The 248,854-nt window shown below is 41.7% G+C and overlaps 3 protein-coding genes and 2 long non-coding RNA genes across 19 annotated transcripts in view; 4 read left to right on the top strand and 1 right to left on the bottom strand.

The window, feature by feature from the left end:
• Positions 1-21,478: 21,478 nt before the first annotated feature.
• On the top strand, positions 21,479-47,592 carry ARFGAP3 (ARF GTPase activating protein 3). Of its 4 annotated transcripts, none has more exons than XM_085049783.1 (16): positions 21,479-21,687; positions 27,302-27,420; positions 27,899-27,971; positions 30,389-30,520; positions 31,952-32,038; positions 32,881-32,962; positions 33,242-33,298; positions 34,390-34,436; positions 35,548-35,693; positions 37,821-37,946; positions 38,374-38,493; positions 40,811-40,948; positions 41,633-41,756; positions 42,697-42,787; positions 45,871-45,992; positions 46,645-47,592. In XM_085049783.1, the coding sequence occupies exons 1-16, from the start codon at positions 21,619-21,621 to the stop codon at positions 46,660-46,662; spliced, it is 1,551 nt and encodes a 516-aa protein (XP_084905909.1). In that variant the 5' UTR covers positions 21,479-21,618; the 3' UTR covers positions 46,663-47,592. The 4 variants fall into 4 exon arrangements, with proteins under 4 accessions (XP_084905909.1, XP_084905910.1, XP_084905911.1 ...); XM_085049785.1 differs by lacking the exon at positions 21,479-21,687 and adding an exon at positions 21,796-22,018; XM_085049786.1 differs by lacking the exon at positions 21,479-21,687 and adding an exon at positions 22,115-22,133.
• A 1,106-nt stretch (positions 47,593-48,698) lies between these two features.
• Positions 48,699-61,337, top strand: LOC146442935 (uncharacterized). The gene is made up of 3 exons (XR_014849507.1): positions 48,699-50,659; positions 51,022-59,309; positions 60,149-61,337. It is a non-coding gene; the product is annotated as an uncharacterized LOC146442935 (long non-coding RNA).
• Positions 61,338-103,244: 41,907 nt separating this feature from the next.
• On the top strand, positions 103,245-188,567 carry PRR5 (proline rich 5). 6 transcript variants are annotated; one of them, XM_085049769.1, is made up of 12 exons: positions 103,245-103,485; positions 103,826-103,927; positions 127,635-127,753; positions 142,276-142,345; positions 142,422-142,535; positions 150,019-150,099; positions 155,629-155,677; positions 156,325-156,382; positions 159,993-160,084; positions 162,643-162,783; positions 184,563-184,701; positions 187,425-188,567. In XM_085049769.1, exons 3-12 carry the CDS (start codon positions 127,681-127,683, stop codon positions 187,973-187,975), a joined length of 1,368 nt encoding a protein of 455 aa, XP_084905895.1. In that variant the 5' UTR covers positions 103,245-103,485; positions 103,826-103,927; positions 127,635-127,680; the 3' UTR covers positions 187,976-188,567. The 6 variants fall into 6 exon arrangements, with proteins under 6 accessions (XP_084905895.1, XP_084905894.1, XP_084905896.1 ...); XM_085049768.1 differs by lacking the exon at positions 103,826-103,927; XM_085049770.1 differs by lacking the exon at positions 142,276-142,345 and having other exon boundaries at positions 103,246-103,485.
• Positions 172,298-203,088, bottom strand: LOC146442933 (uncharacterized). 5 transcript variants are annotated; one of them, XR_014849503.1, is made up of 6 exons: positions 202,538-203,088; positions 201,090-201,175; positions 176,943-177,686; positions 176,519-176,674; positions 175,176-176,402; positions 172,298-174,565 (listed from the first exon to the last, which is right to left on the bottom strand). It is a non-coding gene; the product is annotated as an uncharacterized LOC146442933 (long non-coding RNA). The 5 variants fall into 5 exon arrangements; XR_014849505.1 differs by having other exon boundaries at positions 172,298-172,812; XR_014849501.1 differs by having other exon boundaries at positions 172,298-176,402.
• Positions 203,089-223,262: 20,174 nt separating this feature from the next.
• The window catches only part of ARHGAP8 (Rho GTPase activating protein 8), a 77,997-nt gene continuing 52,405 nt past the window's right edge, over positions 223,263-248,854 (top strand). For 2 of the 3 annotated variants that reach the window (XM_085049775.1, XM_085049774.1), the window contains exons 1-3: positions 223,263-223,354; positions 238,012-238,123; positions 241,239-241,373. In XM_085049775.1, the coding sequence (XP_084905901.1) occupies positions 238,087-238,123; positions 241,239-241,373 (172 nt within the window). In that variant the 5' untranslated portion in view covers positions 223,263-223,354; positions 238,012-238,086. Of the gene's footprint in view, positions 223,355-238,011; positions 238,124-241,238; positions 241,378-244,298; positions 244,372-246,775; positions 246,780-248,854 lie in introns of those variants that run through there. The other variant, XM_085049777.1, reaches the window with a different exon arrangement.

Raw genomic sequence — 248,854 nt, 5'->3', positions numbered from 1 at the left:
CCCATGGAAATTATCCTAAATTCCCAGCTGCAGTTCCCTCTCTCTTTTCCCATTGGCTGAGGTATTTGAGAGGTACAGACTTACTGGAACACCTAATGCAAACCCCCTTCTAATATACATCCCCTCCTTCTTCTTTTTCTTACACATCTGTTCCTGTAACACAGTCTGGGGCAAGTCAATCGGTGGAATTCCTATGGAAATCTTCCCATGAGACTCACAGCTTGTTTGTAAAGACACTCCCGTCTCATTCCTTTCACCTCCCATTGTACCTTTCTGTGTACAGTATTCTGTGTCCTCAGCACCTGATCTTGAACAGCAATTATAAGGAGAGCATGTGCAAATATCACTGATGGCCAAACAGCTGCTTGTGCTGCCTGAAAGCTGCTGAGCTCAATTGAAACCTTCCTTGGTAGAATAAAAAGGATCCCTGAAAAATGCCAGCATGGGGAGCGTCATTGGTGAGAGAAAATAGCTCAGTTTGTCCCAGACAAACACAAACCAAAATCTGTAATTGTACTTAAGTGCAGTTTCTTCAAGACAGTTCTTGATTTTTGACTCAGAATCCCAGAAAGAACATCCAAGGTGCAACAACCAAAAGCTCCAAACTGCCTTACACCTCCTCTCTCAAAGAGCTTCTTCCCAGGAACTCAGTGAGGCAGTTTCCAGATTGCAGGACTCACTGCATTCCTCTTAGCATTCTGTTTGCATCAAAATAAATTATTTACAGAAGTCATAAACAACCTGCATAGCTTTTGAAATGCAGAACTCTTGATTTCATATGCACCAGTGTAAAGCAGGGATAACCTGAGTGCAGTTGACTGTGGAAATTCCTGGGTGTGATGTTGGCATCAGTGAGAGCTTCTGGACTTTTTCAGCAGGTCTTTCTTAGCAGGTTCACTTCCAGTGTTTCCTATCAGTAATGGAATACCCATTACCTTTATCCAAGTGCTTTCCTGTGAGCTACCGGAGCCAGTCAGGCTTTAATTGATTGAAAGACAACAGCTCCTGAAAAAATAGGGGTTTTTATTCATAGTAGAATTACAATTCATATATATTGTCATTCCTTAATATGCAAATAATACTTGGTCAAAATTATGAAATTATGCAATCTAAAACAAGCTCGTAAACTAGTTTAGGTCAGCTATCCAAAAGATGGACCAGAATTCAGTAGTTTGCCTTTTAAAGCCATATCCAAACTAAGACAGCATGGAATAAGAGTAGGAAAAAAAATAAGAACAAACTGCTGTGATGTTTCCTGCAATAGTAAGATGTTTCCCGCAGTATTAGAACTTCCAGTTTGCTATCCAAAATTTCAATAACCTATTTTCACAGGAAAGATGTATAAAGTACCACTGCTTCTAGTGGGATTTCACAACCATTCTGAGTTTATCTTAATGCATCATAAAATCTTTAAGATCAAGGCTTTTTGAACATGGTACATAGAATATTACATTACTTTTTGGCAGCAGGCAAATGATTGTTAATTTCAACCCAGCAGCACATCCTTGTGGTTAGTGTTGTTTATGATACACACTGGTAGATTGATCTGCTCAGACCTAGGAAGATCTTAAAATATTTGAAATAAGATTATCAGAGGAAATCTTGAATGTACAGCATCCAGTACTGTTGAATTTGAAGTACTTTTCTTTACCTGTCTAGGAAAACATATAAGGGAAAAGGTGGTTAGTTACCAGATGGGAAGGTCTCCATATTCCTGAAAATACAGGACTTATTACCCAGGGATATTAAGTTTGCATCTTCCACCTCATACAGATTTTTTAAAAGGAAAAAAGTGGAAAAAATTTCTTTTTTAGTACTATTCTCTGTGGTTTTATTTTGCTTGTTCAGCTTTAGTCAGCTCATCAGTTTATGCTAAAAAGTTAATATCATTCATATCCATATCGTTTTGGATATGAATGATATTAATTTATTCTCCACAATTCAAAACCATGAAATAAAGGAAGTTTTCCCCTTCCTACTCTGCCCAGTGCTGAAAATACAACCTGCTTTTTCAGGGAGGGAAAATGCTGTCTTTTTTAGCCTAAGCCAGAGGATTTCCTTTAACTGGCAGCTATAGCAGAGCTTTAGGTGCTGAAACAGAGCAGGTTCATCTGCAGAAATCCAAGGAATCAAACAGGTCAGTCTTATGCAACTCATGCTTTTGAAAAAAAGGCTACATAAGCCTTTCAAATAGTCGTCAGTTAAAACAGAATAGAAATTCTGATATATTTTACAGTGAAGTAGAGACATCTAGCGACTATTTAATGTGATTCAAATGCAAAGGATTAATGTAAGGGGAAAAACTTTTTCCAAATTCTTGAACTATCCTTCTAATAATAGGTAAACCTTTATATGTAAAATAAATTTAGTCTTGGTTTGCATCACTGGCACTGAGGACACAGTTTAGTGCCTAATACAAATCCCTTCCTTGTGTTGTTTTGTTAAAGTAAAGAATCTTCCTCAGAAGAACTTGGTTGCAAACTCAAGCAACAAATGTCTTTTTCTACTGAACCATCACCTGCCTGCTAAGGGAAGAGGAAGATGCTGGAATTAGAAGGGGTAGAATGTTGGAACTGGAAGTGGGCTGGAATTAGATGGTCTTTAAGGTCTCTTCCAACCCAAACCATTTTCTGATTGATTCTATGATGCTTTGGACAGAAATGCTTTAACCCCATGATCTTCTGCTCACGCATGTAGGTGCCTAAATCTCAGCTGTTTACAAACTTCTGCTTTCCAGTTGGTACCCCTACAGTCCTCCCACCTTCTCCTGAAAGGTCAGTCGGGTACTGCAATACTGCAGGACGCTTCACATTTTCTCATTATATTTCAGCAGCCAAAGAGCACATTTTTCCAGATGATGGGAGATTACCACTTTATCTCTTCGCTGTCCTCCTTTCCATGAAAAGACATTGTGGTTCTGCTCCACTCTGCTGAGACCCCCTGCAGAACTGCATCCAGCCCTGGAGCCCAGCACAGGAAGGACATGGAGCTGCTGGAGCCAGTCCAGAGCAGGGACACCAAGGGGATCAGAGGGATGAAGCAGCTCTGGTGTGAGGAAAGGCTGGGAGAATTGGGGTTGTTCAGCCTGGAGCAGAGAAGGCTTTGGGGTGACCTCATTGTGGCCTTCCAGTGCCTGAAGGTAACAGTAAAGATGAAGAGAAACTCTTTACAAGGGCCTGGAATGCCAGGATAAGGGGGAATGGCTTCCCACTGACACAGGGCAGAGATAGATAGGCTACTGGGAAGAAATTGTTTCTGTGAGGGTGATGAGGCCCTGGCACAGGTTTCCCAGAGAAGCTGTGGCTGCCCCATCCCTCAAAGCCAGGTTGGATGGGATTTGGAGCAGCTTGGTCTAGTGGAATCTGTTCCTGCCCATGGCAAAGGGTTGGAACTGGATGATCTTAAGGTCCCTTCCAACTGAAACCATTCTGTGATTAATACAGAGCCTTTTAATTACCAGGATTGTGATGGCATATCCTCAAAACATCTCACTGATTTCAATTGAAAACGCCAAAGTGTTGCTCATCCTTCCTATATGGTTGGTCCCAAGAGGGCAAAATACTGCACATCTGGATTTATCACCAGAATAACTCCAAAGAACCACATTTTCTGCCTTTAGTGAGAAAATCTGAAGATCAACATGCAGAGGAAACACAGGTCAGACTCAGCCCTAGTTTAATCCTGATCTTAATAGTGCCCCAGGGATATGAGGATTAGCATGTGGTGTAGAGCTGATTGAAGAGCAGAAGTTTCTCTGTGAGAAGAATTCAAAGAGGATTAGCATGTGGTGTGGAGCTGATTGAAGAGCAGAAGTTTCTCTGTGAGAAGAATTCAAAGTTTTGGTATCTTTCTAAGTTACCAGAAACCCAAAAAATTTAGAAATGCTCTGGAGAGCAAAATCCAATGAAAAAAAAAGGAAGTGGGCTTTATAGTAACACTTTCAAACCAAACTTTTAAAATTAATTTTAATCTGTATGCAATAAGTGTTTTTTAAAATAAATTAAATAAATTTAAAATAAATTAAAATGCAGAACAAGATTATTTCAAAAATATTTGAATTAGTTTTTTCAGCAATATCAGATATTCTTTCTGTACCTCCCCATATCGTTGCTTTCTGGTTTCAACCCTGAACTGTTGAAGTCTAGAAGGAAGTGATCTGATAATCACAAACCAAAGCAATCTAATAATCACAAAATGAGCAATCTAATAATCATGAACTGAGCTTTCTGTTGAAACACATTTTAATGTCCAGTTGGTTTGAGGAGAATATGAACATACTCAGCATGTTGCCAGCTCAGGCTCAAAATGAAAATTATGTGTGGGCTAAAGGTCACAATTTATGAGAAAATTTATCAAAAACTCAGTTTTTAATAGAACATGCATCAAGAGAAAAGACTAAGAATTAAGAATTGTTTATCAAAAGCTACAAGGTGAGAATTTACATTTGAAAAAAAATGTTTCTAGTTTCCTTCCATTTTACAGACATCTAAACATGTCTTTTGACCTAATGTGGTGTGATGGCGGAGGTCAGAAATGGGGGCTGTGTTTTCTTCAGTGAGTCCATTTTGATGGCATATCTGAGAGCTGAAAGGAACTCTTCAAGATGGCAAGTGAGGTGCTCTATGCTGAAGTGTCACCTAAGGAAGTAGCGAATTTTATTTCAGAAGCTCTGGATACAGGTAAAAAAACAATCATCTTCTTTTTTTTTTTTCCCTTGCTCATTGACATATTCTTTAAACTTCCACTCTTTCTTAAATCCTTAATTGACAGCTGAGGTCATGTTTAAAGCTTTTTATAACTATTAATACCCACCTCTGTTTATTATATATATCTATATATCTATTGGCTTAGTAAATTCATGTTTATTGATAGAATGAATACTGAATTCTAGGAAATGTGAAGACTGTCCTCTAAAATCCCATTCTAGCTTTCAGTAATATGGTCGAAATGGGCTGTTTCTGAAACACGTTATTGTTCAGACATTGAAGATCTTTATACAGATAATTGGAAACATATTGACAGTTGAAGTTCCCTGAATGTACTTCTCTCTCCGGCAGTCCACTTACATTTTGTATTTGAATTTGATTCACCTTCTTAGACACCAGAAATATTTTGAAATTCTAATGAGATAATGAGATATGTCTGTTTCCATTTTCTTCTTTCTCTTTTTTTCTTTCTTTCTTTCTCTCTCTTTCCCTTCCTTCCTTCCTTCCTTCCTTCCTTCCTTCCTTCCTTCCTTCCTTCCTTCCTTCCTTCCTTCCTTCCTTCCTTCCTTCCTTCCTTCCTTCCTTCCTTCCTTCCTCCTTCCTTCCTTCCTTCCTTCCTTCCTTCCTTCCTTCCTTCCTTCCTTCCTTCCTTCCTTCCTTCCTTCCTTCCTTCCTTCCTTCCTCTCTTTTTTCTTCCTTTCTTTCTTTCTTTCTCCCTCTCTTTCTCTCACTTTCTCTTCATCTGTGTCCCTTTTTCTCTCTCTTCTACAAGTTCTGTGTTGAGAAAAATACAACTCAAGATGTAATAGAAGTTTCTGTAGTTTTGAAAACTGTTTGTATTACAATTTGTGTATGACCTACTGATGCCTTTAACTATAAAACTGCATTATTTAAAAAAATTATTTTCAAAAAATAAAGTGCAAAATATACTATTAATGGATATAGGTAGGAAATAATTCATGGTTTTAAAACAAAAGCATCAAGTTTTACTGTTTTTTATTCTGATCAAAAAATAGATCTTTGCTAGTTGTAAGACAATTGAGCCTGGAAAATTTATTTTAAATTATAATATTCAGAGGTTGCAGTAGGAAAGAAAAGTATGTCCTGAGTTTGCCGCCCAAGTAATATTTATTCTTAAAAATAAGATTTGTATATTCACTCCTTGGAAAACAGTAAAAAAAGCACTTGTAGAGGGGTATGAAATCTTTGTCTTTCATTGTTAACTCAACTTGCCCCTTAAATTATGTGATCAGTTCTCTGTAGAAGAACTGCAGCGCCAGGAGAATCCTTGGAACTCCAGCGTAGAACTGTCCTGTAAGGATTTGTTGGAGATGCACCATCATGCCCAATACAACTCACTGTGTAAAGTGTCTCAAACTTTGAGAGCATAGAAGTATGTTCCATCTACTTTTATTTTTTCCCTCACCTGTCCCTTAAATTTCCAGTGATATTTTACAGTTTTAAGTGCTTTCACATAGCTTTTAATACCCTTCAGTGAATCATGCTTAGAAATTGCTGCATAAATTATTCTGAGAGCCCTCTAAGCCAAGATCCTACTTCTGAAATTTGTCAATATAAGGTGCTTGGAAATTCAGAATCTAAAAAATTCTAATGGCCAATTATGAGGCTAATTAATTAACCAAGTTTGACACAAAATGCTTTTCTTATATTTTAGAGCATGACAGCATGGTGTTTAACCTGTCACAATATTTTTGAAAAAATATTTTCTATTGCAATATCTATATTCTTGTCACTTCTGTGAATCTTGCACCCCTGTTGGTGTCCCAATAAATGCTTTAATTAAATAGCTTCCTAAAACAAAGACTTCCACAGGCTGATTGTAACACCTTGCATGAAAAAATACTTTAAATCAATACTTTAAATGAATCTTTGACACCTGCTAGAAGCACCAGTGTGTCCTAGTGAGACACAGTGAAAAAATCACCTATCTATATAATTAATGTTTTTTCATGATCTTATATATATAAAATTATATAAATACATTCTTACAATCTCTATCTTCAATTGCTTTGTGTGCCCCATTGCTTTCACACTTGAGAGCACAAATGCAGGAAACTGAGCCCTCATCTTCTGCCAGGTGCAGTTAAATTGTTCTGACCCCTTGGCTGCCTCACAAGAAAGATGCTTAGTTCTGAAAATGGGTTAGATTGGACATTTTTTGTAAGTCTAAGGTTTACCTCAGCAGCTCTGGCACCTTTAGGAGGTTGCTTTTCTTCAAGCAAAAAAAAAAAAAAAAATTCATACACTTGGGGAGCAAATTTATTGAAAGCAGCTCCTGGGGAATGAGGCAAAACATATAAAGCAGGTAACCCTGAAGGTGGTGTGTTGCAGCTGATATAAAAATATAGCTCCTTCCTTCCTTCTGCTGCCACTCCCACCAAAAGCTGCTGGGGTCAGTGACACATGTCCTGTCTCTCAGCTCTTTGCCTCTCCTTCTTACTCTGAGAGTTCATCTCTGGATTTAATGTCACAAGACACAAGATAAACTGTGTCATAGGGCAGCCCACTGCCTCATTACACCTGCAGTCATTTTGCTACTTGTACCTCTTCCCTGAACTTTTCTGATTATAAAATATTGCTGGTTTGGGCTAGTGGCCCTGTAGAAATCTTCTGGGCAGTGAGATGCCTTCAGGGCATACATAATAGAAGTCAGGTACCCAAACACCATCTTTGCTTTTCTTGGGCTTTGCATCCAGCAGTGGCCACTAAAGCCGAAGAATGAGTTGTTTTTGCAGTGAAAGAGATCTCTGCTGTTATGCAGATGGCCAGTGTAAGCATCCATGCATAATAACAGACAAGCCTCCAAAGAAAAGCAGAGATCTGCTAAAGCAAAAGCAGACTCAGCAAACCACCCACTTTCTTGCTTGGTGCAGAAAATCCTGTTGCAAATTCCTTTTCCAGCCCTGTTTCCATGATCAAACACTCCTGACAGTCCAGCAGACAGCAACTCTCCACTACTGAGGCTGGGAAGGTGGGGAAAGTGCAGTTTTCCAGCCACTCCCACACCTTTGGGGAAACCCACCCTGACAACTTTTTATGCTCTCTGTTGGCTGCAAAAGCCTTGTAACACATGATGAAGTGCTTTTTTTAATGGTTATTACCGTGAGTGTCACAACGACACTCAGGGTTTATAAAGAAGTAAACAAAAAAACCCCCACTTAATTTAGCCCCAAAAAGCTGCCATTGATTAACTTCTGCTTAAAGACTGACAGAATGTGTGTGTGTAAGATATAGAATGGCAATAAAAAATAGAATTAATAATAGAGTAGTTCAGTGTATGATACCTGACAGTCACCTACAAGGATTTTTAACATTTTCTAAAAGGGAATAAATGAATACATGAACAAATGAATATTATTATTGTACGTATGTATGTATGTACTTATTTATTTATTTGGAATACTGCACAGCAAAACAATTATTGCAAGAACTCTTCTAGTAATTTCAGCACTTTTCATCCCTGCACGTGATTCAGTCATATATGCCAAAGTGAATGTGAAATGGAGATCTGACAGACCTGACAGCACACCCAAAATTACACATTCAGGTATAGCAACTCTGCAGGACACTTCATGTTTTCTCATTATATTTCAGCACCCAAAGAGCATATTTTTCCAGAATATGGGGATGCATCACTTTTTCTCTTTGCTGCAGGAGATTTTGATCCATTTTTCCCTGCTCCCCACTCCTGAGGGATGCTCAGAACGTGCCTAAAATTCTTTTTGCAGTGGAGGCACTTGCAAGCTCTTCGGTCCATTTTAGCAATAATTTCCATGTATTGTTTTCACTTCCAGATGAATTTTGAGTGAATGAATAGGTCAGCAATCGTATTGAAAGCAAAACTGAATTACTTTTGGAAAGTAGTATCCAGAAAACAAAAATTTTGAACACTTTTTTGACAATTTCAGAAAAACCATGTCTTTCTTTTCTTAAGCTAAAATTTTAAGATACTTTAAACTGTCTCAAACCATGTAACCAGCTCTGAAAGTAAATTTCTTTCAGTAACGTTCTGCAAAGTGAAATAATATATTGGATATGAGTTTTGACTCCCAGGTATAAGATGAAAATGAAGAAGAAAATATTGCATTCATATGACACATAAGAGCAATTAAGATATATATGGGAAAAATGTGAGAAATGCTAGTGCAAAAAAATATTTCCATTGGGGTAAGCTTGGCCTTAAAACAAGGAAAAAGATACTGAAAGCTTCAGATGGTTTTTCTGAATAGAAGTGTCAGTCAGGCAGACAAGGGAGTAGGCCAGGTGGAGATCTCAGTCCCCCTGTTACAAAGACAAAACTAATTTACTGGCTTCATTGATATGCCCTATGATTTCATCCCAGTGAATCCAGGCTTAGACTGCAGCACAGAAAATGCAGTCAGTAATGCAGTTTGATATAGGGCCATCAACCTGTCTGGTTTTTGGCTGCCTTTTTACATCCCACTCCACTCTTCCTGTCTCTGCTTCTACCTACACGGTCTAGGTTTTTAGAATTTTTTTCAAGGAATATCAAAATCTACATATGCTCTACATATGGATAAATAGTATTAAGGAGAGCTCTGTCCCTTCACATTCTTCACTGGAACCTCTTTAAAACCACAGAAGTTGAATGTTTAGATTAGGGAGCAGTTTAACTGGAAAGTATTAAGGAATGAGGATCAAATGAGCACAGTGATCCTAGTCAGGATTACAGTCATAGCGGAAAATTATGGAGGCAGGGATTTAAAGATAAATTAAACAAGTGTGTCTTTGTTGTGCTTAAAAATTAGGATAATCTGTAAAGAGTCTCTAGAATTTCAAATTACCTGTAAAATCTATTTTTAAAGCCTGACTGGGAACTTCAAGCTTTCCGTGGGTCTTCACTTGTTTAACCTCAGGAAGTTAACATGCGATAGCACACCCACTGCAAGCCATTCTCCAAGGAAAAGGCTGGGTATATTCCAGAGTGGGAAGCACTGGCAGTGCTATGTGTGCACGTGGCAAAATGTTGGCACAGCGGTGTTAGCAAAGCTGAGCTCTGCCACTGAAGGTAAGAGGCCATATTTTGAGGTGTCTTCTCAATAGCTGTGATGATGAAATTTTGGATTGGCCAGGAAAAGGGTTCTTCTGACCCTGAAAATGTGATTTTATGTGTACACATAGTTACAGACAGGTTTATACATGTATAAACCTGTATAGATATACAGGTGCTGTATCTATAGCAGGCCGTATCTGGAGGCCTAGGGACAATGATTTTTCATACTCCCATAACTCAGAACAAAAGTTGCCTTTCTTCTGCCTGTGGTGAGCCCCCTGTCCCTTGTCCTTTGGCAGTGACCTGCTCAGAGAACTCCCCCTGGTACTATGTTGTCTTCGCCCTGCTCTTCTCCACAGTGATTCTGCTCATCACTGTCATCCTCCTGGCAGTGAAATGTTACAGCTCCTGAGGCAGACCCTGCCATCCTGCTGACACACAGGGTAAGCAGTTCCTAGCCCTGCTGTATTTCCATTCAATATGTTGGCATTTAGCAGAGGAGGCTCAAGGAAGCTTGCAAACCAAAGGTTGTATTGTTCAGTCTGGGATTTGAAAGAAAACAGGTGACACTTGTCCAATTCAGGGTAGGAATGGCAGTGAGCAGCCCTCCAGAGAAACCCTTTCCCTCCACACCAAGTGCTTCTTGGAGAGCCATAAAATATGTTTCATGGCTGCCCCAGGTGGCTGTCCCAGGAAACTGTCACTGCACACACTTGAAGGCTCCATGTCCCTGTGGTGTCTCTGTCACTGAGCGGCTTACTGGTCACAACTGCATGACCACACCTCCATTCCGAGGCATCCCAAGCCTTGCCATGGGCCTCATAGCACCTAGGTGCCCTCTGTTTACTCACAGGATACTTACAGCAGGTTGAACTCTAATTCTAGCAGCTTTTGTCTCTTTTATTTCCAGATAACACAGGAAGGTTCTGCTTCTTCAACAAATGTCATGGGTTTTAGACAAGACATTGCCAGGAGGACACACAAAAAGAGGGCAACCAGGCTCCAAGCTTAAAGTTGCAAAAAAGTGTTTTAATTACCTAACAGAGGTGGAGGATAAATGCAGGCAAAACCAAACTTTTAATACAGTTTTTGTTCACTCCCCCCTCCCTCTTACGAACCTATAGTATTCACGCCCTTTCCTCCTTTACAATCAACAAGCCGGGTGGGGCGCAGGGTGTAGGGTCTCTTTTCAGTCCACAGAGCAGAGTCTCAAATTTATTCTTCACTACAATTCTTCTACTACAAATACTCTTTATCTCTACTTGTTTCTCTCTCTCTTCAGACAGTTTTTTTCTGCTCTCACCCCCACCCTCTTAAGAAGCAGTCTCTGCACTCACCCCCCCCCCCTTCCCTCTTTCCAAACTAGCAACACAGACAGGGGCAGGTTGAGGGGCCCTCTGGTCAGTCCAATCAGGAAAAAGGGTTCTCTACTTAGCCAGGGGGTCCTTCCCACGAGAGACAGTCCTTTGAGAACTTCTTTGGCGTGGGTCCAATCTCACGAGCAACATCCCGCCCGAATTTTGCTGCAACATGAGTTCTTTTGTCCATAAGGTGCTGTGCAGACTCTCCCGAGCCGAGGCTGAGGCTCTCCCGAGCCGAGGCTGCTTCCATCCCAGGAGCAAGGCCTTTCTCTCTCAGTCAAGGCCTTTTGCAGTTTTAACTCTTAGATGAGTTTCCCACTGGTTCACAGTCTTTTCCAGGCACCTACCTGCTCCTCTGGAGTGGGCTGTGGGTGTATTTCTGCATCCTTATGGACTCCATGGGCTGCAGGGGACCTCCTGCCCCACCATGGCCTTCACTGTGGCTAGCAGCAGGTTTTCAGCTCCGGCACTGGGAGCCCCTCCTCCCCCACCTTCTTCACTGACCTTCGCGTCTCCATGCTGTTCTCCCTCACATATTTTCACCTCCACCTCTTCCTCCTCCAACTACAAAGAAGTGAAAGAAGTGTGTGCCTGCTTTGTTTTGAATTTTTCTTAAATATGTTTTCACAGAGGTGTAACCACCACCTCCAATTGGGCCAAACTTGGCCAGCAGCATGTCCATCACTTTCAGAGCCATCAGAGATTGGCTCTGCTGGACTTGATGTAAAAACTTTCAGAACTTTTCCTCAGGACACACAGGAGCCATCTTTGTGCCACATCCCACCCCTCAGACACCTCCCCAGGCCTACTACAACAGCTTCTGAGATCTCCTAGATGTTAAAAACACTTCACTGATGTTTTGGGCCAATCAAAACCACCACAACAAAACAGAGCATAAATGTGTGTTTTATTTTACACTGTTTTGTCTGATGAGACCCTTATGAATGAAGACATGCTATCAGTATGATCACTCTTCAGTTACGTCATTCCAGATCTCTGTTAAACATCTAACCTTTCTGGACAAGGTATATATTAATATTATTTGGAATTTTCTTAATCTGGTAATACCAGCAACCATCCAATTACATCAGTGCATGTACCAAGTCATGCGCTCAAGCTCTTACATCAAAAGGTGGATTTAGGTCTTGTTAGGCAACAGAAATGACCAGGTAGAGACATACTTTTAATTGACATCTGATTTGATTCAGCACTGATTTGCAATACAGATAAGCTTTTAGATTGCATTCTGTGCAAGTGCAAAAACTCATGGACAAAACAGGGAATGTAGAAGACTGCACTGATCTTTTTTATTAAGCATGGGCTTGGACTTGATTTTTCCTCTTCTGACAGCCTTTAGTTGTATTTATGAATATGAACATGAAATGGATTTATGAATATGAATATGAATATGAATATGAATATGAATATGAATATGAATATGATATTGAAGGTTCAAGAAACTAAATGTGGTTAGTAGAGAAGTCTCAGTTTCATCACCTTATTGGCTTGAATAAAATTATTCTGTTCTGTGGCTAGCACAGTTTTTCCCATGAGAAGTTTTCTTGTGTTTTGTAAATAAAGATAAAGTTTGGATGTTTTTGGAACAGTGTCCCAGAACTTGGGCAGTGCAGGCCTGGCCAATCAGGCCTGGGGGAAGGCTTCTGACTGACCAATCTGGGTGACTTTTGAGAACTCTATATATGTGATGAAATCAAAACAATAAAGGTCATTCCTTCTTGCCACTGAGAACCGATGCATTCATTACTCTGCTAGCTGCTCAACAGCGACACTGTTCCATTTGTCCAAAAGAGCATCTCACAATATATTATTTCTGTCTTGGTGCAGTAAGTATTTTTGTATTTGTTTGGGGATTTTTTCCTAAGTGCCATAGCTTCAGTTGAAACTGACTTCTCCAGTGGAAGTGAGGCACCCGAGGTTCAAATGCATTTTTTTGTAATTATAATTTTACTGTCTGATTTTATATTATTTTTAGATCTTATCCATTATAACTTCGAGGCAGGCTGCAGATGATTTGCAGACCCCGAATAGGAGAGGTCTGTATAGCAAAGATTTCTAGAATATTTCTTGTATCTAAACTTACCTCTATTTAAACTGTGTTGCTGCTGTTAGTAATGTACCCCATCTTTATAATACATGCACAGAAAATAAAGGTATTCAGTAAAGCACTTATCCTGGTTTTGTTCTTCTATTAGTCACACTGGAGGGAAAATAACATTTAGTATTTGTATGACACCTTTATGTATATGTATATGTATATGTATATGTATATGTTTATGTATATGTATATGTATATGTATATGTATATGTATATGTATGTAACACCTTTGAGCTGTTATCCTGGAGGTCTTAGCAGTTGAAAGGCAACTATTTGCACAGGGGAGACCGCTGGTAAGCAGCACATATATTGCCTATACAATCTGAATTGTTTAAACCAGGTTGCCTGGTTATATATATGATATTATGCATATTACACGACATAAAAAACGTTGTATGTAACTGTAAATTTGGCACTAGGAAGTTGTCTCTCTTCTTTGTTTCTTGCCCCTTCTCCCTGCAGCTTCCCCTATTTCTTATATTGCAGTCTCTTTCCCTGTATTGGTTTGAAAACAAACCAGTGGGAGATCACAAGTCAAGATTGAAATTAAAAATAAGTGAAATAATACAAGGAAAAGCACTGACAAAGTCAGATACAACCTAACACCCTGTTAGGGTGGTAGTAGCAGTCCGACTGAAGTAGTCCAGTTGAAGCAGTGATCCTGTGAAGGTCTAGTCTCCAGCTGAAGATCCAGTGGTAGCTCTGGTCCTCTGGGAACCCAGTAGACAGGGCTAGCTCAGGCAGTTCCAGGGCCAGGTTATATCCAGGTGGGAACACCTGGCCCTCCCTCCTCGGCAGAGCATCTCACAATGGGATGAGATAAGTCCATGAGTCACACGGTGGGTCCCTGATGGCCCATTGCCTGTCATGCGGGGTGGGTCGTTAGCAAGTGATATTAGCTAACGGATGGCCCATTGCCTGTCATCCGGAGTGGGTGATAGCAGCTAATGGCCCACAGCTGGTGGTAATAGAATACTTAACTACATCAATATTGCAACTTAGGACATTATCCACCCCTTATTCTATTACCATCTACACAGTTCTCACTTAAGATAAGGTCTCCTTGTGGGACACAACGGTTTTCCCCATCTGCCTGCATCACCCACCAAGTATAACCAGGTCCTTGGGCAAAAACAACCCCACGGATGGGCTTGCCTTTGCCTGAGGTGGGACTAATCCAAACAGTCTTTCCTAAAAAACCTCTTACGTGTATCACAGGGACTTTATCTCCATCCACTGTGTGCAAAGGTTCGGACTCGGCAGGACCGGCTCGATTGATAGAACCCCTTGTGTTAACCATCCAGGTGGCCTTTGCTAAGTTCAGTTCCCAATTTTTGAAGGTTCCCCCGCCAAGTGCCTTCAAAGTTGTCTTAAGTAGTCCATTGCACCGTTCAACTTTCCCGGCAGCTGGTGCATGATAGGGGATGTGGTATATCCATTCAATTCCGTGTTCTCTAGCCCAGGTGCTTATGAGGCCATTCTTGAAATGGGTTCCATTGTCAGACTCGATTCTCTCAGGGGTACCATGTCTCCACAGGACTTGCTTTTCCAGACCCAAGATGGTGTTCCGGGCAGTAGCATGAGGCACAGGGTAGGTCTCTAACCATCCCGTGGTTGCTTCCACCATGGTCAGCACGTAGCGCTTTCCTTGGCGGGTTTGGGGAAGTGTGATGTAGTCAACTTGCCATACTTCCCCATACCTGTACTTTGACCATCGTCCACTGTACCACAGAGGCTTCACCCGCTTGGCCTGTTTGATTGCAGCGCAAGTCTCACAGCTGTGGATGACCTGTGAGATGTTGTCCATGGTCAAGTCCACCCCTCGGTCACGAGCCCACCTGTATGTCGCATCTCTCCCTTGATGACCAGAGGCATCATGGGCCCAACGAGCTAGAAATAATTCTCCTTTTTGCTGCCAGTCCAGATCCACCTGTGACACTTCCACCTTGGCAGCTCGGTCCACCTGCTCGTTGTTACGATGCTCTTCATTAGCCCGACTCTTAGGTACATGTGCATCCACGTGTCGAACTTTCACGGTCAGCTTTTCTGCCCGGGCGGCGATGTCCTGCCAAATCTCAGCGGCCCAGATGGGTTTTCCTCTGCGCTGCCAGTTAGCCTTTCTCCAGCGATCTAACCATCCCCACAGTGCATTGGCTACCATCCAGGAGTCAGTGTAGAGATAGAGCCTTGGCCATTTCTCTCGTTCAGCAATATCCAAAGCCAGCTGGATGGCTTTAAGCTCTGCAACCTGACTCGATCCACCTTGTCCCTCGGTAGCCTGTACAGCTTGTCGTGTGGGGCTCCATACTGCAGCTTTCCATCTCCGATCTGCGCCTACAATTCGGCAGGACCCATCGGTGAAGAGGGCATAGCGTCTTTCACTCTCCGGCAGCTCGTTATACGGGGGTGCTTCCTCGGCACGTGCTACTTGCTCCTCTGCTTCTTCTGAAGATAATTTAAAAGTCTCACCTTCAGGCCAGTTTGTTATGATTTCCAGAATCCCAGGGCGATTCGGGTTTCCAATACGGGCGCGCTGTGTGATGAGGGCAATCCATTTGCTCCACGTAGCATCAGTGGCATGGTGGGTAGAGGGAACCCTTCCCTTGAACATCCACCCCAGCACTGGCAGTCGGGGTGCAAGGAGAAGTTGTGTTTCTGTGCCGATCACCTCTGAGGCAGCTTGGACTCCTTCGTAAGCTGCCAAGATTTCTTTCTCGGTGGGAGTGTAGTTGACTTCAGACCCTCTGTAACTTCGACTCCAGAATCCCAGTGGTCGACCTCTGGTCTCACCAGGCACCTTCTGCCAAAGGCTCCAGGACAGACCATGGCTCCCGGCTGCAGAGTAAAGCACATTCTTTACCTCTGGTCCTGTCCTGACTGGTCCAAGGGCTACCGCATGAGCGATCTCCTGTTTGATCTGGGTGAAGGCTTGCTGCTGTTCAGGGCCCCAGCGGAAATCGTTCTTCTTGCGGGTTATGAGGTAGAGAGGACTCACGATCTGGCTATACTCAGGGATGTGCATTCTCCAAAAGCCTATGGCACCTAGGAAGGCTTGTGTCTCCTTCTTGTTGGTTGGTGGAGACATCGCGGTGATCTTATTGATGACCTCAGAAGGAATCTGACGCCGTCCATCTTGCCACTTTACTCCCAGGAACTGGATCTCTCGGGCAGGTCCCTTGACTTTACTCTTCTTGATGGCGAAACCAGCTTCCAGGAGAATTCTGATGATTTTCTCTCCTTTCCCAAATACTTCCATTGCTGTGTCCCCCCACACAATGATGTCATCAATATACTGCAAATGTTCTGGAGCCTCACCCTTTTCCAGAGCAGCCTGGATCAGTCCATGGCAGATGGTGGGACTGTGCTTCCACCCCTGGGGCAGTCGGTTCCACGTGTACTGCACACCTCTCCAGGTGAAAGCAAACTGAGGCCTGCACTCTGCTGCCAGAGAAATGGAGAAAAAGGCATTGGCAATATCAATGGTCGCATACCACTTTGCTGCTTTGGATTCCAGCTCATACTGAAGTTCCAACATGTCCGGTACAGCAGCACTCAGTGGTGGTGTGACTTCATTCAGGCCACGGTAATCCACCGTCAGCCTCCATTCTTCACTGGACTTACGCACCGGCCATATAGGGCTGTTAAAGGGTGAGTGAGCCTTGCTGACCACCCCTTGGCTCTCCAGTTCCCGAATCATCTTATGAATGGGGGCCACAGAGTCTCTGTCAGTGCGGTATTGCCGGCGATGCACTGTTGCTGTAGCAATTGGTACCCGCTGTTCTTCAATTCTCAGTAGTCCTACAGCAGACGGGTTATCTGAGAGACCAGGCAGGCTATTCAGTTGTCTTATGTCTTCTGTCTCTACGGCTGCTATCCTAAAAGCCCAGCGATGTCCCTTCGGGTCCTTGAAATATCCACTCCTGAGATAATCTATGCCGAGGATGCATGGGGCGTCTGGACCAGTCACAATGGGGTGTTTCTGCCACTCATTCCCAGTTAAACTCACTTCAGCTTCCAGTACAGTCAGCTGCTGGGATCCTCCTGTCACCCCAGAAATGGAAATGGATTCGGTCCCCACATACCTAGATGGCATCAGGGTGCACTGAGCGCCGGTGTCAACCAAAGCCGTGTATCTTTGTGGGTCAGACGTGCCAGGCCATCGGATCCACACAGTCCAATAGATCCGATTGTCCCTTTCCTCTACCTGGCTAGAGGCAGGGCTCCTCTAATCCTGTTTTTGGTGCACGATGTTCTTCTCCTGTAAATGTGTTCCTGAGGTCCCTTCAAGAGGATCAGTCATATTATCACTTCCATTCTGTCTGGAGTTCTGTCCACAAGAGACTGGGGCAGTGTTGTACCTAGATGAGCCTCCTGAAGTGGATGTTTCCTTTTTCAGTTCACGTACCCGGGCTGCTAAGGTGGAGGTGGGTTTCCTATCCCACTTCCTCATGTCTTCCCCATGCTCTTGAAGGAAAAACCAGAGGTCACGTCGTGGAGTTTGTTTTCTTTCCCTGACTGGAGTACGTCTGCTCCTGATGGCAGAGACTCGGGTTGGTTTTGGTGTGGCATGGAAAAATCTTTCTGTGAGCTCTTTCCTTAGTTTCTGATGGCTCTCTTCAATCAATCTCTGGACTTGCTCGGCCAGGTTTGTTTCTACCGATGAGACCTGGGTGCGTAGTGGAGCGGTGACAGTGTCCTCATAAATTCTCAGTTTGTTTGTTAACACGCCCACCTGGTCTTCGCCTTCCCTCCACTGCAGTGTTGCCAGGTAACGAGAGTATATCTCTGGTCCGAGCCGCGCAAATCTTAGCCACATTTGTGAAGTGCACCGGACATTATCTGGGCTCTTGGGGAATCTCTCGTTGTCTGAGAAAATGATCTCTAGCACAGCCAATTCCCTCAGGCATCGGATACCTTGTTCTATTGTGTTCCATTTCCTTTGGTGCATCTGGAGGTCTTCTTTGCACAGGTATCTGTCCCGTACACTCAGCAGCAATCGCCGCCCGAGGCTGAGAGTTTCCTGGGTTTTCCCAATCCCCTGGTCAATGACCACATCCTGAGACAGGGATCCCAGTTGTCTGGCCTCACTTCCGTCCAGAATAGTGTCATTAGCTGCGGCGTCCCAGATACGGAGCAGCCAGGTCAAGATGGACTCATTCGCCTGCCGGGTGAATTCCCTCCGTAGGTCACGCAGCTCCCCCAGGGATAGAGAGCGAGTGATGATCTCCGGCTCTGTCTCTTCTGCTGGGTGAGATGGTCCTGCCGCATCCCCATCAGTCGCTGTGCGGACTGATTTGCTCTTGGATTTCTTTTTCTGGACGGGGGCAACCGCTACTGGCTTTGGCTGTTCTGATTCGGCAATGGTCTGTGTTGAGACATTGACTGCTCCTTTGGTTCTTTTCCTCTTGCCTGCTGACTTGTTTCTTTTCTCCTCCTCTTTGAGAAGACGCTGTACAACACCAGGTATTGTTCTGTTTCTCAGCATGAGGTACACTGTGCTGGTCTCAGAGAAGAAAGAAAACAGAACTAACAGGAAGATTATGCCATCCTTAGCATCCAGAGAGAACTCAATGTTGTCAAAGATGGCTGTGCCTGGCCTGAAATGCTGGAAGAAACCACTCTCTCCTCCTAGCCCCAGAGGGTGGGTGCGCTTGCTGAGGAGGTCCCAGACGAAGCAGCTCAGGTTAGGCCAGGCAGACAAAGTCGAGTATATATTCCGAATGGTATTCATCGCCTCACACGTTACCATGCAATAGGCATAATAAACTAATACAGCAATTCTCATGCCATTCCCTGGTCGCAACAGGAGCAATGCAACGGGTAGATAGTTTCCCATTTGAGGGAAAATATAAAGGGTAAGATACATTACCCACATAGACAGGCTGATCATCATGGTGATAGGATTTTCTGAGTTTCCCCAGGTCGAGCCCCACGTTGGGCGCCAAAATATGTATTGGTTTGAAAACAAACCAGTGGGAGATCACAAGTCAAGATTGAAATTAAAAATAAGTGAAATAATACAAGGAAAAAGCACTGACAAAGTCAGATACAACCTAACACCCTGTTAGGGTGGTGGTAGCAGTCCGACTGAAGTAGTCCAGTTAAAGCGGTGATCCTGTGAAGGTCTAGTCTCCAGCTGAAGATCCAGTGTAGCTCTCGTCCTCTGGGAACCCAGTAGACAGGGCTAGCTCAGGCAGTTCCAGGGCCAGGTTATATCCAGGTGGGAACACCTGGTTCCTCCCTCCTGGGCAGAGCATCTCACAATGGGATGAGATAAGTCCATGAGTCACACGGTGGGTCCCTGATGGCCTATTGCCTGTCATGCGGGGTGGGTCGTTAGCAAGTGATAATAGCTAACGGATGGCCCATTGCCTGTCATCCGGAGTGGGTGATAGCAGCTAATGGCCCACAGCTGGTGGTAATAGAATACTTAACTACATCAATATTGCAACCTAGGACATTCCCTCTGGTGGCAGGCTCATACTGGAGCTATGAGTGACATTCATTCCTGCTCTTCTGTCTTGGCTGGGTTTTTCTTCCTGGCTTTTTAGTCCTGGCTGATAAGCCCCATTCCTTTTCTTGCTAAAGGTATAATGTGCAGGACCAGCAGGACTGACAGAATCCCATTCATTTGTCAGTTTTTGTGGGAAAGCCCATTTAAGGCACACCTGTTTTATAGATCTCACTACTTACCCTCTTTTATTTTTTTTTCAGATTTAGCCTAGCCCTCCTCTCTTCAAGATAAAAACTTAGCCCATAAAACGCATAAAGCCAGAAGTTAGACCCACGACACAGGCAAAAGCATGAGATTGGACATTTGGCCATATTAGAATATTAGAAATATTAGACGGTGGGTAGAAGAAAGCAGAAGGTGAGGGTAGCACAAAGCAATCAGTGAGGTGTCAGAATGAAGTATGCCAATATTACTTTTAATATTCTTGGTTTTTTAATAGTTGAATATGACTGTCTCAGAGGAAGACTACATGACTGGTATGTCCAGGGGGGTCCATTTATTTTACTATTCTGCTTCCAAATGTCTTCAGCCTCACAATTACCCTGGGTCACCAATCCCTCAGATTTCTACAGTGCATGATGGCCTGTAGAGAGAAAGAAAATTTTATTGATTCTATGGTAATTTCCTGGATATTGGTTTCTTAGCCTATGCCTTTGTGAAGTATAAGGAGAGACAGGACAAAAAGTTTTGTTTCTAGCCTTTTTCATCATCCTAAAAATATTAAAAGATTGATGTCAGGCCTCCTAGTTTAGTCAAAAAATTTCTTGGAGGTCTCAGAGGGGCTGATTCACATTCCCACATCCCCTGGTGTGGGGTCTGGATCGGCTAGATAAATGGGCCGAGACCAAAGGAATGAGGTTCAACAAGACCAAGTGCTGAGTCCTGCCCTTGGGTCACAACAACCCCTGCAGCTCCAGGCTGGGGAAGAGTGGCTGGAAAGAGGCTGGGAGGAAAGGGCCTGAGGCTGCTGGTGACAGCAGGTGGACATGAGGCTAGGTGTGCCCAGGTGGGCAAGAAGGCCAGTGGCACCTGGCCTGGATCAGCAATGGTGTGGCCAGCAGGACCAGGGCAGTGACTGGCCTCCTGTAGTGGACACTGGTGAGGGGCATCTCAAGTGCTGTGTCCAGTTCTGGGCCTGTCACTGCAAGATGGACTTTGAGGGGCTGGAGTGTGTCCAGAGAAGGGAACAGAGCTGGGGAAGGGTCTGCAGCACAAATTTGATGAGGAGTGGCTGAGGGAGCTGTGGGGGGTGGGGCACAGCCTGGAGTCAAAAAGGCTCAGCCGGGACTTTATTGCTCTCTACCACTCCTTGACAGGAGGGTGCAGCTGGGGGTGGCTCGGGCTCTGCTCCGAAAGAACAAGGGACAGGACGAGAGAACACAGCGTTACGCCGTGCTACGGGAGGTTTAGTTTGCACGTAAGGTCGATTTTTGTCATGGAAAGGGTGATTAGATACCAGGACGGCCTGCCCAGGGAGGAGGTGCAGTCACCATCCGAGGAGGTGCTGTAAAGATGGACGTGGCACTCAGTGCCATGGTCTGGCTGACAAGGTGGTGACTGTTCAAAGGTTGGACTCGCTGATTTCCGAGGTCTTTTCTAACCCGAGCTCTCCTGGGACTTTGAGTCTGCGCAGGGCGCAGGCGGTGGGTGTGGGCTTTTTCCCCATTGCCAGCAATCCCCTCACCCCGCGCACCCCCAGGCCGCCCCGCTCCGCTCTCGTCTCCGCGGCAACCGGGCGGGCCGGGCGGGGCCGCACCGCCCCTTCGCGCCAGGCGCAGGGCCGGGCCGGCCGCGGCGGGTGGAGCGTCCCGGGAGCGGCGGCGCGGGTAGCCCGGGCCGTTCGCTCTAGCGGATCCCCCGCCGGCCCTCCCGGCTCTCCTGGCGCCATGTGCGAGCCCAGCAAGCAGGACATCGCCGCCATCTTCAAGCGGCTTCGCTCCGTGCCCACCAACAAGGTAAGGGGCTGGGCCGGGCCGGCGGGCAGAGCTCCGCCGCGGTGACACGTCGCACAGGCGGCGGGGCGGGGGAGGCGCGGGGCCCGCAGCCCAACACGTCCCGTCTGGGAGAGCAGGGAAAGGCCCGACGGGTCCGCCGGGGTGGCCGTCCCGGGAGCGGGGAGCCCTTCTCTGCCTGCCCCCCGTCCCCTCCGGTCGGGATCCTGCATCCCGAAGAGATGAGCCTTTGGGGAAGGAGGTGCGGCGCCCATCGGGTGCCTCAGGTCCGCTGCGAGGGTTAGCTCCACTGAGCATGAAAACAAGTTCCGAACTAGCCACATCATAGTGTTGAGTACGTGTTTCTTTTTTTTCTTGCTTTTTTATTTAACCAACGAAGTGGCGCAGCTACTTCTGTAGAGATAAAAGTTTGCTGCTTTCTAATCTTGTTGGGCTTGTCCCGTACTCAGGTGGGTTTTTCCGTGTTGTGAAGGTGTTTCTGTAGTGTCCATTGCGTGTGGAGGTGCGGGCTGGGAAAGACGCCTGGCCAGGTGACACGGCCCAAGTGCCTTCAGCTGCTCTGTGCGGCTAGTTTGTGTTGGCTTTGTAATGTACTCTGAGAACATACATGAAAAGTACACCCACTAGGAAACTGTGGATTAGCATGACGGAGAAACACGTTGGGTTTGTTTTCTGGGAATAGGAATCCGGATGTCTGTCTTTGGTCCAAAACTGACTTTTACTTTTTGAACACAATTCATTAAGACTGTACAGGTCTGGTTTCTCTGAAAGCAGAGCCCAGAGGTAAACAGTTTCTAAAGTATTGTTAAACTTGCCTTTGCAATGGGGTAAAAAGTTTATCAAGGAAAGGTCCTTATCCCCGCAAGAGTGAGAGAGATCTCTGACAAGCTCCTAAAAATCACTGGCGCTATTGAGTAGTTTTAAGGCTGTTGTGATGCTTTTTCGGTGTTCAGTTCACAGGAGAAGTAGAAAGTATTGACCCTGCCTGGCAAGGATGGAATGCCTCGAGCAATTCTGCTGTACTGGACTCCTTGTTACCATGTAGATTTAATCAGTGGATGTGGTGCCCGTGGTTGCTCAGGTGTATCTGTCTCCCCGTGTTAGATGCTACACAGAAATTCAGTGTTGACAAAGCAATGTTAGCTGCCACTCACTGTGGTCAGTGGGAAAGAAGTGGCTCCGGCACAGAGAGCTCGATAACAATGCAGTGGTGCCTGGTCTAGTTGACCTGAGATGGGTCTGGTTGACCTGACAGAGGGGAAGAGTGGAAAACAGCAGCTTAGATCTCACAACTCTGCCTGTCTGTCTTACCATTCTCCTTAAGTAAAAGCTCTTTCTTCCATCAGTTTCTCCTCTCGTGTTCGATTGCATCTTGTTTGTTTCCTTTCTAATGTGTTGTTCTTAAGCAGTCTGCCGCTTTTATTTGTAAGTCTTTTTTGTTGGGGAAGAAAGACATGGGAAAGTGCAAATATTGGAAAGGGTTGTTATTAAAAGCTTGGTAATTTTCTTTAACTGTGTAGTTTATGTGTAGAGTTTGGGAAGAACTGCCTGCTCTAAGCAGGCATATGCATTTACACTGTTGTGGAAGCTCTCCAGTAATTCTTAGTGCACATGAGCTTAGGAAAAGAATTCTTATTTCAATAAATGCAGAGTTTAATTTGTGGGTTGTAGTGTGTTGAAAGTGATGTTTGAATAATTGTCGTGAAATTAACATCTGTAATTTGATGTTAATTCCCTTTATTATGAGGTTTTGAGTTCTTGGTGTCTTTAGGTGTTACACAGTATAGAGCTGCCTGATGACAGCAAACTGGTGATCAACTGCCTGATGAGTTAACAAACATACTGCAGTTATTAAATAGGATGTATTTTGTACCCATAAAAATGTTCATAGTCCTTAAGCTACTTGATATTGTTAACTTGAGTGTTCAAGCTTTACAGCTCAGCTCTTTTGAAGACTTGCACATTCAGGCTGTGCTGAAAGTCTCTTTTAATCTACCATGGATCTATTCCTGTTGTTTTTTCATTCCTTTCCCCCTGGTTCTTTTCTTTGGTTTATGGTATTCCTGTCTCTGCTTGGACTCCTAGTGTGCTTGTTGTGCTGGTGGTTCATCAGTTGTTGAGGTTTGTTGTAGCAGTTCGTGTTGTGGGTGTGGTTTCTGTGTGTGTTGGGTTTTGCTCCAGAATGGACTCTACTATCTTGTGTCCCTGAAGTAATTTTGAGACCATGACACTTCCAAAATGGGCAGTCCTCTTGTCTGCCCGTGGCCAGCACTCCAGTTCCCTCCTTTATGCTGTCATTTCTGGCCAGGTGGCTGTGGTGTAACGTGGCCACTCTCCTACCTGTGCTCTGAGTCCATGTGCCTGTGCAGAGGTGGTTTCCTGCGGGATCAGTGGCTGGGATTATTAGTGCTGATGCAAGACAAGAAGGAAAGTGCATCTGGATGCAGTGGCTGGTGACTAAGAGGAGCTGCTTGGATTTAGATCACCTTGGGCCGAGTGTGAGTTCCAGTTCAGGCTGCTGGATCCAGAGCCTGGGATTGGCAAAGTGTGGATCTGCCCTGGGGCTGGAGCCCTGTTATAGGGGACCCTCAAAGTGTAGAGGCTGAAAGTCTCTGTGTAACCCTGACCTCAGGCATAAATGATCTTCCTGAACCCACTCACCCCTTATGCTTGTGCCAAAAATAGCATTTCTATCCGATATATATTACTGCATTTCCTTATCCAATGACAATATATTGTTTATTTATTTATTAACATGTCTTGTGCAAGGTGGATGTTGTATGTTTTAGTGACTGCTTCCTGTGGATAATACCCAAATCTCTGCAGATGCTCTCATACAAACATCTCAGTTAGGTCTTTGGTTGACTTTTTCCAAAGTGATTCTTACTGAATCTGCACTGTTGTGAAATGCCTTAACACAAAATAAACGAAAACCATGCAAGTGTATTTTAAAAGCACTAGATTATTTAAGCATATCCTTCAAATTTATTTTTAATCATAATTTTAATATTTTAGTTGCACCTAAATCTGTACAGAAAATACACTTTTTTTTTAAATGGAAACCGTTTCGTAGGGTAACTCTTTGGTTTTTTTCCCCCCTGATTCTTCTTAAAATGTATGTGGTGGGAAGCACTTAAAAATTGAGAAAACTAAGCAAAATTAGTCTAAATGTTAATGAAACATGCATCTATTTCTGTTGCATAACATTGATGGAAATAGCAGTTCCTCCTTTGCTTTCACAAGAAAATTGGATGTTCCTACTTGCATCTCAGTCCCGAAAGGTACGTTTTTATAACTGAGTAATCTCCACAGGTGTCTGGTGTGGACTCCTGTGTGAGTGAAGATACTGAGCTGTGCTGTTCATGGCAGCCAGCTCCAAGGTCATGCAATTGACTTTCAGATGTTGAAATTACAAAGTGCTTTTAATTGGAGGAAAGGAAAGGGAAGGGAGGAGAATCTTCAGGTATGTTTATGACTAAATTTTTAAAAACATGGATGCTTTTTTTTAACCACCCACTCCAGGTTTTTGTTTCCCATTTGTACTCCAGGGAATTTCCACAAGACATAAAGCTCTAAGTCAGCTTTGTATTAGAAGAAAGGCTAGGGCTGATCTGTTGCCTTTTGCCTTTGGTTTCGAGCACAGTCTTCTCCTTTTTGTTGTCCCCATCCTCCTCTGGCTGTGTAAGAAAAAGCCTAAAAATAGTCCATTTGAAATGAGGATAAGTCTCATGTGTTTTAAGGAGCTGCTTCAAAGAATTGGGGAAAAAAAAAACCAAGTTCTGACAGCTTAGGCTATGTGTTTTCTTACTCATGAAGTCTTACTTAATCTTCTTTTTCCCTCATTCCCTCTGTATCATTCTTCCACCTGAGCTTGTTTCAAGGAGTCCCTCTAACCCATCCTTTTTTCACGCATTCTATGTAGCTTTTATTCCTGTTTTATGCCAGTGAATGCCCCATTTCCACATACAGCAGTAGGATATTTAAATAACATTACATTAATAAATATTAGGTTCCTGGTGAGATGGAAGGGCAGGACTTGCACATGCAGAAGCTGTGATCTCCATGTCTTCTGTGTGTGTTACCAGTCATGATGTAACTGAAGCTCAATATTCAGTTGTTGGAAGAGTTAATGCTGGGTACGCTGGTGAACTGTACTCGTGCCTGCTAAATTTGTACTGTACAAGATAAACAGACCCACATTAAACCAAGGAGTTTAGCCTCAAAATGCTCCTGGGCATGTACTTGAAAATAATTTGGATGGATGATGTGTCAGGTGACTTGAGAGTAGACTCAGGGTTTGTTTGACTGTGTATGTACAGAAAAATAGACACAAAAATCCCTATTTGGTAGTATAGAGGGAGTTTCTGGCAAGAAAACATCTTAATTCTATTTTTATTTTGTTGTTCAGCTTGGCAAGGAGGTGCTGGAAGCACTATGGCCTGTGTTTATGATGTTCCATATGTCCCCACCTGACTTGGAAGAAATTTTATTTTTTACATCTGCATGTAGTTAGAACTTCCATTGCTATCTGAGGATGCATTAAGTTTATAGGAGAATGTTAAAGGATTGGAGATGCAGATTGGAATGCTGTCAATTTGTATGTAAAAGCTTATCTCTCTGTGGAGCTGTATCTTACTAGATGCCACTGGCTGTACCTGTGGGTGCATGCTTTGACTGTCAAAATACTTCTCTGCAGCCTTTACAGATACCACTGAAAAGGCATTGATCAGATAAAGTCCTGTCATACAGGAACAGATGTGTACACGTGGCATTAACTCAGACTAGCTGTTTCTGTTTACATTTGTATTGTTCCCTGTATTTGATAATTGATTTGTATCAGGTAGTTTTTTCTGGTTCTTGGTTTCCTTGGTGAAAAGAAGCACAAAACTCAGAATAGCTGAAAAAGGACTTGAAAGTCATGGTCTGCTGGCCTGCAGTGTATGAGACATATAGTCACAGCTCGTTTTGCTGAGTGATAAAGGTCCAATGTGGTGGCAGAGGGTAAGAAATTCCTGGGTTTGTCCGTGCAGTAGTTGTGGACCTGGTTGCTTTTTAACCATCTTGGTACAGACAGTGGAAAGGCTGATGTGGCAATTGGTGTGTGATGAATCATGCAAATGTCTGCAGAGGCTGTCCAGATAAGCAATGTTCAGAGGCTTTCTTCACACAGTTGGATTTCCGTGGCTTGCCCTGAAAGTCAAGGTTTCCATATAGGAAAGTAGATAATGATGTCACTGGTACTGCTGATACGTTCTGAGGACTCAGAGGTGCAGCAAGAGGAGAGCCTGCCCTTGGGGAAATATTTCTTAAACACTTTCTATTCCAGCAGTGCTGGAAGTGCTGTGTTAAACGTGTGTTTGACCTAGGCTGATGTGGGTTCTCTGACCTGATTTCTCAACCTGTGTACACTGGTTATAACTGGAAACAGGGGAGGCATGTAGTTGTGTGGGCAGATTGTGTGACTCCTCTTTAGGATATATGGCTTTGTCATGTCAACAAATGCTGTAAGAATGAGTTAATTAGGTTGGATCACTTCAGGGGTATTACACTGACCTGTAATACAACTACAAGGCCTGGTTATGCTCAAGTCCTGTTACTGATTTTTGTTTTCTTTAAGGTGTGTTTTGACTGTGGAGCAAAGAACCCTAGCTGGGCAAGCATCACCTATGGAGTGTTTCTCTGTATTGATTGTTCAGGGACCCACCGGTCCCTTGGTGTTCATTTGAGTTTCATTCGGTAAGTATTTGGTGTTTTTTGACAGTAAAAGCTGCAGCTTTGAATGGGTTTGTTTGTTCACATACCTGCTCAGAGAGGAAAACCCGTTCTTTCCTTCAACTCCTGATTCAAACCTTCTTTGTGTTGGCTTGTCTATATCTGATAGCTGCTTGGGTGTTGTGTTTGATTTGCCGGCTTTGCTTCCTGAAGCAGTTCATTGTGGTGTCACCTGACTTCTAGTCCTTCCAACCCAAACTATTCTGTGATTCTGGTACTTGGGTAGTGTTCAGTCAGTCAGTTGGTGCAGTAAATCTGCGCCCTGAGCTTGTCTCATTCCAGGTGAGTGTCCCAGCTGCTGACTCAGGGCCTTTTTTGGTCTGATAAATAACTACAGATTACAGAAAAAAGGGAGGAAGAGAAATACTTGGCAAGAAAAAACAGAAACAGTGATTTTAAATGGCTTTGGAGGTTACACTAAAAACGTTTTTTTTGTGTTTAGATCTACAGAACTGGATTCCAATTGGTCTTGGTTCCAGCTGAGATGCATGCAGGTTGGAGGAAATGCAAATGCAGTATGTACCCTTGAGTATTTGCTTTGCATGTTGATGCTTGGTAGGCTTGGAAAGTGTTGTCTGTCCTTACTGCCACTCTTCCTGGGAATATTTTTGTTTTTCCAGTCCTTTTTCTTTGTTACAGCCCCCTTCCCCCTCCCCCTACCCTCCATTTTTGAAAAATTCCTCTGGATGCTGATTTGATCCTCCATTCTTGCAACTTTTCCATTTTGGTACAATCTGAAAATGGGGTTTTTTTCTTACAAGTCAGTAATGAAAATAACTGAAAAGGCCGGATCAGATTCCTTGTCAGTACATATCTAATTTAGACAGTTGCTGAAAGATGGCTCATAAACCAAGGTTGTGGCCACTTCCTGTGACCATCATTCCTTACATGGCTCATGAAAAACCATGCCAAAAATCTGGAGCTGCTGAAAGTCACCCTGGAGTCAAGATCTTACTTACACCTGAGGTAGCACTGGAAATCAGACATGCTGCACTGTAGGAAAGGGAATAGCAGTGTCATGGTTTGGGCCAATTCATATTGGTTGTTAGTTTCAACTTGATTTTATATGTATTTGCACAGCATGTTTGTAAATTCAAGTTCTGTTGACAGCTGTATTATTCTCAGTCTCCCTTTTCGTTGTCCTTTGTAAGCTCTTTGGGAATCTTTTCCCAGTTTTATCCCAAGGTTGACCACAAATAACTGAGAGTGCTTCCCTAATACCCACCCAGTGTGGGAATGTGCAACTCCTGTAAACAATTTCTGCTTTTCTTCTAATTCCCTAAATGCTTGTCCCATATCTTTTTTCATTTGGGCTTTGTCCTCAATATTGTTTCTTTAAGAAACTTCACCCAAGCTTGCTTTCCATAGTATTTTCTTAAGTTTCAACAATCTTTCCTTAAGTCTTTAAGTTTTTTATAATTTTTTTTCCTATTTACATAGAAAAAATGCTTAGTTCAGGGTCATTATTACTTATCTTCCACTTCTGCGTTTTCCTGTCAAATATTTTTCTTTGAATTTGGCATGCAGCAAGTCGCTATCTCAGGCTTACAGATCTGAGCAGTTACATGATGTCTTCTCCATCTTTTTCTTCCGCCTGTCCTTTCTAAGTTACTCTGTTCCATGTTAATACTGCTGTTATGTGAATGTCCTCATCGAGTTACTGTTACGCCACTTAGTTCATAAAAATCACATTTTATACTAATGAGAAGAGGGAGATTTCATGTTAAGAATAGTTTTTTTTAGCCAAGTGCTTAAAAACTTTGATTAAATTATATATATTTTGCTATATAAAGGGTTTGAGGCAGTTGGAAAGAAGAGACGGCAAAGTCTGAAAAGTCTTCAATTAATGTTAGCCTATTATTAGAAAAACAATAAACCTATATTGTTTCATTTTGTGAGGTTTTGTCTTCCTGCTTGGATGTCACTGTTTCCTATCATACATTGTACCAAGAGGTGCAATATACCCCCAGCAACTTCCCAAATACCTTAAATTCTCAATGGTCTGGTTTGGATTACTTCAGAAGATTCATACTCAAAACTTGAAAAAACAGATTAGTAAATTGTTTGGACATTTGAAGTAAAATTAACACTTTTAATGACACTGAAAAGCCAACTCTTTCCGTTCCAGTTAAATACCAAATTCTAGTTTTACTAACTACTGGCTAGAAGCACTTTTAGATTAACATTAATAATTTCAGTAATGTAATTGCCTGACGATGCTGAATCCTAGATAACAGCAGTCCTGAGCTTCCTGCTGTGTTTTGGATAGCTAGAAAATCCAAAGTGTCCTTAATTCCTTTTGCTTTCAGATTAGATCTCTATGATAATTGGAATTAGGGTTTCTAAGAAGCCCCTGTGAGTATCAAGTTAATAAGTGTGTATATTTACATGCAGAAATGCACAATCTTCATTTATTTATTTTATATAAGCACACAAGCCTATAAACATATCTGGGCACATAGATATGTGCATAAACACACCTTTATTTTGAAGGAAGACCATTTTTGTGCAGTCATTTTGATACTATTGAACATACATTGTTCTCTTCAGCCTGATAGAGATGAAGCCAAGCAATGCCTTTTAGAATATTAGAATTGTGCTGTCAAGCACAGCTACTGGCAATCCATTTTACCTATTTTTTCCACTTAATCACTTGATTTCAGAACTAGGATTCGTTGTATATGATGGAATCTTGCATTTGTATATGCTTTCAAAGCATCCCACTGTATTGGGGGTTTTTTCTGTTTTATTTATATGTAAAGAAGTCGCAAAAGTGGAGTTTCCTTTGGAGATTCCTTAGACTTCATTGTTTAAAAGATTAGATTTAGGCAGAGAAGAAGAGTATTTTGCTGCATTGCAATATATTTTTATGTCAAATGGTTTTAGTTTTTTAACCTGTTCCTCACTGCATTTGCTATGTTCTGCTTCCCAGTCTGCTTTTTTCCACCAACATGGGTGCACAACCAGTGACACCAATGCCAAGTACAACAGTCGTGCTGCTCAGCTTTACAAGGAGAAGATTAAATCTCTTGCGACACAGGCCACGAGAAAGCACGGTACTGATGTGAGTAGTGTGTGTCCTGAGGCCTGGAGATTCCTTAAAAACTGTGCTTTCGTTTGCTCTAAAGTCACTTGAAATTTCTAAACAGTAATACAAAATATTATTAGTCTTTGGATAAGGTGGCCATTTCCCCATGAGCCATGTAGTGCTTTTATTTTTGCTTGTCTGAAACTGAATCATTAGAGAAGTACAGTAAAAATTGTAATAGAATTAACTACAGACTATTTGTGATTTAAGTGGGATTTGTTTTGAGCAGGTAAATATGTGTTGTTTTTTTTCCCTACAAAAATAATATTTGGAAAATTAGCAAGTTATATAGAAGTTGCTGTTCTCCATCAAAAATGCTGAGGCAGTTCATACATGCTGTCAAAACATTGTTAGGTTGCTGAAAGGAGTTAAGCAAAGTATCCAGCACTGGTATCTGAGGTTAAATAAGTCTGACAACAGTTCTCTTCTTCATACATGGAAAACATGTTTGCATTGTTTAATTCAGATGGTTAAAGTTTGTGGCTGGTTCATTTGAAGTTGATCAGATGAGTGGAAATTAAAAGCAAGAAGGCCTGATTTTTCTTCTCTAACCTGTGCATCAGGTAGCATGAAATTCAATGGATCATTCTTTATTATTCGTGTTGTAGACAATGTAGTTCATATCACCAAGTTCAGAGAATATTTGTTTTGACTTAGTAAACAGCTTAAGATGTAAAATGTGTTCAAGTAAATACAATATACTGTGGCTATCTTAAGTTTATGGTAAATTCCCAAAATGACTCCTTGAGAAATTATGATTATCTTGCTTCAATTACAGATTCCATCCAATTGTTTGATATTAATTATTTGAAAATTCTAGTAGATATTTAGTGAATAATTTTAGTTGTGCACTGCAAATGTAAGTGATTATGTGCTTTTTAAATTACTGAAGTAAATTACTCAGATAATTGGATTTAGTACCAGCCATCCCCTCCCCTGTCACATGTTAAAAAGTTCCTTCTCCGGGTTACTGATAGAGCTGGTTGTTGAATGGTGAGGTGAGCTTGTTGTACCTTCGGTATCTTTTTTGACAGAGGTCATTATTTCTGCATGTGGTAGGAAGAATCATGAAAAAAGATTGCCTGTGAATAATCTTAGAGTGCAGATTACTGGTTGGAGTCCCGTCCTGCAGTCCTGTGGCACCCTGGGCCCCACAGCCCTGAGATGTGGCTTTGCTCAAAGCTGTCGGCTGGTACACCAGGAGCACATGAAATATGTATGAATTTAATAAAAAAAGGAATCTCATCTACTGAACCTTGGATAAATTTGTAAGGAAAAATTATGGACAAGACAAAAAAATCAATAAGTTTTTAAACCTTAAAACAAAACAAAGCTATTTTAAGATTAATGCTTTTGAAAAAAATGCATTCATGCAATTATGCTGTAAATTCTGTCCTTTAATTTCAGCTGTGGACAGATGGATGTGGAATACCACCAGCATCACCTCAAAATAAAGACGAGGAAGATTTTTTTGCATCCCATGTTTCTACCAAGGTACAAATTACCTGTGTCTAATTTTTGTTTGCTTTCTTAACACTTTGGTTGATTGTGAGCTCTATGGTGAAGATTAAATACTGAAAGAAAACTTTATAGCGAAAAGGTAGGTCAGGGAGTTAACATCTATCTGCTTTTCCTTCTGTGGGTCTCAGAATTCTTCCTGGATATGAACCACTTTCTAAGATGATCATTTTGAGTTATCCAAATAGTAGCTGAATGTGGAATGAAAATACTTTTTTTGTAGACATAACAATTTGACTTGGAGCCAGTAGTTCTTGCTTGGAAGTGCTCTGATATAAATATACTGTGTGATACCTTTGGTTTTCAATCAGTGAAGTGTAACAGTTCTTACAGCATTCATTGTGACCTGGTCACAAACCTGCGTGTTGAAGGGGATGTGTTTGAGGGGTGGGGGAGAGCTCACCAGGAATGTTGGGAGGACTGCTCACTATCAAAAATGAAGTGTGTACCAAATGGGAAATACAAGAGCTTCTAGTGGGGAGGTGTGGTGATTATATGTAAATAAATGATCCGGCGTACAATAAAAAAAGCACAGTTAAAGTGCATATTATTTTTTTATGGTAAACATGTTGAAATTCCTGAGAGGGGAGATAAAAGTGCTCAGGAGTGGATTGAAACCAGCTTGCTTTTTAGTAAAGGTAGGCACTTCTTGTAACTTTAATAACTGTCCTTCTGAGTACAGGTTTTAATCCTAAAAGCTGTAACCATAAGAACCTGTAATAAAACAGTGGTGCTTAGGTAGTCTTGAGCTAAGTCATCATATTTATTTTATATATTCTATTTTCTGTGCACTTTTGTTTTGTGGGTTTTTCTTCAAGGCACAGACTACAGAGTGGCTGTTACCAGAACCAGTTTCTCTCCAGCAGAAAACTTCAGAAAATATTCCAGAATCCTGTGAAGGTATGACTGATTCTTTGTTAATAATAAGTTTCATTTTTCTCATTCTCTTAGTTTAGGCTCTCTTTCCTCTACTTTAATAGTTAAATAACCTAACCATGCTAATAACACAAGAATTTGGGGTGCCTGCTGCTCTTTTAATGGCTGGGAAAGCTGTGATAGAAATACCACATTATGCTGTATCTGCCAATGTACCTTGAGTACAGTGAGATGTGTTTTGGTACTTTATGCCTTCTAAGAATCCTTCTGATATTCTCACCCTTGTTATTCTTTACCTTTTAGGACTAGAACATGGACCAAGTGTTGATGGCCTTAGCACATCCCCACAGCCTGCATTAGGTAATGGCTGCAAGCAGCAGAAGAGAGCAGCAGGCGTAGTGTCCCCAAATATCCCTTTGGGTAGAGAATGTCTGACTGGGAAGAGCTGTGGAAATAGATTTTGTTCCATTTTCAAAAATCTGAACGTAACAACTTAGACTGGAAACATTTTGTATTGATAATGCAATACCTTCAGTGCCCAGGCTCTTGTACTTAACACTGAGGTGTTTATCATACTGTAAGTAGGGGGGAAAAAAGCTGATGGAAATAGAATAGAATAAAATACATCAGTGATCTGTCACTTAGAGGCTTGTCCTGCAGGACCAGGTTTCTGAGAATGAAGTGTTGATTCTCAGCAGAACAGGGATAGTAAAGGAGTGGTGTCCGTGCCAAACTCAGTACTTCAGGCAGGTATGGTCTTCATTGCTGTTTTTATTTGGATTTGGTTCTTTTAGAGCTGGAGACTACAAAAAAGTTCACTGGATGCACTTCCTGCATTTCTCATTTGTACCTTCTACACGTGTTCTCTAAAACAAATGCTTTTGTTGGTTGTTTTGGACATCACAAGTTCTGTCTTACGGGAAGAGTCTCTGTTCTGTGTATGCCCCTTTCCACCCACATTGCAGCTCAGACTAATTTTTCTGTTTGCACAAGCATCCAGTGGGAGCTGTTGATAACACTTACGATATTTTACCAATACAAGTATGTTTAATATGTGTCAGTGGTGGGTTTAAACATAGCCAATGCCTTTCTATCCAGGAAAAAATTCACCTTGGAAGTGATATAAGGTCAGGTGGGCCTCTAGTGTGATTCAGCCTAGCAAGCCCGGCATTCCTGTTCTGTTGACTAGCAGGAATCTGCAGCTGAAAACTGAGCTGTAATTTTATGCCTATTGCATATTTTCATGAGATGACAATCAAAGGTAGTTCCCCACATTTTCTGGTAGATAGTCACAGCTCTGTTCTGTAGGTCAGTTTAGTATCTCAGCCCCTCAGTGTAGAAAGACATTAAAATAAATAGCGAAAACTATTTTCAGGTTGACATTATGGAAATTTTCTTCTGCAATTCTGGAATTAATTGTATGTCAAGTAATGTACATTTCATCCTTGCAGAGAGCACCACCTTCATAAAAAAGAAGGTAAATCCAGCTAAGAAGGGGGTAAGTGTGTATAAACAGAGTATTTTTAACTGTATTATAGATAATTTATTTCAAGATAGTTTAAAAGTAGTTTATAGACTTGCTTCTGGTTAGGGTCTTAGCACTTTCTTAGCATCTGGTCTCTGTAAAAACCCATGAAGAGAGTTGAGTGTCTCAACGATTGTTCAAGGAATATGAAAACTGAAGAAGACAGCTCAAGTTGTGAATGTGTGGCTCTGACAACTCAAGAAAATAACTCCAATAGTCACCCTAATGCCACCCTACTGTGACAACATGTTACAGGGAGTCATTTTACGTCTGGGCTGCTGTAAGACACAAGATTTTGAAGGTGTATTGGAGCAGATTAATTTAGATTAAATCCTGTATTTTGTGCTCCCACTAGAGGACCCTAATATACAGAAGGAATGTTTTATTCTGAGTGGTTTGTGCAGATTGGTTCCCTTCCAGGGAGCGCCACAGAACAGGGTCACAGGTGCAGGAACAGGTTGTAATCTGTAGTGTCAGAGCCTGATCTGTGTATTCATGGCCTGGAACTTTTACATAAAGACTTTAAAGCAGTAAAAGGTGAAGAGAAGTGTGTTGTGAAATTTAATATTACTGTAGTGTTGCAGGTGAGGAATTAGACAGAGGAGACTAAGAACAGCAGTTTGAGGGCTGTGCCTCCGTCTGAGTCAGCATCATTGTATCCATATTTGTAGTATTAAGTGGCTTTTAATTCTGATAATGGTTCCATTGCAACAAATTTTATTATGCTATTCCTATGAAACAAAAGAAACCAAAGTTGGTTTATATATTTAAATATTTGAGTCTGCCAATCTCTGAACAATTAAAACTATATTTCTTTAATTTTTCTGTGGGGCTTGACTGCAGAGCTAACTAAATTTGTAAGAGATAGTAGAAGCAGTGCTGAGGATCAAAACAAGAAATAAAATATTTTCTCTGCTTCAGATTTTCCTTGCTGTCTGCATGTGTTCCCAAACAGGGTGTAGTGTTTGCTGTTGCTTTCACATCTGGCTCTTAAGTGTTAAGTCAGCTGAGGTGGTTATCTCAGTTATAATATTGGGGCTTCTGGGGTTTTTTTGTTTGTTTGCTTGTTTTACAATAATTCCAGCTTGGTACCAAAAAAGGTGGTTTGGGAGCCCAAAAAGTGAGCAGCCAAAGCTTTAATGAGATTGAAAAACAAGCACAAGCTGTAGATAAAATGAAGGAACAAGAGGATCTTCACAGTAGTAAGAAGACTGAGAAGGAAGAGCCACGGTAAGTATGAATTAAGCATACAATGGTAAACCATGAAGCCTAATTTAATGAGCTAATTAACCACATTTTAAATACTACCATAGATTAATTTATGCCAATGAAACTTAAAAAAAAAACCCAAACAGATGTGGTTAAGGTGAACCAAACAGTAATTCCCCCATTGGCCTTTTTTTTTTTTTTTTGCTATTAAATATATGTTTCTACAGTTGATGATTTACTGTAGAAAATTAAATATTAAGAAGACTCTTAATACTATTAAGAAGAATCTTGGCTATTGGATTTTTTTTTTTTACCCCATGGTTGTTACCTAGTTTATTTTGGTTTGGTGTAGTGAACTCAATACTATTGAAAACAGTGTTTCCTGAGAGCGTAGGCAATATTCAGCTTGACTTGTACATACTGTGTAAGAGGAGAGGTGGTTTAAGTATGTCTTAAATTGCCTGATGAAGTTTCAGCTAATTTGTACTGGAATTGCCTTCATTTTCACCAAAACCCTGTGAATAATTCTGTATGAGACCTTGAATCTGTTGGTTCACTTTAATTAGTAAATACTCAGCCCTAAAGCTCAGAGAGTGCTGTTCCTGGATCTTTCCACATTTCTCTGCTATGTGCTCTTGGTTTTTAATATTTCATTAGTTATCATCGAAATTAGACTAATAAGTAGTTGATTAGTGTATACTTTCACTGTTAGAGAGTTTAATGTCCTCTCTTAAGTGCTAGTGAATCATTCCTACAACCTATTAAAAATTTTTCTGAATTATTACATAATTGCAGGATCACTCTTCGTTCGTAGTACTCAGGTCTTTGGTCTGTAATCTCCTCCCCACTCCTTTTGCTCACATTTATGTTGTCCTTGCAGAAATAAACGTTTTGGTTGCATTAAAAATACCAATCACAAGGGGGTAATTTAAAGTATTTTAACCACAGAATCATGTTTCTTAGTGTTTGCCAAAACTACCAGTGGAGAGACTCTGAAGTAACAACTAAATAATCAAAAAAAGGATTGTTCATTTATTATTATTATTCTTTATCAATAATGCCTGTGATGATATAATTTATTTTGGAAGAAAGTCCCAAGTAATGTCTTGGATTTTGTGTCAGAAATTTATAAATCTACGTAGATCCAAGCCAACTTTTATTACAGGTTGCTGCAACCTTTTTGCAGTGGCCATAACCTTTTAAAAATGCCTGTTAGCATAAGGGATGAACATACACTTCAGTTTATGGATCCAGTTCCAGTGGAGGAAAGATAACTGTATTTTCCCTGAGATTAACCTTTGGGAATTTTAACTGTAGGTGGCAGCAGATACCAAAATGAAAGAAGGGTGAATTCTTCTAAAACTGCATTTGCTTCCATCTAATTTGTGTGGTGGTTTTAATTTTAAAAGCTTGACCAATAAACGTCAGTAAATTAATTCAATATAACTTTGTTATGTGGCAGGAATGGAAGTGATTATTTTGTAGTTTAATATTTAGGGAAGAGTTTTGAGACTTTAAATGTGATTTTTAAATTGGTACCAAATTTCTTTATCTTCTGTTGTGCACAAGAATAGGTAGCTGAAATTACTGTAAAAAAATTGATCAGTATGCCCATTTATTTTAATCAACAGCAAATAAAATCTTGATGTTCATAAAATAGGTTTCCTAGGAAGGGCTGCTAATCTTTCTGCTTGGAGTGCTGGGTAGATGTTTTCAGTTATTCCTTTCTGCTTTGCAGCATGTCTGCCAGCAGCATCCTATATCTCATATTCCTTTCTTCTAATAGTTCATTTGTACTTCATGGCAGTTTGACTTTGGAGGGAAAATATTGCTGAGTTGCTCATTAAAATCAATAAAATTGTATCCCTTTTGAACTAAGAAATTAAATTTAAGCACTATTTCTGAAATTCTGTAATCAAGACTGAAAACCTCTGTCTCTGCTGCACTGGTATGACTGGAAAATATTAAGATGGTCTAGAGGAAAGGGATGGAGATGGAGACTAAGCTGGGCCAAGATGTGGCTTAAGGGAAGACATTAGAAAATACAGTGCTACAATATATATTGTTAATATTCTACTAATATTACTGGGTTGGTTGGTTGGTCAGTGTAGCATTGGACATTTCTCTGGTAATTGTGTTTTGTTCCAGTGTATCATCTTTAAGGTTGGCCTACAGAGATCTTGATATTAAAACTAGAGAAGAAAACTTAAACCTCTCTGGTAAGAAGAAAAGTGAACTGGAGAGGCTTGGCATGGGATTGGGCAGCAACAGGAGGTATGTGAAGTTCTGGAAACTCTGAAATACTCTGTGGTTTTAGGCAGTAATCCCTCATTTTACTTAGGAAATGAAGTTATGGACTAAAGCATGTTATGGAAACTTAATCAGTATCAGCAAAAGATGTACTCTTGGTCAAGGGGAGGCTTCTGATAGATTTAAGTTCTAACCTGCCAGACAGGGGTCATCCTAAATTGTGTTTTCCAGCTGTCAGAATGGGCTTTATGTTCAGAAGTCCCCTCACTACGTCAGAGAATGACAGTTTTCCTAGGTTTTCCTTTATTTTAATTCCTCCTCCTTTAATGTCTGTATAGCTTGGGCTTTCTCAGCAAGCTTCAGAAACAAGATTTGGGCTTTCATTTCTTATTTTATTTTAGGGTGTGAGCTTTGTCATCTCTTTATATGCTTGCTTTCTTCCTGTCACCAGTGGCATTTCTCACTCAGTCACCTCAGATATGCAAACAATAGAGCAGGAAACGCCTGCAATTGTGAAGCCGAAGAAGTACGTGGATGATGTGGAAGACTCTTACTTCTCTTCTAGCTCAAGGTATTCTGTAAGCTTTTGATTTTGGATGGACCTAGAAATATATGCAAGTTCCATAATAATATGCACCATGTTTTTGAAACCTGAGATGGAGACAGTTTGAACCTGTGTACACACCTAGCATATTTTCAGAGGACATCTGAATCCGAAAAGGTGTGGAAAAGTGGCTTTGCCTCAGTTGACAAATGGATTTCTAAAGGAGGGGAGTTAGCTTTGCTGAGAATGTGGTCTGATTATGTGTTTGTAGGTTTTGTCTTGTCCAGAGTCTAGTCTCTGCTTGCACAGACAGTTGCCATATCAGCTTTTATTTGTTGTATTCCAAATCCAGTGAATATTTTTTGTCAGAATGACTTGTATTCGTTGTTTTTTTCTTTCTTGCGTTCACCTTCAATCTCAAATTAAACAAGCATTGAAGTCTGATATTAAATATACTACAGTTGCATCATTCTTTGCATGCCAAATGCAAAAACTTCAATGCTTTTGAGGTGTTGGATGTTGGGTGTGTTGTGTAGATGTCTGTAGTCCTATTTCAGAGACTTGCATGAATATAAAATGTAAGTGAAAAATAATTGAAAAAATTTTAATCAGAGGATGAATGCAATGCATATTATAAAATACAGCTCTTGGGAGAAGAAAAGTAATTAATCTTTCTGGCACTAATTGCAACGAACCAGCTTATTTCTGGACTGAGAGATATAAACAGGTTTTGGTTTCATAAACTGCATTTATTGGATCCATGCCACAGAAACATGACAAATTGTACCTAATTACTTGTAGACAGGCAAATAAAAGCACAAGGCTTCTGTGAAACTACTTTGTAGTGTAATCACTGCAGTAGAAATGCAAATGTGGGACCATGGAAAGTGGCAGCAGTCTTGTAAAATAAAATGTTGTATTTCAGTGCTTGCCTTGTTTGTTCCCTGAAAAGAACTGCTACTGCTCTCAAATTATTCATCAGCTACCAGCAGGCAAAGATGAATTATGGAGGAGGCTTTTTAATGTGTTGTGGTTCAATGATTAGAAGGTAAATTGTAATGTAGCTGTTCCCTGCCCTTGTTCTGGTTAGAACTGGGAGGATCTAATTGGAGTTGGTACACAAGTTCATTCTCTTTAAAGAACAGGGAGATTTGGATTTTTTAAGGTTATTATCCTTTATTTCAAGCTGTGACTTTCAAATAGAGCCAAAGTAGTTTAAGTGTCATTTTAGTATATGCCCAAAAGCAAAACAAGCATACTGCATATTAGAGTGCTGATAAGTGAATTAAGCAAGCTAAATGTCTCAAGGTTTAGACATGTATTTGAAGCCTCTGCAAATCCTTAATTTTGATTTTTGCTTTTGCTACAATCAATAAAATATTAATATCACAGTGTTTGGCATTTTCATAGTTTTTGGTAGTTTCTTTTTGTTTTTTTCAAATACTTTCCACATATGCTGAGATACATGTAGGTAATCAGAAGGGGAAAAGATCAAATTATGTACCAGAACTGATAAATGTGCAGCATTTTTTATTAGTTGTCTTTGTTTTGTGTTTTCCCTGCAGTTTTGATTTGCAAGAAAGGATTGTCTTATTAAATTAAGACTTATTTTCAAGAAATATTTTTAGCATTTTGCAGCAGTGCAAAACCTGAGGGCAGCCCTCCCCTGCTGCGGGGGAGGGCTGCCCTAGAACCGGAACACGCAGGATGGTCATTCCATGGCCACGAGCTGTGGGGCTGGTCAGACATGGTTCTTGTAGAAGCGTTGCAGGTTTAGAAAGGCAGCTGTTTGGTTCCTGGTCTCCATGGTGTTTTTATTGAGGAAAACAGGGGTGGAGTGGGGAGACTGGGGAGGGGGAAGGGAAGGCAAGGGAGGGTGCAGGTTCCATATGAGTCCAGAACCAAAGAGGCCCGTTCCAGATCTGGCTGGGGTTTTTATCTCTAGGGATGGGGGGCGGTCCTGACTCACATCCAGTCAGAAGGGGTCAGGGGGGTGGGGTCAGGGACAGGAAGGACACACGTTACAACAGCATTTAATTTTAATAAATGTGCTGCAAAACTCACAAGTTCTTAACATTTTGATTAAAAAAAATATATAGAACCAGAAACAGAGGCTTTCCTTCCTGTTCTGAGCTGTTGGATCCAACTATACGAAGTTTCTAAAGCAATATTGTGAAATCTAGATTATTCACTGACAACTGCTGTTTTGCTGAAAGCGTACTGGCTAGTGAGCAATTATTATAGCAGTATTTATCTAACAATAAATAAATAAATATATTCCCACTTTTCAATAAATAATGAAGTTCTGACTTTTCAATAGGGTTTTCTTTTTCTTTTATTCTAGGTACTGTGACTCTTCAGATTTGAGGAGCAGCACTTTCTCTAAATGGGATGAGAATTCAGATGCTTTTTGGAAGAAAGAAAATAATAGTAGAGACATTGATATATTGTTAACTTCAAAAAGCACAGGATTTTCAGACAGGTATAGCAAGAAAACCAAACTGATTTTTTTTGTACAGAAAGCCCAAGTTCGTTAATGTGATTTGAGTCCTGGTCACAATAGTGGAGCTTTTTTCAGGCTGTAGAAGTAGAATTTGGCCATAAATTTCACCAGCAGTCAAGGGATCTCCTGACTGAATTTGTTTTGTAAGCTGAATTTCTTACATTTTAAGCAGTGTCTGTTGTGCTCAGTGCTGTTCAGTCTATGTACTGGAGGTAATTCCCAAAGACTTTCAGCAGAAGAGGAAGTAGACAAAAGATGTGAGTAGAAACTCAAATATTTGCCCTGCTCTGAGCACATACCTGCTTTGTTTGTTGTGTGATGAATCAAAGAAAAGCTTGTTAGGATATGAATGAAAATTTGGGGCACTCAGCTCTGAGGATGAAGGAACTGGAGACAGAAACAACAGGTCTGATTATTGTGATGATAAAAAATGTCTTTCCTTTTTGTTAACTGTATTTTTATCTTTGTAGTCAAGTAGAAAATATAAGAATGGGGGTCAATGTGCTTGGTTGATGTTTTCTACCTCTGTTCTTTTTACTTTAAACCATATTTTTCATTTATCTGTAAAATACAGTTTGAGCACTTCAGTGCTTGTTTGATTCCTTTCATTCTGCCACGATGTGAATGAAGTTTGTCTCCTAATGCAGTTTATTTTCCTTCCAGGCCTGCATCTCGACGTAAGCCTGAATATGAGCCTTCTTCAAACACAGATGAGGCACAAAAAAAATTTGGCAATGTCAAAGCCATTTCTTCAGAGATGTATTTTGGAAGGCAAAATCAGGCCGATGTAAGTAGGAAGCAGTGATGAAGTATTTTTGAATGTTAAAATATTATTTGACTGTAAACATGGTGTTCTCATATAATGGGAAGGCAATAAATAGTTTAAATTGATAGAATTAGTGAGCCTGCAGAATTATGTCCACTCGATTCTTTGTTTTATAGAAATGTACAAATTTCTGATCATTTAGTATTCATGTTTAAGGAACTGCAGCTGTGCATAGGATCATACCTCTATCATTCTTCTCTTCTGATAGAAGTGGTAGACTGATTCAGCACTCCTGATTTTTGATAGAATCAGGCTTACTTCATTTGTTCTAAATAAACAAACTGATACCAACAAACTGCTAAAAAATCTTTCTGCTCTGTATATGTTGCATGAAAACATAATTAATGTTGTAAAGCCAGCTGCGTAACTAAATTGTTCAGTGAATTGCATGTAGTTGAGTCAACCTAGAATAAGAACAGATTGATATTAGGGTGCATTTTGGAGGTGAGGGATAGATTTTTAATGGAAAATTAACAGTGTAAAGACTAATGTAAAAAATATAATTACTATGTGCAGGGAGCTTGGAAAAAGTTGACTTAGACGTGTCATGTAGTTGGAAGAGTCAGCAGGATGTTAACTGCAGTGCTTTCCCCTCCATTTCACCACTCCACATTTTTTTAATTGTTGTTTTAATGGAAGCATAGTTTTTCAGCAATTTTAGGGTAACAGCGAGTAGGACCCTTGGTGTTGCAATGTAAATGTTACCCTTGGATAACTCAGAAATGAGATGGTGACAAACTCAGTGTAAATGATGTGGAAGCTGTGAAATGGGCGTGACTTTCAGCATGGTCAGCTTCAGCTTCAGGTCCAAAACAATGTCTATAATCATTCAAATTATGACATTACCTCAAAAGATGGCAGCAAACTGATAAAATCCCTTTTATTCTCAATTCTTTTCCAGTATGAAGCAAGGGCTCGGCTAGAAAGACTTTCTGGAAGCACATCTATAAGTTCAGCTGACTTGTTTGAAGACCAGAAAAAACAGCCAACAGGTATATATCAAACAGAGTGAGAAACTGGATCATGTGAGGAATGCAGTCCCTGACTCTGCTTCTAATCACAGTTATTACTGTATTCTGCAAGAATATTGCTAGTAGCTCAAGCAGTCATATCAGGTGTATTCATTGTTAAAAAATTAACCCCTTAAATTTCAAGTTCCGTATTTTTGGTTTTGCAAATTCAGTATTTTATACGGGGGGGTGTAAATAACAGAGTATTTTGTAAATATTTTATATCAAAGGAAAACTTTAATTTTTTCCAATAAGGTAACACCTAAATGGACTCTTGTAATTTTTTTTATCAGTTACCATAAGTAACTTACTGTCATCATAGTATTTGCTCTAGGAAAAATCATTAATAAAATGTCAGTGGCCTTGAAATTCCTGTGGAATCTGTTGCGTGGCGTATCCATTCAATGGTATATTTGCTTCTAACTCTGGTTTTGCCAAATTATTAAGGAAAATCTTCATGTAGTTTGTTTCAAAGATTTGTTGGAACACCTTGCATTGGAGAGTGTAGTTCAGCAAATTAGAAACAGAGAAAGATTAGATTGACTGAAAAGAAGCCCCTTAGGCTATTGAAAATCTCATGTTTTCTTTACAACGCTTTTGGGATAGTATGATAATGTGCCATAGAAAAGGTAGGAAATGCTGGAACATTTCATAGACTTGATTAGTTGAGTTTCATTCCTTAACTTGTAGTAGAATGGGAAAAAAGAATAGTTACTGAAGAACTTGAAATCTGTGAGTAATTGTTCAAATAGGCTGGAGAAACAAACAGTATGCAGCATCTGATTTTACTTTGGAAAAGGAGGAGCAAAAAACCCCCAAACATGTGACTGTTTAGTTTTGATCCCCTGAAAGCAAGTTTAAATACCCTGACTAGTAGAGAAATAACTCCTGTTATCAGTTGCTTAAGTAAAACTGGGGTTTAGTAATTTGAAATGTAAAAAAAGATGCAATTCAGGAGTCATAATGCAGAAATCATAGTAACTTACTTAGCCTCTTGAAAAGAGCATTTGCAACATGGTGTCATAAATTCACACTGTATTCAATGTAGAGAAACTTCCTTTCCTGCATGTCTCTGTTACACCCCTCACCCCAAAAATTGGCACTCTACAGTGGTCCTTCTTGGAAAAATTTTACTGCACTGATAATTTGTCTGGTGTTGAATTAATGCCCAGACTATCATTAGTTCCATAAAATAAAGGTAATTAGGAGACTGTAAACAAAGACACTGCTGTAATTCTGGGGTCCTTGCCAGGATAAAAAGTTCTTTGCATCTAAAGTTTTTATGAGCACTGATGCAATGTCAGGATAGAACAGTTTTGGGCTGCTTGCTTTTGTACAGAATACTGCAGGAGCTCTTTATCAGAAGAGGGGACTACAAGGAAAAGGCTTTTTTGCATTATTTCAAAGCTGATGCTTATGAAAGATGACATGTCAAGTGGCTGACTTGGAGGGCTGATTTGGAAGGAAACCCCAAGAAAAGGAGTTGCTTTCCTGCCTCATTTACAAGAACGTTTTCAGACCAGCCATATGTAACCAGCAAATAATGAGAGAATGTTTGTGGCTGAGAAGTGGTTAGAGCTTCTCAGGTCACTTATATCTGCAGATCTTATTTCTATGACTCTAATAAGAAAAATGCCTGAAGCATTTGATGAGTGGAACAGATCGTAAGGAAGTCCAAATTACAGGTCAGAAGTAGGGCTGTCTGAGGTAAGTTTCGGAAGATAATCTATAAAGAGAGTGCCTGTGCTGGGTTTAAGGAGTTGGAAGCTTTCTGAATGTGACAGTGCACTTGTGCTAGAAACCAGCCTCTTTGCTTAAATAAATCGACTTATCTCCAGGATTGTCTGTCTCAGCCTGCTAAGGAATCAGATATCTCTAACTTCCCAGGACAGAGGAGCTGCAGGTTCTCTCTTTTTCTCTCTTCATCCTCCACCCCTGTTCAAAAGACTAAAAGGAGTCTCCATTTAGGAAATGGTCTGGTTTAGGATGATTACTCTCTGGAGCCCCATTTGCTCCCAAGATCTTCAGGGTGACCTCATTGTGGCGTTCCAGTGCCTGAAGGGAGCCTACAGAAAAGATGGAGAGGGCCTGGAGTGACGGGACAAGGGGGAATGGCTTCAAATTAACAGAGAGTAGGGTTAAATTTGATATGAGGAAGAAATTCTTCCCTGTGAGGGTGGGAAGGTACTGGCCCAGGTTGCCCAGAGAAGCTGTGGCTGCCCCATCCCTGGAAGTGTCCAAGTCCAGGTTGGATGAGCCTCTGAGCACCCTGGGATAGTGGAAGGTGTCCTTGCCCATGGCAGAAGATGGGACTGGATGATCTTTGAGGTGCCTTCCAACCCAGGCCCTTCTGTGATCATGGTTCTGTGATTCTGGTTTACTCCTATTTGTGCCTTTGACAGGATCAGATATTTTATATTAAGGCATGCCAGTGATAATTTTCCCCAATGATTGGGTGATGGTAATTGTTAGCGTGTTAATATTTATCATGCAGTTAGTTGTAAAATATCTTTGATTTCTGTTACCTTTAGACCTGCACTTTCCATACTAACAGTAGCGATAACTCTGTCCAAAATATATTGACTTTCAGGAAGGCTCTATTGTTCTGGAGTTTTAAAACCTATTTTTTTTAACATTTACTGTAATTTCTATAGAATTTTCCAAGCCTCAGATCTAGTAATGCAAAATATATGTGTATATACAGCTTGCACACATACCTATGCATGCACACAAATAGCATTCATCACTTCAGCCACCTCTGAAGCACATTCATCTTTAAATTACAAGGAGATAACATCTGTTGATGATACAAAACAACATTGTCAGAGATTGGAAGTATGGAATAAATCATCTATTAAGCAAACATTAATTGCTCAGCTGGGAATACAGTGTAGAAGATGACACTCAGGATGGCATTATGAAAATAATCCAAAAGGAAAATGCATTTAAGACACTGACATCTATGTCTAGTGCTCCTAGTCACATATAGTACTTTGGGGAGAGAGAAAAAGGTTGCTTTTAATATAAAATCCTGTTTTTTTCCTCCATGTGTGTTCTCCTTTTAGGAAGCTACAATATTGCAAATGTCTTGCCTTCAGCTCCTGATATAGCTCAGTTTAAAGAAGGAGTGAAATCAGTGGCTGGAAAACTTTCTGTCCTTGCTAATGGGGTCATGACATCTATACAGGTGAGTGAAAGTGCTGCAATCTATTAACCATCAGTTGACATCTTTCTGTAAGGATTTAGTGCTATGGGTCCTTCTGTTGAATTATTTTTAGGGGAGAAAGGAATGAATTTGGTATTGAGCTCTGTAGACCTCTCAAAGTAGACAGTAAATCTTTATAACTTTAAAAAGAAAACTGTATCTCCTAGCTCACCTTCATTAGAAGACTTTTTTTTTTTTAATTAAAACAAAAATCCCATCATGAAAGTTATTTGTCACTCTACTTTTAAACTCATCAGAGTTTCTAACTCAGAACAGAGTAGTCTGGTTGGAAGGGACCTACAGCAGTCATCCAACCTGACTTTTGTGTTGGCTCTTTAATTGACCTTTGATCCCTGTTTTGCACAAAATGAGGCATCCTGGCCCTAGTGTCCAGCATGTTTTGTGCTCCAGTCACTTCACAATTCCGGTGTGAGGTCACTGGGAGCTCTCAGATGTTTGAAAATCAGGCTGATTATCCTGGAGTTTAACTCTAAACTCCAGTTCTTGGAAGCACTGGTCCATTTTCTCAAAGTCTTGAAGAATTCAGCTGCTGTTTATTGTACAAAGGGAAGTAAATTTCTTTCAATGGAAAACCCACTCATGTCTGGTTTGTTATTTGTCTTTACTTTTCTAGGATCGATATGGTTCGTAACTGAAGCTAAAGAAAGGTTCCTCTTCAGGCCCACAAATAATCACTCTGCTGATTCAAATGAAGGTTGCCTTAAGACTGATGTTTTTACCTGTTTCTTAGTGCGGATTTCTGACTCAGCCTCTTCTTAGTGCTGTGTCATTTGACAGGGCAGAAATTTTGCAGCAACTTGTTACATTGCAGATGCTTTGGGGTTTTTTTTTCTCCTTTCCAGTCTTTATTTCTTAACAACCTTATTGTTAGATGCAGGGAGCTTTATTTTATCGCTGGTTCTGTCTGTGAGGCAGCAAAGAGAAAGAAGGATGAATACATCTCCTGAGGTGGTATTTAGTAGACTACGGCAAAATATACACTTAAGTTAAACCTGTGCTTGCCAGAAAGTAGAAACTCTTGAAGTCATAAATTTATGTGCATTAAAATGGTGGGGAAATAGTGGTTTAAAAGAATATTCCAGCTAGAAGGTTCTATATTTTGATGTGAAGTGTGGAGAAGTCAAAACATTGTAATACTGAATAGTGGATTTCATCTTGTTGTGGGAACAGTCTTATTTATTCCTAGTTTTGAAAGTTACAAAAAAATTGCAATATAGGATCCTTAAGTGCTTTTAAAAATTCTGTATTGTGTACAAAATTGAAGGAAAAAAACCCTTGAAATATACTAAAGGGGCCTAACAGAGTAGTTAATTAAATACTTGTTAAAAATATTTAGCACAATCGAAAGTTTTTGATAAAATTATCGATTATTGAATGAGGAAATAGTGGGGCTGTGTTGTAGACAGTCTAGAATTTATTGCTGATGACAACCTACATAATTATTATGACCTTAAAGAAAAAAATCTCACAACCAAGAATGAACTCAAGGTAAATCTGTTCTGTAACTTTCTTAATTCAAATTCATAAACTGCTGTTATCTAATAAAAACAATTGATATAAACTCAGTTTTAAATTCAATTTCTGTGTGTTGTCACCAGTATCCAGCTTTCTAAATACTGTCATCAGTATTTTGTCTAACCAGTGGTCTGGTAAAATTAGCTTTTAGTTTCAATTAGTGAAACTTGCTTTCTTACGATATTGCTGTAGTGATTTAGAAATCTAAACACTAAGGCTGGGTTAGAAAATAAGCCTAATACTGAACTTAAATACTCTGTTAAAATACAGCTAACAGTGCAGCTGTATTTGGGGTTTAATTTCTATCTGTTTCACATCTAATTCTCACTTCTGGTAACTTCCCCTTTGTGGCTGTTTGGTTTAGATTTAATAATTATTGAGCAAAAAATTACCTTTCTTTTAAGAGAGTTACAAGATGAGCATTTGTTCTGCTCAATGCTGCAGCTTTGCAATAAAAGATTTGCTTTGTTACCTTCTTTCCCACCCTATAGAAATGATTTTATAATAGGAAAAATGTGCTGCTTGGGACATGCTTTGGTTTTCCCGAATTACAGATATCAGTTTTTGGCTTTCAACGTACTCTTCATTTGAGTGCACGCATAAATTTATTACAAGTAATCAGTGATCCTGTTTTTGGAGTTGTGATACACAAACAGCATCCAAACTTGCAGAAGTGATGCTCCTCCAGTATCATCCACAGACTTCTGTGGGTGGATGCAGATGCTTAAATCAAGGCAGGGAAGGGTAAGAAGGTGTAGTTCTGTCGCCTCTCATGGTTCCTCATTTTTAACAATTTGTGAGGTCAGCTACACTGCAATAATTGTGTCCTGGTTTTATATATTGTTGCAAACCACTCACAGATGGAAAAATACAAAACATGTATGTAAATGCTTTGGTGACAAGCTTCCAGGGGAAGCTTGGCATTGGTCACCAGTTGTGTTAAGTTGCAGCTCTTCTTCCCTTAATTCCCTCTTCCTACCACTCTACGTCTTGCTTTTTCAAAAAAAACAGCAGCAGCAGCTGTGAACCATTCAAGTTAGGCTTTCCTCTTGAAATCCTGTAAGGACACTGTATATAAGTGGAGGGGGAAAAGGGTTATTTAATACTGTACATTTCAGGGAGTTTATTTTTGGTGCTTAAATTGAAAGAGCAAGGATTAATTCTGTGTCCTGTACTCTCCTTCCCCAAGTAAGCTGTGAAGGGAATCTTTTTGTGGTCTTGCTTTAATGCTGTCATTCTGGTCTGCTCTACATCCGTTTGTTCCACTGCTGGGAGAAGCAATTCCAGAGCCATGTAAGTTATTTCTTCAAAGGATTTTGTAGTGCAAGAATGAGCTGAGTGACTCCCCAGCACAGGAGACTGTAAGTGTTGGTGTAGCTGCCTGTATTTTAACACTGCTCTTGTCCTGCTCAAGTCAGAGGAGTCCAACTGTCATTGTGAATCAGGGCTGAAGCTGAAGGCCACCTAAACCAGGGTGTGCTTCTACAGAAATCAGGACTTTTTGCATATCCATGCATGTGAGACTGGATTCTCTTCGTGAGTAGTGATGGACACAAAGCAGAAAAGTTGCTGCTATCCTTTGTTCTGCTGCTCACAACTTCACACACACACAGTTGCACTGCCTTTGTCTCCCTGCAAGATCAGCTGCAACTGTCAGAGAGTGTGTTAGTTTTAATTTTAGTGCTTTGAATTTAAATTTGCTCTTGGTACCTGCTATTTAAAACATTCAAAGGGAGTCCAGCCATGAGGTCTCCCACAGAAAGCAGTGCGATCTCATGGTTGTTGTCTTTCAGCTTCCATTTCTGTGAGACCTTTCCTTCCCTTTACACAGTAAGCACTACTGATTTCTTTACCTTTTATAATCAAAAATACTTGATGCAATAACAAAAAACAATGATCAATGCAGTTATAATGCTAAACACCACCCTTTTCTCTCTCAAGAACATCAGAAAATGAAGGGTATGCAAAGCTACAGATGAATTTTCTAGCTAGCATCTTAATTAACACCATCTACTGAAGAGGAGTGTATTTTTAATACCTGATTCCAACAGGGAGTAACTGGTGGAGGACTGAGTGCCTGACTGAGACAAGGCAGATGTTGCTTGTGTAAAACTAATCTAACAATAAATTTTCCAGTGGGTTTTGTTTGTGCATGTCCCTTTCCCGCTCCTGGTCTATACTTTCACCCTCTTTCCCCGTCTTCCTCCTCAGGATTAGAGAAAGCTGGCTAAGAGAAACCAAACAGCTCCAGAGATGGATTTGGGCTTGGTTTGGGTGCTTTGATCATTTAAGTGAACCAGTTTTTCAGAGCTATGTGGCCACAGTGGGGGGTGTTGGACTGAGGAAGCAACTGCTGAAGCTGGCTTTGCCAGCCAGGTAAAATGAAGTCATGGCTATGTTCACTGGGAATTTTCCCAAAATTTTGGGAGCTCACGTCTCACAGAGAGAAGGAAGGTCATCACAGCAACCTGGGTTTGATCCCAGGAGAATTCTCATTAAGTCTGGGTTTTCCTCAGGGAAAATCATTCTTTGTCTTTCCATGTTTGTCTGAATTGAGCAATTATCTATTTTTTATTTTTTTTTAATTAACACAAAATATCATCGTTTAAAAATAAATCATTGTTTGTCTCCCTGGTTTTAGCTGTCTGAAGCCCTTTGCTAAATTCAGAGAGCAGAAATTGATACTACTGACACCCCACACCTATTCTACCATCTTTCTAAACTCAGGAGCTTGTTTTCAAGGTTCACAGACCTCCTGGCAGCTGTTCTGAACTTGCAGACAAAATCCTACCATTGTGTCTGAGGGAAGTTTTCAGATGCCCTAACCTGCCAGCTCTGCTCTTTATCAGACCTAAATTGTGGGTACTCAAGCAATAACATACTTCTGTCTTGTACAAACTTTTGTGGTCGTGGTAAGTGCTAAGTCAGTTGCTAAGATAATTATTTAAATCATAGCATTGCCACCTACATGTAACCAAATTAATTAACCTATATTAACAAGTTTAAGGAAGTTTTCTATTACAAAGCTACTCACTGCTTATTTTTTTGAAATTCACTGTGGTATGAAGATACTAAAGCCTTGCAAAGCTGTTTGCCCCATGGCTGGGAAATGGGTAAATGTTGGAAAACGCAGTTTTCCAGCAAAACTCATGCTAACTGAGCAGGCCTGAGCAAAGCTTCAGCATGGTCAGGCCTCAGTAAAATTCCAACAAGCTACAGTGGTTTGTTTGCCTGAGAATGTTCTGTGGGAAGAATGTCATGAGAAAGATTAGGGAGTCAGAAGTGTTATGAGAAAAGAGTAAGGGAGTTAACAGGAGGATCCCTGAATGTGTGAGAGCAGACTGCAGGTGTGTGTATCTATAATTAGAAACATCTGTAACAGTATATAAGTTTCTCGTTTGGTGAAATAAAATGGAGCTTACTTTATATCTCATATTGAGACTGCCGTGAGTTCCCTCTCGTCGTTTCTCTTTAGGTAAAGTCTTACTTCATGTTACTGAAGTAGGATTTGAGGTTAAAAATTTATTAAAAGCATTAAACATGCTAATTCATAAAAGCCTCAAAATTAAACTAGTCCATTCAGATGAACAAACTGTCTGAAAAACAAAGGAAACAGTACATCAGCAGCAGGAAAATAATGAGGGCAGTTATTTTGCTTTATAACTGGTGAGACATTAGCAAAATTAGATGTGAAATCAGGGAAAATTGATTTAAAATACATAAAAGGAAACACTGGCTACTTTTAAAATGTTTATGTCTGTTATCCCTCTTGCATTTCTATCAGGCAGTTCAGCTGATTAAGATGGGGTGATACTTGATTAAAAGGTGTGTGTGAGAGCTTGTCCAGGCTCTGTCATACCCTTTTGCTTAATGAACATCCCCTCCTCTTGTGCAATGTTTTTTTCCTGCCCAGGGGACCTCTCTCACCTCATGGCATTGCCAGCATCTGCCTGGAGTTCCTTTTCTGGGAATGGAGTGAGCTTTTGTGAAGCCCCTCTTGCCTTGGTTGGCTTTTTGACAGCTGCCTGTTTTCTGAATGCAACTCAGGGAAGCCGTGGGCAGAGGGAGCTGCACTGCTGGGGGTGGCTGGGCAGAAAACTTCTCCCAGAAGGATGAGCCTTGTTCTCCCTGCATTGGTTGGGGTGGTGCCGGCGGTCTGTCTTGGGAGCTCCCAGAGGAGCCAGTGTGTGCCAGGTGATGGGAGGACATGGGAGGTAAGGACAGGCCACACCTTGGGTGCTGTGTCCAGTTCTGGGACTCGCAGATCAGGAGGGACATTGAGGGGCTGGAGCATGTCCAGAGAAGGGAACTGAGCTGGAAGGATCTGGAGTGCTCAGAGGAGCAATAGGGTGGGGCTCAGCCTGGAGAAGAGGAGGCTCAGGCTTCTGGCTGCCTACAACTCCCTGATGGGAGGGTGCAGCCAGGGTTGGGTCAGACTCCCTGGGAGCAAGGGACAGAACAAGGGGAAATGGCCTCAAGCTATGCCAGGGAGGGTTCGGATTGGATATCAGGAGGAATTTCTTCACAGAAAGGCTGATCAGACGTTGGAATGGGCTGCCCAAGGAGATAGTGGAGTCCCCATCCCTGGAGGTGTTTAAGGGAGGCCGAGACACAGCACTCAGTGCTCTGGGTTGGTTGACATGCTGGTGTTCAGTCACAGGCTGGACTTGATGATCACAGACGTTTTTTCCAACCTGAATGACTGATTTTTTTTAATGAAAGGCTTTGTGCTCTGGCAGTCATTTGCAGCCTTTCTGGCAGCTCTTGCCCAGCCACTCTGTGCCCTTCTGCCTTCCAGTTCTGGGTTTTCTGTCACAGCAGGAAGACAGACCATGGCTGGAAACCCAGGACAGGGCATCAAGGCAGGGAAGGACTGATGGCTCACCAGCCTGGCCTGGGAAACACAGAATGTGGGGGCTCAAGAGCCTCTGGGCTTGAACCCGCTTCTGCCAGAAGTTGCTGGAGGGGTGACTGAGCAGCAACCCCCGAGGTACATAGATGGGCAGAAACAAGGGGTGAGCATCAGCCTGCCAAACTGAACCCTCAACTCCAGAAGCAGAAATAGCATCAGGGTCAGAAAACAGCTTCCACAAACTTGCCTGCTCATCCTCTTCACTTCCCAGGCTCTTTATCTTGCGTAGCAGGACAGAATTAACTATGTCTCAGAAATTTGACTGTCCTGTTTGCTCACTTTGCCTTCTTTTCCTCTCGCCTCACATCTATTTTCTGTCTAGAGCTACCTCTCTTGGCAATGTTTTTTCCCAGTTACATTTCTGTAGTCTTAGAACTCCTGCTCTCAGCACATCTATTACCTATCCTTCGCTGCCTTGTTTCCTTCCCCTCAAGTGCCATTTGCCTTGCAGCTATTTTTAACATGATGAAGCCAACCAAGTGGTTTCATTTCTCCCCTTTCTTAATGACATTAATACCACTTACTAATGCCAGTTTCACTTCTGTGCTCAGTTTCTCTTCATTTTCCAGGACCTGATAGGCAAATACAAGAAGTTTGGGATCAGCACTTCAGATGAGCATTTGAGGTTCCTTCACATCTGGCAGAGTTCCAGATGGGGCCCATGGGAGCAGCTGGCTGGCGAGTCACAGAGTGTTTGCCCTTGGGCTGTGTTGCCTGGGTTTTGTCCAGCTGGACAGGGAGCTTGGGCACTGCTGACCCTGTCCTGCTCCCTAAATGCCTCAGTTTATTCCTGCACAGGTGTTATCCTGTGCTACCTTGAAAAGCAAAGCTTTCCATGAGGAATTACTAACATGGGCTGCCTGGCACTGACCAGATTTTGGCTACAGTGAGAGCAAATGTGGGCCTGGCACAGTCAGGGCCTCCCATGTGTCCCCAAACTTCTGCTTGCTGTCCTCCATCTCCCAAATTCACCCTTTCCATGGCTTCCTCCTGCTGGTATTTATTCTGCCCTGCTGCTCATTGCTTTTATGATACATGTGCTGGCACCTGCTGCTGTCTGAGGCCATCTGAGCTTTGTTTTAGAGCCTCTGCGATGCTCAGGAAGAGAGCCACAGCATTAGTCGTGAAAGTTTTCTTGGCTGGGAAGGAGCTGCTCAGCCATTCCCAGTTCCCTTGGCTTTGATGGAAAACAATGGTGGTTTCTGGAAGCTGTTCCAAACCCAGTCTGCAGGCTTCAAGTGCAAGTAAAATGTGCTTGCTTGAAACGAGGGAAGAGGGGCCAGGGAGGCAGGGGTACACGTTCAAGGCTGGGGCAAATAGGGAGTGGGCAGAAATGTTAAGTAAGGCATTGCTGAAGTGTATAACTGATACACAGCTGCATAACCGAGTTTGAACTGCTGCTCAGATCAAATTTGGCTAGTAGAGAGAGGAGCTGATGCAGCAAATCAATAACAAGTGGCTTTTTGCCTTGTTTTAGACATCACCCTCTCTAGGTTTTTTCCTTAAGTTTTCTAAGCATCCATGGAAACACAGTTAAATACTTCTACCTCCCTCTTCTCTCGTTGGAAGCTGTGCCACTCCAGCTTTTGCAGGATCTGGCAGCAGGATCTGAGGACATCTCCTGGGTTGTAGGGGGTTCCTGCAGTTTGGGAGGGGGGTGCTCAGCAGCAGCAAAGGCATGCAGGGCTGCAGAACTCACCTTTGCCAGGCTGAGCAAGCAGACTGGGGTTTTCCTGGATTTTTTAGTCGTGGCTCCTGTGGTCCTCTGGAGTGCTGCGCTCTTGTTTCCCACAAATGAAAAAGGTGTGGCATCCAGACACCTCGGGGAGTGAACAAACAGTGTCTGCTCTGACTCATACCCTGGACACACTGGCCTGTGCCCAAAGATCAGAGGGAAGAGCTGCCTCACTGGTTTCAGGGAGTTGAGATGCCTCCTTCACCCCTCTGGCAGCACATGAGTTGCACAGAATGAGGTCCTGGGCTATAGGGAAAGCCCCTCTGCAGTAAAGGGACAACCACAGGTGGTTTTATTCCAGCTGCAGCCTTTCCTGTGCCACACTCACCACCAGAGGTACTGAGGCAGCAGAGGAGTTTTCTGAAACCTTGGAAATTTCAAGAAAAAGAATGCATCAGTTTTGGGAAGCACTGAAAGTGTGAGTGAGTACAGGCTGTTGTGGAGACTGGAGGGTCCATCATGCAGAGCATTGTGTGCACAGCTGTGTGAATAATTCCCTTTTTAAATTACTTTGGGGGGAAATGGAGAAGAAAAGTTTTGTTCTCACTCAAAGCAATCAAAAAATATCTGATTAAAAAAAAAGGTAAAGAAAAATATTTTGGATCCAACGAAACACTCAGCCCGAGCGGTGATATTTTCTTTTGAGTCACAGACCTTTCAGATGAAGGACATCTTAAGTGCACTTGAATGAAAACTGAACAGTCTGATCAAAACCACCAGGAAGATATTCTCTTTTCTCTGACTCTTTCATTTCCCCACATGTTTTTTTTGGTGTGAGCAAACTGGAATCCACAAAATGCTCTGTTGATATCAAGTCTGCACTTCATGTTGGAAAAAGCTTCTGGATTTGGTTGTGTTTGGGGTTTTTGGTTCTGTTTTTCCTCAGCCTCTCCCTCACTCTGTGCACAAGATAAATTACAGCCTATTTCTGAAATTGCTTCTAGTCTTCCTCCTCTACTGGTACAAAAGAGGAGATCCCTTCCCTGGGGATGAAGGGGGGACCATAACTCTGGTGCATGGCATGGGGAAAGCCAAAATCCCCATGTGGAAGAGCAAAGCCATAGATAAAATGAGTTCTCATACTTGATCCCTGCACGCTTGGAGCCCAGTGAAAACCCACAGCCTGCTCCAAAACAATCCTCAGAGACAAGTGGAAGAGAAATTGGGATGCCGCTGCCATGCCCTCAGCTTCTGTCCCAGAGCTGTGGCAAAGGGCTGCTGCAGGCGAAGCAGCAGAGCCAGCAAGAGCAAGAGGAGGAGGAGAAGGTGGAGAAGGAGGAGGAAGGACAAGATGATAAGGTGTGAGTAGCTGGGGTGCTACTGCATCTCTCTGTATTATTTTTTAATTGTAAGAAAATCCAGGCAGGTATTTGGAGAGGGAAGAGTGTAATAAGAAGCCAGCCCAAAAGAGTGTGTTAGCTGACAGTAAATATTGTCACTTCCTAAACATTTTTTTTTCCAAGACACTCTTTTTGACTACAAAATTAATGCTTCAGAAATTCAGACTAGAGAATGCAATGAAGCTACACCAGAAAAGCATCCAGTAAAGAATCTTTAGGGAGATTTATGTTTGCATGGGAGTACTCACATTATGCAAAATCCAAGTTTTCGCTAAAAAATAATTTAAAAAAATATCTCACACTCATAGTTGAGGAAAAAACATAGCAATATAACTAGCAATTAATTCTGTCTGAGCCACTACAAAACCTGCAGCAGCAAGGTTCATGTCCTGGTTCCCTACAGCCCTTCTCACTGTTCCAGTGGTGCACTGATCTCTCCTCTGTGATGGCCACAACCAGGAGAGCTGCATAGAGGGGTCCCAGAGGAATAGTGGGGTGAGATGTGGTGATCAGCCACTGACACAGCAGATGCCTGGTTGCATTTTCTCCCTTTTAGCTTTATTTCCGTCAGCAGGATGGCCAGATGAAGGGTTATCTAAACCTTCTTCCTCATCTTCCTGGTACAAGGCTCTTCAGGTAAGATGACAACAATTTCTGGCCCTCTGGCGCCCCCCACAGAGACATGGCCACTGTGATTTGTCCTGACAGTAGATGGGTGTCCTGGAAAGAAAGTCCATTAGTAGCTCCTGGTGTGATTTTTGGCAGGACCCACTCGCCTTCTCCACCCATGGAGTACAGCACTGTGTCTCCAGATGGGTGATAGCCCCATCAAGGGAGCAATTCCAGGAAAAAGGTGGTGGCACAGCCAAAGCAGTCCATGGGGAAGCTGTGCCCACAGGGAAAGCATCCCTGGAGCCAGGGGTCAGACCCCACCACAACCACAGAGACACCCACTCCTGGCAATCAAGTGCTGTGGCTGTGGCTGCTGGGAGGGGCAGGAGGTTCCCAAGGGCCTGTCCTGCTCCAAAACCCAGTGGTCAGCCACAGGCAGGGGCTGCTGATGTGGTTTTTTCAGGAACGTGCTTGGGAAGGTTTGTGGGCTCGCAAGTCTGTTGAGATGAGTAAACAGCACTGCCTCACTATTTTAATTTGGGTTTGGGGGTGACTGAGGCTTTAAAATACTTCTGCAAAGCTTTTTGTCACAGCTACAGCATTCTGCTTCCTTCCCTCGATATCTAAAGCTGCTGGGACTTTGTATAGGAAGCATGGGATACATGGCTAAAGAGGGGAGCAAAACTCAGCAGGACCCATTTCATAAAGCAACAACTTCTCTCAAACCTGGCAGAGGGAAATCCCTGTCCCCAGAATAGATGGAACCATGGAATGCCAGAATGGTTTGAGCTGGAAGGGACCTTAAAAGCTCATCCCTCTCCACCCCCTGCCAAGGGCAGGGACACTTTCCATTATCTCAGGGTGCTCCAAGCCCTGGCCTTGGAAACTGCCAGGGATCCAGGGGCAGCCACAGCTTCTCTGGGCAACATGTGTCAGAGCCTTCCTACCCTCACAGGGAAGTACTCCCTCCTAATATACAATGTAAACTTTTTTCCTTCAAAACAAGATGAACCTACAAACTTCTTGGCTAAATTCTTACTTGTGTTCTGTCAAAAAAACCCCCAAACAATCCAAAAATACTAACATGTGTCCTTTTTCCCCCTCCCAGCAATGTGGCATAAATGCCAATGATTGGAAAAAGCTGGATTTCACATGGTAGAGGCCATGGCTTATGCACCAAAGAAGGAGCTGCTGATCATTCAAGGCATCAGTGATACCAACACTGACAAGATCCCAGGAAGGATGGTCTGAAGTTTTAGCCTAAGATATTTCACAGGTTTATTTCTGCTGGCTGAAAGCGTCGTGGTGAATTTGGAAGGTCTCCAAAGAGCAGTAAATGTGATTAAAGGTGTGACATGACTTGTGATGGGAAAAGGCAAAATGCACCAGGACAGGACTGAACTAAACAGGTGAGGAACAAGGAGGGAATATTTCCATAAAACACACAAAAGGGATGTTGAATTTTTTTCTCAGAGCAGAATTTCAGTTCTGCTCAGAGGTACCAAGTTGTGCAAGGTCTATGAAATGATACAGGTTCCTCTCCACAAGGCAGGAAATATTAATTACTGGGGGGTTAATGAACAGCATGAAATCTTCTGGCACTGCTCAGATGGGTTTTCCCTCAGACTGAGGCAGCCAAACTGGTTCCCACGGGTTTCACCACAGCCTCAGAACTCTACCGGCAACAGTCAGAGATCATCCAGGTCACCCCTGGCTCCAAGGTCAGCATTTTATAATTTCTTGTTCCTGCTTAACCTCAGTTATTGGGGTGGGGTATTCCCATGAGGGTGATCCTTGTATGGAACCATGTAAAAAAATCCTGGTTGGATGAAAGACATCTAGGACTGCTCTTGAATAATTACTTTTATTTTAAAAGCTGCAGAAATAGTTTTTAATCCTTTTAATTGTGATGCAGGACCCAGAGCTGTCCAATTTTGGATGTTTCTGGTTTATTTAAGTCCCCGAATTATTTATGGAAAACAAAACCAGGTATCACCATCTCCCCATTCCTCTGGTAATCCAAAAATGAAAACAAGTAATTTCAGCTCTTCAGCATCTTCCAAAGCACACCTGGGCTTCTAATCCACAGCATGAACAAACCTCAGGATGACAAGCAGTTTTACCTCTTAGTTTTGAAACTTTCAGCTAAATTCAGTTTATAGACTCAAATGACTGAGTCTCTATAAACGTACCATTTTATATGTGGGATAGATAGATACATAGATACCTGTTTGTAACGGGACCTTTTAATTTTCATTAATAATTGTTATTGCTATTTTCCCTTCAGTAGGAATACAAACAGGGTCCATAACAGAGTTATTTGGGGTATTTCAGACTGGGAAGACGCAGCTGTGTCACAGCCTGGAAGTCACCTGTCAGGTGGGTGGTTCACCTCATTACAATCCAATATTCAGACACCACAGCCTTGGGATATTTGCTAATTTGGGCACTTTCTTTGACTTTCTAAGTGTTTATTACTTTCTAAGTGTTTATTGTCTAGAGGTTTCTATTCCCTAAAATATTACAGGCTTGGGCTTAATTTGATCATTTAGTTGACTCCCTAAACTTCCCAAAGTTTAGGCTCAAAGCTGAGCACCTGTCGTCTTGTGTAGAATCATGGAATGCTGGAATGGTTTGGGTGGGAAGAGACCTTAAAGCTTATCCCATTCCATGGGCAGGGACACCTTCCACTGTCCCAGGTTGCTCCAAGCCCTGTCCAACCTGGCCTTGGACACTGCCAGGAATGGGGCGGCCACAGCTTCTCTGGGCAAACTGCGCCAGGGCCTCACCACCCTCACAGGGTAAAATTTCTTCCCAACATCCCATGCCCTGTGTCAGTGGGAAGCCATTACCTCTTGTCCTGGCACTCCAGGTTGACAGGTACTACAAAAGGAAGGTGTCAGAGATGGGGAGCAGGAACATTTCCTCTCACTTTTCCCAGCTAAGTGGAACTTTAATCACAATAACTTGGGGTATTATTTGTTATATGACCTCGGTGAGGGCATGTGGCACTATCTGCTGTTTTTATGAATACTTTATTCCCTGCTCATTCCCTTCCTTCTCCTATAGCTCCCCATGGACTGTGGCGGTGGCAAGGGAAAAGCCACATCCATGGACATGGAGAGGACCTTCCATCCAGAGCGGCTCCTGGCTGTGGTTGAAAGGTCTGTGAGTGGAAGACAGGAATAGATTGACTCACAACTCAGTTGGAAAACATTTCCCACAGGGCCTGGAGGTTGATTTGGCAGGTGTTCTCTTTGGAAACCTGTGGTGTTGCCATTCCTCTCCCATTTCTGCCTCTCTCTCCCCACAGCTCTCGTGTCATTGTCCCTCAGCACAAGGTGATTTCCCTCTCATTTGCTGCTGTAAGGGACTGGGAGCTTCCCAAGCAGCTGGGGACAGGACTGGCTGGATGCTTTTAGCTCTTTATAAAGGGAATTTTATCTAATCCTGCTGGCTTCTCCTGCATCAAGGACTGCTCCCATGTTCCCTGTTGCTAGGGAATATTTAGTAGCTAAGCGAAGGACCTCTTTGCAGCAGGCTCAGGTGTGTCTGTGCTGGCTGTGTACAGAGTGTCCTTGGAATCATAGAATTGTTCAGGTTGGAGAAACCCTTGGAGATCACGGTGCCCAACCGTTCCCCCAGTGCTGCCAAGGCCACCACTGTTCCATGTCCCCAAATGTCACATCCACACAGTTTTAAATCCCTCCAGGGATGGGGCCTCCCCACTGCCCTGGGCAGCTGTGCCAGGGCTGGACAGCCTTTCCATTAAGAGACTTCCCAATATCCAACCTAAACCTCCCCTGGTATCACGTGAGGCCATTTCCTCTTATCCATTTAAAATGGCTCAAATAATTCCATTGTCTTTTCATCACCATGTGTTGCATTTTTTCTGTCTGTTTTTATTGCTGCCAGCAATGTTTTTCTTCTGGCCTTTTGGCAAAGCTCTTGGCTAACTCCAGGAGCTCCAAGGTTAATTCCTTTATTTTCCCTGATTTTGCAGGAATGGCCTCCTGACAGTGACACCCTGGACAAAGTGGCTTCTGCTGGGGCTTCAAGAGTGACCAGCAGCCCCAGCTGCTGTTCCAGGCCTCAGGCACGATGTCTGAGTCAGGGAAAAAGCCCAGCCTGTGCTTCCCTCCTGAGCACTCAGTCGGCAGGAAAAGGAGCATCTTGGGCAGTTCGTCCAGCTCTGTGGGATGCTCGATGGATTAGGATGATTTCCTGGGAGCAGCCTGTCCCTCCTGACCTGTTTCCCTGTCTCCCCGTCAGGCTTTGCCTGTGGCAAGGCCAAGGGAAGATGAGGATCTGTAAAATCTCTGACTCTGTGTCTTGCCGAGGCTGAAGCCGTGTTTGCTGTCAGTGCCGACAGAGTGGGACATGCAAAACACTGAAAACTCCTTTTCTTCCCCCAAATCCCAAGACTCTGTGTCCATAAGAGGCTCCTTTCTTGGTGGCACCTTAGGGATACTCACTCCCCAAGGCAGCGGGCAGAGGAAGCTGTGCTTGACCATGTGGGAACCATTGGGACACACCAAGCACAGCTGAAGCTGAAGCTATTGATCTCCCTCTGGGCTGCAGTCACAGATTAGGTCAGTGTAGCTCCTTGGCAACATTCCTGCATGTTTTCCTGGATCCTACCACGGACACAGTGCAGTAGAATCTTGGTGGCCACAGTTGGGAACTTGGTGAATTGGGAGCAAAGTTGAAGTTTCTGTCGACGAAGAGAAGTGGCAATTTATAAACCGAAGCAAGGTGGTATTCCACACAAGGGATTTTGGATTGGTGATGATCCCAGTCCATAATCTTTCTGTTCATTTTTTTTTTGGATGTTGCAACCTGCTGGGCAGGAGGAGCTGTTCCTTTACATTTCCATTTAATTTTCTGTATTTCATTAATTCTCCATGGAAATCTGCTTTCAATGAAAAGGCCCGTGAGGATGTTGATGATATCCCAGGTTCCTGGCATTCACAAGTGGGTGTTCACACCAAGGATTGTTTGGGCTGGCAGAAGCTGCACCAACCTCCCAGGAATCTCAGTCTGGGTTTGTCTTTTCTCCCAGTTCTCCTTAGTTTGGGGGTGAAGTGCAGCCCTGCCTTGTATATCTCCAAGAATTGTTTTGGGGGTTAAAATGGTTTTTTTCATATTCTGCCATATTTCTCTAGAACTCGATTAAAAATAATAAAACTGTATCAATGTGGTTTTAATTGGTTCATTTGCATTAGTTAAAGCAAATTATTGAGAAGGGGTTTGTGCACCCCTTGGTTCGAGCTGGCAGCTCTTTTTTTTTGTCTCTTCATTCTTTTAATTTCCTTTAATTATTTCTTAAGCAATTACTGCAATTAAGATACACAAGGAGGAGAACAGCATTCCTGCCCTGTTGGATTGGAAAATCCAAGTCTAATTCCTTGGAGAGATTGAGGGGATGGGGAACTGAGCCTCAGGCTGGGTTTAGGCAGTGGGAATTTGGTGAGGAGGGGAGAGGGGAGGTCCTCCAAAAGTGTTTCAAGCCAATTCTGGTGGGTTTGGGTACCCTCACCCCCAAAAATTGATCCTGGTTAAAGAGGACTTGAGGAAGCACCAGGATGTTCTGGAAGGGGAGGGAGCGGGGGGGCTGTGCTGGGGCCCCAAACCCTGGTCAGAAAAGGTGGGCAGGGCCAGGTCCACGTCCACAGGAGTACTGGAAGGTGTGTGCTGGGACCCCCCCAAATTCCAAGCAGGAATGCTGGGCACTGCCAGCTCTTTGGGACAGTGCCTGATCCAGAGAGTTTTCCCATTATTTTCTGTCGTGCTCAGCACCTGGCATTTCATTAGAGTCCCATAGGCTGAAAATTCATATGAAAAGCAGAGGAGTTGGAATCACAGCCGATCACACAGAAGGATTGGAAAGGAGCTGTTCCACAGATTTATCTTTCCCAACGCGTTTTTAATTAAAAGAAGACAGCTCGCTCCTGCTTCCCCCTCTTCCCCCCTCCCCCGCCAACCCCATATCCTTCATTTCTCTGGTTTCTCTATTAGAATTATCTGCCTACGCTGGATGAAAAATTTTTAAAAATTCCCCCGGCACTGCGGGAACCGGCGGGGTTTTGGGGGTCCTGAGGCCGTGGCGGGGTCGCAGCTGCAGCCGCCGCCCGCGGACGTCCCGGTCCCCAGGCAAGCCCCAATCCCGCCCCGGTCCTTCGGCCCCAGGACGCCCAGCGGCCACCAGCAGGACGCGGACCCGAAGCCCGGTGCCAGGGCCGGGAGCGGGGCGGGGCCGCGGTCGATGATCCTGCCCCATGCCGGGCAGGGCGGGCCCGGGGCTCGGGGCGGTACCGGGGGCGCGGCTGCAGGGCGGGGCGGGCCCGGCTCAGGTGCGCGGGGCGGGACCGAGGTGATTTAAACCTGGGAAATCGCCTTGCCTGCTACTCGCTCACTCAGAGCCTGGTGCGGTAGGTTCTCCGTGTCCGCTCTCCCCTCTGGATGAGGCACAGGGCCTTCGGCCTCGTCTCCTGCCCCCTCCCCCCCCCGCTACCTCTCCTTCCTCCTCTCCGTATTCCCCTTCTTTTTCCCCCTTTCCCCCGCTTCACTCTCCCCTCCAAACCCTCCCCTCCTCTCCCCCGCAAACCCGACTCCCCACACCTCTTCTTCTCCTGTCCCTACCCCTCTACCCTCTTCTATTCCCCCTCCTCTGTCCACACTCCCTTTTCCCCCCCACCCAGCTTTTCCCTTCCCCTCCTGCTTCCCTTCGCACCCCGACCCCCCTCCCTACTGCTCCTCATCCCCCCCATCCCTCCTCTCTCCCCGTCCAAATCCGAGGGGGACGGCGACCGCGCCGGGCTCCCCAAGGCGGAGGACGACGGCGACTGAGCGGGCACCTCCAAATCCGAGGGGTCGGACACTGCCATCGACCCCCCCCAAAGAGGAAGGTGACAAAGCCCGCCCCTCCCAAATCGAAGACGGACGGAGACTACCCCCGGTCCCCTAAATCAGAGTGGGACAGAGCCTCCGGCGATCCCCCAAAATTGGAGGCGGGCAGATACTACCGCCGGCCCGGCACGGGGAATTAGGATGGAGAACGGCCGGAGCTGCGAGACCGGCAACTGCGCTGGCTCTCCCAAAGCAGAGGAGGACGGACACTACCCTCGGCGCCCCTAAATCGACAGGGGACGTAGCCCGCGCTGCCCCCCACAAATCGATGGGAGACAGAGACCGCGCCAGCCTCACCAGACCGGAGGGGGACGGAGCCTGCGCCGGCCCGGCAAAGATAGGGAGGATGGAGAACTGCCGGAGCTACAAGGACGACAACTGCGCCGGCCACCCCAAATCCGAGAGGGACAGAGCCCGCGCCGCTCCCCCAAATGGCAGGTGGAGGGTGTCTGCCCCTAGACCACCCTAAACTGGAGGGGGACGGAGCCCGCACTGCCCCCCACCCCCAACCAAACTGAAAGCAGGACCGAGACTACCCCTGGCCCCCTAAATCGGAGGAGGATGAAGACTACACCTAGCCCCCCTAAATCGATGGCAGACGGAGACTACTCTTGGTCCCCCCAAATCGGAAGGGGAGCCAGTGCTGGCCCCCTAAATCGGAATTGCATAAAGACAACCCCTGACTCAGCAAAGGTAAGGAGGATGGATAACCGCCGGGGCTGCGAGACCAGCAACTGCGCTGGCTCCCCCAAATCAGAGGGGGATGGAGATCACCCTTGGCCCAGCAAGGGTAAGGAGAATAGAGAGCCTCTCGATCATCCTGTGGGGTGAGATGGACAGGGACACACCCGGCCCCAGAGCCCCTCTAAAGTATCCCCCAGGGCAAGAGGGACGGAGACCCCTTGAGCACCCCCCCGGGGACCAGACAAAATAAAATTGGCAGAAATCAAACTTAACAGCACATAAAATGCTTCGACTGATACTTGCTCTGCCAATGAGTCACTTGTGATGAAAATGCAAACAAGTCACAAAGCCCCGGTCCTCCCCATGGGAGAGGAGGACAGAGGCAACCCCGACCTCCCCCGCAGAGACTACACCCATTCCCCCCAAATCAGAGGGGGCTGGAGCCCTTGCTCAGGCTGTGTGGAAATGTCACAACTTATCCAATTCCTGTCAGCCTTGCTAAAACTTCAAGGGCATGAAACTGTTTCCAAGACAATTTCTTGAAGCAGTCTTTGATTTGCATATCAAAACACAATTAGGTGAGTGAAAACAGTGAGCAGAGACACCAGTGTATTTTATCTTCACCTTTGCTTAGCAGAGTCTTGCATTGTATCATCACTGCTGCGTTAAATGCATGAGAAAGTTGTGGGAAAGGGAAGAAAAATCTGGCTGCAGAGAAATATAGAAGAACATCTACCCAAGTAATTTTTATGTGTGGACCCTTCTTTAAAAAACGGACAAAATATTTGCTTGGCCATAAATAGAAAAGTTTAGAAAGGGAGAAATAGAGAAGAAATAGTTTTTATTTTTCATTCTCTTCCTATTCAATTGTATGGAAAAAAAGATAAAATGGTTAAGGAAATGCAAAAAACAAACATTGGAGCCCAGATATGGGTCTATGGGACTTAGTCACCTCATTATTTCCTTTTGAAGTCAGTGTGAATTAACTGTCTAGATTCGGGTTGGGGGCTTGAATTCCAGCTCTGATTTATTTTTTTTCCAATTACATGGTAATTTAAATTTTCATGGTACTTAGAAAAAAAGCATGTTATCTTGTCTTCTACTGATGGAACTGCTCAGCTCAGAATTAGGATCTAGCATGTGCTCGTAGCTGACACCTCACGAGGACTCATCTGCAGGTCTTTATTGGCACCACAGGTAGCCAAGTGAATATTCTATGAGACCAACAAGTCCCTGAAGTCTGCAATTTAAACTTTTAAGTACAATACCTGTGGCTAGCACAGGTTTTTCTCATGAGAAATTTTCTTGTGTTTTATAAATAAAGATAAAGTTTGGATGTTGTTGGAACAGTGTCCCAGAGCTTGGACAGTGCAGGCCTGGCCAATCAGGCCTGGGGGAAGGCTTCTGACTGACCAATCTGGGTGACTTTTGAGAACTCTATATATGTGATGAAATCAAAACAATAAAGGTCATTCCTTCTTGCCACTGAGAACTGGTGCCTTCATTACTCTGCTAGCTGCTCAACAGCAACAAATACCAAATAGCTCAGAGCATACTACAAGGGAGATAAACTCTTAATTTGTACACCTTCTTTAGGATGCAAAAGTCTTCAAACAAAGAAGCACTCAGCTTTGGAGCTCAAGCCTCATTTAAGTCAGGAATACCACAGACTGTCATTTGCCACACTTTGGGAAGGAGTAGTGTGAAATTTTGGCTGGCGCCCAGCTCTTACAGGGAATGGTTGCAGACAGCACTGGTTATCACTTCCTATGCCAGGTCAGCACCAGGATAAGTGCTTTGTTAACCCCTTCACACACAAAGTGGATGAGAAGAGTTACTTACCTTTTGGGCTGCTTCACCCCCTTCATTCCCGCTGTCCAGCTGATACAAGTTCCTGCTGCGCTGTCTCCAGCCCACAGCATCTTAGTTCCCCATCTGTACCTGTGGGCCAATGCAGCTGCTTTGCTTTGTTATCCGGGACAGACAAAACATCGTCACTTTGCCCTGACTTAGTGACATGTGTGGCACCACAGGGACCACAGTGGCTTTGTCTGACCTTGGAAACTAAGTGAACTCAGGCAGAGCTATTACCACAGGCATGGTCTGGGAATCTCAGTTCACACAGGATGGGCACGAGGAGTGGGCCCATGAAAACCACTGAAGTTCAACAAGGCCAAGTGCAAGGTCCTTGACTCAGGTGCAAGGTCCTGTGCCTGTGTCAAGGTAATTCCAAGTATCAGCATAGACCAAGGGATGAAATTATTGACAGCAACCCTGGCAGAAGGACCTGAGCGTATTGGTAGGTGAGAACTGGCCCTTTCCCAGCCATGTGCGCTGAGACCCAGAATCACCCTGTGTTGGGCTGAGCCCCCAGTGTGGGCAGCAGGGGAGGGGGAAATTCTGCCCCACTGCCCTGCTGAGACCCCACCTGCAGAACTGCCTTCAGCCCTGGGGACCAACACAGGAAGGACCTGGAGCTGCTGGAGCCAGTCCAGAGAAGGAACACCAAGGAGATCAGAGGGATGGAGCAGCTCTGCTGTGAGGAAAGGCTGAGAGAATTGGGATTTTTCAGCCTGGAGAAGAGAAGGCTCCAGAGAGGCCTTAGGGTGGCCTCCCAGTACTTGAAAGGAGCCTAAAGGAAAGACAGAGAAAGTCCTTTCACCAAGGCTTGAGCTGCTGTTTGTGACCCAAAAAATTATACCCTGGGAGTGACCACGGCCAAGATCTAAAAAAAAAAAGAAACATCATGTGACATTGTTTATTTTGGATAATTTAGGTCACCTCCCACAGCTCCCACAATGGGCATAGCGTGGAATCGGACACAGCACCGGGATGGGGTTGGGAATGCTGGTATTTCTTGGACACTCTGGGAAGTATAAAAACCTTTCTCAGCAGGATTTATCCAGCACCTCCATGACCTTAGGATAAAACTCCTGGATCACCTTTCCCAGCTCCAGGGGCATGTGGTGAGGGAAATGAATGGATGGGAGGTGGCTGAACTTGCTCTGCAGGGATTCCAAATCACATCCGCGTGTCTTTTACCTCTTTTCCATGCAGGTGTTTGCTCCTTCTCCACGACCTTCTTCCTTCTCTTGGGCTGATCCCCCTGCATGGGCAGCAGCTCCTGGGGGATTCTGCCCCTTGGCCCCGCTCAGGCAAGACCCCACCTGCTGCGCTGCCTCCAGCCCAGGGACCCCAACCGGAGGATGGGGAGCTGCTGGAGCCAGTCTGGAGGAGGCCACAGAGATGCTCCGATGGACTCTGCCTGTCTTAGAGAATGGGATGCTAGATATATAGATGAGAAGGAAAGTGCAAATTACTAAGTGTGTTTGCTTTAGTTCTGAGCCTGCAAGGGAAAATGAAGGCCAGCATGGGCTTTTTGTTCTAGAACTTTCTCTTTGGGAACAGCTGCTGAATGTTTGGAAGGGGTTCGGGATCAGTGAGAGTGAGAGTGTAGGGTGGTACATAAAGTTTGAGGGCAAATGCGCATTTTCAGGGATTTTGATGCAGTTCAGTGGGTGCGAGTTACCTGTCAAGCAGCTGCTCCCACAGAAAAAGTTCTAAAAGGAAGAGACCCTGCTGGAATTGCCTTTTCTTTTGCAGCCCATAAAATGCACTGCACAGCCAGCAAGGAAACAATTCTTCTTTCCCTGCTAGATGCAGGATCACATTCTTTCTGTCTCCAAGAGGCAGGATCCACCATGGAGTTCTTCCATGAACTGCTCACACACGAATGGGGCTGGGCCAGAAAAGCACTTGGCTTTTTCCTGGGCGCTCTCAGCACTCATCAGAACAAGCACACGATGGTGCTGCAGACTCGCAAAAGAAGGAAGCACACAGAGCCCGGCTCAAAACCATCCCAAGGGCAGAGCCAAGCTGGAAATGTCCCTGCTCGCAAGTCAACTGTGTCAGGACAAAAAGATTGCACTGATCTTCCCCTTCCAAGTACAAACTCCTATTTGCACCACACCCAAATGCCAACACGAACTCCTTTGCCCTAAAAAACCTTTTCACTCTTACAGAGTTTGGCTACAAACTTGAAAACTTCTGGCAAAACCAGAGTTCACAAAAGTGTCAGCTGAGAAAGCTCTTGCTGCCTACAGCTTCTAACTGCACCCATCGAACTACCAGCACACACCCTGCTATCTGTAATTTCCCTTCTCAGCTCCACCATCCTAAGCCTTCAGTCTCACCAAGTCAGGATCCAAACAGAACGGCACCAGGGACTGCTCACATACTAAAGGTACCAGGACAAAAGGCTGAACAACTTGGTTTTTGCATTTCCTGCTGCAAAAGTTCAACAGCTCTAACCCACAGAACTGCCTATTAAGAAAAGCCTTTAAATTCACTAAGACCACCCAATGTGCAGATCCTAACTTGCTTTCTTTACCAAAGAGAGGAACTTACAGCTCCCATCATCAACTTATAGTTGCCCATCTCAAAAGAAATGGCATCCCCCCCCTCCAAAATACAAAACTTTTAGGGACTGATCCCATACAAAGGTGCCAGAACACTGTTCCTGGGCATTACCTGCCCAGGGCACTAGATCAGCTGCACACCAAGACTTAGCACAGCTTCTTACCTTGTCCAAAAGAAGTCTACCACCAGAATTTCAGAAGGCCACCTCTGAGAAGTGGAAACCACATGCCAAATTGAATTTTTCAGGCGACCACCGTCCAAAGACAGATACCAACTCCCTAATCTATGAAAGCATCTAATAACCTTCCATCATATTTTCCAGAACAGAAACTGAGGGTTTTTTTCTTAATGTAAGGATCAGTTTGGACATTCTCTTGTATAGCCTGTGCAAGCAGGCTCCACATGGGTGATTTCCTGTCTGCAGCATGAGTAGCTAAGATGATCCCCTGCCCTCAGATGTACTTATTGGTTTGGTATGGGATCACATAAAAAATTCCCAGGTTCCCAGTAACACAATCTGAGTCTCTAAAGAATATAAATCCCTAGCCTCCACGAGGTGTGCTAGGTGTTATGACCAAAAATCAAGATGGAGTTGTGATAGCAGTTTCTGTGCCCTGGCACCCTCGAGTGGCTGCAAGGCCCATTCACATGCCAGAAGTGATAGAACAAAATACCTGGAGGACTTCTGAATCTTGCCAAGGAATATTTGGGTTTTGTACTAGCTTTTTTCTCTCACCCTTTCTTCAAGGTGGCTGCTGATTTTTGAAACGCGACCTGGAAAAAAAATCACAAAGTTCTGCTGAGCTGCTTGGAGGCAGCTGGTCAGAGCAGCCACAACAATTTGGAGTGGGAATGGTTTTGTCACAAAATCATATCGTACTCTGCCACAGCAGAAATTATTTGAGGGGGGCAAAAAGCAGTGACTGAGGTAGAGGCTCCCTGGGGGCTGAAGCTGGGCTGGGCCCTGGCTGAACACGAGGCCAGATGTGCCCAGGCAGGCAAAAGGCCAATCGTACCTGGGCTGTCCCAGCCAAGGGGGGGCAGAAGGACCAGGGCAGTGACTGTCCCCTGTGCTAGGGGACAGCTGTGCTGAGATCCTGTATACATTTCTGGGCCACTCACTTCAAAAAGGACATTGAGATAGAGCTTGTCCAGAGCTTGTCTATAAAACAGGTGAGGGGTGGCTGAAGGAGGTGGGGACTTTTAGTCCAAGGAAATGAGGCTCAGGAGGAACCACATGGCTCTCCACAACTCCCTGACGGGAGGGTGGAGTGAGGTGGAGCCATTCTCTGCCATGCCTGCAGTGAGAGTGATGCCTTAAATTGCTAGAAAAAATTTTTAGACGCAGACACACAGTATGGGATAGGGGTTTTACCTTGGTTTAATAGGATCTCAGATGCGCAGCGACGAACAAGCAAGCCCAAAGGCCAGATCAAAAGCCCCAAAAGCCAAAAAGCCCCCAACGATATCCCCCGTATACAATTTATGGACAGCCTAGATTAGAATACCTATCTAAAAGTCTCCAATAAGAAGTCTAACAAATGAAGTAACTACCCCCTTATTAAAATTGCCCCCCCCCCCCAAAAGATTGCTACTTAGTTTACAAAAAACATGTCTCAGTGATGGGGGCCCTCTTCAAGGTTGTGCGTCATGCTTTTGAGATTGTGGGTTTGTTTCGTCTTCCCAAAGGATTCTGAGCAGGGCAAGGGGTACTAGGGTGATAGAATGTAGGGTTAAGATACAGGGAGTAAAAGTACAGGAACGGGGAAGGGTAAAAGGTTATATATAAAGGATATATATAAAGAGAGTATAAAAGTAAAATAAAAAATACAAAAAAACCCATCAGGCATCAAGAGGACTAGAAGAAATAGCCTTAAACCAAGACAGGGAATATTCAGATTAGATATTAAATTTTTTTTTCACTGTTCAAAGATTCAGGCACCATAAGGGGCTGCCCAGAGATGTGTTGGAGTCACCACCCTTGGAGGTGTTGAAGAGTTGTCTGGACCTGGCACTGGGTGATGTGGTTTAGTGATTTAGAGGTTACAGTGGCAATTTGAGTGGACAGTTGGACTGCATGACCTTTAAGGTCTCTTCCACCCTTGATGACTCTGTTACTCTATGACTCTGTCATAGACAGTCTGGTGGTCCTGACAGCAGGCTCTGTCAGGACCACCAGACTCCCCAAGTCTATGTAAGAGTGACAGGAGATCCATCCCCAGTTCAAGGCTGTTGGTGTAGTTGGGGACAGCATGTGTCACAGTGTGGCTGTGCCACCCTGCAGCCAGCACAGCCTGGGTAGGATCTCCAGAGACATGCTTAAAATGGAAACCTTTAGCAAGGCCTTGTGCAGCGCTGAGGCTCATCTAAGAAACTGTCCTAACTGCCCTGTGGTATATCCTTCCTTCTGATTATTTTCTGACATAAAATATGTACTACTATTCCTACATCTCATAAGGAGCATCAGTTACATAGATCAGAAAATGAAAGTATTTTCTAGTAGATATGTATAGTATACCAGTAAAACTGCTTCTATCCTGTGCATCACATTTTGTCAGGGAAAACCTGCACTGTTATTATTGAAATTGTTACACCAAGAGAGGTGTCACAGCTGTGTGCCAGGATAACCAAAGAACTGACCTGAGCTGTCACAATACTTCTGTCAAATCTGCCATCAAACCCACGTCTCCCTGTCGCAAAACAGATGGATTCACTGCATCTGTGTCTGTACTACTCAAACACCCTCTTCCTAATGAAGATCTTTCTGCTCTTCAATTTTCCTTTTTTAAGAGTACAAATGCCTGTCCTTTCTTTGCTGCAGCAGCCCCTTAGGGTTTGCAGGGTCCCACTTGCCAACATGTACCCTGGAAAGAGTTGTGTCTGCCAAAGCAAATGCCTGAAACAAATAGGTGGAGCGGGACAAAGATGCTCAGGATTTTTCAACTTGAAATAGCTTTTTTCTGCTACAAATGGATTATTATGGAACTAAGAACACCATTCCCCCCCTTTATAAGCTGCCCTCAAAACAAGGGATAGGAGATATAGGGGATAGGGGATAGGAGAATGAAAACCTCCTTTAGGAAGGTGAGAGAATGGGTGAATTTTTTGTGTTTTTTTTTTTAATCTTTTGACACACTGTCATACTGTAAACACCAAAGCAAATGATGGCAGAAGTCACCAAAGTAACAAAACCTTGATCAGTGAAAGACTTTCCAAGAAGTGGTGATTACATCCTTCACGTAGCAGAGAATAAGACCCTCATTATATTCAACTTTTGAATACTTTAATTTGCACTTGACTTTAAGGGAAAAGGCAAAATTAAGAGGGAAAACAATGGGTAGGATTGCATTTGTTCTTTGGAGTGGATGGTGGATTACAAGAATCCTGTTACCATTCTTCCACCTCAGAAAAAGAGCAAAGGTAAAACATTTTCTGATTAATTTTTAAGTTTATAAAAGACAAATTACTGTTTAATGATGGTAGTAACATTCTTTCTTCCTTCTAACCCTCTAATCCCAAATTAAATCCTTCTGAAAGCCGCAAAACATTGAAAAATTATTTTACCAAGAGGTGGCTAAGCTTTTCCCACAGCATATATGCCGAAGGGCAAGGGAGCTCTTTTCTAACGAGTCTGGAGCTGGGAGGGTGTCCCCCTGTGTCTTGGATTGATGTTATGATAATCCTTTATCCCCTATCGTTGGCTTATATGCCCAAGAAAGAAAGAAAAAAATGTGTAAAAAATGTGTGGTCCTGTCTCTTCAACTACACCCAGCCGAAGAGAGAAACGCGGGTTGTTTTGAAAACATTTTCCCCAAGCCTCGCTCCGGGGGAGGATTCGTGGCTCGGCAGAGACTGCGGGCTGGAGAGGGGTGGGAGTGAGCTCTGTTCCCGTTTTTTCTCCATTTTTTCTTTTTCCTCGTTTGGACCCCTTCTCTTCGATCTGCTTTGCCACCCGGAGACCCAGGAGGACCAGAGGACAGCAGAGCTCTCCAGGGAGCTCCACCCGGCCCCGGGATGGGGGGGGGTGAGGAGGAGAGGGGCTGCGTCTGAGAAAAGGACTTTTTAATCAGGTTGAATAACTCCTTTTCACCTTGTTTTTCCCCTTCCCCTGTGCCTTGCAGGGCACTCTGCGTGGTTTTGTCAAATAAATAGTTTTTTCTTCACTTCCAGCTAAGAGGTTCTGTTGTGGGTGGGGGAGGGGGTGTCGGGGCCCTTCGCTCTCGGAGGAGAGAGAGTTTTATCATTAACCCGGGACACCCTGGCAGCACACAGCAGCACGTTTAGGTGGGAGTCTGAAGCACCTTAAGGCTTAGGGAAACTTGCTGGAAACCTGAGGATATGCTGGATTTTGGGATAAGAACGCCTCAGGCTGATGTTGCTACAGCCACTGACAGGCTGAGCCATTTTCTGAAACAGCTGGACTTGCATGCTCCCAAATATATGAAAAATTAACCAATAACATGCACTTCTGTTGCTGCCTGATGGGTGAGAAGTTTGGCAACAAGCCGTTTGCAATGAAACTTTTTAGGATCTGAGGTATCTCTATACATTTTTGCTCTGCAGCAGCATGAAAGTTTGATTGAATGGATTCCCAGAGAAGATAAGAAGGCCTAATAACAGTCAGATTTAATATCAATCAAGCTAAATTATTTTAAATTTCCCATTGAAAATATTTTTCATGAACATTTGAGTTTTTGAGAGGAAAATGAATTTGTATTTTAAAACTTTTCCTTTAACGAACTTGAAAAAATAATTTGGGGCCTAAGTACCAGCCACCAACTAGCCTGCCAAAACAAAATAGCTTTGAGAAGTGCTTCACACCCCAAAACCTAATGGAGCTGACTTTCTGGTGGAGTTGAAATTCTCTAACATGTTGAAATAAAGCTACAGATTTTGGTATTTGATACAAAATTACAGTAATTTGTGGGTTTCCTCTCCTTTATTCAGCTCTATGAATAACATCCATACACAAATATGAATTGAAAACAAAGAAAGGTTTAATAGTTTAGAAAATTAGACAAATGCTTAGAATAATTGATTTTCCTCTTACTAAACACATTTCAAATTCTCCTCTTTTGTGATATGACATCCCAACGCTTTTTGTATTAGGCAGTCTATAAAAATTATTTTCATCTTCCTATAATTCAAAATCAATATTTTCCTACTCGGTCTGGAGAGATACATTATTCAGCCTGAAAGCACAGTGCTCTTGTAAGATGTTACAAATGCAATATCTTCCACCTCCATAGAACAATTCCCATTCTTTCTTCTGATTTATTATTTGACTTTTGCATTGGTTTTGTTTAATTCTGTTGGACCAGTATGGCTAATATTGAGTGCAGTTCCCAAATTATATGGCTTCATTTATATGTATAATGTAATTTGGGTTATACCTCTACAAAAAATGGTTGATGTAGCTGTTTTCACCCACAGAAGCTCACTGATCTCAAATAGGTCATCTAAATCCTTGCAGGTTTTCTCTCACTCCTCTGTACTGCAGATATGATCTATAAAAAATTTATGTATTTCTCCATAATGGAAAGTAGAGCATTTGTGGGACCAGATGTAATGAAGTTTCTCTCTTTATTGGCAAAACCAATGTGATTTTTTACAGGAATCAGGGAAGCCCTGTGAAGCCAGTACTTTGATATAATTTTCTTTGAGTTTTTTAAACCATTTGCAGGGAAGGGACCAGAAATAGCACTGTTTGTACAGAGAGCCCAAGGAGCTCTGCAAACGTTTTGATTTTATCAACAAATAGGAAAAGTTGTGTTATCCCATGACTTTTAAAAGAATGAGCAGGAAGAAGTCAATTGAGGTGCCATAGTTAGGACTATGAAAATAGGTTTTACATCATCATCACCAGCAGCAGAATTTTTAGTGTTCTGTATGCATATAAAGCTCAATTCATATTTTGACCTAATTTTACAATTTTATTGAATAAAGCCTATACTGGCAGAATAAAATCAGAATCTTTAGGTGCACAGCAAGTCCACAGCATGAGGAAAGATGGATAATGTGGTTTGACATGTTTCCTTATCTGCCCATGAACATTTTTACCCTACATTTGCATAGCAGACCACAGCTGTCTATACATCACGTGGCTTGAAGAAGAGATATGGGGAATTACTTGGGGATTACTTGGGGAAATTATTTGGCTTACATCTTTGAGACGTCAAGGAAACTGGCACAGCTGTTGTGGAGGCTGAAAACATGCTGAAGTGAGAATCTGACTTAACTCCTACTTCCTAGAAATTACTACCAAAAAACTGTCTCTCTGTCTGTCCTGTAGAACTGTTCTGGTTGGTGGTGACATCAGCCAGGATGTCATTGCTTTGTTCACAATGACTGATTACTGTATCCTCGACACTCAAACTCAATAGTTCACAGACATCTGAGAAGAAAAGTAAAGTAATGAAACCACTTGGACAGTTTTCAGTGGAAAAGGCTCTTTCTCCTTCCCAAAAGTCAGAGGAGTATTGTGTAAGTTGGCCTAACCTAGGTATATTGACAGGAGAACATGCCAAAGAGTTACTGTGGAAAAAATACTGTTATATCATCAGATTTGGACACTGCTCAGGAGACAGATGGTTGAGAAATGTTCTTTAGTGATCAATTGCCAGCAGAAGACTAGCAGGGTTGCCAGGAAGTTATGTTAGTAGGCTTCAGAGAGATCAGCATCATTGTTCATCACATTCTTGTATAAAAACATGAGGGAAAAGAGGAGCAGAAGCAACAGAACATTCGCAATCACAGCAGTACTTCTCCCACAAAAGTGCCTGGGGAATTAATCAAAACTGAAGAAAGAACATGACACTTAGTGCCATGGTCCAGCTGACAAGGTGTGGATCAATCAAAGGTTAGACCTCATCTCAGAGATTTGTTCCAGCCTTTCAAAGTGCAGATATTTTTTTATTGTGGATTTCCTTTCTCTGATTTCTGGTGGGACTTTTGAATACCAAAGCAATGGTAAAGAGAATGAAATGGAAAACACCTGCTCATGCCAGCATTTACAGCCTCTCTAAGCCACTTTTTTGGTGTGCTTATAGGTACTAATTTCTAAAATAACACCAGAAAATTATTTTACTTGGTAAATGTGAATGTGCTTCTGAGTTGCTGAATTTTATCCTTCTTCCATTCATTTCCTGGTCGAGTCATCAACAACCATTTCTTCAGGACTGTATTTGAAGGCTGTTTACTGGGCCCAGAACAGTGGGTTTCTCACTTGTTTTTTGACTAGAAAATAAAAAGTATCTCCAAACTAGCTGTTTCCTTTTTTCAGCAGCACTGTTTTTAGATGCTTTGACTTAACTAGATCTGCTATACTGTAATTATACAACTGCATTGCGGATTTACTTTAAGAGCTACGATTAAGTAAATGCCTCTGAAAAAATGTTATCAATTGAAGTAGTGAAGTCAATATTTTGTATGAAATAAATGTTGCTTTTATTGACCAGAAAAATACTTTTAAATTTAAGGAAAGCAAAAATAAAAGGGCCTGATTTCTTGAGGTATCTGATTTAATTAAGAAAACAAAATTGATTTTGGGCTTTCCAAAAGCACACTGCAGGTGTGAGGGCACGACACAGCCTATACTGAGCTTAGCCCCCACACCAGGCTGCTTCCTGACCCCTCAGGGTCAATCCTTGGACCAGGGACCATTAGTGTCTTTGGTCATGAACTTCAAGGTGGTAGGGGATGACCCTAAGCAAGTGGCCCTGCCTCCCTCAGGGAGGCTGAGAGCATTTTTCTGCAGGAGCAGCTTTTCTGGAAAGTGCCATGGCCCGGGTGAAGGGTCCCTAGGAGGGCAGCTGTCAGCCCCCACACCAGTGGAGGGCACCTATTGGCCTTGATCATGCTCCCATGGGGCAGAATTCAGGAGGAGCTGGGAGCCCCAGAGCTTGGCAGTGCCAGAGGTCCCACAGGCAGTGCCAGCAGTGCATACTGGGCCAAGGGAAGGCGCTTACCAACTGTCGGGGGATGAGAATTTCTTCCCATTCCTGTTACTAAGCAACAAATAGATGTTTAGAGCGATCAAGTCTTTTGTAAAAGACAAAAGCTGGGCTTTGGGCAGGGCAGGGTAAGGGTAGAGCCAGCCCTTGGAACTGGCTCTCGTGGTTTGGACGCTGAGAGGAGAGGCTGCTCTTTTTCTGCCCTTCGCCTTGGACCAGAGCGGATCCAGCTGTGCCCTGGTTTTTTTTCCTCTTCTCCTGGCTGGGTGAGCTTTGATTCAACCTTTCTCCTCACGGGGAAGGGCACGTTTTCCCCCCCCGGGCTGCGTTCCCTCGCGGCTGCTGCCGGGAGAGTCCCGTGGCCCCTGCTGCCTGCCCCCGCCCTCTGCCGCGCGAGACCGCGGCGTCTGCTGTGACTGCAGAAATTCTCGCTGGCCGGGGAGAGAGAGCCGGCGCCCGCCCCTGCTGCCCTGCTTTTCTCGCTGCTACGAGCTGTTTCACTGCCCTGCGTGTTTCTCAGCCTGTCCGCCATTGCAGCTGCCGGACGGTGACCTGACCCTGCGCCACAGCGCCACCTGCAGCCGCTCGGGAGTCATCGCGTCTGCCCTGCCCAGCCGGGAGCTCAACAGCGCCCCTGTAGCTTGCAACCGTGATTGCACCACACGGGAGAAGGCTCAGCAGCTCACAAGTGATCTGCTGTTTGGTTTTCTGGTTCTAGTTGTGGTTTGCTATTATTGTTATTGTTTGTTTATAGATACTAGTAAAGAGCTGATGTTTCTTTTTTTCCCATGCCTTTGCCTGAAAGCCCTTGATTTACAAAATTAAATAATTCGGAGGGAGGAGGGGAAGAAAAATCACATTCTCTGTTCTAGGGGAGGGTTCAACCTCTCTTCGCAGACGCCTGTCTTTCAAACCAAGACACCAACCAAGGGCATTAACAATGAAGAGTTACTTGGGAGAGCCTGGAGAGCCCCGGTCATAAGTGTCCATGATGGAATTCACCTTGGGTTAGAAAGTGATATGAGATGCTGCCTTGGTTTCTTCCAGAGCCCAGCAACTGCCTCACAGTCTGGCATTTTGTGCCTCATATTCCCTTAGAGATGGAAAATCAAGGCTGGGAAGGATGCTGGCATGCTTTGGAGGTAACAAAGAGGCCTGATCGTGGGCTTAGAAATAGAACATAAACACTTGGCACAGATGAAGAAACTTGGTGACACTGGTTTTTTGTAAAAAATGGATCAATTTGATCAACTGATTTGGATTTGAATCTTGGCGGTGGTGCAGAGAATACAACATTACACTTCCAATCCCTGGAGAAAATGGTATGGGACTGTGTTATTTTGCTCTCTTTTTTGGTGTCTGGTAGTAACCAGTTCCCTTTGACTGCTCTCAGATAGGCTCTCATTTGCTCAGCTATGGCAGCCTGTGGCTTTCACACCTCTTTTTCTTCCTCTGCAGCACACAGTGTGTCTTGTAGCTCCCTGCTACTACCCTGCAGTTCCTGATTTTTTTGTTCAGCAACATTAGTTATCACATCCAGTGGCTGTGGGTTTATTCTGACACTGGAAGAGATTTCAAAGTGCCCAAGGCCTCCTGCCAGAAAGCTGTAAGGCTTTTCCCCACTGCCCCTATTGTTCCAGTATTTCATCCTGAAAACAGCTATGACACCCCTGTTGACAGACACAAGGTTTTCTCAGTTGGATAGGCTGGCATGAACTTGAACCTTGCACCTCATGGGATCAATAAGGAACTTAGGCTATTGCAGAATGTACCTCTGTGAACTCACAATGACAATAGCTCATATTTTTGTTCTCATCAGTACTGCTTGCTTTTCTTATGTATATGTTGTAATAGCTTGTGCAGGTGAGTTGTTCCAAGGCAAATACAGCTAAGACAATCCTGAGTTTATTCAGTAATTTTTCCAGAAAAGGAGAATCCAGGAAAATATACAGACTAACATCAAATACTTGTCCTATGGCAGTGAGGCAATGAAAGGATGGTTATTTGTAATCACAAGTATTTCTAAGCCATCATATAAAGTGACAAAAGGAGCCATGGCAAAAGATAAACTGCTCTCCACATTTATGCTCAACTTTCTGGTCATTTCAGTTTGGTATTGTGTGAAAACATGATTAATAAGACAGACCACATCTAAAAGCATACACATGATTTGGACACTTATTTGGGATTTAAGGAAAATCCAGAAAGAATTTAACACTCCTGTGTACCTTTTAAAGCCTATAATGACTCCTGCTTTCTAAATATTTGTGTCCTAGGTTGCAATATAGATGTAGTTAAGTATTCTATTACCACCAGCTGTGGGCCATTAGCTGCTATCACCCACTCCGGATGACAGGCAATGGGCCATCCGTTAGCTATTATCACTTGCTAATGACCCACCCGCATGACAGGCAATGGGCCATCAGGGACCCACCGTGTGACTCATGGACTTATCTCATCCCATTGTGAGATGCTCTGCCGAGGAGGGAGGAGCCAGGTGTTCCCACCTGGATATAACCTGGCCTTAGAACTGCCTGAGCTAGCCCTGTCTACTGGGTTCCCAGAGGACCAGAGCTACCACTGGATCTTCAGCTGGAGACTAAACCTTCACAAGATCACCGCTTCAACTGGACTACTTCAGTTGGACTGCTACTACCACCCTAACAGGGTGTTAGGTTGTATCTAACTTTGTCAGTGCTTTTCCTTGTATTATTTCACTTATTTTTAATTTCAATCTTGACTTGTGATCTCCCACTGGTTTGTTTTCAAACAAAGACAATTTGTTTTAATATTTCCACTTCTGGACAAAAAGCATTTCTGTGCCCATGGCTAGATTACCCATCTTTCCCCGGAAATCATCTTTATCTCCATTTCAGCAGAGTGGTACCTTCAGCCATGTGTTGCTGAGTTTGTTTATTATGTGGTTTGAGCTCTATGACATTATCTTTCTGACATCCGTTTTCAAGCATGGATAATGTTCCTAGGACTAAAACCATACCTTCTCTTCAAAATCTTTCTCATATATTTGCTTTGTCCCTCTTTGCTTAAACACTTCAGTTTGGACCAAAGATTGAGTTTCTTACTTCTATGCCCTATTTTTACAATCAAGGGTGGCTGTGCCTGTTTTGGTCAAATACAGACCGCACAAAATCTGGAAAAATAACTTAGCAACTATTATGTCTTTCTGCTTCCTTTTTCTCACTTTCAATAATCCTTTTTTTTTCCTTGAAAGGACAGGCTTGTGCATTCACTATTTCACAGTCCCCAGAAGGAGAACCAGCTAAGAAACTTAAATCTCAGCAACTGAGGTAGATCATAGCTCCTTGAGATAGTAAAAATATGTTGTTTAGGACAGAACCATGAAGCCAGGGTCACGGAAGAAAATTAAGGATGTCATACCTGAGTATACCAATTGAATGCACCAGAATCACATCTGATGGCTGAAGATGAGTAGACATAGATCTTGAATGAAAGACCTTTCTTAATCCTTGGGACCCAGGGCAGTAGTCAAAAAGTTGCATACAAACTTGGCAATAACCTCTCCACACAAATTAAATCTGTTGAATCAACATGGAGCTGCTGTGGGAAAAAGGAGAAAGAACTGGATACCTTCAGCTGGGAAAAACATCCAATTCTGAGTTGTCTAATGATATGCACCCATTTTTTGTCACAGCCAGATGTCCTTGGTTGCTTTGCATTTGAGCTGCTTATCTCACCAGCAGGAATTTGTTTGGTGCTTCTCATGGCTTATGCCTAAACAAAAAATAAACTCAACATGTCAATGCCTGTTAAAATGTTGTCTGAAATTTGGTTTAAAAATAGCAATTGTAGTTAAACAAACCTTTGGATTAAAACTCAAATGAGACAAAAAACCCCAGAGCAATCCTTTTGGTAAGGAATAGAATACATTTGTTTACTCCACTGCTCCCTTTATCTTCAATTAGCTTTTGTTCCAAAGCCTCTTATGCAATTCCATATGAATGCCAATAATCCGTATTAAAAGGTCTCAGCCACACACATTAAATTTCAGATGTGCCATAGCAGTTCCAGTAGCAATGGCAGTGTCAGGCAAGTCTACTCTGCAGTTCCTCATTAGATTAGCTTGGACTTGCCTATTCTCCAGGTGGCTTCTTTTTCATTTGCAAGCTCATGAGAATCCAGTTTTCATTCTTTTATCTGTGGAAGACTCCCTGCTCAGGAACCCATAATAATTTAGGGACCAATTTATGCTATTTCTTATACCATTAATCATCTCTCATGTTGAAAGGTCCTGAAGCATACAGCAGGACTGTCAAAACTGACCATAGAGCTCAGACCTGTGGGTAGTCCTGTGTCAGCTGGGATGAGTCAGTAGGGCTACAAATAAAGGCAAAAGTGCATCTCTGCAGAGCCTTGTGCACAATTCCTTACCCTCTCCTTAAAAACAGCAGGACAATGACGTGTGCCGCAGAAATGTGACTTTAATTAATGTCATCAGATACATCTTTAACAACAAGGTTTAGGTACAGGAGGAGACTCACTGTAAAGTGACAGGGGCACAGTAGTTTGGTTCACACCTGACTTCTTAATAAATGTCCTGAGGAATGTTCAAGGAGCGCAAACCACAGCAGCTTTATTTCATGTCTCTTCAGAAGACTTGGAACTCCTGAATCACAACGTAGCTCTTCATAGGGCAGAAATAGGACAACATGCTAGAACTGAACACAGAAAATTTCAGCTTATTCATTCCTCATTAAAAATCCAGGTCACACAGTCTGTGGTAAGATCTGACACAGCTCCATTAATTGCAAGAAGGTAGCTCTATTTATGCTGCTTGAGGCTCTGAGCCTTTCAAACAAGCTTCATATGTCAAAGACTCTTTGAACATACCTTGATGCAAAAAGAAGAAAGATATACTTGGGATTCGTGGTGTAAATGTGCATGATAATATTGCTTTCCATGGTAATATAACTCATATTGTTTTCATGTACCTTAATGCTGATTTATTAAAAAAATGTTACTGGCTTGATGTTACCCCTTCTTAACTTGCCCCAGTGCAATATTTCACATGAATTGGTTATATTCAGAAGTAATCAAGTGGTTATTTCACCTCCTTTCCTGTGTTTCACACCTCGTAAGACTTGTTCTGAGACATGTTTATTAAAAGTGACAGCTGGGAACATAAGAACCTGAGTACAATGAAGACGTCATCTAACTTTCTTGGATGTTCTGATCTGATGAGGCTGCTTCTCACAGGATTTTATCATTTGAAAAGTCATTATTATACAAATGTATCCCTAGAAACATTGATAACAAAATTGGTAGAAAATAATCAGTATTTTTAAAATAGGGTATTTTTAAAGTCCATTTCAGTCTACAGATTTTGAAAGGATGTAATTTTGTGTGTCCATCACAATTTACATTTAAAAAAATATTATGTGAAACCATCTTTTGTCTTCTGTCTAGTATTCTCTCTTTCATATGCTTTTTGTCTCTGTGTACATCCTTTCCCAGTCTTAGCATGCTGCTAAACAAAGGGAAAAAAAAAGGGGAGAAAAATTTATAAGGTGCAGAAAACAGGTTTTTAAAGGAAAGGAATGATGACAAAAACTGCACATTTTTCTCCTCTCCTACTATAGAAAAGGCAGAAAATTGAGATGAAAAAGAGATAAAACACTTAGCTATAAAAGGTCTTTAACTAATAATTTGTACATTAATGGTAATTAATTAATGGCATTAGTTTCTCCCAGCACCACCACTGCCTTACTGGCACACTATCATTCATCTCAGCATTAGAGTTAAGCTCTTCTTCCCCATTCACAGTGGTCGAGAAGGCAGATTAGAGGTTGGTAGCACTTTCAGCTGAGGGACATGTAAAGCCATGCAGCAGAGTGCATGTCCTTCACCTGCTGCCCTGATTTCCCCCTAGTGACAGAACCAGCAGTTCTGTGGCCAAAGGGACTCCTGCCAAACATCAACTTTTTTAGGTACAAAGGCAGTCACAGCACAGGGGAACTACTTCAGCCAGGGACAGGCTACGCTTGGAGCAGATAAAGGGGCATCACCAAGGTGTTCCCAGAGAGATGCACCAAGGTTGTCCTGCTGCATTAGGAAGGGACACGGATTCATGCTCTAAATGCAAGTGCTTCAGCCATGTTTTGGATGGTGCTGTACTCTCTGACTAGTCCTGGTGACAGAGGTAGGTCTAAATCTGCAACAAGGTGCTGGCCCATAGGAAAAGGACTGATGCTCCTGACCCAGTTAGAACTGGGTCCAGCTGCTCCTGTACTCCCTGTCCAGCAGCCATCAGTTTGCAGCACTGTCAGGGGGGTTGGGGGCATTGGAATTTTTTCTCCAACCCTGTTACTAAGCAACAAATCGCTGAGTGATTAGAGCCATAAACTCTTTTGTAAGAGACAAAAGGGTGTGCTGGGCAGGGCAGAGGAAGGAAGGCGCCATCTGTTGGAATTGGCACTCTCTCGTCAGACTCCGGGAGGAGAGGTTGCTCTTTGCTTCTGGCTGCAACCGCAGGAAAATCCAACTGTGCTCTGTTTTATCCTCCTGGCTGGGTGAGCTTTGATTCAACCTCTTTTCCACTGGGAAGTGAACGCTTTCCCAGCTGTTTTTCTCGCAGCAGCTGCCAGGGAGTCTGGCTGTCTCTGCCACCCACCCCGCTTTGCCGCACGAGGCTGTGGCGTCTGCTGTGACTTCAGAAATCCTTGCTACCTCACTGGCTAGCTGGGGAGAGCCAGCCCCTGCCCCTGCCACCCTGCTCGTCGGTCCGAGCTGCCCTGCCTGCTCTTCAGCCTGTCTGCCATCACCAGCTGTGTGAGGCTGACCTGACCCTGCGCCACAGCGCCACCTGCAGCCGCTCGGGAGTCATCGCACCTGCCCTGCCCAACCGGGAGCTCAACAGCGCCCCTGCTGTTTTCGGCCATAATTACACCACACGGGAACATGCTCACCAGCTCAAAGAGTCATCTGCTATTGGTTTCTAGTTTTGTTTGTGGTTGCTATTATTGTTATTGCTTGTTTATAGATACTAGTAAAGAACTGTTATTCCTTTTCCCATACCTTTGCCTGAAAGCCCTTGATTTCAAAATTAACATAATTCAGAGGGAGGGGAAATCACATTCTCTGTCCTAAGGGAGGGTTCAGCCTCTCTTTGCAGACACCTGTCTTTCAAACCAAGACAAGCACTTCAGGGGAGAAAGAAATGTACCTTAAAGCTGATTGCTTTGGAATGGCATGTCAGCATGTGGGGAATGTTTTCAATTTCACCTTCCCTCCATGAGAATTACTTCTCCATTGCTAAGCAATACCAATCATTTCTAAAACATATGAACACAGATCTGTGGATGGTAGGATGGACAAAAATGTGAATATTCCTCAGCAGAAGCCTAAAGGAAAAGTGATATTCTCTTCATGTGCCCAAAATTGAGCAGGGTTTCAGTTGAAGGAAGATACGAAAATCTGAAATTTTACTGTACTGGAAAAGGTTTCTGTAAGGGCTCAGAAGGTCAATTATTTTTTGGGGGTGGGGACAAAAATAGACCTTAATTACCCATATCAGTCTCCCCTGGGGCCTCCACTCACACCCTTGTGTGCTATTTAAACTCACCTCTGAGGCCTTTGTTCCCATCTGAGCTATACTGGAGAAATTTTGATCCACAATTACTACTACAGCCACCCCTGATCTGGATCTCAACCCATGAACTGAATTCCTGGCCTGGCCTGGGACCTGCTTTGTCTCTGTAGATATGCAGCTGTTGGCACTCTTGGGAGACATGGTCTAGCATAATAAGGAGTGAATAACACAGGAGAAATAGCTCATGCCAGCAGACCAGTGCTATCTTGGATCAGGTCTTGATACCAAGTGCCTCTTGATAGCCCCAAACTGTACAGCAGTTAGTTCCCACAGGTGAGGCTGGGAAAACAAAACAGCTTGACCACAGCAGGTGTCTTTCCAGAGAAGAGAACAGTGGGATGTTTACTGCTGTTCCTGAGGAATTAGGTGCTCTATATCAGGCTGTTTGGTTTCCTTGGGGGCATGGAGGCTGGGATTGGCTCTTGAGTAAAACATGAAATCATTAGAACTAGAATGCTCAGCTGAACTTTTCCAGATCTCTGGGTGAGACTTGAACTACTGTTGTATTAGTGATGCTTTAAAACTTGATCCACAGCTGTTGTCTCTAAGAAGTCAGAGACACAGTTTTTGCTTAACACAAGCGAAACCTTGTGTTAAGTGTGCTAAGAGTACAGCTTACAAAGCTTATTCTAGAATTGACTGTACTTCAGGGGAAGGTTTTCAACTGTGACTGTGGCAAGTTTTTAAACAATTTATCTAGAAAGAACTGGTCAAAGGTTCTAAGGGTGGTTAGGCACCAAGCACCTCATGAACAATGAACCAACCGCTGGTTATGCAGATCATTATCAGCTTCTGCTTTTCTCCTATAAACTCTCCAGCTTCCATCATGTTTAGTACTGTTTACTCCAGTTTCCGTCATGTTTAGTACTGTGCCCTAACCAGCCTGCATTCATTCCCTCTCTGCAACCAATTCCTACTTATAGAGAGGCTCTGGAGAACCACTGCATGTGACACTCCTGATCTTTATTTGAAGTTGGTATGTCAATGGTGAGGCTTGGCTGTGAGCTCCAGCAGCTTCTGTAAATGTTACCTCATGGCATGATGAAACTTCAGAGCATCCTACATTTCCTATCATATTAGAAAAAAGATGGGATGCATGTCTGAGTGATGGATTTGTCAGCTCTTTTCACTGTGATAGCTCCCTTCCCACGCCCATTTCAACTCAAGCCAACTGTGCTGAGTATTGCTGACTCACTCTTACATGGCTGAGTCAAAAGAACTCATCCTGGTTCAATATTTTAGGGTACCAATGTTGTTATTAATGTTGGTACAAGGCAAAAATATTCTTTTCATTCTTCATATGTTCATTTAGAACAAATGTTATTGCTACAAATGACATTTCTGTACTGAGTCACACAAATGTAGTTTTTTTCTCATGCCACTGCTGATCATTTTTACCTTCCAAGTAACTGTTTACACTTTAGAAGATGAAGTGAATCCATCTGTGTTTTGCAAGTAACAGGCCCATGTGTGTGGTGGAGGTCAGCTGTAGGCATGATGTGAAACCATGGGAGTCAAGATGAGCAGTGAAAACAGCAGCCACTGTCTCAGTGATGGCAGACATTAAATTTGATGTATAGCCAAATGCTTTTCCAGACTTTTTTGGGAGGAAGTGCCAATGTCTGTTGGCGACATTGTCAGAAAGGCAGAACGCCCCATTCAACTGAATTCTGGGGATATTCCATTACATGCTGTAAATACAGGAATAATGGGAGTGTTAGAGAAGGTAAATGTGATGATGTACTGAAGTGAGCAAAAGGGTAGGGCAGAGCCGCCCTTGTGCTGGCTTGCAGGATTCTAAATTTCATACCAACCAAATCCAGGTTTTCTTCTCCCTTATCTAGACTGTGGTCTGCTTTTACTCAGTGGGGCAGTAACTGAAATCTTTTTTACCTCCTTAAACTCTCTATTCCTCACTTTCTCCACTGAGTTGAGTCAAGCAGTTTGGTCTTCACCACTTACAGTCCCTTCATCATCCAAGTGTTGCATTTTATTTGGCTTTTGTCTTGGGGAACTTACTGAGCCTATGGCCAGATTTTCTGTTCTGACATCTTTGTTCTTTGCCATTGAAGAGGTGGACTAAATGATTTCTAGTCCACTGTTCCTCTACACAAGATAAAGTAACATTCACAGATTCAACAGAGGGCTATGTCCCACCAACCAACTCTGGAACTTTCATCCACAGCCTGATCACCCTGCCAGAGTACCCAGAAATTGGAAAATGTTTGAGGGAAAAATCAGAATTTGAGGTCTCCCAGATACCTATCACCACTCAAAATGCAATGAAATAGATTTACCCTCAGAGTATGTATTTTATAGATAATCTACAGGCTTTTCATATTGACACAGTGGTTCTAACAGTGCTAGTGTTCATTCCTTTTTGTGGGTATAGATACAGGAAAATAGAGGAAAGAAATCTGATGTACTTGATACAATCACTGCCATACTAGCACACCACTGATACCTTTCTATGTCCTGGAAATATTTTTCTTATTATGAAGTATTATCATTCTGTGGGATGCAGGCAGGCCACCCATTCAGAAATCATATGAATTTCAGCCAAGACAGGAAACTTGAATTATTCATGAATGCCTGTTACCAGACTTGCTTTTTGCTTGCTTTTTTTCTTTTTTGTTTTAAAGAAAAGAGGATAAAATCTCTTTGCTTTCTGCAGCACTCTAACTTTGGACAGCTGGAAATCTGCCAGTGCAAATCAGCAATAATTAATGCAAGTCACAGACTAGATAATCATGTGGAATTTATCAGGTGCATAGGGGTGTCTATTGTCAGGGTGCCTTTGTGCTTTATACAAGAGTTTTCAGAATGTACTTGGTCAGCAATAATAAACAGAAAAATCAGTCTGAAAAGAAAAAGACATTTCTAGAAAGTTGGGAGTTTTTTTAATAGAAGAAAAAACTGCATATATTGCATGCAGGTCACTCATAAAACAGATGTAGCAATTCACTTTTAATGCAACTCTTCTGAAATCCACTGGACTCATAATTATATATTTCAATTTATAATTGAATGATATGGGAATTTATCATCAATAATAGGGATTTGTTAAAACCATTATATCTGTGACCCAAACCAGGGTATTTAATATTTTCGTTATAACTCACAGTCTCTATTAGTGTATTTCTAGGTGTGTTGTAGCTCAGAGTGGCAGCCAGATGAATACAGGTTCGGATCACTGAATGCAGTTAAAAAATCTTCAGAATATGTGTATTGGCGACTATATGCATAAAGGCATCCCTATTCACCCTGCCAAATCAAGGCCTATCAGAATTGTTATTCCTCAGCAGTTACATATTACTGTGAATAAAATAGGCGATTTATTTAATCTGTTTAATAATTTCAGTTTCACAGTGTGTTAAAGTGCCTCCCTTTTAAAACATGTTGGCATTTTACATGGGAGACATGCCTGTCTTTGAGTTGCCCCTGACAACTTACCTGCAATTATTTCACTTTTTGTTTCTCTGTGATTACAGTTGTTATTCCAGTCTAGTTTACTCATTGCTTTAATTTCATGCTCATCATTTAGGTATTGTTGAAAGCTAATAGCATGATCACTGCTCTTTTGTAAATACAAGACATGTGAGATGTCTTAAGGAATTTATAATTGAAAATAGGTTGACAATCATAGTCACTGCATTGCATCCTAAAGTAATCCTTTGGTTTTTTGTTTTTTGGTTGGTTTTTTTTTCCCCTGGCTTCCAAATATTTCACAAACTGAATGCAATTTAGAACACTGGCTCTGTGGTTCATAACTGCTCACCAAATGCCTTCTGCAGCTTTTGCAGCCTTGTCTTTATTGGGTGATGATGTAAAGATTTGTACCTGGGATTTACATTGCTACTTCCACAGGGACAAAAAAAATATGGTGCCCAAGCCACATAATCTCCATTCCCTCCCTGGATATCCACCCTCTGCTTTGATGTGCTGAGAAGGACAGCCTTGTCCTTGTTGGCCTCTCTGCATCCCATGTGCTGGTCAGCAGTCGCACTGGCAGGACATCATCTCACTCATCTCAAAGACAATGAGTTTTTCTACTTGTTTCTGCAAACTGATATGATTCAGCCTGTGGCTGCAAAATCTGTATTAGAGCTAATGAAAATAGTGGGAGGATATGGCCAAGAGATGAAAGACAAGGTGAGGAATAATATTAAACTACCCCAACGAGTCCCATTGAAATCGTTAACACCATTCATAGGTTTAAAGACAGTTGTTCTGATGAGTTTCTCCTAAATCCTTGAATAGGAGACTAGAATATGGAAAAAGAATTAATAACACATTACTAATGTAATTATTTACTTACTTGTAATAAAGTTTTCCAGAATGCACGTTCAAGACAAAGATATAAGTAGAAAATAAAAAATTGTGTAAAGGGTATGTCATTTCTTCTGGGAAGCTCATTGTATGAAATATGTATCTTTTATACAATTGAATTTCAAACAGGGAACATAAGACTTTCTTCATTTTGTAAAAAGCAATCCTTTATTTTAGAATTTTTGAAAGTTTTGTATCAGCCAGTATTTTTATTGCTATCAAGATTTCATTTATCTCAAACTTGTCTCTATTCAGGCAAGTAGGTGTGTCCTCAGGTCATCTCTGCATCCCAATGCATGAACAGTGGAACAGCAAGCAGATCAATGTCAGTATTTCTGTTCATGATAATATTTTCTCTTTGCTTTTCTCAGTTAGGCTTTTTTTGGCCTAATCTAATGACAAACAGCTTAGAAGAAGAGTCCCTGGACTCAGGAGAGTTTGGAGGAGTCCTGTATGAAGTGATGTAGACATAGATATAGAAGTAAAAATATATATAGTTTCTTTCATCTGCAAATCTGTCTGCAAGAGGGCTGCCTCAGAGAATGTCTGTGGATAGAGGGCAAAACAAAACCTGGCACATGTAAAACACTAGTAAGTGTAGCAAAGATTTAGGAATGTCACTTGTCATATGTGCCAAGTAAGGAAACTCAGCAAAGTGTTGCTGCTTTCTTTGCTATGGGGTAGGCTTAGGACAAATACCTTAATTAGTTCCTCTTCAGTTGCATTTGAGTTTTCAACCGTGAAGATTTATTTATTTATTTATCTATAAATTTCAGAAAATTACTTGTGAAGCCTGCTGCCTTCACTGTTTACTTGTCTCCTTCTCTAACAGAGAGAAATGCAGGTAAATATGGAGCAAACAATTATTTCACTGGGATATCATTAGAATTTCCACCCAGGCTGCAGATGGCTTAAGATCTTGTAGCCTAATTTTTTTTGCAGCAAGAGAATGGATCAAAAGGCCTCTTTTTTCACATCCACATCTAGTGCTTCAATAATCTAAGCAGCTTCTCCCATGTAATTTTTTTCAGTTTGTGATGAGCATCATATCGTCAGACTAGCAGAAGGAAAAGAACTAGAAAACTATCCTGTACATTCAACACAACTCTATCTAAGGCCAAAGAGATGTAGAGATTAGACATGTGTTAGGAATCCCAGTCAGGAATCTGTCTTCATCTTGTGCCCAGAATTGCCTGAAGACAAATTAAATGGAGCTCCACAGCTGCTCTCTTCAACTTCTTCTTTGCTTGGAACTGTAAATGCAAGCAAATATTTTGCATTTCTAATATTTTTGTTGGGACTTGTGTAGATTCCTGAAGAGGGAGAGAGTATGATGAAGTAAGAGAAAAAGCCCTGCAGAATTTAAGAGGTGAGGGTTAAGCAATCACAAGTGGTGGGGCAAGATGAGATCTCAGTTAATGCTACAGCACATGGAGGAAGCTCTAGGAGAGCTACACCCCTCAGTGCATCATTTTACTCCCCCTGATTGAAAAGGGGAAAGGCTGATGCTTATCAAGTGAACAGTGTTCACCATCTCTTTGGGGCCTGGACAAAGCCCTGTTGGGCTTACAGACGTATTAGTATCTCTTGTAGTTATGCTAATCTTCTAACAAAGTTTGTATTTTTTATGCTAAGGTTTAATGAGTAGTATATATTGGTATAATATTCTTGCTTGTGCATTTTGCAGGGCCATGGTGCAAAGTCTGCAACAGGTATTAGGACAACATTAATGCAAATGAACAGCTGACAGGAGCAAGGTGTAGAATGTGTAATAGATTTGTGTTCAGACTGCTACAATGCCCACCCTTAAAAAGATGAAAAGGTCTCTAGTGTTTGTACTCTTTCCCCTCAAATTAATGACCTCAATTAATGATCAGAAGTTTGTGTCAGTAGACAATAAATTGAACAAAACAAAAATTACTTGGGTCGAGGCCTTTGCCACTGATCTTACTGGAGAACCTGGAACACTCAGGTGAAAGAGAAAAACAAAAGGTCAAAAGAAAATGTTTGAATAGGAGATCCTGGGTCCCAACTGAGGAACAAGAGAGAGCAAGAAAATAAAGCAAGGATGGTTATGAGGCTTATTACTTTGTTTAGACCATGTATTTCTTGGCTAGAGCCAGGAAAAGCAGTAGTCTTGCAAGGTTCACGTGGCACTTTTGGGTGTGTACCTATGTCACCGCACACGTTTACATCTGTAATGCATCCAAAAAGGTAACTATGCCAAACAAAACAGTTGTGTGTCTGGGGTTGGAGTGTGTTCAGGTCACTGCAGAGCTGGACCTGAGAAGTGATGCTAGTGTAGTAGTTCCCTCACTGATCACCATTTTAATGGTGTGATACCTCAAAAAAAGAGATGTCATTAGTATAGCTATGAAATTTTCCAACTTCCAATCAACGTATTTTGTAGAACTATTTGCTACTAGTTTAATTATACATTTAGTATCACAGGTCTCCTCTGTTGGACCTTCTTAGATCATTATCAGGTCTCCTCAAATACGTTTGTGATGGAGTGAGGACAGGTTTTCCAGTCCTCAAGTCACACATTTCATCCTTATACCTTGGCTTCTTTGAAATGTGGTCACTGGTAGATAAACTGCCGCCTTGCAAATGGGAAAGGGGAAAGCTGAGAGATCGTGAACTTTGAGCTTTTTTATTTTTGCCATTGAATTTGCCTCTCCCTGGAGTCTGTGTATTTGGAAAACACCAGACTTAGACTAGAAATATCCATGGTTCTTACACTTGTGTCATACAATGCAAGTATGTTTTCTAAGAAGATTTTTAGAAATGGGTAGGTTTTTCCTACAAGAACTAGGAGCTATCTGGGTCTATTTAGTGTCTTAAAAGTTCCTGGTCCTTCACAGCACTTTAACTTAATGTTTTTAGGAAAGTTTAATCAAATTGGCTGCTTTCAGCATGAAAAGTCAGTGCTTTAAGTCACCCCTTCCCCACCAGGAAATGCAGCCTCTGCTACTCACTAGCTGCATAGGCAGCATTACTCCGAATAGGGAAGGAGCTTAAGCTGAATGCCTGAGGAAGCTGGTGTGAATTTTCCTTTCTGGATACAGCTGAATGGAATGGTGCAGTGCTGTGTAAAGATATTCTTATTTCAGTGCAGAGTCCCACTGAAGTCAGTGGGTTTGTATTTACAGTCTGTTTGAAGCATCAGGTCCAAAACTTGGGCTGTTAAAAACATGGATATTCACTATAGCCTAGGTTGAAGCAAGATTAATATTTTTTAAATGTTCTCAGTGATGTAGCAGGACTTTATTCTTCTGAATTCTTCTACATGTACACATTTCTCTGTCAGTATTAGCTACAAGAGAAACCCACTGAAGCAACTGCAGAGCTTGAAAATATTAAAAATATATCAAACAATACAGTTCTATTAAAATTTTTTTCAAATACATTATGTGGTGTGTATTTGGAAAATGAGGTGTTGTGATTTAAGGCCTATCCTGTTTAAATTAAATTGCTGTGAGAAAGAAGAAAAGAACTGAAAATGAAGAATTATAATTGGCTTTTCTTAAGCTCTTCTGAGCTGGAATGAGTATCAGCATGATGCTACCTGGAGCAGAGAACTGCCAGGATCTGCCTTATTGGAGCGGAGGAACTTCACACAAAATCTCTCACAAATGTCACAAAAGTTGCATTTACTATTCCGGTATGCTGTCATGATTGTGTCTTAGATGCAAAAATCTTATTTATGTCTCCATTTTCTGTGCAGAGTCACTGTTGTGGGAGTAGGATCAGGCATTCATTAGATACTTTGTTCTGTGCTGTGTCTGTCCACACCACCCTCTCTCATGCTCCCTTCAATCTTTCTAAGCAGTGTTGCCTCTTCTTGCAGGGGGGATTGAAATGATCCTTTGAAGCAACCAGCTTTGACATTTGGAAAAAAAAATTCAAAATCAAAAGAATGCTCTAATTAAGGAAAACATCAGTTAAAGCTCAAGCAAAAATCTACGATTTTGATCAGTTCTTTTATGTGTGCCTGACAACTGCACAGCATTAGCAGAGGGGCTCATTAGAGGGTGCTTACCCAAAGTACAGATGAAGGAGCAGAAACACCCATGAGTGGTATGCAAGACTGCTGTGTGGAGGAAAATAAAATATTTACCACCCTTCTCATAACACAGGTTGTGATCTACTGCCCAAGTAGTTCAGGAAAAGATAACTTTTGTTTACAGTGGGGCTATTAAACACTGTTTCAGAAGTAAAAACAGGCTCAAAGGGTGTGTATGTTCTCCACCTTTGGCTTCACTGAAAATCAAATCCTCAGGTCCATGTGCCTGTCCCATGTGTGTGCCTAATTTTACCTTCATGACTTAACAAATATATGGCAAGATTAAACAAAAGATCTTTTCAAGGCCATTTTCTTCTTTGTTCAAACTTTTTGTTCTTTCACAGCGTTATCCCTGTCATATGAGCTAACACTGATACCTTGATGCTCACAGTATGGCAGGTTGAGGAAGTTCTGAGAGTACAAACTTTAGCTTGTGTCTCCATGTTTAGTGGCCACCTGCAGAAAAATGCTGAATTTGGATGTTGTGAGAGCTGAGTCAGCACTTCTACACACAGAACTCCCCCACCTCATTGCTCCAGCTGTGATGCCATTGTGAGTAAGCAACTACTTTTATTATGAAAATTATACACATTGAAATGAGATTTTGTGAAGGGTCTCTGCAGGGCTGGGGAAGATATCAGGGGCCAGCGGTGCCTCAGCCAGACAGGTCACAGAATATACAATAATAGTGAGAGACAGTTAAAAATGAATAATTGTGGCATGCCCACACACCACCCTTTGAAAAGCTGTTGAAGTGGAATGATATAAATCACTTGCATTGCTTATTCACTTTCCCATTTTTGCTGAGTGAGGAATAATTTTCTGCAGTGAGGTTGTGCACTGCTGAGGCTTTTTTCAGATACTTAATTAATTTAGTGGCATTGGGTGAAAATGCTAGCAAGATGTGTGGAATTCACAGAAGCCCCTGGTTTCAGCCAATTTTGGGTGTGTCCAGTTCCTGGTATGAATGGTCTTGATTTAGTTATAGGGCTTTCTGCTCTGGGCCTGCAGACAGTTAGTTAACTACATCTTTGAAAATATGACCACAAGCCCTCCTACTGGAAAGCTGCACACCCCCAGAAGGCACACTGGATTAAATGAGCACAGAGGCAGAAGGTGACAGCACTTTGGCAGCCCTAGCAGTTTACTGCCTGCATTAATAATGTACTTGCGCAGGAGAAATAAATTTTGAGAACTTATGGCTTGTGGGGGTGTTACTATGGTGTGAAGACTTTTCTTGCAAGAATCCATAGGCTTTATCCTTCAGTAGCTGTTTGTCACCAAACACTATCCCGGTGGACTGGGCAGCTTTTGCCTGTCTGCTTCAGATGCTTCTCTTCAGGTTTTTCTGACCCTTGCCTTACACATGGGTGTTACACAGTCTCCCTATGGACTGCAGAAGGAGCCTCCTCAGTGTAGAAAGACTCTGACTGTTGGGGTGCATTGACAGGTTCTGGTGTCTTCCTGCTCCTTCAAGAGCACCTTGTAGAAATCTCACTGCTGGGGCTGAGCAAGAACCTTTACCCTTCAGCAGAAAAATCTTTTTAAGGACAATGTTGCTTTTCTGGAGACAATAGATAAAAGAATTCCTGACCACTCTGGTCATGAGATGACACAGTCCTTCCACCCACTTTGCAGTTATCATGCTGGTGCTCCAGAGAGCTCCATACTATAGTTGAGATGTGAATGCTTGTGTGGGAATTATTTCCTCGTGAACAAGTACAGCATAGGTTAAATAAAGGTGCTTTCTGGAAAAAATGTGCTCTGAAGTACTGAAATCCTGAATTGTTAGCAGAACAAGGAAGAGCCTGTTCGTTACTCCTTCAGTCATCAGGCTTTTGCTGACAATTATTTTGGCATGCATAACACACACACAAAGACTGACCATATATTTATGCAACCTCCTGAAAAAATGAGGATTGTGCTGGTGTGTGATTCTGCAACCTTCTCTGAGCCTACTGTGACAGAAAATGAGATCTAATAGAGAAAGTCCTGTTTTAGTTTTATATCACCCTCCCAGAACATTTACTGGCAGCAGATATGGTGATACCATTTTGAAGTTGACTCCTTTGATATCCTCCATCAGATCTGAAAAAGAAGTCTGTTCCCAACAGATATTTGTTGAGGCTTCTTGGCTGAAGGGTCTTCCCAATCTTTTGGCAAATTCAGTGTCTCAACACTCTGAATCTAACACCCACAACCCCTAAAATACTATCAAAGCAAGTGGCTTTCTTTAGACTTGCCCTTTTTCCAAATTTGGGATGCTGAAAATTCCTCTTCAGATGCATTAAGTCTAGCTTGTGGGAGGATCTGATGATGTCCTGTCTTTTTATCTTCATCTATAGCATATCAATTGCTCCTGCCCTGTAGTCTTGATGGCCGATCCCTCTCTGCACACACCTCTCTGGCCTGCCTATGGGGATTAATGAGGCTGGTCTTTCCAGTTTCTTGGTGCTGGTGCTGGTCCTGGAAGCTGCCACAAACAAAGGCTGGAAAGTAAAGTCATGTCACCGAATCACATGGTGATCAGAGAGTAACAAATATTATTGCCATCTGCTGACTAAGAGTGACAGTTCTGTGTGACAGACAGTATCTATTTTGATTGTCCTTGCTTTACAGATTATCTCCCTGTAAGGAGAGAGTAGGTGGGTAAAGAGATCTCAGAAAAAAAAAGGATGCTCCTTCCCTTAGGGAGCAATTGAATCTGGCCAAGGGAGAGAGATAGTCAGATCCTGGGGTGGATCAGAGGAAGCAGCAGCAAGACAGCAATTTGCAGCACAGTGGGGAAATGAAAGGCTGCTGAGCGAAGCTGTGAGCACACTCCAAGTTCTACTTATGTAAGAGAAAATGCCTTAGAGGAGCTGAGTGTGCATAGCTGCAACCCACCAAAAAACCCTAAAAGATAGTTTGAGAGCAATGGTCTGCTTTTGTAGTATCCAATAGACAGGGAGAGATTTGTTTATAAACCTCTTAAATTATTCCTCTGTCCAAGTGACTCCTAGACACTTGGCATTGTCTGATCTAAAAAGTCAACAGGTCAGGTTTTTGGTATAATGAAGACTAAATTTGAACACCTTCTAGCTTGTCTTCAAGGAGCTCCCTGTGAAAGAAAAAGTCAACAGATTTGTATAAAAGCAAGGTCTAGTCTGGAATTCCATCACAAAATCTGGTGGTTTTCATAAAATGAATTAGCAATCTGACCTGATTGACAATCATTTTTAGTAGTAAATGACACTTTGTTCTCATATTACCAAACTTGCTGGAAAATCCTGGGACTGAATCATCAGCTGACCATAAAGAAAAGATGCTTTTCCATCCTCTGCCTGATCTCTGCAGATGGTCTCTGCTCTGAGTGCCTTGATATTTGTACAGCAGTTGACACTTAATTATTTCCTCCATCATGGTATTGTACACCTCAAACACTGAGAAACTGCCTCCCCAAAATGTTTCTTCTGCAATATTTTGGAGTAGGTTATGCTTTCCTCTGTCCTGGGGGCTAGAGGGCACTGTCAAGTGCCTGGAGAAGTGGTCATATTAAATGTGTGAACCTTTCCTTGCATGGCTTTTCTCTAGTCCATCTCTGTTCCACTGGCACCTCTTGGGGCAGGAACTGTCTTGCACTGTGATAAAGAACCACAGTAAAGGGAAACCAGGTACTTGCCACAAAACAAACAAACAAAAAAAAATAGTACACAGCTGAACTTGAAAACTATTACACAAATCACTCTGAAACTCTTCAGTGGATTTGTGGCTGTTCTAATCAGTCTTCTACATCATGGAATCTTCCCCTATATATTATTCATTAACAAAGGTATTTATTAGAGCACAATGTGGCATAGATAACATCTCTAGTGCAGAGGAAAAAAGCTCTAATGAGTCTTTAGAACACACCTTGCTTTTGTGTGACTGGCAGGTACAACATATGCCTGAGAAGTAGGCGCAGGATTCCCACCATGAGAGCAGCTAGGAACCAGCAAATGCTCTACATCTGCTCCCACCAACCTCATTCATCTCTGGCTGTTGCTCTTGGGATGCTTTTCTACCTCATTTTTCTTGGATGCTCCATGCAGCAAACTTCCAGCTGCTCCTTGAGGGCAGCTTTTTTAATCAGTGCCTTTCACTTCCTTCCTTGGGGGCTCCCGATTGCCTCCAATTTGCAGGGGTCCACCCAAAGGTACAACCACAAAAGCCATCCTCCTGGCAGGTGGTTTTACATTCAGCATGTAGGAGGCTGCAGAGTCATTTGGAAGACGTTTCAATTGCAAAGCTAAAAGGAGGTTGAAAAACCCAGTTCAGATAAGAGCAGGAAGGTTATACTTGTAATCTTACATGATTTGGGTGTTGGATAATGGTCATATTGGAGCAAAGGCTGTCTCCAAAGGAATTGCATTACACAGGCAGTATTTCTGAATATACACTTGCCTTTCCTTCAGTTATTTGCATAGGTTGCTCATTCTTCCGTACTCATAAGCATTTTTCTCTTTTAAATTTATTTGAACTTTCTCTCCCCAGGATATCAGCAAGAAAAAATGCCTTAATGACTGTACCTTGCTCCATGATAAAGGATGTTCCTGTCATACACAGCTGCTCTTTGCAAATGTTCTGATGTTTTGGCCAGAGATCTGAGTTGTTCATGATGGCAAAATTGTCCTTTAGGCAGAAATGCTACATTTCTATCTATGTATGTACTTATCTGCATGGATATGACTGGGCCTTTTGAAAATATAAAACTTGCAGGCTTTGCACGTTCATGGAATATTAAACTACCTACTGACATTCTGTTTTCTACAGCTTCTAAAGTCTTAAGCTATTTCCTGAAGGAGGTAATGCTCATGAACAGCTGGGATTTTCTCAATCTTCCATTATTGCTCCTCTTCCTCCTGGTGAGTTGTTCAAAGGTGTCTATGCTGATGCCTCACTGCTTTATGTAGCCAGTAGAGGCCAGCAGCTTAAACTCAAAAAACATCTGACCCTCAAATATATAAGATTTGTATTTGCTGTTGGAGAAAGGTCAGCTAAAGGTGCTGCTGCTAGCAAGTGTTAGCCAAAAGATAAATGAGGTGGAACAGATCTAAACAGTCCTGGGCACACAGTCATTATGGGAGCAATACATCTGGATACATTGAGAGATCAAACACCATTGTTTTTTTTAATTTGGAAAGAGCGGTGGCTGTTCAAAGAGGATTAGGATATGCTGTTGAAGTCTTACAGAAATTTCAGATCTTTGTATGGTACTTTTTTGAAAGAACTGTTTCAACAAACAGCAAATATATAAGGATTTATTATTTCATTGCTTTTAGTCTAGTGTCAGAGTCATAATGTTACTTATTAAGGTAATTTTGGTGAATGGATTTTAAAGAAGATATTATTATTCCCTACAGCATTACTACTATGCTGCTATCAATATTAAAAAATATATAGGGCTACTGCGAGTTTGTTCTTCAGGGTATTAAAAACAGCATTTAAAAAAGAAAACAGACTCCCTCAAGGAAGAGGCTCAGCAGCAATAAAAAATTGTTCAAAAACCAAATCAGAAAATATAAATTGAAAAATATTAAAATTAAAGTATTTTTGTAAAAACTTGAAATCCCTGCAAATGATACATGTGGGCTCTTAAGCCAAAGAGACAAATCTTCTTTGGCAAAGACCACTAGCACTTAAACTTTTAATGATATGAGATGTAAGAATCCCTTTTTGTAATCAGGGAAATGCAGCCAATGCTGGCATGGAATGTGGCAACCCTTACTAGCAAGGCAAAGAGCAGTCCCAGTTTATTAATCACCTAAAATCTTACAAAGATGCCCAGAGAAAACCTATAACCAATTCCCTGGACCAGAGTAAGTGACTGATTTGGAAGGGCAAGAGCATGACAGCAAGAAACTACCTGCATCAGTATGTGCAGCAGAGCACTGCAGAAACAGCTTTTACCTCCTGCAACACTTCAAGATTCAAAATACTATATTTTGTTTCTTTGGACTGTTTTGTTTGTTTGTTTGGCTTGGTTTGGTTTTGGTTTGTTAGTTTGTTTTTGTTAGAGCTGCTCTGCTGGTGGGGAGGTTGTGAGACAGTGTCCTGGCTAGCAGAGTCCCAATACCTGCTGACCAGGGAGAGGCCGGGACAGTGTAGACCTACATGGAACACAGGGGAGCTTTGGGAAATTAAGGGACAAGGGGACAGTGGTGTGTGCAGCCCTATTGCAGGGTGGGGGAGAGTGACCCTCCCTCCACAGGCCTTGCCAGTATGGGTGGGAATGGGGTGAGAGGACAGCAATAGCTTCTTTGGTAGATTCCTTTTGCTGGTGGATATGCTAGGGATGTAGGTACTCCCAGGATTCATATTGTCACTGCACAGTTTTCTCATGTCCAACAGGAAGGTCACGGGGCAAGAGCCTGTTTCTTTGCCCAGTTCACAGTGAACAATTCACACCAAAATTAATCATTGCAAAGAAAAGACTGAGATGGATCTTCCCTCAAGCAACCAGTCACAGTTGTAGTTTTGTTCCTACAGATGCTGTGTGAGACGTGCCTGGTCAACAGCTGGATCAAAGCAGGACTTTGGGTCCCTGGCATTCTGGACAAGCATTTTCAGCCCTCAGGCACATTGCATATTCTCAAGGCAGTCTCACTGACTGGGATCAAAAATTTCAGACTTTTTCCAATAAATGCTTCACTCAAAGATTACCCAGTCCTGCTCAGTTTACAAGACAAGATTGAACAGAGGAGGAAGGATCTCTCTCCCCACTGTGGTTCACAGTCAACTCCTGTCTGGGATGGTGGGTTTGTGGTTGTGGGTCCCTCTGAGACTTCACCTAGAGGGTGTTTAAGTGATGCTAAGTGCCAAAACAGCAGAGAACCCAGCCAGCATCTCTGCAGAGTACTACAGTGTTGCTACCAGGACTTGTGCTTGGGCTGACACTGCACTGAATTCCATCATCAGGGATGCTGGGTTTTGAAATGTCAGCTGTACTGCAGTTTCTTTTCCTTTTCTGCTGACTGTCAAATTGCAAGTTCTGGCTTATTTCATGTATCCTCCAATGCTGGACAAAACAACTCCAAAATAGTGGTTCTAATATTCAAACCTGTTTGTGCTGAACCCTTGGTGGCAACCATGTAGTGCTGTACTGATGCTTAACTCCTCAGGACACCTGGAGATACCTCAGTGCTGGAAAGTTCTTGGACCTCTGAGAAGCAATATGAGATGCAATACATGTCTCAGATACATCAGTGGAACATCACTGATTTGCTACATATCCTTCAGCAACTCACACCATCTCTTTTGTTGTAAGTAACCTTACACGCATTTTGGTGTTTTAGCTATTGCAGCTATTTTGCAAAACAGTTGTCAGCATCTCAGCTAGATGCTATGACAGAGCCAATTAATTAACATTAGTGAAGCATTTGGTATTCTTGGATAAAAGACACTACAGAAAAACAAATTATTATCCTTTATGTCACAAATCCAAATTCCACTCCATTCCTAAATACTTGTATTATCTTTGGCTGATAGCAAAAACCAACAAACTCATTTAAAAAAAGAAAAAAGTTAGACAGAGTTGCCTCAAGCCATCCTAAATCAGAGATTTTTCCTTTTCTGATGAAAAAAACAGACTTCCATAGTGAACAATTTCATTAGCCAAGAAACAATAGAGAGGCTTCTATGCTAAGGTGGCAATTACTTTGTGGCTAGAGAAGGCAAGAAGCCTGAGACAAGCGTCTAACTTCTAAGCTATTCAGGCTATGGAGGAAACTAAAGGCTTACAGCTCCATTAAGAACCAGAAGTTAGAGGTTTTTATCTCAGTTGTCCTGCAGCTAAGAAAGTTATTTAATCACTTACTTCTGCCTTCGTTGCCTTGGTGGGTTCCCTTTTCCACTTTCTGCAACCTTTGTACTACAGCCCTATTTAAAACGTTGTGATTATGGTTCTGCTTGACTTCCCTTCCTCAGCTTCCCTGATAATAATTCCTTGTGTCATTTGAGGAGATGCAACAGTAGGGACATGTAGAGCAAGTGTGCACACAAAGACCATAACTGTGTGCAATAAAGTAAATCTGGCCTCATATTAATTTTAACCAGCTGGTGAAAACTGAGCTGTCTCTGCTCTTACTCCAGTGTTTAAAAAAATGACTGGCTGTGTGTTACTGTTCTTGCAGATGGAGGGAAATGTCTGCCTCCAGTAATACCTGCGGAATGAAGTTGCCTGGAGTGGGCATGGTATGGCTTAACCGAGGCCACTCTGGCAGTCATGTTCTTCCACTGTGTGAGCTGGCAGTTTTCCACAGCCTTTACCCACTATCAAGACATAAACCTTTTCCCATTAACTCATCCTTTCTGCAGCTCTGAGGTTTCCTGTGCTTGTTCTGGTGTGAATTTCCTTCCATCCATAATTTCATTATGCAGTTTTTATTTCAGGAGACAAGAGGTTTGCCTTTGGTTTGATAATTGGGAACTGCTGAGGACACAAAAATGTGCTACCAGCTATCACTCTTCATTTCCCAAAGATCTACAAACTCTTTCTGCTGCCATAGCTGAGACATCTGAAAAATGTACACCTCAGCATATGAGATACCAGGAAATGTTTGTCTAAAATTAACTTTACCAATCTCCTGTCTCTTTGGCAGCCTGAGAATATGAGCACCAAGGTCTCCAACATAGATGACCATGTTTCTTGAAGAGCTGCCTTGGAGCTTGGCAGCCCAGTGCAGCATGCCTTCCACAGTTCTCACTTCTGAGTTCTCACCGGTCACCTTGGCCTTTACTACTGCCACTCAGGCTGCCCTGGTGATTAACACTGTTGGCATGGGAAGAATTAATGCTTGGTTCCTGTGTACAGATAACTCTCCACCAGGCAGTTTTGCTGTCCTGGGCACTGGGGCTGAGTACAGTTACAGCCCTCCTAGACTGCTTCCTGATGCTCTTATATCTGTGTGGAACTGACAGGGAGAAAAAAAAAATCAGCAGATGCTTTCTCTGAACTATTTTCTCCATGTTAGAACTGTTTCCAGAGTAGCTCTACTGTTTTAAACTCTGCTCATCATCTCTTGCACTTACACTAGCAAGAAAAGTCAGTATGCAGATTAGATACAAGTAGGAAGTTGTTGCTAGTGATGGGTTTTTTCTAATGCAGCTGGATTCATTTGGCTGTTAGTAAAGTATTCTGGCTGATGTGACTCTGTCTGGCACCAAGTTTTATTTGAATTTTTTGGTGTTTTTTCCTGCTGTCAAAACGAAATATTTCACACACCAAGATACCATATCAAGGTGGTATTTCACCTAGCATAATTACAAACTAATCCAGCAAAGTGAGGCTCTGATTCCATATGAAGTGCCTAACAGAAGTTTAGTGCCCATGAGAGTTTCGATGGAAGCCAGCTGAGTTGCGGAGAGGTACAGAGGTCATTCAGCTCTAGCTATGATCCTGGTAGTCATCACTAAAGTAAATTGTAAATACCAATTTCTCTTGGGTTTTTGTTTACTTGTAGTTTTTTAAAGCAAAGCTTTTTGAAAACTTCCAGAGAGAATGTAACCTGTGCATTTTTGTTTTGTTGAATAAATATGTGAATGTATTTGGGGCTTCTGACAACAAATTCATTTATCGCTCCTACCAAAAATGTATGGCCCAATAGTGATTCCGTAACACTTGGATCAATGACACAACTCAGGTTCCTTTGCATGATACATAATTGTGTTTTAACCATTTGGTTTAGATTTTATAAAACAGAGACAACTTAAAAGAAAATAGACAGTGGTAAAGATGTCTCTTCCATGGGCTTCAGTTTGTCCTAGGTACCTACTGTTTGAAAAAAAAAAAAAAAAGCCAGATTTGGAGAAGAAACTGCTCCCCAATCCTAAGATTAACTCTTCCTTGCATTCAGGGACAAGAGCAACCAGAGAAATTCCTCTCATTCCTCCACTGAAGATTTAAAAGGGCAAAGTTGTCTTTCTCAGATTTCTGGGTCACTTAAGACAATGAAAAATCATGGCTTATTTTTATGCTGGATTGTAGCTTTATAGCTTACATGAGTTACATGAACTTGGTTGTTTCACCATTTAATCATGAAAGACATAATGAATTTAGCTGGTACATATGAAAATGACCCAATGACAACTCATATATACACTGCTGCTGTTTTCTTTGCAGTCAGGAAATAGTCAACAATTGCTTTTAAAGTGTAACAATTTGCGTGAACATTGCCAAGGGGGACTCTTTTGTATGATCATTCTCCTCTAAAAGATTCCTTCATATACTGTCATCATTTAAAGTCATTCTAGTTCAAATGCAAACTGGATCAAATCGTTACAGTAAGTGGTGATGTCCAGCTTCCACTGGAAGTGGAAGACTGTGAAGCATGAGCAGTCCGTAAGACCACGTAGGTTGAAACCTATGGTGCTGTGATGTGATACAGTGGCATTAACACGCAAACACAGCCATCATTTGAACTTGCTTCTTGGCACTGTCATTCCCTCAAGCAGGACAGCTGAAGTAGGTATCAAAGCAGGGCCTGCCAGATACCCTAACTAAGCGATGATTTGATGTAGCTGAAACTCAAGGTGGAATTGATTTTATAGAATTTCCTTTTGTTTAAATCCCTGCAGGGTGTACCTAAAATCCCATAACTCAGATCAAAACTACCCTTTCCAGCCCTGGCAAAACCACCGGTTTTGGCTGATACAGGGTCCATGAAGGAGACTCCAGCCAGCTCCACGCTGCACCTCCAGCAAAACCCTCGCCGGCACCGCTGCACACCCGGGTCTGTATGCCAATGTAAGAAGGTGTGATGCTTCCCAGTTGCCTTCCAGCTCCTCCAGCAATGGAGCACTTGGAGCAGCATCATTTCTCCTTGACACGCGTGAATTGTGCTGCTGCCTCCACCTGCACCTCTCTCGTAAGCACGAAGTGTCAGTGTGGCTGCCTGGCCGCTACTCCCTTGTTTCTCTGTGGCAGGAGCAGAGAAGGGGCCGATTTGCCGGGCTTGTTCCGCAGGACAAACCGGGGAGCTACACGAAGAGCCCAGCGGCGCCCGGCCGGCCGTGGCACTGGACCCGCCGCGATGCGCTCCGGGCCGGCTACATCACGGACGGCCCCGCCGGGCCAGCGTTGGGTGGGTCTGGCCATTCTGCGGTGCTCGTTTATAGCCGGGCTCCTCCCTGCTGCCCCTCCCGGCGTCGCGGGGCCGTCCCCCGGCCCGCCCGATCCCGCCCCGCCGGCGTGGCTGCCGCGGCCGCGCGTTGTACACCGGCCGCTGCCCCGGGTGGAGGTCGGGGAGCGTTAGCGGCCTCTTAGCAGCCCTGAGCCGCACCGGGCCGGGCCTCGCCTCCAGCTTGTCCCTCGGAGGCTCCGTCCGGGGTCGTGCGCGGTAAGTGGGGGTCGTGCGTTCCGGGGTAACCGGGCGATGCCGCCGCCGTGTCTGTCAGCCGGGGGGTCGCCCCGGAGAGCTGGGCGAAGGGACAGTAGGTCTGTGCCCGGCCGCGGCAACGAGCACCCCGGCCCGGGCGGCGGCGGAAGGTCGGGGACTCTCGGTGAGAGCAGTGGGCGCGGGAAGGCTGCTGGCTTTGTTTATGGCCATGAGCTGCGGTGAGACAAGCCCTGGCAGTCGTTCGGATGGGCTCTGGGAATGCTTGAGCTCGGGCTCGCAGGTTTTACTCCCTGCGTGAATATTCAGCGTTTGTGCCGACACTGCTCTCCTTCTCTTCCAGTCTGGAATAGCGATCTTAGGTAACTGGAATTGGCTGTAAATGTGGTTCCTTTGGGCTGACTGCTGTAAGCTTTATTCACGCAAATAAGACCTCCGTGCATGGGTAAAACATTTTTTGCAGAATGATTTTGCATGTTTCCATCCTGAAGTGCACAGTCTCCGATGACTCCTGCAGGAGAGGGGCTTGTCCCTTTCAGTGTGTGTGTGCCGTCGCTGTTAATTTTGGCAGCTCGTAAGTGATCGTTGGTAAAGGCTGGGTGTCTTCATGTCCTTTAGGAATGCATTAAGCTGGATGTGTGCCTGTGTTTTGATATTGCAGAAGCAACAAGGGAGAGCAGCCTTTAAAAAAGGTTAAAGGAAATTGGTTAGCTTTCCTAATGCTTATAGTTTCCAGCTAGTATACTTGTAAGCGTGTCATGGTAAATTGCAGGAAACAATCAGGTTTTGCGTTTAATAGCGCATTGATGAATAATGAAAAGATAGGTCTAAAGCTAGATTTTGATGCTTCATTTAAAATAAATACTTGTCATTTCTTCCATCTCTTGCACCTGTTAGCTTTTAGGGAAAGATGACTATTAGGTGATGATTAGGCGGCTTTCTTACAACTTTAATTAAAGGAATAGTTCACCAGCTATAGAATAATGGACCCACCTGTACTCTAGTACATGTAGAATGTCTAGAATGTAGAGCTGTGGTACTGCCTGGCAAAACTGTTCTTTGTCCATGACTTCTGCTGTAGCCAAAGCAAAGGTAAAACTTCGTTCTGGGAGTCAGATGAATACAGTGTGTAAATCTAGTTCCTTTGTGGTAGAGTAGTGATACGTAGCTTACTATGAAACATGTATTGACAGGGATTTAATATACATGTAATATATATAATTGATTAAGTAACTCAATGCTTCGTCACTCTGTTTCCTATTAATAATGTAATTAAGGGAAAACTCTGGAAAGAATATGGAATTAAGACATAATCCCAGTGGAACACAGTAAAAAAGACATTTCAGAGCAGAGAGAGTGTAAGAGGACTTTCAAGACGTACTAATGCATCACCCAAGACAGAGCCAAATTTTGAACACTCCTAGCTTGTATTTAGGCTCCAGAGTTAATTTCTAGATTTTCAGGTCTTTCTTTTCAGTTTTTAAACTTTTGCATCCAGAGTGCTTTGGGGGACAATGAGGGAAATGTGTCTATGTAAGCCAAATTCTCAATCTTCAGTGCATAAAAGAATCATACCGTGAGCACTTAAAAAAAATCTGATCCTTGGATTGCAGTCATAACTCCTAACACTTCCATTCTGGAGGCACTTCGTTTTAATTTTTATAACAGATAGAATTACAGTTGTAAAATCTAGCCATAATAAGGCACGCCAGTAAAATTACTTTGTTTTTTTGTAATGTAGAAGCCACCGGAATTGATGAATAGCCCTGTTAATATGGTAATAGAACTGTATGTGGCACTTAATCTCTGAACAAAATAGGTTAAAATAGGCTAAAAATAGTATTTCCTCTTTCAGCGGTAGAGTTAAATATGGATATTAACTTCAGCAAGGTAGACTGGTCCAGAACTGGAGACTCAAATCATTCATGCTTGCTGACCTGGCCTACTTCTTTATTTTCCTTTAAGTATCACTCTTGTGTGCATGTTTGATAATAAATCACAAATGTGAATCAAAAAGCAGTTCTTTTAAGGGAAAATTGGAGTTTGTTTTGCTGCACCATAAAGGCACTGCAATTTCTAGAATGTGTTCTGATCCCATGTAGCTCAGCACAACCTGCTGAGTTGTGTTGAGGTTGTGCCTCAGTTTACATGAGAGGCTGGTCTCACACGTGGACAACAGCATCATTGCACCAGGGGAGAACTATTAGGTCTGGCGCTGATCATTTAAAACTGTTTGAAGCGTTCAATGTCACTGCTCAATAAATGCCTTCATAAAAAGGTCAGTGAAAAATTTGCCTCTCCAATAGCCCTGTCACAGCCTCTCAAGGAACTGTTGAATTATGAGAGCTGGTGATTATCTGCCTACATCTGTGGTCCAGGACTCATTATCACTGAGCACAAAGAAGAGAAGAAAATGACAAATGCTTGTCCAGCAGTGCATCCTCTCTGAGGTGTTTGCTTTCTCCCAGTTTATTAGGATAAAACCGGTGAGTTTGAGGTGTGGCTAAAAAAGTGATTAATTATCTAGTGCATATTTAACCCTTGGAAGATGGAAAATAATGTATGGATGATTTGAATTAAGTGCTGTTATTCTCTGCTATTAAAGAAATTCCTTGCCTGCTCTGTGTCTCAAGTTGGAGCCCTGTGCGATTTTAAAGCATTTTTCAAGCTGTGATTTAGGTTTGTTTAAACAGAAGAGGTGAGGGAAAGTCTTTCATTAGGAAGAAATAGTAGGTGAAGATTTTCTTGTTTTAGCCTTATTTTTTAGTTGCAGCAAATCTGCTGTATATGGGAATGAGGAATCTGTTGTATATGGGAACGAGGAAAAGGGAGATGAATGGAACTGAGCGAGGAGCTGTTGTGAGGTAAAATTCTGATATTCTCTCATGCCATCCTGGAAATACATTTGCATTTAAAATTTCGAGGCGAACCAAGCTGTAGTAGCAGTGCAGAATGCTAAATGAAACCTGACAGCTAACTGAAAATGCCACACAGTGGTGCTGGGCATTCCTCTGCCCAGACAATTTAGTTGAAGATCGTTTTTCTTTAATGATCATGGATCCGAAACTAAGACTGGTTCTGCAAACAAATGGGATGTCAATTTTATTCTGAGATATTTTCACTTGAAAGACATTTACTTTGTCACATTATCCCGCAACTGCTTGAAAACTCACAGAAACTGTAAAGCCCAAGTCCCTTTCTGCCCGTCGGATAGCACGATATAATCCTTTGTGTCACTGAGGCTGAAATTCAGTCTGCTTGGGAGGCTGCTGATTGGTTTGGGGCACAGTTGTGATCCCAACGATATTGAGTGTCCCCACAGGGGTACCTTTATGTTGTTTATGCAAGCAGACAAAGCAGCAGCTCTTTTGGGTAAAGTGGTGATGCATTTCCTGTTTCAAAACCATGTTTCTGCTCAGGGGTAGTATGGTGTAGAAGCCCCTTCTCCCAGGGAAGGAACGTGAAAGGCACCATGAAAGGCTTCAGAAGAGTTCGGTGGGTTTTACCTTTTCATGTGTCAGACTTGGGTACCTGCAGTTACTGGCAACAAACTGTCCCTGTGCAGACAGACCAACGATGCAGAACAATCTGAGGAGGCTGAAGGTTGGAAAGGGAGAAGAAAATGAGTGATAGGTTAATGTGTGTATTGGGTGTGAAAGAGCACCTGCAATCATAGGGCTAGAACAAATCAATGGCCCATTGTCGCTGTTGAGCTGCTAGCAGAGAAGGAAAACCCAGATTCTCAGCGTGGCATAGAAAAGGCGCTTTATTATTTTGAATCCAACATATATATAGACTTTTCAGAGGTCACCCAGATTGGTCAGTCAGAAACCTCCCCCTAGGCCTGATTGGCCAGGCCTGAACTGTCCAAATCTCGAGACACTGTAACAACAACATCCAAACTTTATCTTTGTTTATAAAACACAGGAGAATGTTCTCATGGGAAAGACCTGTGCTAGCCACAGCCCATGCTCGGCCGTGGCTGCTGCAGTGCAGCAGTTGTATGAGATAGCACAGTGGTCTGTGATATCCCAGTTATGAATGGAAGAATAACAGGCTTTACACATGCAGTGTGGATGCATTTGGCTCCCTGGCGTAAATGTAGGGCACTTGCCCTTGGAAAGTTTCTGAGGGAAGGAAAAGAGCTGACAAAAAAAGGAGAGGAGGGAAAAGAGGAGAGCACAGGGACTGATTTCTGAGAAATTACTAAAAATGCTTAATATAGATTATCTAAGGCAAAGACCCCATTGATTTCAGGTGTGATTACTGAAGAGAGATAATCGCTTAGCCTTTGCAAGAGGGTGTGATTAGACATAATGGGCCGCAAAAGAGAAGGTGACTTGAACATCAAGAAAAGCGCTTGCAACAAAGCTAAATAATCTTCCATGAAAAATGGTGGTAGCATTGTTTGGTGTTGTGTAGTGCTCACATAGAGCTGGGGAAAATGTTCTGCCGGGCTGGTGACTCGGAGTCACATCTTCCCTGGCTAAGCTGTGCCTGGGGATTAGAGTGGAGGTTTTGGAAACAAAGCTCTTCAGTCTGCCAGGTCAGCTCCTCTGCTGGGAGTCTCTCTGCTGCTCAGCCCCCCGCTGTAGTCTGCTGGAAGGGCAGTCATTCCCTGGTAGTTTGGATTCGTACAGATGAATTAATAGATCTTACAACATCTTTAGCCTCTGATCCAGGAAATACATGAGAATTTGCTGACAGCTGACATGCATGCTGTTATTCTGTAAAATAAATGCTGGAGCATCTTGAATGCTGTTGTGATCATGCAGTGAGGGAATATGGGAGGAGGCAAGTGATGGAAGATGCTCCAGTGGTGAGCACAGCAGGCTGGGCTAGAAATATTACTGGGTTTGCACTGACTTTGTTAATTTGTGTCCTTGGACCCATGCTGAATTCTCCTCTTAAAGAAAAGCTGAAAAGCAACAGGCTTGGAGTGTTTTCCTGCTTTGAGTTTCAGCCATTATTGGCAAAAAGACATTAATGGGTAGTCCTGGACAGTAGTTGCCTCTGCTGAGCCCAGTAATAGGCACAACTCTGTTCCTGCTGAAATGTGAAGAGCCATTTCAGAGGGCTGTACAACTCTGGGTTTTATGGTGTTGGTGCACACTAGTGATACTGTTCTGTTCCTCTCTTCAGATACGAGGTAGGTCAGTTCATGAAAAGTCTGATCAGATCACTGAGAAGAATGATGTATGATTACCTATGTCTCCTGGGTAGTTTGATGTTGTAACAGGCAATCTTTCCTCCACTAAATTTCTTGTATCCCACAATAAATTAGAGTTTATATAAATTAGACATGCTCTTCCTGCAGAACAGGTGGAGTTACAAGGGCTTCAAGATGGTATGTTGTTGCCATCTCTAGATGGGGAGGAGCATGTTTATTCAGATTCATAGTGGCTGCTTTAAAAATTGGAGCCAGTTTGTCTGTCTTCAGCATGAACTGTTTATTGGAAAGCAGGCAGGGAAAACATGGACAAGCATTTACAATGCTGGTTTAAGGATAAGCTTCTTTTAATTAAGTGTAACTTGAGTCACAAAATTTCCTCATCTGGTGACTTGGTATAAGGTTTTCACTTCCTGCATCATCCATTTGTAGTGGAGATTTAGAAGAAAAGAAGCTGTGACATTTCACTGTCTTGGCTACAAAGGAAATCAGAAAGCTGAAAGAAGTTAAGTGACTTCCAGAAACTGTGTTAACCCAGCTTGGATGTGCTCATCCAGCCCGTCCAAAAGCCAGTACTGTTGGTTTTCCTTTCACCACTATATTAACTTTACTTTCTGTAAAATACTCTGCTGAGGCTCTCTCCAGGAAGAGTGGAAGGTCACTTATTTTCCTTTGTTTATCTGGTATATCCTAATCCAGAGAAATACCAGCAAACTGACTGGATTTGGTGATTATCAATGATTCCAACAGGTAAATAAATTTCACATCCAAATTTCCCTTTGAAAGGAATACCCACTGTTGTTTACATAGGTATGACTTGAGTTTATAGTATCGATTAGTTTTTAAAATACGGACCCTAAGAATTTTGTGCAGTCTTGGTGTGCTACTGACTAACTGCACTGATGGTTACCATGACTTTGTTGGGATGGTTTTGCTTGTTTGTTTTGCTGGGTTTTGTGGTGTTTTGTTTTTGCTTTTGTTTTTGTTTTTTTATTGTTTTATTTTCATTTTTGCCATGGAGGACTAGGCAAAGGCTGCTGTCAGCAGGTTATCAGATGTAACAGATGATTGGTTTGGATTGGCACCACTACTCCTAAATAAAGTTCCTGTAAATTATAAATTATCCTGTAGTGTATCCTGTCAGTGAAGTCTGAATCAGTCCAGTTCACAGTGCCAGGAAAATACATTCTTGTGGTACTTTCTGTCCCTGAAGACAGAAAGCATTGAAAAATTTGAGAGAGACTTTGTTCTTATAAAATATCCAAGCCTGTTTTGTATAACTGAGAAGCAGCTTGGAAAGTTCAGATAAGAAGCCAGATGTTGACCCAAATTAGTGAGATTTGCTTGCATGGATCAAATGTGGCATTACAGCAATGCTTCTCAAATTAATTCTGTGATGTATAATTCCAGTGTGAGTCAATTTTCTATTTTATTCTGCATGGCTTTTGTTCATTTATCATTATTAAGCTATTTCCTGGAGATACTCAGCCTTAAGTGTGTTCTTGTATGACTACCAGAATTGTCTGCAGTTAAACAGACAGAAAATATTAATCCAGGTTAAAAGGTAAATTTTCCCCATGTGTATACTTTGTTACCTGAATTTTTTACCTGAATATTTGATTTGAAGAATGATCCCAGCCATGAATAAGATGCAAGGTTTATGCTTAGCTTATTGTACTCATGTACAGTAAATTCTTTCTTTTTCTGTTTTTAGGGTCAAGTTTTAACATTGGAAATACACTCCTGGCATCATCTCTTTTTATTTTTTTTTTGCTGGGAAAAGAGTATGCAAAAGAATATTTATTAGCTGATGTAAATTCATGGAGTTTTTCACAATGTTTAATGAGAGATGTAACTGAATTGCAGAGCTGTTATTTCCCTCTGAATACATCGAGGTCTTTCCTGAATTCCCATGAAGGTTTCTTGATCATTCACATTTTAATTCTGGCCTTTGTATTTATTTTGTAGCATATGTAAAGTCCCGTAGATGCTAATTCTGTTAGCCTTTGACAGGCTTATTTAACAAATAGTTCCAGTTCCTCATTTATCTGCCTTACTATCTATTGTTTATTGGTGATTTTTTTTTCTGCCTTTAAACCCCTGGGTTGAGGCACTAAGACCACCCTGCGCTAGGCAGAGTATAAACAAAGCAAAGTGCAGTCCCTGCCTTGCACATTAATACATCCTTTTTACGGCTAAATGAGGGAGACTCCTCTTACCTGCCTCTACTCTTACTCAGACCTCTACAGACGCTCAGTTGCCACTTCAGCAGCATTTCTAAAGTAAATCTTCAGTTTAGGGAACAAAATAATTAAAACTGAGTGCCACTGTTGATGAAAAAATCCTTGTGCTTGTTGGAAGCTGCAAGAATGTAGGTTTTTAAAGACGACCTATCATCTGCGTGCTTAGGCAAAAACGTGATGCTCTTTCCTCTCTTTGCCTTGCTTTTGCTCTCATTCAAGCAAATGGGCTGATAAATGCTTGGGAGGAATGTGTCCCTCCTATTATCCTTGTTTGCTTGCCTTCTTTCAACAGCTTCTCCATTCAGTGTTAAACAACAGGAGAAGAAAAGCACTTCAAAAAATGAAGATACTTTAATATCACGTAATCCTGTGAAGGAGGGTGTCCTGCCTTCCCCAACAGATGGTCAAACTAGAAAGGTTCCTTTCTTGTCCTAAAATCTGTGATGGCAAGAAGAATGATAAAAGCACACTTGAATTGCAAATCATTGCACTGCTGAACACAAACTCCTGTGTTTGGAGCATTCTAAACCCTTTGAAGACTTCAGCCTGGAGTGTAATTTTGGGGGCAGCAGGGGTTCAGAGGCAGAGCTTGTGGATGTCACAGGGCAGTTAAATGAGCTAGGCTCTTTCCTAAGCATTCCTTGTTTTCATTTGGTTTTCCATGCAGGTGTTTATATGTACACAGATGTACATGGATAAACTTGCAGACACACGGTATTTACAGATTGAGCATGATAGCTGAGCCACTGCTCTTAAACCAGTGGCCACCTCTCTGCTGGGTGTGCAGCGTGTCCTCCCTAAAGCCTGGTGTAACCTAGTTTGGGGAACTAAGTGGAATATGACTCCCAGAAAGACACATTGGGTGTCTAGATGATGTACTTCTTGTATTGACTCAGCTAGTGGAAAAAGTACATAGGGCTTGCATTCTTTTGAGCCAGGAGAAGACATGTCCAGCCAGACCCTGGATGGCCTCTGTGCGGTGATGCCATCAGTTGCTGGGAGGGTTGGATGCAGTTTTAAACTGTGGGACATACCCTTGGATGGTCTTTGCTTCGTGCTGTTATAGGGAATGCAGAGAATGCTGCACAGTCATGAAGGCCAGTGGAACAGCTGCCACATCTATTGGGATTCCTACTCGATCCACCTGAGCTTTGAAAAACCTGGTGAGATACATCTGGTGGAGCCCAGAAGAGCTCTGAATGTTTTTTTTATTCACCAGCACTACTGAGCAATATATACATAACTTGGGGCAGTCGTTTGATCTTTGGGTATGACCCAACTCCTTATGGGATCCCATATAAAGTCTGGAGGTGGGTTGTGGTTTGGAATGGCCACAGTGATTAGGAGACCTCTTGGAGGGGCATGGGGGAGCTTAGTCATTGCTACTGCTTTGGCTGGCCGCAGAGCTCTATGCATACATTCAAAGATCCCAGATATAAGCAAATAAAAGTCTTTGCTTTGGTTACCCCCCTACCACTTTGCTTTTTTGTTTTAGACTTGGCATCTGCTGTGATGCACAATCTCCTGCCTGCCTCTCTACAAATGAGACAGCAGTGGAGCAGACTTATTAAGCTGATAACAGGAAAAATCAGTGGATTTAGTGGAATTTGAAGACAGTTCACACCACTGAGCAGCACAGTATTCTGTGCTGGAATAAAATGCTGGAAAATGGTACTCTTGGTCAGATGTGCAAAGTCACAGGGGATATTTGAAGCTGATATTTGAAGAGAGACTTGCTTTGATGAGGCTTTAAAAACACTTTCTTTTGCTGACTACAGCAAAGCCCTTATCTTCCTACCTTGGGAACAGAAATCTTTAGCATGTGAGTGCTGCAGATCCAGTTCAGACCAACTGGATCCAGTTCAGACCAACATTCAGTTTTGTTCTTAATTTATGCTGGTTTTGGCTTACTGTGAGGAAGTTAAATGGATTGTGGCTTTTTGTGTGATGACAGATGTCTGGGAATGGTGACTCCAGTCCCGATGCCAATAAGATCACGGTTCTCAGGCCTTGCTTTGTAGCTGCTGAGGGGGTGTGATGGCCTGGGGCTTGCACTGTCCTGTTGCAGACTTGGGTGAATTCTGGAAGAGCGCTTGGGTAAGAAATCAATGAGTGTGGAGAAGTTGAGTGATGCCTGTACATTTAGAATGGCTAAAGATGTTGATTATTCAGCATTGGGTTCAGCATTGAGCATGGTACAGCAGTGCCATGTACCCTCCTCCTTGGAGCTCTGTCATGCCAACAGTGCTATCTTGTGCTGTAGCTGAATCCTGCAGCATTGACAACCACATCTCGGCACTGACAACCACCACTGTCATGCTTCCCCATCCCTCCTTCCTCCCCACCCTCTCTGATTATGTTTCAGTTTCTTCTATGTAAGAACTGTAAATTACTACAATAAACCTATGACTCTCTGGTGTTATGTTTGTCTGTTGCCCACTTTAATGAATGGAACTGTGCAACAGCCTGAAAGATAAAACTATGTCATATGGAGGTCACATGGGAAGCTTTTACTTTCTACTAAATATAAGAGAAAATATTGCAAACCAGAAGTAAAACAAGGGAAATATTTGCTATGTCCTTTATGCATGGCATAACTTAGGGAAGAATGCAGACTGGCCAGCCCTGCTGTACCTCACCTAAAAGAAGTGCAGTGCAGCTCTCTGGTGCCTTAGTGGAAGATGGATATTGGCATTGCACAGCTGGATGCAGCTGTGACCTTGTGTCTTGTCCCAGCAAGGTTGTGCAGTGGAGGACAGTGGCAGCAGGAAAGAAGGACACAAGGAATTCCCAAGAAAACCTGGGTCTTTTGAAGTCACCCTGAAGCTAAAGCAGTTTAAAAACTCACCTGTTCAACCCACCACCTTTGCTGGAGATCAGAATTCTCATCTTTGTTTCAGTTAATTCTGGTTCAGCCACCAAAATGCCTTTGTGTTTGGGCCTCAAGCCAGTCTCGCTAATGCCATCTTGGGGGAAGAGCCTTCCTCTTACGGGAATACCAAGCCTGGAGGTCCTCTGGTTCCACAGAGGATATTTATTCTCGAATAGAAACAAGCAGAGCTTTTTACTGACTCAAAAATCCCTGACTCCCTTCGGTATGTTTGCTACTGCCTCCTGCAGCCTGCTGTTAGCTGTGCCCTCATAGCTCCCTGCCAGTGTCTCTGCTGTTACATTTCTTTGTATGTTTTCCATGAACAGAAAGGCATCTGTGTTAATCTCTCATTTTCCAGGTGATTTCACATTCTCTTCCAGCCTTTATCTGCCTCCTTTTTCTCAGCCTTGTCTCAAGGTGGAAGTCAAATTTGGTAAAAATTAGAGGCAAATATATTTAAGAGGGATTGACCCAAGTTTTCAAGGCTTGAAGATGACTATGAAGGCAAATAAAGTGCACTTACATCCTGCTTTAATTCTGTTGGGTTTTTTTTAATATCAAGCCAGATCCATCCCAGCCTGTTTCTGTGACTAATAGGACAGGCAGGGCAAGAGAGGCTCTTGCATTTTTTCCTTTAGCAAAACTTGAAGATGTCTGGTCAAATCCCACCACCTTAGAAAGTCAGCATATTAAATCAGCTCTTGAAGGGCTGCCTACAGACTGCTCCATCCCTGAAGAAAATGGACTTGGAGAGCTGAGGGGAGGGAGTGTTTACTTGGCTTTGATTTTGTCTTTCATTTTTGAGGGCTCCTTTTGTTTGTTTTGTTATTCTTTTCCATTTTCTTGAGCATCACTGCCATGAAATGTAACTTTTTAGAAAGACTGTCTTTCGTCTCCTGCCCTTTAATTAGCAGATGAGAGCTACCAAACATCATCCCTTGAATATTTCTGCAAAATCAGGGTATTTCCAGTGTGTATATAGAGTAAACAAATGGGAAGAAACCCCAGGGTTTTGTAGCAGTCATACAGTATTCACAGTAGTCTTTCAGCTTCTTCCGAGGCTTCAGAATGAATTTTGAGGCAGGGAACAAATTTTTTATGTTGACTCTGTGTTAAAAATGAAAACGGGTCAATAGAAAATTTAGTAGCAAAATTTTATATAAAGCAGATTACAGAATAGCAATGATTATTAAAATACAGAATTTAGAATATAAGGCTGGAGGCAATAAGCAAAGCAGTGCTGGGTGTGCCTGGGACTCTTGGCTCCACAGACAAAAGCACACCTTTGATTTAAAATGCCTCCTTTTTATACATTTTTTAGTTTCGTTTCTCAGAAATCCCACTCCTCTGAATTCCTGAGTTTTATGTCATGCTCTGTCTTTCTGCGCTTGTGTTTGCTGTTGCTGGGGTCTGTTCCTGGGGGTCGTAAAGGCGATGTTCCTTCTGCGTTTGTGTCTTTGCTGTTATCAGGGGTTCTAAAAACTACAGAGCAAGCAAAAGCTAGGGAAAAAAAAAAGACAGGTGGACTAAAAAAGCAGTTATAGCACAATTTCTATAACTCAACTACAGATACTTCATTTAATTTTTTCTTTTTCTTTTCTTTTTTTTTTAATACTTTTACAACATTTGTGATTAGAAATAACCTATGTAACATTTGATGACATTTGTAGTTGGAAATATTTAATGTGGCATCCGTGGTACATATATTTGAGGCTGGTATCTTTCCATGCCTTGCAAGAAAATCGTCTCTTTGTCTCGGTTTATTTCTTATAAGGATAACCCCACTCCTTACTGCAGTTCCCCTTGCCAATTGTGTCTAGGGCTATCATGCCCTCATCACATCCACATCTAAAACAACTTGTTGCTTGACACGAGTTACATTTGCAATTATCACTCTCTCTATGGAGAATGTAGTGCCAAGGATCTGGACCATCTTTCCTTGGGAACTGCTGCCTTATTATCTCAAGGAGGTCTTTGGTATTCAGTGAGATGCTGACTCAGTGTAGCATAAATGGGAGTCTACCAGCCTTTTTTGACATCTTGGAATGCCTTTTTCTCCCTCATTGTTTGAAAATGAATGGAAATAGGAATTTTTTAGGTTTGTTTTTGAGTTATCTGGCTTGCTACTGTGAGATTTTGTGGAAACGCTTTCACTGTTCTTTAGTAACCCATAAATGATTGTGCCTAGAACGTACCCTGGGAGAGCATGTGCTTCTCTTTTTGCTTCATGCTAAATTAATCTTTTTTTTGTCCTGCCTTCCCACAGCACCTACCTCTGCCAGATTTTGGTCTGTGAGTGTGTGACTGAGGTTCCACAGTTTGAGAATAATGCAAAAAAACCCCCAAATCCCAAGAAATAAGAATTCTAAATCTTTCAATACAGCTACTTTCGTGATGTTTTGTAAATGCTTAGGAGCCTGCTCAATAAAGCTTGGGGGAAAATTGCCTGACTTGCAGTTAATTTTTATTGAGGTGTAATTGCCCTTGAAGCTTAGAGAGAGTTTTCCCTGAATTAAAAGTCTAAGAAATGATGCTTAGGCTTGTGCAGGGTCTTGGTGTCTTTCAGGTTTGGGGTTAGTTCTTGGGGGTTTTCCCCTCTTAGTTTTCTTTGCCTGGACCCTTAGCAGCTTCCCAGCATTGCTCTCTGACCTGCTGGGAAGGAGTGGAGAGCAGTGCTTTCTGATTCAGCAGAGGTTGGGTGGTAGCATTTGGTGGAGGTTAGAGCTCTTAATGGTTGGTATTGTCCACCATCACAGATTGAATAAGCTCCACAGTGTGCCTTGATACCCAGATTCTTCCTCCTCTTCAGTTATCACCTAAGTTTTGCTATTGTAATTTCATAAGATTTTCCAGTGTTTGGTTTCATATGCAGCGAGATCTTCTGGTTGGGTTGTGCCACTGGATCTAAAATCTAAATCATGTTGCTTTTCAGTTACTTGTGATATTGGATCTCCAGTGTTTCCTCTGTTTGCGTGGAAGCTTGAAAACTCTTTAACTGTATCATCTTTTATTGAAGAAGCAGTTTTGTTCAGGTTTTAAATGACTCCTGCTACTCGCACAGGGTTGTCACCTGCTTACAACAGGGCTGTGGGCTAGTGTTTAAAAAGCTCATAGGTTTGTGTTCTTCTTGCCCCATCAGAAAATTGCATTGAGACTTTTGATGGATGATTCAAATAAAGCACAGCAAGGGTGCTGCACTGCCATCGACTTTGCAAGCTCCTTTTTCCATTTAAGATATGGAGAGGCCCATTTGCCTTGGCTGTTTGGTAGTGCCCCTTGGCCAGCAGTTAGTCTTGCATATGTCTGCTTTGCAGAACAGAACCAGTTGAAATAAACTGAGAAAGCTCAGGTTAACCTGTGGATGGGATATGCTTTAGTGAGGGTGGCTGTCGTAGTTCTGCTATGGCTGCTCCTCTTCTGCCCAGGCAGGAGGGATCCTTGGGCTGGTGACTGCTTTAACCCTCCTGCTTGCACCCACTAAGGGATCCATTTGCTCGGGTTGAAAGTGTCCAAGCGGAAGCTTAGACTGGTTTAGGCAAATCCATTTAACTGTTCTGGCAGAGGTGGAGGATTCCTGTGAGCTTGGATAATGTATTAGTCTGCAAAATGTTCACCTTTAAATTGCTCAGCATTGTTTTTTATCAGCTCTTTTCCTCTGTTTTGCCTGGTGAGAGGCTGATGCTTGGGGCTGAGTGTCTTTTTTGTCTATGTGCCTTCGTACAGGCTCCCAAAGCTTACAGAGTGTCATGTTGGTAGCAGGAGGCCTGTGTTCTCTAAGGAGGTCATAACTCTTCCTTTGCTGGAAACAAACTCATGCATCTATTTGTGTTTGACAATTTCAGTGGTCTTGGAAATTTTAATAGGATGACAACATGACAGTGAATGTCTCTGAGGCCAACCTGGCAGATGAAAATAGGCAAGCAAAATACACCACCACCCAGACTGAAAAGGGTTTTATTTTAAAAAGCTTGAAGTTGTGTAGAACTTCAGCCAGGTTGGCAACCCATTGGGTGGTCCAAGATGACTTGTTACTTTTGCCAAATGAAGGAGAATGGGGAAGATGCCTTAGGTTATTCTTTATTTTGATGAATTTGGATTCTTTTTATTACCTTTTGTAATAAGGTAAGGCTATTTATCTTTCATTCATCTAGTACTAGTCTTGCCCTCAATATGATCCTGAGGCATTCGTGTTTGTATGTCCACAACCATGGCAGCTGGATGCCAGTGAGGATCCGAGAGCCTCCTTCAGTCCTCTGATAAGTGCCCGGTGCCAGCTGGCATGATCCAAGAATTAGTGGACTTGTCCATTAGGCTTTCCTCTGATTAAAACACTAGCCATTGTGCAGAAACAGCTTCCAAATCACACTCCTCTCTGCTACAGGCAGAGTTTTCTTCCTTGATTTCTTTGCAGCCTGGTGAACAAAATCGACATCACACCTGCCCTCTATTCATCTGCCAGAGCTGCTGATGCCAGACCAGCTGTGCCACAGCAGTTGCTTTCTGTCTGGGGTGAGGACAGATTGCTACTACAGAGACTCAGGAAGTAATTAGAAGGAAAATACAATTTGCTCTTTAAGCACACTGTGGTCCAAGTAGTTCTCCTTCCCCCCTCCAAAAGAATTGCAGGGGCAGAGGGTTGGAGAAGATGATAGAAGGGGAATAAAGGGAGGAAAGAATTGAGCTGCATCCTCGCCATCTGTCTGGTTGGAGTGGTGCAGCTGCTCTGCCATTGACAGGTTGCTGTCTCTCCACCCAGTGCAGATGGGCAAATGACTTGTATTGTGAACACAAATCGCTGAAGAATCATACTACTAAATAGCTTGGTCACAAAATCTACCCTGAGGCAAAGTTTCCAGCTGCTCAAAAACCTTAAGAATCCCCTCCCTCTCATTTTGCACTTCTTTTCAGACACTTTCTTAGAATTTGGGAGCCAAACATTATTTCAGCACACATGCTTTTTCTGGATCAAATCCCATATCCTTGCAGCACAGTCAATTTTGGAACATTAAAAGGTTATCTAGAAACAGAGGGGAATGGCCAGTTGAAGTTATAGTGGGACTACTGTGCTTAAAATTAGTTAAGGATGCGTTTAAATGCTTCATTACCTCAGGATCCATCTGCTACCCAGGGCTGCACAGTTTCTGACAGTCACAGCTCCAGGGATATGTGGTCAATGCCTTCCTTTTATTTGGGAAGAAAACGTTTGCGTCAAGTGATGTGGAAAACAGGCAAGCATGAACTACAAGGTAACAGACACAAAACTAAACAAAAATTCCAAAGGTGTAGTGTGCTTTTGTGAATGGCTGTAAATATGTTTGTTGAAGTCTCAGCTGGGCACTCAAGAGGTGTCTGGGAGGTTCACCCAGTGCAAAGAATGTGGAGTTTACCTCTCCTCTCCCAGAGCCACAGGCTCTTTGAGGTGCTCATGACAACCTGGGTTCTGATCCAGTACTGTTGACATCAGCAGAAGAATATCTTGTGTACTCAATATAAAAAGAAAAAATCCAGCAGAACACAATTTTTGATACCCCTCTCCTGGTGTTACTAGTGATAATGGAGATTTTCCAGAGATGCGTAACTGGCCAGTGTACTTTCTTGAGCCTGAAGGACCATCTCTGAGAATAGCATGGCAGCTGAGTCATTACTGAAAATCTGAATACAATTTAGGGGATCAAGGTGTCTCTCATAACTGTTCAGACAGGTCATGATGGGATGGCAGTTTTTACATCATGTATATTTGCAGTTTATGGCTATAAATCAGTGATGGCAGGAGCACAAAAAGATAGCTGAGTTGAATCCAAGTGCTTTTTGTGATAGCCCTGTAATTAAACCTTTCCCTACATACTGCCTCCAACACACCAAGTCCCAACTTTGGTGCATGGCTTATCCAGCCTCTGGCTTATTTCAGTTATGGAGGATCAATGGAGCCCTGAACTTGCCAACGTCTGTGTAAGTCCAAGCCCTATACTCACATCTCCCTAGACTTTGTCAACTAGGAGATGAGAGACCTTCTCTGTCTCCTCCCACAGTAATTTGTCCCCTGATGTGCAGGCTTATCATCCTCACTGGAGAGGAGGCAAAAGCTTCCTGTATATCCTTTTCTCCTGTTATTCTCAAGGGGTTCAGGCAGCAGTGTGTACTCTGAGAATGGCAGCAGATGCAGGCTGTGTTCTCATATTTCTGGGTTTCCTGGGGAAGCTTTTGACTAGGCAGCTGCCATCTCATGCAGAGTCAGAATCCGAGTCTGAGAATGTGGTAGAAATGTCAGAGGAAATATTAGAAGTTGCTGCCTCCAGCTATTTGCTGCCTTTCTTCAAAATCTGCAAGGTTGCTGGAATAGAAAGTATCTCAGTATTGCATCTGGCAGCTTCACCGAAGCCTCACCTTCCTTGGCAGCAGAGCTGACACCTCTGATTCGCCCCAATCGAGCTCAGAGACACTTCAGAGACCAAGTCAGAGAAGAGGGTATTTGCTTTATTCGGTGCACCGGATGTGTGGGGAATTGTTTCTACCAAACACACATACCTCAGTACCCCAAAGACACAGTGTTATAGGTAAAATCATGAATATTAATTACATTCTTCAGGATAGGAGTGGTTATACAAATAATTTCTCGGAAGTCATTAATATCATTAGCATATGTACCATGCATTCTCTGTATATCCTGGTGGTCTTTGGAGACCCCCAAAGCCCCCTCCAAGGTGAAGGTCCTTCATGGGATGATTCAGTGGTTTCTGTGCTGGTTTCAAATGCATGCTTAGCTGATAAGCCATCAGGCCAGAGCTGTTACCTACAATTTGAATTTGAATTAAGAGTTCAGCCTTCAGCCCTGGAAGCCACAGACAGGCGCCTGTGCTGGTGGAAGGGGGGCAAAAGCTCAGAGAATCTTTCTCACCGCTGGATTTACACAGCAACACTAAAACACAGCCTCTCGACCATCCTTGCTTTGGTAGGGCAGGAGAAGGGGCGGAAGGGTTGGTAGTGGCATAATTTCTTAAATTTCTCTTTGCAGATTTGGAAGCGATCTGTAATGAGTTTAGGATGAACTGCCTACTTAATATTCTTATTAATTTTTTTCCTTTTTCCTTCATACTGTTAAATGCAAGTGACAATTACTTCTGTTTTTAGGATTCGTGATGGTAGAGTACTATCCATGTAAGGATTGAACTATTTTTGTTTTTCCTTTTCTTTTTTCTTGAGTTTCCCTGTGTTTGCAGTGGCCCTGGAAATGGAGAATTACAATGTTTCCCATTCCTGTTGCCCAATCCTTGCCATCCACTCACAGTTTTTGTTTGCAACTGGGGGCCTTGTGAGCATCTCTTGTAACAGGCCGTCGTCAGGGTCTGTGATCTCCACCATGGAAATAAGTAAACCCAGCTCTGCTCTAAAAATAGACGGATGTGAGAGGTGTATTCCTGAAAGGTGCTGTGCCAGAAGCCTGGTGGTTTGAGTAGAGATGCCCGTGATAACCTTGGTGTTCCTTAGAGCACGTTCAGCAAAGTCTACAGAAGCGTGAAAAGAGACAGATAACGTTGTCAAGGGGGGTTTGTGGGTTGTGACTTCGTAATTCCTTTTTGCCATGCAGACTATAAATTCCTGCTGCATTGGAAGTCACTCTTGGCTCTGCTCTGGTGTTAGATGCCTCTCCTCCTCTCCTGATGCTCCTTCCAAAGCTTGCTCACTGCTTGCTGGCCATGCCAGGAGTGGTGGCTTGGATGAGAAGGGTGACATTTTTTTCTCTAAGCTGGCTGTGCGTCCAAGTTACCCAGGATCCATCACTGTCTTAATCTCCTTAAAGGGTTGCTGTTGTTCTTAATAGGAAGCTTTGTTCTGAATATGTTTTCCATATGTGGTCTGGCACCTGTGCAGACAGGCTGAGCACTGGGCACAATGGGTGAGGATAACTCTGGGCAGGACATCCCCACCATACAGAAATTGCTTATAAATAGGAGCACAAATTGACATGTTCCCTTTTTGTTTTACCACCTCCCACAGTTCTTGGGAATGAGGAAGGAGGCCAATAAAAAATGTTGGCATTTCAGTCAAAAGCAAAGGCAGATGAAGTGGAATGCTTTTTTTTTTTTTTTTTATTTTTTTTTTTTTTTTTTTCCTTTTTTTTTTTTTTGGTCGTGGGCAGACAAATGTTGCTGCAGAGGTAGTCCTAGGCTGCTGTGCAAAAAATCCTGCCTGGGTTTGTTCACTTTTCAAATTCAGAGGTAAAGCAGTTGAAATCTCCTGCAAGATTCCTAAAGTGACTGAACTGGCAGACCCCAGTGGGTTCTCACATGAAGTTCTTACAAAATGACCTCGTTTACACTGACTGCATCCTCTAGCAGTAAAACCTTTCAAATGGTGCTTCAAAAATTCAGGAGTTCAAGTGCTATAATGGATGCAAAGGAGAGACCTTTCTGTTTTGTCCTGAAAGAGCCCATGGAACGTTCAAAGGGAACTTTCAGTGTCTTATTAAGCTGTGCTCACCCATCCAAGAACTCTTCTCCTTGAGTTAACCTGAAGCTTTAATGTTTTGTTGAAATCACTGTGGGGTGTTGACTTTCATGTGAGAGTTGTAAATGGGCAGCCTGTAAACCAAGGCACTAATAGATCAAAGGTGAATTTAACTTCAAATTGTGCACACTATGAATAGGACTTTCTAGTCTTTTCCTGCTGAAATTGTTCAATCTTTTTGTATGATTTTCATTAAGGCAGAGCTAAGGCAGTGCAGAAAGATTTAAAAATCTGAGTCTATAGAGACATTTATGAATTTGAGGAACATTGCCATCATGATTTTTTTTTAAATCTGTTTTGTTAAATTGTGTTTCACCCCTTGAAAAATGTGTTACTGTTCTACCTCCAGGATTAAATTCATAGCGTGCTTGCAGCGTGAAAATGCTGGCAGTGATTGCATTTGGAAGCTTTGCTTGCGAGGTATTTTCACTTAGCTGAACATGAATTAAACTTTGGGGTGCTGTGAAATGTGGTTCACTAGGTGCTCTGCAAAGTGGAACATCACCACCCTCACCTGTGTAACCAGCTGGCAGCAATCTGTGCATCACTGCCCCTGCAATCAATTAGTCTTCTCGTCTAAGAGTCAATCTATGGGAAGTGAAGAGTGAGAGGGATTGTAAATACGAATTTCTGGAGCTGTGAGTGTGAAGAGTGGTTTTAAGTAGGAGCTTAGAATATTGAAAAAGTCGTAATCTGAGGGGCATATTTTGATGCTTTTAGACCATGTTAATCCTCGAATCAGACCCTTACATTTTCATTTTTAGTATGTTCTAGCTTTCTCTTTGTCTCCAGAGTTAAATTTGACACTTTTTAATGCAGAGCTTTCTATAACTTTTTCATCTGGCTTTGTTCAAGAGTAGCACCAAGGATTTTCAGAAGAATTATTTCCTTTAGGTTTCAATCTTCATTAGGTTATGTCCTCAGAGATATAAAAGCAGATAAAGTGTCACTAGTGCATCAGAAAAGAAAGTCAGCATTACATGCAACAGAAACGTGCTGTCAGCAAAAAAAAAAAAAAAATCAGCTATGAGAAGTCAGCCTTAAAAACAATCTAATTATTTGTCTGAGGTACAGTGTTGCCCCAGGCAAATACAATAGGGGCTTTTCTATCTTCTTCTCTAGCTGGAACTCATCAGAATCCATCCTTTAGTTATAATTTGAATTTACAGTAAAAAGTTTTATTCCATTAAAGTGAAGTATTGTTTTGAAGGAGAAGGATCTGGGATGTAAAGCTCAGAAGACATACTGTCATCTTTTTATCTCTGATAAAACAAATAAAAAGTCTTTTGACTTCTTCAGGTTTGAAAGAAGAGTGAAACATGATGCTTGGGAAGCCAAGCATAGGCTGAATCGTATGGTTCTTTTTGTTGGTACCAGTTGTAGGCTGATTAGTTAAATGGCAGGGGAGGTGAACCCCAGGAGCATAAAAGGCCATTGAAATAAAGCTCAGCTAGCCCGAAGGAAAATCTACATGAGTGTAACTTGAAGAATAAAGCCAAGACTACAGATGGTGCATTTTATATTGATGTCTTTTCACTTCACTCTTCCCATGCACGTTTTTCCATGCTTGTGGTTGATTGAGCTGAGCTGGCAAAATTTTCTAAGTAGTGACCAAGGCTGTTTCAGTCCCCAGCCATCAATACACTGCCCTGTCATTGCAGCCCCAAATTAAAATTTTTCAGTAGGAAAAGGGCTGTAATAGAGCCACGGTGGGTTTTAACACAACAGACCGCAAACACATCAGCCTGCCAGGCTGATTGGAGTTTAATTGCAATCACCATTTGCAGCCAGAGCTTTGATTCTTGGCTTGCACCTTCATCGAGTGCAGTCACTGAAATGATAGGGCTTATTTGCCACTCATGCCCGAATTGAAAGACATCCACAGTGACAGCTGAAATTGGAGTCTGTATGACCAATTTCTCAGGCTGTAGCTGGCTGAGCAATAATGATGATAAGTGGGGCAACTCTTGTCAGCTACACTGAAATACCGATTTACAGCAGCTCTCATGATCAGTACTGAGGAGAACAGGTATACCCTTCACTCATCAAGTTCATGCTGTGAAATAATTTTCACCCACATAAATTAATTTCAAAATACGGTCACTTAGAAAAGGAGGGCAGTTATATTATTTGTAATGTGCTAGTGAGGAGTGATCCTGTGGTTTGCCCTTTATTTTTGAATACTCTCTAACATTTGGACAACTATTATCTCTGCCAGGAATAACATTTTGGTTTTGAACAAATTCCCAAACAGCATCAGTAACCACACACCATTTTCTTCCTCCTCTGCCTCACAGGTAGAAATAACCTGGAAATTGCACTGTCCTGTGGCACAGAGCAGTTTGAGATGACTCTGGATTTCGTGGCGGCTTTGGGCTCCAAAAACCTCTGGAGTCATGTTTCTTTCCGTTCTGGTCAGGAGGTCTCTAAACCTACAGACTGGCGGTAATTTTGGGTCATTAACAGTGATACTTCAGAGAGCCTTGTGTTGCTGCTTTCCCTGGAGCAAAGTGGCAGGGTGGGCCAGCAGTGTGTGCCTGAGAATACTGTCATGCAATTCTGAAATTCTGCTTCTGGGAAATGCCTGGTTTAAGGGATGATATCAATACTTGACAACAAATTAATTCTTTATTTCCTTTATCGGCCAAAGAGTGCACCAATTGCTCAGCTGGAGAAAGGAATAAGTTTAATTACAGTCTCCTGAAATTTCTGTACAATAGCATCATGGGTTGGTTTCATTTAGGCATTCTCTTTTCCTCCTGAACCTATAGGTAGTTTAGGACATAGCAAATATTAGATGAAAGCAAGATAAACATATTTCAAAAATTAAAAAAAAAATCAATTTATACTCCTGCTTGCATCAGTGGAATAGCTGAACTTTAATCATCAGAGTCAAGTCAGTTTAAAAAAGCCAGTGGAGTTGTACTCTGAAATTACCTTCTCAAATCCTAAAGAATCTCTTTGTGATGTAGGTTTATTATCCTGGCTGACCAAATTATCACTAGTTATAGGCAAAACAGAGGATTTAAAAAAATCTGTTTGTATAGAAATGTCAAAGCAGGTTCTCCAAGCAAAATGCTGGTTTCACACCCGTAAGCACCTCATTTTTTGAGAACCAATTAGCTATTATTGCACTCTCTGTTGATAATATCTGTCTGAAATCAGTGGATGTTCTGCCAATTGACAGGGTGATTTAAAGGACACAGACACCAATGGAAAGAATGGTCTTATTTTACTACAAATACTAAGGCAACACAAAAGTAAAATGATACATTCAATAAAACTACATGCTTGGCTTTAGCAGCAAGCAAAAATAAGCAAGGTAGTGCACGTAATCATTACTATATAAGGCACAGGATAGTGATTGATAGTGATACATCACCAGTTGCCTAAATACTTTACCATCATCCAGAGCCTGAAGTTGCTGGAGAGCCCCTTTCTCAGCGAGGACCTGAGGAACCCTTCCCAGCAACTGGGAAAATCCCACACGGTGCATCCACCTGTAGGTGAGGTCTCCAAATTCACCCCGAAAGTGGCTCCAGCTTTTATAGGCCCAAGTCAGCAAGTCAAAGTGACTTGATTATATTTTTAGCACAGAAACACCTGGATCTGACGGCACACTTGCTGACAAACCAGGGCCAGGGCATGGCCAGCGCCCAGGCCTCAGCTGGGAGGGCTTCCCCGAAGATATCCTACAGACAAGCCTCTATTCATGTCAGTTCAGAAAATGTCTTAAAATGATACATTTCTTGCAGATAACTGCACAAAGTTATGTGAAAGTTGCTAAAGCAACTGGTTTGGTGTTAAACAGCTAGCATAAGTGTCTCGGTCATCTATTTTTAGCTAAATAATACTGATGGTTTTAGTATGGGCACATAATGCCCAGGATTCATCTTGTAAGTCAGCTCTGGCTGAGGCCTGCTGCTCAGGCCTAAGCACATCAGTGGGATTTCTCATACAATTAGAGCAGCTTTTCATATACTCATGTAATGTCCAGCTGCATCCACTGAAGTTGTTGCTCTGGTGTGACCATGTTTGTATCTTGTGGTTTTGCACCACATCCCTCATGCTGGTTTTGCTCTTGTTTTATCTTCTACATGCTTCTGAGTGGTTGCTTTCTGTACCTCAGCCCAGGTGCTCAGGATACCAGTTCATGGCTCTGCAGCCTCCAAGCTGAAAGTGATTTCTCCAGTTCTGCAGCTCTCTGCTGAGCTGCTTGTGTTTGTGCTCCTGAAAGCATTGCAGGCAAAATGCACTGACTTTGCCCAATGCTCTCGCTTAAACGAACACCTCTGAGTTTAATTTCACTTAAATGAAGTGGTAACAGAATGAAGCTCATACCCGTGGAGCAGACAAAGGTGGGAATATAAGGGGATTATTTAGTTCTTTCAAGTGCAGGAAAGATTAACTTTAAAATACATATTTTTAAACACATACAATCACATCCTTGCAAAGTGGGTATGAAATGTCACAAAACAAAAGCAAGAGTAGTTTATACCCAGGATGAACTAAGCCAAAAAAGACAGCAATGTATTTCTAGTTAAATTTAGCAGTGTGTTAGAGCTGGCACTAATGACTGTACAAAGTGCAAGGCATGAAGAGCTGTACTCAGAATGTGGAGGCATGTGAATACCTGTGTATCTGTGTGTATGGTGTATGCATGTGCATGTGTGTCTATATATATATACACACACACACGCATATACATGATTTTCCTAATAGTGTTCTATACTTATTGACCAGTTATTTACAAAAATAATCTTTAAATTATGAAGGTGTTTATATTGGGGTTAGAAGTCACATAATTCTTAATTCTACGCTGCACCAATTTATCCACTCTGGGATTGTTTACTGTGTTAATAGTCACCTCAGAGGTGCACTTCAAGACCAGCCCAGGGCAGGCAGTGATATTGCACCCATCATTTGAAGCCCTAAAGAAAGAATTCTCAGTATTTCTAAAGGATGTGTTTAAGACTTTCCTGGGCTTTCCAAGACATCTGCTCTCAAAGCTGATCACAGTAGATCATGCAGCATATTTCAAACCATTTTCTGTTACCTCTGTAATGCTTGGACACAGAACTGCTTGCACTGTCTGTGCCCATGGAAACTTTTCTCTTACCTTCTTTAGAGAAAAGTGTAGCACTTGGGGTTGGTGCCAATGAATTGCTTCCCCTGAAGAAAATAAAACAGAAAAGGGAAAAGTGCAAGAAGAAATATTTGAGTCAGAGATGAGGTAGAACAGCACTCGTTGTGCTTATTTTATTTCTGTGTGTGTCATTATGGGTTTATTAGTGCACTCTTTAAACATATTGTAGAATAACAATATTTACAATACAACTGTTTTGTTCATCTTTTGTTGCAGAGCTGACTTTTTTGCAACCACTTTGTATCACCTGTCAAGAATTTTCATGTTGACTCTTGGAAACCTGCTGCAGTCTTGCTTGTTTACTATTCAGTCCTATTTTCTTCCTCCTTTAGCAGGTAAGCATGTTTCTGCAACACTTACTGCAATTGAAAATGTTCCCAAATTCAGTCACCTGGAGAGTTCATTGTTGGACTCAGTAGGGTTAACATCTCTCCAAAATTTCTGTATTTTTTGCCACAGGAAAATACCTGAATAATAGTGCAGCACTTTGGAGTCTTTAGCATCAGTGCAAGTCAGTCTGCGTCTATCTAGCTTTAATGCAGCTTAAAAAATGCTATGCATGAACTTTCAGCTGGGAATCTATATACAGCTGAATCAGGATTGTGAACATTCAGTGTAGAAAATTGCTTGAAATGTTGCTGTCTGAGAGAAGCCTCTAAATAACTTTATGTCCTTGAGGAAAAAACCCTGAAGAGGAGAGCTAGAGTGGGTGGTGGAAAAGCTGGGGTGTCACCCAGCACAGTGCCCTCAAGCTGAACAAGAGCATTCAGCTGCTGTTCGCCACGAGCAGTCAGTGTTGCAGAAACAGATTAAGCTGCCCTGTCTGACTGTGCACTACAGCAATGAGGGATTCTTAAATGGCCCATATATGATTGATGTATACATGGGTGTGGTAAGAAGGGACACTGAACAGCTGAGCTGTAGAAGAAGTGTCTTTCACAGCTGCAGCTTTTCTGCAAAGGGGCCTGGCTAAAACCTTTTATATTGATTGTTAGAATTGGATTTGTGTTTGAGATTCAAGGTTTTTAGGAAGAAGAACATTTTAATGATTTCTTGAAATCACTTTCATTAAATGCTAGTCATCAAAGGAGAGTGCGTATGGTGGTGTGCAAGTGTGAAAGGAAAGTAAATGTACGTACTCTGATGTTGTTCTGTTTTCCTTTAACATTATCATCACATGTAGGAACTCTTGTTTTTTTCAAAACAGCTTAGAAATTTTATCAGAAAGCAGCTGTCAGTTTCTTCCTCCAAAATAATTTTCTTTCTGAATGTATAAAGATTTATTTACTTTATCACTAATCTGCAGAATCTAACCTCTGCTGTGGCTTTGGCTTTTTTCCTGTGTTTTTTAAGGAAAGAGATCTTTTCTAAACGGTTGGCTCTTGAAAACTTCTACTTCTATTTACTTGATACTAATGCATGCTTCCCAGACTGCATGGAGTGGGAATGGTGGGAATTCCTGTTCTTTGCTACTTTATTGCAATGGTAGCTGGATTTGCCTACAGTGTTACTTGGTCTCATCCCAGGCTGCAGGAGTAAATGGACCTCTACAAACTGCAGTTCGCCAGAGCCTTGCATGGCTCTAATCATAGTCACAGTGTTGGGTTGGAAGGGACCTTGAGGATTATCTTGTTCCAATCCCCCTGCCATGGGCAGGGACACCTTCCACTAGAGCAGGGTGCTCCAAGCCCTGTCCAACCTGGCCTTGAGCACTTCCAGGGATGTGTGCAAGGCTGGAACCTACAGCAGAATTTATCTTGTTGTGTAAACTGGACACAGATGTTTCAAAGTGAGAGAAAAACGAGACCACTCATTTTTACTTCTTCTGCACCATTTTTCACTTGGGTCCAGGGTGCTGTTTAGGTACTGCCACTCTGCATTCCCTGAGATTTGAGTTAAGGATATCAGTAGCAGAGATGGGGTGTTGTACAATGGGAACTTGATAGTTCCACGTCATGATGACTATGGACATCACTTTTCTCTTCACAAGTGATTCACCTGGAAAAGGGGAGGAAAGAATTACTCAGGCAGGAAATCCCTGCTACTTCTGTCTGCATTATTTCAAGAATACCCAGAAAATTTTTGTTCCTGAACTTTACAACTCTTCCTAAAACAAATACCCACATTTGCTCTTAGCTAAATTAGCAATCTGCCAATTAATCTGCTACCAAACATGAGTTCTGACAGCTGCAACTCCAAATACAGCTCCTGGGAGGATTCAGCCACTGCCAGCAGAACTAAAAGCTGCTTTCATGCTTCATTGAAATATTTTAAAAGTTCACTGTTTACAATCCATCTTTGGTTTGTTCATTGTTAAACTTTTTATTCTTGGTGTTCGAAATAAGTCAGAGTAAACAAAAACATGTGTAAGCCCTCTGTTTTTAGTGGAGCATTTGCAAACTATCCTACTGTAAACTGTTTATAGATTGCCATGTAATCTATAACCTTACTGTGACGGACAATCAGATCAGAGTTCCCACCGTGCAAGAAGACATTATTAAACATTATGCCAGCAACTTACCACCACCCTGACAGAGCATTTGCTGACTGGAAATAGCAAAGTCTTATGAAAAATCGCTGCCTTCCCACTGCAAACCCCGTATTTTATTACTACTTGGACTTTTTTCATTGCAAAAGCCATAACTTGCCAGCAATATTGTAATCTTTAAGCAATGCTTGCAGTTTTATTGTATTCAAATTTTATATTTCAACAGTGTGCATATTTTGTAGTTATACATATTTCTTTCTCTTCACTGTTGTATGCTATAATTTAAAGATCTTAGAAATCTGGCCCTACTGTAACAGGGGCCATAGAAAGCAGATACCGAAGGTTTCAGGCCCCAACAAGTTCACATCTGCAGGCCACAGCCTTTGTAAATGTTCATACATAGGTTTTACTTTCTGGATGTGTCCTGTGGTAATCCATGGAAATGTCACAGGTTTCAAAGCCAGTACATGCAGAAGTGCTGGCGTGGCAGAGCCAGTCAGAAATGGAAAAGTGACACATTTGCTGTCCTCATGAGGAGACAAGTCAGTAGGAGATTGTTGAGATAATAAAGGAGGTTAGCAGGGTTTACTGTGTCACAGCAGAGGAGCACTCATTTTTATAGTAATTAGTATTACAGGAAATTCCTGGCAAAATTGTAATTCTTTGTTTGCTCCATTTTTCTCCTCCTCCAAATACAAAGAGAAGAGTCTGACAATATTTTCATTTATTGTCCTGTTGTTCTTGTTCACTGCTGTAGGGTGTTGCTTTGAGCTCAAGTCTCCCTAAAATTTCATTTGATTCCCTAGCCAGAAGATGTTCTTAGCCAGTCTTTCTGTTGAGGCTGTGTCATGAATGCCTTTGTCCTTATTCTCTCAATCTCTCAATGCCTTTGGTCAGCAGCAGATTCTCCTAGGAATACTAATTTAGTATCTCCCAACTTGAAATACTAGCTGAGCTTGTAAACCAGTGATAGCTCTCAAAGATTTCTTCATCCAGGGTCAGAGCACGCACTTGAGGAAATTAAACATTCATTAGTTGGATGCCAGATTATTGACACTTGTATTATGATCCATTACCCAAAAAAAGACTGCGGGTGACATTTATGTAATCTAATTTTATGTATTTACAGCTTGGAACACCATATCCATATCTAAACTACTCACATTATAGTCTCTTTATAGCTGGTGAAGAGAGCAGGCACATCCCCACCATCACTTTCCTGACCAGGCTGAAATATCCTTTAAAGGATGCAATGCCTTGCACCCTGGATGTGCCCAGTTTTCTTCAGCAGTTGCAGAATGAGATCTGAATTTTCCTGTACATCTTCCAGTAGCTAGAGCTGAATGAACTTACAAAAAATGGAAGGTCAAACTGGAATGACAGAACTTTATCTCAAATGCACCTTCCAATTCTGACCTCCCAGGCCGCTACACTGCTGTTGCTGTGGTCATGAGTGTCTTCTCTCTTCACAGCTCTTACAGTGAATTTAAGCAAAAGGAAGAAAGTAATTCAAATGCTATTTCCAGTTTCTGTCCTTTTGCTTATTTGCCATCTCACAAGTACAGGCAGTAGTGAAGTGTAGATAGAAGCATAAATATTCTATCTGTAGATCTTCCTGTTAATAGTATGTGAAATAATTCCACCATATAATAGCTTAAGTCTTTTATTACATTTAGTTTTGCGGTAAGTAAAGAAAGGTAAAAGATAGAACCTTTTATTCCTCTTCCATTTCCCTCAGGAGGACAGGTCACATCACTAAGGTCTGAGTAATCCTCCAAAAGTTAAATGATGAGGATTACTGAAATAAGGCTTCCAAAAAAAAAAAAAATTATGTGGGCTTGAGAATTGATTGGGTTTTTTATAATGTCTTTAGAACTTGTGTTCTACAATGGAACTGAGACTTCTAGCTGTTTCGATGCTTGGCATTGATAACTAGATAGCATTTCTTGATAACAGTCCAAGAAAAATGCAAAACACAAGTGGGTCCTGGGCATATTTTCCTTAAGCCTCTCAGCTAGGTATTAAGTATCTAATAGTTCTGGATGCCTTCGTTTTTGACTACAAATGTTTAGTCCCTCTCATAGGGGAGGACAGTTATACACTGTTAAGGATTCACCATTTAAAATGAAGGCTTCTATAGTGTTTTTATTGGTTTGTAATTCTGCGGGGTTTTTAACACTACTGGGTACCAGCAATAAGTTGGACAGGCTTTTGCCTTTTTAAAAAGAATGCTTCAAAATATTAGAACCAAGAAGATTTTTTGTTGAAGGCATTAGATAGGAAGCAATACACTAAAGTAAAAAAACACTGAAACTTTCTATTTTATTTCAGCAGAATAAGTTTAGATGTGTTTATGTTTCAACTGACATGCTAAATTCTTGTACAAAACTAATAAAGGAAATTCAAATTCAGTCAATGAATGAAAAACCTGGATTTAAATTATCTTTTTGTCAGTTGTAATCAAAAGTTCAGTTCTAGATGTTCTCCTTCTTCAGAGAGTTCAGATCTGGATCCAAAACTTTCTCTTGGAACCAATCTGTGTAACAGATGCCTAAAAAAACCAACATAATGACATACAGATATATACATGCATGTATCTCCTTTGTAACATGTGGAGTATTAGATGAGGACCAGGATCATTTTAGATTTACATTATAAAAAAATGAATTAAGTCCTTTCCCTGTCTTCCTCCCTTCTCTGACTCCTCTAGTCTGCTCAAATGTTTGTGCTGTGTAGACAAACACTGCAGAAAGCACAACTGCTTTATTTATTTATTTATTTATTTTTAGCAAGAAGATAAAATTTTTGGTTTAATTTTTTTGGCCTATGTTCATCAATCAAATTAAACAGATGAGCTAAAAATTGGTGCAAGCAAATGGCATCCGAAGTCCCCTTGTGCATTTTTTATTTGCATCCAGCTGTGATTATAGTCCCACAGAAGGTATTTTTGCATTTTCTTATCTTTCCAAACATTGGTGATTCACTCCCTAGAAGGGATTCACCCTGCTTAAGAGAGAGGATTAACTGGTTTCATGACCTTTAATTGCTGTGAGTAGAAATTGGTGAATTCACTTGGAGTAAGGATGAACCAAGCCAAAACATTACACAGGATAAAATTAATTCTGATTCTGACCATTCTGAGACTGAGGGGAAAAAAAGAAATATTTTCTCCCCTTTACTATCTTGTGACTGATGCCCCTACAGTTTGAAAGCACCAAAATACCACAGCAATACAAACCTTTAAAGATGCAGCAAAACTGGCAAACTCACAGTGGTGCAGCCACTGTTCAAGTACGTACAAGGAGCATGGTGGAGAAACCCTGTGTTCCATATGTGGAGGACAGAGCGAAAGTGCAAGGCAAGGAGGTTCTGTTTGTTTGCCTGGGTCACAGAATATCCTGTGGGAAGCATCTCACACCAAGGAGGGGTGCTGTCCCCAGGTTTTTGTGCCATCTGTACAGGGGACGGCACTGGGCTGCTCCCTCAAGCTGCTTGTTAGAGGAGGGTACCAAGGATTCCTGTTGCATTTGCCCTGCAGCCAGTGCCCCTTCCATGCCAGCTGGAAAACCCAAAGAGTGGCATCTTTTATTAAAAAACCCATAGATGACAAAGAGCTGTTGATTTATAAACCTTTGTGGGAGTTAAGCTGTTTCACTCTGTGAGGGCCTCAAAGAGTTAAAATGTAGCTAGAATCAATGTCCTAGGGAGCACGTGTTCACAGGCAGATTCATGTTTTACTGGGATTTTTTTGTGTTGTACATGGCTATTTTCAGGGCTCTCTTCCCAGTCACCTGTGAGGGGACATCCCCAGCCCAGCTGCCCTTCCAGGTGGCCTCATCACATCAGGTGTCATTGTGTTCAAACCTCACACAGATGGACCTGAAATCAAATTTTACAAAAAGTAGGCTGACACAAAATGGTTTTGCCAGATTTTAAGAGACAGGGCAAGCAAAGGCTGCAGTTTTTCCTCAGGACCAAGCTTTATCCATCCTCCTGTGATCATCCCCTCACTGTGAAAATGTCAAGTTGGTGAAGTTTGGTGTAAAGCTCTTTATAAAGACCCAAGTATCTCAAAGGGACTGGAGACAGAGATTCGAGTGTAGAGCTTACTGTGCTCCAGGCTTCTCTGCTCATTAGAGGTTTTCAGTTTATTTCTTTTTTCTGATGATGTTCCCAAAATGGACCATGCTCCACATGAAGCAGTTCACACAAGTGCTGGCTGCAAGCCTAGGACTAGCTGGCCTATAGCTGTCTGTATGAAGGAGTTGTGTATTCTAGAAACATTGCTTTTTGTACTAGGATCCCAACAGAACATCTGGGAGCCTTGCTCCAGTTAAGTCCTTCAGCTTTTCTGTTTCAGAGTGTGGGAGCTCAGTCTGAGTGGTCTTTAAAACTGCTAGCCCTAGAGCAGCCAGCCTAGAAGATCCTGGATTGCTCAGAGTTCCCAGTGCCATGAAACCTAAAATGTTTATGGTTCCAGCAGTTTTCTAAAAGGAACCCAAAAAGGAAAAAAAAAAAAAAAGCATGCCTTTAGAGAGCTTGAACTGTTTTGCAGTGGAAAGTTACTGTAGCAGTTTGGAGAACAGATCATTTGAAATGACTAAATGGAGCCTGGTGAACATGAAAGCAGGACTCATCAAAAGAGAGAGAGAAGGGAGATACCATGAAGACACACATCTTCTGAATGACTCTGCTGTTCTTCCACTGCATCTCCCAGTAGCTTGAGGAGGCTGGTATTAATGCTGACTTTAGAGAAGGAGGAGTACCTCGATTAAGTATCTAGTTGTTGCTCCCTTGTGGGGAAAAAACTGTTTTCTGTAAGGAAATGTAATGGAATTTGCTTTACCTCCTAGATAATGAAGCATTCCTCCTAGGTGATAACTCAAATGTTATTGTGTCAAGTATCTGATTGAGACTGGCTAATGAGCCCTGTGACAGTGAACAGTTTTTCCAATCCTTGCTGTGGAGTTAAAAAAATTCCATCACTCTGCCCTTTGAGCTAATTTATTTCCCAGGCCATCCTGAGAAAACACTCAGAACATGATACATACTGAGAGGTCATAGTACTGGACCTGCTGACCTGGTGAAATGAAGATTTAAAGGTACAAGTGTAAAATAAATTGTGCAGTTAAGGCTTTTTATACTGTTGCTGTTTCCACTGCCCAGTATCTCAGTCTGCAGGGACTGTCTCAGCATGAGTGTGTGAAAGATGGACTTTTTGCCATCCCGTTTTTAAGTTCCTAATGAGACTTCCATCATACTGAGTGCTGCAAAGTCCAAGTGCGCAGATAGACGTTGCAATTTTGGATTGTCTTTTAAATCTCTCTGGTGATTTTTCCATTCAGAAAGATATCTTTGTGAGGCAAAGGGAGAATGTTGAATTTTCTGAAAGAATCTATTTGTGTTTAACACCAGGCTTTTGTGATTCTTGCAGGATGACATGATTTGTTCCAAAGAGCTGTAGTACCATGTAAACAGCAGCAGCGTAATACCACCAGAGTCAAAGATTCCCCGTTTGCAGAGCTGGTTCTTGCATTGCTTGGGTCTGAAGTGACTTTCGTGACTTTGGCGCAGGAGGTGACAGGAATCTCAAGGCACGGTGCATGTTTCCAGCCATGCTCAGAAAGCACATTACACAATGGATATCATGGCTTTGAGAGAAAAGCCAGCATATTACTCGTAACTAACAGCTGGCCACCAGTGCAGTTTATTAGAAACTCAGTGAGTTACTGAAGTGGGTTCTTTATCTTGGTGACCTTCCAAGGCAATCAGAGCTTTCTTGGAAGACCTTGAATCAGAAATGTTTGGATATAAGAAAAATAGCCCTGTGCAGCACACACTTCTGATCTCTCAGGGTTCACAGATTTGGAAGGCACCGTACCATATATAACTGTAGAAGACAGCACTGAGACAATGCAGCAGCTGCATCAAGGTCGTGGTGTTCTGGGATCCAATTAAAATTATGCAAGATAGGCAATTTAGGAAAGAATTCACATAGAGCTCAAGAAGGGAAAAAAAAAATCACGTGCTCAGTTACTTTGTAAGATACCGCTATCTCAATGTCTTGTAATAAGAGCACAAAGAATTTTAAACATTTGATTTACTTATTGATCAGAACTCTTGAGACCTTACTTTCTAAATCAAATTTAAAGATTTGACTTCCATTTAAGAGCAAAATTGTGAGCTTGCCTTGGAGTATACACTGGTTACAATGGGTTGTTAATTCATTGAGTGGGCAGCAGTAATACCTGAAACAGGTACATCTGGCACTCAGAACTCTGCCTCCTTTCCTGCGGGGGCATGTGAGTGGAAGGTGGTAATGCCTCAGGTCCTATAATCCAGAGCATTGGTCCTCACTTCCTCCAGCAGAACCATTGCATTTTCTTGGACCACTGCACTGTCTTTAATTCCCAGAACCTTTACAGAGATAACTAGGAGCAATACTGCAAGCCAGGAGAATTGACGTATGACGGAAAGCTTGATAGTTTGGATGTGGGTGTAACAGGCCTATTCCTGTCCTAATTCTCTCCTAATGCCTTTTTCCTGAAGAACAAGGAAAAAAAAGGATTTAGCTGTCTACTGTATTTTAAGAACTGCTTGTGTTGCTATGCTCTGTAAAACTGAAAACTACTGCTGACAAAGGGGGTGGGTTTTCATGGATGCTTTCAGCAGGTATTGCTCAATTCATGACCTGTGTTAGATTAGGATGAGGACTGGGGCCTATATCTGAGCTCATGGCCCTGTTTTGCTGGCTGAAGAAAAAAGTGAACCCGCAAAATGAAAAGGGTAAAGAAGAGCTCACAGTCCAAACAGGCAAACTGAAGCCTTGATTCCGTGACAGCCAGCTGAAGAGTGGTTTGCAAATAACGCATTAATACCAACTAGCTATTTTCCTTTCCCTTTATATTTAAAAACTGCCTGAGGAAGAATTAGCTAGCCAAGAAAGACAGAAAGTGAAGAGGGAGTACAAAAGCAAAGGGTGACATGGAGAAACAGGAAGGGAGCAAGGTGGGGAGGCTGAGGAGCTCAGTATATAGGTAATGTCATCCATCAGCAGATTGTGGAAAAGAAGCTAGAGTTAAATGGTTGCTGCAGTCTGGATGGTTCTTTGCTCAGATTCAGGTCTCTCTGCTGAGAAAATCTCCTAGGCACACTCATGCTGCTCTGCCTCACACCGAAAAATTTCTGTAAGGGAAGGTTCAGGAAATGGGTCCTGATCACCTGCAGGTTGCCATGGCATGGATGGCCATGTTTGGTGGAGCCAGTGTATCTTCAAGGCAGGCAGTGGAAATGCAGCAGCCATGGGCTGCCTGAAGGTCAGGTCTGAAGTTTTGCAGGATGAACTGTTACTGCAGAAGTGGTGACAGGGGCAGAGCATCCCTTGGTAACCCTAGTCTAAGGGCTCTTCTTGGGTGTCGCCTTGTGATTGCTTAGGAAGGAAGTACTGTCACGAGCATTTCTTTTTCACAGGGTAAAAGACAACACCATATGTGAGTCATACATGGAGGTGAAGGGGCGGAAAGCCCAACTCTGTCCAAACAGAGGCAGCTGTGGTCATGCAGGCATGGTTGGTCCCAGGAGACAGAAGTACAGGAGTACACAGGAGATGTTCCAAAGTTGGGAAAATGTTTAAGTAAGGCCAAGTCCTCTCTTACAAATCAGTGCTTGGCTGTGGTGAGGGCAGAAATAAGGTAAAGAACTAGCAAAACCAAGGCTGTGCTAGGACGAACCTCAATTAAAAAAAAGGTGTCTGTCCTTGAGAATGCCTTTATCTCCAGAGGTTGCAGCGAGTCAGTGGGATGGAGAAGGAAGGGTGTAAATGGACCTTACTTGGTTTCATACTTTCTTTACTCTCTTTATTCTTTGTTTTCTGATGATAAAGGAGATTTATGTAGATACTGTAGCAAAGGAATTGATGAGTCAAAAGGTTTACAACTTCATTTCCCCCTGGCTCTTTTTATTTTTTCCTGGTGGTTGCACCTCCTTCCTTTCCACCTTGCCCCTTGTATGCTGGCATGGCAGGATGTGCTGTGCCTTTAAGAAGTGTTCTGTCAGAAGACTGATTCCTGAGCTTTGGCATGTGTCAGGGCATGCCCTGAGTTTCGTAGTGTAGTTTATGAAAAACTAAAATGCATTTGTCTAGGGAGGCTTTTAACTCCTTTGTGCCATAGAGACACTTTACCATTCTTTTCTTTGCTTGCAGAGCATACACCACTCAGCATCATTATAGGAAGTTCTTCTCTCTTCTCCAAAAGAGATAGGGAGATAAAGTGAAGTAGTGGGCTGCTTTTTTTTTTTTACAATTAAAATTTTTATTTTTTGTTTTGTTTCATGGCAAAGCTCTGAATGGTGAATAAAGCTGAGATGGCAAATTCTCCTACTGTTTATATCCTCCCACTGGTACCAATACCACTGCAGTGTTCACCTGTCATTGCAACAGAGTGGTGTAGCCTAAAACATGTTGACCCGTAGCAGTCACAGCTTTATTATGAATTTTATATGTTGTGAATTTCTTAATGCTCCCCGTCATGAACATTACTTTTTGCTTCTTTTTCCCTCTCATCATGGTGAAAAAGAAACTTGTAAGGAGACAATACAATTATACTGTAAAAATTAACATAGCATTAGGTAAATAAAATGTAAGGTTCTTTCCTTTTTTTTCCTTTCCCTCTGGCCCCCCAGCAAATCTCATTCATTTGAAACCAAGTGTATGCTTGGAGAGGACTGCCTGGATTTTTTTCTAATGTTTTCTAGGGACAGCAATACAGTCTTTAAACCGCAGGTCCCAGCAAGAATTTTGCAGACATCATTGGCGTATCAGGAGGTAACTGTGGAGTTAGCCTTGTGATTTTAAAAGCTGTGTTTGATACAAGGTCCTGGATCTGTACATTAACATGATTTTCTAGTAAAAGCATAAGTCCTCTTCAACTTCCAGCCTGTATTTATCTACCTATATATAGTTTTAAGCCTTGAGATAGAAGTAAATCCAGATGAGCAGAAATTCCCCTATGACTCCAGCACTGTGGTGGCTCTGGAACTTGCTGTGCAGTCACCTGCAGGACGTGGGCCCCACAGATCAAAGAATTCTTTCTAGTAGAGACAGGCCTGTTTTTAGAAGGAGAAATGTTGGGGAGGAAGACAAGGAGCTAGAGCTGGCAGTGCCTTCCACGCTGAGGTGGTTATGTGGCTCTGATTAAACCACTTAACCTTTGAGCTGCAGGTTTCATGTGAGCTAAATAGTGGTATTAGCACCATGTATGGCATGCTGGGTTTAAATGAATTAACCTAGCAGTACTTTACAGTCTCAGCTCTGTGACTGTGCTGAGTGCACTTGTTCTATGTAAGAAGCTTGTAGTGCTCCTTATTGAGCTTACGGGAGGGCTCCTCCCAATCCCCAGTCCTCTCCTTGCTCCCAGTTAGTCCAGCAGTGCTCTCATCCCTCTCCGTGGCCAGTGGTGAGCAATCTGTGCTGCTGAGCCACTCTGGAAGCAGTGCTGTATTGTGACAACTCTTCACCAGGGGCTGCAGAAGCTCAGCCACAGCACAAGCCCTTCCGAGGTGCTCTGTCTCCTGCATTACCTTCTGGCGACCCAGGAACCTGTAGCTGCCTATTCCCTGCAGCATCCATTTGTTCCTGTGGTGGAACAGGAGACACAGGCCCAGGATCTCCTGATATCTCTGCCAGCTGCTCATGGGGTGGCCTGGGCAAATCACACCACCTCTCTCTTCTTCACTCTTAAAGCTGAAGTGCAGATTTTCTTCTCCCTTCATACCCAAGAGCTCTCAGGCCAAGTTAATGAATGAGTTGAATTCAAGCATGTCCGTGGATGCACAGCACAGTGTAAATGTGAAATATTACTCTGCAATAATGGGTGGAGGTAGCCCTTTTTGAAAATTATTTATTTTATCATAAATCAACATTCGATCAGGTGTAATCATAGGAAGGAGAAAGGAGTGTAGAGAAAGTCTGTCTTCTGTTACAAAATTTTCAGGAGCTTGGAATGCTGGCTTATGCATGTTTTTGGTGCATGTGTTGACTCTGAGTCTAGTACTGGTTTCTGAGATTGACGGGGTGGCATATAAATAGAATAACTTCTATAGGTGTAATATTTCACCATACAGATGGAAAGAGATGCTTTTTTTTTCCTCTTCTCTTGGAATTTGGCATTTAATGAGTAAGCAAAGAACTGCTTTTTGCAGTGTTGTCTGGCATATCTAAGGTTGCCACAGTAGCTCTTTGGGTTTAGTCAATTAGCTAGTTAAGCATATTAAGGAAAAAAGGAAGATGAAACATTATGTAGATGGTGATATACTGGCATCATCAATACACAGTTTGTAAAGTCTACGGTGCTGCTGAGTGATCAAAGAGTTAAAAAATCCAAGGATTTAATCCAGTATAATAACGTTTTGCAAAACCAATCAAATTCACAGAAAGTGAGAAGCAGAAAAGCAACTGATCTAGATGGAAAATAAAATTGCAGGAAATTACACTGCCATTTGTTTATCCAACTAGATTTTTCACTTAAGAGGGCAGGCAGTCATTTTGTCTGAGGCCTTAGCAGAAGCTTAGACTGAGTTGTGTTCCCTTGCTCTCGCCAGCTGTATTGTCCATAGAAATGGAGTGCCCTTCATTCCATTTGGACAAAGTATTCTGGAGCTGTGTTTGCTCCCTCACTTGTATGCTGTAGAAGACATCTCATCCCTTAGTATATGGCCATATATTGCTGTGTTTGTTTTCCTTTTGCTGCCATGTACATAGTGGGTAGTTGTTTGTTTGTTTGAAGGATTTAAACATCTGGAAGAGACTGGGGATAGCAATATCTTTGTCCGTAGGTTAGATGTGGAATTGTGGGTCCTTTCCAAAGTGAAATGTTATGTGCAGTCTACTGTGATGCTCATTTGTATACTTGAGCATTTTGGTGTGGGAAGGGCAAATGATGCAATGCTAATCCAAGCATCTGGGATAAAACCACTGTGGCTAAAACTGATAAAAGTATTTATTTCTCTAAGTAGTTCTGCAATTGGTTCCCATGGAGGTAACACCAAATACAAATTTTGAAAGTAAATATTTATATGCAATAATCTTGTCTGACCTTGGTTGAATAGTGAGAGGAATTATTTTTTACTAAAATATGTCAGGGTATGATGCATATAGGGCAGAGATCCCTGTGACAAATTGAGTTCTCCTGTAATATAAGCTTTGCCATGTTATTTGGACATCAACAAATACAATTATAGTCTTAATCTAGACAATAGGCTATCACAGATGAAAAGGGTAAGTAGAAAACAGGAAAAAAAAAAAGAAAAAGCAAAGATAAGTTTTTCTTTTGCAGCCCCTTTGCAGTGCATGGGAGGTTACTCTGCAAGAAGCCTTTGTAGCTTTTACCAGACTGTTGGCAGACCAATGCTGTAGCAACAGAAGAGCAGTTCTTATGCTCTGGCTCAGTCAATTGCAAACTATCTCAGAAGATTAGCCAGGCACTCCTGGATTAAAAACAGAGCTGCAAGTGAGTGGCAGCGAACTAAGCATGGGGTGCAGTCTTGTAGCAGTATATCCTTCAGCTCCACTGCTGTAGTCAGAGAAAGATTTTTCCTTTGAAGATAAGACACCTGGGGCTTTTGTAGAAACTAAGTATGCCCTGAGTTGTGCAGCTGTTATCTCAATTTAAAAATAAAACAAAACCTAGTAAAAGGCAGAGAAAGGCAAAGCATCTGGCTGTTCTGTGCACCACCAAAAATTCCTCAAAATGAAAAACCCCAGACGAGTACTTTTCATTCCACAGTTAAGTTGCTTGCAAATCCTTTGTATGAAGCTTTAAGCTGGAGCAGCCTCTGAGGGCATGGATGTGGATGTATGAGTGAGAGCGCATGTGTTCAGTGTCATAACATGGCAGGGCACAGGCAGTTATGAAACTTTCCAATAAAGTCTCAATGCGTCAGTACTGGTTTCTTGGGTTTGTTGTGGTTTTTTTTTCTTCCTGTCTGTTGCCCTCCAGTTTCATTTCCATTTATGAGTGCAGAAAGTGGGGGGAGAGGTTGGGAAATGCCGTGAGACGCCCCTCAAGCTGCTGGAGGAGCCAAGCAGTTCCCATGACAGGTGAAGCACCACAGTGTTGAGCCAGATTCCTGGGATGTGGTGCCCGGGGACACAGGGAGGGGAGCCCTCACATTTGAGGCAGCTGTGGTTACAAGGGTTACACCCTTCAATGTGCTATAGCAGCAGCCAGAAGTTTGACTTATTTTTTGAAAGGACTGAAGAAATTATTAACCACAGTTGATGACGTCAGAGTTGATCTGATTAAAGGTTTGTTTTCTTGCTGGCAGAGGTGTGCTCCGTAGAGACTGGTTCTCTCTTCTTTTTTTTTTAAGTTTCTTTTTTGAACAGCAAACGGAGGGAACTGCTCGCACTGCTGCTGCTGCCGCTGCTCCAGCTGCGTGTGTATGTGTGTAAACAGGATGGTGTATCTGTAGCTGCCACGCACAAACACACATTTGACCATGAGGACTCTTCGCAGGTTGAAGTTCATGAGTTCGCCCAGCCTCAGTGATCTGGGCAAGAGAGAGCAGGCAGCCTTGGATGAGCGGGGGACCCAGCAGCGCCGGGCCTGCTCCAATGCTACCTGGAACAGGTAAGGTCACACAGCGTGCTGCCTCCTGGCCATCTCCCCATGCTCCCAGAGTGGATTGACACGTGAGGGGCTGTGCATGGGCTGCAGGCTCCCAGCTCGGCAAGCTCTCAGGCTCTCAGGGTACATGCACCTGAGCTCTTGCTCAGGTAAACACAGGAGTGGCTTTTTTTCCCCTTGCTCTTAATCTTTCTCTGAAGGCTGATAACAGAGCCTTCCCTGCCTTCCCTTCAGCTTTTTTTGTGACAGGGTCTTTGTGACAGCCTTCTTTGTTTCACAGGGTCCAGCTACAAACAAATCTTTGTTTCTATCTAGATATTCTCATTCAAAGTTTATTTGGCTTAGGGTATTTTTTAAAAAATTACGTATGCACAACTATTAAAATACTTTCTTTTTATCTGCATATCTATGGCTGTTGCTGGTAGTTGATATAATTATGACAAAGTCTACTAAATTTATTCATGTTAGTACAAATAGATTTGTGTGCATGTGTATGTACACATGCAAGTGCCTGAACTTTGGACAAGGAAAGTAAGCCCTGATTGTTTTCTTTATTGCATTTATACATTTGAATTCTATGGCTGTTTTACAAGAAAACCTATGCAAACATTTTGTTGTGAATGTGTCAATTAGCTCAGCTATTCAGAAAGCATCTTAATTTCCATTTTGGTGACAACCTTAAAAGATGAATCTAAACTTATAAATTGTTGATTCTTAGATCATGTTTGAAAATGAAATGTCACCTCCTGGATAACAGCTTGGAAAGTGTAATTTGTAGTATTTTATAATTGTATGGCGGTACAGCTGTAGGAAGAAAAATACCAGTGAACTACATTTGCTAGAGTTCTGAGAAAAATATAAAAAATATTATATCTTCTGTCCTTCTCACCACTTGATTTGTGGTTTCATGACTGTATTAAGAACTAGCTGTTGAATGCCAGAAGTCCACTGAAGTTTGAAACTGTGCTGATCACAGAAGAGTCTGAGCTTCTTCTGAAATATAATGCTGTTTGTATGACCCTGAGTTGTGTCTCATCTGTGCATGGATGGTGGTGGTAGTTCAAGGATGGATTGGTCCACCTTGTGTTGTGCTAGTTGGGACTCGGTTTGGTAGCCCTAAGGGAAGCAGCAGGGAGTAAGAGGCCTCCTGGGTATGAATCAAGGTGCCAAAATCCAGTCCCCAGAGCCTTTTTGTGATGGTGTGCTTTTGTTGGCAGGGTTATGTTTTCCAGGTCTTGTATTTGGGGAGGGAGCTGTGGAGGCAGATGTGAATGGAGAGCAGGTCAGGTACCTAGCTTACTGGGAGGCAGAGAGTTCCAGGCTTGGGGCTGCTGGCATTCAAACTAGAGGATTTTCTTAATTGAGATGAAGCAAGAGTTTGTTACTTTTAATTTGGACAGCACAGGTACAGCTCTGGCCAGAAGTGGCTGTCAGTCAATGAGCTGGACATCTGCACATTTCATCCAAACAATGACACAACTGTCCCATTGCCTGTTTCTTGAATAGGTGTCCATTAGTTGTCCTGTCATTGCTTTGCATGAACTCAGACCTAACCATGCTTTCCGCCCCTGGGTTGCCTTTTCCCAGTGCGTGAGTTGCCAGGCTGTCCTCTTCGGTCGCACATGCCCCTGAAATGCCTGAAAGCACTGGCAGAGCGGTTGTGTGGGTGCAAGTGAAGTGGGCATCTTGTTCCTGTGCTAACAGCTGCCTAGAGCTATGGCAGGTATTGCAGATGTGAGCCAGTTGCACTGCATGGGCAAAGGGAAGGCCCTTTATTTCTTATTTAACAGTGCAAGGCTTTCTTCTGAGTGAAGGAGAGAGTGAGGGTAATTCTTCTTTCAGGCTCAGAAAGACTTGTATCATCTATTGGTTTTAAGAAACTCAGATGTTCTACAGGCTGTAAAAACTGGGGCTTTATCCTCAAGAAGGACAGGGCTTAAATGATATTGAATTAGATGGATCAAGAAATTATCCACTGTAGCTTCTGCCTATCACCAGTGCATGCCCATCTTGACATATGTAGCAGGGTCTGGTCTTGAGGGAATCTGTGTTCATCTCTGCTGAGGAGACTGTAATGTCGCTGGACATCTAAAGTTTGACTCACCAGATATCTTGCTGGGTTTTTAAAATGGGCTGTGGAATTTCTTTTATTTTTCTGCTGCAAAATTGAAACAACCCAACATAGGACACTTTGCATACGTTGGTTTATAGGAATATTTTTCCTTCCAAATGACAGGATTGCTTATGTTGTTTCATTCTGTGTAAGCATAAGAGCTTGCTGATCAAGGAAGTCAAGATGCAACAGCAGAGCTCTCCCCTCTCACCAAGCCTGGCTGTTCTATATTTATATGTCTGCTGTTTTCTTGGCTAATGTTAGCAGCTGTGTCTGGGTGTGGCATGTGTGTATCTGCTTTTCAAAGAAGCTTTGAATCAAGTTCAGGGGAACTGAAGTGGGGAGAGTTGAAGCACAATCCTCGGCAGGTTCGGCCCCACGCAAACCCGATCCATGCTGAAAGGTAGATCTTTGAGGCAGAGCTAGGATGCTGCCCTGACCATGCCAGGGACTAAATAGTCGAAGTGTTGCTAGTGGGGTCTTTTGCAGGACAGCAGTTCTGTCACTGTGGGCATTTTCGGAGGAGAGGGAGGATGCGTGGCTGCCCTTTTGCACTTGCTGTCTGTGTGGACACTGTGGCCCAGTGATGTCCCCTCCACCACCTCTGCCCCCTTCACCCCAGTCTCAGCTCAGATTGTTCATACCTGAGAATTCCTTCTGCATTTTGACACGGGGGAGGACAACCTGAAGGAGCCTAATTCAGCGTACTGGGAGAACGTTGCACTGCAGTAGCAAGGAAGGTCACTTCCTCCCTGATGACTTCACCTCTGAACTAAAATGCAGTGAAACTTCTCAGCACTTGCATCGAGGGGTAATTGGTGCCAAGCTGCTGTGTGCTATTAGGCAAATGAGACTTTATCTCATGGCTTTTTCAGATGAACTTGAACTTGCTTTCCCATGAACCCCAGATCTATGCAGCAAAACACTGTCAGTGCAGTTAACTAGCAACCAACAGCAACATAGTGGTACAATACACTTCGTTACAGCTCACAGAATTTGCATTGGATTAAAATAGTTTGGATTTTTTCTCTAGCATTGTCTTCAGTTCTCTTTCTATTTCCGCCCCACCCCCTTCCCATTTCTGCTTCAGGCAAAAAATGAGTGCTGAATGCTGACTAAACCAATTGGACTGAGAAACCCAGGAGTTTTAATCTTGACCTCATAAGCCAGGGGAGCCCACTGAGGCCAAATAAAATCCATGGTGAGGTTTTTATTCTGACTAATCAGGAGCTGATATTGAGCCATGCTCTGGGAAAGCCTCTAGTTAAAGGCTCTTAGATCCTGTTTGGTGTAGGAAAATAGGGAAAATTCACAGAAACATGACGGAGTAGGAGAAAGCAAAGAGGTGAAGAAAAAGGTAAGTTGCTTGTGACATTAGTGAGATCAGCAGTAAATCCAGAGAGACATACAGAATCAGAAAGGATTGTATGGCCTGGGCTAATTTTTAGAGGGTTGTAATAAGCACAAGTTGCTGTAAAATAACTTTTATAGTCATGAAAACCATACATCAGATGAGTGTTTTTTCAGACCACAGGAAAGCATCTGAAAGCTTATTTTGGAAGGGTCAAGGTCTCATGGAAAGCTGGTGGAGTTGCAGCTGGACTGTGGCTGTGCTGAAAATGGGCTTTTCCCAATTGGATTAAGCTAATTTAGAAAAACGATGTTTTACTCTGGAGCAAGGGTGTCTGCAAGAAGGTTTTGATGCAAGTATATCAGGTTAATTATTGTTAATTAGCTGCTTATGTAACAGTGCAGAGGAAATTTCCCCTAATTTAGTCTCTTTTGAAAATGAAAATGTTTTCTTTAACTGCCTGGTAGTCACAGGGTGTGATTATTCACACAGCATTGTTTTTTCTTGTGGACTTCACTTGGAGCTCTGGGAAAGGCAGAACTTGAAAACACGTGTGCTGTTTGCACACAAAGGCAGTGATGTCTTTAGAGAACTAAAATTATCTGTGTGATGTTTATGGAATGTCGACACTGGCCAGTCCAGCTGCTTTGCCAGGAAATGCCAAGCTGGGAGAGCCGTGGCCATGGTTGAAACACACAGAAGATCAGGACTTAAGAGACTTGCAAGCCTAGCTTTGCAAGTTAGTTGTTCGTCATCTCTGTGGCCAAACTGATTCTGACCTGGCAGAAAACTGTTTTAGTTGCAATAGTTTTTCCTTCTTGGCTTCCAAATGTCAGTAAAAGAACAGTTATGGGTGGTACTGGAGGGGAGGCAGGCTCCCACCGTAGTGGTGTCTGGATGGACAAATAGTAACTCAGAAGAAATGTATATTTTGGTGGTATTGAGCTCTATAGGCAGTGGCCTATAATAGATTGATATTATGCAGAAATCAGAATAATCTACCCCACCATGCCCACCTTGACCCTGGTGCTGTTGGGCTGGTTGGGAGCGCTGTCAGCAAGCATCCAGCTCTGTGCTCCAGGGATTTACACCTTCCAGATCCCTTCACATTGAAGCTAAAGGTGGGGAAAGTGTGTGCTGTGTATGCTGGAGCTGCCATTCCCCACATTTTGGACAGCTGGAGCCACTGCCTTCTCTGGAGGTTCAGTCAAATGTGGAATGAGTTGTCTTTCGAAAGACGTGAAGTTTCTTAGGCTGGTGAGTTGATTTTTGTGGCTTTGAGTGCTGTCTTGGTTGTAGATAGCTTTCCTTTGACAATTTGTAGCTACTGGGATACAGTACGATACATTACTGGAGCCATCTGACATTCTGTTGTCATTCTAAAGGCAACCCGTCAAAAAAACTGGTCTCTTCAGGTTTCTCGTCCTGATTTCCCCTCCTCCAGTGAGCCTGCTCTGTAGAGTTTTCTAAGCTCTACTGGGCTCGTTTTTGTTTCCTGCAGTACTGTGTTCCTGTGCACACACTTAGACACAAAGCAACTACAGGGAAGGTGTTCATTAGTGATAGTAGTGCATGAGTGCACCCATTATTAACTTTCATGTTGTAAAAGAGTTACAGAAGGGAGTTTACAACGCATTTTCAGTTCAGGTTAACTATTACAATATAAGTTTAATTACATACATTACTGACTTAAGCCTCAATGAAAGCTGGTCACAGGCACAGGTAAAGTGATCCACCTGCCTCAAGCATCTTGCAGGACTTCTGTGTGTAAGCAGTAGCTCAGATTTTCTTTACACCAAGAGGTTGAACCATTCTGAGCAAATCTTTTTAAACAATCACTCATTGATTTAAGCATGGGCTGGGTTTGTTTTTTTCATTAGTTTGAGGTAACTAAGAAGATTTAAGCCAACTTTTCATTATCTTGACACCAACTGAGGCCACCAACAGCATCCTGGTTGTTCCGACTCCTCTGTGTCTGCTCTTAAGCAAGTGTGGAGGGCCAGTTCCAGTGCCATTCTGCCATAACCTACAGGCAGGTGCTGTATCCTGCACCTTCTGTACAAGCACTGTCTGCGATGGGAAGGAAAGGCAGGTGGTCAACTTAATGAGGCCAAGACTTGTTTTCCAGACAAGGATATTGTCCCTCACTACAAGGGAGATCTCAGGCAGATGAAAACATCTCTGCTAGGATGTTTTATGTAGATGCTGTTCTACTACACAGACAATAACTTAAATCCTCACAACCTGTCCCCCTTAATTCTGCTTAAAAAAGCTTGCTCTTTCTTACTTATTTGAGAAATAATAATGGACCTGTTAAGCTGGAGAGAGACCTCTCCCCCATTTAGAAAGGGGTGCCAGAGAGAAAGAGAGCACGTTGCTTTTTAGGAGAGATACTCAGTCATTCTTCCCTGCAGAAGGCTGGCAGGGAACATTGCAAAGTTCATTTCTGAATCAGAAGTGCGTGTGAAGTGCTTGTTTTATTCACTATATTAATCTTATTTCCAATATTACTCATAATATTAAAATATCCAAGTCACTTCAGTGTGTACCAGAGACACTTATCTGCCAGTTTTCAAATAATCATAAATTGAGTGTGTCTGTATGAGCCAGCCAAAATAATCTGGGTTAGATTGTGAATATGTGTCTGTGCTGGTGGGTCTAGGGGGAAAGAGGGACTGCTGTGGCAGCAGTAGGGTGTAAGACTTGGGAAACATCTTCAAAGGAACAAGAGAAGAGGATAATGGTTCTTATTTCTGTCTCCATATGTCTTTCTCCACAGCAGGTCAGACCCTTCACCTGCCGTTTCTAATTTCCTTTTTCCTTAGATGAAAGTGGCTGAGCTTTTCTGGTAGTGCATCTCTTTGCTGTTGTGTCCCTGAATCTTGAATCTCTCAGTGGACAGCGTTGAGTTTATCTTTGAGACAGTCCTCTGCTCCCAGCAGGCATTGAAAGGAGCCTGTCATGGGCGTGGGAAAGTTCAACATGGGCACTGGCATTCCTGAGGCACTGTCTGCTGCTGCCTGGCATAGCTCCTGCAATGACATGCCCTTGCTCTGGAAGCAGCCCCATGCAGCTGGACCTGGCCCTGGATCAGGCCAGAGCTGACCAAGTCTTCCAGTGCCTGAAGGGAGCCTACAAGAAAGAAGGAGAGAGACTTTCTACAAGGACATGTAGTGACAGGACAAGGGGGAATGGCTTCAAATTGACAGAGAGTGGGTTTAGATTGGGTATTAGGAAGAAATTCCTCCCTGTGAGAGTGGTGAGGCCCTGGCAGAGGGTGCCCAGAGAAGCTGTGGCTGCCCCATCCCTGGAAGCATTCAAGGCCAGGTTGGTCAAGTCTTGGAGCAACCTGCTCTTATGGAAGATGTCCCTGCCCATGGCAGGGGGTGGGACAGGATGATCTTTAGGTCCTTTCCAGCCCAGGACATCCAGTGATTCTATGATAAGCTCTTCCACCAGTAGGAATCTTCCTCCCCCTGGAGACCTTATGAAAATGTACTGACCACCTTTAGCTCTTCTTCACAAGACACAGCAACCCCACACCCTTGTACCTCCAGGATGGGCAGATCTGGTCCTGCTTTCCAGAGGTCTAAAGCTGATCGTTGTTCCCTTGCACAGACTCCAGTGCAGTGGAAGCTGTTGTCTCTGCAGTGAGCCACAGAGATAAAAACTGTCCTGAATACTTCAAATATACTTAGTATGTGAATGTATTAAAAGTTATAGTTTACATACTTGAAGTATTTAAACATATAGGCCCAAGTTTTTGAAATTACTGATTTCAGATGTGCAACTGTTGAGGTTACTGAGTTGGAACAAATCGAAAAGATATAATTTTCAAAGAAGTTATCTATTTTCTAGGCAGTATTTTCCTTTAGGGCATCTGGGATGGATGGAGTACCAGAAGTTATCTATGACTTCTACAAGGTCCTGAAGTGTCTAGACAGAAATGCTAGGCTAATTGTGGTGGTGATACACTACTCAAATCTTACTGGGTGCTAATGACTCCTCATGTCCTCTTTCAGTATCCACAATGGAGTGATAGCGGTGTTCCAGCGTAAGGGTCTCCCAGACCATGAACTTTACAACCTCAATGAAGGAGTCAGGTAAGAGACTCGGCCTTGGGAGATATTCTCAGCCTGTGCATCTCAGATGCTCAGTACCGTTTGCCAGCCCTCGCACTTTAGAGCTTCTTCAGAGTGTTAGGATTTTTTCTTCCAGTGGCAGTTTTGACCAGCACAGTCCGTTTTGCCTCAGTAGTCACTGTTGCTGATGTGTGTCAACACCTCACAGTGGGTAAGAGCTGTTCCCTCCTTCTGCAGGAGGAATTCAGCCCTTCTGCAGGAGGAATTCAGCCCAGTGTTTATTTCAGAGTCTGTCTTGATATGCTGGTTTAAAACTAAGGAAGGGAAAACCTAGACCCCTCTAGCGATTCAGCCCTATTGCACTGCAGTGATATTGCCATTTCCAAAGTGCCACTCTCAGGTGCTTCCCTTGCATCTGTGGAGGAGGTAAAGCCTCCAAACACTCAGTGGGACATGGCAAGGAAAGATGTCCTGCCTGGTGGTCCCTTATATCTACTGATCTTTCCACACAGCATGAATGTATGTGAAGTTACAAAGCTGTCCTGTTAACATCGTGGCATGAATAACACTGTTTGTTTTTCAAATTTCTTTCCCATGTTGTAGTGATACTGTCTGCAACAGACTAACTGTAGGCCAGTGAGATGTATAACGGGAACTTCTTCCTTTTAAAAAGAAGTGAAAATCCTACCATTTGAGTTACTTAAGTTACATTGAAAAGAAAATTTACCAAGATATGATACCTGGATTTACAGCACTTATTGTTACTCACCAATCCTCTCACTGGCAAGAGCAAAGTAGCAAATTTCCTTTTAGAAATTTGTCCAATGCTTCATAAAATAAGTGCTGGAAAAGAATCTGCACTTACAGAAGACAGACAGCTTTTTACATTCCCTGGCTGTCTTCAGATACTAGCCTTAGTTATTCCCTTTCCCCCATTGCTTGTTGCTACTCTGTCTGGACATTGGAGTCTGACCAAATTCCCAGAATACTCAGATATTCTGAGTTTATCTATCCCTGTCTGGTTCCCCATCTGGGATAGCTGGGCCAGTCTTATTTGTTTAATTGTGAAAATATCTTCAGAAAAGTCCAGCCAGATGAAATTGGGCTTGTGTTTGCTCTTTTTGAAATTAAAAGAAACTTACTCTTCAATTATTTCTTACTTTTCTGGGGAGAAAATGACATACAAAGAAAAGCTTTTCTAAGATGTCTGTCAGTTAGCATGATCCGTCAATCATGTTGAGTTACTTACTGGAATAATGGTTAATCATTATTGTTGTAAGTGCCCTTAGGATTCTTCGGCTTTATCTGAATGACAAAAAATGCTACTTCTGGGCTGAAATTTCTTGGCCTAATGCATTTCCCCATATGTGCTCATCTGCTGGTGAGGGACAGGAGAGGAAAAATTTTCTGCTGATGAAGACAAATATAATCTTGAATGAACCAACAAATATAAATGTGCCCAAATTATGCTTTAATCTACCTGGCTGTAAACTCTACACCATGATGATGCTTGGTAACATAGTTGAGTTGAATTTATCACTACATCCCATGTGGCTGAACAGGCAAGCTGACTAGAAATACATTGATTTTATGAAAGGCTTTGCTGCCACATTTCTTTTTGTTTGGGTAGGGATAATGCTGCTTTGTTGGTATCTCAACTGATAGCTCACTTCAGGGAGAATGCCTGGTGCCTCGAACCTGAGCTGATGATGAAATTACTGATTAGAAACACACCAAAAATACCTACCTTACTGCTTTTGTTATTTATTTCAAAATAACTTTCTTTAGGTTAATATTATTGAGTGCAAAAATCTGATTCATAAATATGACCTCAGAAGTGGAACAAGTGTATACTTGCCTTACAATTGTTTTAGATGCATTTTCCCATGAGTACAAGATGAGGAAGAAATACATTGGTTCCACTGGGCAGAATTCAAGTGTGGAAGCGTTCAGGTAAATGGTTAATATTAGTTAGTTATACAGTTACATGACAGTAAAAGAAGTTATTTTACTTTACCACTTTAATTAGAGCAAGTTCTGGAATGTTTTTCATAATAAACCCCTGAATATCCAAGTTGACTCATAGATCAAGTGTAAATATTTGAACAATATTTGCACACCATTGTTTTGACTCAGAAATGCCATGTGTATTCAATTACCATGTGTTATATACATGCAAACAAATACATAAAACTTCTTTTTCTGAACACACATCTCGAGGCTTTGAACCCTGATTATTTAAGAAAACGTTAGTGGGTACAGATCCGTGGAGTACCATTTACTTTTCTTCTAGGTTTGGCTCTTAAGAGCTGCCACTTGTTTATACCAATGCCTTTTGACACCATTCTTGTATTCGTGTGGCATTAGAAAGTGACCTTAAATGTGGAGTTACATTGACAGCCCTCAGAATTACTGTTGCAATAAAACCAGTGTGGGATTTGAGTCTCTCTCACACTGCTGTAACTCCTGAATTCCTCTGCTAAAGCTGATGAAGCACATTAAAGTCCCAACAACTGGGAGCATCACTGGTATGTGGCTTGTGCATTCCTTCTGGGCCTGGGCCCTTACTGGGTGATTTAATAGGAGATTGAGTCAAAAAAGTCTGGTAATAAAAATCTCCATGCGTATATGTACTGTTTCATTTTCTCTTGGTCCATGCCTGCAATATTAGTAATCAAATAGTGTTTTCTCTTTTTTATTCTATGTACCATAATTCATTTCACAGTGTTTATTTTGACTACTTTTAAAACAAGGAAGAGAAAGAAGGAAAGGGAAACACAGTGGAAGCAGGATGTCCTGTATTAAAGCTAATACATATTTATAGCTGCCTCTTTTCTGAGCTTCGGGATACTGATGTGATGCAAACAAAGCAAATTTTAGTGGCATTTCCTCTTTTGCAGCCAGAGTTCAAATCCAGTAAAATCACTTGTTTGCTTCATTTAACTTTATTTAACAGATATTATGCAGTGTTATACTTTTCGTTATGAGTGATGATGCAAAAGTTAATTTTGAAATGAACCAATGAAGCAGCAGCAGGGACAAAAAAAGTCAGGAGCTGTTTCAGCACATTTTAAGGGAATTTATATTTACATCCTTATTTATTAAGTCATTAAACAGGCAGTGAAGACCTGATATCAATGATAGAGAAGCTTTATGAGTGCAAAATGCCTGGCTTAAAAATCAGATGTACTTGAAATAAGATATGCTATCTGGTCAGGGATCTCTTTCATGTTTAGTCAGATTTTTACCTGGATTCCACCGTGATGTCCACATGTAATTGAAAATTATCCAGTAATTGAAATTATCCAGGATCTGACAGCCTAACTGTTTCTTGTTAAAGGAAATTAAGCAAGGATGACAAAGCAATTGCAAGCAATGTCTTGGATCCAGTTTTGTTGTGGATCTCCTTTAAAGGAAATGTACAAAGAATATAAAACACCAGTGTTCTGATCTGGCCTGAGAGACTCACTGTTTCACTAGAAATTAATTAAGTAGCTTGAAGCATCTGTATTATTAGGTGTTCAGAAAGCAAGATGCGTGAATTGTGCTGTCAGTTCTTCTGCCCTGTAAACAGAGATGTTAATGTAGGCATAGTGCTGCTTGGTGTGGTGCAGTCCAGCGCATGTAATTACCTTCAAGCTGGTTGTTTGATTTCAGCTGGAAAAACTGGAAATGTGGTGGATCTTCTTTTATCAGACAGCTGGCTATTGGATAAGTAGAACATACTTTTTTATTTCCTGCCCTAAATACCAGAATTTATCAGTAGAACCTAAAATATTAAGAGAAGGTATTTGCACATCACCTCTTCAAGACTGTGAGGAATCCATCTGGAGCTGCCAGCTTGAGGAGAGGGTAGAGAATTAAGCAAAATCTGTCAGCATAAAGTACCAGTATTTTTGTTAAAACAGTGGCATGAAGAAATACATGAGAATAACTTGTCACTCTCATAGGAAAGTTCAAATGTACAATTTTCTTGTTAGTTCAACCTAAAAATGGTTTGCCTATCCATGTTCAAAGTAAGATGAACCTTTAGTGCCATCACTTGTGACCTAGAAAAAAGTCACCCCACTGGACAGTAAAATTCCACTTGGAATGAACATGCTACAGTTTGGCTTGTTCGACCTTGTTCTCCTTCTCTTAAGGCACTGGAACTTGAGCAGCCTTTGAGAGAGGTGGGTTTTAACCCCTGCTAAGGGCTTGTCAGTGGTACTGTTGAGGGCAGAGTCTCAGGGCACTGCCAGGGCTGTCCTCTCCCACACATTGCAGCCGCATGCCAAGGGAGCTGGTGATTCATCAGCTCTTCATGACAATGGGAGACCTATGGATAATGTCTCAGCTGGCTTTCAAAACTTTTGTCCATAAATAGTTTGTCCAAATAAATCAAGTTTCTAGCTGAAAAGGATTTTGATGCTTAGGAGCATTTGGAAGTGCCCTTCCTTCTGTTTATTTTTTATTTAATTTCTGCCTAGACCTTCCAGAGCCATGAGGTCAGTGTGGACATGTGCTTAAGGATAAATAAACCAAGATACCGTATTTCAGCGTCCTCAAGACTGACTTGCTCCTCTCTTCACTGAGCTTTCAGGAGATCTCAAGAAGCTCTGCTGAAGCATGTGTTGTAAAAACATCAGAATCAAGTCCTGTAGACTTCCATGGAATATAGTGATATGCTGGATTTGGTTTGATGTCTCTTTGTTTACTAGTTAAATAATTTGATTAATCAGTTGTCAGTGAAAGTTATAACACAAAGGGATAGATTACGTGCTACTGAATGTATAATTTACATAATTACCCTAACTGAAGTGGCTGTTTAGCTTTTAAGTTACATTTGACCTCACTTTTTCATGGGACTTGACACAGACAGGTTTTCAAAAGAGATTTAGGCCAGATTTAGATGTATTCAGAAAATCCAGCTAGGGCTATGTTTCTGTAATATCGGGACTGTCATTTATGCATCTAAATAGTGACCTGACTGAAGAGAAGTATTATCTAGCATTCAGTGTGTCAGATTTAAATAACACTGCTTTTTTGCCATGTAGTGAGTTTCACCTGGATACAAACAGGCTTATGGACTGGATTGAATTTAGTTTCTGAATTTGAGAGTTGTTTGTGGGATTTTGTTTTGCATGGAAGTTTCAGTTGCTCTCAGAGATTGCTTTGTAGGTTTTAGTGTAGAGGAATCATGAAAAGCAGAGCTAAACTGGTTAATTCCTACCTGCCTTTTCATTGAAACCATATGAAACTTCAGCTGTCTTGAGTTTTGTGAGTGGATGTAGGATGGAAAGCATCCTCTTTTTATCAGATCTTATTTTTCTTTCATATGTGAAATTAAGCCATCTAAAATGACAGCAGATATTTTTCAACACACAGAAGTGCTGGTTTGAGTCTTGGTATTGCTGACCGTATTGGCTCTCTTTGTAGTTAGTCATTAATGACAATCTCTGTGCTCATACTAATGTAATTTGCTATTAGTGACTTCCCATCTTTCATGCAGTGCACAGCTAATGTGATTTGCTGATTACACAGATTCTTTTCTTGCTCTTTTTAATACAGGCAATTACTGAAAACAGAACTAGGATCCTTTTTCACTGAGTATCTGCAGGTAGGCCTGTGTTTTCTTTATTTAAATCCAATTTTGTAATATGCTATTGAGAAAAATAATTTTGCCCACTCTAAACGATGACCTGGAGACACTTAAAACCATTCAGAGTTGTCCACTGACTTCTCTGGGGTTTTGAAGTTACCGGATTAATGAAATTTGGGTTATATATATAGTTAGATAGTGAAAGCCCAAGCTGTCACTGTGCTTCTGTAGGACATTGCTGTCTTTCATGAGGTTTCAGACATTCTTTTTTAGCTCAGAATTGAAGTCCCTGAGTAAACCAGTAAAGTTCATTGTAGTAAAGTTACTAGGAAAGACTTTTAGAAGTACCACTGTCTGTTGAAGCAATATTCTTGATTCTTCTCTAAGTACACGTTTTGTAGGTAAGTCATTTGAAGTTTGAGAAATACTTTGTACTCCACAAAATACATCCTTTTTATCCTAAAACCAGCAGGTGATTATAGCATGATTACACAAGTGTCCCAAGTGATTGAAATAAGATGGACACAGCAAGAGTCCTTTGATTATTAATTTTTAAAATTAAAGACCCCCTTCACTGTCTAAAATTAAGAATGAACAAAATGTGTAATATGATGGCAGTAGGGAAGTAAAAAATTGAGTAAAGGTAGTATATATTTTATTTACAGAATCAGCTGCTCACAAAAGGCATGGTCATCCTAAGGGACAAGATCCGGTTTTATGAAGGTAACTTGGATTTTATCGTGGCTAAGTATGTCACAGGAGTTGTAGCAAATGCCCTCTGGAGGCACTGGGATGCTTTCCACTCTCTTCCTGGGACTATGGATTAGTGTGTCTCAATCCATTCCTGCAGTCTGTTGTTGGGGTCTGCCTTGGTGTTATCATTAACTTTCATAAAGGGGAGGTGATTGCCTAGAGCAGCATTGAGGGAGTCAGGGAAGGATTGCCTCCAGCAAGGACACTTCCTTCTCCTTCAGTTATATCCTGCTCAGGAAAAGTGAAAATAAACTGAAATATGTAATAAAAAATGAAGCACAAATATCCCAGTTAGTTTAAGTATCTAAGTCCAAAATAATGCTGTAGCTTCTTTTAAGAGTTGTTCTGGGGTCGTGCTGACATAGATGAGGTCGGGCACTGGTTCTTGTTTTAAAAGTCAAGGCTCTATTTAACTGTCTACACCTTTTGGAGGTGCCACCTCATTGAAGTAACATCAAAGATAAACCTTCACCTAGTGTGTTGCTTTATAGCCACCCATATTTTGTTTTATGCTATTATGTGGCATTTAGTAGTGTTGTTAAATATGCTGTCTAGTCCTAGATTTGGCATGCAAGTTATGCTAGGGGAGATTTAGATTGCGTGTTAGAAAAGGGTTTCTTCACCAGAAGAGTTGTTCAGTCATTGGAACAAGACGCCATGGGAATGGTGGTGTCACCAGCTCTGGAGGTATATAAAAGACATGTAGATGTGGCACCTGGGGACATGGCATAGAGGTGGCCTTGGCAGTGCTGGGTTAATGATTGGACTTGATGATCTTGGAGGTCTTTTCCAGCCTAAACAATTCTGTGATTCTATACATCAGATGGTGAAGTGGTTTTGTAGTAGCTTCAAGAATTATTGCCCATGTAAACATTCTAAAGATCTTTGGGGAGTAAAGGCAATTTTAAAGAAATGCATCTTTCCTTTTGCAAAGCTGTAGTCATGTCACTTAGTCTAAATATACTGCTTAAGCAGGAGCTTGGAGACAACTCTTTCCATTAGTCTCAGCTATCTATAAACCCTGTGTGTGACATTATATTACTGACAGTACAGCTGATCAGATTTAGGTGGTGCTATGGAATCAAGATTTTCTGATGAAAAAACAGTCACCCTGAACACCGCAAAAAGAGAACCAATTTCACATTAAATGCCCCAAAGCCCACAAAAAGAGTACTGAAATTCCTTAAGCTGAACACCAAATTCCACAGTTATATAAAATAATAGCTTGGAGGGCACGGGAGGGCTGTTGGGATCTCAAGGCCTTCATAGCTGCTTTGTAAATCACAAAGGAAGTTGTTTTATAAGTATAAAATCAGCAAATGAGATACAGACCGACCTTTCTTTTTTTCCTGGTATTACCAGCTTGAAAATAAAAAATACTGTATCTGATGTTTGAGATCAAAGCTTAGATAAAAACCTAGAATGTGAGACCGCTAAAGGGCTTTCAAATATAGGCGCATGTTTAGGAAATACCAAATTTCAGCAAGGTGTTGATTTAAAACTTACTTTGGTTTTTGATTCAGTGTGTCACTTTGTGGTTGCCCCGTAAGATATGGTCAGTAATTCTGGTAAGGTGAGAATTAAACTGGTCATGTTTTTTCCATGTCTCTGCTCAGAAATGGTATCTCTAAAACTGGCAAGTTACAGGAGGATAGCAGTAATACAGGTATCTCATTCAGAGGCAGAGGTCTTTCTGACACACAGCTTTCCTGGGGAGGTGTGCATGGAGAGTTTCCAAGGCTGGAATTTGGGTTTCTTGGCAGCAGATGCAGCCCTGCTCCAGAGTCCATCCTGTAGTTGGTGACTCCGTGGCTCTCAAAACACCCAAGACAGAGCTGGAAGTCTTGGGAACTCCCATTCTGAGCAGGACTCCCTTGGTGGGTCTGCAGCAGCAGAAGTCCTGCCCTCAAATCTCAGGTTGTCTCCATCCTGTGGCTTGAGTTTCACTCTCCATTTGGTGTTGAAGTTTTCATAAGAGGAAAAAAAGCACACTTAGGAGAGGTTTTGTCTTGCAGAAAGTTTTGAAAATCACAGAATCACAGAATTTTTGGACTTGGTTCCCTGCTGTGTTTCATTAGAACTAATTGAAAACAAAATTTTTTAAAAGGTTTTAAAAAGAGAAACAGAGCACCCTTTTCAGTCTTGCACATGAATGTGCAGGACAGAGACAACTCCTGCCTGGTGGTGAGGAAAATAAGACCTTGGTGTGTTCCACAAACCAGCACCTGCAGTATAGCATGGTGACCCACATTTGTCACTGAAAGCACTTGAAGTCATCAAACCAGGAACAATTCAGGAGCTGCAAATTCACCAGAGCTGATGCTATCCATCATGTGCTTAAAAAGGCAGGAGGATCAAGTATCCCATAGTAAAGATTGACACTTGGTTAACTTTGAGTTAAGTAAGTAGTGTTATTGCTTTCATGCATAATTGTTTTGTGATATGTGTGTAATTCTGGGCAAAATATTCTGTGGCTGAGGCTCAAAGTAATGTTGTAATACAAAAATTACAAATAGTATCAGATTCTGACACCAGTAGTAATATTGATTGATTGCTACTGAATTTGCTTCCTGGTAAGTCATATTGTCTTGGTGGAATGCCTCAGAATCTCTGATGTGTTCTTCTCTATAATACTTGCTGGGGGAGGTGCAGGGTCATTGCTCTTCTCTCACAATTGGGTTGGGGGTGTAGGGATGGTAAAGAGCCTTGTCCAAGGTCACACAGGCCATTTTGGGGAACAGGGATCTGAAGCTGGAATCCTATTGAACCATATTCTCTCTGTGAATTCCAGCTCCTGCATTTGCCTCTGTGTTGTGTAAAATATTCTGTGAGGAACTCAATGTCCAATTTGGTTGTACAACCTGGCCAGAGCTTCTCTAGATTCCACTGGGGAGGATTCCAGGTGACTGCAGCTGAGACAGGAATGGACATGTGGGTGGCCTTGCTGTGAGGACCATGGGGAACTCCCCCATAGCAAATTCTACTTGCATCCCTTGAAAATTACAGTAAAAATGATAAAGTCCTAACACCATTGTTCTTTATCATGGATCTTTGGTGAGATTTTCTGTGTAAGTGGAAAAGGGAACAGTGGAAAAGCTACTAGGGATCAGTTTGAGGGGATGCTTTACAGAGCATCTCCACAGAGTGTGGTTTGCTCTGCTGCCCTGCAGCCTGAAAGGCAGGAGGGAGCATGGTGGGGTAAATTCCTCTGCAGGAATGCTTCCACACTTAATCTGCTGTGTCCTTCCCCTGCTCTCCTCCACAGTCCTGTCCAGGAGATATTACTGCAAGAGGAGTACTGTAGCCTGGGCTGTTACCCATTGTTCTTCAAAGGGTTTTCCTGAGTAACCTCAAAGTCTCAGAGTTTATTAAGAACATTAGATGTGTCACCTAAAAAGACACAAGTATGGAAGGATGTGATACACCAAAAGGAGTAATAATTCCATACTGCTAATAGTAGCTGCTGCATGATTCATCTTAGCATATAGTAGCAGATTCACATTGTTTCTGGCATGTTTAATTTTTGCAGTTAGCTGGTTACAACCAAAGCTGTTCACTAGTTTTTTTTGTGTTTTTGCAGGGCAGAAACTACTGGATACCTTAGCTGAAACCTGGGATTTTTTCTTCAGTGATGTCCTGCCCATGCTGCAGGCGATTTTCTATCCTGTGCAGGTGAAAAAATTACTCTATTACAATAGAATCCTGAAAAACTGGAAAAAGCAACTTTACTGGTTCAGCAGCAGTTTGATGCAATCCTTAATTCTCTCTCCGTGGGCCAACCTTCCAGTGCAGCTGTTCGCTGTAGTCATGTCATGCAAATAAGTTACTTATGCAAATGATTTCAAGTGCTTGGGTGGAAAAGATGAAGGCGAACTTTGAAAACAGAAGTGGAGTGCGTGGAAGCTGGTTAATACTTCTGTCAATCACACTAAAAGTCAAAAAAGGTTGTGAATGATAAATTGAAATGTTGCCCAGTGAAATAAGTGGAGCTGTGTTGATTTAAATATATGCATTTCCTTCTCTGCAATGTGAATTTTGTCTTTGATGTATTTCCACTTTTGAAAAGGAATTGTATTTCTGAGATCAAATTCTATGCTATGGTAAATAGACAGCAACAGTCAATGGAGTTTGACCAGTTTAGATGAGCACAGATTTTTTTTCCAGTAATTTTAAATACACAAGAGATACGTGATCTTCTAATGTAGTGATGGCCAGAGAGTATTATCACTGAAGTCTTATTATCACTCAGTCTGTACCAGATCTCTGTGAGTGATCTTTGCAGTTGCTCATAGATGCCTACAGATTTTAGTGGGAACTTGGGGCCTGAACATATGTGGGGAAACTTCAGAAACCTTCTCCCATTTTTCCAAGGGGACTTTTTGCCTAAAATGATTGCCCAAATGTTAACGATATTACCATTTGCATCTTCACACCATAACAGGTATGAAGTCTGAATTTAGAGGGAAAGCTTCTGTTTCACACTGTATTTTATTCTGAAAGGGAAGAGCTCAGAAAACATACAGGACTAGTTCACCCATAGACTTGTGTTTTACCAGTAGAAACTCTAAAGTGATAGAAATAAGATGCTATTAAAAACATACTAGAACACAATGGGACATTTTTCTAAGTGCCCTGTAATTGAAATCCAAGATATTTGGACATGTAGAGATCTAGGTTGGCTCTAAGCATGTTTTTCCAAAGCACTTAACTAAATTAAAACTCACTCAGTTGTTTTTGAAAATTGCACCAAACATCCCTATTCTCTGTTGTGTTTCTGTGGCCTTTGAAAATATTTTAGTGATATGAGTCTGTTAACATAGGGTTGAAATGTTTCTAAAATCGGGATAGCTAAAAATAGGCTTTAGGAACAGGGGTAGGTAATGTAGAACTGCACCTGGGGACCTGCATGTACAAGCACAGGGTGACATGAGCACGAAGATTGTTTAGAAAATATCAGGAATTGTTTTAGCTAAATCATGCGGATTTGCACCTGTGAAATAAATCAGAAATATTGCGGGAGGAGGGCGGCTTAAAGTCATGCTTGGGGGAAAACAATGGAACAATATTAAGTTGATGATTAACATATGATTATACCACTGTTATGTAAGGGAAGAGTATAAAATGTGTTCGCATCAAATCAGTGTCGAGGTCAGATTTGGGTACATCTCACCCCTGTCTTCCGAGCCCAAATAAAAAGCACCTGCATATAATCTTCGTGATTATGTGTTATCCACGCTAACAAGTCTTCTTCCCCATCAGATGGAAATAATTGCTTAAATTTCCAAAGGAACCTTCAGTGTTTAAGAGCGCTAAGTCCCATGTAAATTCAAATAGATCTAGTTGCTGATGTTCTGAGGTTACTTCCAAAAGCCCAACTGGTGCCTATGTGCTCTTGTAAATTCTATTAATTAGCAACTGAAGCAGATTTGGGGCCTTCCTTACTTCTGTTTAAATAATTAAAAAAATAATAAGGAATGGGTAGGGTTGGCTCAGGCTTCTTTATTCCAGACTTAAGTCAACACCAGTTGAATACCAGACCTTCCATGTGTACAGCCTTATATACCCAAGCAAAAACACCTAAGGCCAGAAAGAGAAACAGTTCTACAACTCTACATAAGGCAGGCTCCTTTAATCTCTGCAGACAGAGCTGGAGTTGTATTCTACTGCTGGGTGTTTTGCTCAGTGAGAAGGTATTGTTGAACTGAAAACAGATGGCTTTGAAAATGCAATATGGAACTTCAGCTCTGCTCCTTACAGTGAAGTTTTTCAAACTGTAGAGAAAAGAGGATCCACAGGTGGGCTGAGTCAGGTTTCCTGCAAAATTTCAAGACGGTAACCAGCAAGTAGTCAAAATCTTACAAAATAATGGAAATTCAACCAATATGCATCCCTGCTTTTTTTTTTTTTTGACTTACAATACATGTAATTTGTGCTGTACTGTTAAAATACCAAATATTCATATATGATCCAGCTCTCATCCCACCCCAACCCTTCATCCTCTCCACATGCAGTCAAACTCAGTCACTGTAGAGTTCATTACTGCCAAATCAAATTTACTGTGCAGGCTTGGCGGGGGCTGCTCTCTGTCCTTTTTTATATTTCCTTCGTGTTTCACTTGGGTTTACCATTCTTGTAATCCATCAGGATGGGAGGAAGGAATTTGAACAGAGGATTTTGAAACTCATTTTCACACTGCTCATAATCTGTCTTGCTTTCTTTCTGGTTCCAAGGGAAAAGAGCCTTCGGTTCGGCAATTGGCACTTCTGCATTTTAGGAATATAATTACCCTCAATATAAAATTGGAAGATGCATTATCCCGTTCCAGAGCCAGAGTTCCACCATCTATTATTCAGATGCTGTTAATACTTCAGGTAAATTGGTTACTTTTCTCCATCTGCCTTTCTGCGCTGCATTGCTGAAGTCTTCTTTAACAGTCTCTGGTTTTGCTTGGTCACTGCAAACTTCTTACCCAGAATGCCAGAGCTTCTCTGCTCCTGTGGTCATAATATCTAAATCCTAATATTCTAGTATCTAAATATCCTACTGTCTAGTGTCTAAAAAATCTAATTACCTAATATCTAAATTATCCAATAGTATTATAATAATGTGCTCTATAATAATGTGTCATATAATATATATCTAATAACATAATAATAAATAATGTGACATATAATGGTAAAATAATGCAATAATTATAATGTAATAATTAAACTATCTAATATCTAAACCTCCTACTATCTAAAAGCAGGGGCTGTAGAGATGCCATAAGATCCAGAGGGTGTGGGAGTACAGACTTGGTTTGAGACTAGGCCTTGGAACATGAAGTTTTGCAAGGTGACAAGTGTGCAGTGATAACATGATTTCCATTAGATGCTGTGTGTTGCTGCATTAGCAGTTCAGGATATGAAGCTTCACATTTGGAATAGGTAGCAAGGTGAATATGCAGTTTATGGTTGAACCGCGGTCACTGGAACCAAAGTCTACCAAAATTGGTGATACAAAAACATTAGGACTAGATACTAGTATTTACGTTCAGTGTTAGGTTTTGTCCGTGTGTGTGTGTGTGTGTGTGTATAGTCATAGGAGAAACAAAATGAAGAATTCCGGGCGAAAGGTGATATAAAGATATCTTTATTTGCTTAATTAAAGAAAAGCACGAGGTATCATGAGAAGAAAGGGAATGAGGCGGAAGAGAAGGAGAGAACCAGGAGTAGATTCTTAAAGGGTGAGGAAATCCAGATTTTTCTGGCTTCTGACTTTTTTATAAACGTATTTCTTTGCTCTTCATCACAGTATGAATTAGTTCTGTATCTGAAACCGTTTTGAAGAGCAGGATAATCTGATGAGGCCAGTTTTGAAAATGGAGGAAAAAAGTAAGATTCTTCTGCTGGGTCAAGAAATGGGATTTCACCTCTCAGTGAAATCTCAGCTATTCCAGTGTCCATTTGTTGGGGTGTTTAAGGGTGTGTTTAACCTGGTTGTCCCAGAAAAAGATTTTTATCCTATAGGAGTGTCTGCTTGGTCTTGTCTCCCTTCTCATAGCCCCCACCTCCCAAAAGCTTCTTGAAACTGCTGGCTGATTGTGACACAATGACAGTAGTATGGCAGTTTCATGGAAACCAGTGAAACTGGCTGGAGAGGGGAGAGGAGATTCAGGGAAAAGCTGGAGCATGGACTCAACTGTGTAATGAGGCATCAAGGAATTCACAGTGATTGAACCATGAACCCAGCTGTGTTAGCAGACACCAGAGACTCCGCATGAGACAGTACCATTGTAAAAACCTTCTTCTCAGGAACGTTCCCTCTGAGGCCCTTCGTAGGTATGAGGTATTCTAAATCAGGCTTCAGCAGCATTGTTGCTAACAGGTCTGCAAGCTTTTTGTGGTTACTTTAGGGAGTCTGTGTTGGCTCTAGGCAGGATCTGGCTTTGAATGGATTCAGTGGTAAGCTGGAAACTGAGTAACATCCTGATTTTTTCTTTGCAAATCTGCTTTCTTCAGCAACCCAAAGTGTTAACACGGTGGACGCCTGTTTAGGGCAAAGGGTCAAATCCATTTTCTTTGCAAAGCTGTTGATGGAAATCAATAACCAAGTGAGAGGGGAATTTGCCCCTGGGTGTTTATTTCTGCATATTTTGCCTATGCTTGTGTGGTGGGAATGGTGAAAGTCTTTTCTCGGCAATAGCTCTGCCAATCTTGTGGTTTAAAATGTAATGGAAATTGTGGGAAAAGCTCAGAAGATCTGGGAATTAGCTATGTACATATTTAGCAGTGTTAGTGAGTAGTTGCAATTCAGAGTAAAGACATGTTTCTGAACTCAAATGTTATGTTAAACCAAAGCAAATTTTATACATTTGTGACATAATGGAATTTTCTCAATTTAGCTGACCTCCATGTGTTAATATGGCTGGAAGAGAGATAGCAATTCAGCTGTCCAATGAGCACATGATGGTCTTGTGAGCTTGGATTTCCCAGACTGAGAGATGATGTCCTGATGGGGATGTTATCTAATCCCTATTTCTGTCCACTGTGAATATCTCTTCCATAAGAAACTTAGTGACACTGGAGCGGACTCTCATGGAGAGAAGATGATGATAGGGATGTTGGCTCTAGACAGTGTTCAACTTAGTGCTAAGATTCCCTGTTTCTGTCCTTGATAGCCTCATGCTGTTATGTGTGATGTAGTAAAGGAATAGCTCATGTTCTTTAAGACAGCAGTTGTAATGTCAGAGGTGGCAATGCACCACTCTGTTCTGTTAGACTGGATTAAAGTGGCAGAGCTTTTGGAACAAATGCAAGGTGCATCTGGTATTATGTCTTAGCTTGTCATGGTGTAGGGGAAAAGCTCTGTTTTGTCAGGAGAAGGCATTTTCCTTATTGGACAGAAAGGGAAATTTTTTAAAGAGGAAATTGAACTGCTCTATTTAAAGGAGTAGAAATCAGTCCTTAGGTTAATTATTAGACTTGGATTCTAATAATTAAGTAGTTCAATAGAGCTACTTCTCACCATTGCTATAACCTAGTGTAATTACAAACCAGCAATCTTTCAGGAAAGAGAGAACTCTGGGAGGAATGATATTCCTGTTGTGTCAGTCAGTGGTAGTTTTATCGTGGCTTGGAGGAAGGGCCTTGTATTACTCGAGCTGTGAGTTGCCAGCATAGTCTGACTCAGTTACAAAGCACAAACTGAAATGTTAATCTTCTGTGGCTGCTCACAGGAAACACAAGCTGAAGTGCCTCCAGGATGCTTCTGTTTAATTTGCGGGGAATTCAAGAGCAGAGTCATGACTGAGGGAAGCAAAAAATGAACACTGCTTTTCAGCACAGAATGATGCACAGGAGCTCATTTTGGGTGAAGTGAGGGTTGGGTGACTGGAGGGATAGGGGTAAATAGAGGAAAAGTTTAGAAAAGAAATTTCTGAACCAAAGAGAGCAAAACTACCACGATCTGACTTGCTTCCCGAAGTATGTTGTCAAAGATTACCCATGTCACTGAAACTGCAAAATCTTATCTCCAGGTATCTCTCCTGAGGTCTCACAAAGCTGGAAGAGAAGAATTAAAGTGTGTTCATCTAAATCTTTCAGTTAACATCAGGATTATTTGGGTTCACAGAATCTCTCAGGGTGACTTGACATATTTAAAAAACCAAGAAGAGCACAACACAGTTTCTCTTGTTCTGAGGGAGGAGGCCTCACGAAACATAACACTGTATCTCTCATACTGGGGGATGAGGCCTTGCTAAATATAATCTCTGAAGAGAAAAATAAAACCTGTGGTTTCCTCTTTGGCTGTCTGTGCCTTGTTTGGACTTCCTTGTCCGCTGTCTCTCTCTATAAAGGAAGACAAAATAAATATGTAAAACTGCCCAGTGTGACCTTTTTGTTATTTCTGCAAAGTTCTTTCCATTTAAAGGGAGTGGAAAAGTACATTGCAAGATGTGAAAGTGAAATGCAGAGAGTGCTGTTTTTCCATCTCAGCAGCCACACATCAAACCAAGGACAGCATAGTGGTTAAAAACAAAATACCCTTTGCTATCAGAAAGGTGCAGCTATAGATGTGCTGTAACACTGCAATGCCAGTTGCAGTTATTTCTTTATGGACATAGGTTTTCACAAGTGGTGGTTGCTTTTGGAAAGTTTTCTTACTAAGCCTCTTAGACCTGAAGCATAGGTTGAACAAAGTGGTATGGATGTGAGGTTTCCACATGCTTTTAATTTCTCTTTACCTTTGTCTGAGTTCCTAATTTAGATAACACAAAAAGAGGAAACCAATAAATAAATGTATTTTAGACCTTGTTTTAATATAAATCACCGTATCAAAAACATGTGCTTCCCCTGAGTTGTGCATAAATTTGAATTTTTTCTTCCTTCCTGGTGGAAGGGTGGTTTGTCTGTGTTGTTTGCATCAGCCCCATAAGGCAAAAGAAATCTTGCAGCCAGGGCACATAGGGAAGAGCCCTCTGTTGCTTTGTGTTCACACATGCATAAGTGAGAATCTGGCCCTCAAGATTGACACTTCAGAGTATATTGTAGATATGTTTGTTTCTATGCAATATTCTCTCTTATTCTAGTTCATTTATTGTCTCTATCAGCAATTGCAGTTTTCACTAGTTAAATTGACACAGGTTTGTTATCCTTGAATGAGTTTGTATTGCTGGGACTTTTAACAGGCATAGCATTCATTTGTTACAGGAAAAAAGATCTTTTTAAAATTAAAATGTTAATGGTTTTGCTGGTGAAGTGTACTTGTCATATTTGATTTTGAGTTTCTTCATATTGTTGTGTCTCTAGGGGCAGAGGCTGGGGAGCAGTGGTCGTCACTCCTAACCATTCCTGACTGGCAGGGGCTTGTTCAGTATGAACTCCAACAGAGCCCATGCTTGTGCACCACATGCCTTAATAGTTCTGCACTCATGTGGGCCCTCTTTGTCCTAAGGACAATGGAGGTCCATTGCCACGAAAAAAGAAGCAATTTTGTTTTCAAATTGAGTACTGTCCAAAACTAGCTCTCAACATATTTGACAACACTTCTGTAAAATTAAACAGTGGAAAACCACGAAACAACATATAATGGTATGAACCTGTCTCATGAACACCATGTCATAGTAATTTAAATATGCATCTTATCCCTCATCTTTAACAGAGGGATGGTTTTTGGGAACACAACCATAATTTTGTTCATACCAATTAAACACAGTTGTTTTTGAAGGCAGTTTGCATTGTGCAGACTCCCTTTGGTTGTTACACTCATGGTGCATTTTAAGAATACTCACGTTAAATAAAGTGTCAGTTCTGTGAAGGATACCAATTACTTAACCAAAGGTATGGCTTCAGGTGGAGTTGGTTAAACTAAAATAAATGTCTCCTGGAGTTTGCCTCTAGTGATGAAACTGATCTATTAAAACCAGTACAAGTACATTGGTAGGCAAAGCCTTAATCCTTACCTAAGTAGAGCGAAATCAGTAAAATGATTCTTACCTTGAATTAGCATGTCGTTGCAGACCCTGTAACTTTGTTGAGTAAGAGGGAGAAAATTTTAACTAGTTGCGTTCATCTGTACAGATGCTTTTTATGGACCCATTTGGGCTAGTAGACTAAATCTGGCATAAAAGATTGCATAGAAATTTTAACGGTTGAGAAACTCTGAGAAGAAAATGTTCCCATGGTGCAAGAATCCTTTGACTCAGGGTGCTTTAATACTGTAATTCATGAGTTGTCTACAGGAGGAATATGAGAAAGTTAATCTAAGCTACCTTTTAAAGAAAATTAATTAAACCTCATTAGAACTCTGTATGGACACTCATTCTAAGAATTAAAGAAGTAGGAAGAGAGGCAATTAATGATGCTTCCATTTTCCATCAGAAGCCTAAGCACGATTTATCTTAACAAATTGCTGTTATTAATTCAGTTAGTATAATTTCATTTCCTTGAATGACCCCAGGTAGACAAAGTCACAAGGGAATAGTGGCTTTTGAATTGCCCAGGGCACTACAGGTGGAATCCACAGGAGGTGGCACGCACTTTTTGACTGTTAGCATGGACCACAAAGCTTTGAGCAATCCCAGGTGCCACCAGCACCCTGAGGGGTGTTTACCAGCACCTGGCACAAAAGCTTTGCTCTGTGTGACCGAGCTGTGTCTAGCAGGTGGCAGGGACAGCCAAGCCTGTGGTTGGGGTCCTCCCATTCTGTCCTGGGATTCACCAGGCACTATTCACAAGAAGAACATCAAAAGTGGTGTCCAACAGAAAAGCTGCATGGGGTCATTTCCTAGTGTTGCAAACATGGTCTTTTCTTTGGTTTTCGGAGCCAGGTCACATTGGTTCTCAGTCAGATGTGCACTGCACTGGGATGGGGTGCACAGTGGCTTGGCTAGTCCCTGAACAGGTGCCGCCATGCTTCTACCAAAGCTTTCTGTCTGGGCATAAGGTGAGTAGAGAAGCTTCCTGCCAGGAGATTGAGAGGCGTGTCCTCGTTCTTCTTCTCCAAGAGCCTTTCATGTGGCAGAGAAGGGGCTGCACAGTGCTTGCTGCATTTTGAGCACGGGTACTTACTGATAGTGCTGCTTCCTCTCCCATCATCTTGCTGGCTGCGTCATCACCTTTTACTTTCCCATATGTTGGCCTTCTGACTCTTTTCCTCCCTAACACAATTGTATTTTCCCATGGGAGTGGTTCCTGGGGTTTTGGCGCTTGCCTGTTTATATGCTATAGACTTGTACTATTATGGGAAGACATGTTTCCATTTTAGCTAACAGGCTGATTAAAACAAATTATGTAAAATGTCTTAGCTTCTCCCTTCTCTGCAGAAGGTGTGCTAAGAAGGGAGAGTTGTGAAAGGTATGGAACCACCTTCTCTGGCATACCATCGAGCCTCATCCCCAAGCTTTTCCTCTCCTGGTCTGTGGTTGCCAGTGCCAGAACCAGCAGCCCATGCATCCAGCATGGTGGCACCATGCTGGTGGCACAGGGACTTTTGCAAAGGGCAACTCCTTTGTGGTGTATTTCTTCCAAAAATAAAAAGGCCCATTTGTTGTAATTTGCTAAAGATAGGGAATGATAGAATGAGTCTCTCGGAGGCATCTTTTCTCCCAGGGTGAGTAGGCACTGTTAATTGCCTTCTGTCAGTGATTTCACAGTCTTACCCTAAGTTTTGTTGCAGCTGCAGAAGAAACAACTATGTGACAGGGTGATATGTGACACGCACTGTGAAATTAATTAGCTTGCCGCTACCCAGTTATTACAAGCAATTAAAAGATAAACAGATGATAATGTGAAAAAGCAGGATTCAGATTACCTTATTTGATTTATACCGTTATCTGTTGCAAACCTTCTTCTGTTCTCAGTGAGCTACATGGCAGTGGCAGCGAAACTTACAGCACGAGGTTACAGTGAAGTGACAGGCAGTTGTGCCCAGTGCCTCCAGTTATGGCTTTGGCATGGTAAAGTGGCTGGCCATGGCTATGGTTTGGCTGAGAATGACCATCCATCAGGAAGAGGGTGGAAGCTGTCGTGGGACAAGGCAAGTATGCAGAGAGGGAATGTGCTCTTGAGAGTGAATCCAAAGGCCTCTGGTTTGAAGTCATTAGGCGGGGCCTTGTGCTTTAGTGCTTTCTTATCCAAATGCAAACCAAAAAACAAGGATACTTCCTCTGGCAAGAGGAAGAACCATCATTTGGCCTGGCTGAAATCTGTCAGAAAAGTATTTTGCAAAATACAGTTATACTTGGAGTGGCTGTTGCATAAAACCTATTAAATTCCTTCTGAGGAGGCTAAGAATTGTCAGCTGCTTCTGCTACTGGACACCAGGTATCTCCAAGCCTCCGTTATTGCTAGACAAGAGGCTTCATGCACTGGGCACTGTATAAACACAATGAAAATGTGGTCTCTGCATTACAGATTGTGCAGCCTGGTACACGACACAGTACATGTATCTAGATGTACAAAGGGGGAACAGAAAGAAGCAAGGAGACAAATATCACAAAAGTGATTTTATGACTGTTAAAATACATCACTGACCTCAGTGCTCAGAGGTCACCTGGAAGCCTTGTCCTTTTGTTGTAGGTTGATGGTTGGGCTCCAACAAAAAAATACCTCAAAAATACTTCATTCCTGCTGTATTACTCATGAGCCTTGTTTAGTTGAAGACAACAAAACCTTGGAATAAGCAGTGGGATATTTGTATTGTTTCTCCTGAACCAAATGAGAACAGATGTTTAGGCAGTATGAAGTTAATGCAGCTCTGCTGAAGCCCTTGTATATTAGAGGTGGAATTGGGCAATAATTGACTGTAAATCTCTAGAATAAGGTTGTATATATACCCATGTTGATAACGTTTGAAACAGAGGCAAGGAGATTTGCTCCCTGGAAGTGGCTACATGATATTATATGGGTTAAATTAAAGCACTAGCCAGCACTGAGGGGGAAAAACAAATTTTGTTTCGGTAGTAGTGATATTGCGAAGAGGTAGGTCAGGGCATCCTTTGGTTTCCATTTCATGTAGCTCTCTATGGTTTTTGTAAGAATTCTGAATACTGCTGAATTTTGCCAGAGCGTGGAGTTGCCACATCCTTGGCATGTGATGGATGAGGGAAAGTCAGCCCTTCAGAGGCACTCCTGCAATCACGTCCCTAATCCACAGACTGTTTGGCTGTTCACTGGCTGTGAACTCAGATTTTGTACGTTGGTATTTCTTTGCTGTCTCTGCACATTGGGTTACTTACAGAGGGTATTGGCTCTAGATCCAATCAGCTACTTTCCAAGTATTTTGAATTGGCACAGATTTTTAAATTGAAATTAAACTGTAACGTAGGAACGTGCTGCTTTCAGCAAAGCTTTTGCTACAAGCCAGGAGAGCTGCCTCAGACCCTGGCTGCCAGGCTCCTGGACTCCTAAACTTATGTGTTCTGGGATTGATGGAAGCTGTCTCCTCAAGAGTAACTGCAAAGTACCAGGATAGACAGGTGATCTGCTACTTTCTCGCTCACAGGCATGAGTACTGGTGATGAAAATGGTGTTGCTACCAGAAATAGCAAAAATTTTTTAAAAATCCAGAAGGCATAGCTGACATGTCTGCTCAGTCTATTTCAAGTGTATTTCAGAAAAGAAGAAAATTCTTCTAATAGATTCAGTCACCTTTAAAGAGTGAAGGAGCTCGGAGGATGCTCATTAATGATTTAAAAGGGGAGAGTGACTGAAAGGCAATGTCAGAAATCCTCACAAGTGGGTAACAGCAGTCAAGTTAATGTTTGTGGCTCTTCAAAAGCTTTACTTGGATGTCTCTTCAAAACAGCCTGGATGCACTGAGGGAGGGCTCTGCCATCTTTTTTTCTCTTTGAGTAGCTGCCTGAAAGTAAAGGTAAGATGGATTTTCTTATAATGAGTGAGAAAACACCCAAGGCTGAGCAAAAGTCTTGAATACTTAAGAGTTAAAAGTCATCAATTCCCCAGCAAGGTTAGATGAGCCTAAAATGTGTAGATCAGCAACAACTTCCAGAGGGAGCCTAAAAAAATGAGATTATTTATTCTCTTTGATGTTAAACATCACATCTTACTATTTGTCAACTCACAGGTGATCTCATGCATTTCCGTGCACATGTGTATTTGCCCGTGAGTGTGACAGTCCTAAAGCAGTCCTTATCTGCATTTGTGAATGCACATAAGCTAACTCCAGCTCAAATGTGTTCCATAAAAAGCTCTTCAGATAAATTTAGCTTTGTGTCGATTCATTTGTTCAGTTGTTGGAAAGTCACAGGAGCTTATTTGACTGCTCTGGCCTGTGCCCAGGGGAGTCACTTAGGTGGAAATTGGACGACCTCTAGCCCATAACCCATAAAAGGAAGAAATTGCATACCATTATTTTCTTTGGATCTTTATTAACAAACTGGCTGTTCAGCTTCTGCAGAATCCTAAGCGCTGTATTTAAACCCTCAAAACCTTCCTTAGTTTCAATCATTTAATATCTTTTACTGGTCTTCATCTTCTGGTTTTTGTTTTGCAGTCTCATAGAAAATGTTTAATGACAGTTTAAAGAAGCATAAGACATTGTATAGCTGTAGATCAGGGGAAAACTAGCCTACTTTTAGTGTTTGGTTCTTCTGGAAAGAAAAAGCCTATTGCTAGCTATCCTTGTGCAGCCAAGCCATTTGAAAAACTCACCAGCTGAACAGAAACCATGGCTGCATGTTTTGTCTTCCTTATCTTTTGTCTGTATCTCACCAATGAAAGAAAGGAAGAGACAGAGCAGCTTCTCACACTGACATTGACATAATTTGACACTTGCTGGAGATTAAAGTGAATATGACAAGATCTTTCTGAGGCAGTAACAGTGATCTGAAATGCTGACTTCTGTGGCAGTACGGCACTGGCAAGCTCCTCTGCCTCTCCCTCCTGTGGCTGCTGTTGCTATGAGAAAAGGAAGAGGCACAGGCTTTACTAATATGCCATTTAGGATAAAATAAAGAGAGGAAAAAATAAAGTGAGGCAATGCTATCGAGGGCTCATAATAATTCAACCATGAATTACGCAGCTGTGTCTGTCCAACATGTGCAAAAAGGATTCCAATGCCTAGGAATGGACACGTAATGCATTGGCCACAGCTTCCCATGGTTGTAAACTGGTATAAAGTGATTAACCTAACAGGGTTATTCTGACTTAGAGCATTAAGGAATTTGATATTCAAGTCCTGCTTTTCCCACTTCATTCTGCCATGAGGTAATACCTGTTTGCAAACACACATCACATAGTCTGAGAGGTTTACTGAAAGTGAGTCCATTGTGAATTCTCATCCCCTTCCACTGGACTCAAAGAGCCATCTCAGAGGGCAAACTACTTTTTTCCAGCTTGTTCCAGTCTGCAAAGGTATGACTTCTGTTTCCTCACAGCCCAGGCACATTTTCTTGATTTCCCTTTGGACTGCAGCAGAGGAACCCTCACAGGGAAGGAGGCACACAGAGCAGATCAGGTCAGCTTAGTCAGCACAGGCTTCGACAAAGCAAAATTTAGTCTCTGCTTGAAGCAGTTTTGATTCCATTCTGAATCTGTTTCCTAAAGGGTAAAAAATGTCAGAGTTATTTTCTTGGGGTGGAAGTAGCATGAGTCATCAAGGAAACCCAGGAGGAAGTATGCAAAATTTTCTAGCCTGACAAACATGGACAAGTGGGCTAGAAGCAGGAGCAGATCTATTAAACTCCCAGCCCTTGTCGCTTGCTCCCAGTTACTTGGATGCAGGGCATTTCATTACCCAGATGTCTCTCCAAAATGGATTGGTTGATCATGTAATCCCTCACAGTGAGTTTACGCCGCACTTTTATGAGGCTTGAAGCTCTCAGATGTAGAGTGCTCCAGAAATGTTGAGCCCTGTTGAAACTAGTAGAAGAACATGTGCCAGCAGTGGACCCTGGCTGCAAGGAAGGCCAGTGGTATCCTGGGCTGTGTTAGACAAAGTATTGTCAGGAGGGCAGGGAGGTGATCCTGCCCCTCTGCTCTGCACTTGTGAGGCTACAGCTAGAGTGCTGTGTGCAGCTCTGGGCTCCTCACGACAGGAGAGACATGGCCCTCCTTGAGAGAGTCCAGCAAAGCACTGTGAAGATGGTAAAGGGACAGGAGAAAAGACTGTGAGGAAAGACTGAGAGATCTGGGGCTGTTCAGCCTGGAGAAGAGATGTGTCAGGGGCATCTTATCAGTTGAGACAAATAGCTGAACAGAGAAACCAAGCTCTTCTTGGTGGTGCTCAGTGTCAGTAAACACAAACTGAAGCACAGGATGGTCATCTGAACATCACTGTCTTTGAAGGTGACTGAGCAGAACAATTCAGCATTGCATTCACTCACCTCCTAAATTGGGAAACAGCAACTACACAGAAAAGCATTTTGCAAAAGTACCAAGGAGATCCATCCTCTCATTTGTTCAGAAAACTCAGTGTTTAAGCTGGTTTTTTATTTCTGGAAACTAGTTATTCTGTCAGTTATTGACCATCTTCATCTTGTTGGTTAAAGAATTTCTAGCACAGATTGTTTATGCTTAAGGGCTACTGCAAAGTCCCGTGCAGCAAGTTTTTACATCCCTGTTTGCTAGAAGCATCAGCATATTCTCCAAGAAAGCCTCCACTGAGCATGCCCTATTTCCTTTCTTTGTCTGTGCATTTCTCCTGCAATCACTGTTGGCAAGAAAACGTTGAATTTAGTTAACTTTTATTCTGATACTGCATGGCTGATTCTATGCATTTTGTTACCCTTGGTGTCAAGATTGCAAAGGCTGAGAAGAATCCATGATTACATCTAATACTTCCATGAGTTTACTCATCAGTTTGCATTGACTGCATGTGTAAATGGAGGCCAGATGCTGCTACACAGATGTACTGTAATTGTATACAAATTATACATATTTGCTATACAAATTTGCATAATACTATGGGATTTGCTCTGCAGGACTAACATCCAGGGAACAAGGTGGGCATTGGAGGTGACAGAGCCTAGTATCTCCTCTTACTTGTGTGTGAGTTCCTGCAGTGGGTATGAGAGTGAGATCTTTGAGTTTTTCCTTTGAGTGCCGCTGAAGATGGAGGGCATGTGAGCAAGAGAGTTCCAGGATGATGCTCTGTGGTGCAGTAAGAGCAGCAGCTCTGAACAGCTGTGCACTAGAGGAAGGCTTCAGCTGTTGGGTAACACTTGCTACTCCAAGAGCCCACCATGGTCTCCTCCGGAGCATGTGCTGGATGGGTTTAGATAATGAAATGGTGCTGTAGGGCAAACAAAAGTTGTACATACCTGGGGACAACTCCTGAGGTCTCTTCTCAACCAAGTAAACCATAACATAACTTCGCTGCCATAGGTTTGTCTGTGAGCAGTCTGTGATTTTGTCTGGAAGATCAGTAAAATCAGATGATTGGCTGTTAAGTATGTGCATCTGTCTGTTCTAAGGAAGATGGAGGACTGCAGATCTCCATCCAGAATGTGACCCATAGGGTAACTGGGGGCTATGCTGTGCCATTGATGTGGCAAGGACTAGTGCTTGCCTGCCCTGAGGCAGGGTTTGGTCTGTGTTACCAAAGTTCCAGAAGGCTGTGATGCAGTGAAAGTGGGATAACAAGTAGTCCTGTCCTGTAAAGGGCACTGGTTTCCAAATACGTCACAAGCAAGGCTGCTGCTCTCTCCCTTTGACTATGCCAAGCAGCAGATCTTGCCGTTTATGTGGTCATCAGGGTGTGCACTGCAGTCTGCACACCCTTATCAATTCTCCACCGGCAGTGTTGGCTGAATAATGTGTTTTCACTACAGATATGATTCTATGTCTGCCTTGTGATTTTTAATTTCCATTTTCTCTGGGAGTGGTTGGGCAATGATTGTTATCCAGTATGTGTCAGATTATCACCATTGCCTGAGTGTTTATTTCAGTCGTATTGATCCAGCCTGTTGTCAATCAAGGAGAGAAATGTGATTGTTAATGGGTTTTTCTTTTCTCCAAGGAATCTGCTGCTTTTAAGCAGAAAATAGTTACATTTCTTAGGTGTTTTCCTGTGTGGTTAAGACAGGGCAGTACACGAGGCCAGGACTTCCCTTTGTTTTCGGAACTGACCCTGTAAATGCTTCTGGCAGTGTCTCCTTTCAAATAGCACCAGGTCAGGACTGCTTCAGCATTTTATTGGTAGACAAGGGTGAGTCCAGCCATCGAGGATGCCCCTGTGTCCCCATAAGGAGGATGCCCCAGCAGACTGAAGTTCAGAGTGTGTTATGTGGCCATGATCTGAGCCCTACATAGTCATTTCTTGTCTGTGGGCAGAAAACTTTCCTCTTCTGGTCCATTAAGTCACCAAGAGTGATCGTTCCTGAAATGACTTTGTTTAACAATCCAGAAGTCTGCCTTTTCCCTCCTTTCTTTCTTGAGTCCAGAAGTTGGTAACCTAAGCACCAAGACATCCTGTGCATTCCGTGGTGCCATGTCTGCTCCTGGCAGGGCCTGGGTCCTGAAGGTCTGCTTCATTTGTTCCCCCGAGCCTGCAGGAACACAGATTTTATTTATATTTTATTTTATTGTTTTTTATTTTTCATTTAAAAGCTATCCAGCAGTTTGTCAGTTGAAGCAGAAGACAGTCCTTTGCACCAATACTTACTCATGTATACATGCTGATCAGCTGAAGTGTTAAAGCTCAAGGTGAGTGCTCCAGCCTTTAATCAATTGATTAAAGGCCCAGTCATTGATTCAGCAAATCCACAAGTTTCAGATGGGCATGAAGTAGTTCCTCCATTGCATCCAGTTTTTAGGGTACCTTTAGACATGGGAGACACTTTTCAGTGTGTAATTTATGGTCTTCTAATAGTCTGTGCTAAAGAGGGAAGTGAAAAGCAACTGAGCAATACCACCATTTCTAGGTGTTACAAGTGGTGAGTGCTATTAGTCAGAAGTAGAAAACACAGAACCTGTCACCTTTTATAAATACTCAGCAAAACTCTGAGTTAGTGCTGGTCATTTAAAAGCAGTTTGGTGTTAATTAGTTGTTTATGATGATTTTCAGACACAAATGAGTGAGGAGTTACCTGAGGCAATGTGTGTGCAGTTGTCCAGCCAGAACTGAAGCAGCCTCTGGTAAGGGTGAATGCACAGAGGCTCATGTAGCAGAGGAGCTCAGCAGATGACAGGGGGCTTGCCTATGGGCTGAAAGAGGAGCTTGGGATATTATGAAACAGCAGATGTCAAAGGGATAAAGCAAAGGGTTAAAATGGAGGGAATCAGACATGAGGGAGTGATGGGCCAGATTGAGATCCAGCTAAGGCCCCAGAGTGGAATTGCATAAGTCAAACATCAGTGAAAAGCAGCTGGATAGCAAGAACAGCCAGCAGCCAGGCTTGTTTCTGGTCCCTTACCGTATATGAGACATCTCTTTGAGGTGTGCCTGATGGCCAGAGGATGTGATAGCTTTAGCTGTAGCTCTTTTGTCTCCAGCTGTTGGGAGTTCCGTGCCTAGTTCTTTGGTTTGGTGCATTGCAGGACTTCTAGGGTAAATCATTTTTCCATTAGTGTAACCCGCCAATTACCAAGATTTCAAGGTAGTTGGATGGGGTGGTGAATATACCATTCTTCTGCTGGGGAACACCAGAAATAGTTAAGAAGAAAATTTCATCTTTGTTCTACATAGTGCTGTGTTAGCAAGCACTTGTGAATGGGCTGTAATTCCCAGAGCAGTGGGGCAGAAGCTGCTTGGTGGTCCAGGAGCAGGCTCCAATGTAGTGGATTGGATTCCAGGCACTCACCAAAGTCTCTCTTAGTACTCACCTCCACAGCTGGACAGGGGACAGAAAATATAAAAAAGGATTTATGACTTGAGATAGTGACCAGGAGAGATCACTCATCAAATACCATAACGGGCAAAACAGAGTCTACTTAGAGATATTAATTGAGTTTATGGCTGAAAAGATCAGAGCAGGATAAAGAGAAGTAAAATAAAGCCTTAAAGACACCTTCCCCCCACTCCCCTCTGTCCCAGCTGTACCTCCTACTCCAGTGGTGCAAGGAGACAGGGAGTGGGGGTTATGGTCAGTTCATCACACACTGTTTCTCCTGCTGCTCAGGGAAAGGAGTCATTCCCTGCTGCACCATGGGGTCCTTTCTGAGGGAGACATTCTCCATGAACTTCTCCAATGTGAGTCCATCTCACGAGCAAGAGATGCTGTGAGCTGCTGCACCGTGAGTCCATCCCCCAGGCAGCAGTGCCCCTCGAGCTGCTGCAGCGTGGCTCACTCTGCCATGGGCTGCAGCCCTTCAAGGACAGGCTGCTCCAGCCTGGGCTCCTCTCTCCACAGACCTCCCAGGGCTCACAGCCTCCTCTCAGGCATCCTCCTGCTCTGCTCTGGGTCTCCTCAACATGCTGCAGGTGGATCTCTGCACCCCATGGATCTCCATGGGCTGCAGGGGCACAGCTGCCTCACCATGGGCTGCACCATGGGCTGCAGAGGAATCCCAGCTCCAGTGCCTGGAACACCTCCTGCCCTCCTTCTTCACTGCCCTTGGTGTCTGCAGAGTTGTTCCTCTCACATATTTTCACTCTGCTCTTCTCTGGCTGCAATTACAACTGTGCAAAAAAGTTTTTTTTCCTTTTTTCTGAAATTTGTTATCACAGAGGCATTACCACCATTCCTAATTGTCCCAGCCTTGCCCTGCAGCACATCTGTCTTTGGAGCTGCCAAGGATTGGCTCTGCCAGACATGGAGGAAGCTTCCAGCAGCTTCTTGCAGAGGCCACTCCTGTACCACGCACCCTGCTACTAAAGCTTGGCTGTGGAAACCCAATACAGTTGTATTTCATTATTTGTCTGCCTGTGCAGGCCATTAATGGTGGGGATTTGCTACCAGAACAGTGAGGTTTTGGCTCCTCTTTGCTCCCTTATATAGGTGAAAATGAGATCTGCAGCTTCACATCCAGTTTTTGGGGTAAGAAGTGAGAGGCATAAGCAGCAAAGGAGGCACAAATCCAACTCCCATTCTGCCATGTGCCAGGTTTCCACGAGACAGGTCTTAATTCCCTGACACATCTTACTTCTGCTCACAAGACCATGGAAAGCCTAAAACTCTGCATCCTAATTTAATCAGGCTGTCTAATAATAAGTACTGAAATCAGCAGTCTCAAGAGTTTTTCATGGCTGTCATTGTCTTTGGGGATTGCTTCATGTCTGGGTTTCTTACCAGAGCCTGGGCAAAGGAAGTAGCCAAGACCACGTGAGAAGCAGTGTGAAGCAGGTGAATAATTTCTGGATTCCTTTTCAACTCACAGTCAGAGCACCTCCCCAGTGGGCTGGGCTTGGGCAGTCTGGTTTGCAATCACTTGGAAGGGCTGATACTATCAAGTGAAATGTTAGGTATCTTTTTTAAAGCAAAAAAAGTATTTCTGTTATAATGGTAAATAAAGAGCCTGGGGGATTGTGCAGCAATGAGCACCTAGATGCAGAGAGGCACAGGCTGCAGTCAGGTTTGCATCTCCACCAAGTTAGAGTGATGGCAGGATGACTTGCCTGCATATTCACTCCTTTGAGGGAAGAATAGGGTGGAAAAAATTTATGTAATAGGATATAGAAGTACAGACTTGTGATTGTGGTTATTTTGTTGCTGTGGTAAAATTAAGCAAGGACATCTGATGATTTTTTAAAATTTATGTATTTAAAGAACAATTGTGGCAAATGTTACCAAAACAGAATTTATTTTTCTGGCAGCTTTACAAGTTAGGTAGCCTGTGCCTAGATACAATGTTCATAATGGCAGATACAATGTTCATAATGGCTTAGCACTATTTTTTGTTAAAACTTATGTTCATTCAAAAACTCTTCAAAGCACTCCATGTTTGGTGAACAGCATATGAAAGGTTAAAGTAATATACTTTGAACATGTTTCAAGGTTATCTCTGAGAAAGACTCTTCACATCCTTAAATGCCTGCCTGGGGTGGCCTCCACTTTAGGACTTTAAAGCTAAAAGAAATCCTATATACAGAAGAAATTCTTCCCCATGAGGGTGGTGAGGTCCTGGCACAGAGTGCCCAGGGAAGCTGAGGCTGCCCCTGGATCCCTGGAAGTGTCCAAGGCCAGGCAGGGGGTAGAAGTGGGTGATCTTTAAGGTCCCTTCCAACCCAAACCATTCTCTGATTCTATGACTGTACATATTTAAAAAGGAGGTTGTGGCCTTATGTGGTTAGGTACAAATCCCTCAGCTATTCTTCCGAACATATCTGTTTACTCATTTATTCTTTCCTTTGTGCTTTCACAAGAAGCCCTTGTGCCCTTTAAAAGCTCAGTAGGAGTTCCTGGTTAATTTACAGAATTAACAGGGATGGAACTCTGAGCAGTTTGGTGCACCCATTCTTGCTGGAATGACTTGTGGGCTTGACTTAGGAGGTTTTGTTCCCAAACACGAGAAAAGTTTTATTCCAGTGCCACACTTGAGTGTAGCAGTGAGGCTCATGCATTTGGCTGGTGCTGCAGTTCAGGAGATGGGGCAGTGTCTTCATAAAGTAGATACATCAATAACCTGTAGTCTTTAAGGATGTGGCCCTTCTGTGAGTGCTTGCATGTTTACATATCAATACCAGTAATGCATAGGGCCCCTTTTAATGCATTGGAACTACTATATAAAACTTCTGGTTTCATAAACCATTTAATTAAGGTTAATGAAGTTTGGGACTTGGTGCTGTATTTCGTGCGGTAGTACATGTCTCTGTTCTTGATAGATATTTTCCATTTGCAACAGTATTTATGTTTTCAGGACTCAAATCCCCTTTATCCATGCCTTTAGAGTAGGGTGGACTCTTGTCATAATATCACATTATGATCCTTTCCAAATGGAAACATAATGAGGTGACTCTTCTTGCATTTTGAAACAGTGTGACCAACATGAAGATTTGATCCAGTAGTTCCACTCTTCTGAAAGTACTAAGGTTCTTGCAGATACTTGATATTCAGCTATTTTGGCCCTCAATGGAGAAATAAATAGGTCAGGCAAGGCCTTTGAAAGGAATTTAATAGATACATCTCACACTCACAGAGAAGCATGAAATTCTCCTGCTAAAATGAAATTGAGTTCACAAAAGGTCACAGTTATCTTTTAAAGTAAGTTTTTGCAGGTCTGCAGAGCAAATACTGCATTAAAGATAAGGGTAGAATCTCTGTTTTATTGATTATGCTCCAAGTTTCCTTTTTTTTTTCCAAACTGTGAGAGAGCTCCTTGTTAGCTAAGCAGCCAGCCTTATGACTTTGTCTTTACTGCTTTATGGTGACATACCAAAGTAGTAAGGCATTGAGCAGGAAGTACAAGAAAGAGCATAAGCTGCCAAAATAACAGGAAAATACTTTATTATTGTTATTGTTATTATTATTATTTTATTGGTGACTTTTAAGTCCTGTAATCATTTTTTCAGAAACTGTTGTGACACAAATAACCACCCAAATTGGTTTAACTCTAAAACTCATTTTGCCTTTATAAGCACAAATCACTTAAAAATTTCAGAAAGGGTCTAAAAAGGACTTCATATAGATGCTGATGTAGGTAGGTGTACAGATGTCTGTACATACTTACCTATTTATCTATCTTTACATACAGATATTTGAAACATTTAAAATAACTATGCTTTCCTTCATTCCTAAACTTCATCTAGAAGTGCCTTTCTGCTGAGTTTGGTGTTACACAAACAAGTCATTGCACATGTTACACAGGAGATGGAGTAGAAACCTCTGATGGGGAGATATGAGTTTAAAGCACCCTTGGGCCTGGCATCTAAATCAAAACAAGCTTCTGCCACCTCCTGAAGCTTGCTCTGAGCCTTCTCTGGGCTATGTGGGCTGGGGTGATTCATAAATAAGTGACAGTGTCAATCAGATAAAATGAAAAGTTTAGGTTTAGAAAGCTGAAATTGTCCTTGCTGAGCTTTGGGATAAACTTGTGTTTGGCAAAATAGAGGTCCAGAGGTTGCTTGTCATTGAGTAGCACAGCAGAAAGGAATGCAGGAAAACTACTGTTTTGCAGATTCAGGACAGGATCTGCACTCTGTTATACTCCTGCTCTGACAGAAACCCCACAGCAAGTGGATTTAAGTGGATTGCTGCACTGGGCATCCACAGGAAAGCCTGGAACAATGGCCAATGCAGGAAGGATATCACAGGTGATACAGCATGTTTATGCCAAGGCACAGAGCAGGAGTCAGCACAGATCCAGTGAACATCACATATTTTATGAGTTGTCAGTATGTTTTTAGAATTCCTTGGAATGCAGAGCTGAGGATTAAAACAAATAGCGGGCTGTGTCAATGCTGAGTGATTTTACACTGTAAAAATAGAGTTTGGTGGCCTCTTCACTGCAAACCTGGCAACTAAAAGATGCTGAAATGAAAAAGAAGTAGAGATTAGCACCGCTCTGAGAGAGCAGGAGTGAAGGTTGAGGACAGGACTGAAGAAGCTGATGCAGGTGGTTAGGGAGTTGGGATTTTGAAAGAAGAGAGTGTTTCTCATTACCAGAGAGCCAGTGGGCTCTCCAGGTGCAGCAGCTGCAGGACAACAGTGGTGGGGACAAGGCGAGTCTGTGTACTGCACAGGTCCCTGGCCCCATGATGGAGGGGTGTCCCAGCAGCTGGAGCTTGGGGATTGAGTCTTCATCCTCTCAGCTTACCACAGCAGTCTATCCCAGCCCAAAAGAGCTGCTGGAAGCCTCATTTTATCCCTGTCAGGGCAGCAGTCCAAGCAGAATATAGCTCTGGCTTTTGAGGAGTTCATCAGGGAAGGAGGAGTGTAGAGCAGAATATATAATTCACAACCAAAATAACTCTTCAAACATGAAGGCTGATAGGAAATCAGACAGTGTTAAGGTGCTGCTAGGCAAGGACACTTCTGTTACTCAGACAGTTCTGCTGGTGGTAGGAGTTGTTTTGTGGGCAGCGTGGCACTAGTGAGCTGCTGGGTTTCTTTCTCCACAGCTGATATTTAGCTACTGTCTGTCACAAGTATAAAAAATATTAAAATGGTAGAAAAGTAAAAAAAACCTTACAGCAAAGTCTGGGCATAAGCAATGCTAAATATCACTGGCTTCTGCCCCTCATAAATGTCATATTTAGGAGACCAGCTCTAGAGGTATTTGGTGTGGGAGCCCAGAGCGGGATGTCCTAAGCACTGGCCTTTTCTTAATGGGATCTTGATGTGATTGTGACTATGTAGTAAGGTAGCAGGCATGTTGCCTTTCTGAGAGCTTGACTAAATCCCAGCTGGAAACCCTGGGGCAGATCTCATTTGGCCAGTAATGACTTAGTGAAATAATATGTGCACCTACATTAAGTCTTCTGAATTATTCTGATGTTGTTTTTGCCTGGCTGTATGGCTGTGGGCTGTTCCTTTGGTGTTTGCAAGCTTTCGGAACTACAGGATTATGCCTTTGTGTTCAAATTTGTATTTGTGGCTGTCCCAAGTTTTCCAGGACATAGCACATCACCAAAGATTATTATTCATTATTTAAAAACTGCAGAACTGGAATTCAAATTCTGTCCAAATTCAAATTCTGTCCAAATTTGAATTCTCTGTAGGCTATTATTCATTTTTCATTCATAAACTTTTATCAAGTGATGAGGCAACATTGAGGCAGCAAAGCCGAGGGGTGGAGTCACCCATTCAGAAACACATTTGAGAGTCACCCTAGACTCTGGTTGGTGAGTCATACTGAGCTGTGAACACATCCTGAACATCAGGATCCTTTGACTTGCTGAAGGAAGTGTTGCAGGTTTTACTTATCTGATCTTTATATTGCTCTCTGGAGGTTTTAATCTCAACGTGTTTCTTTTTACAATAACACAGGGACACATCATGAAATCTACTAAATTCAAGCAGAGTTCTTGCTGAGTATGGCATTTAGGATCTGAATTCTGTGATATGTTGTGTCAAGCACATGGCAAATGTGAATTTGCTCCATGTTGCAAGAGGCATCCTACACATGAGTGTACAGGGCTCTGCTCAGACAATGCAGGAGCATGCACTCCGCAGCTGTAAGCTGAAGGGAGAATGCAGCTCTGCAGGTTTTTCTGTCACCTCTGCAGCCTAACAAGCCTGCTTGTGGTTGGAAGTGCAGAGTTGACAGCTAAAGGCTAAACATTTTGCTTGTGGGTGACTCTTACCATGCTAATTATAATATGACTTTTGCCTGGAAAATAAGTGCCAGGGAAGGGATGAGGAAGGAGAACAAACTTCTTTACTGTAAATATTGGTTGTTGAAAATGTCCTGGAAGAAATATTTCTGAGGGTCTCAGTTTCACCTTTTTCTTAACAGTCGGTATTGCTGAGATGGCAGTGACACCCTGTGGTACCAGATGCTATCCTTCAGGAAGTCACTTTAAGATTGCAATAGCAAAACATCCAGGGATGTTTTTAATTCCTCTTCACAGATCACATCCTCTAACCTTCCCTGAGTACTGTGCACTAAGTAGGATGTACCTTCCTGGATTTAAATGTCCTGGAAGTATCTCTGGTATGACTCACATCTCTTGGCTTTACAGAACAGAAATCAGCTGTACTAGTAAACCAGGATCACACTTTTGCTTTCAGTCAGTGAAAATGCTTGTTCTTCTCTGGTTGCCCTGGTGAGCCAGGAGAGCTTGTGGTTGGAGGGGGCAGTGCTCATCTTGGGTATTTCCTCTCTTTCAGGGGGTTCACGAATCAAAAGGTGTGACTGAAGATTATTTGAAACTGGAATCCCTGATCCAGAAAGTTGTTTCTCCTTACTTGGGCACGTATGGTCTGTATTCCAGTGATGGACCCTTCACGCATTCTGCCTGTATCTTGGGTAAGAACAGCACAGACTCCATTTGGCACAGCACAGAAGACTTCCCAAAACCTTGCTTCATGCAGGGCCAAGGCCCAAACAAGAGGTGACTGCCAGTGTTCACATGAGTACATTAGAAGTATATTAGGAGTACATACTCCTTTCCCTAAGACCATGCACTTTGCAAGGTTTAGAGTCACAGTGAAACTGAAAACAGATCATCATAAGAGTGCTCAGTAATAAAAATCAGTAAAATGAATCTAGAGTGTGTTTAGCATTTCTGTTCTACCTTTTAACGAGAGAGCTTTAACACAGGGTATTTTATAGACAGTGAGAGGAAGAAGTAAGAAGCCACTTCTAAAGTGCTCAGTAGTTCATTTTCATTAGTACACAATAATCATTCAAGAGTGTTAAAATTAGGGAAGATAGTAGGAATTTATCATAGAGAATACTAACACAGAAGTCTTTAAGCACGTAAAAGCTTTCTGCAGAGTAGAAGGTAATAGGCTGCTCTCCATCCCAATGAAATACAGACTGAACCTCACATAGCAGGGGGGATTCATATTACATGGAAGGAAAAATCTCTAATTTCACATGGATTGCCTCCAGAGATTGTTGAATCTTCACTGCTGAGGCACTTTGTATACGTCACGTACATCAGCATCTGTAAGGTGCAAGGGGGAAATGTGGGGTTGCCTGGTGGCAGCTTGAGTCCCCTTCAGCTTATTTTCTGATTCTTGAAGCTCAGAAGCCTTCGGTGACTTCTATGATGGCAAGATTTAGCCAGGATGAAGGTGGAATATCCTGCATAGCAATTCAATCTGTTGAAAATAAAAGGGGGATACTACCAGCATAAATGTAAAAGGAAATGTGGTAGTACCTGAGTGTTTTAGTGTAAATACTGTGATGGCCTGCTTGAATAGAGCAGACAGAGGGGAAAATAAGTTAAACTCTGCATTTTCTCTGCAGTCAATTCAAACTGTTAGCTTGTCAGAAATGGTCAATAAAGTAGTTGATTTTCCTCGAAGCTGAATGGCAAAATGGTTGTGTTGCAGCAGGTGTTTAAGAAATGAGTTTTACGTGAATAAATAGAGGCCAGTTATTTATGGAAAATGGTTCAGTAGTAATACTGTATTCATTGCTTGCCATTAAAAGGCCACAAGAACTTAAATGGAGCCCCAAATTGGTATTTTCTAAATACAGGCTTTTGCATGTCAGGACAGAAAAAATGCGCCCAAAGAGAATAAAACACCAGTGAAATGAATTGTTATTAAATAAACGTCTTATTACATGACTGCAGAAAGATAGGAAGTTTCTGCTGGACTGGGCACTTCCTCTTGCTATGGTGTGGGTGTAGATGTAGCAATACCACCGAAATGGGTCTTACTGTAATCACTGAACCTGGATCCAAGGGAGCTGAGTGTGTAAGTGGCTGCTTCTTTTAAACTAATGCATCTAATTCTCTTCAGCTGTTTTGCTAGCATGTGGCATGCTGTGACCAAAAACCAGAGTTCATAGCCCCAGCACCTTTTCTGTTCCCCAGCTCAAACTCATAACAAAGAAAAAGTCTAGCAATGAACTTGGATCAGATGATTTCACTGCTGAGGCAGACACAACTGCAAAATACAATCTTAAATACAGAAACTAGCTTTTTTCATAGTATGGCATATAATTGAAATTTGTGTCCAGGTAAGCATGTAATTACACAATAGCATAATTTCAAGAGACTGGCATATGTAAAAGAAATTGCAGAGTTCACAGGGAACATATACCAGTATCGTCATTTAAAGCAGACAGTTTATTTGCGGTGGCTGTGGTTGACTTCCAGAGGGTAATTTCATCCCCTGCTCTGGCTGTGCCCCTTTCATGGGATGGCAAAGTGAGAGTAGCTGGAAGAAAGCTTCAAAAGTGAGACCTATTAGTCACACCACTTTTTCTTCTTATAGCACAAGTGAGTCTGAGACCTGCAGTGAGACCTTTGCATGGTGGTCATTTTGCTTGTGATGGTCATTTTGTTCATACTGCCAGGACACTCCAGTCCTAAACCACAGCCAGAGAGGGAGCTCCATGCTCACTTGCTGCCATCTGCTGCTTATTTTTTGGGAAAATCCCACTTGCTTAACAGCATTCAGGCAATAACTGCTGGATTGAATGCAGGTTTGCTCCTCCAAAAAGATTTCTGTGGGCACTGCTCTCTAGTTAACATTTTCAAATGCTTTTGGTGCTCTCCCCAGTGTAGTCTCTGAACTGTGCTTTGAAAGCTTTTCCAGAATTAGTAGGAAAACTACCCGTCTTAAACTTCATCCCCCAAATTTGAAGAGATTTCATTTTCCCAGGATGGGTGGAAAGGTTAAATTTCAACTACTAGAAATGAGTAATTACTCTTATAGCCTGAAAAAGAACAGAATTGCACTTTCTGTTCTTGTCTAAAGGGAGTATTTACAATTGTATATCACCTCTTCCACAGTATTTACTGTTTCACTCCAGCTGCTGAAGATGTGTGAATATAAGAGAATCTCAGCTATTATTTGTAAAGATAGATTTGGAGTCTTCAGTATGCTAAAGAAATCTAGGAAATCTGAAGCCTGTGAATCTACAAAACCAGCAAAATATATTCTTCTATAAAAGTTTCATTCAAGAAAAGCTTATGAATATTCAGGACTTCACATTTCTTTTGAACACTCATATTTATTAGTACTGTAATAGGAGACTTTGCAGATATTACTCTGGATCTTTGTTTACAGAGAAGCGGTTCTTCAGGCGTTCCAAGTCGGGTGACATCCTTGCCAAGAACCCCGTAGTGCGATCTAAGAGCTACAACAACCCTCTGCTGACGCCAGTGGCTGAGTATGAAACTGAGGGCATGGCTGCCAACGGAACCAGCATCCGAAGGCACTCCGTCTCAGAAATGACCTCCTGCCTGGAACTCCAGGGGTACTCCAACCTCACCACTGTCATGGACAATGGTTCCAAGAGCTCCATGACAACCACAAAAAGCTCACTGCCAGGAGACCAGGAGAGGCCCAACACTGGGTCGGTGCAGTGCTCCAGCAAACTCAGCACAGCTGAGCAACAGAAGGGACTCTTCCACTCAGTGGGTGACCCACACAGGTCTTTTGAGCTGGCCAGAGACACTTCCTTGATTCCCATTCCCTCTTCCAGCCCTGAGAACATAGTGGATCAGATTTTGGAGTCGATTGACTCTGATTCTGAAGGCATTTTCATTGATTTTGGCCGAGGCTGTTCCAATTCATCAGCATACAATGTGGATGTGAACAGACAGAGCATCATGTGAAGGATATAAGGAGACAAACTTTGGGTTTTAATATAATATATGAAAGTTACTTAGGCAGTGAGTCAGACTGTGCCTGGGCAAGCTGTCTGTGCCTAGGCAGAACCTCTGCCAGGTCATTACAGCTGTACGGAACAAACGCAAGTTTACACCAGATGGGAATCTGCTGAGGGTGAAGCAACTCCAACCACCTTTCCCCACCCCTGTCACCCTGCAGATGGATTTCCTGTTTCTTTATAAACTTAGGGGTTCACAAGCTGACAAGTGTCCGGTAAAACGCTATTAGTGCAGCTGGCAGTGTTTGTTCCGTAAAACATCCCAGCAAATAGCTATGCTCACTTGTAATTTTCTAAAGAGATGTCCTGCAGATGATAGATTGTTCTCTGAACTGTAACACCTCAGCCAGAGGAGAAACATATCCTTTAAAAAGCAAACAAACAAACAAATATGAGAGGCCGTGGCCTTTCATGCCACAGAATACAATAGTAAAGGAGTCTCTTTTAATCTTTTTCTTGTAAATCCTGTATGCAGTCCTTTGCCTAAGAGTGAGTTCTTGAAGAAAGGGAAATAAACAGAAATGTGCTTCCTGATGTCACACGATGCCTGGTGTCTCATGTTCTGTTTCACTGTTTCCTCATCCAATACCTTGTGTCTGTGAAGTTGTCTTGAAATCAGCTTTTAATTTGTGTTAATTGGCTCTGAGTGTGGCACTTCTGAGAAATCTGCACTGTCAACTCCTTAAGAATCTGTTGTATGGAGAGATTCCATCATAATTCAACTTACTTGTTTCCTAAATAAATGAAAATATGGCCTCTCAGGGGAAATCGTCATTATATATTTATATTCCTAAAGAAATACCATAATGCATTTTCTGTCATTTATGTATTTGGCAGTGTGAACCTTGCTGCTCTTCTCATCCTGAGCACTCCCAGCTCTTTGATTCTCCTTCACAGTAACATGGTGGTGGAAGAGCTGCTGGCAGTTTTGCAGAAGACTGATGCATGTGATATAAGGTGAAGTAGAAATCCTGCTGCATAATATAGTTTGGATCAGGGGGTTTTGCAGTGAAGGCCACTCCATTCTGTGTCTGTGCTTTGGTGGAAGGAGTCAGTTGATACCTCCTGAGCTGCTCACCAGACACTGGTGTTTGGTTTGGTCTGGAGAGTGCGTGGTGCTTTTCTCAGGGACTCTCCAGCTTTGCTCTGCACTTGCACTTCTGATCCCAGCATTTGCCAGACTCTTCCCCAGGCTTTGACTGAGTTTCTAGACTCAAAGCTGGGCTTCTAACACTCAATTTCCTTTGGTCTCACTATGTGTTACCTCAGTCTTTTGCTACCACCCTGTTTCCCTGCTGGAGATTTCAGCTGCTGGAGAGATGTGCAGGCTCCCTGTAATTCAGAGGTGTGAGAAGCTCAGAAGCCATCTGGGAAGGGAGGCCCAGAAATGATGCAGGGCTTTGGTGCCTGTTTTGCTTCTCCATGTTTGGCAAGTTCAGGCTGTGCAGCCTGCTCTACAGGTAGGCACTTAGTTAGATCACACTTAGAAGTTTCTCTTGGGCAGAGATAAATAATTGCTTCTACACCCAAAAGTCGCCCACCTGAGTGAGGGTACACACGATGTGGGGCAGAATCAGTGAGGAGGGACTAAATATCAACTGCCTGAAATTCAGGTGTGGCACAGTATACCTTCAGTGAGAGCAACTCCAGTGCCTGGTGGGATCTTTGTGGTCCAGTAAATGAAGTGGCTTAGGAAGCTACCAGGCTCCAGAATTGCAGCCAGGTTTAAGTTGCAGGTTATCAGTTCATCCATTTGGTCTCTTCCTGGCCATGGCAATGCCTGTGCAATCCCACTGGTGCTCCACAGTACATTCAAGAGTATGTTGGCAACTTGCTCAGTCTGAGGTTTATCTGGAGGGCATGATGAGTCCTCCATCTCAAGAAACACTTGCTTTATTTGGCCCTGAGGAAACCACAGGGGAGAGTGAAACTTGCTGAAATTGGATCCAGTATATGACAGGAGTGATGATTTCCAAAACTCTCCTTAAGTGGTACAAGCTACCATGCTGGCACCCTCAGTCTCCACCCTCAGTCTTTCTGACAAACACTGTTCTGTTTCCTGTATTATCATTTTATTTGGAGAAAAAGAGTATCCAGTCTTGTTCTGAGGACACGGTGCAGTGGAGGAGAAGATAAGATTCAAACCCCTACATAAAAAATGTAACCCCAAACATAAAAAATACTGTGGATCAAGGCCTCTGCACACCTTCTTCCCTCAAGGAATTTTAAATGTTTTAAGAGTCATAAGCATACTTAATTATTGGGGAATGTTTAAGCACAGTTTCAATGGAGGAAATTAGAGGACTGCTAGGACCCTTCCCACTGGAGTTTTTGCATGGTTAGTGCCTTCTGCTCTGCTTGAAGACCTTGAATTTTCTGGTATGCTGGTAATGAACTAACTTCTCCCACCCTGCACACATAAGAGATAGTAAATGAACATCCTCCTCTTTTGTGTTAGAAGGTTATTTAGAGACTGGGTTCGAGACTGACTGCATAAGAGGAGTTCTAACAGCCACCTCAGAAAGCCTCAAGAAGAAGCAGGATTTAGGAAATAGCCTTGTCTTCAGTGTTTCCACTTGTCCAAGACAGGTAGCCTGGCTTGTGTTCACCTTCTCACATGCACTGTGAGGGGAACTGGCTGTCCTGGGGCATTGCGGCCCAGCACATAGAACTTTTACATTTCCAGCCCTGAGAGTGAGGTCTTCAGAGTCACAGCTCTAGCAGCAGCATGAGAAAGATCTAGAGGTTTTCATTAGCAGCACTTAGGCTCTTCAGAAGATAAGAGTCCAAGGCCACTTCACTAGGACTACCCTGGAGAAGGACAGAAAAGGGAAATCCAACCCAGCCTCGCGTCCAAAACTGTAATTGCCAGCTGTGGTAGGGTTAAATGAGTATTTAAAGAGGTTGGGTTCACTCACACCTACTGGGATTCATTACTTCTTGTTAGGATGACCTGTGAGTTCAGCTGAGCTAAAGTTTAAAAAAAAGTTAAAAATTTAAAGAAAGTTTAAAAAAAGGCTTATATTTGTGCTCTTCAGGATGAAGAGTCTCTCAGTTGGCTTCAGTTAATGTAAGTTGCCCTGATGATGCTGTAATGGAACAGGCTGACTTGTGGTTTAGAGCTTGCTGAATTAAATTGGTGACAGGTAACAAATGTGGTGCTCACAGAAGTGCTTTGTCTGCTGTGCTGCAGCTCTACTTCTGGAGTAACGAGTAAATAAGGAATAAATGCATTTTGACTGTCAGGGTTTGAGCTGCACTTCCAGGGCTCTCTTTTAATTAAATAAAATATTATAAACTCAGCAGGCTTGCTATGAAGACCCTGAAAATCACAGAATGATTAAGGTTGGAAGGGACCACCAGTGGGGTCATGTGGTCCAACCTCCCTACTTGAGCAGGGTGAAAATATCTGAAGTTAGAGTTCAGTTCCGTATTGCAACAGTGATAGGGTGGAATTTTGTCTCTCCTTCAAGTTTATGTTAAAAAGTGTAGACAGGTATGATAGAAAATTGTAAAACCGGATGTGGTGGTCTTACTGGCCAAGCCCAGTGTTCCTTGGCTTCAAATGCTGCACAAATATGAATGAGACTACCTAAATTTGTGATCCTCCTACTAGTAATCCCAGTGCAGGCAGGTCAGGGGTATGCTGATCTCAGAGACAATCCACAGAGTCATTACAAAGGAGAAATACATGTCAAAGAGAATAGTGCAGGTTCTTGCACAAATATGAAGTGATGGACTTTGAACTTGCAAATGCTGCTACAGGGCACTGTCACTTCAGCTTTGCCCTAAAGGGGCATTCTGAGTATGCCAGTTACTCCTCTCCACCCTTCTACTGTTATGATAAATTGTGGCACTTTGTCCTAATCCAAGAATCAAAAGCTGTTCTTTTCCCTGGTTAGGACAGTTTCCAAAGTCCTATGAGGGGTAATACAGAGCAACAGATAGCACTTAAAGCTCCTGTCATTTGGCACTACAGGGTGAACATTATGCAAGCAAAAGGAACTGGGAGAGTAAAAGAGACTAACCTAATGAATGGTTCCTGAGCTCTGTGGAGAAGTAATACAGCTCCCTGTAGCACTGCTGGAAATAGCAGAATAATTGGCTGCAAATAATGCTGTCCAAATAGAGGGCTTTTCTGGCATAGAAATGCAGAAAACTACTTTTGTTATTCAGTTAGCTCCTGGCACACTGGTTTTGATGGTGCTTTTGACTAAATCTGAACCTCTGAGGTGTGATAGCAGAAGAGCTGTGAGCCACCTTCTCATAAGGCCATTATACAGACGTGAGCATGTGAAAGTAACTGATCTCTCTACAGTTCGGGTTAGAGATGTATAGATTGTCCCTTTACTAGGATAATATAAAAATTAAGATATCAGAAAAATTAAGATATCAGAAAGTCTTTAATGTTAATTTTGAGCTCTGGTCTGCAGAGGTGTGACTGTCAGAACTTTGAGAAAAGTACCAAAATTTGGAGGCAGGGAGCAGAAACCCAGATATCAATTGAGCCAGCAATGCTGCAAAGAACATATGCAGCCTTTTTAATAATACATAAATCCTAGCCGTTTTGCTCTCCAGGAGAATAAAGTGCTTGGTTTGCACTTGCAGTCTTGTTTGCACCTTTCTGCAAAATCAAAAACACACTTTTAAAAGGAGAAGAAATATATTTTGTGCTGAAGAGCACTGGAGGTATCCAAGGTGGATCCCAGTCACTCCATATGGCCTGACGGACCTTTGGCTCTGCCTGTTCTCTGATGTTACTGATGGAATAGGGACCTCTGGGGGATTGAGATGATACCAAGTGGTTCAACTCCCCTAACTATTGAGAGAAGTCCCAGAAAGTGGTTCAAATGCTTTGTGTGGTCCCAGATACCACAAAAAAGTGGATGCAAATTCCCCCAGGTGCTGTGCTGTTGGCCTAGTTGCTCCATAGAAAACAATAGTTAAATTTGGATTCTCAATCAGGCTAATGAGTTCTCTCTCTGTATTCCCCTCCCTTGCTTAAAGATCCTGCTTATCCTCTATATCACCCTCAGAAGGCACTTCTTGGGGTGATCAGCAGAAAGAAGCTGGCTTTAACAAGGTATCTCAGTGTCATAATCGCACTGGCATTTTCCATTTCTCCAGGCAGGGAACTTGACTAGTAATTAAATAATGAGAACAGCCTATTCTTTCCCAAATGATGCCCACTCTGATGTGTTGCATCATTGGAGTAGCAAGTTGGATGCTTGTCTGCCCATAGCAGGATTGCCTACCTGAGAAAGGAGCTGCCAGGATGCTCTGCCAAAGCTACAGGAGAGAGGGAAGGGAAAACTGGGTGTTTGAACAGCTGTGGAACTGCTGGGCTAATAAACCTGCCAGAAGTTTATTGTTACTTGCTTGCCTTTGTAAGATGAGGCATTGGAGGTTAAGCCTGTATTTGTTTTACTGAGTGTCTGTATCAGCATTTTCAGTTAAGGTTGTGAACTCTTCCAGAATATATTTATTTCCTAATTATTTTAGGATGATATATGTTTTTCCCTTGCAAAGGCAAATAGTCTTAGGCAGAGTTTTAGCTATATTTTAAAATGCATTCCTTTAAAAATCCTAACCCTCTGAACTCTGGGTTTGGAAATGAGGATTTGAGGAGAATTCTTAGGGCACTGTTGTCATTACAATGAAGATTAGTCAGATCAGATTGCTGGGCTGGAACTCAGAGACTGAGGTGACTTAATTCCATGTCCTCTGAGGGCTTTTTGCATAGATTTAAGTCACTTAATACTTTATACCTCTTCAGAACATAGGGATAATATTCTTACCTGTCTCTTACATTTCAAATTGTTGAGTGGATTGTCTTTTGCTTGAAGGTTTGATGTGCACAGCAAGAGAAGGCAGTGTGTTGGAGGATGATTGACTGAATTTAAATTAGCAATGCATCTGTAACATTTATTTAGTTTTGGGGTCATTGCATTCTTTTAATGTAGCTGCACCACTGATTTAGGTCTATACATGCTAATTTATTCTTATGCATCCACTTCCTATCTAGCTACATGTCTTGTTTGGCATTCCTCCTCAAGAGCAATCCTCGCTGACATTTACAGTGTCACTAGTCTCACTTTCTTTAGTTGATGTTACCTCTTTAATACCTTATGAGCTCTGAACACTTCCATGACTTCATTTTCTTCCAGTCCATGTGTTCTTACCAGCTTTGACCTTTTTATTGCCCATTATTGTGGATAGTTTAGATCCCTCTGAAATTTCTCATGCTCAGTCAGGCCTGAATATGTTCAGTAACCCCCAAGAGCAAGTATCTCTGCTTTATGCTTCATTTATCTCTTCCAATCAAAAAACTGGAAGACATTAGGCTTGATTTCCTAACAGGAAAATTTAATTTATTTTCTCACTTTCAGTAGTTCTGTGGAAATTCAGGATTATAATGTTCTGTTTTTCATTATAACAAACTGGGTATTTTCTAGATACAGATGTAAATGTTGTTAGTTTGTGAGCTTCTGGATCTTACCCTCAGTTATATGTTAAAATACATGTAATGGTATTTGTGCTCTCCAGTTCTCTACAGCAATGTCTGTCTGTCAGAAATATTGCACTGGCTGTGAATTATTAAGCCACTGCATTCTTAATCCTCATGGGTACACAGTCATCTGGGAGATAAGACACTACCGGAAGCTGGAGAAGTTGGTAACTCTTGGGGTATACACAGGCAATCCCTTTACATGGTAAAATGGAGTAGGAAAAGTAGAAATGAAAATGCTGCACCTAAAAATTGGAAGCAGGATGGCACGTGGGTGCTAAAGCAGACAAAAGATGCAAACCATTTAAAGGCAAAACTCAACTGACTTCAAATGCACTTTAGATTAGATAGTAGAAAAACATCTTCCCTGTGAGGGTGCTGAGGCCCTGGCACAGGTTGCCCACAGAAGCTGTGGTCGTCCCATCCCTGGAAGTGTCCAAGGCCAGGCTGGATGGGGCTCTGAGCAACCTGGGATAGAGAGGTGTCCCTGCCCATGGCAGGGGGCTGGAACTGGATGGTCTTTAATGTCCCCTCCAACCCAAGCTGTTCTGTGATTCCAAAATCTCACCCCAGATGTGTACCGCAGCTTTGTAATGACCCTATTCTTAAATCTTGTTCAAACCTCCTTGGGGAAGGAGGGCGAACAGAAACTGTTCTGAAGGAAAAATTGCATACAGCTCTTGAGTGGAGAATTTTATGAGACTTGTGAGGGGAGGAATATGTCAAGGTAAAGGAGGAAAACAATTTCAGTTTCACTGGTTCAATTTAAAACCTGATTTGTCATACAAATGGTCTCAATTTTTGGGCAAAATTGGCTTTTAAAATTATTTTTAACAGCTTTTTTTTTGTGTCATCCACTCCAGAAGTGAGGAGCATTGGCAGCCAAGTATACGTTACAGCTAACAAACCAGGCAGTGCTCAAGTTGATAAAAGCTTTCTGAAGAAAACTCCAGATTCCCAGGGCATGTTGACTGAGGGGAGGAAGAAAGGCTTTTGTTGCACAAACATTCCTGCAGCTCCCCAGCCTCTGCTGTGCACAGTGAGGCAGAGGGCGATCAGCTGCACTCTCTGGGATATGATGAACATTGCTGAGAAAAACAAGCTTGGGGTGTTGGTTATTTTCCAGATTCATTTCTCCCTCTCTTGGGACAAACACCAAAGACTCTGTCGCTGCGCAAAATGACATTTGGGTGCTAAGTTTCACTCTGTCAGATCTGGATGCAGCCAAACAACCTGTGGCAGCACTTGTCCCTCTTTGACTTCCTATTAGCAAATAATTGCTGGTCATTGACAGAAAGCTCTATTATTTTGAAATTGGTCTTGCATGGGTCAAGCCCTGCAAGGTGCTATAGACACATCCACAATGTATGGATCCATTTAGATCATTCCATTAAGCTCATCCATGGAGCATCAGAGAGTCTTCTGCAATCTGAGACTGCAGCATCTGGCACAGCTCAGGATCTGGCCCTGTCAGCCTGGGATCAGCAAATGATGTTGAAATAGAGTAAAAGTGGTGCCACACTTATCAGGAGAAGAAAATGCACGTTGATGCCTCCTTTTTCCATGTGCAGTTTCAAAAGGCCTAGTGTATGGTTACTGTCCAGACTTGGGCAAACCCAGCTTTTTGTCAGCAAGAACCACTTAATGGCTTACTTGCACTGAAGAACAAATTTGATATTCCACCTTTTGCATCTTCCTACAGTTGTTTCTTAACTTTTGTGTGTGGGCAGGGGTTCTTGGGTGGTAATGCTGCAATTTTAGTGTGTGGTTTCAAATGCAGTGGATGTGTCAGTCTTAGTTTGGTTTGCAGGAGTATTCAAATATAGCCCCAAGTCACTGCTAAATAGTTGCATACACAGGAAGATAAGATCGGTTTTTCCTTATCCTTGAAATTGTCATATATTTACCTCCTGCTTGTTAAGTGGAGTTTAGGAATTTGTGTGTGGGTGGTGGTTTTTTTTGCTTGTTTGTTCTTTTCACAGAGGATACTTTAAATTAAACCTGTAATCTTCCTTCTCTTCTCTTGGCATGTTCTGGGATTAGCCCTCTGTCTTTTCTAATACAGATGACTACACTGTTTTAATTTCTTCTGCCATACCATAACTCTGCCAGTCAGTTCATTGGGACATTCTATGACACAAGCTGGCTTCATGTAAGGAGATGCTCCCTCAAAAGTGTGCCGGTGACCAGGCTGCATGCTTAAGAAGTGAGACACAGGGCTGACTCAAAAGGGCTATGCTGTTTGCTCTTTCCACTATAATTTCTTTTTTCCCTCATTAATCTAGCTGCAGTTGCCTTTTTGACCAAGCTTGTTGGCTCTACAAGCTACAAAGAAAGATTTCCATCATAACCTTATTGGGGTTCAGGATCTGTTTCTTGGGTTCCTTTTTGCATGGCCAAGAATTGTTGATGTGGGAGGTGAAGATGAGAAGGAGATCATCCCAGACTTGAGCATTTCCTTGGACATACTCATATTACAGCCCTGCTTGCCAGAAGACAATTTCCCCATCTCATATGGTCAAAAGTGGTGATCAGCTTCCTTCAGCAACACCTCCTCTCCTTTTTCTCCACACTGAACCACATGTAAAAACTACACAGAGTAAGCAGTCTACTCAGCATAAATGCTTCCCTTCCCAGCAGAGGTTTTTCAGGAGCACCATGTAAGATTTGCTCAAGTCACTGCCTCAAGATGATGCTTTCCCAGAGTGGGAGCCCAAAGGTACTTCTCAGAGTTATGAGATCCTTCTTCACCCTTCACTGGGTAACAGTCAGGCTTCAGAAAAACATTCTATTTCTGGGGGATTTCTATGGCCTCATCTCTGTGATTCCTTGTATGAGCACTGGTAGCAAGCCTACACCATTTCCTCTTCAGATGAGAATCCTGCAGGTCCGCTTTGCATCTCTCCATGTGCTCTCCAGGCCAAAATGCCTATGGTAGCAGATCTAATACATCCACATTCCAGCCTCCAGAAGCTAGCCCTTAGAAAAGCAACATATTTTAAATGTTGATTTATTTCTGATGGTGGCAGTGTTAATGCTTTTTAGATAGTGACCCCCTTCCTTGCTGGAGAGCTGCTGTGGAAGTAGTGTGCTCCCTGGTCTGGGACATGTTTTCTGCTCCAGAGCACAGTGGTCTTGGTGCCAGTGTGCTCAGCACCACAGAGAAATCAGACTCGGAAAAATATTGGTGAGGGTTGTACAGTTCTGTGAGGGAGTATTGCACCTGAAGAATTTATTGATTCCAACAACGCAGTCCTGAGCCTCTCTAAAAAACCATCAATCTTCTATGCATCTCTTTAAGATCACTCATTGATAGATGTCGTTGCTTCTCTGCAGGCTCTGAGGTATTGCAGCTCTCTTTAGGTGCTTTCTAAAGATGTCTTAGGTGGATTGCAGTGGATTAGTTTGTACAGTATCACCGTGATACTGTCCAAACCAGCCACTGGATTGCACCATAGCTCCAAATAATGCATCTGGAAGCAATGTAATGCCTGAGAGCAGAGCAGCCAGCTTTGTATGTAAAATGCTTTTGGGGTTCTTGCTTCCTAAAGTCCCTCTGAGGAACTGCAGCTACATGCTCAGCCTGCTACAAGAAAATCAATCCCTGGTCAAGCTTATGTCTTCATTTGTGGGCTGATGAGGACAAGAAACACAACCATCTTAGCACCCTCTGATTTCTTCAGGCCCTGGTTCCTGTGGCATTAATTGCTCTTTTGAAAGACCTTGGTGAGAGGAAGAAACAGCAGAGGGGCAGCACAGATGGGTAGAGTCCTGGCCCAGCATGTATATCACAGCAGGGCCATCTCCTGAGTGGGGATGTGGAAGGCCCTTTTAATGAACTGGAGCAAATAGTTCTTGCAATAGTTGTCATGCTCCCACCTCCCCACATCACCTCTCTAACCCCAGGTGTGCCCAGAGTTGCTGAGGCCTTCCCTGTCCCCCCAGCCCAGGAGCCAGCAGCTGAAGCATGAGCACTGCTGTAGAGCTGCTGAGGCTCGGTAACTGAGAGATCAATTCCTACAGAGAGACCAGATGACCCTCCTAAAGATTTGAACCAGGGTTCCCACATGTAGCCCCTCTGCCTCAGGCCATGTGCAAGGCGGGGTGCTCTACAATTAGTGTTTAGGTCCACCACTGGGTGTCCTCTGGGGTCTTTGGGGGAACTTCCGCAAACCTGACCTGCCACAGCTTGTGCTTATATTGGAGGTCTCTGCTTATTTAGTCCAATTCTTCTTTGTGTTGCCTTGGTGCTGTTTGGTTATCAGATATCTCCAGTGGCCCTGACTCTCTGTTGTGACTTTTGATTGTGCCTGGCAGCTATAGTTTATATCTAACCCATCAACTTAAGAGACACAGTTTAGGCATTTCTGGTAAACTGAGATGCCCAGGGAAGGCGCTGCAGGCTCCTAGATAGGGCCCAAGCAGAGAAAAGAGGCATGTTAGAGAGACATGGCGGGGCTAGCATGGGCCCAAGTGCTGGGGCCAGGGTGTTTCCAGTAAGGCAGCCTTTTGCTCTTTTCCATGTGTCAGATTTTCATGCAAAATACTGTTAATAAGCTGACAGGTACCTCCCCACTGAGAGGAAGCCTGCCCTGGGCTCTCCAGGTTCAGATGGCACACTTTTCCTCTAAGTAGTGAAGGGAAATGGTAGGTTTGCCCTTCAGCCATGAGGTAGTTGAGTTCTCCATTTCAGCAGCATCTTTACTCGAAACACATAGTTCTGTATCTGCTAATTGTCTGTGTGAGACCAGTGGTCTTGTGCTTTCTGTCTGGTACAACATTTCAGCCAATGGCTTAGCCTTCCTCTTCCTTTTCTTGTGCCTGTGCCAGCGCTGTGACCTCTGTGCTTCTGCATGCTGAGGCTGGAATTTTTGCATCTTCCCATCTCACCTCTGCTCTGTTTATACGCCAGAGCTCAGCACAGAATATGACCAATTTTCATCTGGTGATACTGCTCCTCTCATGGATATTAAGTTTATTGCTGATGTCTAAAACCTATGATATTAACTTTGTGGACCTTTTTGACAATGAAATGACCATTGAAGATTCATGTTATGCTAAGCAAAACCTTAATTATGAGGAAAACCTTAGCATTGTAGGAAAAAATTCTTCACAGAAAGGGTAGTCAAACACTGGAATAGGCTTCCCAGGGAAGTGGCTACGTCACCATCCCTGTAGGTATTTAAAGGACGTGTAGATGTGGCGCTTGGAGACATGGTTTTAGTGATGAACTTGGCAGTGCTGGGTTAATGATTGGATGATCTTAGTCTCTTCCAACCTTAAAAACTGTGATTGATGAACCACCATGTTGGCTTTTCTGAGAGATAAGGAGGGTACAAGGCTACTTCTGCAGGGTCAGTACAGCTGTGGGAGTGAGAAAAGAGGTGGCAATGAAAACATAAGAGCTTTGCTTTGCGTTGCTTTGCTTTGCTTTGCTTCCAGTAGTGCAATGGTCTGTCACAGCCAAGAGACACCATTCCCAGTGCATATGAAGGGAAGTGACTGGCATTACATCTGGTTGTTTATCTCATTAAAAGCTGGTCTTAAGGCAAGGCAGACTTCAAAACAAGTTCAGACTAAGGTGCTTAACTCATGTCTAGCAAGACATATTCATTCCTTTATCACTGTGTCCTGTGACTTTTGCTAAATAAAAAAACTTCACTTAAGTGGAAGTCAGTGGACTACTTGTATGTAGAGAGAGACTCCAAGAGTCTATATAGGATCCTCCAGCACTGTTATTTTAAGAAATAATGGTAGAATATGTATTTATTTCACAGAAAACCAGATACACTGTGCAAAGATGAAAGTAAAGCTTTGAAGTCATTGTTGAATTGTACTTTAAGGTGCCCTTAGGAAATGCTGAGTTCAGAAACAATCTGTATCTTAAAAATATATCCTCAATATAGGCAAGAAGTAAACTCGCTTTACAAGTTCCCCAAAATCTGTGCTTGTTTGAGACTATCTAATGTAACTGTGTGTTATATTGTTTTCAGAGAAGTTTTTGATGATTCAATTAGACTTGCAGGAAGGTTTAATAGTTTACTGTTGATAGAAGTTCCATGGTGCTATTCCTGGCTATGATACAATGCAAAACCTACAGTATTTGTCTCATGAATTAATGATTTTAATATATATCTTAGAGCCTGAGATAATGGGGTTTGTGCTTTTATCTGTATGGCATTAATGTGGTAGTATATTAAAGTTCATAGCAGCTGTTTTGTTTTGCTCACCTAGCTTAAAAAACACAGCTACAGTTAACTTGCTGATGTTGTTGGATCAATACATTTTTTATGCTGTGGAGGTGAACATTGTGCACTTTTTAAAAAAGTCTTTAGGCATGAGGAGAAGGCAGATATAGGTAAAGGCAAGGACAGGTGTAGGTCTCTTATCCCATTTTACAGTATCTAGAGGTAACCTGGTGAAGCATTCTTGCAGCCCAGGCACACTGTAATATTAATCACATCCTTTGGGAGTTTCTATTATTCCTCTTAAGTATCCAGAAAAAATGATTCAGAACTTGAAGGACTCGTCCAAGGCTATAAAAAGAACTTACCTGAATTTGTGACTAGCCAGATAATTTCATAGCCCTGTTAAAACACAGTCCTCCAGTCTCAGGGAGTGAAGGGGTGAAGCAGAGACCTGGGAGACACAAATGAGAAGTGAAAACCAGAGGACACTTTTGAGAAGCTCTCATCAGTGGAGAGTGCCTAATTCCTAGGAAAACAGATCCTGATCCTCTAATCTTTTAGAAGCCCCGTTTTCTACCTGTAGTGGAGGCTCACATCAAGGTAGCACAAGGAACTGCATCAGCAGTGCCAGAAGATGTTTTGCCAGCTCGGTGTTTGCAGGGCCCAGGTACCTTGGTGGACAGAGCCTCCATCTAGTGTTGCTTCAGGGTTCCTGCTCTCAGTGCCGAGTGAAACAGTCCAAACCTGAAGTGGCCCATTCACTTTAGAGGGAGACTTTTTTGGGCTCTGTTCTGGCCTGTGGCACAGGGGGACAACTAGACAGGACTTTTTCTTTCTTGGGGTTTATTTCTCTTTTTTGTTGTCTCCCTTTTTCATTACAATCAGTACTATGTTTCATTCTATTTCAATCACTAGACTATTTCAACCCACTTGCTTTACATTTTTTCCAATTCTCCTCCCAGTCTCACGAGGAAAAGGAGGTATGGTTCTTAGTTGCTATCTAGGGTTAAACCACAGCACTTTTATCAGTTTTCAACCCTTTGTAACATCCACAGGGCTGGATGGAAACTGCCACAGCTACAAGGTGCAAAGTGTGAACTAACAAATTCATTCCACTGGTCATGTTTGTTTTAAAAGTAATTATAAATCAGCTGGACAATGTCAAGGTGTAGCAGAGGTTGTTGGTCTCTTCACAGCATCATATGCACTGGCAAGCTTGATAGAAATGGGAGCCCAGGGAGCAATGCTTAACCCAGAGTGTATATTTGTGGTTAAATGATCTGGTCCTGTGAAAATCTGGCATTAGGCTGCATGTAATCACATGGTCCCACAAAAGCCACTTTGCTTTCTACTTCCACTGGGAATTTGCAACAGGGTATTTCTAGAAAGCACTTGAAAAAAATGCTCCTTATTACAAGCACTTGCTGTACGTTGGATTATTTAACAGTGGAATGTCATTAACTTTGGGATGTAGAGAAAAGGGCTTGTAACAAACAAGGGCAGGGTGTTTAATCCATGATTTTGCACGGAAGGCATAGCAGGGGCCTCAAATTGCACTCCTGTTGGTAGACTATGCAGCAGACATCAGAAATGCAAAAGGGGAAGTTGCAATTTTCAAAGAGACTGAAAGAGAAAGCAGAGTGGCAGGATTGATTTTTTTTTTTTTTGTCATCTGGAGGGGAGTAAGTAACTCTCAGGTGGGATTTTTCTATAGTTTCTAATCTGCAGGGGGTTGGTCTCATCTCTCTACTTCCTCTGAGCATTAATAGCGAGGAGACGTGTGGGTGTAGCCAGCAGAATGTTTTATTTTTACCTTACGTACATGAAGACTGTTTTGAGGCAGGATCTGCTCAGTGTCTGACAGTTGAGGAACAAGATATGAAACTTGATTTCTCATTTCGTCTTCAGATCCTTCTGAAATTTCATGTGCTTTAAAAAAGGCCTTGGATCTGCCTCCTTCTCTAGGAATCTGACTAAAAAAATACAGGATCACGGAATGGGTCAGGTTGGAAGGGACAAAAGTCTCTCATCTGGTCCAACCCCCTGACCAAGCAGGGTCATCCCATGGCACGGAATTGTGTCCAGATGGTTCTGGAATATCCCCAATGAGGCACACGCCACACCCTCTCTGGGCAATATTTTCCATCACTTGGTTTCTATAGTATGTGGCATATCTGGCAGGGGCTAGTAGTGCCCCAAAAGGCTTACTAAAAACAAAGCTAGCTGTGCATTAGGAGAAGTATGTGCATCTGTCTGCATTTTGTTCAAGGCAGGAACACCAGCTGCAGACAGAAGTGGATTCTGAGAAGAGTGTCTCCAACATTTCCTCAAAGCATCCTCTTCTCCCTAGACACACCCTCTGAGGAAAAGCTTTCTCTGGACTAAAAAATACTCTTCTTCAGTACCATCCAGCTTACCATTTCATAGGTGGAGTATGGGCCCCTATAAAGCTACTGCCAAAAATGTGAGCAAAGGTTCTCTGCAGAGAACCTTTAGTATTTGCCACTGTTTTGCTTTCCCCAGGTGCTGGGGGTCTCTTGGGTTCAACATAGGGAATCCTTTCACTAAAATGCACCGAGGTAAGGGAATGTGCACAGGAATCCAGAGACAATGAAGTTGGAGAACTCAGTAGTTTGCTGTCTAACCTGCCACTGCGACTAGCTGCAAGAAGTGATACTAAAATAAATGCTACAGGCTGTTAACATTCTCCCACATGGTTTGAAATTAAGTTCCTGTAAAGAAGAAGGTTCCATCTCATCCCATGAATTTGAGAGCCAATAAGCAAAGATGTCAGTACCTTTTTAACTAGTAACAGCAAATAAACCCACGTGGCTTGGGTATGTTCCTAACCCAACTCAAGAAACTCAGTGGATTAATTTTACTTTCTTTTTCCTTCACATCTTCGTGACCCAAGCCCCCCACCACCCTGCAAAATATCAAGGTAAGCCATATTTCAAGGTGTAAGAATTTTGGGAGAGGGAAAGCAATAGGTTCATTTTAGTTGTGTGGTTAGTTGTATGCAAGCAAACGAGGTAAAAGCATGGTGAACAATTAATAAATGAAGATCAAAGCCATATATGCTATGGTACATAGGTACTGCTTACTTGAGGTATGACTCTAGTGTTCAAGTCATTGGTTGCAACCTACTTATACTTTAGTTTTGGCTTTTTTTTTTTGTTAAAGCAGACCCACGATGGGAGAGGAGCTTGTACAGTATCTCAAAAACATGGAAGTTGGATGCTTATTGTCCACATATGGTTTGGACACTCAGTGGAAGAAAAGGAACAGTTCAGAGCCCCAGTCTAACTTAGGTGGCAGATCCTGCATCTCATTTCTAACTGCACAGGGAAGCTCGTGTGTCCACCACAATCTTGTGTTGTGCTTATTTCCCTTGTTGCTTCATTGCAAAGTTTTATTTGCAGGAATGACCTTGTAATACCTTAAATGTTTCACCACATCCCGGTCCTCTGGAAGTGCAGCTATTAACAGAGCAGGATGCTTACTGAGAGGGAGGGGAGAAGATGGCCAGTGCCCTATACTTAGGGCCAAATTATATCTTGTTGAAAATGAGCAACAGGGATTAACAGAGATAGACAAGGATAAACTTAATGGCAAACTTTGCATTAAGTCCTCTTACATGGCATAAAAAGCAAAACTGGTAAGATAACATGAAGTAAATGAGGAGATGTAAAATTAAAAGAATACTGTAATAAAAGTAGTTGTGCACAGTCTCAATTTTGCTGTGTATGGGAAATAAACAAGCAAAACAATTTAATTGGAGACAGAGGGGCAAATTCAGGGCGATATTCTGAGCGGCTGGCCACAACAGTCAGATGGACTTAGTTCCTTCTTGACTGAAAGTGGAAGAAGGAAAGTCAAGCACTGGGAAGAGGCTGCCAAGGGCAGTGGTGGACTCACTGACCCTTGTGGTGTTCAAGAAACAACTGGACATGGTACTCAGTGCTGGGGTCTAGTTGGCAATGTGGTGTTTAGTCAAATGCTGGACTGAATGACTTTGGAGGTCTTTTCTCGACTTAATGATTCCATGATTCAAAGTGAATGGGATGCTTTCAGTAATTCGAATGCAGCCTTTCACATCTAAAGGATGGAAGAGACAGCGGCTTCATACTGCTTTCTGTGTACCTGTATAGATGAATCAGTCAGTTACTACATGTTTAGTATCCCCAAGTCTGGTGACTGCAGTTACCCTTCACTCCCTTTCTAACTTTTTGGATGTTGGTGTTTTCCCCACCCTCCTTACTAGTAAAATTATTAGGGTTTCACTAGAAGCCTAGGTGCTAGAAACATCACCTGATGCTCAGAACAGAGAGCATTTGGCATTTTCCCCTTTCAAGTGTGGTATCTAAATTGACTGGAATAAACTTCCTAGCACAATTTGAAGCATTAGAAAGCAGGCATTCTTTATCTGTGCAGGACACACTGAGAATATCTCCTCATTCTGTGTGTGTGGGGAGACTTTACCACAAGGTGTTTATCCACCATAATCATACATATTCGTTAAAATGTGCTTCTTATATAATACATAAACATTACTTTCCTAGCACTAATTTGCATGCATCTGCCTCCTACTGAAGTTCTTTTATGGTCCTGGAGAGTCATAAAAAGGGGTCTCTGGTGGTGGTATTTACTGAATGCTTCAATATTAAAGGTGACCTTCCCTTGAACCTTTTCTTTGGGCATGTGCTGTTGCTTCTTTGTTACAAGACTTGCAAAAAAACTATGACTTGCAAAAGCATACTGTAGTCCTTTTTACCTGTTTCTCCACTGGTTCCAGCCATGTTTATCATCCTGTGTTCATACTTTTACATCCTTTTATCTTTTTTGCCATTAAATTCTATTCAGCAACTTCAAGAGAAATGAAAATTTCTGTTCTTTACATTATTTATCAAGTGCTGTGCCTCATGCTCTATGTGGTGAGCAATGCAAAGCATCCATGCACACCATGCTTACTGGAGAGAGAGCACTTCCTGTTGTGGCTGGGCTCTGGCTGCACAGATGCTCAGTGCCACACAATTCCCTGATTTCAGCTGCAGAGCAATGCCACAGTGTTTCTAACTGGGATGATGGTGCCTTGTGCCTAGCACACTGAGCTCACTGGTGCTTGTCCCTGGCAACTCATCTGTGCAAAATAAAGATAAGTCTGTAGAAATAAAACAGCACTGTCCAGAAGGGACAGTGTTGTGGACAGACTGCACAGAGGGGGAGAGATGAATGCTTGATTCCCTTTTAGATTCTCTCCTGTGATGTGCTACACAGCCCTTCCTCCGGCCCTTTAAAATCTTTGGCTGCAAAATACTGTGTGTTGGGATTATCCTTCTGAAAGGCCATTTATTCTTATGGGCATTTTTGAATTGGTAGAAGACATGGTAAAGATATCTTAGTGCCTTTAGACAATGACTGGGAAGAGGAAATTATTTTCTGTCAGTATTACAGTGGATGTCGAGGTGACAACCACAAAGAACTTTCTGACAACTCATCACTTGGAAGATTATTTTGGGGTCTTTTCTCAGTGGGAATTCCAGCCCTTTCGGAGGAAGGAGCAAATAAAATTCCTTTCCAGAGAAGAAGAGCAGAGCAGCAGTTACCCAAATTATAATTGGTCTAACATGGTACAAGGGACCTGTATTTCCTTTGGCCTCCCTGCTGCAGAGGCTGCCAGTAGTTGTTGGTTGTCATTCTTCTGGTACAAATTACAGCCTTCTAGAAGTGGATTGATGCAAAAGAGATTGTATTATATCAGTACAGTTGATACTGTACTGATTCCTTACATAGCCCTGTAGCCAAAGCTGTTGGATGCTAAAGCTGACTTGACTTTTGGAGGTGAGGCAAGTGACTCTTGCATATGGAAACAATAAATTGATTTACCATTGTGTCCAATGATGTTCAGAATTTTGTTGGCTGATCTGTGCCCTTAGTAATCTCTCTGTCTCATGAAAGGAAATGGGTAAGCCCTCTAATTTGAAAGAGATGTCATAAAATATCTGTGCTCAGCGTATGGGAAGCACAAAGATAAATCTATACTCTGCAGTATATTTCACTGCAGTATTGGGACCTGACTATGGACAGGAAAGCTGAAAATGCAACAGAAAAAAAAAAGGGAGGAAAATTAAGACATGAACGATCTGGGGTTACATATTTATGAACTAGATAGTTAGTTTAATTTAAATGGTTTTTTACCACTTGAGAGAGTTTCCTATATGCTCTTGTCTTGCAACTAAATGATGTTTCCTTCCCACTCCTGCAAAATTCTTTTCCTTCTCCAAAGCCACAGTGCCAGTGACCTTTCATTCAGGAAATACTAGCTGAGCCTTTTTTAGCCTCAGTGTAAATAGCTGAATTCAGTGCTCTTATTTTTTTCAGCTTTGTTTTACAAGGTTTACAGACATCTAAATGTTACAGCATATTTAAACACTGAGATCAGTTCAATTGTCCTTATCTTTTTGTTTAATAAATACACAGTGTTAATTCTGCTTTGTCAGGTTGGGGTATGTGAATGCGTGTGTGTGAGAGGAAATTCAATGAGATTCAGTGCTGAGAGTAGCAGATTATTTTTTGCTCTTCTCAAAGCAAGCAGATGTGATTACTGTTCATTTATGCACACCAAAAAACTCCAGTGTAAAGGCCCTTAATGCATGTCATGCTCTGGATTTCTGGATTGCTGCTTTGACATCTAATATCGACAGAATTGTGTGGTGTTTTCAAATTTGTATCTTGGATTTTTGTGTGACATTCCCAGGCACAGAGATGGTCTCTGTGTGGTATTGGTTGTTAGCAGCTCACTTTAGATTCACTGAGTAGATCTTTCACAGAAGTCGTTTTACTGAAGACAAAAAAATCTGTCTCAAAATGCTATAGCAAAATTTTGTGTATTGAAATCATCCCAGACCAAATATAATTTCGTACATATGCATTGACCAAAAGAATCTTCAATTAATGTACAAATTTTGATTCTGAAATAGATAGTAATGACAGGAAACAAACTGCACTTTTGAGACGTAAAATACTGTTATAATTTTAGGATTCTAGATGGTGGCTTTAAGTCTTGAAATGCAAGGTGCAGTACAAATGTTATCACTTCTTTATTTTTTATTGACACTACAAGATTTTGTGGGGAATGTAGTTAGAAAATGGAGATCTGGTTGAGTTCTTTGGCTTACCTAGAAGCTCAGGACCTTGTATTCCCATTCCTGGAAATGCATGCATTAACTTTCTAATTCAGTTTTGGAGATTGCTTCTTCATGTATTACCTTAACAGCTGATTGACTGTAGCATCTTAGCAAGCAAAGCACAGTCCCACATAGTGCCTCTGCCTGGTGTAATCTTACTACTCCCTCACAAGTCACCACAAAAATCAATGCAATAAGTCTGCCTGATAACATACTTCTAATATGTGGTAACAGAGCCTGGAAGGGCATTCCGGGTAAAGCAGTGGGAGGTCCATGCACTTTCGCTCATTTGACTCTGTTTCATCCCAGTCTCGAAACACTAACTAATTGGACACTCCCACATAAGTGAAATAAATGCAGTCCTAAGTCATTTGGCCCTGACTGTGACTCTGAGGCCAAATTCTGGAATCCTACAAAAAGACTTTTTAGTTCTTCAGTTCCCTCTCTTGGTACTGTGAATGCCTTGAACACAATTAATAAACTAGGCTGTTGGCTTGTAAAGGAGAGTAACGCTACTAGTAATGCTTTAACAGGATTGTTAACAGATGTTGACTCTGTACATCATGCAACACTGCAAAACAGAGCAGCGATAGACTTTTTATTGTTAGCCCAGTGACACAGAGGTGAAGACTTTGATAGAATGTGCTGTGTGAACCTGAGTGACCATTCTGAATCCAGTCACAGAAGCATCCAGGAATTGAAGGAGCTGTCTGGAGAACTGCAGCAAAACCAGGGATGGGATCATTATGACTTGTTTTCTTGGCTGGGAAATTTCAATTTTGGGTTAAACATGTAGTTGCCATAGCAATAATGGGACTTGTAGTGCTTTTGATGATCACACTGTGTTTGCCATATATCTTTTCTTGCATGCAATGGCTTATCAATCAGAATGTAAAGCAAGTAATGTTAGTGTATACCTGAACTGTAATGGCTTTGCAGCACTTAATAAATAAAAAATGGGGAGATGTGAGATGAGAAAACAAAGGAGGCTTAGTAAAAGAAGAACAAAGACTGCTTGGTTAAATAAAAGAAGATTATTCCACAGAGTCATGAAGAAGATGTAGCGAAGTTTCTAAAATGTAGCAGATAAACCGTTGAGGTTTGCAGTAAGTTATAACAAACACTTGTTCTGAAAGAAAAGGTCTGATGCTCAACTCATTTACTCTATTGACTGTCTAGAAGCATGTTATTTCAATCTGATGGTAAAAATGTTATAAAAACTGTATGCTTTTCTAATAAATGTTTCTGGCCTTATCAATGTCTGGGGACCATGCTTTGCTCACCGATACGCTGCAATTGACACTTGTTTTCACTGGCCCATTTTAGCATGAGTTGTGTGTAGCCTATTTTATTTGATTACCCTGGAGGCCAAGATCTGCTTGAATTTTTATTCTCATCTGGCTTTGTTTGGTATAAAGCAAAATTGAGCTCAGTCCAGCAAGATGCCAGTGAAGGCTGTTTAATTTTGTGTGATGCTTTCTGCACAGTGCTGAGGCCACCAGCTTCATGCTGAAAGGAACATGGGCAGTCTTGGTGATGTGACAGAACCTGTTTTCAGAGCTTGTCACACCAATATTAGGACAGCACTACAGCACTTCAGCAGCATTACAGCACTGCCACTATTTCTGTGTTCTGCAGCCACTCTGAAAAAAGAGGGGTAAACCTGGCACAAGGGGTGCCACCTCTCCCCATCTGGCAGTGGAGAAAGGAGGTTCCCCTGGAGTACTTAGTGGCAATTTGGAGGCAACAGTCTCTCCTTCAATCATGTGGTGATGATGAAATGGTAGAGGGGAGAGCCAGGCAGTGACTGCACTTAACAGAAATAGGGAAAGAATCACAGAATCAGAATCACAGGCTGGTGTGGGTTGGAAGGGACCTTAAAGATCATCCTGTCCCACCCCCTCCCATGGGCAGGGACACCTACCATTAGAGCAGGTTGCTCCAAGCCCCATCCAACCTGCCCTTGAACACTTCTGGGGTGGGGCAGCCACAGCTTCTCTGGGCAATCTGTGCCAGGACCTCAAGAATCTCACAGGGAAGAAATTTTTCCTAGTATCTAATTTAAACCTACTCTCTGTCAGTTTGAAGCCATTCCCCCTTGTCCTGTCACTCCAGTTCCCAATGCAGAGTCCCTTTCCAGCTTCCTCATTTGCCTTCTGATACTGGAAGGTGCTGTGACCTCTCTACACAATCTTCTCTTCTCCAGACAAAATGCAGCAGTCCACAGCTCTTGCTTAGTATTCTCTCTTTCTGTGCTACCTGGATGTTGCTCAAACCCTACCTCCTAGTCCCTTCAGACTTATTTCTCCATATACCGGTTCACCTCCAGAGTAAATCCATGAGAGAAAAAATAATAAATCATATAGTTGATACTTGCCACCACCTTGCCTGTTTAGCCCACAGGTTATTTAGGTCATAAATGTGCACTGCCGAGTACTTTGCATGGCAAGGATCTGTCCCTGAGTGCTTGTTAGGCACTGCTATCCTAATGTTCATTGAAAACTTTATGCCAGCTGAGGATGTAGTTATTAGCACTAATTGGTGTAACTGGGCATACTTCACTTGACGTGAGGGCGATCAACAGTCTCCAATGTTTAAGAATCACTTTATTTGTAACAACACTTTATGCAACATCTTTGTACAACCTCTCACATCTGCCTGAGGCATTTGCAATGTCATCAAAAAAGCCACCTCTAACTTTTGATCACCCTAATGATGCACTATGAGTTCCAGCAAAGAAATTTGTTTTTCCCTAACAGGTTTCAGAATAATGCTGCCTTTCATGGTACTCACTTTACTATTTTTTAAAATTACCTTGCACAACAAATATTCCTAGAACAGCAATATGTGAACAGAGATTAATGCTTTGCATAGTGGGACAAGTAATTTCAAGTCTGCCCATGTCTTGCCAAAAAATAACAAAGCTAAATGAAATTGATAGTATGGAAATGATAGCACTCTCTTCCCTTGCTAAATGCTCTTTTCTAGCCCTGAATGCCCTCTCCCACAAGCTATGGAGTCCTCAGCAAGTCAAATTTCATCTAAAACATGGAAAAAGATATTCAGATACATGGAATCTGGTCTTTCTAAAGCATTAATGAGAGACAAAGTGAATGAATGAATGAATGAATGAATGAGACAAACCCAGTATTTCACAAGGACCTATGAAGAATAGATACACTTCAGGTTTAAATAATTACAGACCCTTTTCTGTTCATAGTTACTTAAATTACTTGAAAGACAGGTCAATTCAGTACAGAGAGCTCTGCCTAAATATAACTGATGATGAGGTACTTAAATAGGCTTTAGGTCTGTTCTTCAACTTTCAGGGCTTTTCTCAAGGTGACTGATGGTAATTTACAGGGGTAGCAGCAATTCCTTGAAAGCTGGAAGCACTATTGATTTTGACCTAAGTTTTCAAGTAGAGAATTGCCAATCATTTCTCTGAAGGTTTTCAGGTGCTGTGGGTGGAAGCAGATGCAGCACTGGCTCTTGAGATGGCAAAAGAGCCAATGTATCAATGCTCTTCTTTTGATAAAACACCTGGGCAGGAGCTGCTGTAGCACTACTTCTGTAAGTAGGGATTTTTGGACATCTCATTTTGGACATCTCAGATTTAATGATTTTCCCAGGCAGAGGACTTAATGTGCATATATTATTTAGCAGCAATACCCAATTGGCAGCAGACACAATAGATACTAAAAGATGGGCTGGGCAAAGATGGATCAAATGTAAAATCACACAAGGAAAAATATCAAAGCCTACAAGGCAAATCTTGACTGGAAAGCTAATTGAAATTCACCACTGATTAGCTGTATAGGCTTAGGGATTTTAGTGCCAAGTGGAAGGTTTATTTGCGCAAGTTTGGAGTCTTGATTTTTGTTTTGGCCTTTATTCCAGGGTGGTGAGGAACTTATCTAATTTACAGTTTCTAAAGACACTGTATAAAGGGTTCTAAAACTACCCCTAATTGCAGTAAGCAGATTTGCAAAATCCTTTCTTTTCTGTGCAAAGATGTTTATCACATGTACTATTCAACTACCAGCAAAAGTATTTGTTGTTATCTGGTATCACTGGCAATTCCAGCTATCTTTATTGGAAACTCCAGGTATCTTTATTGCTGGGATCAACCTTAGGAAAAAGAATTGCTATCATACAGAAAAATGCAGGCATCTACACAGGATAAGGAACATTAATGACACACAGGTGAGATTTCCTTTAAGATAAAAAACTTTTTATAAGTTACTTGATCATAGTTTTATTGAATCAGAGATTTTTGGTAGGATGACCTAGAAAACAGTACTTGGCCTGTGTTCACTGGAAGACTCTCTAGTGAGGTAACCTAACTCATTGCTGCTCCTGCCATGCTGCTTTATTTCTGCATGTTTCTTGGATTGTGCTTTCTTGGGCTCCTGGTTCCCTTCTCTTCTGCATTTGAAAAGATCCCAGCAGAGAAAAGCTGAAGGCTTGAGTTTCTCCAATGCATATAGAGAAATAAATGGCAATAGCCCAGAGATTAATACCATCTGCAGAATACATAATATTTGCCTTCTAGTTTTGGGACTTTCTGAAGAAAATTTCTGCATAAGTGCAGAGATTTTCAAAGAATTTGTAAGCACTATGCAGCTTTCTTTTAATTCTTCCAGCTTTATTTCCAATGGCTTTTGTCTTTTTCATGCTCATAGTAATAACCCCTAAGACAAAAGGCAGCATAAAGCTTCTGAAAGTATAACAGATGCTTGTAATATCATTGCCCTCTCTACAAGGACTTGTGTAAACTGATTCCTTGCTACACTCACCATGTTAACATCCAGGAGCAGAACGTTGTTTGTGGAATTTATAATGGAACCAGAGATTCCAAAAATTGGTCTACAGAGTCTTATAACTGCAGAAGCTCCAAATTATACATTATCCATCTGCCTTGACTTTGATGGTTTTCAAACACAGCTCTGTTTGCATTTACAGCCTATTTGGTATAACTTTCACTTGGTACATCCTTACCAAGAGAGTGTGGAGAAGAGTGATTATCTGCCAAGCACTGATGTGTTTGAGATTATTCAGCACAAGCTTTCATGTGTTATTTAAATGAATGACTTCTTTTATCACCGTTGAAATATTCATTGTCACTTCGGCAACCTCTGTGTGGTGGAAGGTATGCAGTGCAATGAGATGCACAAACAAACAAGAGGCAGGCAGCAGGGCATACATGATGAATGAGAAAAATAAGTCATTAGGAAAGCCTAGAGTAAAACCAGAAGGGGCGAAAAATTCTCACATGGCTGAGGTGGAAAAATGGGGTTGGTTTCATTTTCTTCTCTCTTGGCAGATGTCTGGGACTGCTTACAAGGGCTTAGAGGGAAAATATGCGTGAAAAATGCAAAAGTTCATGAGAAATCAAAATCTCCTAATATCTAATGTTCAGTTCTTTTATGACATTATTTTCTTTTATGACATTATTTTCTTTTCTCTGACTCCCTGTTGTTTTCCACTGATTTCTCAATCCTTCCTATGAATAAAATGTACCAACCCCATACCCACACCCCTGCTCTGTGCCAGGCTCTGTAGCTGCAATCATTTTACTGTTCCAAAAGCTCCTTCCTCCCCACGAGCTCTTTGGTTCTAAAAGATGATTTTTTATCATAGAAAACTTCAGCAGATGTCCACAATCTCTATCCCTATATTCCTGCCATCTCTGTACCCTGCCTGCAGACATCAATGAGCACTTGCTATCAGCAGGCTTAAACACCCAGCTCTGCTCTAAGCCCCAGCATATTCTTTGCCAATAGCCTCTACCTGTTTCAGGAGGTACATAACAAATATATTTCCTTCAACAACTGCATAGCATTTTTTATCTTCCTGATCAAAAATATTATTATTTCAGTAACAAAAGCTCCCCTTAAACTTATTCTCTTACATTTGGGTTTTACTTATTCTTTTTTTTTCCAGAGGGGTATCTTCAGATCACAATTAAATAGATGAAATTAAATGCTTTTCAAATTAATTTTTTGTTAAAAATGATCATATTGAAAATAGGATATGCCTCTAATAGAGTGCAATTGAGAATTAATATTTTAAAGAAAAATGTAAAATGCTAACTTGCCTTTCAATGAATTATGATTTAAAAAATTAAATGTTATAAACTTTTGCTGTCCTGTAACTTTGCGGATTTCCAACATCTGTGCAACACCTTTTTTTTCTCTTTTGTCTTTTAATTTTTTTTTTTTAACTTCCCTACTTTAAATCTGCATATGCTTCTTTTGCTACATGTGACTCCCAGTAGGGTTCTTGAATATATACAATATGTAAATCATCAAATAATAGAATCACAGAATGGTTTGAGTTGGAAGGGTCCTTAAAGATCACCCAGTTCTACCCCCTGCCTGTCCTGGAACACTTCCAGGGATCCAGGGGCAGCCACAGCTTCTCTGGGCACTCTGTGCCAGGGCCTCACTACCCTCTCACAGGGAACAATTTCTTTCTAATATCTAATCTAAACTTACTCTTTTTTTTTTTTTTTTTAATGGTGGGGTTTTTTTAACCCTAAGTACTTTCATGGAAATCCTGGTCTTTGGTGAAAGTGGCAGTACATGAACAGACCACCTTATTCCTATTTCTATTGGCATCTCTTTTTATAGGTAGCTGTCCTGCAATCAGTGTATCAATACAGGTAAAGCAGTCCAATTTTTTGGTATTAGAAAGATGTGTAATTTTCTTGAAATAAACTGTATATAAAGCCTCAAACCCCACAAGCCTTTGAAGCTGGGGCATGTACTGTGTGCTTGCTCCTGTTAATACAAAGAGCAGTAGTGGTGCCACCATCTTGTATATTCACTTCTTAATTATCTCATCCCCATGGGAAGTCCTAACTCCATTCATCATGAGTTCTTTAACTGCTCTGAACACAAATTTAACTGCAAATACCTGGACTTCCTCTGCTGCACCTCTTCATCCTAAAAAACCACAGTATCCTGCATAGCTTTTTCTTGGTCCTTTTTTTCTTCCCTGATGGATTTCAGATATTGTCCATACTAGTTTAGCTGCTTATCAGGCACTCTCTTAAGGCTCCCCATTGTCTCAGTTGCACAGTTGCAAGATCACTAGACTGTCTCACATTGCTTTAACCAACTCATGTTATTTAGCTTTAAGAACATATATTCCATTGGTTTAAGAATGCTTCTTGTCTTCTGAATCCCCCTTTTTTAAAATAAAAAAATGAATATATTTTAGGGCACTATACGTGCGGGCCATATTTGAGAACCTGTATGACAGCATCACTGCTTTTGTGAATACTGCATTATTTTTCACGCATACCAGAAAAATAGAATTGCTACACTACCTCAATTTTTCCCACATATAAAATCTTATGCAAATTACCTTTGCAGAAAAATGTTCCATGGCCAAAACACGTGATAGGATAAAGGCATAATGCACATGTAGCACAAATCTATTTGACAAGATAGATTACTATTCCCTTCGGCATTATAAAGATTCTGTTTAGGGATTGGTTTTGTGCTTAGCATGCCAAATGTTTGTTTATGCAATTTGTCTTCCACAGTCATGGTCTGACTGTCCTCTTTGTGGGATGCTGGAAACTCATCCAGAGCAGAGATGTGTTGGAAAGCCTGTGTGTCTGAGCTTTGGCCTTTTGGATGATTTCTGTTACCCAGACACGCTACCTCGAGATTTGGGCAATTGACCTTTTAGAAATTTCTGACAATCTGTTTACTTTTTCTCAACAACAACCTCTCAAATCCTTGTCTGAATGATGGTTTTGACCTCTGCAATTCACAATAGCACTGAAGAATTTACCTTTCTGTGCTTCAAAGTGTTCCTTTTCTGGAAGAGACTGTGTATGTAGGGAAACTACATTCAGCAAAAAATGCTAATAATCTCACATTGCTGCATGATTTATCTTTTTGGTTTGTCTTTGGTGAGGCCCTGGGGAATTTGTACAAATTGAGAGACAGGCATAAAACAGTGACGAATGGCTCCCTTGGCTTGAGCACTAAGCAGCAGCCTCAGTTGGAATGATGAACCAAAGGAATTAAAATGATACTTATATGACACTAAGAGATGCCTTCTCAGGATGCTTCATCAGCACTGACAATTACCTGTGCAAATGATGCGTTTGCAGAGGAGCTTGCTGGACTTACTGGATCCAGCTCAGGCCACCCCCAGCACCACCAGAGTCAGCTGAAATCTTCCCACCTCAATGAAGGCAGGGTTTTTTGCATTGTGATTTACCGACACGTGCTACTTGGATGAAATACAATTGGATTTGTACACTGACTTTTAAAAATATTTTCACTCTTGAGAAAAACCTGATTGACATAGAATATGAGCCATTGAATTATAACACTATTGAATTAAAACTATATTTTGCTAAGAACAGTCTAAATATGCAAATTTATGGGAGGGGAAGCAATATTACTCCTGTTTATGATGGGTTTGATAAAAATAATTCTCTTGTCACTTGTTACAAAGAAGAATTAATAATTTTGCTTTGTCTGTAGAAAGGCAAAAGCCAGCAATTATGTTACAAAGTAGACTGGTTGACTTTCAATGCCTCTTTCCCCCTCACATCTTAGCAAGGGGAAAAGATTTCTAGTGCCACACCATAGTTTTAATTGATGCAAACCACATTTTAGGCGAGCTCCCGGACCATTCAATTGCCATATAAGTAAGAATGTGCATATCTCCCCTCATATCAGCATCTTGCTTTTTTTGTTGTTTACAAAATTTTGTTAATGGCTAAGAGCAGATTTTCATTTGAATAATGACTTAACGTTTCTGTAAATTTCAGATGGTGGAATAAGCCCTTTCTTTAACAATTTGCAATTTTCCTGGAGTTCACAAACTACCTTTACTCAAGGAAAGCAAAAGGCAAATGGTAGACTTCAAACCTCTGCACCTGCTGGGGTGTTGCTGTGGTATACAGATCTGTTTAGGGAGATGAAACACTCAAGTCTTCTGCTGTCTTTTGTTCAGAGCACTATCGTGGGAGAGAGGAAAAGGCACAGTGGTGCATGATTTAGTGTAGATCAGGCTTGATTTTCCTGTATCTCCAGTTGGAAGTGATCCTTGGCAGGTACACACTTCAGGTGTACAAGATCACCAAGGAAAGAAGCACCACTACCTTCCTTTGACATGACCATAAGAGAAGCAACAGATCTGAGTGAAAACAAATTCTGTGCAGGGCACTAAAATTAACTGTTGAAGCTGGAAATTAGTTATGGGATTCAGTGCTAGCTGTCATGCCTCTTTCATTCTCCATTGCAGGTCATTCCTCCTACAAGAAGTTTTGTTGTCTCACTTAATTTTCCAGCAGTAGAAGGATGGAAAACCCATTTGCTAGATAGTCAGGGAATTCCAAAATACCCTGCCTCCCTGTTTTCCATTGCTTTCCCAAACTTTACACACTTGACATCAAAATGGCTTTGATCCAGCTAAAAAACCAGCAACATTCCAGTCAAAATGAAAAAAAATGGTGGGCAACAGCATTTAAACCAATCATGACAGGTCTCTGATAGTGTATAAAGATGTGGTTCAATAGCCAGCCTCTAGCCCTTCTCGTGTCCTTAAGGGAAGCTCCCAGTTCAAACAGGCATTGCAGTTCAAATCACTTTCCTATTTTAGGATGAAAAGCAAAGGCAATATCATTCTCCCCACACCTCATTTCTGAAATAATTTAGACTTGAACACTGACTACTTAGCAGGAGTTTAGAGCATGACAGGGAAGGTGAGAAAGTGGTTTGAGGCTGGAGCATGTCTCAGTGCATCATCCCAGTCTATATTTCTATCAGTATACAGAAGGGCTCTGCCAGTGGTGCTTACGAGACAGAGCTTGTTGTTAAAACTGCAGACAGTTCTGAATCACCTGTTAAAATATCAGCTTCCACAAGATGGAAGGCTCTTCTTTCTGTTTGCTCCTCATCACTTCCCTCACCTCACTGAATTTTGGACTGAAAGCCACTGTGCTTTGCACCCCCATGTCACTTTGAAAAGCACTTATATTGCATCGACAATTTACTCTGCAAGGACCATCTTCTCTGTATAATTTTCTAAAGGTGTACTTAGAATATCTGTCTGAAAAATCCAAACTGTTAATTATTAGCTCCTGTATATTGGAGGTGAAAGCAAGAAAAGTATCAGGCTTTTCACAATAATTTGTTTCTCCTAGGTGAATTCCTGAAAGTATCTATGTCTTTCTGTCCCTTTCACTGTAGAATAAGAATCTATTACCATTTGTCTTGCTAGAGAGGAAAATAATCTATGTTGTGTATACAATTGGAATGGTGCCGATAAAGGAATGTGTAAACAGATATGCTTGTATTTGCTGCCATCAGCCTTTGTGTACTAAAAGGTGCAATACTGCAATAGTTGTGCTGGAACAAAAGGACCTGTTTCATTAGAGTGGATGGGTTTTCCTGATAGAGGATTAAGAGTTAGCTTAACCATCTTTATCAAATTGACAAAAATTAAGTCAAGCAAGCATTACACTGATAGAGAAATAAAAAAACACATTAATAAAATCCAGTTTGAGTTCTCTTTATATACCTTCTGGGACATTGGTGTAAACTTGGATTCCTAATTAAACATATCATTTTGAAAAGCGAAACACATTATTCCATGGTAGTGTACAGAAAAGTTTCAGCATAATAGATAGAAGTCAACAGAAGCCATATGGAAAATGAATGGGATTGTCTTGCTTTGTTGCTTTGATGCATTATCATCTTGTTCAAGTTCCATATGGTGATTGAGCTCTATTTACATGACTTTGATATATATACAACTATGTTACTTGAGCTGTTAACCAATTAATGAAAATCTACTGCCATATGTGATGATTCTACTGTTACTGTTGTATTTGCATTGGAAACTGATTTGGGAGTTTTTGTTCTCTGTTCTGGTCTGATAGTAATAACGTCCTTTCTTATAGAAACTGCATTCACAATCATGCTTCTAAATTGTGCTTATTGAGAGGGAGCTCTTGATACAAACTGATGCAAAACTTTGGTAGCAAGTCAGATTGAACCTGAAACAAGCCAGTTCTTCACAGTCATTAACATGGAAACAAATCCTCATTAATGAATTCAGGCCAGAAAGCAAAGTTAAAATCAGGTAAAGGTGAGGTAGGAAGAAACCAATGAACAGGTTTCTGGACAAGGGCTGATGAAAATGATGTAAAGAACTTGATTTTGAGATTGTTTTTCAGTTGTTAAAATGTTCAGAAAGGGATTTAAATTTCACACTTTGGTTGAAGAGCAGATCTTTTATGGATTCCATTAAGATTTTCCTGAGGAGAAGGTTTTGAAATGTCCTCCATTTGACATATCTGGTATGCTTTGAGAAGCTGGGAATACCACTGCTTTGGACCAGTATGCTTCTTTCTGAAGCCCATGCTTGTGGAAAATATTTCTCAGAAAAATCTGTAATCTTTCTCCATTGATCTGTGCCTATCTGGGCCCTCCAGGGATTACCAGCTAGGTCTACCAAAGCAGCAAAGGTATTTACACAGCAGTGCTTCCTGTGGGTCATACCACATGACTCTTGCAGTTATTCTGTGCCTCATAATTAGCTGGTTTGAAATGAGAATATGGGTGATTTGCCAGAGTAAATTGTTTTGCTGCTAAATTCAGTGATGCTAAGCAAGCAAATGAGGATTTGGCCCATATTAGTGTTTATTTCCTTCAAGAGAGAATGATTTTGAAAAGAGCCTATGGTTTCACAGGACTGCTATTACCATGGCTCACTAATGATAATTACTGTGGAATTTCCTGTTTGAGGAAATCCAACTGTGAGTTCATAAACGTGTCAAAGCAATGGGGAGGAAAAACAAAATTCAAACAACTTTTCGCTCCCTTAAATCTTGCTTTTCATTCACATATTTTCTTCAGAGTTCAATTCTATTTTGTAGCAGTGAAAGGCTGTGACAAGTTGCCTGAATGGGGGACCTATTACACAAATAAGCCCAGAAATGAACCAATTCTTTTTTATTGACATATATTATTTTTTACTCTAAATGGTGAAACAGGAATTCTTTTCTTCCTTTTAGATTAGAATTTTTGCTTTATTATCCACACAGTAGAATTGCACTGCCATTTTAGAAATTTGAGATGCATTGGAAGAATACTGGAGTTTCCACTGGATCTGTGTGTTTATTTTGCTGATACATTATACATTGTAATAAAATGACACAATTATCCTTCCTAAGTCATTTAGCATTAGAGGAACTTTACAGAAAGTAACTTTTAACAATAGCGAATCATGTTCCTTAAGCATACCTGTTTATAAATTATAGCTTTAGAGATGCCAAATAGCATAGCATAGCATAGCATAGCATAGCATAGCATAGCATAGCATAGCATAGCATAGCATAGTTCTGGTTCATTTGAAATGAAAAACTAGAATATATGCACAGTGTAGAGTCAAAATGGGTACACCCTCCTGTAGACTACTCTCTCATTTTGAACAGAAAGGAAACTTGCATGGCTTAGTAAGCTTAACCTGGTGAGATGTCCCAGCCTTATCTGCAAATATAACCTTGCTGTTTGCATAAGGTCAGCTGGCCTCACTGCTGCCTTAGAGACCCACTGTGCAAACCTACTGCACCTTGAGAGGAAGCAGAGATGATATTTTACCAAGTAAAAACCTGCAGCCTGATGCTATCCCACTATTTTATCAGTAAAACTTGCTTTTAGTGATGAAAGTTTAGTCTATACTTAGCGTTAGATGCTACCTACAGAATTCTGATCATCTATCAGCACAGTAAAAACAACACATCTTGCACAGACATTGTGCCAAAAGGAGATGAAGAGCTAAGTTGGCGCCGAGGTCTTCCAGCAACAGTCCTACAGTCCTTAGAGTCGTCGCTGCCCTGATTTGAATGTGACCAGGAGCTTCATTTTCCAAATTTCTAGATAATCTCCTTTTACAACCTGAGCTCACTGCCACAGTATGCAGTTCCTAAAAAGGCACCACTAAACAAGCTGTTTACTCAGACATACAAATGGATGCAGAGGGGATGAGGTGCAGAGGGGAGAGTTTCTTGTTGCCTGAAGCTTATAGATGTACATTGGTCCAGCAAAAAACGTGGAGGTGCCTTTCCCCCCTCACCCCCAACATGTGCTACTGCTCTTAGGAATTAACTGTCTCTCTCAGCAAGGATCTCACCATGGTCTTCTCCATCTGAAAGTAAGCACATAGGAGTCTTGTATCATTTGGGATCTAATTAAGGAAGTGGCAAAGTGCATGGAACGAAATCTCTTTAAAGACCAAACTAATGCTAGAGAAAAAAAAGCTATCTGGGTTCTGTAGAACGAACTTATCACTTTATTCAGCCATGAACTTCACTTCTACATTTCATTTTGAGGTGGCAGTTGGTTGCAACTGGAGATGAGCAAAATTATTTTGTTTTAAATCAATAAGATTTATTCTGAGTTCATTCACTGGACATGTTCATGAAGAGAAAAGAAGCAGCTTTCTTCAATTGCTCTTTTTAGGTTGCAAAATGTAAATACAGTAAAAATGAAAACATAAAGAAATGCATGTGAAATGGAAAAAGTCTATGCAAAGCAAGACCAGAGCATTCAGGTTGCATAAATAAAATCTCAAAGGCATGATTGTAAGGGAATCTGGGAGCTAGGCAATCTGTGTAGTTTTGCAGAAGACACCTGTGAGGCAGATTTTGAAATAAAAACTACAACATTTGGCTTTTTGGGCCTGAGGGGTTAGCCTAAAATAAACCACAGGCATGCTGGGCCTTAATTTCAGGTCAGACCTAGTGGCCACAGCAGCCCAAGAAACACTGAAAAGTGTAGAAATTTTTGTGTGGTACTTGTATGTGGTGAGAAAATGGACTGATCCAAGAAGCTACAGGCTCTTTATCTGACCTCACTAGTACACAAAGCTTTAGAACAAATGCTGAAAGAAAACTAATTAAAGATACAGAAATATATGAAAACCTAGTTAAAATGCAGTAGGACTTCACCAAAGACAGAACATGCCACACTAAGCCAGTATGATAAAGTCTGATAAATCATTCTCTCAGACAATGAAAATACAATACGTGAAATCTGTCTGGACTTCAATAAAACATTTGAGAGGTTGCTCTGTGAGAAAATATTAATTAAGATGGAGAGATGTGGATGAATGTAAGAAATGAAAAGTGAGGACAATAGCATGTGCTGAAAAGAGAGTCTTGATGGAAGGAGGTTACTAATGTAGTTCCATAGAGACTGATCTCAGAACTAATCTTAGTTAAAATTTTATTAGTGACCTTGGCAAAAAACATGTGTTTGCTAATGAAATTTGCTGATGACACAAATCTAAGACCCGCTGTTACAACAGAAAATGATTGGAATACCTTATGGAAAGAATTGGATGAGTCTGCAGAGAGCAGAAAGAGAAATGACATGCAATTTAACAGAAGAATTGCAAAGTTGTGCACTTAGAAGAAATTCCTTTTAATCTTAATAAAGTGGGGTGAGGAGGACAGACAGAAGAAAGAAAAAGCATTGCACAAACGAATCGCTCAGAAGCAGGAGTGAGTCTGCAGTGCCAGTTCTGTCAGATGGGCACATGGAACTGTCTGGGCTGTCATACCCTGCAGCCACAGCCCCCTTTCCTGGCAGCTGTCACCAGCAGAAGCCAGGGGAGGTGAGTCTGGCAGGATTTTCCTGGACTCTTGGAAACATCTGACAATTTCTGACTCAGCGGTGCGGTGCCTTGTGCCTCTAATTGTGGTGTTTCGAGGTTTTATCCCCTACCATTGATTTAGCTCAGCTTACTTCTCATTCTTTTACTGGAAGTTCTGAATGTGAGTGTGAATTCCATGGAGCATAAAGAAAACAGCATTATATTGGTGAAACTGTGGGACAGAAGATAAACTTGGAGTCTTTTGTCAGGATGATGATGGTGCTTTGGACCTGTCCTAACTGTGTGTGGGACATGAGGAGACCTGGAGGAGCTACTGGTGTCACACACACCTATGCAGAACGGTGCATGGAAAAGGGTGAACGTCACTTCTTTTTGCACAGGCTGGAAACTAACAGTGGGCAGGCAGTGCCTTTTCACTCCCCGGGCTGACGGGGCAATGCCACCTAGCTCTGCAGCACCGAGTGCCCTCCTGGGCAGGACGCTCTGAATCCGTGTGCTCATCTCCCCTCTGCAGTCAGGCGGCGATGCTGCAAAACTTGGCGAGTGATTTATTTTCCCCCTGAACAATGGAGAGGCACTAAGAGCCGATCAATGCCCACACCCTACTGCCGGGTTTCCCGGCTGGAACAGCCGGCAGGCAGGCAGGCCGGGAGCCCGCCCAGAGCCTGGCGCGGCCCAGCGCCGCCGCCTTCCGCCACCGCCCCGGGAGCGACAGCGAGAGGCTGGGCGGGATCTGCGCCGGCACACGGCGGCTGTCGCTGCGCCAGCCGCAACTCCGCTGAAAGGTAAAAGGCAAAAGCTGATGGGCTTCTTGGGGGAGAGGGGCCGGGAGGGCGCGAGGGCGGTGGGACCCCGGGGGCTCCTCTAGAGAGCGCTTCGGACATGTGTGTGGATACATGGATATATAGATCAAACCAAGCACTTTATGCTTCTCGTTTTGGCAACCTGCTGGGCTGCCCTTTTACCCTAACTCGCCATTTTTGGATGCAAAGTTTCCTTTCTGAAGGGGAGCCAGCCATTTGATGGTGTGGGATCCGACCCTCATTATGCCCCATCGGGCAGCGGCTGCACCGAGCTCATCCGGCGGTGGCACGGCCAGGCTTTCGGTGGGTTCCTTCTGCAGGACACCTTCCTTATTACTGTTTCCCATAATAATATGGGTCAAAGGGCATAACAAGAAAGGTTGATACTGTAGTAGATTTTATATGTGGCTGTTACTGCACACCTGTGAGTATGAGAACGAAGTTGTGGTTATTTGCTCAAGGGTATGACAGCTGAACAGGATTCTCCACATTGAGAACATGTTTGGGGTGTTAGATGGTGGGTAGGTGAATTTGCACTCTTGTGGAAATTCCCATTGACTTCGTAGGAGAGCTCCATGGGACAAAAAGTTTCTGCACATTACTCCTCTTGCAGAATTTGAGCTTGTATAATTACACCTCTCAAGAAACAGAAAATGGGGTGACAATTGCAGTAAGCAATTGCATGGGTGTCTGGATATGGTACGAGTTTGCGCATCCTGAGATTCAACACTATAGGCCATAAAATAGCTCTTGAAGAATATCTCTAGCAATTTATTGATGTGCTGTGCTTTCATGGTTCATTCTTACCTTTGTTACTTCTACATGAATTCCATCATGTATTTGGTATGTAGTTAAAGTACATATTGTTGTATGCAGGCATAAAGAGCAGAATTTATGTTGTATATGGAACCTTTTCAGATGTCTGAGCAATGACTCTTGTTTTGTCACAAGTTTTTCAGGCAGAAGGTGAGACAAAGTTTAGTTACGGCTGATTGCACTCCTGGGAGGGCTGTGGTAGGCTGCAAGTACATAATAAAACCAGTTCCTCTTGTTTGCTGCTATTAGCATTCCTGCAATTCCTCTCATCGAGCCCCCCTTCCCAAGTCACCCTGGAAGAAGTCCACCAACAGGCTGAAACCCTTCAGGGCAGAATAAAGAGGTCAAGCCTCTCTTCCCACACTTGCACAGCAGGGAAGCAGCCCATTCCCTGTTAGATGCCTTTTCCCTTTCCACCGGGGTAGCTGAAGGCACAGCCAGAATTCCTGTCCTTGCTGCAGTATGTTGTATTGATGTCCTTGCTGCGGATTTGTCTTGCCTTTGCTTTTTAACACTGATGAGCTGCTGATGTCTTACTCAGTCTCTGAGCTCAATGATGGCTCAACTTCTCATCAGGATTTGAGTAAGTCCAGCCAGGGTGGCTGAACACAGGAGTAAAGGTCCTCGTGGAGCAGGAATCAGGGTCATTGAAGGAAGGAACCTTATTTCAGACACCAGAGCTTCTCCCAAGGAGGTGTGACCCAGGTTTTGGGAGGTGTTTTGGCATCTAAGTGTGATTTTTGCCACTGAGGTGTTATAGACCTTCAGGATGCTGTCTAAAGGAGCATACTATTTTAGCCTCAAATCAAGGAGATTGCTAAGAGTTCTCCGAGTAGATGTGAGTCAGTCACTGATGTTTCTGTAACCGAATAAATTATTTTTAAAAATTGCCTTGACACAGATAATTTATTCCAATATCTTCAGACAAAAATATCTTCAGTAATGCTAGGTGGAACTTTAATAAGTGAAATGAAATGGAATTCCCTGTATGATTTTCTTCATTGTTGAAGCAGGAATTAAGAAAATAAATAGGCATGGGGAGATATAAATGATATTTTTTAAGTTCTTCTGGACTAAATAAATGTTTAATAGTAGTATGGCCAGGGGAAAATTCTAAACAGTATTTTTTGTACTCCCCTATGAACTCTAAATAATTTTTTAAAAAAAAAATATGCATGGGACCATGAAGTCATTGTGTGACTAAGCTTAGTGAGTATTGGGTTTTTTAGATTTTAAATTTAAGAGATTTTTTTCAGATAAATTGTTCAGAGTCAAACCAGTCCTTGGTGCAAAGGGTTTTTGCATCCTATAGCTGTGTTTGTGCTGTGGTGACTGAATTGGTTTAGTTTTGAAATTCAGATACAATGGAACAATCATTGTTTAAGAGGCATTGTGTTATTGAAACTATAACTGTCATTTTAAATTGATTTTTAATTAAAATTGTTTGTGGTTGGTGCTTGGTTTTGGTTGTTTCCGTTTTATGTTGTGTTGTTTGCGTGTTTGGGTTTTTTGTTTGTTTTGTTTTTGAGGGTTTTTTGGGTTTTTTTTTGGATGAGGTTGAAAATTTTAAGTGTAGGGTTAAGGACTGTCACCTTTCACACAGTATAAACCATGGTACAAGATCTTTCTGTGGCTGGGGAAGTAGGATGTGGCTCTCAGATGTGTAGATTTGGAATCCAGGTAGGCTGAGGTCAGGAATGGGTCGAGCAGCCGCTGCTCCCCAGCGTTGGTTGGATTAGCTCTTGCTGATCACCTCTTCCACAGCTGTGGTTTCAGAATTCCTGTCAGCCTCCACACCAGCATAACCCAGTGCCAGCAAATGATACATATTGAGAACTACGTGTGACCTGCCTGAGTGATACGCAAGGCTGAGTCACACACGTTCACCCCCCTTTGCTTTTGAAGAGAAAAAGAAATTACGTTTTTATCTGGCAGCTTTCCTGTACATCCCCTCTTAATGACTCAGTGGAGCTGCAGAAAAGCAAGCAGCTATTTTGTATCCAGGAATGAAGAGGTCTGGGTAGGATTTTGTAATAATAACAAACAAACAAAAAGGTGCCGCATAATTTTTCATGGAAAAACAGGCTATGTGGACAGTATCAAAATTTTATTGACAAAATAAATACATTTTAAAGATGTGGACATTTGGAAAATGTAAAATATTACTGGTTTTAGCCACCAAAATCCCCCCAAAAAACAATAAAACAAACTTTTAGAATATGTGGGTAAAATGACTGATGATGGGAAGCTTGTATCAGCAAGCTTCTGAAAATGGAAAGGAATCAAGGTGTGGAGTAGTTGTAAAAGTGATGCCAGAAGACCTGTATTTTAGCCACACTGCTGGACATTATTATAACAAGGCACAAAATCAGTTCTATGTATACCCTGTTCAGACATGACAGCTTAAAAACTGACATCTTGGTGCTTTTTCAAGGAGACAATTACTAAAAAAGCTTTCGTTGCATCAGATGAGCCTGACAGTTAGTATTACCAGTATAGTAAAGAGCAGCTTAGTTGAACTATCAAATTTTCCCTGACCCGAACTAAAATAAGCTCTTTTGTTATAAAATGCAAGGCATTTTAAAAAGAAATTAAATCTAATCATTGACTTGTAATATCTGCTTTAAGAAATAGGAACATTCTAGAAAAGAAAAGCTGGAGAAGAAATGATTGTTTATTCTCTGTTTCTGCTGGAAGACTTACTGTGTTCATACTTACAGAATCTTTCATTCTTTATTACTGAATTCACTTTATTTGATATTGATGCAATCCATATTCCTTGAGAGTTTTTCTCCTCCTCCAGCACACTGCCTTTCGGAGGCATAATCTTTGACCTATGATGACCATAATTTTCACAACATGTACAGACAGTGATTGCAAATGAGGTATCAGTAGCATGAGCTGACAAACATGTATGAAATAACAATCCTCTAATCGTGCAACTATGGGATGTGATGGATCAAACCATGCATTTGTAAGAAATTTTGAGTCCTGTGAGAGCTACCATTTACTGGGGTTGCAGGTGCCTCTGAGAACCAAGAACCAAGAACTTGGCATATTCAATGCCAAGCACTCAGCAGTGAATTCCAGCTGTTACTTGTTTTTTTTTGTGTAGGCTGGTGGCTTCACTCAGTTTTCTTTTATTCTCACATCAGTCTTTTATGTCAGGCTAATTTCCTAGCCTGAGAGTTTTTGAAGAGCAAAACACCTCTCTTTGTGTAAATATAAATGTTTTTGAGGAAAAGCAAATATATATAGGTACTCCTTTAGGCTATTTTTTCATGTTTTCAAACTATTCCAAAAGTAAGGATTATATTTCTGTTTTCACCATTCAGGGATCATGGCAGCTCTGTCATTCAAGTGAAGCAAGCCAGGATCAACTGTCTTGGGAGGGGTTGGTCTGTTCATACTATTTTGATTTGTCTCTTGGTAAACTTACAGGTAGTGTTCAAATAATCTAAGAGAAGAATTTTCTTGAATGACTTGAAAAGGCTCTAATTGGAAATCATTGGCTGAAGTGAAAATGGATTCCAGATCATCCATATTAGGTCTGAGACCACCTCTTTTCCTGTTCCTTTTGTTCAAGCCTTGTCACTATGTCTATATCCACTGTGTTGCTTGACTAGAGGTAAAAACAACCATCTCAGTAGAGATGAACAGTTCTCCTTCAGATCATTCTCTCCTGAGCAGAAGCTGAAGTAGGCATTGCATGGAAAAAACTCCCAAAACTCTTCTGAGCCTCTAATTAAAAATATGTCTTTGCACACATGCACAAGGACTTCAAGTTCCCACTGCTGAGTCAAACTCATCTGTTGCAGTCCTGAATATTTGTATGCTAGGCTTAGGAAGTGCATTGATATTCCTGTAACAAACTCTGTGGCTTTAGATTTGTAAATTAACTTTTAATAAAAACACCAAACATTGTCATTCTGTTGTAGGATAGCATATTGATAGCAGTGCAGATCATTACTGGCTGAATCCCAAAGCTGACTCTCAGTATTAGCTGTAAGGACTCCTGCACTCAATATGATGGCATAGCAGATAGTGATTGTAGGTTGCTATTTCTGAGGCGAAGCAGTGTGAGAGGATGTAACAGCTGGTGTGCTGATAGAAAAAAATGGTGAGACAGAACAATCTGAGGTTTCACTTTAAGCTAAATTAGTGGACACAGATTTTCTGCTTATTATCTCCAGCTGGGACTCATTCATCTTCTCTCATATCTCATCTCTTGTCTCTTACCTTTTTCAAATCCCATCATTCCTTTAGCCTTCTTGTAACCTTTCCTGAACTCCTGTCTTCCTCACATGCTGCTTTTGAGGTTGGAAAATTTCAACCCACAAATAAAGTTGTGAAGATCTAAAAATAGAATCACAGACTGGGAAATTCAGGTGATACCAACTAGGCTGTGATACCAGTCCTGTCCGTAGTAGACAAAATCCCCTGCACTCAACAATGACTGCCATAAGGGCTTTTCCTAAAATTTGTTCATTCAGAAGGGATCTTCTACACTTTTTTTACATTTATATTTTCTGGGAGTGTTTCTTTTAACTGTAAATTCTTAGCAAAGGCTGTAGCTGACCTTGTGTGCTATGTAGCACTTGTATTTCACTAGTTTTTTATAACTTTGAAATAAACCCTGTAGAAGACCTTGGGCTTCCTCTTCCATATGGGTCACACAACCATCACGGAACACTTGGCATGATGCTGCAGGATCATGGTGATAAAGCTGAATATCAGAGCTTCAAGAAGGACTTAATTGTTCTGTGACATAGGGTGACATTCCCTGACATAGTGACACACGGTGTCAGCACAGCCCAATGAAGATAACATGTAACAGTTTACATCATATTCCAGGTCTCTGCAGATAGACACTTAAAACAACCCGAAACAATTAAACTAAACCTTAAACTCCTTACAGAGTTCTCAGGCATTTGCAGTCCCTCAGTGGGAATTTTACTGGCATCCCAGGCTCACACTGATGAGCATGAAGACTTGGACTAGGTGCAAAAAGGGATGCACGGGAAAACGTTTAAAGGTTATTTACAAGGAAATAGGTATTTTTCCCCTGTTTTTCCTGATGTTGATTTCTCACACACTTGTGTCTACTAAATTTTTTCCAGAGATGCCCACCAGCTAAAAAGCTGTAGAGCCACCTCTGTATGGACATTAAAGAAAACCTATTACATATAATTTGTTAGACCACTGTATGTAAGGTCTATAAATGCATGATAATGTGCATGTTGAGAATCTGGTGTATTGCATGCTCCATCCTGAAACACTTCAGGGTATCTTTTATCACATAGCTAAGAAGAGCTAGAGAAAATGCAGAATATAACTCTAATGAGTCTGTTCTTAATTTTAAGAAGGCATTGAATTATTATGAAAGAATGTATTACCTGCCGTACAAGAAATTGGCAAGACTAAAGTGTTCTTGTACACAGAATCTATAAATCTGTCTTTACTATTATTACTCAGTATTTAAATCTGTCACGTGAGGCGGAAGAAAAGCACAAAAATTACTTTGTTTGCTAAATACATAATCTGTCATGTGTTTACGCATACTAAGTATATGGAATAATTGAAGCAATTAGAAAAGTCAAGAGTTTAATGAGATTCTTTATCTCAATCTTACTGTCTGTTTTGGTCAGTGTTACTCATGAAAGTGTGTAATGTCATGTGAGCTTCCACTTTTGGAAGCTGTCCCAAACTCTGGAAGCCACTTGCTTGTGAAATCCCACCTGCAGACCTACCTCCAGCCCTGGGATCCCAGCACAGGAAGGACACGGAGCTGCTGGAGTGAGTCCAGAGGAGGCAGCAAGTTGATCCAAGGGGTGGAGCACATCTCCCATGAGGAAAGGCTGAGGGAATTACATTTGTTCAGCCTGGGGAAGAGAAGTTTTGGGGTGACCTAATTGTGGCCTTCCAATGCCTGACGGAGCCAACAAGAAAGATGGAGAGAGACTATTTAGAAGGGCCTGGAGTGACAGGACAAGGGGAGAATGTGTTGAACCTGACAGAGTAGGTTTAGATTGGATGTTAAGAAGAAGATCTTTCCTGTGAGGGTGGTGAAGCCCTGGCACAGTGTCGCTGTAGAGGCAGATGCAACATTTACATGTAGATGACACGTTTTAGTTTATGGAGGAAAAAGAGTTGATTATACTTTATTATTACAGAGGGTTTTTTTATATTGTTTTATAGGATGTGTGCAATATGTCTATTGGCTTTTAACTTACTACATATTAAACTCATTGGCTACTTATAGTTAGAAAACTATTTTATAACAACAACTTTTTTTGGATAGGTGTAGATTTCTTTTTGCCTCATTTTTGTTTTTTGCTCATGTTGACTCCAAGATTCTCACAGGTATGAACAGATTGTGTTTGTTCAGTTTTTGTGAACTGAAGCAGGCTAGCTGTCAGTTCCCACAGCACAGGGTGCCCAGAGAAGCTGTGGCTGCACCACCCCTGCAAGTGTTCAAGTGTTCAAGTGTTGGACTGGGCTTGGAGCAACCTAGTCTAGTGGAAGGTGTCCCTGCCCATGGCAGGGGGTGGAATGAGATGAGCTTTAATCTCCCTTCCAACCCAAATCATTGTGGGATTCTGTGACTCTATGAAATGTAAAATTGTTTTTGAATTTTTCTTCAGTTGTAAGTTCAAAACATCTATAAAAATCTTGTGGGGGATGTGATTTGAAAAACCAAGATCCTGAGCATGGGATGTGTTGATATGAATAGAGGGGGAAACTGAAGTGGACTGCATTTTGAGAGGATTTGGGTTCAGGGTTAAAGTTGAGGCAGCTATTGTTGCTGCTGGATTATATGGTGGGTCTTGAGGACAGGAACTTGTTTGCCCCTCCCGAGCCCCTTCACACCAGCAGAGCAATCACTGTTGTCTGAAACGCTCACTGACTGCTTTGGCAGCTCCATGGACCCTGTGCATTGAACTCTTGAAGTAAAACACTTCCATGCCCTACAGCATTACATTTCCTGCACATTAAGTTGTCGTGAAGTAACAAATTAGCCAGGTTGCAAATATTTAATCTTAATACTTTTGAGTTAATGGAGAAATAATTGATTTGGGCAAACCACTTGCTAGCTGGGTCTTCCATGCACTGGTTAAGAAACAGTACAGTGCAAATGAAGAAATGGTGGGATGACAGGTGTTATTGTCATTTAACTTGATTTTAAATTGAGATTTATAGCTAAATATGGGCTATATGATCACCATATAAAATGGCTTTTGGAACTCCAGTACTTTACAGAACTGTTTTGTTTTGGGCAGCTCAGAGGTGGAAGGGTTGATGGTAAGCCTGGGTATTTTGGCAAAAACTTGAGATCTTGACCTGTGTTGCATAAACATAAGAGGAATATGAATTTATTTTGAAAACCCAAATTTATTCCAGCCAGAGGAATCCCCAGTGAATAATTATGCAATTAAAAGAACCCTTTTTATCACAATACACCAACCTTTTGTCCAGCAACTTGTCAGAGGAATTTAATTAAAAACCACAGTCTTAAAAATATACTTGTCTGCAGCTGAATGTATGTAATCCCTTGGGATTGAAGCTAGTTAAACATGAGTTCAGCCCAACATAATTCTGCCACATTAGTGCATATTACAGTGTATTAATTTGGAGAGCAAGTTCCATAGATGACTGATCATTAGTGTTTATTATGATTACATTATAGTAATTTTTGTTTAGTCATTAACCAGTTATGCTAAATCCAAAAAATGGTGTGTTGTGTTGTATTGTATTGCATTGCAGCCATTTATGCATGTTCAGATAATTTTGTCCTAATGATACAGCAAGCTTACAAGGTTTTCTGTCAATTGGTTATACTTTTTTATTTACCCCATGTGCTTGTACTGTGCCAGATGAACAAGTGGATGTTATAAGAAAATACCTGCACTGTTTCAGACAACAAAAAAAGTATTTCCATTGCTAGTAATGGGTAGAAATAGTCCCTTTGCTTAGTGCTTTCGGAACTGAGGATGGCTGATACATGCAGGTATTTATATGCAGTAGAAAAACACTTTTATTTCACTCTAACATGCTTAATTCTTTCCCATATACAGATTTTTGGCTCCTTCCAGCAGAACAGGTATGGCAGGGGGTAGGGAAAAGAGATTCTGCTTACATATTTTGGGATCAGTGAAATGACAGTGTATTACCAGTTTTCCAGCAGAGGAAAACTATTGAGGGGGAGTCGAGGTTTAAGGTTCCCTTACCTGCTCCAGTCTTGCAACAGTGACCACGAGCATTATAAAGGCAGGCAAGGCGCAATATACTTTGAGGTTGGATATACTGTGTGACTGTAGAAAAATGTTTCATTAGGTGAGTGTCATCATGGCAACCTGCAGACTGACAGACGGTAGAGGTAGATGGGATATGAGGAGGAAATTAGGTTACGTATCAGTGAGAAATTCTTCCCTGTGAGGGTGGTGAGGCTCTCACACGGAGAAGCTGTGGCTGCCCCATCCCTGGAAGTGTCCAAGGCCAGGTTGGATGGGGCTCTGAGCACCCTGGGATAGTGGAAGGTGTCCCTGGCCATGGCAGGTGGTGAGATGAGATAATCTCTAAGGTCCCTTACAACCCACGCAGTCTGTGATTCTGTGATCCAGGAATAAACACTGAAAAGACCCAGCTGTATGAACTTGGGTCAGACAATATATACCATCACTGAGTAAACACTGCTCATCTGTTTTCCAAGTTGAAATGGAATGGATGAGCCCAGTAGAAAATTGGTTTCAGAGAAATCAGCACTGTTTGATCAGTGTAGAACTTGGTAGGATGGAGCACAGACACTCTTGACAAGGAGACAGTCTTTGCTGCTTTCTGATTTTCAAGGCTATGTCTTAATCCATTGTGGAATTAACCTTTGTGTGTGCTCCTTCTCTGATCATTCTATGAAAGGAGGCTCAAAATCCCCTAAATTAATGTGATACAGAAAGAATAAAGTATTTGGATTCTTTTTAAGGACATATGAATTTAGTTTTTCCTTTTTTCTCTTTCATTTTGACATAATATTTTTTCATGTTAGCCTTAAGACCAGGTAAATTACTATATTATCTCTGGGACAGAGTAGTGATACAACGTAGCACAGTGTTATTTTGTATGGAGAACTGGCAGTTTTAACAGTTATGACTTTTTTTGCTTGTCCTGGTTTGAAAGACAGGTATCTGCCAGGGAAGGCAGAAACCTCAGTTGGAAAAGAGAATATGACCACCATCCCCCTTCACTCCAAATTATTATAACTTTGAAATCAAGGGCTTTCAGGCAAAAGATGTGGGAAAAGGAATAACAGTTCTTTGCTAGTATTTAAAACAAGGCAATACTACAGAAACAACGGTTTAAACTGACAAAGTCAGAATACAGCCTGACACCCTGTTAGGTGTCGGTAGCAGTCCAGTTAGATGGTGGCTGCAGTCCCGTTGGAGTGATGGATGTGGTCTGATTGAAGTGGTGATCCTGCAGAAAGGTCTGGTCAGTCTCTGGAGGTCCAGTGGTGACTCTCGAACTCTTCTCCCAGAATCCAGTGCAAGTCATCCCCCAGTGTTCCAGAGTCTCAGTTTATATGCAGCTGGGAATGTTCAGTTTCTCCCCTCTGAGCAGGGCATCTCACAATGGGATGATGTAATCTTATGGGTCACTCCTGGAGATCTTGATGGCTCATTAGTGGAGATAGCCTCAAATGGTGTTATCAGGGCTGAGTTGTGCTGAAAATAAAGAGCACTGCCCACCTGTTCTTAACAGCTTCTGAAGATGAATACATACTTTTGGCTGCACCTTCTGTGTAACCTAAGACATTACTGATTTCATTAATTCTGAAAGAACAGAGGTGTCAATGTAACATGTCAGAACCCAAACAGTGTTAAATTTTATGCACATGGTAAATGCTAAACAGCTGCAGGAATATTTCCAATATTTTGCTTTAAATATTAGCATGACATTTTTGTGTGCTCAGTGATACAGTCATCAATTTGTATGGTTCCAGTGAAGAGCAGCAATTATGCTTTTAAATTTGATTGAAATAGCCATCATAGTAGTATAAACTCTGTAAACTTGTATTGAACTTTTCATAATTCTTTAATTGTAAATATTAATTTACCAACCTGTGTGCCATCAGCATTGAAATTCTTCGGGTTTTTTTTCAAATTGTCAAATTATTTCAGCAGAGAGAGGCCCAAAGAACCAGAGCCCTGTGTGCTCTGGCTTTCAGTCTCAGTGTCTATTTGCTGATTTTCACCAATATATTGCCCACAAAGAATGGCAGGTCAGTAAAGAATATGAAAATAAACTATGCCAAATAGCTGAAACCAGCTGATTATGAGAAATATGGACTTGGGGTTTGGTAGACATTTTGTAGGAGATACACTGAGGAATAATACTATTTAGGGCAGACAACCTAAGGGAAGAAAAGGAGAATGTTTTGAAAACATTTTTCATGAGTACATTATTCACTCAGCTCATGTATTGCTGTGTTCACAGATTCCATAGCAAATTTCCTGCAGTATTACAAATATCACAATAATCTTCTGAAAACCCTTTACCTGCTTTTGTATCTGATACACCTTAGCAGATACTGGCTTTGCACAGAATTCTCATCCTATCAAAATGTAAATTGCAGACTGATGTTACACGGTGAGCTGTGTCATGCCATTTAAAAGTAACAAAGAATATCAGTGGAAGGTAAGAACATGGGGGAAAAAATGAAGAGAAACCACACTATCTACATTTGAAGAAAAACATACCTGACAGCTGAGTGAGCAAAAATAGGCATCAAAGATGCCTGTGCCTTGACAAATATTGGAGGAATCCTTCATTTCCACTGAAGTAATACTCCTTTAGGGATGTCAGTAAGTAATAACCTTGCCACTGGAGAAACATAGTCTGTGATATTTTGTAAAATACTTCCAAATTCCTATTATTAATAAAAGGCTTGTAGTTTGGCTCTTTTCAGGGTTTTTTTTTTTTTTAATTACCTTTCTAGTGTGGTGAGGTCCCCACCTCACTGATGGCACTAAATCTGACGCTTTACTGGAAACAGTGATATGTTGCATGGAATACTATTGAGGAGGTTATGTTATCTCCCAGGAGCAGAGAATGCTCTGGTCAACGGGAAATCAGTTTCCAAGGGTACTACACTAAGTTGGTCTCCTAACTGGAAACGTTCTAATTGTTGCCCCAAGGGAACAGTAAGCTGAAAACCAGGCAGATGCCTTCCTCCCCACTTCCCTTATTCTTTGATTCCATCTAAATAATTTCTAGCTTCCCAGTAACTCTGTGTGTTAAACATTTGTAAATGTTTTAACGCTATCATAGTTGCTCTCACTATTACAGTAATTTTGCTGTTCAAAAGCCAGATGTTTTTCAGCAGGTTTTGGGGGAGATTTAAATCTGCCCTCTCTAGACTGAGCCACTACTTCTATTTATACCATTAGCAATTAGTATGAAGGAGAAATTGTATTTTGTCCCATGCTGTGTATTGAAGGATTGTATTTATTTTTTTCCTTCATGCAGGAGCTGAAGGAGATGGCTTCTTTCCCCTCTTCTATAAATTCATTGAGACCTTCATTACTCACATCGTCTGAAAAGCATGCTTGTGTCAAAGATACAGCCTAATTTTTATGGCTTACTATTTAATTTATGGTTTATGGTTTAAATTCAATGGACTGGAAAGGCCTGGTGTAAATAGGTACTTCAGAAGGAAGGTGAAGCCCCATTTCTTTCTAAGAGCTTTTGCAAATATTTGATTGGGATGAAGTCCATGAAGCTCACATTGAACTTTGTCTTTGTTCTGAAAGTATGAATTTGCAGGTGCTTGAAAACTTCTCCAAGTCCTTACATTCCTACAAAATGTAAATATTTTATTTAGGAAAAAATGTTGTGAGAAAATGTTCAGATAACATAGAAAAAGTCAGCTTTCCTTATTTGATCCGTATTCCCTTACTTTGCAGCTTGGCTTCGTAAACACTTCTAGATTTTGTTCATTCAAAGTAGATATTTAAGTACCATTTATTCCTGACCATCACAGGTGCAGATAAACACATAATATGTCAAGTACTTATGAGCAAACCATTTCACTTACTAAATCATCTACAAAACCTTCTACAGATTAGTTGCTAAAAAAAATACATTATCACACCAGTTGCTAACTATTAGTTTTAGAAATGTCTAAATATCAATATCTATCAATAAAAAAAATTAAGTACTCATTAGAATATCAATCTCAATGCATTTTTAATAATAATACAAATCTGGCCCAGAATTGCTTTTTTTTGGTAAGAATATCATTGCGCAGTGAGAAGCAGAATAATTTTCTTTTTTTAACTTAATGGGACTGTCCCTGACTGTATGGACTTTTAAACTGAGTTTCCTGCAGGTGGAGCTAATTATTTTCAATGAAGAACAAGTAAGATTGTTACAAAATAATTGGTGAGTATATGAAAATTTTTGAAGTGGTAGAACCTGCAGCAAGTAGGCGAACTGTCTGGACTTTTTTTGGTCCAAAATAATTTCCTAATTCCAGTGATTTGAAGGAGCAATACAAAATCTAATATCTTGGCAGAGGAGAACATGCTTGTGTATGCCTTTTTTCAACCACCAGGCCATGAATTTGCCCTTTGTTTTTTTTATTTAACATGTTACACCAAACTGGTATAAACCAAGGGGGTAAGTTAAATTCAGAGGAGTGTCCTAGAATCTCAATTTCTTTCTCACCTCCACACTTGAGTCTGGGCTTTTAATGTAAGGAAGTACTCATTTGGAAGTACTCATTTTACTTTTTTGAGCAGCTCCTTGTGGAAACAGATCCATTAAATCTCGGGGTTTTTTTGTTCTGATGATAATTTTGAGTGTGTTCCTTAGTATTCTGTTTGCAAAACACAGAGCTCTGACAAAAAGCAGTAATTACACACAGAAGCTGCTAGTTTTTTTAGGTTTTTTATATTTTAATTCTCTCTTGAAATTTTCATGAAGCACTTTCATGTGAAATGTGAGGTATAGAATGTTTCCTGTAATAAAACTTAGAATTGCTATAGAAAAGTGACCTGGTGTGAGGGTACGGAGTGTATGTATCATCATCTACATCAAGAAAAAATTAAGTTTTAAGTTGTTTTCAAGAGTGAATTAGTGGGAAATTCTGATATTTGTCATTAAAAATGTGTAATACATAAGTACTTTGAGGAACAAATCCCCATAAATAAAAGAGGTCAGTTCAAACTATTGTTAATTAATAGTGTTTCTTTTTTTTGGATTGCAGTTTTAAAATAGTTTTGTAACACTCTGTTGTAAGAAAATGGTGTTATAGATTGTACTCACAGAACCAATATGGAGTCAAGCCAATTAAGAATTTGTAATTTATTAGGCAAGCGATAGCAAGCAAACAGCGCTGGGCGGCCGGGCTCTGCCAATGGCGCCCGGCTACCCCCCCCTCGCCCCCACAGTCTTTTGTAGGCCTTATCTTCCGGGTTACGTGTACTCTGCGCTTTGTGCCTCTCTGTTGCTGAGGGCTGCTTCTGTTCTGCTGAGACAGTACATCTTGTGGAATGCCAAGGTTACAGAATACTCTCTATTCCCCCCCTGCCAGCGAATATTTTCCCACCCAAAACAATTTTCCCTTTGTTTAAGCAGCGTTAGCAAGATTTGATTAACAAACAGTATCTCTTCTATTACAAATGGTAACCAAATGTCAACAAGGTTTTTCCTTTACAACAACTGGGCAGTAGGATTTCTGGGGTGGGCTTTTTGTTTTCTTTTGATATTTGTGTACTGAATAAAATGTGCCACATTGTGATGATAGCTTCCTTCATTTATTTTTTTAGGGTTGACCCAAGGATCGTTTCATCCTGCAAGAATCTGTTTGCAAGGTTTACATAGACTTGTCTCTAAGGGGAAACATGTCTGAGGTTGACTATGAGAAATTAGCTGAAATTGGTAAATATTTTTTATAATACTTCAAATTGCATCTGTGTAGAGTTACAAGTGATTTAATAGAGTATCTTCAGTAAATGAGAGGCTTTGATCCCATTCTGTAATACTTCTTGGAGCAATCCAGTATTAGTTACAGCCTCTGTAACTGATGTGTACCCTATTTAAAGCCATTAGGGTTGAAGGTTAGTTTAATACATGCAGCTGTTGTGACTTATTGCTAGGTGTTCCTACTGCAGTTCTAGGCTGTTGGAATATCACCCATCATCACATGTTGTGACACACACGGGAGCCATTCCAAGCAGACAAGTATGGAATGAGCACAGAGCATTGCATGTTACTTCCGAAGATGCTAAATGAGTGGAGCAATGTGACAAAGGCATTAGGGGCTCATTATTGGGAAAGATCAGCATTACTTTTTTTTCCCCTTGAATTTTTGAAGATGCCAGGCTGAAGCCCAGAGCAAGGGTCTTTCAGAGCTTGCCCAGCCTGCCTCCATTTCAGCCTCCCTTTCCCTGTCCCTTCCCTTTGCTCTGATTTCACCACTTTGTGAGTTCCAGGAGCAGCTAGCTGGTCTTTGTACATCTAAGGACGGATACAAAATCTATGGAAAGCAATTTTCCTCTTCAAACTTGCCAAGCTCTGGCTCGGGCTCCTCACATTGTCCCCTAGGCTGGGTTAAACAGCACTGAGGGTGTGAGTAGTAACAGAGGATCCTCTGCTACAGCCTGTGGAGCAATGAATTCCTCTGTCAATTGCCGGAGAAAAAATAGAGCTATGGTCTCCCTCAATTTGAAGCATTCAATCTTCATTCTTATTTATGTTTATTATGAAAAATCTTTTGAGCTCTAGTCTCCTTGTTCAAACAGGAAAAAAAAAGAAAAATAATGTATGAAGAACTATCTCACTAGGTTAGGGCTGTCTAGCTTTTCAGCAGGTATGGTTAATATTGGGATTTCTGTAGACCCTGTGAATAAGTGCAGTACAAAGAGGTGTGCATATTTGCTTTGCTTCTCTGGGTCTTTGGAACATCTCAAAGTCTGATTGGTTGTTTCTTTTGTATTTGAACATAGACTCTATGTTTAATAACACAGCTCCCACTTCACATCCCCATGGATGAGCATCTACTATTTCTTTTTTCTCTTTCCCCTTTGAAACTTTCGTGCTTTAGGTGGTTACGGTGCCCAGACATGAAGGGGAAAAAAACCCAACAAAACCCCTAATAAACAAAATAATGCTTTCCTTGTTCTGAGCTTTAACGTGACTTAGATATTTTTAAAAAGAAAAAAATGTGGAATTTGTCTACTGCGTTATGTTTGTATTATTACTCTTCCCAGCTCTTGGGAAAAAACCCTTCAGTAAAGTGAAAGAATACTTTCTCAATTAAGGTTAGTGTAGCTTTTTATATATTATAAGCTTTTAAAAGGTAGAAAATACACATTTTGGAGATAATAGGAGTTTAAACTTTTTTGTGTGTCTGAAGAAGACTAATGGTGTATTTCTAAAGGCAGATTTTTTTCCTATAGGACTGCTGATGTATTTTCTGAGAAGGTTTTTATATGAATTCAGACACAAAGAAATGTAAAAGTAGTACACGTTGCTGACTCCTTTGTGTTTTGGAGAAGCCCAGTCACTAGTGGCATTTCTCATCCTTGTGAAATGCTTTCTTGGTACAAATCATGTTAAAAATGAGACAATAAAGCTTTCATGTAGCTATTTGCAGGATAGAAAGATACTGTCAAACTGAGAATGGAAAGCATTCCAAAATATTTAATATGAGTTTTTCCTCTTACACTTACTAGCTGCTGGCACAAAAATCTGGCTGAAACAATTTTTTAATATATTTTCTCTGCCGTACTGTGCCTTGTGTGTTGGTGAAGGAACATGAAATATGCAGATGATGAGAAGACAAAATGTTCTAGTACTTTTTAATATGACACTAGTAATGTTACACATCATAGAATAATGGAATACCAGATTGGAAGGGGACCTTAAGGATAATGTGGTCCACCCTTTCTTAGCAAAGGCACAATTACGACAAAATGGCCCAGCACCATGCCCGGCTGAATCTTCCAAGTATCCAAATTGACAGATAAAAATGTTAATTCTACCTTATTAAAACCTGCTGGATAAAAAGAGGTGGATGATGTACAGCAGGTGGTGCACCATAAAACATTAGTTTTTCTCTTTATCTGTGTCTTCTCTTAAGCCACCAAGAAATTTGTGTGTTATTATTAGTTATCCCAGATTCTGTTCATTTGGATATGTACTTAGTGAGCTTTTTTTGAACTTTACAGCAGTTTGGAAAAAAAATGGGTGTGAAAAAAAAGCCAAACAAACCCAAAAAGTCTTGGAACAAGATTGATTAACACAGTGTTGGTCTTTCCAGTATTGAGTACATTTTAATTCTAGTATCTAGTCCAGAATCTACTGAAGCTGGGAGAATGCTGCCCATTTTACTGGGATTTTACTGGGGTTTTGAGCAGAAATTTACACCCTTGGTTGGCCTGTAGCTGGAGTATGTGCTGGATGGATATTTGACTGCCTTGCCTATTCCAGGTTCTGAAGGTTGAAGGATTTCAAGGGGACAGTGGATTTTGGGAGAGGTGAGATGGAGATTTGTTTGCAGTTTGCTACCCTTATGCAAGCTGTGAATCTGCTTTGGAGTGTTTGCATGAGCTGTTAATGTAGAATAGCTGTCAATCCATATCAGCATGCTGAAGCTTTGGCTTCTCTGTTTGGGCAACTTTGAAATAAAATGCAGGAAGTTGTAGATGGATCCAGGCAGATTAAGGGAGTGTAAAAGTGATGAGAGAGCAATAGCAGTCATGAATAGCAAGGTCCCAGCATGCCAGCTGTCCAGTCATAGAGGTTTTGTGAGCATCATAGGTGATACTAATCTTAAGGAGTGTGTGAAGGTAGATCTGGGGTATTGAAGGGTTTCTTTTCCCACACAAGCAAAAGCATAAAGAAGAAGTAACTGATTGGTAACTGCAACGAATAGTGATAAAGGGTTGTGGTGTCATCAAACTGAGCTAAAATTCGACCCCTCAATAATGTATTAGGGGCAGAAGTTTTTCTCTGTTCATGAGCACTTCTGTGTTCTCACTTGCTCCTTTAGAACTGCAGAAAGATGAAGTAGATGATACCCACTCAGAACAGGAAGAAACATTTCTGCCTTCACCACTTGATGCTGAGCTAAATATCAATCACCCCTACTTTGATGTTGCGAGACATGGCATCATCCAGCTGGCAGGTATGTTTGGAAACTCCTATGGCTTTACCTTGCTACACACATTATCACCTTTTTCTTACTGTACTCAAGGTGATATGTAGGAATCATATTGATACTTTCAGCCTTCCTCCTGAAAACAGCTGAATAGTAATATGTGAACTTAGCGCACTCATCTGTAGATGCATTATGAGCCAAATATTTGAAATTAATCTTGCTTTAAAATATAACTATTGCAATATCTTATGATCTAAGGGCTAACTGTGACTGTAACATATCATACTTCATTTGTGATAAGCTGTTTTGTTTGCTAAATCACCTGAAGTGTTGTGCAGCCGCACATAATCATTTTTCTTGTCTGCTCTAAAAAGGGTGTGCAACCAAAGAGATATGGGTTAAGTATATAAAAACTAACAAAAGGCAGAAAGGAGACAGTTCACGTAAATTTTTACTGCATTTATCACCTTTATTTCAGTTGTGACTTGGAGAGAAGTTATGGACACATAACATATTTCAGTATTGGATCCTTTCATGTTTACAGTTACTTATTTTTAAAATATTCTGGCAACATATAAGGCATACTGCCATATTTATGATATAAAAGCACCTCTTTAGAGTGTGCATCACGGATATATTTTTTTCCTTTTGGCTTATTTTTGTTATAAATGTGCTTGATAAAATAACATTAATAATCATGATCCTAAAGAAGTGAATGCAATAAGAAACGAATAGTGATATTTAATCTTCATCCTAATGAAGTCGAGGATTGTGTTATAATGTGTACACTTTTTGTATTTTATACTTCATGCATATAAGCCTAGGTTATGATTTTTCAGAAGGATGAACTCAGGTTATACATAGATACCTTCCTGAATTTGAGCCATAAACAGCATGACTCAGGTAAACATCGACGTTAGCAAAACCAGTCCTCTAGGGCAGTGAAATCTATGGTAATTTGACATCTAACTGAGAATGGGAAGAGGATTTTACCCAAAATAACTTCTCTTCTTGAAGCTAGTTATATATAGGGTAATCATTACCTTTTACCTTCTTTGAAGCTAAGCCCCTAACATAACATCCAAAACCATAGTCAGGGGAATAACAGATTTACATTCTTGTGATTCAATATCTTGCTAACTCACGAAGATGTTTCTCTGTCAAATACCTGTTTTCGGATGGGGGAAATACCAAGATATTTAAGTTATTAATGATACCAGTGAATTCAAACTGAGAAAGTACAAGATAGGTATGTTAACACACCCTGGATGCACCAAAGTCAATGTAACTCTCCGCCTGAGAACCTCTTCCATCTGCTGTATTAGGCAGTACTGCATGATAGCTTTTCAAAAGAAATCTTCAAGTCTTTTTTTTCTCCTGCTAATATACTCAGCATCAAATTGTAATGGGCTGTGTATTTACTGCTGCAACTTCAATAATGCACTGTTATTTAGGAAATGTTTGTTGTTGCTCCTCGTTCTTCATTTGCACAAAGCTGCCCTGGAAATCATAAGTACGTGGTGTTTGTCTGGTTTAGCTGGTGTTAATTCTAAAAGGTCCTCGTGGGAATCATTGCTACTATTGCGGGCCTGGGCAGAGCTGCCTGGTGATGAGCTGAACCCCCTGAGTTTCTGCTTAGACAAAGCTCCTTTTCTCCATCCCTCCAGACTGGGGGAAAAGGGGACAAGTTGGCAATCTTCCAACCCTGGCTGAAAAAGGAGGCATTCCCTGCCCTTTCATGAGCAGCCCTGCCTGGCTTCATCCTAGGTATATGCCTTATTCCTGTATTAGAGAATGGGAATGTGCTCCAGTATAGTGGGGTGAAAGTGTTTTTTGAAGAGACCTACCTGTAGCTTCTGTAGTTTTCTCTTGGACTTGCTTTATATCAGTGTTTGCTTGGAATAAAGTCCAAGCCTCTGGTGTACTCCTGGTTTAAATTCACTGGTACAAATTTTGCCTGAAATGTTGCATTACCTCTGATGGTTTTGTCCTTAGCACTGCAAATCTTTTGTAGATGAGGAATATTCTGTGGACACGTTTAAGCCCAAAAAAGAGTGACCTTACCTGCCATTTCACCCAGAAATACTTGATGGGACTTTCAGGTCTGCTGGGCAATGTAAATGCGAGGCACAAGCCAGTGCTGTGCTTCAGACTCTTGTGCCTGCAGCCTCCAAAGTAGCTCCAAGGCAGGATGCAGGAGGTGTGCAAATGAGTGCAGAACATGGGAAGGGTGAGATCATACCCAAGGATGTGCTTCACCTCCACAGAACAAGACTTCCCTATCCCAGTGTTAACTGGCATGGAGTCAGGTCTGAATGTTTTCTGGATTTACATTCAAGCAGGGAAAAGATGGGCTCTTCAGAATTCCTTCGCTTCGTGGAAGAGGCCAGTCTCTTTGGAAAGAAACAGTTTTTAAATGATTTGTACCTAGTTTGTAATGGTTTTCATATATTTAAGATAAAGTATGAGTTCAGTGTTTGAAATAATTGCTGTATTAAAGCAATTCAGAAAGCTGTTCGTTCATTTTTATTCTGATTGAAAGAAAATTAGATGTATTGCTTGAAATGGCTGAGGAAAAATGAAGATTTTACGTGACAATATTTGCAATAATTTGTCCATCTGTTACAGTCATCTAGTTTCCAACAGTTATTTAAAAAAAGACCAAACCCTCACTAGAATTCTTTCTTGCTTTTCATAAATTAAAATCACTTATACCTAATTTCCATAAAAATAGTTTTAACTATATGAAAAGGAGATTTTTTGAGTTGTATTCATACAGTGTGAAAATATAATACAGAAAAAATGGAGAACATTTTTAAAAGATGTAAACCTTGTTAATTGTTTACTAATTACAGACTGAGTTCTGTCACAAATCCCAGTGGGCTGCTGGCTATTCTAAGCATATGTAAATGGAACAGTGCTGTTGTGCTGGTTCTTTTTATTTGTTTTGAGGGAGAAGTTTCAATCTACTTGCCTGAAAGCAAACTCAGGATTATTTTTCTTTGTGGCAAAAAGGAGGGGACATATAACATACCAGATGAATCAAACTTCCTTATTTTCTGTGGTGGGCTTCTATAATATGGTTGCTGACCAATTTTTGTGGTACCTTATTTTGAATATATGCTTATTTCATAGGACTCTGTTTCTGATTACTGTGCTTTTATAAACTGCTAGTGACATCCTTTTATGTATTAAACAAACATATAAATGGAATCCAAGTCCACCATTGTTTTAATTCTTTATTTTCCATCTTAGTATTTTCTTGCTTTTTTATTTATATTTAAAGATTTCAGCTATCCAGGTCTTTTTAGAGACTGTCCATATTTTTTTTCAAGGTCCACTTATTTCAAGCCCCTTTTTGATTTTGAACCAGTGCATTGGAAACTGGTTAGAATAGAATGTAGATCAGACTGTTAAAGTTGTAATTTCTTTTTTTTAACATGTAAGGAGAAATTGTACTGAATTATCTAATAAGCCTAAGGCACAAGTTCTAATAATTTTCAGTCATATAAGAGACAGCCTTGCAGCTTCTTGCAATACCTTCAGGAACAGATCTGTGGTCTGTAAATTGCAGTGCCGAAAGAACTGTGTTTAAAGATTTTTTTTCCCCTTCTTCTTAAAAGATTTGCTTTGTTCAGTTTTTGAATTCCCAAAGTATATTCCTGAAACCAGTATCTCTGACTTTGTTCCATGAGTACCCTTTTGGGGAAAGCAACAAATCAACTGGAGAGACCCGAGACCTGGGCACATTTCACAAGGGAAGCTGAGGGCTCTGGTTCCTGACCTATTTGTAATACAAGGGTAGATTTTAATGTAGTCTTTATACTTTACAAAGCATGTCCAAAACATTTGGGTGTCATCATGTTTTCCTCTTAGTGGCTACAAGAGGAGCTCTAAAGTAAAGGTTGCTATCTATAGAGAGTATTTCGTGCTCTAGTGAAGAAGAAACTTGTCTGAGTGATAGAAATATTGGTTCAAATCCTTTAGGCAGAAATTGAATTTGCATTTTCCAAGTTCTGCATGTGTTTTTCTCAGAATGTGAAAGGAAGTAAATACTTATTTACTGCATTCCTCTCTTTGAACATCAGCCTGTAAGTTATAGTGTCTTTTTTAAAGACAAAACGGAGTTAATGATATCAAATATATGGACATGCCTTCTTGTTGAACTTGAAAAAATATAATGCATCTCCTTTAAACATCATTTCTTGAGCAACAGGCTTGCTAAAATAAACGATGACCTAAAGTCCCAAATTCAGATGTGAATGTGAACTCATTTTAGGGTATCCTGAAGATACAGCACAGGTCATTCTACACCTAAACAGACTTCATGTGAAAGAAAAGCCTAGGCTATTTCCCTTTGCCAAGAAAATGTAATTTATATTCCCTTTCTATTTGAGTATTCTGTTGTTTCTTTGCTTTCCTTAAATTTTCTTTTATGCATTCTGTGAATTATCAAATAATTGGTTTTGCATCACTGAAAGTAGTTTTGATGTTCAGTGCCCCTTTTCAGACTAGTCCAGAGAGTCAGCCAGACAGAGCTGTATGGACATTAGAGAGGCTGACTTCAGGAATGGCTTTAACTCATCCTCATTTTAACTTACTTTACATGCCTTAAGATGATCACAGATGAAATGTAAATAATGAATTATATCAGAAACCAAGCTGTCTCTTCACTTTCATCTGATCTGAAAAAAATGTCTTATGGCAAAGTATTTTCCTTATACAACTTTTAAGAGAAAAATTGCTCGTGGAGAAACCTCTGAGCAGTTTTTTGAAGAAACTTGGCCTTCTGAGGGGAACAATGAGGTTCCTGATGTGGAAGTCTTCTGAAAGTTTGCTAATAGTCATTCTTGTTTAGGAAGACACCTGAGCATGTACTTGAACATCTCAAAAGAAACCTCTCAGAAAAAGTTGGTTTCTCAATACACATGGACATGAGTAGAATCCAGAGAAGTGAATGCAGAGGAAACTTTGTGAAATCAAAATGACTTGACTTGAAATTTAGAGTTGGTGTCATTCTCCGTATTTCCATGCTGATTCTTGTCTCTGTCCCAAATAAGAAACATTACAGTGGCTATTTTAATACTTCATCCTTAAGCTGGAGAATGTGGTGCATTACATTTTAATATCATCAGCTGAGGTGATCAATGCAGAGAAAGAGGACTCGTCTCTACAGCTAAAGTTACAAGCTTCTCCTATTGATATTCAGACTCAGCTGTCTTATCTTGGCTGTGTTTTCTTAACTTGCTAAGAAGTTTGCCATTGTGATGGACAAAGACCCACAATAGATTATCTGTGGGTGTATTCACTGTCCATTACTCAGCCTAGGCAAAACACTGATGTTTCACAATGACTTCTTGATGACCTTGTATTTCTGTGAATTTTGGAGAGTAGGAAGTTTGAAAGCACAGTTTGTCTCACCATTTAACAGAAGTGCAATTGAGGTTTAAGTTCATTTTCCCTAGATTAAATTCTATTAAATAAACAAATATGAGAGCAAGTATTTTCACTGGTGTGGCAAGTGCCCTGGATTTTGACGCTATTTCTTCTTCCAGTGAGACCCATCAGAAAACTTCTGTTGACTTGAGGGTCCTGTTTTGCTGTACAGTGATCATAACAAGCTCCAGTAAAGTAAAATATTTAACTTTTTACTTGTGAAATACTAATGTTTGATATCATCAGAACAAAAGCTGTTGAAAAAGTCATGTTAAAATTACAGCATTTCAGATACCTCATTTGCAAATTGGAATGAGACAAAAAATCTTTCCATTTGCAAGAAGCAGTTAGGAAGTGCTGTGCCATCTAAATTCTTAATTAAAAAGTGGGACCATCTCCTTCCCCGCTTGCCCTGCCCTGTGTCTTAATGTAGTATTTTTTTCCCACTGCCAAGTTTGATATCAAAAGACGATTCACATCTGTTTCAGTGAAATTGAGACAAATAAAACTGCAGGAGATAGGTTGTATGTTAATGTACGTAAATCCCCTTGCAGACAGCCTGCTTTCCACACCTTTGACCTTTGGTCTTTGCTCAGCAAGCACAGGGAGGAGGCTGTTTCTGTACTGTGTTCCCAGGAGCAGCTCCATGGCCACACAGCTGATAATCCTGAGCCTGCCCAGGAATGTGTCTGCAAGACAGCAAGTGCCTGATCCAAAGGCAGGAGCCTTCTACCCATATGTGAGCATAGTCTATCAGACCTTTCTTCTGCATGAGGGGACATCTAGAAAGGTGTAGGTAGTTGGCTGGAGGAGTGTGAGTGTCCTCAGTCTTTGGGAATGTGTCCTGAATATTTGGATTCCAAAATGAGAAACCAGTTCAGAGAGATTGAGGGGGGAGCACGTTTCTAAGAAGAGTAAAAGAAGTTTTAATCTGAAGATGTTTGGTGACATTAAACTGGGGAATAAAGTCGGTTAACACAAAACTATGTATTTGACCTGAAAGTGAAACATCAAGGAGCAAAGCTGAAAATGCAGTTCATTTTTCCTTTGTCCACAGTAGAAAATGAGGCTTCTTTCAGTTCTAAGTTGTAGGGAAATACGGATTTCTGGTAGAAAAATACACTCAGTGCAGGTTTGACATCAACATATTTCCAGTTACACTCTTTTTTGCATTTGCCACCCCTCATTTTACTTTTCAAACTTTCATGTCTTTGGGTAAAAATTCTATCCCTAGGATGAATTGGACTGGAAAGCAAATGTTCTGGCACATGCAATAGACATTTTCCAAGGTCATTGTCCTCCTGAGTGAGCTTTACTTTGCTCATAAAAGTTATTATTTCTTACAGGTAAAATATTTGGAGCACATTGTAACACAGCAACTTTTCCACAAACAATCAATGGTTTAGAAAGCACTCATATTAATGTTTTAATTTTAATACGTCATTCATATGAATGCATGTCACATTATAATGCCTTTGTAAGTAGTCTGAGAATATAAAACAAGACACTTAAATAACTTCAGGAAAAAAATTATGATCTGTTTAAGAAAAATATGTTGACATACCTGAGTACATATAATTGCGGTGTTGCATGCTCTTTAGTGGTGCTCAAGCACCTTATTTAACCCAGGAGTCAGAATTTATTTTTAATGTGGGAAGGGACATCAGGCCTTGTGGTATTTAAAAAACCCTTTGAGGAAGCTAATAAAAATAAGTAGCCAGCCAGAAAAAGAACAGGAGAAAAGAGTTGGCCAGCAGAGAAATCTATGTTTTATCTAAAGCTATAGGACTGAAACGATAATTACCAAAATTCAAGCTGAGATAGATCTTTAGAGGATGCTAATGCAAATAGGAAAAGGTTCTTAATTTTTCAAATTTTAAAAAAAGAGAGAAGTGATCCTCTGTGAAATAAGAGTGGGGTGGCTATCAGAGATAATCCAGCTGTAGCTGTCAAGCTACATTGCTGCTTCATCATATTTTCTTGGTAAAGACAATAATGTGGGTATGATCAGGAAAGCTTTTAAGGTTCTCTGTGTGATGTTCATCTGAAATTTATCAGATAACTCTTGTCAT

This window comes from Lichenostomus cassidix, chromosome 1Ab, assembly GCF_008360975.1.
Source record: "Lichenostomus cassidix isolate B80296 chromosome 1Ab, HeHo_3.0, whole genome shotgun sequence".
NCBI classification, from domain to species: Eukaryota; Metazoa; Chordata; class Aves; order Passeriformes; family Meliphagidae; genus Lichenostomus; species Lichenostomus cassidix.
The sequence above is the reverse complement of the archived record's forward strand: the minus strand, read 5'-3'. Positions and strand labels throughout refer to the sequence as shown.

Bases quoted from the DNA above. Each gene is read 5' to 3' on its own strand.
- ARFGAP3 (XM_085049783.1), top strand. From the start codon at position 21,619: ATGTGCGAGCCCAGCAAGCAGGACATCGCCGCCATCTTCAAGCGGCTT. The intron at 37,947-38,373 runs GTATGTGAAGTT...TCCTGTCACCAG, and splicing joins GGATTGGGCAGCAACAGGAG to TGGCATTTCTCACTCAGTCA. The intron at 41,757-42,696 runs GTAAGTAGGAAG...ATTCTTTTCCAG, and splicing joins GAAGGCAAAATCAGGCCGAT to TATGAAGCAAGGGCTCGGCT.
- PRR5 (XM_085049768.1), top strand. From the start codon at position 127,681: ATGTTGACTCTTGGAAACCTGCTGCAGTCTTGCTTGTTTACTATTCAG. The intron at 127,754-142,275 runs GTAAGCATGTTT...TTTTTTTTTAAG, and splicing joins TTTTCTTCCTCCTTTAGCAG to TTTCTTTTTTGAACAGCAAA. The intron at 150,100-155,628 runs GTAAGAGACTCG...TTTTTAATACAG, and splicing joins AACCTCAATGAAGGAGTCAG to GCAATTACTGAAAACAGAAC.